We start from the raw sequence: 288358 nt of genomic DNA on the forward strand, positions 1-288358 counted from the left end.
TCTGGGCTGTAGCTTTTTTTCTTTTAATACTTTAAGTATGTCCTGCCATTCCCTTCTGGCCTAAAGAGTTTCTATTGAAAGATCAGCTGGTATCCTTATGGGAATCCCCTTGTGTGTTATTTGTTGTTTTTCCCTTGCTGCTTTTAGTGTTTGTTCTTTGTGTTTTATCTTTGTTAATTTGATTACTATGTGTCTTGTGGTGTTTCGCCTGGGGTTTATCCTGTTTGGGACTCTCTGGGTTTCTTGGACTTGGGTGATTATTTCCTTTCCCATTTTAGGGAAGTTTTCAACTATTATCTCCTCCAGTATTTTCTCATGGTCTTTCTTTTTGTCTTCTTCTTCTGGGAACTCCTATGATTCGAATGTTGGTGCATTTAACATTGTCCCAGAGGTCTCTGAGGTTGTCCTCATTTTTTTAATTCTTTTTTCTTTTTTCCTCTCTGTTTCATTTATTTCTATCATTCTGTCTTCTACCTCACTTATCCTATCTTCTGCCTCCATTATTCTACTGTTGGTTCCCTCTAAAGTGTTTTTGATCTCATTTATCACATTATTCATTATATACTGACTCTTTTTTTTTCTTCTAAGTCCTTGTTAAACCTTTCTTGCATCTTCTTGATCCTTGTCTCCAGGTTATTTATCTGTAACTCCAATATGTTTTCCAGATTTTGGATCATTTTCCCTATCATTATTCGGAATTCTTTATCAGATAGATTCCTTATCTCTTCCTCTTTTGCTTGATTTGGAGGGCATTTATCCTGTTCCTTTACCTGCTGGGTATTTCTCTGCCTTTTCATCTTGTTTATATTGCTGTGTTTGGGGTGGCCTTTCTGTTTTCTGGCAGTTTGTGGTTCCTCTTTATTGTGGAGGTTCCTCTCTGTGGGTTGGGTTAGACGGGTGGCTTGTCAAGGTTTCCTGGTTGGGGAAGCTTGTGTCGGTCTTCTGGTGGGTGGAGCTGAATTTCTTCTCTCTGGAGTGCAGTGAAGTGTCCAGTAGTGAGTTTTGAGATGTCAGTGGTTTTGGTGTGACTTTGGGCAGCCTGTATATTGAAGCTCAGGGCTATGTTCCTGTGTTGCTGGAGAATTTGCATGGTATATCTTACTCTGGAACTTGTTGGCCCTTGGGTGATGCTTGGTTTCAGTGTAGGTATGGAGGCATTTGATGAGCTCCTATAGGTTAATGCTTCCTGGATTCAGGAGTTCTCTGGTGTTCTCAGGATTTGGACTTAAGTCTCCTGTCTCTGTTTTTCAGCCTTATTCTTACAGTAGCCTCAAGACTTCTCCATCTATACAGCACCAATGATAAAACATCTAGTTTAATGATGAAAAGTTTCTCCACCGTGAGGGACACCCAGAGAGGTTCACAGAATTACATGGAGAAGAGAAGAGGGAGGAGGGAGATAGAGGTGGCCAGGAGGAGAAGAGGGGAATCAAAAGGGGAGAGAGCAAGCTAGCCAGTAATCACTTCCCTATGTGCCCTCCACCGTCTGGATCTCTCAGGGATATTCACGGAGTTACATGGGGAAGAGAAGAGGGAGGAAGGAGACAGAGGTGGCCAGGAAGAGAAAAGGGGGAATCAAAAGGGGAGAGACAGATCCAGCCAGTAATCAGTTCTCTAAGTGTTCTCCACAGCCCGGAACACACAAAGATATTCACAGAGTTGGGTTGAGAAGAAAAGGGGGAGTGGGGAGATGGAGGCGACCTGGTGGAGAAAAAGGAGAGTTAAAAGGGAGAGAGAGCAATCAAGCCAGTGATCTCGTTCCCAAGTAAAAATGGGTACTGAAGATTGGGTTCTTGAAGATACAAAGTTGATAACAAATCTAAAAAGCAAAGATTAAAAATCTAGAGTAGAGGTTAGATTCTCAAAAATACAATATTAAAAAAAGAGGGAAAAAAAAGGAAAGAAAAGAAAAGAAAAAAAAACCACCAGAGTCACAAAAATTATAAAATATATATATATGAAGTTTGCTTTAAAAATAGGGTCTTTTTTTTTTGCAAGGTAATAGTGGGTTATAAAAATGAAAATTGAAGGAGTAATAGGGTACTTAAAAATAAAAAATAAAAGTAAAATAAGAAAATAAAATTAAAAAATAAAAAAATAATAAAATTTTTAAAAATTTAAAAAATGATAATAGTAAAAATCTATCTAGGACTTTCTCTGGAGCTGTTATGGACAGTGTGGAGTCAGTTCATTTTCAGATAGTTCTTTGGTCCAGCTTGTACTTCTCAAGGGCTATAGGCCCCTTCCTATGTGGTCCGTGCTAACTACAGGGTTTTAGTCTATTGCACCTGTCACTTCCAAAGCGGTTCCCTCTGTATCTTTTAGCTTCTGTTTTCTGGTCTCTTCAGTGTCTAATTTCTGCCCTGACACAAGGGGGGCAGTAGTGGTCACTTTTTTTTAGTCTCACTTGTTCAGTCATGCTGTGGGGAGGGAGGAACACTGCAAACAAATCTCACTGGCATGTGCTCACAATGATTCAGCCACACTGGTTTTGCCCCGCTCCTGGCGTCTGTGCTTTCCCAGTCTACACTGCTCAGGCTCTAGGTTGCACTGCCGGGAACTGTCTGGAGTGGCCCCTGGGGTTGCCTGTACTTCCCAGTTCTAAGCTGCTCAGGTTCTGGTTCCCAGGTACTTCACAAAGGTGCAGACTTTGTTGAGCCTGGGTTTTGTGCCCTTCCCAGGTCCGAGCAACTCAGGTGATCAGGTTTTTGGCTAGCACAGTCGGGGGCTGCACCTTTTCCCCTTACCCCATCCCAGCCGCTCGGTTTTCTGGGTGTACAATGGGCACAGCTTCCCAGGTGTGCCGTGTGTCTCCCCTGGGGAGCTGATCTCTGGCTGTGACCCTCTCGGTGGGTGTTGACCCTCCAGAGTCCCAAGAAGTCCTGGTTAGCAACGAGGTCTGTTTGCAGTTTGGTATAGGATGCCTCTCTGGGGCCGTGATTCCACCCTTCCAGCTCTGGCTGCCCTCGCCTGCCCGTCTCTGGTGATGGATGGGCCAGTCCGCAGTCAGCTTGCTGTGCTCAGTCCTTTGTTTTGTGAGCGGTCCTGGCAGTGTCTTAGGTTAAGGCTTTTCACGAGAAAGCTATCCCACAGTCTAGGTTGCTGTCTCAAGCTAGTTCCCTCAGATTGCCCTCGGGGCATTTAGGCCCAGTCCTTACCCAAAGCAATGCAGCCCGCCCCTCTCTGCCCAGCCCCCGCTTGCTAGTGGGGGATGTGCACGTCTGGGCTGCGGCTACGCTGGGAGTTGCTGTTAGGTACGTAAATTGCGGGGTTTAATTATTTATTTATTTTTCCTCCCGGTTATTTTGCCCTTTGAGATTCCAAGGCTCGCCACAGACCTGCCGGAGAGTGTTTCCTGGTGTTTGGAAACTTCTCTCTTTTTTAAGACTCCCTTCCTGGGACGGATCTCTGTCCCTACCTCTTTTGTCTCTCATTTTATCTTTTATATTTTGTCCTACCTCCTTTTGAAGATTATGGGCTGCCTTTCTGGGTGCCTGATGTCCTCTGCCAGCATTCAGAAGTTGTTTCATGGAATTTGCTCAGTGTCTAAATGTTCTTTCGGTGAATTTGTAGGGGAGAAAGTCATCTCCCCATCCTATTCCTCCACCATCCCTGACCATTTCTTTAGAAATAGCTCCTCCCATCTCAAATCACTCACTGTCTCATTTCTCTTGTTTTCAAGGTTTTTGTTTTGTTTTTAAAGAATTTTTTAAAATTTACTTATTTATTTATTTATTTTTGGCTGCACTGGCTTTTCATTGCTTTGCTCAAGCTTTCTCTAGTTGCAGTGAGTGGGGGCTGCTCTTCCTTGTGGAGCACAAGCTCTAGGCACACGGGCTTCAGTAGTTGTAGCACGGTAGGCTCTGCTGTTGTGGTGCATGGACTTCGTTGCTCTGTGGCAGGTGAAATCTTCCAAGGATCAAACTAGTGTCCCCTGCATTGGCAAGTAGATTCTTATCCACCGCACCACCAGGGAAGTCCTCATTTCTTCATTTTTTCTTCATGACACTTCTTATTGCCTGAAATTATCTTGCTTATTCAATTGTATTTGTTGTTGTTGTTTAGTTGCTAAGTCGTGCGTGACTCTTTCATGACCCCATGGATTGTATCCCACCCAGCTCCTCTGTCCATGGGATTTCTCAGGCAAGAATACTAGAGTGCATTGCCATGCCCGCCTCCAGGGGATCTTCCCGACCCAGGGATCAAACTCATGCCTCCTGTGTCTTCTGCATTGGCAGGCGGTTCTTTAACACTAGCGCCACCTGGGAAGCTGGTAGAACACACAGCAGATACTCAATACTCAATAAATATTTGCAGAATTAATGAATAAATGAACTAAAGGCTTAACATAGTCAGTCTTGACCCAGGAATCCTTGCCTTTAAGATGAGGAGGTTGGGTCTTCTCTAAGATCCTTTCCAACTAAGAAATTTTATACTTCCCATTCATATAACTCAAGTTTTGGATGAATTTTGAGCAGAGGGGGGAAAGCTGTCTATAACAAGGATCATGGTAATAAATATTTATTTATTAAATATATATACTATTTATTAACTGTTTCCTGTTGGAAAAAAATCTGTTGAGTGATTTTCAAATATATAAAAAAGGTAGGTAGAGTTTAGGAAGAGGAATGATAGTGTAACTTAAGTTGAAAAAAACTAATAGACATTGTTTTTACTATATCATTACCCAAAGTATCTTAAAATATTTTTTTAGTTTTATTGAGATTTAATTGACATATAACATTATGTAAGTTTAAGGTGTATAAATGTGATGATCTGATATATAATCAAGTATCTTGAGTAAAAATTATATATAGTAGCTTTTTCATTTTCCACTGAGAAGGCCAGAGCAAGGCAGAGGCACTAGAATACTAACATTTTCATCAAAATGATATAGCTTAGATTCTGGAGCCGTCTGCTCAGGATCAGTGTTCAGCTCTGCCTCTTAATACCTGTGAATCCTTATGGAAGTTATTTAACCTTCAGTGCTTCACATTGCACCTCTGTGAAATGAGGATACTCATGACACCTACCTCATAGGATTGCTATGAGGATTAAATGAGATAATATTTCTAAAGGGCTTAGCATGGTACCTGGTGCACCATAGCACTCAACAAATATTAACTCCAGTCTTTGAGAGTAATAAGGGAAACAGTACTGTGTGTCACATCAAAGAATGACAAGCAAAAATGTCCTAGAGTGAGATGGGAAACTTAGACAAGTTCAGAACCTTTGTAACATTCTTGAGGCTGCACTGCTAATTATTAGCAAAGTGTTAGAATTGGGCAAGATGGGTGTGGCTACTTAATGGGGTAGCTCCTGGCTGTACATATTTCATGCTGTGGGGAAATAGTTGTTAAAAAATTAGTTTTTCCAAGAATGTCAGGAAAGTTAAAATTCAAGTGAAATACAGTTTCCTGTATCATGAATGTTATACATGGAGTTTGTATATAAAACCCACATATATATGTGGAGTTTAGATATAAACCTTACATATATATGGATATAATGTGGGGTTTATATCCAAATTCTGTATTAGGTTGGAGAAGGAAAAGGCTGCCCCCTCCAGTATTCTGGCCTAGAGAATTCCATGGACTGTATAGTCCATGGGGTCACAAAGAGTCGGACATGACTAAGCAACTTTCACTCACTGTGTTAGGTAGTTCCAGTCCTTAGGGCCTGAATTAAAAAGAGAGGCAACCTTAAAATCATTTATGTCAGGTAGATAAATCACATTCTAAAACTTTAATCCCTGAGATGAAGTGGCTGGTGTGAAGTTCCAAGAATCATTTAATCATAATGCAGGATAGCTTCATTAACATGCACTTCACTGATTGAGAATCTGAGAATATGCAAACCAAAACTAAGATTTTGCCCTCTTCATGGAAAAAAAAATAGGGTTTCCCTGATAGCTCAGCTAGTAAAGAATCCGCCTGCAATGCAGGAGACCCCAGTTTGATCCCTGGGTCGGGAAGATCCCCTGGAGAAGGCAATGACTACCCACTCCAGTATTCTTGCCTGGAGAATTCCATGGACAGAGGAGCCTGGCGGGCTACAGTCCATGGGGTTGCAAAGAGTCACACACGACTGAGTGACTTTCACTTTTCATGGAAAAATAAAAACATTGCCAAGAACATCAGTATTATAAATATGACTGTATTAGAAGAGTATAAAGTACTTAAAGGAATAAACACTGTTGATGCCCTCTTCTACGTGCAATTGGTATGCTAATACATTGGGCTGTCCAAAAAGTTGTCCGAGAAAACCTCGAATGAACTTTTTCGCCAACCCAACAGTTGTCCATAACAAAACATAATTATTAGTGACTTGAGTTAATGACTTAACAATGTTTGTGTGCTCCCAATGTGCCAGGCTTCATTTGAGACACTGGGGTTCACCAACAAGCAAGATACACCTAGTTCATTCCTCCATGAGGCTTACATTCTAGCATGAAGGCAAATAATGGTTTACGTTAATGGGGTGATACTATTTGAGTACAGGGTGCTTTGGGAATATTACAGAAATATCCATTCTAGTCTAAGATATGAGAAAAGGTCAGCTGGAGAAAAACATTAATCTGAGATCTGGAGATTAGCAGAAGTTGCTTGGGAGAAAAGGACTTGGGGCATGGTGTGCTTAGACAGAGGAAATAGCACATGAGTAGTATTAGATGCCCTAGGTGGCTGACTGTCTTCCTGATTAATAGAGCGGGTCTATCAAGGGTTTCTCCCAACTCTTTGCCAGTCTAATTTGCACTTCTCTATATACTTGAAAGTAATACAATTGTTTTTCTTTAAAAATATTCATGTGATTCCAAATCCTCACAAATTCAAACAAAGCATTGCTTTTATTTATAAAATGTCTTCTGTTCTAAACTTGATACACTCAATGAGTAATTCCTGCTCCCTATTTCTCTTCTGATTGGTCAGAAATGTAGCAGTTGGTCTTCCATATGCAATTACTCCTTTAGAATTTTCATATTTTTCTGTACTATCACATTTGCCATTCTATCATATTACTACATAATGCCTTTGTAGTTTATTAGTAGTACTTAGCAAAACCTTTAATGTGTAGATAATAAAAATTACATCTTCTGTGTCATTTCTTACACTCGTAGGGTATTATGTAAGGGGAGTGCTGCCGGAGACAAGTCTCTGGTATATATGAGTATATAATTTTAGGTTATTTCAGGTCAGTAAACCAGATCTCTAAACTTACCATGTCCAATACGGTAGCCACTAGCCACATGTGACTACTGAGTAGTTAGAATGTAGCCAGTCCAAGCTAAGATGTATTTTAAGTATAAAATACACACTGGATTTCAAAGGCTTAGGACAAAAAAAGAGTAATATAAAATATCTCATTAATTCTTTTTTGTAATGATCACTTGAAAATATTTTGGTTTCATTGACTTAGATAAAACGTTATTTAATTTCACCTGTTTCCTTTTACTTTTTAAAATGTAGTTATTTGGAAATTTAAAATTGCATGTGTGGCTAATGTTTTTGGCTCACATTATATTTCTGTTGGCTGGTGCTGCTTTAGACTTGTTTATTTTGTGGGTGTTAGCGGAGGCTGAGGCTAGTCTGAAGTTGTTCTGTGGCTATTAGTAGGCATGAGGCGTCATCACTACTGGTTAGGGAAGGTTTGACTTTTGGATAGAATCAGTTATTGAAACTGATCAACAACTGCGGATGCAATGGAGACTTCATTATGCTGAAAGACTGGAGAAAGAAACTTGATCAGATGCTGTGCAGGTCTCACCTAATGATAAGAGGCAGAGACCCCCAACAATAGCATGTTTATGAAACTGGGACCATTGTTCCCAAGAAGTTCCTGCTACTTACTTTGACATTGAAATCGTCTAACGTAATGTTACATTAGAAGAAAGTTAACCTGAAAAAATAGAAGGTGAGCCTCCCTATAAACAAGTTCCTCCTATAGTCACATTTACTATCTTCAAGGATGAAGAAGGCAAACCCTGTTAAAAAATACTGTGCAGTTCTGTAGTGCTTTTCATCTTGAAGTACCTAGTAATATTAATTTGCTATTCATTACAGTTTGTGAAATGTTGAATAGTGTGTTACTATCCCATTTACATGTTGGAGAAGAGTCAGAGAATGTAAAAGACTTGCCCAAATGACATAGTATTTAAGGGAGCTCACCTGCTCACATGGAAGAAGTGATATGGAAGTCTTTTCAAAAGTAGTTTTGACATCATGTTTCTCAGCTAATTATCTTGTGTACCCCTTAACTGCTTATGGCTGTGCGTGCATGATAAGTAACTGCTTATAGTCTAGTAGGGGGAGGCAGGTATGTACAGAATCAGTTCAGTTCAGTCGCTCAGTCGTGTCCGACTCTTTGCAACCCCATGAATTGCAGCACGCCAGGCCTCTCTGTCCATCACCAACTCCCAGAGTCTACCCAAACCCATGTTCATCGAGTTGGTGATGCCATCCAACCATCTCATCCTCTGTCGTCCCCTTCTCCTCCCGCCCCCAATCCTACCCAGCATTAGGGTCTTTTCCAATGAGTCAACCCTTCGCATGAGGTGGCCAAAGTATTGGAGTTTCAGCTTCAACATCAGACCTTCCAGTGAACACCCAGGATTGATCTCTTTTAGGATGGATTGATTGGATCTCCTTGCAGTCCAAGGGACAGAATACCAGAGAGTATTTCAGGTGCTCTGGTGAGAGGAGTGGGTTTGAGATAATGACAGTATCTAAGACTTTTTTTTTTTTTAAGATTTTTTCCCGTGGACCAGTTTTTTAAAGTCTTTATTGAGTATATTATAATATTGTTTCTGTCTTATGTTTTGTTTTTTTGGCCATGAGGCATGTGGGAGCCTAGCTCCTCAACCAGGGATCGAACCTGCACTCCCCACGTTGGAAGGCGAAGTCTTAACCACTGGACCACCAGGGAGGTCTCTATAGTTTCTAGGACTTCTGTAGTGCTTCCTGTGTACCAGGTATAGTTCTAAGTGCTTTCATGTATAGTAACTTATTTAACCTTCAGGAGAATCCAGTAGATAAGGAATTATTAGGATCCCTGTTTTACAAAATACAGGTGGGCAAAAAGAGATTCAGTCATTTGCCCAAGGTCACAGTGAGTGGCAGAACTTGGATTCAAACCCAGACCAACTTAGCTCTTCACCACTGCACTGAGGTGTATGCATTGTCCCCTGGGTGGACAGAAAATACTTCCTAGGGAAAGTGACATTAGCTCTGAGTCTGATAAAAGGAGAAACTGTTTGCTAGGATGTAGAGAAGGGGGCATTCTTATGATGATGATAGTAGGAGCAGTCCTACTGCTGGCAAAATGAAGCAGTCCCCACAAAAGAGACAGGTTTAGGGAAAAGGAGAGGGGAAGGTGGAAAGAAGGGGCATAGATTAGGCCCAAGCTGAGTTACAGGAAAAGGAAAAGATTGTGAAAGGAGGAACCTTGAGACTGTTGACAAAGTGAAATTAGTGCAATATCTAAGGATTCATTTACCAAGGCTCCTGCATTCCCCTTTAGCACAGACAGCTGAAAAATTGTAACTATATTTAAGTCACTGGTTGTGTAACCCTGGGCAAATCAGTTTAATTCTCTGGGTCTCAATTTTCTCATCTGTGAAATCAAGGGCCAAGATGAAATGGTCTTTGCATTCCTTTCTAGCTCTGGTCTCCTGATTTCTATGAGTTCTAATGTGCAAAGAAGAAGCAATTTGACACTAAATGACATATTTAGATTTGCATTTGAGAAAGATGACACATTTTATATGGTAATATCATGGTACATTTTTAAAAAAGGCATCTTCAGTTTTAAAATTCTACACTTGCTTTGGACACTTCTACTTAAAGAGTGTCACTGTAAGTCCTACAGGCACTTCCTCCTGTAGGAGTAAGTGCCTCTCACTCTCTTATGCTTAGCACACCTACCTCTCTGTTCGTTCTGATGTTTTCTTGTTTCTCACTTGGAAGTGACCTCTTTTTTTCCCCATTGTTCTTTTGGTGTCTCCTCTAGTAACTAAGGGCTTCCCAGGTGTCTCAGTGGGTTAAAAATCTGCCTGCAATGCAGGAGATGCAGGAGACGGTTCGATCCCTGGGTCAGGAAGATCTCCTGGAGAAGGGAATGGCAACCCACTCCAGTATTCTTGCCTGGAGAATCCCATGGACAGAGGAGCCTGGTGGGCTACAGTCCATGGGGTTGCAAAGAGTCAGACACACCTGGGCACGCACCAATTGTAACTAAGTCTTAAGTGATAACTAAGTCTTTCGTGAGTCTAGGTTCCTCTGAGTTTTCTTAACTGTTTCCATTGTTTTAACTACCATCTCTCGAGGAATATATTCGAATTAACTGCTCTAGTTGTGTATCTCTAGTAGATACAGTCTCATCTAGAAATGACATGCCTGGAGGGGTTTAGGGGGCAAAGTGGGTGAAGGGGGTCAAAAGGTACAAAATTTCAGTTAGAAAATAAGTAAGTCACAGAGATGTAATGTACAGAATAGTGATTATAGTTAATAATACTGTGTTGCACATTTGAAAGTTGCTAAGAGAGTAGATCTTAAAGTTCTTATCACAAGAAAAAATTTTTTGTAACTATGTATGGTGATGGATGTTAGCTAGATGTAGTGTGGTCATTATTTCACAATGTATGCAAATATCAAATCATTTGTTGCACACTTGAAACTAATGTAATGTTATGTGTCAAACCTCAGTAAAAAAATTTAAAAATAACTTGGCTAAAACATGACTCTGCATCAAAATTTCTCTAAAGCCTTTCCTATTTATTAGGAAAAAAGTCACATTATTTCCTTCTTTTAGTCTCAATATAGAAAAATCATAAAGTACATAAAAGTAGAAGAATATAATAATCCCCAGAAATTCCCTGGCAGTCTAGTGTTAGGACTCTGGGCTTCCAGTGCTGAGGGCCTGGGTTAGATCCCTGGTGAGGGAACTAAGATTCCCACAAGCTGCATGGTGTGGCCAAAATAAATAAAAATAAATAAAAGTAAAATAAAATTGAAAAAAAGAATGTAACCCACATAATCTCATACCTGAAAGAATAATCACTGTTACTATCTTATTGTATAGTTTTCTTAACTATTTCTCTGTATGTGTATACGTGTGTGTGTTTATTGTGGGGGGGTATCATAGTACCATTTTGTAATCTATTTGAATATCTTTCCATTTCAACAGGTAAAATCATGTATTGTTTTTGAAAGAGTGTGGAGTATTCAGTTGTATATTCATATAATATATTTAACCAAATATCTGATGTTAGGATTTTATTTCCAATTTACTGATATGACAAAGTGTGCTTGTACGAATTTCCATTGCTTGTGTCACACATATGACACATCACATGTGCTTGGTATAGTGGTTACTTGAACTTTGACATATCTCCTCAAAATGATTTTATAAATTTTGAGACCAGATCTTACATTTGTTTGTGTCTCTCATAGAATTTAGCATTGGCCTTTCATATGGAAAACGTTCAATAAATAGTTATTGAATGAACAGACAAATGAGGTGCACATCCCCAGGCAATCACTTACCTGCTTTCTACCACTCCAGGTTTGTTTTCATTTTCTAGAATTTTATATGAATTGAATCATATGGTACGTGCCCCTTTCTGTGTGGCATCTTTCGCTTAGAATAATTATTTTGAGATCCATCCAGGTTGTTACGTATATCATGTTGTAGCACGCTGGGGAGACAGACAACACTTGAGCACCCCTTTCTGTAGAAGCATGCCAATGAAGCCTCTCCATCACACAGAATTTATTCTGAGCCTTTGGTGCATACATCCCTGCCTGCTTGATCTCTCCTCTTGAGTATCTCAGTAACAAAGGTAACATGTCTCAAATGGACCTCCTTATGCAATGCAGTCCTCCCCCCTCAAAACCCCCCTCCAAATCTCAGCATAGTGAATGACATCATCTTTCATCTAGTTGAATGGGTCTTCCTAGTTGCTGGGTCATCCTCTTAAATATATCTCTGTTCTCTCTGCCCCCCCCCCCTTTTTTAGTCTCTTCTGCTACCACCCTATTCTAAGCTGCATCGTCACTTGTCTGCCTACTGCAGCTCTTCCTACCAGTCTCCCTGCTTTTGCCTTTGCCCCTGTCCGACTCAGAGAAGTCATGCTGATTCTCAAACAGACATTGTTTCTTATCACTCTCACGCTTCAGAACGCTCAGTGGTATCCTTTGCACTCATCCTATAGTTCTATTTTTAGAACCCTTTGATTCCAAAGTGCCCAGGACATTTTTTATTTCTGACCCTCCCAATTTGAGCTCCTGTAAGAACGAAGTGCATACAAGCTGTGTTGAGAAGTCAGCTCTGAAAAGTTTTGACAGAAGAGGGCAGGGTTAGAGTCTTCCCAGAGTCCTGCATGCAAGATAGAGTTCATGTCGTTTATGGCTAGTGTCATCCTTGATGTTAGAAAATCTGTACAGCTTCTTTAGGTCCTTTCCTGGCTTTGAGCTCAATCTTGATCTCTCCTTGGAGCCCAGTTAAGAGCTCACTGCTCTAAGGGGATGAAACATGTTTGTTTCACTTAGAAAGTCTATATTTATTTCTATATTTAAACACCACCCTCACCCCACTAGGCTGCTTGTCTAAGTTATTTTGTGAGCCACAGGGGAATAGAAACCTTCTTCCTTCTTCTGTTTCTTATTTCACTCTTTGGAGTAAGTCAGGGGCTTAAGCAGGCCCCCTGTGGGCTCTCCGTAAATAACAGTTCCATTCAATAATGGACCAGAAGAGTGTTTTAAAGAAATGCAAATTGAGCAGAGAGGCTAAAAAAGGTGTCCTGATACTTTTCAGTTTGTTCTCTAATCAGAGTTAATGCAATTGAAACCCCTTAGTTTCACATCTATTAGGCACGCAGCAAGCTGGCAAATGCTTCCTGAGGGACTAGGCCTCAGCCGTGGCTGGGTGCTCTGTGGCGTGTGTATGTACGTGTCCATATCTGCCTGCATGGTGTCTGTCTTGTCGAATTTCTATAAATATATAATTAAATTGATTTTGTCAAACAGCTAGGGGACCTGGTGGCAGAATTCTAAGATAACCTCCAAGATTCTTCCCCTCAGGTTCATACACCCTGTATATTCCCTTCCCCTTGAGTGTAGTTGAGATCTATGGATAAGCTTGGTGACCGCTCTGATAACTGTTGCTGTTTAGTTGATAAGTTGCGTCCAACTCTTTGTAACCCTATGGATTGTAGTCTGCCAGGCTCCTCTGTCCGTGGGATTCTCCAGGCAAGAATACTAGAGTGGGTTGCTATGCCCTTAGCCAGGGGATCTTCCCAACCCAGGGATTGAACTCGTGTCTCCTGTGCCTCCTGCATTGGCAGGGCCACCAGGGAAGTCCCACTGTGATGATTAGGTTACTTTATATGAAAACAGTGAAGAGATTTTGAAGATGTAATTAAAGTCCCTTCTGGAGGAGAGAGAAGTTCTCCTGCTGAGCATGATGAAATGAACAGCCCTGTTGTAAGCTGACTATGGAGAGGGGCAGTCTCTAGAGCCTGGAGATGCCCAGGGTGTCAGCCCTACCATCCTGAGGAACTGAATCCAATCACCTGAATGAGCTTTAAAGAAGACTCTGAGCTCCATAGGTTAATGCAGCCTGGCTGACACCTTGATTTCAACTTTGTGAGTCTCTGAGCATCACACCCAGCTCTGCTCTGCTTGGACTTCTGACTCCCAGAAACTGAGATAATACATGTGTGTAGTTTGAGACCAGTACCAGATTTGTGGCAATTTGTTATGCAGCAATTAACAGTTAACTAATACAGAGGATATCCAGTTGCCATTTCAATTTTTTACTGTTATATTGGGCTTTTTTGTTACAGTAGACACAACAAAGTATCACAGACTGGATGGCTTAAACAACAATAAGCAGAAATTTATTTTCTCACAGTTCTCATAGAGCCTGTGTGTCTGAGACTGAGGTGTCAACAGGTTTGGTTTCCTTTGAGGCTTCTTTCCTTGTCTTGCAGATGGCTGCCTTCCCACTATGTCCTTACATGGTCAGTGTGTATGCCTGTGTATGTCCTAATTTCCTCTCATAAGGACAATAGTCATCAGTGATTAGGGCCCACCCTAAAGATCTCATCCTAATTTGATTACCTATTTAAATAGTTTATCTCCAAATAACATTACATTCTGAGATACTTAAGATTCAACATATGAATTTGGGGGCGGGGGTACAGTTCAGCCCATAATGTGTATGTGCCTGCTCTGACTCTTTGCAACCCCAAGGACTGTAGCCTGCCAGTCTCCTCTGTTCAGAGATTCTCCAGGTAAGAATACTGGAGTGGGTTGCCATGCCCTCCTCTAGGGGATCTTCCCAATCCAGGGATCGAACCCTCATCCCCTGCATTGCAGGCAGATTCTTTACCGCTGAGCCACAGGGGAAGCCCTCAGCCCACAATAGCCATCACCATTTTCAGCATTCTTTTCACCATTATTATTTTGTTTTGACTTGTTTTCTTATTTCTTGAACCTCTGTTACATCTCCCCATTCTTCAGAGTTTGTCCTATTTTATTACAAACTCTTTGTCTAATTATTCACATTTTTGGCTACAGGTTAACTTGTAACATCTTTCATAATTACATCCCTAGCTTCTAGTGGCCAATCAGTCTGATTTAAGAAAAACATTGTTTTACATTTTATATATAATTTTTACAAGTTTACAAGGTACTTTCACATGACTTTGTTTTTTAAACCTGGAACAATGCTGTGAGGCAGATCAGTCCAATATCTTCATTACCCCACTCTAAATTCAGGAAGACACACTCAAGAGAAATGGTGGTGTTAACGTAACATAGCTCATGTCTTCTGACTCCCAAGTCAGGGTGCTCCGTCCGCTAGATTAACTATTCAACGCATTCTAACCCAAACAGCAACTAATTCCTACCAGATAAGTCTATTTGTAATCTATCTTATTCCTATCTGATTGTTCAAATGCAGATTCTATAACTGCCCCCATCCTTGCTATGTATCTGGAGGGTTTTCTCATAGTGTAAATTGGGGAGGCTATGGCCACACGTGATTACCCTATTTTCCCATTATTTCTGTTTGAAAACGTATTGTAAAACTACCCCACTTGAACCTTTTTATGGCCGGGATGAAGCAGTATCTTGGATGCATTTCACTCAGTTGTATTTACTTGTTTATTTTTAACTTAACGTGCCAGATTTTTCATACACACTGAAATCAATTGCTTTAAACACATTTCCTCAATGAGACTGTAAACTCGCGTAACAGGGGCTTTCTAACCTAACAGGCATTTTGTGTGTAACATAGGTATACGGTGATAATCATTAAATAAGCATGGTGGAGAAGCCAATGAATGCATGCATTCCTGTTAACAAAGATGCATTGTGTTGAATCCACTGACAGGCAGGTAAAAGATAATATAAATTCCACGTGCATTTGGAGTTCTCTCTTTATTTTTACCAGTTTGGTAAAGTCTAACAATGTGGTGATAGCTTTAGTTCTTGCCAGTTTTTGAGTAACTGATTATTTCCAAGTTACTTAAAACGCACTACTAGAATTTCAGTGGAGGGAATTTGAAATATCAAGTCAGCAATGTTGAGCTCTCAGACACCTGACCAGTTTACTGGTAGGCAAAGAGAAATATTAGAAAACATAAAGAACTACCGTTCCACACCCACCCCATCACTTTCCTTAAAAAACAAACAGTGAGTGAACTGGCTGCTAACAGCACGCTCCTATTATTTTTCCTAGGAGGAGTCTGGAATTATAAGCAGAAAAGGCAAAGGAAGAAGTGTAAGAAGGTGGCCCCAGGCTATAACCGTCAAGAAGGCAAAGAATGAATAGAAGGGGGGAAAACAGGCTTGACTAGGGCTTTTGTTGGGGGCTTGGCTGGCAGAACTGGGGGGAGAGAGTCAAGATTGTGACTCAGAATAGCAGCTCCACCAGTTTGGAAAGAGCGTGGCACAGCAGTTAAGAACTTGGGCGCTGGAATCACGCTGCTTGGGATCCTGGGCCCTGTTCTGCCCCTTACCAATTATGTAACCTTGGGCAAGTAATAATTTGATTTTGACACCTCAGTTTTGGCAGTTGTGAAACGCAGACAAGACTACTTGTGGACCTTGTGGAGTAGCTGTGAGAGTTAAGTGCGTTCATAATTCAGCGCTGGGTGCTTAGCAGACGCTGGGTAAAGTGAGCTCGTATTTGCTCTTCTTTCTTAATCGTCTGTACCTCCCGCAGGGGGAAAAGATGAAGCGCATCTGAAGAGTGATGAACAGTAGTTGTGTGACATCCCGGATCACCCCACCGAGGTGAAGCGGCTTGAGGGGACACCTTGCGCCCGGGCCCTCTGCGACCACGAGGGGCCGCGACAAGCGCGGGCAGGAGGCTCAGGGCGGGGGCGCTCCTCCTGGCGGGCGCGCCGTGTCCCCGGATATTTGACAGTTTTCACCTCTTCTGTCTTGGGCACCAGGGGCCGTGTGTGCTCTAAGCCGAGTGTCCTGCTTTCGGAGGCGTGGGGGCCACGGCGCGACCAGCCTGCCTCCCGCCCCTCCTCGCCACGCAGCGGGCGGCCGCGGAGTTGCGCTCGGACCCTACACTAGGTCCTACCCCAGCTCCCCCGCCTCCCGCGCAGGCGCCGCCGGGGCCGCCCCCGCCGCCATGTTTCCCCCGCCCGCGCGCTCCCTCCCCCTCCCCTCCTCAACTGGGCTCCCGCACCCCCCCCGCACCCCCCCCCGCCCGGTGAGGTCAGGCGGAGGCTCCGCCGCTGCGGCCGCAGCAGCGCCGCTCCTATTCCGGGGAACCCTGGGACGGAGCGTTTCAAATCAGCGGAGCGGCGTTCGGGGTAGGGTCCGTGCTCTCCGCCTACCGGAGAGCGAGGCGAAGTGACCGGGGCGAGCAAGGGGGTGCGGAGGACTGGGGGCCGCTGCCTCGCCGCAGGACGGAGCCCCGGCTGCGCCGCGCGCGACTCGCTCTTCGGCCCTCGGAGCGCAGCAGCAGGCGGACGGGCGGCGGGACGCCGGGACGCGGCAAACAAGGTGAGGCAGGGTCCCGGAGTGGCAGCGGCTCCATCGGCCGCCTTCGCGCCCCGGGGACCCGGCGAGGCCAGGCGGCGCGCGGTCAGGAGCTGCGACCTGCAGGCGGACAGGGGGTTACCTCCGCTCTTTACACGCCCTCCCTCCGTCCCCACAACCCATTTTCTCTCACTTGCGGGTGTACGCCCTCCTGTCCGCACCTCTCATCTCTCTCTCCCCAACTCGCTGGCTCCGCCCGTCGCCTGGGTTCTTGGAGGACCACTGTGCCTAGTTTTCCTTTCCTTCTTTGTTACCCCTCTAAGATCTTCTCCTCCGGGGCTGTCGCTACTCTTGACGGTCTGGGGTCTCTCTGCCCGTCTCGGGCCCCGCTGTCAATTTCCTTCTCACAGTTTCTGCTTTGTGCCTCCTAATCCATCCCTCCCTCCGAATCTTCTAACTTGGGAGGCTTCGCTGCTGGCTCCCGAGTCAGGAGCACCCTCCTCTCTTCCTCGAAGCCTTTAACTCTGCTTTGAGCGTCTTCATCTCTAAAAAGTCTCGGCTGCTTTGAATTAATCACAGTTCACTAATGATTTTCTTGGAAGCTTCCAGTCTACTGTACGGTGTACTGAGAGTGATGGGAATGAGCCTTTAGTAAACATCATCTAAAGAACTTGCAAGTTTGTTTTTTTCCTAGTGTTCCATAACTTAGTCCAAGAACCACAAGCACTGAGAATGGATGTATGTATGTTTGTATTTAATCCTAGCACATGGTCCTCCGTCTGATTCTTCCCACGCTGCCAAGCAGGCCGTAGAGAGAGACGGTGGGAGGGACCTTGATGCTTGGCTCCATTTCTCCTGCAAACTGGAGTGTTCAGCGTTTCAGTGTTGTCAGATGACTAGTAGTTTGGGATAAAGTCACTCAAGTTAGCCTAAGCCTAAGCTGGTTACCAAACCCACTGAATGGGAATTGACAGACGCTGGGGTTTAAAACTGACTCTATTGGGAGGGTCCTTGCCTTTTTTTTTTTTTTTTAAGAAGCCACAATTTCTTACTGCAGATCACATATTTGTATGTACCCTCAAGAAGCAGAATTTAAAAACCATGTCAAAGGGACGACTTTTCTGTTTGCTGAAGTCAGTTTCACACAGCACCAGCCTACCGCCTTCTCCCAGTGCTCCCATACTGAGGTTCGTTTACTCACTTCCATGCTCTAATTAGCTCCTGAAGAAAATTGAATGAAGAAGCTGGACGTGGAGGCAGATACAGTGAACTAGCACAGGCCGACCTTGGCGGCTGTGTTCCTGGAAATGGGCTATATCCAGTGTTGAAGTTTGAAAACTGAGAAAAATGAAATAATCCATTAAGTAGTTATAGTTATGACATCATTTTACATTTAAAAATATTAGCTTCCTTGTCTGCATGTTCTTTTTTAAATTAATCTCCTTACATTTAACAGTGATAGAATTGGTTACTTGGTGTGTGACCAGGTGTTGTCATTGACACAGTGTGCACTAATTGGCAATCATCTCAGAAGAAACCAAGTTGTGAATGAAGGTGACAACTAAATTTCACTCTCCTGGGAGCATTTTTTTTTTTTTGGCTGTGAGACAATGCATGTTGTTTCTGCTGCAACATCAAATGATGTATTTTTAAAACAGATAAATAAGAGCCTCAAATTCCCAATGCTTTTAATCTGCCATTTTTATAAGCACCTTTTAAGAAAGGGTGCTTTAAGAAAGGGTGCATCGAACCATTCCAGGTTCGATGCATGAGACAAATGCTCAGGGCTGGGGCAATGGGATGACCCAGAGGGATGGGATGGGGAGGGAGGTGGGAGGGGGGTTCAGGATGGGGAACACATGTAAACCCATGGCTGATTCATGTCAATGTATGGCAAAAACCACTACAATATTGTAAAGTAATTAGCCCCCAACTAAAATAAATAAATTTATTTTAAAAAATAAATAAATAAATAAAGGGTGGTGTGACAGTATCAAGTTTATGGTGATGCTCTGAGGAAAGTGGTTTTTGCAAGAATATTAAAGCCTACTGATCATCAGTTTAGTTATATGGCTTTCAGTTGATCTATAATTTCCCTCATTCATTTGGTAAATTTCTCTGACTTCTGTTTAGTTCTTTTGAAAAATGGGTATTCTTAGGAAAGGGGATTTATACCAATAAGCCTACCCTTCTAAATCTGTAATTTTCTTGGCAACCCTTTCAGGAAAGATACACAAACTTGCCAGCTGTTTCAAAGAAAAGAGTTTATGTTACTATGTCATTTTTTTTCCTTTTGTAATTATTACTAAGTCTAAGCTAAGATTGCCCTAATATGAACTATTTATGTTTGCCAGAAAAAAATAAAGGTGGATATGAGTTTGTCTTAGGCATTTTGCTCTGAATCTTTAGACTCTTACTCAAAATGTATTTGATAATCCACCTGGTACATCTAGGAGTTATCAAACTGGATATTTCCGATGTTAGTAAACATAATTGAACATAATTGCACTTTGCTGCTGAGTTCTCTTTTTTGTTTCTTTAAGTTTAAATTACTTTTCTTGACTTATATGTAATTTGACTTACATTAGTGAAATGAGATTAACCAATTTTTTTAATTGTTTGATTTTATTGATATTTAATAAACTGCTACAACCTCCTTGAAGTATTTTCTCTTAAATCCATTGGTTGAAACTGGTATATTTTTCTTGCTGTGAACTAGCACAACAACTTGTCAAGTATCCTCAGATCTCAGAAAAAAAATGTAGAAAGAATTTTGAAAAATGAACAACTCTAGAGAAAACATCTCAAAATTAGATGAAAAGATTTTCTCAAGTTACTTACATTCATAGCAGTCAGCTTTTAATTATATTCTTCATTCATTTAATAATTTATTTTACAAAATCTGTTGGGCACCTTATATTTGCCAGGCCCTGTGCTAGCCACAATGGTGAACTTTAAGAGGTGTGATCCTTGATCTTCTGGAGTCTCACAGAGGCTATATTCCACCAGAGAATATGGACAATAGGTAAGGAAACAAATGAAGAAGATCCTTATAGATGGTAGTGAGAACAGTGGTGGAAATACTATGAGATGGAGAACTGGAAAGGGCCTTTTTAGAAGGGTGGTTTGGAAAGGCCTCTCAGCAAAAGTGACCTTTGAACAGAGATGTGAAAGAAGAGAGATCGCTCTTACCTTGTCAGCTTACCTCATCGAGAGCTGAGAGAAGAGTAAGAGCTAAGACCTTGAGGCAGAAAAACAAACTTGAGATATTTGAAGAACAGAAAACAAGCCAGGATGGATGGAACCTAGTGAGCTTTAAAGGAGTTAGGGAGCCTGGAAGGAGTCAGTAATAGGTAATGCAGGGCCTACAGAGTCTGAGAAATAATTTGATTCTATAAAATAGTGGGAAACCATTGGAGAGTCTTTGTTACCTACCTTTCTGTGGAAGGTCAATGACTGAAAAAAAAATTAGTGGGTGTAAATAAAATTTGTTTTGCAGAGGGTAAATAGAATATCTAGCTACTCAATTGTTTAAGAGAATGAAAATCTTTGATATGTATAAAATATGTAATTGACTTCTTTCACTCTGCTTTGATAAAGGAGTGAGGGAATGGGAACTCCAAGGTGAGTAAGTTATGAAGCAGTTGAGTTTGCACTGTTACGTTGTCCACCAGAGCCCTGAGGTAAGTTGTCACCAGCCTCATTAAAGATCAGATCATCGTTCAACTTAAGAATCTGTTTGGGACTTCCCTGATGATTCAGTGGCTAAGACCCTGTGCTCCCAGTGCTGGGGACCTGGGTTTGATCTCTGGTTAGGGAACCAGGCCCCATATGCTGCAACTAAGACCCAGCATGTGTGTGTGTGTGTGTGTGCGCGCGCGCCCACGCTTAGTCATGTCCTACTCTTTGTGACCCCATGGACTGTAGCCTGCCAGGCTCCTCTGACAATAGAATTTTCTGGGCAAGGATACTGGAGTTGGTTGCCATTTCTTACTCCAAGGGATCTTCCCAACCCAGGAATTGAACCCTTGCATCTCCTACATTGGCAGGCGGATTCTTCACCACTGTGCCGCCTGGGACACAGCCAATAAAGAAATATAATAAAAAAAGAACTGTAAATTTTTTTTTTCTCATGGAAATATACTTTGGAAGGTTGGAAGTTTCATTTGCATGTGAAGAAATAACTTAGGTTTTAGAAGTGGCCTTTGGGATTTTAAGAGGAGCTTGCCACTTCCCATTAGCTGTTGCCTTCTCCAATGTTTTCAAATTGCCATACCTTTATTCTTTGAGAGATTAGAGTTTTCTCTATTCCTTGAGGATTAAATGAATTCACACTTGGCATTTATTTTGTTGCCCTGAGCTCTTGCTTGAAAGCAATCCAGCTTGGAGGTCTAATCGGCCCCAAATAAGAATGCATATAGTCATTGACATTCCATAGGGATAAATCTGAATATTATGAAGCAGAAACCTGCCAAATAACCTTCAGTGACTCCTGCAGGGTCAAATTCCAACTCCTCAACTTAACATTCAAGGATTCGCCATGATAGGACATAGGCCTGCTATCCCAATTGTCCTTCTTATTCTCTTAACAAGAAATCCTCTGTTGGTTTAAATGGATTTTACCTAGTTTGGAACTTTTGTGCTTAGCATTATTCTTGGCATGGAGTAGGTGCACAGTAGTGGCCTTTTGAATGGATGCCATGCCGTCATCCATTTCAAAAGCCCTCTCTTTTCCTTTCTGTCCTTGCAAATCCCAATGCAAGTCAAGGAACAGTTCAAATTTTATATCCTATTACCCCTGACCCCAACCTGCTCTCCTCCTCTGGATGTGAACAGCAGTCCTACACACTTACCATCATGTAGGTCATAATCAGCTTTATTTGATGCCGGGCTGTTTCCCCACTGGGCTCTGGCTGCGTGAAGGCAGCCTGCACGAACCTTGTCTGCTTCATGTGTTGTCATCTCCAGAGCACCTGGCATGTGGTATATCCTCTATAAATGGTTGTTGAATAAGGAATAAGTGCTGCCTTGTGCCGTTTTTCCTGTTATTGTTTTGGATACTTTAATTGTTTACTGCTGTTTAACTTATCACATGTTTGTCTGGTGCCATCAAGCAGTTTCTGAGAGAGGCCATAGAACATAGCTGTTAAGGGCACAATTGTGGAGCTTGGCTGTCTGGGTTCCAATGCAGGCTAGGAGTCTTACTTGCTGGGGGATACTGTGTGAGTTAACCTCTCTATACCTAATAGTTTTCATCTGTAAAATAGGAATAAGATAACTTCCTTCTTAGAGTACTTAGAATGATTAAATGAGTTAGTTACATCTAAAATTTGTTATTTGCAATTTTTAATTAAAAAGGTGTGATGAAAATTTAATTTGGTAAGTTAGGTGCCAAAACTCAGGTGGTGACAAAATTGGACTTAAACCAATGTGAGGGTATTTGATAGCTTTTATTCTATTTAATGTTAACATTTATTTGGTTTTATTGTGGCACTAGTAATGTGTTTATGGGGCAGTGCCTCAGACCTTGCTGGGGTATTACATAATATATCATATATGCAGGTTGAAGTGAAATGAAAGTGAAAGTCGCTCAGTTGTGTCTGACTCTTTGTGACCCCATGGACTATACAGTCCATGGTGTTTTCCAGGCTAGAATACTGGAGTAGGTAGCCTTTTCCTTCTCCAGGGATATGCAGGTTACTGCCTACCTAAAAGTCTGGACATTTTTGAATTTGGAAACACATCTGGCACCAAGGTTTTCAGATAAGGGATTGTATACCTTACACAAAAGTGCTTAAATCAAGGCCTTGCACGAAGTAAGTCATTGCTGTTGGTTGGGATTAGGGAGGTAAATATGCTGTTTTATCCTTCCAAATACCTCTCTCACAATGGTTACCATGTAAATATATGCTGATTTATTCATGCAACAACTCTGGATAGAGGGCCGGCTGTATGAGTCTCATTTTATCATAGGAAAACAGATATGGCTGGGTCACATGATTGAAAGGAGCCAAGACCCCAGTCTTTCAATAGTCTTTCATCTAGTACCAGTAAAAGTATTTATTTTTTTGTTATTCTTTTGTTATTTAAAACAAAGCATGCTTCTTTAGGGTGAGTCTTTTGAGGAGGGGTTAGTGGAGAGGATGCAGTTAAGAATCTAATATGATTAGACACTTATTCTTTGCAGTTGCTAAACATTTCTTGAACTCTTCATGTATATAGAAATCTGTATTAAAAGCCAGAGAAAGATATGAAACAAATGAGGCATGGTTCCTGGTCTTCAGTAGTTTCAGCATCATGCATGGTTACACAGGAACACAGGTGTCCATTACAATTCCTTATTTTCCTCTGTAAATTGGAAATCATTAATATTTAAAATGTACAAAGGAAAACACAAGAGTCAGTGGAAACTCGTTTTAGTATTCACTAAATGGAACTGGTTTTTAGTCGCCCTAACTACTCCCTAGCCCCTACAATATGATCTCTATATGACATCCTGGCAGCCTTTTCCTTCCACCTAAACTAAGCAAAATATGTTTTCTATTCTCCTTTATCAATATTTGTAAATCATAATTGGTATATGTTCTTTGTCCTTTTTCTTTTGTAGATTTCAGAGTATAAAGTGTCTCAAAAGGTTTTTTCTGGAATGTTTGTAAAGTTGGAAACTAATTCTCAACGCCATCCTGCCTGTTCATTCAACAAATATCAATACTTATGAAGTAACTTATTATATTCCTGGCATTGCACTTGTTCACACACATAGACTCTCTGTCCAGTGCTCTTCCCGTCTGTCTGGAGCACACTGGGTATACTGGATGAGCAGAGTAGTGACATGAGAGTGTGTAGTAGGAGCTACAAAATAAAGCAGCTTGTGTTTTCTTGGAGCATTTATTATACACAAAGATTTAGAAGAAATTCAAATACATTGTGCTTTAGAATGCAGTATTCATGATAAAAATTTGAGGTAAAACCCAATACTTCAGAGAAAGACTGCCTGTAAGGGTAGCTGTGGTAACCCTGGGGTAACCCTTTGAAAAACACTGAGGCCACACTGTGTCCTTTTAGTCTATTCCTTCAGTCAAACACCCATACATTTTCGTAGCCTTAAAATCCTGTAATAACCTACCGAAAAGGTAATTGTTTAGTTGATCAATCATGTCCGACTCTTTTGTGACCCCATGAATTGTAACCCGCCAGGCTCCTCTGTCCATGTGATTTCCCAGGCAGAATATTGGAGTGAGTTGCCATTGCCTTCTCCAGGGGATCTTCCCAAGTCAGGAATTGATCCCACATCTCCTGCATTGGCAGGTGGATTCTTTACCAGTGAGCCCCCAGGGTGTATCAGAAAAGGCAATAAACATCCATTTCTCCCCCTCCCCACCCCCCATGTTGTATAATTTCTTTTAGTTCAAGGGAACACTCTGGTTGTTTGAAAAGGACCTAAATCTTAAAACATGTCAAGTGCTAACTGAGGTCCTAATGTTGAGGGGTAGTAGCTATGATTGATAGTGAAGGGCGTGCCAAGGGACTACTGTCTTCAGAAGAAAGGTGTTAGAATTGATGGGGTCAAAGCTTTGCCCCATTCTATGCACACTTGACGGTGTCACTGACGGAAGCTCAGTTTTGCTAACTTTAAAGCTGCTTTCAGTGCTTCCCTGGTGGTGCAGTGGATAAGAATCTGCCTGCCAATGCAGGGAACACGGGTTCAATCCCAGGTCTGGGAAGTTTCCACATGCCACAGAGCAACTAAGCACAACTACTGAGCCTGTGCTCTAGAGCCTGCACTCTGCAGCTACTGAACCCACGTGCTGCAGGTACCCAGTACAACTAAATATATTTTTTTTAAGCTGCTTTTGTTTGTAAGGCATTCACTATACAAATGATTTTGCCAGTTGCTGGCTACTGAAATATTTAATAGTAGAGGGAAATTGTCACGGCTTATGTGCTTTTGAGGTTGATAAAAGGTTTCTGGAGTTTGAGGTGGTTTTGAAAAGGGGCAGGCAGTGCATCAGAGGTGTGCCTGTTACAAAGCAGTGATTTGCTTTCCTCCAGATGAGAAAGATGGAGAGAAAGGCAAGTGAAGAAAGGGGGTGAATGTGAATGGAGTAAGTCTAAGAGTAATGTCTTTCAGCTTGTTTTTATTATCGCTGTCCCACCCTTCTTAGTGCTATCGCATGGCAATTCCTGTGGCCTGAACTTGTTGTAATGTGTTACTGCCGGAAGATCATAAGGACTTGGGTATAGAGGGGTGATTAAGGAAAGGTCTTTATATTCTCTGCTTGACATGCGTTTATAGTCTTTTCAGGAGAAGAGGGTAAGAGAGTTGTAGTGTTTTGCTTCATAGTCTCACTTATTTCTAAAGAATGCTTCATTTCAACCAAGTTTTCTGTTCCGCTCTTGTCTGTTCTCAGTGGGAAGGCTGTAGAATTCAGTGGTTAAGATCTTTGGCCTGGGAATCTCAGGCTGGGATTCAAATCCCAGCTCTGCCTTTTGTTGGCAGTGTAATCTGGGGCAGCTCCCTTTACCTCTCTGAGCCTTGTTTGCCTCCTCTGTAAGCAACTTCATCTGTTGGTTTTAAGGATTAAATGAAAGAATGCATATAAAGTGCTGAGCCCAGTTTAAGCCACATAGTAGATATAGTTATGATTGTCTCTTTTAGTAGGTTGATGGCCTAACTGGTTAAAACTCTTGGAGCTTTGCCATTTCTATATGAACCAGAAATCTGAGGGAAAAGTTGCATCTTTCCTTGATATTGCCTTCATCCCAGCGAGAATACTATTTTCTTTTTTTAATAAATTTATTTATTTTAGTTGGGGGCTAATTACTTTACAATATTGTAGTGGTTTTTGCCATACATTGACATGAATCAGCCATGGGTTTGCATGTGTTCCCCATCCTGAACCCCCCTCCCACCTCCCTCCCCATCCCATCCCTCTGAGTCATCCCATTGCCCCAGCCCTGAGCATTTGTCTCATGCATCGAACCTGGAATGGTGTTCTGTTTCACTTATGATAATATACATGTTTCAATGCTAGAGAATACTATTTTCTGAACATGATGCGTTTGGACTGTGGTGTTGGAGAAGACTCTTGAGAGTCCCTTGGACTGCAAGGAGATCTAACCAGTCCATCCTAAAGGAAATCAGTCCTGAATATTCATTGGAAGGACTGATGCTGAATCTCGAATACTTTGGTCACCTGATGCGAAGAACTGACTCTTTGGAAAAGACCCTGATTCTGGGAAAGATTGAACACAGGAGGAGAAGGGGACAACAGAGGATGAGATGGTTGCATGGCATCACTGACTCAATGGACATAAGTTTGAGTAGGTTCCTGGAGTTGGTGATGGACAGGGAAGCCTGGCGTACTGCAGTCCATGGGGTTGCAAAGAGTCGGACATGACTGAGCAACTGAACTGAACTGAACTGAGACCATTTAGAAGTAGCACTAGTTTTCTGGCAGACAAGAGAGTTTGTGGTAACTGCTTGGGTTATTACTTATTCAAAGATGGCAACACTTTGAATGCAAGGAAAATGTCAGTTTTAAAATATGATTGACCCCATATAAGCATAAATACGGACTTTCCTCGTGGCTCAGACAGTAAAGAATCTGCCTGCAGTGCGGGAGACCTGGGTTCGATTCCTGGGTTGGGAAGATCACCTGGAGGAGGACATGACAACCCACTCCAATATTCTTGCCTGGAGAATCCCCGTGGATGGAGGAGCCTGGCGGGCTACAGTCCATGAGGTCGCAAACAGTCGGACATGACTGAGTGACTAAGCACAGCACATACATAAATACAATACTATTGAGCTTAATAGGATTTAAAATTTAATCTCCATTTTGAAGGGAAACAGAGATACAGGAAAATGTGCACAGCAAGCAGTGTTGTCTTTTAAACATGTAAACTTTTGTTCTGATAATCCATGAGGTAATATATTTCCCTGATTTATCTCTGTTCCAGATTTCAAGCCCTCAAAGTAGAAAATATTGAAAAACTCATAGTAGTTCAACTACTGGGAAGAAGGTATTTTTGAATAATGTGTTCTATTGATTTGGACTTGTTATGGTTATCCTAAGCTTTTATAATAGTTACTCTAGCAACAAATCAAGTGATAACTTATTACCTTAAACTTTTTATGTTTTTAAGTAATTAAGTTCTTACGTTTTTAAGTAATTAAGTATTACTTAAACTTTTCAAGTAATAGCTTATTACCTCAAATAATTTTTACCTTAAAAATGATAAACGTTCAATAGCAGTTTTGATAAGTGAATGTCTCAGTCTGAATTATTGAGAGCAGCTTCAGGTCTTGCAGAGTGGGTCTCACCTTTTGAGTTGGAAGTACCTGAAGGCAAGGTGCCTGCTCTTCTACCTTCCAGCGTTCTCCTTTGGTTGCCATGTCAGACACGTGAGGAGACAGATGTCCCTTGGGTAGTGGACTTGCTTATGGTATGCTGTAAGTGCACAGATGGGAAAGAACCAGGAAACTCCTGGCTGTCTCTTCACAGGATTTTGTGTTGATAATTACAATAATGTACATTCAAGTACTGAAAAGTGTAGCTCACCACACTAATGAGATATATTATTTATTAGCAACTTTACTTGCATTTATAATCATCAGCAGCAGCATCAGATTTGAACATGAAAATAAAATGTTCAAAAGTTCATTTCAAAAATTAGACTTACTCTACCCTCAGGGAGTGAGCTCAGTATTAAAGATAACGCCCTTTATTTAGAGCATCTTTCTTTTGAAGCATGGTTAATTTTCCTTATTTACTCCAGTGGACGATGCACAATGAGGCTAAGTGACTGGCAGAAGGTCATGTTGTCTAAGAGGGATCTAGGAGCAGAATGTAGGGCCCTTGGTTGTAACCTAGTGCTTTTTCAGTAATGATATAGAAGACTAAAGGATCCTTTCATATCTCTAGTCTTTCAGTTGACAGGGTGAACCAAAACTTCAGCAGTGGAGATGCCAACCGTTATTCTAGGTCTGCACATGTACTGGCACAATCTGACATTTATCAAAATGAGTTTTGGATTTATTACAAAATTTTCTAAGTGCATTTGGTGTCATATAGGCGTGATGTTTAAACATTCTGAGGAAGCAATCGTGGAGTAATTATATGTAAAGCATTCTATTAAGAGGGAGAAAATGTATCCAGTACCCTAGCAAAGGCAACAGACAACATGCAGCAACCTGATATCAGCCAATACTATTAATAATACTAATGCCAATTAATAATAATTTATAGTAGTATTATAATACTGTGAGTATGGCACCATTGTAAGTGCTGTATATACACTGACACATTGAAACCACAGTACGATGCTATGAAGGAGGGGCTATTATTATCCCTGTTTTACAGTCGAGAAAACTGAGGCAGAGAGAAGTTTGATAGCAATCCCAAGGTTACATACCTAATCCGTAAAACCAGTAGCATTGAAATCCATGCAGTCTAGTTTTAGAGTCTATGCTTTTGAACCACAGCCTTTTCTTTTATTCTCTCTCTCTGACAGGAACATTATATAAGCGTATGATAGCTAAATAAGGCATATTAGAAGACATTCTGAAGAAATCTAGAGGTATGATCAGAGTTGGGTGTTAAAGTTGCCAAGGCATTTTAAGTAAGGTACTTTTGAAGAGGACCTTACTGAAAAATAAGGAAAGTATTCTGACATTTTAATACCCAAAGCTTTGTGTCTGTATATTGCATGTGCGTGTGTGTATGTGTGTGCAGGTGTATGTGAATTTATATACATGTTTATTTTGAACTGGGAAAAAATTTGAGGGTAAATCTAATTCAGAATCCTTTATATTGGCAGCCCTTCAGAGCTCTGTTTTTATGTGCAACATTTTGCACCACAAACATGTTTTTAAAAATAGGGAACAACTTTATTAAGCTCTAATTCGACTACCATACAGTTCACCCATTAAAAATGTACAATTCAGTGGTTTTTAGTACAGACACAGAGTTGTGCAACCGTCACCATAGTCAATTTTAGAATACTTTCATCACCCCAAAAAGAGAAATATGTGCTTTGAAACAAATGTGGCCATGGAGGGGCTGGAGATAGTGTGCCTGATGGCACCACTGCTTTCCCATCAAAATGTTCTAGAGCTGTGCTCAGCATAACACAGATCTGATGCTGTTTTGTGTTGTCTAGCTCCAAATTGCTAGAGGATGCCTTGTTTTAATTTCATTTTGATCAGTGACTGATCTTTCAAAGGATTCTGTATTTATCTGATTTGGCATTCTCAGCCCAAATTGATGATATAAATTTGTTCATTATGTATTTATCACAAATGTACTTGGTATTAGTACTACATAACTAAGCCAGATTTATATTTACAAACAAAACCACTAAACTTGCTCATGTGAATAATTCCTTCCTTGTCTGTGTGTGCTTTTTTTTAAAAAAAATTAATTTATTTTAATTGGAGGCTAATTACTTTACAGTATTGTAGTGGTTTTTGCCATCCATTGACATGAATCAGCCATGGGTATACATGTGTCCCCCATCCTGAGCCCCCCTCCCACCTCCCTCCCTATCTGTGTGTGCTTTTATAATGGGCCAGAGCCAGGGATGCCTAAGAAATTTTATGTGTATACACTGGCATTTTAAAAAATATTTCCAAAGGTTACACCTGACGTAGAATGCTAGTTGATAGATGGTTGAGATAAAAGCAACAGGGTTTGTTTGTTTGTTTTTGCTGGGGTATAGCACTGGGGTGACGTGTTGTAGAAAAGTTCTTATAAAATGTATTGCATGGGAATTCCCTGGTGATCCAGTGGGCAGGACTCTGCACTTCCACTGCCTTGGGCCAGGGTTTGATCCCTGGTCAGGGAACTAAGGTCCTGCAAGCTGTGCAAAACAGCCCAAAAAATAAAAATAATAATAAAATACATTGCATATTATATATAGATATTGTGAAATAGTTGGAATATTTTGAAAAAAATCTGAAATGATTTCTCAGCCACTCAGACTTCACCAAAATATAGTCAGTTGTTATATTCAAGGACTGTGTTTCTGTCTAGTGCGTGCTTAGTCGCTTCAGCCTTGTCCAACTCTTTGTGACCCTATGGACTACATGTAGCCCACCAGGCTCCTTAATCCATAGGATTCTTCAGGCAAGAATATTGGAGTGGGTTGCCATTTCCTGCAGATCTGCCTGACCCTGCAATCAAACCCAAGTCTCCTGTGTCTCCTGCATTGCAGGTGGATTCTTTACCAGCTGAGCCAGTGGGGAAGCTCCTTTCTAGTGGGAGTTATTAAACCAAATATCTGTGGGCATAGAGTGGGAGGGAGGGGCTGCTCCCAGTTCTTCCTTATAGTAATAGGTTAGAGTCAGTGTTACCTTTCAGGCTAAAGAATAGCTGTATACTTTTTATTATTAAAGATAATCTGTGGACATAATCAGATGTCTTGAAAAGCATAGGTGTCTTTTAAAATGAGTTAATCTTGGATCCATCTTTGCTACTTTTTCTTTCAGAACAGTTTTGAAATGTTGATTAAAACTTCCTTCATATTTTTCTATGCTTATTATATATCTGAGTTGAATTTTTTTTAATGTTTATTTTTTATTCAGCTGCACTGGGTCTTAGTTGTGGCATGTGAACTCTTAGTTGCTGCATGTGGGATCTAGATCCCTGACCAGGGATTGAACCCAGGCCCGCTGAATTGGGAGCATGGATTCCCAGCCACTGGACCACTAGGGAAGTCCCGAGTTGAATTTCTATTCAGGGCTCCAAGTAGCTTCACTTGAGGCCAAAGTGCCTTGGTTCACTCAAAATGGCTTACTGTGAACCTGAAGTATATTCTTCATTGCTGTACATGGATCTCTGCTCTTTATGCATGGCAGCAGTGGGGTGATCTTATCTCTAGTGCGTAGGAGAGAATCAGACAGGATGATACTGCTGTCCCTGGAAGAACACCTAAGTGCACCTTTATGATAACTAGGTAGAAGCATATCTTCATCACAGAGATTAATAGGGATCAAGGAATCAGGTACTGTGAAATTAAAATGTTCGGTTTAGGAATTTTGATTTAGGAAACTTGGTGTCTTTTTCATTACTAATTTTATTATTATGCTATTAGGATATGGAGCTATGTGGAAAGGGGTTAGAAACCTGATTATTTAAGGCAAGCCAGATTGGTCTGCTTTGAGGGTCATTTTGAATGAGAAAGTATCACACCATTTAGAAAAGAGAGTCTAGAGTAATGTGCAAATTGAGTTTTCTTTAACTGGAGATATCATTCATTGATTTTAAGAAATGAACCCATTACAGTGTATGCAAAAACTATTACTTGACAATAATGTGATTTTCTGCTTAACTTAGTGCCAAAAATGGTTTAGACTCTTAAACGATTTAGAATGGCTCTAAGTGCGGGTTATTTCCATCTACCTGTTTTGAAGATGAATCTGCTTTATTTGCAAATAGGGGAGACTCGATGACTCTAATTAGCCTTAGTATGTAGGGCAGCACCATGTCTGATGAGAGGAAATGAGGCGTTTCATATCAATTCATTCAAGAAAAATTAGTGAAGTACCTTCTGACCCACATCTTGGGGATGCAGTGGTGAACAAGGCCAATTTCTGTCTTCATTCTCAGAGGCAAGCACAGTATCCTATTTGCTGTCTTTGTTCTCCTCAAGAGCTGTGGAAAAGTCTGGGGGTGTGTGTGTGTGCATGCGCTTAGTCATGTCTGACTCTTTGCAACCCCATGGACTATAGCCTACCAGGCTCCTCCGTCCATGGGATTTTCCAGGCAAGAGTACTGGAGTGGGGTGCCATTGCCTTCTCCGAGATATATATATATATATATATATATATATATATATATATATATATATATATGTGTGTGTGTGTGTGTGTGTGTATATATATATATATATGTATGTATGTATGTATGTCATTAGACCCAATTTTGAATTCCACTGTGTATTCATGTGGATACAAGTCAAGCTGCTATAACAGAGACCAACCTCCCCCAATCCAGTGCCTTTAACAAAATATTTCTTTCTCACATATCAGTCCAGGTAGGTAGTTCAGGGTCAGATGGTGGTTGCTCAATTACCATGCACTCAGGCTCCTTCTGTTTTCTTGCTCTGCCACCTTAGTAAGCAGCTTCCATCTTGTGATCCTAGATGGCTACTGTAACTCACTATTACATTCTCATTCCAACTGATGGGCTGGGAAAAGGGGCAGGAAAAAGGAGACTCCTTACGTGTAAGGATATAACTTAGCAGTTTCCTACAGCACTTCCACAAATATCCCATTGGCTAGCCCTTAGTCATGTGGTGTCATCTAGCTGCAAAGGAGTCTGGAAAATGTGGTCCTTAGCTATGTGGCCGTGTGCCCAGCTAAAATTATTATTACTGTATAAGAAGAGAAGCATAGATACTGGGGACAACCAACAGTCTGCTGTACACTGTTTCAGACTTGAATCTTTGGTCAATTTCATGACTTATCTGGGGATATTATTTCTGTAACATTGAATATTCATTTTCTTAAGGATAAAAATCCACACTTGTCAGCGTGACATACAAGCCCATCTTGATTTTGACTTTTGCTAGTCCCTCTAGCTACTCTTTCACCCTTCCTAACCTCAAGTTGCATTTTAAGTTGTGCACCCTCCCAACTTGCCATGTTCTCTTATCCCCACACTTTTGTAGTTGGTGTTCTCCCTGAAATGCTGACTACTTTTTTCTATCAGGGTTCATTTTAGTTGTCACCTGTCCTGGGAACATTTCCTTGAGCCTCCTCTACCTAATAGCCACTGCTAGCTGTTTTTCTATATATTTCTGTAGTATTAGTTGTCTCTCCCTTTAGCAATCTTTCTTATAAATAGTGCTGTGACTTCTCTGTGTCTCTCACTGGATTGCAAGTTCCTTGAGGACAGGGGCCAGGTCTGTCATCTCCATGTCAGGGCATGATACCTGGCCCTGATGTTTAATTAATGTTGGTTGAATGAGAAAATGACTCAATATTTAGCTTACTAATTATGGCTACTTGATTAAGCTGGAAACTCTTCCTAATTACCATCTGGAAATTGCAATACTTAGAATATTTTCCAGTAGCTGTAACTGGGTAATTTTATAATAAGCATTGATAAAGTCAAACACCTCAAAATATTTAGCACATGACTACAATATACACAGTATAGGAGGAGCAAGAAAAAGATGTATGAAATTTTAAACCCAGAGTGACCCCTGGAGATCATTTAATCCAGCCCTTCTAATTTTAAAAAGATATATAATCTAATGGAGAAGTTGATGTTAAATTACTTGATCAAGAGCCTCTGTCTTCAAGGAGGTTTCAGTGTCATTGGATAGGTGATATTATAGACATGTAAAAGGGAATTGAGAAAAAAGTGCTGACAAAGAAGTAGACACGGTGGGGCTAATCAAGATAGGTTCAGGGCTTCTCTGATAGCTCAGTGGTAAAGAATCCGCCTGCCAAGAATCCGCCTGCCAATACAGGAGACACGGGTTCAATCCCTAGTCCAGGAAGATCCCACATACCTTAGAGCTGCTAAGCCAGTGTTCCACAGCTGTTGAGCCTGTGCTCTAGAGTCTGGGAACCAGTTACTGAAGCCCGCACTCTAGAGCCCATGCTCCACAACATGAGAAGCCACCACAATGAGGAGCCTACACACTGCAATTAAGAGTAGCCCCTACTTGCTGTAACTAGAGAGAAGTCCCAGCACAGCCCCCCCCACCTAGAAAAAAAGAAAAGGTAGATTCAATCCAGGACTTAAGCTTTGACATGAGCCTTGATGATTTTGCTATGAGAAGACATTCCAGGTGAAGGGAGTATATAAGTAACAGTTCAAAAAGTAAAGATGTACATGTGACTATTGGGATCTGTTCAGTTGAATGATATTTAGTAGTAAGAGAAGGCACAAAAATAGAGCTAGAAAAATAGACTTGAATACCAGGCTGCAGAGGGAAACCACTAGCAGTTTTTGAGTAGGTGAGTGGTATTATGAAAAAGATTTTTGCGTGTTTTATTTCACTGATAGATGGACTGGATTGAAGGCCAAAATGGGTCATGAAACTGGCATGTTGTCTGATATGCCAACTAAAAAATACAAACTTGATGGATTCTAAAGTTTTAGCTCAAAGGTGAAAACATGATATACCATAGATTCCAGTGATAATTAACATAACAATGTCAGCATTTTTCTTAATGGAAAAAGTAAGCCCAAGCAGCAAGACTGTAATATTAGTAATGTGCATGTATTAGTCATAAAGTACTGTAGATAATTGTATAAACTCTCACGTTACGCCAGTACACTGTAAAAATTCCTGAGGTAACTGAGAACATGGTAGCAGCTGCTGCATTGGACCTTGCTATTTTGCCAGTCAGGCAAAAAACACAACAAAACAAAAACATGAGGTGATATGAACCCTCTCAATGCATTTGGGAGCCGTTTTGTTCAAAAATAGTTTTTTATGAAGCTAACATGGAATGTTGTATTTTGGTATAAAACATGGGCAAAGAGAGAACAGTAAGTAGAGATCTACACTAAATTAAACATTATCTAAACATAAGAAGCATTTATATCATCAAGGATGAATATATTGGGTTGGCCACAAGTTTGGGTTTTTCATACCATCTTATGGAAAAAAACGAACAAACATTTTGGTTAACCCAATATTTCTTTAAGGGCAATAAAGAATATGGAAGGATATGGAAGCCTTTAATTTAAGGTTTTGAAAGTCTCTAAGTTTAAAGCTTCAGAAACATGTATTGAACACTTGTTTTTTAAGGACCTATGTGAAAATAGCTTATATTAGTATCATTTATCTTTCTCTTAAGAATTGCAGGGACATTTCCAGTTAAATGAAGTTTCACTTAAATTGTACTGATTGGAGCCTGGTATATTTGTGGAACATTTTAGGATGCTTACTCCCAAAACATCGTTTCAGATGGTGTTTCAGTTAAAGGTGTCAATATCTTTTCTGTAATATTTTTGTACTTCATAATTAAAAGTTAATGTTATGTTGGCTTTTGAAAATTAAAGACATTTCAACAAAAAAGTATAATTTTTCTGTGAATTTTTTTTTTACTGTCTTAGAAACTCTGGTAATTTTTAGCCTGTCAGAAACTTCTTATGCCTGTGTAAAATCTATTACATAACATAGTACTTGAACATTGTGGACTTAGAGAGTTATAGTATGGTATTGGTTAAGACTGTTAAGGCTCTAAGCCTGGCTTAAAGTCAGACTCTGCCACTTGCTGTTTGTGTGTAATTGAGCAAGTTACTTAATTTCATTGAGTCATGGTTGCCTCATCTCAAATGGAGAAACAAGGGATTTTATAGCAATTAAATAAAATAACATGTGAGTATTTAGCACTGTACCTAGTATATCGTAAGATTCAATGAATGCTGAGTGTTGTTATTTTATATAGTTTCATTTGATTCTCAGAACAACTTTGGCTGTTAGTTTCAATAAATTTTTCCAGCTATTTTATTTAAAGCAAACCTCTCTAGAAAAAGAAACATCAAAAGAGTGAGGTAAATGACAAAATCAATAATTGAAAAGGGCTTCTCTGGTGGCTCAGATGGTAAAGAGTCTGCCTGCAAAGAAGGAGACTCAGGTTCAATCCCTGGGATAGGAAGATACCCTGGAAAAGGGAATGGCAACCCACTCCAGGATTTTTGCCCAGAAAATCCCATGGACAGAGGAGCCTGGTGGTCTATAGTCCATGGGGTCACAAAGAGTCGGATGCAACAGAGCAGCTAACACTTTCAGTTATCTTCAAGTAATAGGGGGTGTTTTTAGCAGGTAAATTACTTGTTATTGTTGTCAATTATTTGGACAAATAATTAAAGAAAATGACCAAAAAAAAAAACCCCTATCAGACTATGAATGACTTTGCCTTTGACTCTCATTGATAGAATTTGTTTTCAATTACCTCAGTTTTAGGAGATAGCTTGGTTTTGATAAGACTTTTTAAAAACTTTGAAATAATTGCATATTTGAAGAACTTGTAAATATGGTACAGAGAGGCATCATATACCCTTCACTCAGTTTTCCCCAGTATAACTATAGAACATTATCAAAGCCCAGAAAGGGACATTGATACGACTACACCATTTATGAGCATTGATAATTCTACACCATTTATCACATAGAGTCATGTAACCACCTCCATATCAAGATATAGAGCTATTCCATTACCACATACATAAATTGGACAACTCAAGTGAAGGAAAATCCCATGGATGGAGGAGCCTGGTAGGCTGCAGTCCATGGGGTCGCTAGGAGTCGGACACGACTGAGCAACTTCACTTTCACTTTTCACTTTCATGCCTTGGAGAAGGAAATGGCAACCCACTCCAGTACTCTTGCCTGGAGAATCCCAGGGATGGGGGAGCCTGGTGGGCAGCCATCTCGGGTCGCACAGAGTTGGACACGACTGAAGTGACTTAGCAGCAGTAGCAGCAAGTGAAGGAAGGAAAGAAAATCTATTGTATTTAATCCATATTTTTCTTACCCTGTTATTTTTCTTTTCTCATGTTGCAAAATTCGTTTCTTTTATCATTTCCTTTCAGTTTAGAGGCCTTTCTTTTGCCATTCTTTTAAAGTAGGTCTGCTGGCAACCAATTCTTAGTTTTCCTCATCTGAGAATGTCTTGATTTCCCCTTCATTCCTGAAGGATATTTTCACTGGACATAGGAATCTGGGTTGACAGTTCTTTCTTTCAGTACTTGAAAAATCTTGTGTGTCTCTTCCTTATGGCCGCCATCGTTTCTGATGAAAAATCTGCTGTCCTGTGAGTTGTTTTTCCCTATCAGTAAGGTGTCATTTCTCTCTCTTTCTCTCTGATTTCTTCCTTTGTCAAAAGTTTGACTATCATGTATGTTAGATTAAATGTCTTCAGATTTATCCTCTTTCAGATTCACAGAGTTTCTTGAAGCTATAGGTTTATTTCTTTTGCCAAATTTGGGAAGTTCTTGGCCATTATTTCTTTGAGTATGTTTTTAGTCACACCCTTTTTCTCTCCTGGGACCCTGAAGGCATGAATGTTAGATCTTTTGTTATCATCCCTCAAGTCCCTGGTGCATTTTTTAGTTTGTTTTTCTCTCCTTATTGTTCAGGTTGAGTATTATTCTGTCTTTGACGTCACTGATTGTTTCCTCTGTCCTTTCTATTCTGCTGCTGAGCCTATCTGTTGAGTATTTTTTTTTTCAGTTATTGTATTTTTCACTTTTAAAAGTTCAACTTGTTTCTTTATATCTTCATTTCTTTACTGAGTCTGTATATTTCTTTACTGGGCTGTCTATATTTTTTCATTTGTTTCAAGCATGTTCATAATTGCTTCTTTCAGGATTTTTATGATGCCTATTTTAAAATCTTTGTCAGATAAGTTTAACATCTCTGTCATCTTGATGTTGACTTCTATTGATTCCTTTGTCATATACCTTGAGCTTTTTCTGATTGTTGGTATGACAAGTGATTTTTTTGATGGAGACCTGGGCATTTTGGGCATTATATAATGAGATTCTCCATCTTACTGAAACTTATAATTTTAGCTGTCTTCTGACTCCACTCTCTGCCTCATTACTTCCTGGCGGGTCTAGTCGACCACATTGCCCAGTTGATCTCTGTTGACACTTGAGGGGGTGTTTCCTCATTACTGATAGGTGAGGGTGGGAGTACCGGTTCCCCATTAGGCCTCCAGTGATACCTTGCTGACTGAGAGGCGTAGGAGTGCCTTGGTACTGCTTCCTACATGGCCTTCACTGATAGCGTGAAGGGGGATGGCCACATCACCACCAGGTGTGAAAGTCTTTCTCAGGCACCACCCCAGCTGAGGGGAGGGCTGTGCCTCCTTACATCCTCATGAGGGTGCAAGTTTAGCCTCCCTTAAGCCTTTGGTGATATGGATATGTTTTCTTTGGCGTTTAGGTGAAACAATGTGGTTATTGTCTACAAGTGTTCTGTCCTACAGAGCTGCCCCTTTCCTGATCCCTTGCCTAGAGAGAGCAGGCCTTTTTTAGGATATTTGTTTTATTCTCTGAGCTTACTGTCATATCTAGGTTGCCAGCCTCTTCAGCTTCACATCTGGAATATATGAGGCCCAAAGAAAATCCAGGGAACTTACCACTGTGTTGCTACTTTGGTCCTGAGATCCCTAGCCAGTTTGCCTCCTTTTTCAACTTTTCAGAGTTTTCTTTTTCCTGCTTTATATATTAATATGATGTCCATGGTTTTTAGCTGTACTTTGTAGAAATAATAGGGAAAAGCACATGTACTTTATCATAACAGCAGCAGATATTTGACTTATTTTGGCCTTTCAGAATTCTTGTTAGTTATTAAGGTTTAATTACATCTCAAAACTTGAAACTGGAGACTTAATACAACATAGAATTTGGAGGGTTTTTTAATGCCACCTAGCTACTTTGGCAGTAATATTATATAAAGGTATCTTTATATAGGCAACATCTCTTTAGTTTACAAGGGAAACTGTTAAGTCTAAGAAATGTGTACCACACAGACAGGAGTCTGTTTTCCCTTTTAGAATTTATATTAAAACAAACAACTTGTTTGAGATAAGGACAATAAATGTGGAAGGATGTATAAATGACATAGATTTCACAGAGAATAAAATCTCAGAGTCAGGATGAGGGACTCAGTATTACACTGAATTAAGTAATGTGATGATAATGCTTAAGTAATGATTAAACTTGCATGTTATTACAGCATCAGTTAACTTGCAAGCACATAACTCTCGTTAAAATCCTTTGGAGATATATAATATTGGCACACATTATTGTTTTACATGCCTTGAAACAATAAATATAGATTGGATTGATTCAAAGGCTTTCTGCTTTAACATTTCTTTAGTTCTTTAATGTCTTACAGTGATTGTACTTTATCTTTTCTGTTATATTCCTCTGAAGGCAGCTAGAGAGCATGCCTTCAAAATAATAGCAGGAGCAAAGCTTCCCTTCCTCCTCAGTTGAAGTCCACTGATAAAGGTATAGAAAGGTCCATTGGTGGCCACACAGATAAAATTTTACTTTGGATAGTAAAATATTCAAGGCTGTTGTTGTTGTTGTTGTTTAGTCGCTAAGTTGTGTTTGACTCTTTTGAGACCCTAAATACTGCAGCCTGCCAGGCTCCTTTGTCCATGGTATTTCCCAGGCAAGAATACTGTATGTGAAACAGAGCACCATTCCATGTTCGATGCATGTGACAAGGGCTCGGGGCCGGGGCAGTGGGATGATCCAGAGGGATGGGAGGGGGAGGGAGGTGGGTGGGGGGTTCGGGAAGGGGAACACATGTAAACCCATGGCTGATTCTTGTCAATGTATGGCAAAAACTATTACAATATTGTAAAGTAATTAGCCCCCAAGTAAAATAAATAAATTTATAAAAAAAAAAAAAAAAAAAGAATACTGGAGTGGGTTGCCATTTCCTTCTCCAGGGGATCTTCCCAACCCAGGGGTCAAACCCTGTATTCTGCTTGGCAGGCAGATTCTTTACCGCTGAGCCACCTGGGAGATCCCATTAAGTGTCATATCTTACAGTGGAAAAAAAAATGAAGTCTATCATTGTGAAGTAACATTCTCATTATGTTGGGATTATATTGTATTACACTGGGATTTCACCTAATCTGTATATCATCACAGGTACATATAGGACTAGCACATTTTAGTACATGCCTCGTAGAGTGGAGGAATTGAAACAGAAGGCCAGATTTAGCCCAGATTAGGGCTGGAGATTTATCACTATCACATGAATGTGTTTTCATTTACTTTCTAATAGTGGTCAATACAGTATTATTCCATGTTCCTTCTCAATGTAAATGTTTTGGGTGCTTTCAACTCTTTATTATTAGAGTAATGCATATATATATATGGCAAAACACTTAAAAGATACCTTGATAAACAACATTAAGGCCTACTGTATAGCAAAGGCTTCCCTAGTAGTGCAGACAGTAAAGAATCTGCCTGCAATGCAGGAGACCCAGGTTCAATCCCTGGATCAGAAAGATACCCTGGTGAAAGAAATGGCAACCCACTCCAGTATTCTTGCCTAGAGAATTCCATGGATAGACCATGGGGTCTCAAAGAGTCTGACACAATTGAGCGAGTAACACACACACACACTGTATAGCACAGGAAACTATATTCAATATCCTGTGATAAGCTATAATGGAAAAGAATAAGAAAAAGAATGTGTGTATATATATACGTATAACTGAATTACTTGGCTAGACAGCAAAAATAAACATTGTAAACCAGCTGTACTTCAATTAGAAAAAAATCCAACACCAAAAGATATCTTTGGGAAATGAGTCTTCTTTCCTTAATGAAGTCAATGTTAGTTTTTTTTTTCTTTTGGGGTGTATGTTTATAAATGTTTTCTATACAAATAAAAATGTGTATATCCTCTTTTAAATACAAAAGGAAGCAAATGATACAACCACTCTATCCTGCTTTTTTTTTAAACTTCATGCATATTTGTAGATCTTTCCATATCAGGACATACATACATACCTCATATAACTTAAAAATTGAGATAAAATTCACATACCATGAAATTCAGCCTTTTCAAGTGTACAATACAGTGATTTTTGTTGTAGGCTCCCAAAGTTATGCAACTATTACCACTAATTCCATAACATTTTCATCTCCCTCTCTTCCTGACAATCACTAATCTGCTTTCTGTCTCTATGGATTTGCTTATTTTGGACATTTCCTTTAAATGGTATCATAACATAGGTGGCCTGTTGTGTCTCACTTCTCTCACTTAGCACAAGTTTTTCAAGGTTCCTCTCTGTTATATAATGGACTTAACTTCTTCTCTGACTAATAGTCCATTGTATGTATATATATATTCAGAAAACAAAGATCATGGCATCCGGTCCCATCACTTCCTGGCAAATAGATGGAGAAACAGTGGAAACAGTGGCAGACTTTATTTTTTTTGGCTCCAAAATCACTATAGATAGAGTGACTGCAGCCATGAAATTAAAAGACGCTTACTCCTTGGGAGAAAAGTTATGACCAATCTAGAGAGCATATTAAAAAGCAGAGATGCTACTTTGCCCACAAAGGTCCATCTAGTCAAGGCTATGGTTTTTCCAGTAGTCATGTATGGATGTGAGAGTTGGACTGTAAAGAAAGCTGAGTGCCAAAGAATTGATGCTTTTGAACTGAGGTGTTGGAGAAGACTCTTGAGAGTCCCTTGGACTGCAAGGAGATCCAACCAGTCCATCCTAAAGGAGATCAGTCCTGAATATTCATTGGAAAGACTGATGCTGAAGCTGAAGCTCTAATAGTTTGGCCACCTGATGCAAAGAGCTGACTCATTTGAAAAGACCCTGATGCTGGGAAAGATTGAAGGCAGGAGGAGAAGGGGATGACAGAGGATGAGATGGTTGGGTGGCATCACTGACTCGATGGACATGGGTTTGGGTAAACTCCAGGAGTTAATGATGCACAGGGAGGCCTGGCGTGCTGAAGTCCGTGGGGTCGCAAAGAGTCGGACACGACTGAGCGACTGAACTGAACTGAACTGATGGATATATCACATTTTGTTTATATAGTCCTTCATTGATAGGCATTTGGGTTATTGCCATTTTTTAACTATTATGAACCATGCTGCCATGAACATACATGTATAAGTTTTTATGTGGCATTTTACCTTATTATTTTTAATAACTTCAAATATTCCATCATGTGCATGTTTTATAGTTCAAATAGTCTTCTACCTAGGGACATTTAGGTTAGGCCGAGACTCTGAAATTGCAAGCTGCCTTGCATATACATTTCTGTGCACATTTGTGGGATAATATTCTAAGAGGTGGAACTGCTACATCAAAAAGTATGTGTAATTTTTCATTTTGGTTTGTATGTTGCTTCATTGCTCTGCAAAGAGATTTCATCAGTTTATGCTTCTGAGTATCTGTCTCTTCATAAACTTTCTTATCTTTTTAATCTCTGTGACATTTGTAATGTTCACTTTTATTCCTAAAATATTCATGTTATCCTACTCTTTAGTTTGTCACTGTTTTTTGGCCCCCAAACCCCAAAACCCAACCAATCAGCTTTTGATTTTCTTGATCTTGTATTGTTTTGTTTTCCATTTCATTTATTTTTGTTCTTTATGATTTCTACACTGGTACTTTCTTTGATTTTATTATGTTGGATTTTTCTAGCTTATTAAACTGTGCCCAGTACATATATTTTTAGCCTTTTAAAAAAATAATGTAAATGTTTAAGGCTATAAATTTCCTTTTAAGCTTCCGCTTAGCTGCACCTCACAGGTTTTGCCATGTAGTGCTTTTTATTGTTCAATTTTAAGCATTTTCTGATTTCCATTATGATTTCTACTTTATATGTTTAGAAGTTTTTCTTAATATTCAAACACATATATTTTTAGTTATAACTTATATGTTTTTAGCACAACTGCATATTGGTTAGAGAATATACTCTAATATGTTTACTCTAATATATACTCTAATATACTCCAATATGTTTCAGTCCTTTTGTATTTGTTGAGACTTTAGAGCCCAGTACATGGTCCATTTTTGCCAATGTTGTGTCTGTGCTTGTGAAAAGAATGTGTTCTTGCCATTTGCTGAAATAATGTTCTATGAATACCCAGTAGATTAAACTTGATTTGTTGTTGTTCAGTTGCTAAGTCCTGTCTGACTCTTTATAACCCTGTGGACTGCAGCACGCCAGGCTTCCCTATCCTTCACTATCTCTCATAGTTTGCTCAAATTCATGTCCATTGAGTCAATGATGCTATCTAACCACCTCATCCTCTGCTGCCCCCTTCTCCTTTTGTCTTCAATCTTTCCCAGCATCAGGGTCTTTTCCAATGCTCTTCGCATCAGGTGGCCAAAGTACTGGAGCTTCAGCTTCAGCGTCAGTCCTTCCTATGAATATTCAGGGTTGATTTCATTTAAGATTGGCTAGTTTGATCTCCTTACTGTCCGAGCTTTGTCTTCCTCCTTTCTCAATTTGGAACCAGTCAGTTGTTCCATGTAAGGTTCTAACTGTTGCTTCTTGACCCGCATATAGGTTTCTCAGGAGACAGGTCAGGTGGTCTGGTATTCCCATCTCTTGAAGAATTTTCCACAGTTTGTTGTGATCCACACAAAGGCTTTCACATAGTCAATGAAGCAGAAGTAGATGTTTTTCTGGAATTCCCTTGCTTTCTCTATTATCCAACAAATGATGGCAATTTGATCTTTGGTTCCTTTGCCTTTTTTTTTTTGGTCTTTTTTTTTTTTTTTTTTTTTGTCTGATCCTTTGCCTTTTCTAAACCCACTTTGTACACCTGGAAGTTCACTTGATAATTGTATTCAAAGTATGTATTACTAGGTTACTAGGTTATTTTTGTCTACTTGTTTTGTCTGTTACTGAGAAAGATGGTTTAAAATATTCCATTCTTATAGGTGAATTTTTCAGTTTCCTACTCTCATTCAGTTAGTTTTGCTTTCAGTTTTCAGGCTATGTATTAAGTGCATAAAAGCTGAGGGTTGTTTTACCTTCCTGGTGAATTGAAACTTTCATCATGATGTTGTCTAAAGGAGAAGAAACCTCCATCTACTCTGCTTCTCCTTTCTCTTTTCATCTCCAGTAGCATCCTCACTTCACACAACTGGCTGTGGAAATGACAGTTGATTGAGTGAAAGCTCAAGCCCATCTATTGGATGTGGTAACCACAGTATTTGTAATTCCCCAAATGTGGACTTTCACCAGAAGAATGTCTTAAAAGATTGAGGGAAGTAATTCTGAAAGTTGAGGGGAGGGATGTTGGGAAAATAATGATTAAGGCTTCCTAACTGACAGTATTAAGTTGGTGCTCCGATTGTATCTCCACCTCCCCTATATAATTTTTACTCACTTCTAGCAGCCATCACTACCTGTTTCATCCTTGCTGATAGTTTTTTTTTTTTCTTCTGTTTCTGTGCCACTCCCACTCCCTTGTGTATCTGTCAAGGAGGTCACTGTAGATCAATTCATATAGTTTCCAAGCTTCAAGGGACTTTTGAAGAGGTTTTAAGTTGTCCCCTCCCACCCCCAGTATACTTTATAGATAAGGAAACGGAGTTCCTGATAGGTGAATTAACTTTTTCAGAGTTAGAACTTTTAGCAGAGTGGAGATTAGAAACAAAGCTCCCTCTCTGTCCCCCCCATCCCATATTTCCTGATTTTTTTCCACTTGAGGTTCTCATTAAAGTCACAGACTTGGCAGTCTGCTGAATTACTGAAATCTTCTACCTATATAAACTGCTACGAGCTATTTTGTCTTCAGACTGTCTTTGACACAAAAGGACACTATGACCTCAGCTGAAATGTTGGTTCTAGCTAAGGGTTTGTTTGTGAAGTGAAACCTCAACCATAAATCTGTCAGCTTTTTTCAGTTTAGCTACTCTTGTAGCTTGAGACAAAACTGGTTCTCAAAGAATCTAGAACTTCTTCAAATGCATATTTATTAAGTCTCACCTGGTAGCAGGCATCCACACGTATTTCATCTAGTGAAATAAATTTGCTGGGCTTCATTCTGCTGTAGCAATTTCACTGTATTGCTCTTAATAAATTACTTTTTCTTCACTTATCATGCACACTGCCAGGATATTTTCTGTGGATGTTCCACTCCTTTGGATTATGGTAGTGCTTGGTATATGAACTCACTGGGGCTGATGGCCTTACCATTAGGGTAAGTCCTGTGTATCCTTCAGGCAGGCCATTGAATTTATGACCATGACAGACATTTTTCCACTGGTGATTTTGTAAGAACTTATCATCAGTTTGTAAATTCCATGTGAAGACTCTGTGCCCATAATTATTACATATGTATGAAAACTGAGTTCTAGTAAATTAATTTTTATTCACCCGCTTCCCCTGCCAACTCTCAGCATAAAAGTTTGATAGGATATACTTTGGTTTGTGTGGATAGTTCTCTTCCTTTCTTTCCTGCTCCCCTACCCTACCATGTATATTTTTAATTCTCTCTAAGCTTCCTCTTCTGCTCTCGAGAGCCTCTCTGCATACTGAGAGTTGGTGATGGAATGCACTACACATGCAGACAGTATGAGAGAAGATGATGCTTGGAGAACTACTGGTCCCGCCCCTTGGATTGGAGAAGTGTTCAGATGGTGGAGGCAGTTTGTTTCAGTTTCTCAGATCTTTGCTCTTCTCCCAAGTGCAGTATACTCTAGTTAGTTCTTGTGTCCTTAAAACTTCTCAGGTGTGATAAAAACTGATCTTAGTCTTCAGTAGACAATGTGTAGGCATTAACTAGGCAAAATGGGGGAAGGAGGGGATCATTGTGGGCTGAGGGAGCCTTATAAGGGAGATAAAGCATGAACTAGGGCCAGAAACTCAGTTTGTGTGCTGGGGGTGAAGAGTGGTGAGAATTGACAAGGGACCAGGTCCTCACTGAAAGCTTTATATATAACGAAGACTTTAGATTTTATACTGAAGATACCAGAGCCACTGTAATGTCATTAAGCGGAGAAATGCCTTTCAGAATGGCCTTTTAGCAATACTACTCAGGCTACCATTTGTGAAAAGAATTAAAGGAAGGAAAGTGCAGAGATTAATTAAATTAGTTAGAAAGCTGACACAGTAATCTAAGCTATAGATAAGTGTCAAATCTTAAGGTCTAAGAGAGTATAGATGGAGGAAGAGGGATGGATTTTCAAAATAATTTTATTTATTTTAGGCTGCATTGGGTCTTTGTTGTGCCGTGGGCTTTCTCTAGTTACAGCATGTAGGGTCTGCTGTCTAGTTGCAGTGCATAGGCTTCTCATTGTGGTGGCTTCTCTTGTTGCGGAGCATGGGTTGTAGGGCACGTGGGCTTCAGTTGTGGCTCCTGGGTTCTAGAGCACAGGCTCAATAGTTCTAGTGCATCGGCTTAGTTGCTCTGTGGCATGTGGGATCTAGCCAGATCAGCGATCAAACCCAGGTATTGGTAAGTGGTTTCTTCACCACTGAGTCACCAGGGAAGCCCAAGGATGGATTTAAAAGCCAGTTGAAGGCTTCACAACTTGAATGCATGAAGAAGTGAGAAAGTGGGGAAGAATAAAGATTGAAGCCCAGATTTCTGGCTTGCACTTACTTGAAACATCTGCCATCCCTAGTGCCAGAGAATACAAGAGGAGAAGGGAGGGGAAAATCAAATCATGTCGATAGGATGAAGAGTTAAATTCTAAACATGGTAAAATCAGAGCTCTTTTCTGCCACCCAAGTTACCTAGTAGACAGCTGGATCTGTGACTCTGGATCTCAGAAGAGGTCTTGGATGAAAAAAAAATACAATAATTTTATGTTATGTGTTTTTTACCACAAGAAAAATAGTTTAAAATCAGTGCTTTAAAAAAAACTTAACTTTAGAAGTTGTCAGCAAGCAGGTGCTCCTTGAAGCCAAGGGAATGTATGAGATTGGTTGCCTAAGGAGGGTATATAAAGTGAGAAGGACAGAAATATAAGACCAGATTATTGGAACCACCAACACTGTAGATAGAACCGGGCAGAGGACATGGAGATCTAAAACAGTGGCATGAGAACAACAAGAAGACCAAGAGTGAGTGGGTTTAGAAAGCGGCAAAAGAGTTGTTTAGAGTGGTCTTCAATGTCATGCTGCAGAGATGCCAGGTCAAAAAGGAGTGAACGTGCTCATTGACCTGAATGAATTTTAGCTACTAGAACTTCTTAGTGACCTTGGTTGATGAACATGGTTTCATGTCCTACCCTATTTTGAAAATAAATTGTGCTTTGCCAGCCTTCTCTACTGGAGACATCTTTGTATTGTCCACAGTACTTTATACATGGTAAGCACTCAATGAATATTTGTTGACTTAATAAATTTGAATGTGATCTTACTCACTGTTAGGAGAAATGCTAACTGAAATCTGGGTATTCTTTGCTAACAGTTCACTATTTGATGGACAGAGTGATTGCTAGATTCTCCCTCTGTGTCATAAGATATTTGTGGAAGAAGTCATAAAATTCTTAGTTGAAATAGTTGACAGTTTCTAATTTTATGTTTTATTTGAGCACTAGAGTATTTTAGCATTTGAGATTATTAATACTTACATTTTGATTTTGAAACTGTTTTTCTCTCTTCTGTTTCTTCTTGATATATTCAAATCTCAGTTTCAGTTGAGGTCACTTCTACCTTATTTGGAAAGAGCAGCATAGGAAGAGAATGTGTGTTCTAGGAGTAAGGTTATTTTGAAACGAGCCCTTCTGTGATTTTTTTTTTAATGTGCTGCAATGTAGCAAAATTGCAATATAAATTGTTATATATGATTTGGGTTTATCTTCATCTATAAAAGAGCTTTTGGGCATTTTCATCATTGGATAATTTGGTTTATCTGATCTCCATCACTTGGGCTTCTGGAATGTTATCATTTAGTTAGAACTTAGCCTGAGCTTGTATAGCTTATCTTAGATAAAGCTTTCTTTTCAAAGAACATAGCTCACACTGTAGTAGCACTGAGGAGAAGGACTGGCAGGAGAGAGGTCTAGAGAAAAGGGGATGCTATGGTTAATGTTATGTGTCAGTTTGATTGTTTGGTCAAACATTATTCTAGATGTTTCCTTTGGAGTTATTTTTTTACATGAGATTAACATATAAATCAGTAGACTCTTGAGTAAAGTGGATTATACTGCATAATGTAGGTGGGTCTTATCCAATCATTTGAATAGAAAAAGATTGATCTACCTCTTAGAAAGGAGAATTCTGTCCCCCAGAGGCTACCTTCCAGGCCAAGCTTCAGTATCATCTCTTCCCTGGGTCTCCAGCCTGCCAGCCTTCACAGTTGTGAGTCAGTTCTTTAAAATCTGTGTGTGTGTATTTAAAAATAATAAAATATGTAATAAAAATATAAACTATATGTTTATATATTATATAAAATATATAAATGTATATTTTACAATATGTAGCATATCTTTATAATATATAGATATATAATGTGCTATTTTACATCTCTCTATATTATACTATGTATTATACAAATACTATATCTTCTACAGATATATGTATCTATATACCTATATATATACACACATGCATACTCATTGCTTCTTTTCTCTGGAGACTCTTGACTATTACAGGGCAAAAATACTTGTGCTTTATTATTTCAAAATAATTTTGCTTTTCATGTCTACCTCTGTTTCCTTTTTATCTGGTGCTTTCTGGAATCATGTGACACACTTGCATACAGATGCAGAGACCTTACTGTGTATACAATCGTCCCTCAGTATTTGCAGGAGATTGGTTCCAGGGACCCTCACAGATACCAAAATCCTCAGTGTTCAAGCCCCTTATAGAAAACGGCCTAGCACAGAGAATACAGTCTCACCTCTGATCCGTGGAGTTCACATCGGAGGATACCAAGGGCTAACTGAACAGCAAGATACACTGCTAGCTATTGTGGTGGCTCCCAGATGAACAAGGCTCTTTGCTCTTGAGGAGTTGAAGACGAGATGCTCAGACATCTGTGAGATAAGGCAAATCGTGATCAATTCTGGAGGAGAGAGCTAAGCAACTGTGCAGAGGAAATTCGCTGGGAGTGATGACTTTTGGGGTGGTCCATAAGAATGGATGGAGTTTAAATTTCTGCCTAGTAGAGGAAGTGAGGTTGTTTAAGAGCTTATCCCAGAAAGAGGGGATGCAGGACTAAGAAAGTAGGGGGTGCATTGGGAATAAGAGAACATTCTGTACAGAGACATCTTCAGAATCAAATGGACCTTAGAAAAGAGACAACCTGCTGTTTCCTCTCAGCGGCTGCGGGTTGGAGTGAATGTGAGCCAATGCTGGTATACACCTCTTCGGTTTTCTTCCATTAGAGGTGCTTCTGTCTGGAAACATCACAGCCTTATCATTGAGTCTGGTCTGTCATACTGTCTGGGACTGACTTCATTTTACCTTTGGATTCAGTGTCACTCGGGATGGAAAAAAAATGCAGCTTGGGATTCGACAGTCTACTTCATAATTGTGCTCAGGGCTTATCTCTTCGTAGTCGTGAGGGTCTGCAGCTTCCTGTGAACGTGGCTGCTGGAATTCTCTGAGAGTATTTTTTCTTTGCTTGAAGGTATTGTGTAATGACTCAAGTGGGATCGTATTTGTCAAAGTGCTTTATAAACTCTGAAGGACTGAACAAATAGATGCAGGCATTGTCATAAGGGGGATGTTGTTTTTTCTAGAAACAGTGAATGCTCTTAGTGTCATGTTTAAGTTTTTGAACAAGGACCTTACTCTAACTTTCTGCAGTGGAATATTGATATAACTGCTTTTACAACAGTTTTTGTTTGCCTTTTCCAGAACATCATATAAATGGAATCATACGGTCTTCAGTCTTATGAGTCTGGCTCTTTTACTTAGCATAATACCTTTGAGATTCATCAAAATTGTTGCATGTATCAATAATTTGTTCCTTTTTATTACTGAGTAATATATTTTGGTGTGACTGTACCTCAATTTGTTTGCTGAAGAACACTTAGGCTGTTTTCAGTTTGAGATGACTATGAAAAGAGCTGCCATAAACATTTGTTTACAGATTTTTATTTGAACACAAGCTTTCATTTCTTAGGGTAAATATCTTGGGGTAGGATTGATCATGTGGTATATGTGTGCTTAACTTCATAAGAAAATGCAAAGTTATTTTCCAGGTGGGTACCATTTTTCTATTTCTATCAGCAATTTATGAAAATTTCAGTTTCTCAGCACCATGGTATTTTTTTTTCTTTTTAAAAAATTTTTAGCCATTCTGGTAGGTGGGTGTTGGTATCTCACTGTGCTTATTTCTTTTAAACAAATGAGTCTTATTTTATGTAAATTATTCTCTGCTAGCACCTTGGTACTAGTTTTTTTGTTTTGTTTTGTTTAAACTTTTAGCTTTTCTATTAAGTAGTAGTATTGGGTTGGCCAAAAAGTTCATTTGGGCTTTCTCATAGCATCTTATGGGAAAACCCAAGCAAACTTTTTGGCCAACCTGGTATTCTCTCATTGTATTTTTTTAATGAATGAATTTTTAATATGTAAGTCATACCCAATAATTGATTATTTTTAAAAAGTTCCAGCAACAAAGTAGGAGAAAATGATAGTTACTCATAAAAGTGACTAAGGATGCATATCTAAAATAGAAAAATAATTCATAAAATTGAAAAGAAAAGCACAAATCAATTAAACTTCAGTAAAATACAGTTTTTAAAAAAGAAAGCAAAACTCAAACAGTGCAAGTGATTGAAATGGTAAATCCACAGAAAAAGAGGGAGAAATAGCCAATAAGTATAAGACTCAGCCTTACTAGTGAAATATCAGGAAAAATTCAGTGAGGCTTTAAAGAAAGTGTCATCAGGTAAGTTCAGGGGATGAGCAGATAATTAAGCTCATTTACTCTTCCTGGGGATATCAATTAGTATGGCCTTAGGAACAATTTCTAGTATTTGTAGAAACAATACAAACAACCTTCATTCCAATGATTCTGCTTTGAAGAATGGATCCAATAGAGTCTTTCACCTGTGTGTACACATGTATGTCAACTGAAGAAAAATGCACAACCTAAAGTTAAGGTTTTTTTTTTTTTTAACGTGGACCATTTGTAAAGTCTTTATTGAATTTGATACAGTATTGTTTCTGTTTTATGTTTTGGCTTTTTGCTGCAAGGCATGTGGATCTTAGCTCCCCGGCCAGGGATCAAACCTGTATCCCCTGCATTGGAAGGCAAAGTCTTAACCACTGGACCACCAGGAAGTCACTAAAGTTAAGTTTTATTGGGGGATCTTACTGAGGACTATAGTTTGGGACAGCCTCTCAGATAGCTCTGAGGAACTGCTCTGAAGAGGTAGGGGAGGAGCCGGGATATATGTGAATTTTAGGGGTTGGGAAATACATATAGTTAATCTTGGTAAAAGATCACTGCTAATCACACAAAAAAACAGACACCTCAAGTTAATGATTTTAGTGCTTTTCTATGGGAAGATGCAAGAGTCTGGGTTCACTGAAATTATTCCATAGATATACATCTTAACTATCTAGGGCCAACATCCAGAGCATAGAATGTTTTCCCTTTTTTTTTCTTCTTCTTCTTCTTCTGGATTCCTCTCAGGGCACACCTTCGGGGGACCAGCTGCAATGGCTGATGGCTTGAGGTAGGCAACGTTCTTTGTTTATTGGAATGGCACGCAACATTCCCTTCTCACGTGGTGAATCAGAATGTTTATATAATGTACAATATAATACAAGTAATGAGGAACTATTGGAAACTTCCTAAGTTTGTCCCAATAGGAAAATGGGTAGAGAATTATTTTATTGCATTCACTTGCATCTACCTAGTGACTAATGATTTTGAGCATCTTTTCATGTGCTTCTTGGTTATTCTTACATCTTTTGGTTACGTATGTGTTCAGATTGTTTGCTCATTAAAATAAGATTGTATTATCTTTATTGTTGAATTGTAATTGTTCTTTATAGATTCTGGATGCAAATCCTTTATCAGATTTGTGGTTTGCAAATATTTTTTCTTATTTTATGGCTTGTTTTCATCCTCTTGATGGTATAAAGGCCAGTTTATCAATTTTTTCTCTCTTGGATTGTGCTTTTCATGGCATAGGTATAAAATCTTTGCCTAACCCAAGATCCTGAAGATTTTCTCCTATCTGTTCTTTCAGAAGTTTTATAGATTTGCATTTTGTATTTAGTTCTGTGATCTATTTTGGATTAGCTTAAAATTTTATTTCCTAAGAATAATTTCATTTGTTTTAACTCAGAGAATAAATATGCTATAGGAGTACAATTGTAGGAGCTGTTGTCTCTGGTTGGTATTTTGGAAGCATGGATTTGTCAATGACTTTTAAGCTCTTTGACCTTGCCAAGAAATATAGAGGACTTTGTGAGTTACTCAAAAGTGAGTTGGAGAAGGCGATGGCACCCCACTCCAGTACTCTTGCCTGGAAAATCCCATGGACGGAGGAGCCTGGTAGGCTGCAGTTCATGGGGTCTCGAAGAGTCAGACACGACTGAGCGACTTCACTTTCACTTTTCATTTTCATGCATTGGAGAAGGAAATGGCAACCCACTCCACTGTTCTTGCCTGGAGAATCCCAGGGACAGGGGAGCCTGGTGGGCTGCCATCTATGGGGTCACACAGAGTCGGACACAACTGAAGCGACTTAGCAGCAGTAGCAGCAAAAGCGAGTATACCTAAAACAAAAGTTTCATGAAAAAATATTTACCCTAAATACCAGTGTTTACCCTTACTACTTTTCCACCAGCAGTTCTGTTTCATTAAAAACAAATGCTCGTCCTGACCCATTAAACAGATTTCATATCCCACTAATGGGTCCAGGTCAGTTGAAAAACATTGGCTTAACTACCTTAGTTGGAACTCACAACCATCACCGCCTCCACTTACAAACATAACTTATTGCCTTTTTCCTTGTTAAGTAATAATCCTCTTCATTGTTGTTCTAATCACAATTTAATTGTTGGTATAACTTAAACATTTTTTACATGGTACTGCCAGCCATGTTGTCACAAAATAGCAGGAAGTAGAGCATTTTTTCCAGCTTTATTGAGATATGAGTGACACATAATATTGTGTAAGTTTAATATATTATCTTGATACACTTACAGATTGCAAAATGATTACCACCATAGAGTTAGCTAACACCTCCATGATGTTACGTAATTACCATTTCTTTTTGTGGTGAGAACATTTAGGATCTACTCTCTTAGCAACTTTCAAGTATACAGTGTTGTTGTTGTTCAGTCACTCAGTCATGTCTGACTCTTTGTGACCCCATAGACTGCAGCATGCCAGGCTTCCCTGTCCTTAACCATCTCCCAGAGCTTGCTTAAACTCATGTCCATTGAGTCAGTGATGCCATCTAACCATCTCTTCCTCTGTCGTCCCCTTCTCCCCCTGCCCTCATTCTTTCCCAACATCAGGGTTTTTCCAATGAGTCAGTTCTTCCCATTAGGTGGCCACAGTATTGGAGCTTCAGCTTCAGCATCAGTCCTTCCAGTGAATATTCAGGATTGATTTCCTTTAGGATGGACTGGTTTGATCTCCTTGCAGTCCAAGGGACTCTCAAGAGTCTTCTCCAACACCACAGTTCAAAAATATCAATTCTTCAGCACTCAGCCTTCTTTAAGGTTCAACTCTCACATCCATACATGACTACTGGAAAAACCGTAGCTTTGACTAGACAGACCTTTGTCAGCAAAGTAATGTCTCTGCTTTTTAATATGCTGTCTAGGTTGGTCATAGCTTTTCTTCCAAGGAGCAAGCGTCTTTTAATTTCATGGCTGCAGTCACCATCTGCAGTGATTTTGAAGCCCAAGAGAATAAAAGTCTGTCACTGTTTCCATTGTTTCCCCATTTGTTTGCCATGAAGTGATGGGACCTGGTGCCATGATCTTTGTTTTTTGAATGTTGTGTTTTAAGCCAGCTTTTTCACTCTCCTCTTTCACCTTCATCAAGAGGCTCTTTAGTTCCTCTTCACTTTCTGCCATAATGGTGGTGTCATCTGCATATCTGAGGTTATTGATCTTTCTCCCAGCAATCTTGATTCCGGCTTGTGCTTCATCTAGCCTGGTAAATATACAGTAAGTATCATTAATTATAATCACAGTGCTGTACATTAGATTCCTAGACCTTATTTATCTTATGACACTTTGACCAACATCTCCCCATTTCCATGACCCCCAAGTTTCTTTGAATTGTACGTAACAGAAACATAGGACTGGAGAGGGATGAGTATGAGGGGAAGGGGCAAGGGCCCAGGAACCTTGGCAGCTATTCTCAGGTTCTGCTAGCATTTGTGTTTTGGGCTGCATTGGCTTCATTGTGAATGAAGCAGGGCAAAGGCTAATAGAATTTCGCCAAGAGAACGCACTGGTCATAGCAAACACCCTCTTCCAACAACATAAGAGAAGACTCTACACAGGGACATTACCAGATGGTTAACACCGAAATCAGATTGATTATATTCTTTGCAGCCAAAGATGGAGAAGCTCTATACAGTCAGCAAAAACAAGACCAGGAGCTGACTGTGGCTCAGATCATGAACTCCTTATTGCCAAATCCAGACTTAAATTGAAGAAAGTAGGGAAAGCCACTAGACCACTCTGGTATGACCTAAATCAGATCCCTTACTATTATACGGTGGAAGTGATAGATTTAAGGGACTAGATTTGATAGACAGAGTGGCTGATGAACTATGGACGGAGGTTCGTGACATTGTACAGGAGACAGGGATCAAGACAATCCTCAAGAAAAAGAAATGCAAAAAGGCCAAATGGTTGTCTGAGGAGACCTTACAAATAGCTGTGAAAAAGAAGCTAAAGGCAAAGGAGAAAAGGAAAGATATACCCATTTGAATGCAGAGTTCCAAAGAATATCAAGGAGAGATAAGAAAGCCTTCCTCAGTGATCAGTGCAAAGAAATAGAGGAAAAAAATAAAATGGGAAAGACTAGAGATTTCTTCAAGAAAATTAGAGATACCAAGGGAACATTTCATGCAAAGATGGGCTCAATAAAGGACAGAAATGATATGGACCTAACAGAAGCAGAAGATATTAAGAATAGGTGGCAAAAATACACAGAAGAACTGTACAAAAGGGATCTTCACAACCCAGATAATCATGATGGTGTGATCACTCACCTAGAGCGAGACATCCTGGAATGTGAAGTCAAGTGGACCTTAGGAAGCACCACTACGAACAAAGCTAGTGGAGGTGATGGAATTCCAGTTGAGCTATTTCAAATCCTAAAAGATGATGCTGTGAAAGTGCTGCACTCAATATGCCAGCAAATTTGGAAAACTCAGCAGTGGCCACAGGACTGGAAAAGATCAGTTTTCATTCCAATCCCTAAGAAAGGTAATGACAAAGAATGTTCAAACTACCGCACAATTGCACTCATCTCACACACTAGTAAAGTAATGCTTAAAATTCTCCAAGCCAGGCTTCAACAATACATGAACTGTGAACTTCTAGATGTTCAAGCTGGTTTTAGGAAAGGCAGAGGAACCAGAGATCAAATTGCCAACATCCGATGGATCATTGAAAAAGCAAGAGAGTTCCAGAAAATCATCTGTTTCTGCTTTATTGACTTAGTCAAAGCCTTTGACTGTGTGGATCACAACAAACTTTGGAAAATTCTTCAAAAAATGGGAATACCAGACCACCTGACCTGCCTCTTGAGAAATCTGTATGCAGGTCAAGAAGCAACAGGTAGAACTGGACATGGAACAACAGACTGGTTCCAAATAGGAAAAGGAGTATGTCAAGGCTGTATATTGTCACCATGCTTATTTAACTTATATGCAGAGTACATCATGAGAAACGCTGGGCTGGAGGAAGCACAAGCTGGAATCAAGATTGCTGGGAGAAAGATCAATAACCTCAGATATGCAGATGATACCACCCTTATGGCAGAAAGCGAAGAAGAACTAAAGAGCCTCTTGATGAAAGTGAAAGTGGAGAGTGAAAAAACTGGCTTAAAGCTCAACGTTCAGAAAACTAAGATCATGGCATCTGGTCCCATCACTTCATGGCAAAGAGATGGGGAAACAGTGGAAACAGTGGCTGACTTTATTTTTCTGGGCTCCAAAATCACTGCAGATGGTGAGTGCAGCCATGAAATTAAAAGATGCTTACTCCTTGGGAGAAAAGTTATGACCAGCCTAGACAGCATATTAAAAAGCAGAGACATTGCTTTGCAAACAAAGGTCCGTCTAGTTAAGGCTATGGTTTTTCCAGTGGTCATGTATGGATGTGAGAGTTGGAGTATAAAGAAAGCTGAGTGCCGAAGAATTGATGCTTTTGAACTGTGGTGTTGGAGAAGACTCTTGAGAGTCCCTTGGACTGTAAGAAGATCCAAACAGGAGATCAGTCCTGAGTGTTCATTGGAAGGACTGATGCTGAAACTCCAATACTTTGGCCACCTGATTCTAAGAACTGACTCATTTGAAAAGACCTTGATGCTGGGAAAGATTGAAGGTGGGAGGAGAAGGGGATGACAGAGGATGAGATGGTTGGATGGCATCACCCACTCAACGACTTGAGTTTGGGTAAACTCCGGGAGTTGGTGATGAACAGGGAGGCCTGGTGTGCTGCAGTCCGTGGGGTTGCAAAGAGTTGGACAGGACTGAGCGACTGAACTGAACTGAACTGGCTTCATTGTTGCTTCTTTTTGTGTGAGATGTTCATTTCTCTCCTTTTCTCTCTCTCTCTGAAGACTGACTTTCTCTGACTCTCTTTGCACATGACTGCCCCAAGACCGTGAGTTTCATTTTAGCCAGACTAGGATTGCTCTGCTCCAGTTCCCAGGAGAGACAGTATAATTAGTTTGACTTAGGAGGAGTTCCACCCTGGCTGCAGTCAGCTTTGCCCTAAGTGGGTGGGACCAGAAAATAGAACCCTTGTCTATTGTTGTGCATCAGAGATTCACAGTTCTGGCAAACTGAGAAGGGTGTTGTGTCTCTTGCAAGTTCAGTAAGTGCTGGTTGGCATACATTTATCTCTTCAAATGTATTTAAAATAGTTTAGTTTTCAGAATATAGAGGTTCATAAAATGTTTAGAGGATATTGAAAAAAATGTTAGGGATTGCAGAACCAGAAAAAGTCACACTGTCATACAAGAGTGACTTTTCTTTTTATTTTCTTCATGTCTTATATAATTACACTTACATAACACATAGATATTTAGTCAAATGTATCAGCCCCAAAGGGCTCCTTATTTTAAAAGGTGACAGTTGTTTACATATAGAATATCTGTGGATCCAGCAAGTGAGAGAGTCTCAGGTTAAAGAAAATAGATATTTAAGGTATCAAACATGTAATATAGATTTAAATTGCGGTAAATTTTTCCTCATGGTTTGAATGAAAGCACTTTATTTGAAGAATTTTTGTTTAGATATATTAAAATTCACTGTTATCCTCAAATGGGGAAGGGAAGATAGGAAAGTAATGTTTATTATGACTCTGCTTAGTTAGGCACTTAACATTATGTTATTCCATTCAGCCTTTATAACTGCCCTTTGAGAAGTAGGTATCCTTATCCCATGGCCAATGACGAAATGAAAACCCAAGGGAGATTTAGCTTGCTGATATGTGGCTGGCCTGGGATTTAAGCTCTAGTCTGCTTGACTTGCAAGTCTCTTGTCTCCCACACCCTAGCCTTCGGGAACATGAAAAATTTGTTTACATAACCTTTCAGAGAAAGCTATAAGTAGGACTGTATGGGAGCCACCCAGCTCATTCTCTTGTCTGTATGCTTAAGTCTCGGTCTCAGCATCAAATGTGTGGCAGCCATTTCTCCAATATCTGGAGTGAAGACATTAGTTATGTAACGTTTAGTCATTTAAGCACCTGGATTTTTCAGAGGTCATTCAGCTGATAAATCAATGTTTAAAAATAGCAGTGGCTTCTTCAGTTTGCAAATATATATATATATATATATGTATATATATATATATATATATATGTTTTTTTAACCTTATATTCTAAAGATTAATGCATGCTAAATTGGGAATTGAGGGTGAAAAAGGGAAAGCTGACCTTTGTTAGTCTGAATAAACAGAAAGAAGAAAGCAAAGACTGGCTAAGCAGCATAAGACAGTATTAAGCTTTCCCCCTTTAATGTGAAAAATCAGAAGAAATACTTATTTTAGAAATTTTTGTTGAAGACATATGTATAACATAAATGCTTCTTTACATTTTAGTTAGATGAAACAAATTTAAATCATTTGTTCTTGATGATGTTGACTGAAGAGGCAAATAGTCGTGATTTTTACCAGTGAGTTAATGATAGTTTACCTTCTGATTTATCAGCCTAAGTGGCTTTGGCGATAAAATGAAAAGGAATAATCATTTGGTTTATTGCAATTTCAGACTTAGTCTGAAAAAAATTTAAAACAATGACTAGGGTATGATTCCTAAAATATGTTGTGTTTGAATGGTCAAGAATATTCATTAAAGTTCTAGCAAAAGAGAAGAATGTGGTCTCTCTACAGGAGATGAAATGTGGTCTCCCAGGCTTACCACTTAAGATTAGTTGATATAAATTAAATCTAGCCTAATACTTTATTTGTTAAGAATTCACAGTGACCTTTTTAAAATAGAGGGAAAAGAGATGCAGATGAGTTTGATGTTTTACAATTTATATTGTTGCAATTTATATTGTTTCATGTCTTTCAGGACATGAAAAGAGGAATTCAAATCATTGTTTTATTTCTTGTTTGTTCCTTTAGAAACTATCTTTTCTAGTTAAGGGACAAACTAATCAAGCATGACATGCTTTAGCCATCAGAATCTTGACCAACTGATTTCAGCATTTCTCTTCTAAAAGTACCTAATTGAAAGTAAACCTGAGTTACTGACTCTGATGTTGACCCAGGTTTAGGGAAAATGAAGCCCACTTAGAGTTAATTGATTGAACCTATTGTCCTCCACAGTTCTTTTAAATGCCACTAATGTTTTTTCTCATTGCCATGCCTAGAAGCAGGGATGGGAGCTTATTAGTGACACAATTTTCTTCTTAGGAAGCTAAACCCTCGGTATTGTGGCCACTTTGATCTTTTATTCTTTCTCACTTCTTGACCCCATTTTCTTATTCTTCTGATGTCCAGACCATAATACCACACAACAGGACAGTTGTGGTACAACTAAGCTTTTACTGTCGTGGTGAACATGTTATGTGGGCTATAGACTTAATTTAAAGAATAGATCTATTTGGAGAAATTCAGCTCCTTGCTGCTCTTTCAGGATTGAAATTCTAGTTTATCTTCACATCTTCTATCTTAGCTTTCTTATTCAACCCTGATGGCTATGTTTGCTGCTGGATTTGGTCTAAGACCTTTACCAGCAGTCAATTTTGCATATTCACACTTAATTGTTGGGTTTTTTATAAAGCACTTCACTTTTTCTTCAACTTTGTTGCTTCAAATTTCTGGGCTACTGTTTCTTAGTTCTGTTTGATGAACTATGAGAGTACCAGTAATAAAGAACATTTTCCTTTTCTCCTTGACCAGATTCAGGGCCAGTTTCTGAGTTCTCCTCACTCTCTGTGGCTCTCAACCCTATCTTCCTCAAACTCCCCCTTTTAAATAAATTTTTGATTGTGTAAGAAATAAAGTTCATAGGTAATATAACCTGCCTATACATGTTATAAAAAGCATGACACCGGGATAATAATATAAAGGTTGCAGTTCAGTTGCTCAGTCGTGTCCGACTCTTTGCAACCCCATGAACCATAGCATGCCAGGCCTCCCGGTCCATCACCAACTCCCTGAGTCCACCCAAACCCATGTCCATCGAGTCGGCGATGCCATCCAGCCATCTCATCCTCTGTCATCCCCTTCTCCTCCTGCCTTCAATCTTTCCCAGCATCAGGGTCTTTTCCAATGAGTTAGCTCTTCACATCAGGTGGCCAAAGTATTGGAGTTTCAGCTTCAACATCAGTCCTTCCAATGAACACCCAGGACTGATCTCCTTTAGGATGGACTGGTTGGATCTCCTTGCAGTCCAGGGGACTCTCAAGAGTCTTCTCCAACACCACAGTTCAAAAGCATCAATTCTTCAGCACTCAGCTTTCTTTATAGTCCAACTCTCAAATCCATACATGACCACTGGAAAAACCATAGCCTTGACTAGACGGACCTTTGTTGGCAAAGTAATGTCTCTGCTTTTTAATATGCTATCTAGGTTGGTCATAACTTTCCTTCCAAGGAGTAAGTGTCTTTTAATTTCATGGCTGCAGTCACCATCAGCAGTGATTTTGGAGCCCAGAAAAATAAAGTCAGCCACTGTTTCCACTGTTTCCCCATCTATTTGCCATGAAGTGATGGGACCGGATGCCATGATCTTAGTTTTCTAAATGTTGAGCTTTAAGCCAACTTTTCCACTCTCCACTTTCACTTTCATCAAGAGGCTCTTTAGTTCTTCTTCACTTTCTGCCATAAGGGTGGTGTCATCTGCACATCTGAGGTTATTGATATTTCTCCCGGCAATCTTGATTCCAGCTTGTGCTTCCTCCAGCCCAGCGTTTCTCATGATGTACTCTGCATAGAAGTTAAATAAGCATGGTGACAATATACAGCCTTGACATACTCCTTTTCCTATTTGGAACCAGTCTGTTGTCCCATGTCCAGTTCTAAGTGTTGCTTCCTGACCTGCATACAGATTTCTCAAGAGGCAGGTCAGGTGGTCTGGTATTCCCATCTCTTTCAGGATTATAGGATATAAAGGTTAAATGAGTGTAACTCATAACACAGTCTGTGTTTGGGGATGTAATTATGAGGGCACATTGTCCTAGAGGATAGAATGAAGTCATTGATTCTTGTGTCTACTTCTGTGGAGGAAGTGTGTGTTTGTGAGAAGAAAGATACTTCTAAGAAGTTTGGGAAAATAGAAAATCAGTGATGTACGTGGACTGTAAAAATGTTAGAATAAGTGATAACCAACCAGACTTGTTTGTTGTGTATGATAAGAGAAAGAAGAAAACACTTGAAGTAGAGAAAACATGCCAGGACAAATTATAGACTGTCAGCATGGAGAAAATGAGGAAGTATGGTATTCTTATAAATGACCTGGGCCATGTTTATGATTTAGTGATGAAACAATTTCTTATGCTCTGATATGGGACAGGATACTGTTGAGCTATCACAGAAAGCATTTCTTGCATTTTGAAATATATTATCACCTATTGAGGCATATTTTAGGTTCCCAGTACTTCAGAAGTCCTCCAAGACCATATCCTTCTCTAGGTGATGAGGAATAGATGATGATTTACAAAGAGAAACAGTAAAACAAGAAGCTCTGCAGAAGTTGTGCATTAGATGTCTCTAACTCAGAGAAGATTGAAAAACAACAGGCAGCCCCCAAGCAACTTTCAAATATCATCTTTCACAGCAGAGCTTTTCCAGAGTTATAAAAAAAATCTCAAAAATACATAGTGTGACAGTCATCTGAAATATTAAAAGTAGCTTTTATCGAGATCGACATGGTTTATGTGGCTACTAATTTAATAATGTTTTGCTCGAAATTTAACAAAAGGATTCTCATATCCTCCATGACATTTTTTGCAGAGGTTTCATTGCTTTTGCTGTAATGCCATTATTGCATTGAAATCCTTTTCAAGAAGTGGGAGGTTGAAAATACTCTAATATGTAGAGCATGGAGTAAGTACATCATTTAATTTTGAGATAATGTCTTTATTTGATTCAAACTTCTAGCTCCATAAGGTCTTTGTCCTAAATTCTTGGCATTCTCTCTTAACTTTTAATAAGCTCTACCTTGTATTAGTATATGCACGTGTGCTCTTGATACCTGTGTTGGGTTTAGTCTGACAGAGCATTTTTCTCCTCTGGGATATGGGATGATTCTTTGTTATGTGGAACTGCTCCACATTCCATGCCTCTGGCCTCTGCTAGAGTGGTTCCCCTCAATAATTAAGGGTTGTAAAAGCACCCCAACACATTTCCAAATTACTCCCTAGGGAGCGGTAATCACTGACCATTTGGCTCTTTCTTGCTGTAAGTACATACCTGTATTTCTCAAAAAAACCTTCACAGATTTCATTTATGATTTGAGAACATTTAAGGTCCTTCCCCGTGTGACTGCCAGGAGCTGAATTGTTTGTGATTCCTGCTAAATCCAGACGTGGAAGTCCTAATTCCCCCAGTATTTCAGAATTTGACTACATTTGGAGATAGGATATTTTAGGGTGGGCCCTAATCCAGCATGACTGATGTCCTCATAAGAAGAGGAGATTAAGACACAGAGAGAGGACTGTATGAAGACACAGGCCATCTGCCGTCTCTCTCAAGGAGAGAGGCCTCAGAAGAAATCAACCTTGACAACATGTTGATGTCAGACTTTTAGCCTCCAGAATTGTGAGACACACATTTCCGTTATTGGAGCCACCCTGTCTATGGTACTTCGTTATGGCAGCTCCAGCAAACTAATACAGTGACCCCTTAATGTGTGTTACCTCCAGGTCGGTATACTAGAAGAGCAGTGTAATTTAGTGATTGCAGTTCAGGTTTTCAGTATTACAGTCCCAGTTCATCCATTTAGTTGTGTGACCTTGGGCACATTAATTAACCATGTGAAACTGCTTGTTTTTTTATTTTTAATCTGTAAAATGAGGATCAGGATACCTTCTTCACCAGGTTGTTGTGAGGATTAGGTGAAATAAATAATGTGAAGTACATAATACCTAGAGGACTTCCTAACGATTAGTTCTCTTTTCATCTGCCTCCACTTTTAGGTGTGTTTTGCATTTTCTAAAAGAATGTAAGGCATGCTTGGCAGATGAGCCTCTATTGTGAAATTTCAGGCTGCCTGACTGGTGGATGGCAGAGAGGTTTGGGGGCAATTAGGTATTTTCAGTAGCTTTAGTCGATAATATGCATATAATGTTTTGCAGTTTACAAACAGAAAGTACCTCACATTCACTTATACATGATGTGCAGTTATTAGACCTAATTATGCCTCAGGAGACATTGCGGTAGCCTTTGTTTTGCTTGTCTAACTTCCTTTAAGACGCAGGAGACCTGTCCTCTGGGAATCTGTTGGGTTGTCTTTCTTTTTGATGGTCCGTAGCCCCATAGCACACATACCTTTATTCACAGCACATATATCCTCTGTTTTAATGGTCTGTTTTCCCCAAGAGATTGAGTTCTTTGAAGGTGTTGACTCTTCCTTTTTCATCTCAGTATCCCTAATGCCCTGCGCAGTGCCTGGTTCTTTGTAGGCATACTCTAAATTACATATCACTAACCTTTTTGCAGTGATGTTAAGTGCCAAGTACTTTTTTTTGTCCACTTTTTCTAAGTTATGATCATTCCTTTTTTAAAATATGTATCTATTGATTTTTGGCTGCTTCAGGTCTTCATTGTGGCACAGGGACCTTTGCTGGGCGTGTGGGATTTTGCTGTGCACAGGCTTCTTTCTGGTTGCAGTGCTTAGTTGTCCCGGGGCACGTGACAATCTTAGTTCTCTGGTCAGGGATCCAACACACATCCCCTGCATTGGAAGGTAGGTTCTTAATCACTGGACGACCAGGGAAGTCCCTTACTGTCCATGTTACGGATGAGAGTGAAGTGCCCAGATCACACAATTCAGTGGTCAGAGCTAGAATTTGAACCCAGAGTTCATGTTCTTAACCAAAAGGATGGAAAGGCTATTGTATCTGGGATATTGATGCTTTTGAACTGTGGCGCTGGGGAAGACGCTTGAGAGTCCCTTGGACTGCAAGGAGATCAAACCAGTCCATCGTAAAGGAAATCAATCCTCAATATTCATTGGAAGGACTGATGCTGTAGCTGAAGCTCCAATACTTTGGCCACCTGATGCGAGGAGCTGACTCATTGGAAAAGACCCTGATGCTGGGAAAGATTGAAGGCATGAGGAGAAGGGGACGACAGAGGATGAGATGGTTGGATGGCATCACTGACTCGATGGACATGAGTTTCAGAAAACTCTGGGCGTTGGTGATGGACAGAGAAGCCGGGTATGCTGCAGTCCATGGGATCGCAAAGAGTAGGACACGACTGAGCAACTGAATTGATTATTTGGTAGTGTTGCTCAGATACTGTAGAGCATTGCATTGTGAGGGTCAAGAGCCTGAAGAACACCTAATACGGAGGCAAACTGGGGTGTGTATGTGTCCTGAGGCTTGGAAATGAAGTTGTATCCTAATGGACACTTTTCTGTATTATTTCTACTAGTAATGGAGGTACAGATAGTAAACTACATCTCTCATATGCATTTTCTTCATTAATAAATGTATTTGTATAGTGATGAGGAGTGAATTTTTCTTGGTATAATCTCCCAGATCTCTTAATATGCATGTTATCATTACCCACTACTTCATTATACATTCTAAGATTTATCTTAATAGCAGGGTTAAAATGGTTGATGCAACTTTAGGGAAATTTACTATATGTTTATTAAACATAAGGTGATAAAAAGTGAAGATGCTGCTCATGACAGTTAAAACCTCAGATTTCTTGATTCCTTGGCAAATGAAACATTCTAGAATTTTTTCTTTTTAAATAACAATTTACCCCTTTAATGCCAATATATTTTTCATTTTAAATACTTCATTTGAATATTGTTCTTGCTGACTTAACGGCCATCTTTATACCTATTACTAACAGTCTCTTAGAGACACCCTTAGGATCTGTTGAGACTTGTAGAACTGTTTGCTTCTATAATATATGATTCTCAAGTGTTGTGCTCTCCTTACCTTCCTTGAGCTGGTTTCTATGATTTTCCCCTTTCTATTGCTGTCAAATATTATACATTGCAGTTGTCAGTGTGCCTTCGTATGGCTCCCTTCTTTCCCCCTAGTGATTTGTTGCAGGCTTAATACCAGTCTGCCAAGCTTCTTAGGAATTGTACTAGAGGGAATAACGGGCATGTTAGTTACTAATATAAATGTGCATTTGTGCTTGAACTTCGTGACATGTGGTTTGTCTCTGAGATCTCTTATTTACTGATTTCTTTGCTGCACTTTGAACTGATGAAGTTCCTTCCAAACTGGTTCATTCTAGGCATTATATTGTAAGATACTGTAAATTTTCATTTGATGTGTTAAAAAGGATTGTTTGGCTATATATTCAGATAATTTTGCTATAGATTGTGACATTTGCTACAGAAACGTGACATTTTATGATCAGATATTATTGGCAAGTAAGATTCTTTCTGCTTTACTGAAAGAAATGGTGCTGTAACTTATCCTGTGAAAAAGTGGGAGAAGTCCCCAAATATTTTCAGTGGTCGTTCTGTGACCAGCATTCATTTAGGCACCCTGCAGTTCTTGATCCAGAAGAGATTCCTGGGTTTTAAATTCCAGTTTTGACATTGGACAAGTTATTTAAGATCTCTGGGTCTCAGGATCCTCATTGATGAATTTCAGATAATTATGTCTGCCTTCCCAGGTATTGAGAATTGCTGGAAATGTACATACTAGTTGCCTAGGAGAATACTTGACAATTACTTGGTTTTTATCTAGTCACAGAGCTAGAAATTGGTTGAGCGAGGACTTTGGACTCGTCCTGGAAGCAATGAGTATAGATCACTTATTGAAAGTGTCTTCTGATAAACGAAAGTCAAAAATGAACATAGTCAGCATTCAAAAATGTATATGTATACATTGGGAGTAAAAATGGATCTTATGGGAAAAGTAAAGATTCTAGGAAGAAGGGGAATACCAGAACTTACTTCTTTTCCTCTTTTTCCTTATTCCCTAATTGACCAGTGTGCATTTTCTTCTAAGGATAATTTTGAATTTTGTTGGAATTTGATAAGAGTGTTGCTTTTCCTTAGAATTGTCAATTATATTTTTGCACTGCCACTTAGAATCATCAATTTGGTTAATGGCAGTACCATCCATCAATCACCCAAGATATAAAAACTTTACCAATAATTTGCACTCCTCTCATTCATCCAATTAGTTGATTAAATCTGTCCACTCTTCTCCTTCCTCATTACCACTATTTCGTTTCCAGACCTCCTTGTCGTTCTCTTTACACCGTCATGACAGTCTGCAAGCTGGTCATGCTGTTACTCTCTCCACTTCCCCACTGATTTTCCACGTTGTGGTTGGTGCTCCACAATTCATCTCGCCTGATGCTGACACCGTCCTCACTATTTCCCAAGTGTTTGCACTTACCTCTTTTATGGTACATTTATCCTGATGTAGAAATCACATAGAAAAGACAAGATGAGTGATTGATACGTCCCCTTTATTTTCCAGCTTCCAAAATAATTCACTGGTTCTTTACCACCTTCCAGAAATACTCAGTGATCATTTTTAGCATGATTATGAACTCTTGCATTTAGACATATATGATGTGCTTCAGTCCTCATAGTTATTAACCTTATTGATCCTCAAATGATCCCATATTTGGGCAATGAAAGCTTATTTATATTAGCTTCGAAGTCCTTTTGACATGGCCCTAGGAGTCTTTGATGGCTTCCGTACTTTTCAGTGTAAGATGCTCCAGGGTCCTCTTGTACATTTCTGCTCCAGACCCCATTATCAGCCATTTAGAAAATGGAGCCCTTGTTTCTTTATTTGGAGGAGAATGTTATTTAGATATCACAATATAATTATTAGGACTATTATTGTTACTAGATGGATCATTGTTTTAAAGCCTTTCTTGAATATATTAATACAGCTATAATTTTTCTTTAGGATAAACTATATCATGAGTTCTTATTGATAGTTCAGTTCAGTTCGGTCGCTCAGTTGTGTCTGACTCTTTGCGACCCCATGAATTGCAGCACGCCAGGCCTCTCTGTCCATCACCAACTCTCGGAGTCTCCCCAAACCCATGTCCATCGAGTCAGTGATGCCATCCAACCATCTCATCCTCTGTCATCCCCTTCTCCTCCTGCCTCCAATCCTACGCAGCATTAGGGTCTTTTCCAATGAGTCAACTCTTTGCATGAGGTGGCCAAAGTATTGGAGTTTCAGCTTCAATATCAGACCTTCCAATGAACACCCAGGATTGATCTCCTTTAGGATGGATTGATTGGATCTCCTTGCAGTCAAGGGACTCTCAAGAGTCTTCTCCAACACCACAGTTCAAAAGCATCAATTCTGCGGCGCTCAGCTTTCTTCACCGTCCAACTCTCACATCCATACATGACCACTGGAAAAACCATAGCCTTGACTAGACGGACCTTTGTTGGCAAAGTAATGTCTCTGCTTTTAAATATGCTATCTAGGTTGGTCATAACCTTCCTTCCAAGGAGTAAGCGTCTTTTAATTTCATGGCTGCAATCACCATCAGCAGTGATTTTGGAGCCCAAAAAAATAAAGTCAGCCACTGTTTCCACTGTTTCCCCATCTATTTGCCATGGAGTGATGGGACCAGATGCCATGATCTTAGTTTTCTGAACGTTGAGCTTCAAGCCAACTTTTCCACTCTCCACTTTCACTTTCATCAAGAGGCTCTTTAGTTTTTCTTCACTTTCTGCCATAAGGGTGGTGTCATCTGCATATCTGAGGTTATTGATATTTCTCCCGGCAGTCTTGATTCCAGCTTGTGTTTCTTCCAGCCCAGCGTTTCTCATGATGTACTCTGCATATAAGTTAAATAAGCAGGGTGACAATATACAGCCTTGACGTACTCTTATTGATAATGACCATTCAAATTTAATTAACCTCAATGATAACTACATATGTATCCCCTTTTGACAAATGCAGAGGTTCAGTGATGCCTACATAATTATTATTTTGTTTATCCCACCATATATACACAACAGCCTCAGAATAACAATACCAACACAGCCATCAACAATGTGATTATTGGAAGCCATTTACAATATGTGTGTGTGTGTGTGTTTGTGTACAGGGTTTTTTTTGTGTGTCTTTAAAGTATATCCCACTTGAAATCTACATTTAAGTTGTGTTTTAAAGTCACTTGAATTATAATTTCTGTTTATACAATCATACAACCAACAAGGATACACAGTTAAGGCCATTTATTTAATTTTACTTGTGATTTTAATATTGTTTTTTTTTAATAAATTTATTTATTTTAGTTGGGGGCTAATTACTTTACAGTATTGTAGTAGTTTTTGCCATACTTTGACATGAATCAGCCATGGGTTTACATGTGTTCCCCATCCTGAACCCCCCTCCCACCTCCCTCCCCATCCCATCCCTCTGGGTCATCCCATTGCCCCAGCCCTGAGCATTTGTCTCATGCATCGAACATGGAATGGTGTTCTGTTTCACATATGATAATATACATGTTTCAATGCTATTGTCCCAGAACATCCCACCCTCACCTTCTCCCTCAGAGTCCATAAGACTGTTCTGTGCATCTGTGTCTCTTATTCTGTCTCGCATATAGGGTTATCGGTACCATCTTTCAAATTCCATATATATGCATTAGTATACTGTATTGGTGTTTTTCTTTCTGGCTTACTTCACTCTGTATAATGGGCTCCAATTTCATCCATCTCAATAGAACCGATTCAAATGTATTTTTTTTAATGGCTGAGTAATATTCCATTGTGTATATGTACCACAGCTTCCTTATCCATTCGTCTGCTGGTGGACACCTAGGTTGCTTCCATGTCCTGGCTATTGTAAACAGTGCTGCGATGAACATTGGGGTACATGCGTCTCTTTCAATTCTGGTTTCCTCAGTGTGTATGCCCAGCAGTGGGATTGCTGGGTCATATGGCAGTTCTATTCCCAGTTTTTTAAGGAATCGTCACACTGTTCTCCACAGTGGCTGTACTAGTTTGCATTCCCACCAACAGTGTAAGTGGGTTCCCCTTTCTCCACACCCTCTCCAGCATTTATTGCTTGTAGACTTTTGGATAGCAGCCATTCTGACTGGTGTGAAATGGTACCTCATTGTGGTTTTGATTTGCATTTCTCTAATAATGAGTGATGTTGAACATCTTTCCATGTGTTTGTTAGCCATCTGTATGTCTTCTTTGGAGAAATGTCTGTTTAGTTCTTTGGCCCATTTTTTGATTGGGTCATTTATTTTTCTGGAATTGAGCTGCAGGAGTTGCTTGTATATTTTTGAGATTAATTGTTTGTCTGTTGCTTCGTTTGCTATTATTTTCTCCCATTCTGAAGGCTGTCTTTTCACCTTGCTTATAGTTTCCTTTGTTGTGCAAAAGCTTTTGATGAATATAGTAAAGATGCAGGATATAAAATTAACACACAGAAATCCCTTGCATTCCTGTACTCCAATATTGAGAAAACAGAAAGAGAAATTAAGGAAACAATACCATTCACCATTGCAACAAAAAGAATAAAATACTTAGGAATATATCTACCTAAAGAAACAAAAGACTTATATTTATAGAAAACTATAAAACACTGATGAAAGAAATCAAAGAGGACACAAACAGATGGAGAAATATACCGTGTTCATGGATTGGAAGAATTAATATAGTGAAAATGAGTATACTACCCAAAGCAACCTATAGATTCAATGCAATCCCTATCAAGCTACCAACGGTATTTTTCACAGAGCTAGAACAAATCATTTCACAATTTGTATGGAAATATAAGAAACCTCGAATAGCCAAAGCAATCTTGAGAAAGAAGAATGGAACTGGAGGAATCAACCTGCCTGACTTCAGGCTCTACTACAAAGCCACAGTCATCAAGACAGTATGGTACTGGCACAAAGATAGAAACGTAGATCAATGGAACAAAATAGAAAGCCCAGAGATAAACCCACGCACCTATGGACACCTTATCTTCGACAAAGGAGGCAAGAATATACAATGGAGAAAAGACAATCTCTTTAACAAGTGGTGCTGGGAAAACTGGTCAACCACTTGTAAAAGAATGAAACTGGAACACTTCCTAACACCATACACAAAAATAAACTCAAAATGGATTAAAGATCTGAATGTAAGACCAGAAACTATAAAACTCCTAGAGGAAAACATAGGCAAAACACTCTCCGACATAAATCACAGCAGTATCCTCCATGACCCACCTCCCAGAATATTGTAAATAAAAGCAAAAATAAACAAATGGGACCTAATTAAAATTAATGTTGGTTTTTAAATGCAATTTTGAATTAGATATATGATATTTACACAGTTCAAAAGTCTAGTCTACAAAAGAAGACATATTCAAAGAAGTCCAACTATTACCTTTCTCTCCTTCTAATATAGGTAGCCATCCCAATTCCTTTCTTAGATAGACAATAGCATACTCTACACACTGAGGATTTTTTGGTTTTGTTTTGCTTTGCTTAGAAATGTATTCTGAGGATAACTTTGCAGTAGTATATGGAGATATTCCTCATTCTGTTTTATAGCTGCTTAGTACTCTATTGTGTATACATACAGTATTTTGGGCTTCCCAGGTGGCTCAGTGGTAAAGAATCCACCTGCCAATGCAGGAGACTAAGGAGATAGGGGTTCGATCCCTGGGTCGGGAAGATCCCCTGGAGGAGGGCATGGCAACCCACTCCAGTATTCTTGCCTGGAGAATCCCATGGACAGAGGAGCCTGGCAGGCTACAGTCCGTGGGGTAACAAACAGTCAGATACAACTTAGTGGCTGAACAATGACATATATATATATACATATATACACACACATATATATGTATATGCACGTATATAGTAATGAGATATTAAGTTGAATCTCTAAGACAGTTTCTACCTTAATGAAACTTAAAGACATCCAGTGCAGTAATGAAAATGTAAAATGCCAGGTAGTTAGTTAATGTCTATATGATTGGCCTTTTCGTGATGATATAGGTTATTGTAATAGCAGATGATTTGCTCAAGGTTTTATTCAATCCTCTCACTTGTAATTGGCTATAACTTACACCTCTCTGCTTCAATGAGATGTTGTAAAGATCACACAGGCTTAACGGAGCGAGCAGCAGTCTGAGACTGACATGAACTTACTAAAAGCATCATACTTATACGGTCCCTTGCTGTATTTTCCCCTTGTCACGCACATTGTGAGAAGAAACATTTTTTAAAATACATTTTTTCTCCTTTTTCTTTGTCCCATCTCTTTTTCCCTCTCATAATTTCTAAGCACTTTGGTTAAAGCTCTTTTAAGTGAACTGTTTTATGTCCTTGAGAAAGCAGATAAAGGTTGAAATACAAGTGCCTCTGAGCTCTTGCCCAGGTGAGGGAGGGAAGGTTGGGCCTCTGTGCTGGGGGTGGCTGTAGGTCTCTCAGCTGGACTGCTGGCCATCTTTCTATATGAAGTCTAGAGGGAAGGAGGCTTTAAAGCGTGGGTCCTGAACCTTGAATGAAGATGGAAGCTCTAAATATAAGCCTTGGCATTCTGGACTCTTGCAATTGAACTTTATTCTTTTCTCTTTTAAATACTAGCCCAAACCAAAACCTTACACCTGTCTTTTATCATTAGTAATACGAAATTCAGGAAAGAAGGGAGAAATATTTTAGTTCAAAATATTAGAAAATATTGTGTGTTTCTGTAAGCAAATATGTGAACGATTGTAAAAGTTCTGTTTTCTAGTCTATTGGGGTAGATGGAGTAGTGATTGGAAATGTTAAGTAATCAAAATATTTCACAGAGTGAATTCCTGTTTTTTTCCAGTGATTTTTCTTCACTCTTACTAAGCAATTCACCAAACTGTAGTTCATAGATCAGATTCAAAATCCACAGCCACCCTCACTGGCTATTTTCAGTTTCATGGTTTGCTCTACTAGCAATAATTTCCTCAAATTAGGGCTGCCAAATTTAGCAAATAAAAATACAGGATGCTCAGATAATTTGAATTTCAGGTAAACAACAACTATTTATTTTTTGTACGAGGAAACTCCATGCAGTATTGTTGACATTCTTATTCTAAAAATGTATCCACTGTTTGTCTAAAATTTGAGTTCAGCTGGATGGTCCTGTATTTTACCCAGCAAACCTCCACCAAACCAAGTATATTAGGAGCCTCATTTAACAAGTCAAAAGCCTTTAAGTGATATTAATTGATACCTCCATGCTTTAAATTCTCTTGACTAGGGATCTCTTCACTAGTTGTCCTTTAAATTTTGCTTGCACTGACCATGTCATCACGAGTCAGTGGCTTGATATGAAACAAACCTCTTTATGCCATTTGTGCTAATTACTGTGGTTGCATTATTTAATGGAAAAGGGAATGGCAATCTACTCCAGTGTTCTTTTTTTTTTAATATAAATTTCTTTATTTTAATTGGAGGCTAATTACTTTACAATTTTGTAGTGGTTTTGCCATACATTGACATGGATCCATCACCGGTGTACGTGTGTTCCCCATCTTCAACTCCCCTCCCACCTCCCTCCCCATCCCATCCCTCTGGGTCATCCTGGTGCACCAGCCCCGAGCACCCTGTCTCATGCATCGAACCTGGACTGGTAATTTGTTTCACCTATGATAATATACATGTTGCAATGCCATTCTCCCAAATCATCACACCCTCGCCCTCTCCCACAAAGTCCAAAAGACTGTTCTATATATCTGTGTCTCTTTTGCTGTCTTGCATATAGGGTTATTGTTACCATCTTTCTAAATTCCATATATATGCATTAGTATACTGTATTGGTGTTTTTCTGTCTGTCTTACTTCACTCTGTATAATAGGCTCCAGTTTCATCCACCTTATTAGAACTGATTCAAATGTATTCGTTTTAATGGCTGAGTAATATTCCATTGTGTATATGTACCACAGCTTCCTTATCCATTCGTCTGCTGATGCACATCTAGGTTGCTTCCATGTCCTGGCTATTATAAACAGTGCTGCGATGAACATTGGGGTACACGTGTCTCTTTTAATTCTGGTTTCCTCGGTGTGTATGCCCAGTAGTGGGATTGCTGAGTCATATGGCAGTTCTATTTCCAGTTTTTTCAGGAATCTCCACACTGTTCTCCATAGTGGCTGTACTAGTTTGCATTCCCACCAACAGTGTAAGAGGGTTCCCTTTTCTCCACACCCTCTCCAGCATTTATTGCTTGTGGACTTTTGGATAGCAGCCATTCTGACAGGCGTGAAATGGTACCTCATTGTGGTTTTGATTTGCATTTCTCTAATAATGAGTGACGTTGAGCATCTTTTCATGTGTTTGTTAGCCATCTGTATGTCTTCTTTGGAGAAATGTCGGTTTAGTTCTTTGGCCCATTTTTTGATTGGGTTGTTCATTTTTCTAGAATTGAGCTGCAGGTGTTGCTTCTATATTTTTGAGATTAATTGTTTGTCCATTGCTTCGTTTGCTATTATTTTCTCTCATTCTAAAGGCTGTGTTTTCACCTTGCTTATAGTTTCCTTTGTTGTGCAAAAGCTTTTAAATTTAATTAGGTCCCATTTGTTTATTTTTGCTTTTATTTCCAATATGCTGGGAGGTGGGTCATAGAGGATCCTGCTGTGATTTATGTTGGAGAGTGTTTTGCCTATGTTTTCCTCTAGGAGTTTTATAGTTTCTGGTCTTACGTTTAGATCTTTAATCCATTTTGAGTTTATTTTTGTGTATGGTGTTAGGAAGTGTTCTAGTTTCATTCTTCTCCAAGTGGTTGACCAGTTTTCCCAGCACCACTTGTTAAAGAGATTGTCTTTTCTCCATTGTATATTCTTGCCTCCTTTGTCGAATATAAGGTGTCCATAGGTGTGTGGACTTATCTCTGGGCTTTCTGTTTTGTTCCATTGATCTATATTTCTGTCCTTGTGCCAGTACCATACTGTCTTGATGACTGTGGCTTGTAGTAGAGCCTGAAGTCAGGCAGGTTGATTCCTCCAGTTCCATTCTTCTTTCTCAAGATTGCTTTGGCTATTCGAGGTTTTTTGTATTTCTATACAAATTGTGAAATTATTTGTTCTAGTTTTGTGAAAAATACCATTGGTGGCTTGATAGGGATTGCATTGAATCTATAGGTTGCTTTGGGTAGTATACTCATTTTCACTATATTGATTCTTCTGATCCATGAACACTGTTTATTTCTCCATCTGTTTGTATCCTCTTTGATTTCTTTCATCAGTGTTTTATAGTTTTCTATAAATATAAGTCTTTTGTTTCTTTAGGTAGATATATTCCTAAGTATTTTATTCTTTTTGTTGCAATGGTGAATGGAATTGTTTCCTTAATTTCTCTTTCTCTTTACTCATTGTTAGTGTATAGGAATGCAAGGGATTTCTGTGTGTTAATTTTATATCCTCCAACTTTACTATATTCATTGATTAGCTCTACTAATTTTCTGGTGGAATCTTTAGGGTTTTCTATGTAGAGGATCATGTCATCTGGAAACAGTGAGAGTTTTACTTCTTCTTTCCAATCTGGATTCCTTTTCTTTTTCAGCTCTGATTGCTGTGGCCAAAACTTCCAAAACTATGTTGAATAGTAGTGGTGAGATTGGGCACCCTTGTCTTGTTCCTGACTTTAGGGAAAATGCTTTCAGTTTTTCACCATTGAGGATGTTTGCTGTGGGTTTGTCATATATAGCTTTTATTGTGTTGAGGTATGTTCCTTCTATTCCTGCTTTTTGGAGGGTTTTTATCATAAATGGATGTTGAATTGTGTCAAAGGCTTTCTCTGCATCTATTGAGATAATCATATGGTTTTTATCTTTCAATTTGTTAATGTGGTGTATTACGTTGATTGATTTGTGGATATTGAAGAATCCTTGCATCCCTGGGATAAAGCCCACTTGGTCATGATGTATGATCTTTTTAATATGTTGTTGGAGTCTTTTTGCTAGGATTTTGTTAAGGATTTTTGCATCTATATTCATCGGTGATATTGGCCTGTAGTTTTCTTTTTTTGTGGCATCTTTGTCAGGTTTTGGTATTAGGGTGATGGTGGCCTCATAGAATGAGTTTGGAAGTTTACCTTCCTCTGCAATTTTCTGGAAGAGTTTGAGTAGGATAGGTGTTAGCTCTTCTCTAAATTTTTGGTAGAATTCAGCTGTGAAGCCGTCTGGTCCTGGGCTTTTGTTTGTTGGAAGATTTCTGATTACACTTTCGATTTCCATGCTTGTGATGGGTCTGTTAAGATTTTCTATTTCTTCCTGGTTGAGTTTTGTAAAGTTGTACTTTTCTAAGAATTTGTCCATTTCTTCCAAGTTGTCCATTTTATTGGCATATAGTTGCTGATAGTAGTTTCTTATGATCCTCTTTATTTCTGTGTTTTCTGTTGTGATCTCTACATTTTCGTTTCTAATTTTGTTGATTTGATTCTTCTCCTTTTGTTTCTTGATGAGTCTGGCTAATGGCTTGTCAATTTTATTTATCTTCTCAAAGAACCAGGTTTTGGCTTTGTTGATTTTTGCTATGGTCTCTTTTGTTTCTTTAGCATTTATTTCTGCCCTAATTTTTAAGATTTCTTTCCTTCTACTAACCCTGGGGTTCTTCATTTCTTCCTTCTCTAGTTGCTTTAGTTGTAGAGTTAGGTTATTTATTTGACTTTTTTCTTGTTTCTTGAGGTAAGCCTGTATTGCTATGAACCTTCCCCTTAGCACTGCTTTTACAGTGTCCCATAGGTTTTGGGTTGTTGTGTTTTCATTTTCATTCGTTTCTGTGCATATTTTGATTTCTTTTTTGATTTCTTCTGTGATTTGTTGGTTATTCAGCAGTGTGTTGTTCAGCCTCCATATGTTGGACTTTTGAATAGTTTTTCTCCTGAGATTGACATCTAATCTTACTGCATTGTGGTCAGAAAAGATGCTTGGAATGATTTCAATTTTATTGAATTTACCAAGAGTAGATTTATGGCCCAGGATGTGATCTATCCTGGAGAAGGTTCCATGTGCACTTGAGAAAAAGGTGAAATTCATTGTTTTGGGGTGAAATGTCCTATAGATATCAATTAGGTCTAACTGGTCTATCGTGTCATTTAAAGTTTGTGTTTCCTTGTTAATATTCTGTTTAGTTGATCTATCCATAGGTGTGAGTGGGGTATTAATGTCTCCCACTATTACTGTGTTATTGTTAATTTCACCTTTCATACTTGTTAGCAATTGCCTTACATATTGCAGTGCTCCTATGTTGGGAGCATATATATTTATAATTGTTATATCTTCTTCTTGGATTGATCCTTTGATCCTTATGTAGTGTCCTTCTTTCTCTCTTTTCACAGCCTTTATTTTAAAGTCTATTTTATCTGGTATGAGTATTGCTACTCCTGCTTTCTTTTGGTCTCTATTTGCGTGGAATATCTTTTTCCAGCCCTTCACTTTCAGTCTGTGTGTGTCCCTTGTTTCAAGGTGGGTCTCTTGTAGACAACATATATAGGGGTCTTGTTTTTGTATCCATTCAGCCAGTCTTTGTCTTTGGTTGGGGCAATCAACCCATTTCCATTTAAAGTAATTATTGATAACTATGATCCCGTTGCCATTTACTTTGTTGTTTTGGGTTCGAGTTTATACACCTTTTCTGTGTTTCCTGTCTAGAGAAGATCCTTTAGTATTTGTTGGAGAGCTGGTTTGGTGGTGCTGAATTCTCTCAGCTTTTGCTTGTCTGTAAAGCTTTTGATTTCTCCTTCATATTTGAATGAGATCCTTGCTGGGTACAGCTGTAGGTTTTTTGTTTTTTTTTTTTCTTTTCTGTTTAGGCTCAGTCCTGCCATTCCCTTCTGGCCTAAAGAGTTTCTATTGAAAGATCAGCTGTTATCCTTATGGGAATCCCCTTGTGTGTTATTTGTTGTTTTTCCCTTGCTACTGTTAATATTTGTTCTTTGTGTTTGATATTTGTTAATTTGACTAATATGTGTTTTGGGGTGTTTCGCCTTGTGTTTATCATGTTTGGGACTCTCTGTGTTTCTTGTCTTTGGGTGACTATTTACTTCCCCATTTTAGGGAAGTTTTCAGCTATTATCTCCTCAAGTATTTTCTCATGATCTTTCTTTTTGTCTTCTTCTTCTGGGACTCCTATGATTCGAATGTTGGTGCGTTTAACATTGTCCCAGAGGTCTCTGATGTTGTCCTCATTTCTTTTAATTCTTTTTTCTTTTTTCCTGTTTCATTTATTTCTACCATTCTATCTTCTACCTCACTTATCCTATCTTCTGCCTTAATTATTCTACTGTTGGTTCCCTCTAGAGTGTTTTTGATCTTAGGTATTGCATTATTCATTATTGATTGACTCTTTTTAATTCTTCTATGTCCTTGTTAAACATTTCTTGCATCTTCTCAATCCTTGTCTCCAGGCTATTTATCTGTAACTCCATTTTGTTTTCAAGATTTTGGATCATTTTCACTATCATTATTTGGAATTCTTTATCAGGTAGACTCCCTATTTCCTCCTCTTTTGTTTGGTTTGGTGGGCATTTATCCTGTTCCTTTACCTGCTGAGTATTTCTCTGTCTTTTCATCTTGCTGTGTTTGGGGTCATCTTTCCATAATCTGGAAGTTTGTGGTTCCTCTTTATTTTGGAGGTTCTCCACTATGGGTGGGGTTGGATGGGTGGCTTGTCAAGGTTTCCTGGTTAGGGAAGCTTGTGTCGGTGTTCTGGTGGGTAGAGCTGGATTTCTTCTCTCTGGAGTGCAGTGAAGTGTCCAGTGGTGAGTTTTGAGATGTCAGTGGGTTTGGTGTGACATTGGGCAGCCTGTATATTGAAGCATAGGGCTATGTTCCTGTGTTGCTGGAGAATTTGTGTGGTATGTCTTGCTCTGGAACGTGTTGGCCCTTAGGTGGTGCTTGGTTTCAGTGTAGGTATGGAGGCTTTTGATGAGCTCCTATCGATTAATATTCCCTGGAGTCAGGAGTTCTCTGGTGTTGTCTGGATTTGGACTTAAGCCTCCTGCCTCTGGTTTTCAGTCTTATTATTACAGTATTCTCAAGACTTCTCCATCTATACAGCACCGATGATAAAACATCTAGGTTAATGATGAAAAGTTTCTCCACAGTGAGGTACACCTGGAGAGGTACACAGAGTTACATGGAGGAGAGATGAGGGAGGAGGGAAATAGAGCTGACCATGAGGAGAAGGGGGGAATCACAAGAGGAGAGGGCAAGCTAGCCAGTAATTACTTCCCTATGTGCTCTCCACAGTCTGGATCCCTCAGAGATGTTCACGGAATTACACAGAGAAGAGAAGAGGGAGGAAGGAGACAGAGGTGGCCAGGAGGATAAAAGGGGAAATCAAAAGGAGAGAGACAGATCCAGCCAGTAATCAGTTCCCTAAGTGTTCTCCACACTTGTGTGCCCCGAACACACAAAGAGATTCACAGAGTTGGGTAGAGAAGAGAAGGGGGAATGAGGAGCTAGAGGAGACCTGGTGGAGAAGAAGGAGAGTCAAAAGGGGGAGAGAGCAATCAAGCCAGTAATCTCGCTCCTAAGTAAAAATGGGTACTGAAGATTGGATTCTTAAAGGTACATAATTGATAACAAATACCAAAAAGAAAAGATTAAAAATCTAGAGTAGAGGTTAAATTCTCAAAAATACAATATTAAAAAAACAAAGTCACAAAAATTATAAAATAGATATATATGAAGTTTGCTTTAAAAATAGGGTCTTTTTTTTGGCAAGGTAATAGTAGGTGATAAAAATGAAAATGAAAGGAGTAATAGAGGACTTAAAAATGAAAAAAAATTAAAAAAATGATAATAGTAAAAATATATCTAGGACTTTCTCTGGAGCTGTTGCGGACAGTGTGGGGTCATTCCATTTTCAGATTGTGCCTTGATCCGGCTTATACTTCTCAAGATCTATAGGCCCCTTCCTATGTAGTTGGTACTAACTACAGGGTTTTAGTCTATTGCACCTGTCACTTCTAAAGTGGTTCTCTCTGTTTATTTTAGCTTCTTCTGTTTGCTGGTGTCTTCAGTGTAATTTCTGCGCTGACACAAGGGGGCGGTGGTGGTCACTTTTTTTAGGCTCAGTTGTTCAGTCGTGCTGTGAGGAGGGAGGAACACTGCAATCAAATATCACTGGCTTGTGTGGGGAGTGCTCGTAGTGTCTCAGTCACACTGGGTTTGCCCCCACTCCCAGCGTGTGTGCTTTCCCAGTGTACACTGCTCAGGCTCTAGGTTGCTCTGCCAGGAACTGTCTGAGGCGGGCCATGGGTTGCATGCACTTCCCAGGTCTATGCCACTCAGGTTCCAGTTCTTGGATACTTCACAAAGGCACAGACTTGGTTGGGCCTGCGTTTTGTGCCCTTCCCAGGTCTGAGCAGCTCAGGTGACCAGGTGCTTGGCAAGCACAGTGGCCCCCAGTTGGAGGCTGCAATTTATCGCCTCCCCTGTCCCAGCTGCTCATTTTTCTGGGTGTACAACGGGCGCACCTTGTCAGGTGTGCCATGTGTCTCTTCTGGGGAGCTGATCTCTGGCTGCAACCCTCCTGGTGGATGTCAACCGTCCAGAATCCCAAGAAACCTTGGTTAGCAAAGAAACCTGCTTGCAGTTTGGTAGAGGAGGCCTCTCTGGGCCTGTGATTGCCCCCTCCGGCTCTGGCTGCCCTCACTTGTCTGTCTCCAGCGGGGGATGGGCCGGTCCGCATCCGGCTAGCTCTGCTCAGTCCTTTGCTCTGTGAGCAGGCCTGGCGGTGTCTTAGGTTAGGGCTTTTCGTGGGATAGCTATCCCATAGTCTGGGTTGCTATCTCACGCTAGTTCTCTCAGATTGCCCTCGGGGCATTCAGGCTCAGTCCTTATCCTAAGCAATACAGCCCGCGCCTCCCTGTCCAGTCCCTACTTGCTAGTGGCGGATGCGAGCGTCTGGGCTGCTTCTCCACTGGGAGTTGCCGTTAGGCACGTAATCTTTGGGTTTTATTTATTTATTTATTTTTCCTCCCAGTTATGTTGCCCTCTGAGATTCTAAGGCTTGCCACAGACCTGCTGGTGAGAGTGTTTCCTGGTGTTTGGAAACTTCTCACTTTTTTAAGACTCCCTTCCTGGGACAGATCTCTGTCCCTTCCTCTTTTGTCTCTCTTTTTATCTTTTATATTTTGTCTTACCTCCTTTCGAAGACTATGGGCTGCCTTTCTGGGTGCCTGATGTCCTCTGCCAGCATTCAGAAGTTGTTTTGTGGAATTTGCTCAGCGTTCAAATGTTCTTTCGATGAATTTGTGGGGGAGAAAGTGGTCTCCCTGTCCTATTCCTCTGCCATCTTAGGACTGCTGCCCCCCACTCCAGTGTTCTTGCCTGGAGAATTCCATAGACAGAGGAGCCTGACAGACTGTAGTCCATGGGGTTGCAAAAGAGTTGGACATGACTGAGCAACTAACACACATTATTTAAATATCATAATCACTATTTAAATGTAAATATGAAAGGGAAGCTGTTTCTAAGAAAAGAGAGTTGAATGTATTGGGTGACTCCTGAAATTTCAGGGGCCCATTGAAATGCTTAAGATTTAAAAAGCTGTCATTGGGTATGTAGTGCCCTGCTGAGCCATACTGGAGCCTGAGGGAATAAAAAAAATCAGTAATACTATCAGTAATACTGAGGCTGTCTTTATTTAAAGTACTGGTGTAATGTTCATCATGGGTTTTCTGTATTAATTTAGATTTTTTTTTTTTTTTTTTTTAAAAAGCAGGTTTGGGCGGGGTGGGAATTAAAAAAAAAAAAAAACAAACAAACAAACAAAAAAAAAAGCAGGTTTATTGAGCTTTAATTCATATACCATAGAATCCATTCATTTAAAATGTACAGTTCCAATTTATAATAGCCAAAGCATGGAAACAATGTAATTGTCCACTGATAGATGAATGGATAAAGAAGATGTGGTACATTTATACAGTGGAATATTGCTCAGCCATGAAAAAGAATAAAATAATGCCATTTACAGCAACATGAATGGACCTAGGGGGTAACAGAGGATGAGATGCTTGGATGGCATCACTGACTCAATGGACATGAGTTTGAGTAAACTCTGGGAATTGGTGATGGACAGGGAGGCCTGGCATGCTGCATTCCATGGGGTTACAAACAGTCAGACACGACTGAGCAACTGAACTGAACTGAATGGACCTAGAGCTTATCATATTAAGTGAAGTAAGGCAGATAAAGACAAGTATCATATGTGGAATCTGAAAAAGTGATACAAATGAACTTATTTACAAAACAGAAATAGGCTCACAGATGTAGAAAACAAACTTATGGCTACCAAAAGGGAAAGGTGGGAGAGGTATGAATTAGTAGTTTGGGATTAGCAGTTACAAACTATTATATAGAAAGTAGATAACCAATGAGATCCTACTGTATAACACAGGGAAGTATATTCAATATCTTATAATAAACTATAATGGAAAATAATCTAAAAAGGAATATATATATGTATATGTATAATTGAGTCACTTTGCATTATACCTGAAACTAGCACATTGGGGTTTTTTCTTTTTTCCTGAGTTTTCAAGCTTTTTACTCAGTGCATGAAGTGACAGCCAGGAAAAAAACAAAGTCACTTGATCTACCATAATGAAAAAATTCATTTGTGTTCTGCCAGCCTTCCAGTGATATTTTGGTTTCTTAAGACTTAACATAGTAGGATCACAGTAGATAGCAAAGGGAAATAACAAGATCTCTGCTTGGTCCTTTAATCCAAAAGCAGACTAGGAGGAATTGGATATGTCCCTGAGAAACCCATTTGATTTTAGAACTGATTCAACCTAGTTTCAGGGAAAATCTGAAGTTCATTAACAGATTAAGAAATGAGCAAGGAAGACAACATTTAAATGACTGTTGCTTGCCCTGAATCCTATTCAGCACACCACTAGACAGCATGACTGATGCCTAATTCTTCCTCATTTGGTTTAGGACTTAGCCTATGACAACTAAATAAATAATTTTGAACACAAGTACGTTTAGGCAATAAGTAATGGAACTAGAAAACCTTTTACTATCCAATTACCATGTTTAGGTGTATACAGAGTGTAACCACAGACCCCATCCAGCAGGGAAATTTGACAAAAACCTCTAGTCTCTACCTGTAACAGCTGTCTGTGGATGTTATCCTGAGTGGAAGATGTTTGTTCTTATGTTCAGCTCCTCGTTAAGTAAACTGGACCATGCCTGTGGGGCCAATATCCAGAAAGATCAAAGCACCAAGACTAAAGACAAAAAAAGTCAAGTTGTGGCACCTAATATATAAACAGATAGAGCAACACAGTATTCCTTTATCATACCATTCTGTACAGCACGAGCGCCATCCATCTCTTGACGCCAGCCCTTGCTTTCCCTAAATTTGATGTTGCAATTGGTATACCCAGGTCATTACTGGATTCAGCTTTCTGGGTTGTTCAGTTGCTAAATTGTGTCCAACTCTTTGTGATCCCATGGACTGTAGTATGCCAGGCTCCCTTCCCCTCCACTATTTTCCTGAGTTTGCTCAAATTCCTGTGCATTGAATTGGTAATGCTGTCAAACCATCTCATGCTCTGCTGCCCCCTTCTCCTTTTGCCTTCAGTCTTTCCCAGCATCAAGATATTTTCTAATGAGTCGGCTTTTCACATCAGGTGGCCAAAGTATTGGAGCTTCAGCTTCTGTATCAGTCCTTCCAGTAAATATTCAAGGTTGATTTACTTTAGGATTGACTAATTTGATTTCCTTGCAGTCCAAGGGACTCTCAAGAGTCTTTTCCAGCATCACAATTTGAAAGCATCAATTCTTTGGCATTCAGCCTTCTTTATGGTCCAACTCTCACATCCATACATGACTACTGGAAAAACCATAGCTTTGAGAACCATACGGACCTTTGTTAGCCAGTTGGTGTCTCTGCTTTTTAATATGCTGTCTAGGTTTGTCATAGCTTTACCTCCAAGGAACAAGTGTCTTTTAATTTCATGGCTGCAGTCACCGTCTGCAGTGATTTTGGAGCCCAACAAAATAAAATCTGGCACTATTTCCATTGTTTCCCCATTTGTTTGCTGTTAAGTGTTGGGACTGGATGCCATGATCTTCGTTTTTTGAATGTTGAGTTTTAAGCCAACTTTTTTACTCTCCTCTTTCACCCTCATCAAGAGGCTCTTTAGTTCCTCTTCATTTTCTGCCAGGAGAGTGCTATCATCTGCATATCTGGGTCCTTTAATTTGCTGCATATGCACTCTGTTCTAAATGTGATTAATCACAAAAATAATCTCTTCAGGAAACCTTCATAGCAAAATAACAGATTCTCTATTAACAGTAAGAGGATCAAGTTTAATCGGCCAAAATAGAAGACAGGAAGTCTGACAGAACTCATGTAGATGGCACAGGAGATCTCTGACCTCAGGCCCCCTGTGCTGAGCAATAACGTCACTGGCAAACTCCAAGATGTAAGAACTATAAATATCCAGTCATGCAGGAAACAAGAGTGTTTCTTTCTCATTTAGTCATCCTCTGAACCCTCAGCAGACCTTTTGTCTGTAGCTACTTTCCAATTTGTGCCTTTGTCCTCTCTTGTATTTCATTGTACAATGAATAGAGTGAATTGTAGGGATGTGGGCTTTTTTCTCTTTTTCCTTTTGGTTTTCGTAGTGTCTCTTTCCTCACTTTCCTCTGAACTGCTGGATGTAGAATCATCTGACTGGGAAGTGTCACTTTCTGCCTCTAGGAATAAAGCAGATTTCTTGAGAGACTTTTTCCTGGATTTTTTTCTTGCGCTTCTGTGGTTTTCTCCTTTTCCTAGCACTAGAAGCCCCAGTTTCTTCTGAGATCTCACTTTAGGAATCTGCTGGCTTCCTTTTTGCTTTTCTTCTGGGTTTTGTGTGACTTTTTTTTTTCCTTTTTTTTTGTGGGATTTCTTTGACTTTTTGTGTTTGTGGGATTCATGGGTAGATGATTTTACCTGGGGAAATGTTTTTTCCCCATTAGACAGCATGTACTATCTTGTTGATCACTGTCTGTTTCAGATTCTTCAGGGTATAACTGTTTATAGCCACTGTGACCCCATCTGTCTGGTGTGTTAGCTTCATAATCATATAACTGCTTGTTCCAGGATTTAGCCTTAAGAAAATAATCATCTACTGCTCCAGAAATTTCATTCTTTGGCTTCTAATAGTCTCTTGACTTTCTTCATCAAAACCATCATTATGTATCTGGCTTGAACTGCTGGGTCACATTTTCCTTTTGGTCCCCCAGTAAGCATCTTCCATCTGTTTCTCCAGTTCTCTAATTCCTCCTGTATCTTATTGTGAGCATCTATGTGCCAGATGACATTCCTTAAGGGAACTTACCCCATGGAAACTTGGGACATTCTTCAATCCCTTGATCCTGAGGCAATCAGTCCCTTGTTAGTGTGAGATGAGGAACCACTCCATTACAAGATTTCCTCCCACTCAGGAAGCAAAGACTCGGGGCTCAAAGGCAGTTCTACACCATGCGCCACAGCCTCGTGTGGCGGGGGTGGAGGGAGGAAGTGGTCTCTAACATGACATTGTGATTCAGCTGTACTTCAATTAAAAAAAGATGTACAATTCCATAATTTTTAGTAAATTCACAGATATATGCAAATATTACCAGTCAATTTTGATGTATTTTTATCACCAGAAAAATAAACACCTGCTCTTTCTACCCAGTTCCTTAGAATTTGCTATGTGTAAGTTCATGTCATCTGCTAATAGAGAAAGTTTCATTGCCTCCTTTCCAATCTGATGCTTTTTATTATTTTTTTCTTGACTATTTGCCCTGGCTATTACTTTGAGCACATTATTGAATAAAAATATTGAGAGCAGTTACCCTTGTTTTGTTCTTGATTGTGCAGGACAGGCATCCAATCTTTCATCGTTAAGTATTGCATTAAATTAACATTTATCTTGATTACTGAGTTTTGGGAAACCCCTGAAAAATTTCAGCCCGAGATGTCACTCAATTCACTTCATTCCTGGACCTGCACTTTAAAAATATTTGGAGGAAATTATAAAAACTCCTAAGGATTCTACTGTGCAAGTGGCTTTTTCTTCTCTTCCTGTTTTGAAGAAGACATCTATAAATCACAGTTCATGCATTCATTGTTTTGAGTGAGGTTAACTTGTGGAAAAAGATCCAGTTGCTGCTGCTGCTGCTGCTGCTAAGTCGCTTCAGTCGTGTCCGATTCTGTGTGACCCCATAGACGGCAGCCCATCAGGCTCCTCCATCCCTGGGATTCTCCAGGCAAGAACACTGGAGTAGGTTGCCATTTCCTTCTCCAATGCATTAGCAGGCTTATATACAAAGAAAAAGCCTTGTCTCTAGATCAAATGATAAGGCAAGTCACAAATGATTCCTATTTTAACTTTTCTGATTAATCAACAAACCTCAGGCCTGTATATATCCCATAATATGACTTATATTATGGATATGAAAGATTGTATAAAGTATAGAGCTACCTACACTTCCCTTACTGTCTTCTTTAATTTTGTTGTTTGCTAAGCTTACTTGTTAGGGACCCAGGAAAACTATTATCTTTATCCAGACCTGCATGTTCTGTGTACTCCCTTGAATCCCTTGCACAGTGTAAGTTGAGTGACCTAATTAATAAAGTGGAGATTTATTTTGGAAAAGTTTTTCTCTGGAATATTGGCTTTCTATGGAGCTCTGATTAGTGAATTGTCATTTAAAGGTTTTTACCATATTTGAAAGTCACTCACTAAAAAGAGATAAAACTCTAGTAAATGGACTGTAGTAATTGTGATCAGGCCAGATGTTTGTTGTTTTCATTGAATGGACTCATGCTGATTATGACTGAATGGTGTGTTAACAGTATTATATCTTTTTAAAAGGAAATTCTTTGTTTTTTTAATTTAATTTTGAAGAATATAACAAACTTTTAGAAGACAAATTACAATTAAATATATTTTTTGCTAAGATTGATTAGATTATGGTATATAACTTACAGTGGATCTTAGTTAAAGAGTTCTTAATATAATTAGCTGATCATGTGGGTAGAATTCAATACATTCTTCTTGGTCAGAATAACAAATATTATATAACATAAATATTATGTAATATATGAGTGGACTTTGCATGAGACAAATGCTCAGGGCTGGGGCAATGGGATGACCCAGAGGGATGGGATGGGGAGGGAGGTGGGAGGGGGGTTCAGGATGGGGAATACATGTAAACCCATGGCTGATTCATGTCAATGTATGGCAAAAACCACTACAATATTGTAAAGTAAATAGCCCCCAACTAAAATAAATTTATTAAAAAAAAAAAAAAGAACTGTAGATCTCAGGACCTTTGCACGAGTTCTGTGGAAATCCTTTCACTCCAGGCTATGCAGCCAGTGTCTTCTCCATAGGAGCCTTCTATGACTTCTTTATTGAAAGCAGTCATTATCACCCCCATGATATTGTGTCATCTTTGTAGCACCTTATCATGATCTGAAATTAAAGTGTTCATTGAGTTAAAAAAAAATCTGTTTACATTTTTCAAAATTTTCACGTAAATATTTTGTCCAAAATATAGTCAAAGGCTAAGCATCTTCTATTCATATTGACCTAATAATTGGGGGAATAATTGACACTTTTTAAAGAAATCAGTGGTAAAATGTTGATTTTACCACTAGGAAAGAAATACTTTTATTTCTTTTACTATTGTTTAGGTTTTGCTTAGTGTTTAGAGCATGGACTTCAGATTTCAGCTATAAATTGATTTGAAAACTAGTATATTTAAGCTTAAAGGCCTCCAGTGCAAAGACAATAAAATGATTCATTCTTTACTTTCATAATACTAGAAAAATATAACGTAATAAAAACACTGCATTGCATCTGGATTTTTCAAGTCACTTGGAGCTTGATTATTCCATTATATTGGAGACAAAAGCATTTTTGTTTTAAGATAGCTTATGAATCTCATTTTGCTTGGATAAACAGCTTTCTGGTAAGGTGATTACTGTAATATAAAAGCACTTAAGAGTTTTACCCTTTGGAACATGGAGGACAAATTCAATTTTGGCCAGCTAGCATGGGAGTGGGAAAAAACAACAACCTTCACCTGCTTTCTTAAACTAACCCCAAACTGGAAGCTTTAATAATGAACCCACTTAATTGCCTTCTCCAGTAAAATGTACAATAAATTTTTGTTTATCTTCTCTGATTTTCTGTAAAGATTTCATTTAAAAGGTTTTTTGTAAGTTTTTTTCTCCTTCATTGTCTTGCTTCATCTCTTTTCTTTAAAATTGAGTTATAATCAACATATAACATCATTAATTTCAGCTACACAGCATAATGAATCGATATTTGTGTATATTTTGAAATGATCACTTGAGGAAGTCTAGTTAGCATCTACCACTGTACATCATTACAGCTCTTTATTTTTGTGATGGGAACTTTTAAGATTTACTCTTAATAAATTTCAAATGCAGTACAGTATCATTAACTATAGTCACCATGTTGTACATTACTTTGTCACTTTCTTTTGAAGTATAATATTTTTATTGTACCAAGGGTTTTTATAAATTATTATTGAAATATAGTTGATTTATAATGTGTTAGTTTCAGATGTACAGCAAAGTGATTCACATATACATATATTCTTTTGAATATTCTTTTTGTTGTACATTAGTACAAGATACTGAGTAGAATTCCCTATGCTATACAGTAGATCCTTGTTGATTATTTATTTTATGTATAGTAATATGTATATTTTAATCCCAAACTCCTAACTTATCCCTCTCCCAACTTTTCCCCTTTGATAACCATGTTTGTTTTCTGTGTCTATGAGTCTATTTCTGTTTTGTACATACGTTCATTTGTATCATTTTTTTAGATGTATAAGCAATATCATAATTCTGTTTGGCATTCTCTGTCATACTTCACTTAATATGATAATCTCTAGGTCCATCCATGGAGAAGGCAATGGCACCCCACTCCAGTACTCTTGCCTGGAAAATCCCATGGACAGAGGAGCCTGGTAGGCTGCAGTCCATGGGGTCGCTGAGAATCTGACACGACTGAGCGGCTTCACTTTCACTTTTCACTTTCACGCATTGGAGAAGGAAATGGCAACCCACTCCAGTATTCTTGCCTGGAGAATCCCAGGGACAGGGGAGCCTGGTAGGCTGCCGTCTATGGGGTTGCACAGAGTCAGACACGACTGAAGCGACTTAGCAGCAGCAGCAGCAGGTCCATCCATGTTGCTGCATTATTTCATTCTTTTTAATGACTAATATTCCATTGTATATATGTACCACATCTTCTTTATCCATTCATCTGTTGATGGACATTTTAGTTGCTTCTGTGTCTTGGCTGTTGTAAATAGTGCTGCAGTGAACATTGGGGTGCATGTATCTTTTCAAATTATAGTTTTGTCTGGATATATGCCCACGAGTAGGGTAGCTGGGTCCTATGGTAATTCTGTTTTTAGATTCTTAAGAAACTTCCGTACTATTCTCCATGGTGGTTGCACCAGTTTACATTCCCACCAACAGTATACAAGGGTCCCCTTTTTGCCACACCCTCTCCAGCATTTATTATTTGTAGACTTTTTGATGATGGCCATTTTGACTGGTGTGTGGTGATACTTCATTGTAGTTTTGACTTGCATTTTTCTAATAAATAGCAATGTTGAGCATTTTTTCATGTACCCTTTGGCCATCTGTATGTCTTCTTTAGAGAAATATCTATTTAGATCTTCTTCCCATTTTTTGATTGGGTTGTTTGGTTTTTTATGTTGAGCTATAAATGAGCTGTTTATATATTTTGGAAATTAATCTCTTGTCAGTCACATCATTTGCAAGTACTTTCTCCCATTCTGTATGTTGTCTTTTCATTTTGTTTAAGGTTTCTGTTACTTTGTCATTTTCTTCTTTGTAATTTTAAGTGAAGATACAGGATTCTTCATGGTTTTAGTAGGATCTGAGCAGTGTCTTACTATCTTTTGAATGTAAAAATGTGGAAAATAGTATGGAGGTTTCTCAAAAAATAAAAATAGAACTGCCATATGATCCAGCAGTTCCACTCCTAGGTATATATCTGAAAAAAAGAAGAAAACACTAATTTGAAAAGATACATGCACCCCAGTGTTCATAACAGCATTATTTATAATAGCCAAGATATGGAAACAACCTACGTGTCCATCAACAGTTGAATCGATAAAAAGATGTGATACACACACACACACACACACACACACACACAGGAATACTACTTAGGCATAAAAAATGAAAGTTTTGCTATTTGCAGCAACATGAATGGACTTGGAGAGTATTGTGCTTAGTGAAATTAGTCAGACAGAAAGACAATTACTGTTTGTTATCACTTATATGTAAAATCTAAAAAATAAAACAACCTAGTGAATATAACAAAAATGAGACATACTTGTAGATATAAAGAACAAAATAGTGGTTATCAGTGGGGAGAGGGAAGTAAGTAGGGGAAAGGTACAAATGAAGGGTTAAGAGATACAAACTACTATGTATAAAATAAAGAAAATACAAGGATATATATATTATACAGTACAAGGAATATAACCAATATTTTATAATAACTATAGATGGAGTATAACCTTTAAAAATTGTGAATCACTTTTTTGTATACCTGAAACTTATCTAATATTGACTACAACTCTGTAAACTGTTTTTAAATGTGGAGAAGGATAATAATGTGTCTTTAACATGCTGTGAGTTTCTCTTGGTTTCTGACACACACACACACACACACAAATTGAGGTTGAACATCTCTTCTTATGCTTCTTTGTTGTTCTTCTTCTTCTAGGAAAAGCCTGTTCAAATACTTGCCCATTGGGTTCCTCATCTTTATAAATGATTTTGGGGGGACTACTTTATGTATGATGGGCATTAAACTTTTGCCTGGGACTTCCTTGGTGACTCAGTGGTAAAGAATCTGCCTGCCAATGCAGGAGACACAGGTTTGATCCCTGATCTGGGAGGATCCCACATGCCGTGGAGCAACTAAGCCCGTGTGCCACAACTTCTGAGCCTGTGCTCTAGAGCCCTGAAGCCACAACAAGTGAAGCCTGCATGCCCTAGAGCCCATGACAAGAGAAGCTACTGCAGTGAGAAGTCTGCACACAGCAACTAGAGAGTAGCCTCCACTCTCTGCAACTAGAGAAAAGCCCTAGCAGCAATGAAGACCCAGCACAGCCAAAAATAAGTACATAAATAAAATTAAAAAAAAACACTTTTGCCTGTAATAGTTGTTACAGTCCTTCTCCACTTCCCCTTGTCTTTTAAGTGTGTTGCACCATATAAACTTGTAACTTCTTTTTAAACTAACAACCATATAGATCACTTTTATTTTCTTTACGGCTTCTGTGTTTTTTGTTGGCCCTTAGATTTTTTTTATGTCCTATTAAAAAGATACTCTCTCCCATTCAATAGGTTGCCGTTTTCTTTTCTCGATAAGTTTCCTTTGTGTGCAAAAGCTTTTAAGTTTAATTAGGTCCCATTTGTTTATTTTTGCCTTTGTTTCCCCTTTCTGTGGAGACAGATCCAAAAACATATTGCTAAGACCAAGGTCAAAGAGTCTATTGCCTTTGCTTTCTTCTAGGAGTTTTATGGTTTAATATCCAAAATGTATAAAGAACTTATACACCTCAATATATAAAAAACAAATAATGATTAAAAAATGGGCAGAAGACCTGAACAGGCATTTTCCCAAAGAAGACATATAGACGGCCAACTGACACATGAAAAGATGCTCAACATCACTAATCATCAGGAAAATGCAAATCAAAACCACAGTGAGATAGCACCTTACACCTGTCAGGATGGCTATCATCAAAACAACAAGAAATGATAAGTCTTGGCAAGATGTGGAGGTAAGGGAACCCTTGTGTACTATCAGTGGGAATTAAATTGGTGCAGCCACAGTGGAAAATATTATGGATGTTCTTCAAAAAAGTGAAAATCAAACTACCATGTGATCCAGCAACTTGATTCCTGGGTATTTATCAAAAGAAAACAAAAATACTAATTAGAAAAGATATATGCACCCCAGTGTTCATAGCATTATTTATAATAGCCAAGATATGGAAACACCCTAAATATCCATCAACAGATGAATTAGTAAAGATTTGGTATATATATACAATGGAATACTACTCAGTTATCCATCAACAGATGGGTTAATAAAGAAGACTTGGTATATATACGCAATGGAATATTACTCAATCATAAAAGAAAATGAAATTTTGCAATTTGTGCCAACATAGATAGACCTGGACGGTTAAGCCAGACAGAGAAAGTCCAATACAGTGTTTTCACTTATCTGTGGAATCTGAAAAATGAAACAGATGAACACTTATAACAAAATAGAAACAGACTCACAGATATGGAGAACAAACTGGTTGTTACCCAAGGATAGGAGGTGGCAGGAGGAGCAAACTAGGTGAAGGGGATTAAGAGGTACAGACTACTAAGTATAAAATAGTTACAAGGATGTAATTTATAGCACAGGGAATATCCTTTTTGTATAGAGTGTATTCTATAAAAATATTAAGTTACTATTTTGTACACCTGAAACTAATATAATGTTGTATGTTAACTGCAATTAAAAACAGAAAAGAAACTGCATTTTTTGTAATTTGAAAATGTGAACATTAAACAGGAAAAAATCTCCTTTATATTATTCTACTACTTTTATATATTTTTTTTCATATTTAGAGATTTAATTCCTTTGAGGTGCATATATATGATACAGATAGAACTTCTATTTTTCCCACTAATGTATCCAGTTTCCTCACAAATATTTATTGAGAATTTCATCTTTTTTTGCTAATTGTGACTACCACATTCACCATAGTTAGTAACCGTATTTATTTTGATCTGTTTTTAGATTCTGTTCTGTTGATCCTTCTGTCTGTTCCCATACTAGTACCACACTGTTTTAATAGTTACTGTACCTTAATAGTACATCAAGTGGAAGTTGCTCCCCCCCTTATTTAAAACAATATTTGGGCAATTTTTATGTGTTACATATCCCATTGACCTATAGTTTCAACATGTAAAATATCCATCCTCCTCCACAAGAAAAATCTGACCCTTTGCTAATTTGATTCAGATTGCATTGCATTTCTATATGAATTTTGGGTAAAATGTCTGTTCTTCAGTATTCTGTGTGTTTGTGGGCGTATCTGTGTCCATGTATTCATTTATTCAGGTCCTTCCCTGGCGGCTCAGATGGTAAAGAATTTGCCTGCAATGCGGAATACCTGGGTTCGATCCCTAGGTTGGGAAGATCCCCTGGAGGAGGGCATGGCAGCCACTTTGGTCTTCCTGCCTGGAGAATCTCATGGACAGAGGAGCTTGGCGGGCTGCAGACACAAAGAGTTGAACATGACTAAGTGACTGACTTGTTAAAAAATTATTTTGTGAAATTTTATTTTTGCAAGTCTTTCACATTTCTTTTTAAGCTTATTCCTAGTTATCTTACAAATCTATGTCTTTGTGGAACTGATATTCTAGTAGTGGTCAATTTACTGTGTCAGTTTTCCACTTAATTCTTCTGTAGAGTTTAGTTCAGTTCAGTTCAGTTGCTCAGTTGTGTCTGACTCTTTGCCACCCCATGGACTGCAGCACTACAGGCCTCCCTGTCTATCACGAATTCCTGGAGTTTACCCAAACTCATGTCCATTGAGTCGGTGATGCCATTCAACCATCTCATCCTCTGTCGTCCCCTTCTTCTCCCGCCTTCAAATCTTTCCCAGCATCAGGGTCTTTTCAAATGAGTCAGCTCTTCACATCAGGTGGCCACAGTATTGGAGTTTCAGCTTCAACATCAGTCCTTCCAATGAATGCTCAGGACTGATCTCCTTTAGGATGGGCTGTTTGGATCTTCTTGCAGTCCAAGGGACTCTCAAGAGTCTTCTCCAACACCACAGTTCAAAAGCATCAATTCTTCGGTGCTCAGCTTTCTTTATGGTCCAACTCTCACATCCATACATGACTACTGGAAAAACCATAGCCTTGACTGGACGGACCTTTGTTGGCAAACTAATGTCTGCTTTTTAATATGCTGTCTAGGTTGGTCATAACTTTCCTTCCAAGGAGTAAGCGTCTTTTAATTTCATGGCTGCAGTCACCGTCTGCAGTGATTTTGGAGCCCAGAAAAATAAAGTCTACCACTGTTTCCACTGTTTCCCCATCTTTTTGCCATGAAGTGGTGGGACTGGATGCCATGATCTTAGTTTTCTGAATGTTGAGCTTTAAGCCAACATTTTCACTCTCCTCTTTCACTTTCATCAAGAGGCTCGTTAGTCCTTCTTCACTTTCTGCCATAAGTGTGGTGTCATCTGCATATCTGAGGTTATTGATATTTCTCCTGACAATCTTGATTCCAGCTTGTGCTTCCTCCAGGCCAGCGTTTCTCACGATGTACTCGGCATATAAGTTAAATAAGCAGGGTGACAATATACAGCCTTGATGTACTACTTTCCCAATTTGGAACCAGTCTGTTGTTCTATGTCCAGTTCTAACTGGTGCTTCTTGACCTGCATACAGATTTCTCAGGAGGCAGGTGAGGTGGTCTGGTATTCCCGTCTCTTTCAGAGTTTTCCACAGTTTATTGTGATCCACACAGTCAAAGGCTTTGGCATAGTCAATAAAGCAGAAATAGGTGTTTTTCTGGAACTCTCTTGCTTTTTCGATGATCCAGTGGATGGATGTTGGCAATTTGGTCTCTGGTTCCTCTGCCTTTTCTAAAACCAGCTTGAACATCTGGATCACAGTTCATGTATTGTTGAAGCCTTGCTTGGAGAATTTTGAGCATTACTTTACTAGCGTGTGAGATGAGTGCAATTGTGTGGTAGTTTGAGCAATATTTGGCATTGACAAAATATGGTCCCCTGGAGAAGGGAATGACAAACCACTTCAGTATTCTTGCCTTGAGAACCCCATGAACAGTATGAAAAGGCAAAAAGATAGGACACTGAAAGACTAACTCCCCAGGTCGGTAGGTGCCCAATATGCTACTGGAGATCAGTGGAGAAATAACTCCAGAAAGAATGAAGAGACAGAGCCAAAGCAAAAACAACACCCAGTTGTGGATGTGACTGGTGATAGAAGCAAGGTCCGATGCTATAAAGAGCAATATTGCATAGGAACCTGGAATGTTAGGTCCATGAATGAAGCCAAATTGGAAGTGATCAAACAGGAGATGACAAGAGTGAATGTCGACATTTTAGGAATCACTGAACTAAAAAATTCTTATGGACTTTTTATAAAAAGTTTCATGTTACCTGTAAATCTTAGATCTTAAAGTATCTTCCATTATCTAGCAGCAGCAGCATTCTTTTTGAACCTCTTAGAAAAGCAAATTCTCTGGATCCATCCCTCATCAACTGACTGAGAAACTCGGAGGTAGAGCCCAGAGGTCTGTGTTCATCTTGCTCTCCAGAGAACTCTAATATGTAGTCAAGTTTGAGGACCAGTGATATAAATGATAGTTTTTATTTTTTCTTACCCATATTTTCACTTCTCACCTCTATTTTCTTGCAAGATGTGTATGTAACAGTTCACAGTCTGTTACATAGAATGGATTATATAGAATTGACTTTGAAGAGCCTGAGACAAACTAGTAACTTTCCAGAGAAACACTGGAGAGGGGAATGATGGGAAATGAATACTTTCTTAACCAGGTGACTGGGTGGGGGGGCGTATTTAACCTCAGACTGAGGTTGGTTGGGTCAGAGAAATTAAGTATATTAAGATGAATTTTAGCCCTTATTATATGAAAACAGTAACTATTAGAAAATCAGATAGAATTGCATTAATATAAGGACAATAACTTCCTTCAACATTGGTAAAAGACAAATGATTCTGTTAACCGAAAGGCATCCGTAAAGCCTTTTATAAGTGTCAACATGAAAAGGGACTTCCATTGGATCACACTGAAGAAGGAAGGAGTGGTATTATTGCAAAAAGCAGTGGAATTGCATGGTGTAGGTATATCAATAAAGAGCAAGATGGTAGTGACAACGTGGGGCAGGTTGCCCCCATGACTGCAGCAAGAAAAGTGAAATTAGTAAGAAGAGTGTGTCAGTCAGTCACCTTGGCATACAGCCAGGGGAAGGAAGAAACCTATCGGTTATGGAACGTGGGGATCCAGTGTATTTGGTTGGAGGAAGCCAGGCAGGCTGATCTCTTACATAAAAGGTGTATTCTGAAATCAGCTGTCACTGCAGCCATTTGTACAGTGCAACTGTTATCCTTTGTAGCCTTGCACATTTTGTTAGGGGTGCATATGAGGGAACATTCTACATGGTTCTAGCTTGTTTCAGAATTTCTGTAGGGAAAAATCATCACCCAGCTCAAATCTCGTGCTCTATTGTTTTAGGGTAGGACCTCTTAGTGCCATGAGTGGGAGGGGAGTGTGGTGTCTGTCGTGTGTGAAAGCTGGAGGATTCAATAGTCTGTGACATGTTAAAAATTAACCTTTAAGTAACAAACTATTTCTGTTCATTAAATTCCAAAGTTTTGGATTTCAAAATGATTTTGAATTTTTCATGACACTGCTACATATAACTTGATTTAGAGAGAAGAGCAATTATGTACAACTTTTCTACAGGTTGCCATGTTTCGATTTTGTAATGTTTAGCACTTTTCACTGATCTTTTCTGTCAGCTTTCTTTTCTCACTGTACTTATAAAAATTTTAGTTGAAGACATATGACTATGGAAACTCTTAAAATTTCTTTTATATAGCATCAGCTTAGTTCATAAGCAGGGCTTTCCTTACATGGTGTGAAATTGGCTAGGCATATCTCAAATCTCCTTATTTTTAAAGCTGTCGGTTCTTAGATAGGGTAGGAAAGTGAGACTGTGGGGTTTAATTAAATATTAAGTCATAAACTAGAGTCTCTATTTGAAATATTATCTAAGTATATGACAGGTGATTGAGAATTATTAGATTTATGAATTACTTAAAATAAATGCTTGAGAGTAAAATTAGTTGAGCTTATGCAAGATATCTCAGCTATCAGAAACAGTCTTGTCAGTTTTATTTCTTGTGATCTAAGTAGAATATTTTAAAGGCAAAACCACAATTAGGTTTTTGTCAGGTGTGTGCTCTGAGTAACAACTAGTCTCCCTTTTATTCATCAGAGTATTTATGGCCATGGAGAATTGTGTCTTTTTAATTACACTATGTGTCTGGGTATATATTTGTCCTGTCTTTTTTTTTTTTTTTTTCTTAAATGTTGGCCTTTATATGTCATGTCTTGTCTGCTTGTCTACACAGTCCCTACTTTAGGGCAGAGATAATATATGATATTTTTTTTTGTTTCTTTTTATTAAAACATTTCAAACATAGGGAAAAGTTGTTATTTAGTTGCTAAGTCGTTTCCTACTCTTTGCGACCTGACTGTAGTGCACCAGGCTCCTCTTGTCTGTGGGATTTCCCAGACAAGAATATTGGAGTGAGTTGCCATTTCCTTCTCCAAAGGATCTTCCTAACCCAGGGATTGTACCCACATCTCCTGCATTAGCAGGTGGATTCTTTACAACTAGCCACCAAGGAAGCCCTTCAGGGAAAAATACAGAGGCCAGTATAACAAACGCTCACATAGTGAAAGTTGCATAGTTGTGTCTTATTTTTTGCAACCCCATGTACTATACAGTCCATGGAATTCTCCAGGCCAGAATACTGGAGTGGGTAGCCTTTCCCTTCTCCAGGGGATCTTCCCATCCCAGAGATCGAACCCAGGTCTCCCGCATTGCAGGTGGATTTTTTACCAGCTGAGCCACAAGGGAAGTAACTGTGCAATATCTTAATGTTTTGCCATTTTTGTTTCAGATGCTTAGCAAAAGGTTAAGATACAGGCAGAACTCCTAGTGTATCCCTCCCCAATTGCATTCTTCACCCTTCTTCTCTTGAGGTAACGACTATGCCAAATTTTCTCATCATCCCTATGAATATTTTTATGCTTTTTCTATGTATGTATATGTGTGTGTCTATATGTCATCTGGTATTGTCTTATGTGCTTTTGAAATTTATTTCATTGTATTGTACTTCTTTTAGTTTGCATTTTTACTTAATTTTTAATTGAAGTATAGTTGATTCACAGTGTTGTGTTAGATTCAAGTGTACAGGGATTGTACACTTGAACTGTACAATGATTCAGTTATACACACACACACATATTCTTTTTCAGATTCTTACCCCTTATTATAAAATATCAAGTATAGTTTCCTGTGTTATACAGTAGGACCTTATATTTTATTTATAGTAGTGTCTATATGTTAATCTAGAATTCCTAATGTATCCCTCCTCCCCCCTTTCCTCTTTGGTAATCATAGTTTGTTTTCTGTATCAGTGGGCCTTTTTCTGTTTTGTAAATAAGTTCATTTGTATCATTTTTTTTTAAGTTCTACACATAAGCAATATCATAATGTTTGTTTTTCTCTCCTTGGCTTACTTCACTTAGTATGATATCTCTAGGTCCATTCATGTGGCTGCAAATGGCATTATTTCATTCTTTTTTATGACTGAGTAGTATTCCATTATGTATATGTACCACATCTTCTTTATCTATTCATCTGTCAGTGAACATTTAAGTTGCTTCCATGTCTTGGCTGTTGTAAACAGTGCTGCAGTAAACATTGGGGTGCAATGTGTATCTTTTCAAAGTACAGCTTTTTGCAGATATATGGAGTGGGATTCCAGGATCATATGGTGGCTCTATTTTTAGAGGCTACATCAGATTATAGTCCCACCAACAGTTTACAAGGGTTCCCTTTTCTCGAAACCCTCTCCAGCATTTATTATTTGCAGACTTTGATGATGGCCTTTCTGACCAGTGTGAGGTGATACTTCATTGTAGTTTTTATTTGCATTCCTCTAAGTAGCAGTGTTGAGCATCTTTTTGTGTGCCTTTGGCCATCTGTCTTTAGAGAAATGTCTATTTACATCTTCTGTCAGCTTTCTTATCTCACTGTACTTAATCAAAATTTTAGTTGGAGACCTATGATTATAGAAACTCTTAAAATTTCTTTTATATAATGTCAGCTTAGTTCATAAGCAGGGCTTTCCTTACATGGTGTGAAATTGGCTTTTCATCTTTTGCCCATTTTTTTTATTGAATTGTTCGTTTTTTAAATTTTTTTTTTTTATATTGAGCTGTATAAGCTATTTGTATTTTTCAGAGATTAATCCCTTGTTAGTCACATCATTTGCAAATATTTTCTTCCATTCTGTAGATTGTCTTTTTGTTTATGATTTCCTTTACTGTACAAAAGCTTTTGAGTTTAATTAAGTACCATTTGTTTATTTTTGTTTTTATTTCTATTACTCTAAGAGATAGATCCAAAAAGATTGATTTATGTCAAAGAGTGTTCTGCCTATGTTTTCTTGTGGGAGTTTTTTTTTAACGTAATGCTTTTCAGATATACCTGCTCTAGTATCTCCTGTTACTAAAACAAAGTAAAACAAAACATTATCTACTTCCATCCTATATATCATTCCATCTGTTGTTGTTGTGCTTGGTCGCACAGTTGCATCCGAATCTTTGTGATCCTATGGACTGTAGCCTGCCAGGCTCCTCTGTCCATGGGATTTTCCAGGCTACTACCTATTTATATCTCTTGCTAAATAAGTGTTGTGTGTGCTTATTTCCTGTCTTCATTCTCTCTTAAACTCATAATAATGAGCCTTTTTGCCACCATTCCATGTAAACAGTTCTTATCCAGGTGACCAGTGACCTCCCAGTTACTACACCAAGTTGTTATTCTTCATTTATCACTTAACCTCTCAGCAACGTTGGACACATTTGGTTACCTTCTAAATTACTTCATGTAACACTTTTGTTTACCTTCTAAATTACTACACCTCCCTGGTTTTCCTCCTCCCTCATGGCTATTCCTTCTCATGCCTTTTGCTGCATTCTTGCTAGCTTTGTTTGGAAATAAATTGAATAGAAAAGTTTAGGATGAAAAGTGACCATCTCTCCCTGACGCCCTCAAAACCCATATCCCCTCTCACTAATAAAAAATATAAACAGACTTCATTTGTGTGTGCATGTTTGTGTAAATTCTATGGTGAGAACAGTGCCTCATTTTAAATTACAATTATTTGCTTATTAATGATTCGTATTTTCTGTGCACCTTCTGTTTATATTATTTGCTCACTTTTTCTATAGTGTTTTACTGATTAAGTGTGTAAGTTAAAATCATTAACTGTTGTATATTGTGAATTTTTTTTCCTACTTTATCAGATGCCATTTGACTTTGCGGCATTTTTGAAGTACAGAGTTCTAATTGTTTGCTATAATCAGCTTTAACAGTTTTTTTCCTTTATGGTTCCTGGCCTCTAGGTGCTGCTTACCTCCTCCACTGAATCATAAATAATTTCACTTGAGTTTTCTTTGGTCCTGCTTGAAAGCTTCCTTTTTTTTACCTTTAAATCTTTGATCCTTCTGGAATTTATTCAGTGTATGAAATGAAGAGGCATACATCCTATTTATTTTTCTAAGTGACTACCTGATTGTCCCCCAATCATTTAATCATCTCTATTTCTCTCACTCGTTTGAGGACCACCTTCACTATAGAGTAATTCCCTGGTATATTTGAATTACTCCCAAGTTATTAAAAATGTATTTATTTCTGTTTTATTTTTCAAGCCACTGCAGTGTGACACTCATATGGAACTACTCTCGAAAAAAGATCATCATGGACTTTATAGCTGTCAAATCATTTAGCTGTATATTACTTTGGGCAGAAAGTGAAACAGTTGAATACTCTCCGACCACTCTTCTTCTAAACTATCCTTCTTTTTCACATTTCTCTTGGTTTCCCTCCTACCTATTGTCTCATTTCTTTGCTAGCTTGTCTTCCTCTGTTTCTTGCACAAAAGTGTTCGTTGGATTTGCACTTTCTCCTGGCTTGAGTAATATTTCCCAGTCTCATCCCTTGAGCTGTTACTTAACTGGCTAAATGTTCCTGTGTTTTCATTTCTACTTCCAACCTAAATCTAGAACTACATTTCCAATTTTCTATTAGATACTATATGATGTGCTCTGGGTTATTTCAATATGTCTATACAAACCATTGTTGTCCTTGTTTTCAATGTTTTTCTTTCTTTCTATAGCCTACCTCACTTGATATCATCACCATTTCTTCCTGTTACTTAGATTTTGTCTTTGATATGTCTCCTTATCCCTTTAAAATCTGTCAGTAATCTGTCACAGGTCCTAGTTCTTCCTGCCTATTCTCATAGTCCTTGTCTGTGCTTTCATTTCATGCCTTGATTTTGGAAGTAGTTTCTTATCAGTCTCCATATTTCTGGTCACTCTGTCTCTGGTCCAGCCCCACATTACAGGCAGTGTTAATTTTCTACTACGTATATTTGATCAGACAAACCCCATGGTTAAAAACAGTTGGTTTCATTTACATCCTGTATAAGTTGATCACATGCACTTACTTCCTCTTCTTAACTCCATTAAAATGAGAGTAAAGAAATGGAAAAATTCAAAAGGACAAAGAGAACAGGAGTGGAAACACTGACAGATGTGAGGTTGGAACTATTTTTTTTTTTTTTTTTTTTTACTTTTAGCAGAGGAAGTTACAACTCCAATATCTTCCCCTACATGAACTTTTGAGAGAAACCAACTCATTCTTCCCATAGAATTCCTAGTATTTCAAGACTTGAAGGCGCCTGGTCTGCAGAAGGCAGGAATGAGTCATGAGATTGAAAACATGGGCTGTTCCTTGAAAGTCTTCAAAATAAGTGGCTAAAGTCCCCTGGACCCCCTCTCTGCTCCTCTGGAGACCAGAGGGTTATTATCTGGAGAATTTGGCAGGAGAGCCCCAGACTTAGAGATCCAGGTGCAGCAAGTGGATTGCTTAAAACAATGGGATTACATAAAGTTTGCATACCTCATTTGGGGACCTCTATATTCTGCCCTAGATATAATTGGTAAGATGTTTCATGAGTTATTTTCACATTCCCAGATTCCTAACAGTGATCTAGATATAATAGGTTTTCTCTTGGCACATCCTCTAAAAAATCAAGTAGCCTAAGCAAAATGAAAAATTTCTCAATGTCTCAAAACTAACTGGTTAAACATTTTCAGAAAAGGTAAGTCAAAAGTCAGTTGATTTTGAGATGCTTAAAATATTTTATTTTGTTTAGGCTACTCAATTTCTTTACTTCTAATAACAGGATTATAAGCAGAAAAATGTGATTGTGCAAAAAATGTAAATGCTGTGTTTTCATTTGATTTGTTTCTTTTTTAGAGTTAATACAGCAGTTAAGAGTGCCAACCCCCAAGCAGTTGAAAATTCTCGTATTTCTATCTCTGTCTCAAAAAAACAAAAGAATTGATAAATTGTACACCCATGGACGGGAAGTTGAAACAGTTTGGGTAGAATCGGGACTCAAACCCTAGTTCTTTTGATTCCATATTGTGATCTGTAATCAAACACAAACATTTCCCCACACTTAGTTAATTTAAAGATTTATACAATAAAAATGTGAGTACTGTATTTATTGAAAAAAGTCCACATGTAAGTGGACCTGCATATTTCAAACCTGTGTTGTTCAAGGATCAACTGTACTTTTTTCTCTTCTGCTGTTTTGCTTTTGTCCCTAAATTAAGGGACAGGAAGAAGGCAGGGAACAATTTTCCCCTCTAGCTTCATTATTTTAGGTTTTCACGTAGTTTTGTAACAAGCATAATTATATGAACAAACTAAATAGGATACTGTACATTTTTACCTTCCCAATGCAATAAATTGATGTTATTAACAAGAAACATTTATGTAAAGTATACACTTTTGCTTCCCAATATATTTGAAATTAATAGAATGCATTAAATACATTCTTTACTGCCAATGCAAAGCATCCACACTACTAAAAACATATAGTTACTACCATCCCACCTGCTCTTTTCCCATAAAAGCAACATTCCTACCTCCATTACCTATTTTATATCTTTAACATTTAAAAGTCTTTAAAAGCATCTCTCTATCCTTACTTTTGAGCAATCACTTGGAAAATTATGGGCCCTCCATATGGTCCCCACAGGCCTCAAGGCCCCCTGGTAACTTGGGATTCAATGCTGTCTCTGAATCTGCTTGTCAAATGTTTGGCTCAGCTCCTTGCTTGTAGCTTCTGTGTCTCACCCAGCTTCACACAGACTCCTCCAGGTCTTCTGACACTTGTTTAATCCAACTTCCTGTTTACATGGCGGTTTTTCCATAGTTAATTGTTGGCTAATGATTTCACATGAAATTAGCCAGTACTCTTTTAATGATTCAGTACTGAATTTTGTAGGTATTTTGACTATTGCAGATTCAGTTTCTTAATTTTCATAAGCTGTAATATGGATACTAGGTACATGGATGTACATTTTGCCTACCACAAAGTATGTAAAATATTACAAAGGTAGCATAATGTGAAAATTCGAGTATTGATTTTCATAGTAAATATTGACTTCTTTTCCTCCTGCACAGGTCATTATCCAACTTTTAGAGGTGATGGATCATCTGCATAGAGGGGAATCAATTGCTGCAATACTCCGTAACCGGTATATTTATGGAAGCAGTTTACTTTATAAGTTATATAATGTCTCTTCCATTTATTTATTTACCTAACATAAGTTGGTACTCAGTAAATATTTGTTGAATACCTGTTATAAAATTAAAATATTTGCTATATGAGTAAATAAAAGAATGCCTGAGTGACACAGAAATGGAATGAAGAGAATGTTAATGACTGTATTCTGAGCTAATGAAAAAATAGAAAATATAACTAGAAATCAAAATTGGTGGACATTGTGAACACCTGGAATTCAGTCAGTGGAGCTATTGATGTGAATTTTTGGTTTTAAAGCATATCAATGAATAAATAGGGCTTCCCTGGTAGCTCAGCTGGTAAAGAATTCACCTGCAATGCAGGAGACCCCAGTTCTACTCCTGGGTTGGGAAGATCCGCTCGGGAAGGGATAGGCTACCTACTCCAGTATTCATGGCCTTCCCTGGTGACTCAGATGGTAAAGAATCCTCCTGCAATGTGGGAGACCTGGGTTCGATCCCTGGGTTGGGAAGATCCCCTGGAGGCGGGCATGGTAACCCACTCCAGTATCATGGCCTGGAGAATGGAATTCAGTCAGTGGAGCTGTTGATGTGAATTTTTGGTTTTAAAGTATATAAGTGAATAAATACTGGTATCCATTGCTTATAAATAGATGTCTCAACAAAGTGTTTTTTTAAAATAGTATTGCCTGTGATTGTGTGTACGTTGCTGTTATTTTAAATTCCAGTTAAAACTTTTTCAGGGATTTATGAGAAATTCAGAGCTTCTTCTGTCAATTTAGGATTTTAAACTCATGGTTTAAAGAAATATGGCCTTTACTTTGTAGGTGTGAAAGAGTATCCCTTATTCTCAGTATTTTAATTGTACAGCTCTGCTGAAATATTTGAAGTAATACGCTGAAATTGTCTATATCATGGTTCTGACAGTTACTCATTTAGCCTTGGTTAAGTTTTTTAGTTGCTCTGTACCTTAACCTCCTCATCTATGAATTGAGTGTAATAATAATACCTATATCTTAAAGTAATTTTGAGGATTAAATAAATGTCTAGTGTGTGTGTGTGTGTGTGTGTGTGTGTGTGTGTGTGTGTGTGTGTGTGTGTGTGTGTGGAGAGCAGGAGCTAGGCAAATAATTCAAAGTATAACAGTGCTTGTATTGAAATACAAATGTAGGATTTTAACTATTTCAAAAATACAATATTTTTGTTACTCTGTTCTGAAGTACTTTAAAAATAGCTGTGTCTATTAAAAGACTATGGAAGGAGGGGAAAGGTTGAAGTACGAAGGTGACATATATAAAGTCATTGTTATTTGAAAGATACCATGCTAGGAATTTTGCATAGTATTCCCATCAAAGGAAAATCATATGAAGAGTACACGCTTGTTGGAATGTGGGCAAGGGGCTGTAAGGTAGACTTATTCAGAGATACTGGACACAAGGAAGTCATTGCCGGAATACTGCGTGGCCATATAGAAGAGAAGAATAGATTGCAGGGGTAGATTTCTAGTGGGGAACTGAGACTGCAGAGTTCATGTGCTGCTGAAGCTGGGGGTCTGTATCACACATTTGGAAGAGGAACTAGTAGGAGGGCAGTATTTCCTAAGCTCAAGTTGATAACTGAGATAGTTATAGCACAACTGAATTTGTTTCCATCATTATTATTGAGATATAATTACATATAGTAAAATACACAAACATTTAAATATGCATCTGTCTTTATTTTTATACATGCAAACATCCAGGTAACCACAACCCAGGTCAAGATATAAAACAGTTCCATCGCTCCAGAGAACTCCCTTGTTCCCCTCTCCAGTTCGTGTCTCCTCCCCTCCTACAGACTTGTGTATCTTGGGTTCGTGTTGCTTGTTCTTGAACTTCATATAAATGTAGTCTAACACTGTGTATTCTTTTGTGTATGGTTTCTGTTTTTCAAAATAATGTTTTTGAAATCCATCATAACTATAGGTATCAGTAATTCCTTCTTTTTATTGCTCTGTAGTAGTCCTTTGTTTAAATATACCACAATTTATCCATTTCTTGTTGAGAGTCATTTAAGTTATACTCATTATTTGGCTATTATGAATTAAGCTGTTGTTGACATTTTTAGCAAATCTTTTTGTGGCTATATATACTCATTTCCTTTGGATATATACCTAGAAATAGAATTGGTGGGTCATATGTGTATATATGTGTGTGTGTATATATATATGTGTATATATATATATATATATGTATACACACATTTATTTAATTTGACATTATTAGAAACTGCCAAACACTTTTAAAGAAGTTATACCAGTTTCTTCTCAGACCAATAAAAAGTGAGAATCTTTACAAACTCTTGGTGTTTAATTTTAGTTATTCTCTTGGGTGTATAGTTGTTTCCCACTGTGGTTTTCACTTTGCATTTTCCTCATGTGGAATGATGTGAGTTTGTTTTTGTATGTTTGTTAGCTATTTGTCTATCTTTTAGAAGTATCCAAATCTTTTACCCATTTAAAAATTGATTTTTTTCTCTTTGAGTTTTAAGAATTTTTAAATTTTATCTTGATATTTAGATAAATGTATTATGAATATTTTCTTCCAACCTGTAGCTTCCATCCCATTTCTTGTTTGTGTCTTTTGGTGAGCAGTTTTATTTTTGTTTTATTTTTATGAAGTTCAATTTATCATTTTTTTCTTTATGCTTGGTAATTTTTGCATCTTTCTAAGAAATCTTTACCCTCCCAAATTTCAGGCTTTCTTCCTGATGTTTTAGCCCCTGCATTGTAAGTGCATTCTTGACCAGAAACTTAAATAAATGAATGTATAACATATTTGTATACACAAATTATAGACCAGTTTCATATTCTAAATAAAAAAGAAACTAGACACATTTAGGAATGTATGAGAAGTATTAATCCTTTGTGACTAGGAAAGTTTTATTCCAGAGTGTGAATTCTTTAATACCATGAAAGCTACTCATATGATGCAGTCTATCAGTAGATTTCATAAGAAATAAAAGGTACAGTAAATGCTGAAGGTGTTTGAAAAAATTCATTGCCCGTTTTAAGATTTAGAGTTAGTGAGTGATAGAAAATTGTACTTTTTTTTTTTTATAAATTTATTTATTTTAGTTGGGGGCTAATTACTTTACAATATTGTAGTGGGTTTTGCCACACATTGACATGAATCAGCCATGGGTTTACATGTGTTCCCCATCCTGAACCCCCCTCCCACCCCCCTCCCCATCCCATCCCTCTGGGTCATCCCATTGCCCCAGCCCTGAGCGTTTGTCTCATGCATCGAACCTGGAATGGTGTTCTGTTTCACATATGATAATATACATGTTTCAATGCTATTCTCTCAGAACGACCCACCCTCACCTTCTCCCTCAGAGTCCATAAGACTGTTCTATGCATCTGTGTCTCTTATTCTGTCTCGCATATAGGGTTATCGGTACCATCTTTCAAATTCCATATATATGCATTAGTATACTGTATTGGTGTTTTTCTTTCTGGCTTACTTCACTCTGTATAATGGGCTCCAGTTTCATCCATCTCAATAGAACTGATTCAAATGTATTCTTTTTAATGGCTGAGTAATATTTCATTGTGTATATGTACCACAGCTTCCTTATCCATTCGTCTGCTGATGGACATCTAGGTTGCTTCCATGTCCTGGCTATTGTAAACAGTGCTGTGATGAACATTGGGGTACACGCGTCTCTTTCAATTCTGGTTTCCTCAGTGTGTATGCCCAGCAGTGGGATTGCTGGGTCATATGGCAGTTCTATTCCCAGTTTTTTAAGGAATCTCCACACTGTTCTCCATAGTGGCTGTACTAGTTTGCATTCCCACCAACAGTGTAAGAGGGTTCCCTTTTCTCCACACCCTCTCCAGCATTTATTGCTTGTAGACTTTTGGATAGCAGCCATTCTGACTGGTGTGAAATGGTACCTCATTGTGGTTTTGATTTGCGTTTCTCTAATAATGAGTGATGTTGAGCATCTAGAAAATTGTACTCTTAACAAGAAAAATGATTATCTGTCTGAAACCAACAAAAAAGCATCGCACTTAATGATAAATATAAGAGTTGTTCCTTAAGCAGCAACAAAACAAAGATGCCCTCTATCACCATTTTTAAATATGTATCTATAAACTATGGCCAGTGTCAATAAAGAGGCATAGTTCACAGGAAGGAGGAAACAAAACTGATCAAGTTTTAGAAGATAGGGTCATGTACCTACAAAAGCTAAGGCTTAAAAACAACTTCTTTGTTCACAGAATTTTAATATAAGTTCTAAAATGTAGTTGGATATAAGGTAAAAATTACAAAACAATTCCTTTTATCTGTATCAGACATAGCCATTTAGAATATATAATGGGGACTTCACTGCAGTGGATAGGAATCTGCCTGCCAGTGCAGGGGACACAAATTCAGTCCCTTATCCGGGAAGATCCCACATGCCATGGAGCAATTGAGCCTGTGCGCCACAACTCCTGAGCCTGCACTGTGAAGCCCATGAAGGTGCAAGTACTGAGCTTATGTGCTGCAAGTACTGAAGCCTGTGTGCCCTAGAGCACGTGCTCTGCAACAAGAGCTGCCACTGCAATGAGAAGCCCGCACACTGCAAGGAAGAGTAGCCTCCACTCACTGCAACTAGAGAAAGTCCGGGCAAAGTAATGAAGACCCAGCACAGCCAAAAATAGATAGATGAATAAATAGAATATATAAGGGAAAACATTCCATTTACAAAAGCCATAAAATTTAATTGTTCAGTGTTAGTCACTCAGTCGTGTCCGACTCTTTGTGACCCCATGGACTGTAGCCCACCAAGCTCCTCTGTCCATGGTATTCTCCAGGTAAGAATACTGGAATGGGCTGCCATTTCCTTCTCCAGGGGATCTTCCCAACCCAGGGGTCAAACCCAGCTTTCCCGCATTGCAGGCAGACTCTTTACCGACTGAGCCACTAGGGAAGCCCTTTAGTAATAAACCCAATAAAAATTTCTAAGACCTATATGAAGAAACTTTAAAAATTCAACTGAGAGATAAGAAGGAAGTTTTTTTTTTTTTTTAATGGAGAGACATTGTATGGTCCTTGATTAAAAGACTAAATTTTGGGAAGAGACAAGCTCTTCCCCAATTGTTTTATAGATTTAATACAAACTTAATAGGAAATATAAAATGTTGTCAAAGTGACTTTTTAATACAATAATAAATGTATGGAAGAAATGTATTCCCATTGTCTAATATAATGTCTGGCATGTGTAGTAGTAATTACTTGTGAAAAAGTTCTAATGATTTGTTCTGCTTATAATTCAGCAAACATTTATTGTGTAATTACTAAGTGCTAAACATTTTCATTAGTTATTTTTGGCTGTGCTGGGTCTTCGTTGCTGCGTGTGGACTTTCTCTAGTTAAAACGAGCAGTGGCTACTCTCTAGTTATGATGCTTGGGCTTCCCATTGCAGTAATTTCTCTTGTTGTAGAGCAAAGGCTCTAGAGCATGTGGACTCAGTAGTTGCAACACACAGGCTTAGTTGCTCCACAGCATGTGGGATCTTCCTGGACCAGGGATTGAACCCATGTACTCCGTGTTGCAAGGCAGACTCTCAACCACTGGGCCACCAGGGAAGCCTCAATGATGACTATATTAAAAATGATGAATCTTTGTTCTCATTCAACTTATATTTTGATGGAGATTGGGGTGGGGTCAGACAAAAGCCAAATATATATTTATATATGAGAAAGTTAATGCAGAAAATTAATAAACAAGGTAGATAAAGAATTAAGGGTAGAGGTTTGCAGTGCAGAATAGCGTTAATCTTTTATTAGTCTTAGATGTTTTTAGTCTTGCAATCTACCATTCATCATATGTTTTACCATGTTAAAAGCTTTATTCCAGTGATTCATCTGGTATAGAGAGAGGTCAGCCATATATGACTTGTTTTGCTGCAAACATCATCTCGGTGTGAGCATCTTCCTCACATTGACAGTACCCATTACGGCACTGTCAGGGAGGGCACATTTTGGTAAGAGTCACCCAGTTGATGTTGTGTGGTGGTGTGTTCTGTTGGGGCTCCTAGCTGTAGTAAGGATTTCTGCAATGATGTAGAAAGCTTTGACAGTGTTCCAATTTTCTAAAAAGTATTCTAAGGTAAATAAAACAGAGCATATAATATTGTCTGGTATTTGCAACACAGGAAAAAGAGTGCCAGACACTGTATAATCGGATTTTCATCCCTTTAACAAATATTATGCACCACTTACTGTGCAAGGTGTTAGGGATATAGTAGTGAATGATAATACATGGTTCCCTGTCAGTTAGGTGACTACTGTAGTGGGGAAAATAAGAAATGAGGAGAGTGAACAAAGGTGGTGGCAGAGGAAATGATGAAGAAGAGTGGGGAGGAAGTTGTGAAATATTTGGGGCAACTTTAACAATACTTGGTATTCAACTAGATTCTTCACACTCCAATCAATATGATATTTTAAAATTGCTTGTCTGATAGTGTGGTCCAGACTGCCCTTTCCTGTCTCCAGCTGTTGAAATGCTACCTGTTCTCCAAGACCCTCATCAAATTGTATGCCCTGTCTATCAGCCTTCCCTAATCAATCCAAGCAGATGATCAAAAGAAAGAAAGAAAGTGTAGTCCATAGTCGTGTCCAACTCTTTGTGATCCTGTGGATTGTAGCCTGCCAGTCTCCTCAGTCCACGGGATTTTCCAGGCAGATGATCAGGAGGATCTCTTTTGTCTGTGAACCATTTTTTCCCTGTAATGAATTTTCTCATATTTGGTTCTGCATTGAAGTAATTTGAGCATGTCTTTGCTTACAGCATCATTAAGAGAGCTCTTTCAGAGCGTGACTGCCTGCATCTAATGCATATTTACATCTCATTGTATATAATGCAAGGTTTTGTACATAATAGGCATTCATCAAATATTTACAGACATTACAACATGTATCAACAATTATTTGTTGCTTATGATTTTATTTGCTTAAATTGTTTAGGGTAGTTTTGTTTTCCACAGTCAACTCTTACTAAGAGTTAAGTAATTGGATATTAAACAGTAATCATTAAATTGTAAAATAGACTAATGAAATTTATTACAGATTTCTAGGAATAAGCTCAGGCTTTTTTAACTGGCTTAATGTATAATCATTTCTTTTTTATGTTGAAAATTTACTACAACAAAATATGACTCATAATTAAGAAAAGTTAATTTTATGTTTTCTTCTCAAAGCTAGCATATAAAAGCATGTACGTTCTATAGACCCTTAATTGTTTTTAAAACTATAGAAACAGCTATAATCATTTCTTACTATATGATGTCAAGGGAATACAGGGCTTTAAATCTGGCCATTTGATAGTTTAAAATATTGAGCCTTTAGTATTTATCAAGCACTGGTCTCATCTGTAACATTTAAGGATTGGAAGATCCTGACCTTTGACCTTCCTTTTAGTTTCAAAAGTCTGGAATTATATCTTTAAACCTAAGCACACTGTAGGTGATAAACAACACGTCTTTCATTAACCTTGAAAATGGTCAGTCATTGAAGATACCCTTTTATTACTCTTTTCACAATTCAACTTTTTAAACTTCTATGAAGATGATTTTCTGTGCTTTCTAAAGATTAAAAATTTATGAGAATCTAATTTTACCTTTGCTAAATTGAGTCAATGATTATAATAAGGTTAAATCTTTAGCTGGAAGATGCATATAGCATTATAATATGAGGGTAATGCACAAATTTCTGAGGCCAGTTACATTTTATACTATGGACTTTTATTTTGGTTCAGAAATTCTGTAGATCTTGGGTTACCTATTATTATTGTTGTAATATATTGCAGTATATGCGTGTTTACCAGCATATTTGTTCCTTTCACCAAATAGTTACATATCTTTATACAAAGGTCATGGAATTGTTAGTAATGTTTGCCTGTTTGATCTTTCTAGAGAATTTTCCAGGCCATAGGAAGTGTCTCTGTTTCTGGGGAGAGGAATTCCTATGCTGATTCCTCTCTCTATGTCTTGAATATTCCTGTTCATGATTCTATGCGTAGTCTACACATTCTTTCTGGGACAGCTCATCTACAGCCAGTATTTCAATTCCAAACTGTATGTGAAGACCTTAACATTTCTATTTAACATTTAAATCTTTTTCATGAGTCCCCAGCTAAAAAGTTCTGTATTCCTCTCTCTACTAGTTGTTCATTTGTTTTGACTTTACAAATAATTCATATTTATTATGGAACACTTCAAATAGCAAGTTATATACATGTATGCAGAGAAAATAATCACCAGAAGTAACTCTCTTAAATCCCCTTAATGCATTTTCACTCTAGTTTTTCGGTGTATTTTAAAATGTCACTGAAGGTAGTAATTATTGAACATGATATGGTATATGTGCTTAAGAGCAGAAGCTTTGAAATCTTCCAATACAGGTTCAAATCAAACTCTACTACTTACTAGCTGTGTGAACTTTAGAAAGTTTCTTAACCTCTCTGAATCTGTTTCCTCATCTATAAAATAAAAGAGTGTCATTGTTTTGGATTGTTCTAAGAATAAAATAAAATTTAGTAAGACATACATTTCCAGTACATGGTAAATTCTCAGTAAATGGAATAACTTACTGTTTTGTTATACTTTATATCATGTCTGTCTCCTATTGTTTTCCTTAGTTGTATCATGAACATTGTCACATGTCAAAAAAAAACTTGTAGTAGCTATAATAGCTGCAAAGTATAAACTCTTCCATGGTACAAATGATTTCTTAACACTAAATATTTAGGTTGGATCCACTTTGGGGGTATTACTTGTTTTAGTGTCTACCATATCTATCATATTTTCTCTCCTCACTTTAATATTTGTTATCTTTTTTCCTTTACTTAATAAATTTATTTTAAACCGTATTAGGCTCTCTCTTTACTTTCTCTGATATACATTTTAGTTGTTACTCTGGTTTAGTTTCCTGGTAGTTGACCAGTATAATTTATTACTTTCCTCATCTGATCATGTTATCTTATTTGGCTTCCTCTTCCTGGTTTATTGATTCTTCTTCTCCTGAATGTTTTCTTGTTCTCCTGAAAGTGCCAAAAGCTTTCAGCATTGTTTTCCTGACTCCTGTATGAAAACATTTGCAGGGTTCTGCTCTTTCTCTGAGCCTTTATGATGACAAATCTCCTTTTCCTTGGTTTTCAATACATTTTCATTACCTCCATGCTAATTGTTTTTCTATTTGTTTATTCTCAGAGGAAGAAAGATTCCTTGAATGGCCTTTGTAATGTCTATTTCCTTTGTCTAGAATGTTCTTCCTCATGGTCTTTGTGTGGCTGGTTCTTCTTCTTTTCAGATCTCCACTGAAATATCCACTTAAAGATTTTCTTTGACACCCACTCTGAAGAGGCCACTTGTTTAGTGTCACTCACCTAGTTCCATTCTCTGCGTGACTCATCACTATCACTATTAGATATTTTCCTTCTTTGTTTATTATCTATTCCCTTTTGCTAAAATAGAAGCTGTAGGAGGGCAGGGATATTGTCTGTCTTATTGATTAATTTTATCATCTACCACCATGTCTTCTACATTTTAGTTATATAGTCGGTATTAATATTTGCCTAATGAATGAATTAACCATTGCCCCTCTATGTGCTCTTGGGTACTAATCCAACCCCTTCCTCGGAGTTTTACCCATGATAGAAATAAATGAAATAAATAAATGAGGAAGGAAAGTTCTTCCTTGAAGGACAATTCCAAATTATATATATATGTTATGAGTGTATGTGTTTGTATGTATTGAGTTGGCCAGAAAGTTCGTTTGGGTCCATAAGATGTTACAGAAAAACCCAAACAGACTTTTTGGCCAACTCAATATATATTTCCCCCTCTAGCAGATAGAATTTCATCTATCTCCCTTCTTGAGTGTGGACTTAATGATTTACTTTCCAGAGGAAAGAGAGTGGAAAGGAAAACATAGTACCTTTATGGTGAAGAAATCTGGCAAATACTCCCTGTGGTAGACTTAATAGTAGCCCTCCAAAGATGTCTACATGTTAATCCGCAGAATCTGGGGCTGATTGTATGTGGCAAAAATGGACTTTGCATATATGGCTCAGCTGAGGGTCTTGAGATGGGGAAGTTATCCTGGATTATCTAGGAGAGCCCGGTGTAATCACAAGGATCCTCATAAAAGGGATGCAAGTGGATTCAGAGTCAGAAAAAGGAGATGTGTTCAAGAAAGGAGAGTTTGGAGCCATGTTTTTTGAAGATGGAGGAAGGTATCGTGAGCCATAGAATGCAGGTGCCCGCTAGAAGCTGGAAAAGACAGACAACTTCTCCTCCCTAGCCTCACCAATATTTTGATTTTAGACTTCTGTCTGACCTCCGAAACTTTAAGAGAGTCAATTTGTGTTGTTTAAAGCTGTTAAGATTGTAGTCATTTGTCACAGCAGTAATAAGACTGTATCCAGAGTCTGGCACACAGGCTTCCCAGTATATTCCAATATTTGTAATTTCTGACTTGGCATGGGCACAAGAGAGGTATCAGGGGCAGCTGTAATGATCCTTCTGGAATGTGAATATGTGTATTCATATCATCTCCTTGTTTAGATTTCTTCACTGGCTCACAGTGTGGCAAGGCCTGTCATGCAGCTCCTCTCTGCCTCCCCAGCCTCATCTCCTGCCTACAGCATATATTGCAGCCTCCCTCAACATTGGGAGGTGACATGTTCCCTCGTGTTTTCATCCTTCTTTCTGATATGCCTTCTCCCTGGTTGTTGGCCTAACCAACTCCCATTTATCCTTCAAGACCCAGCAAAGGTCTTAACTCCTCTGTAATACCTTCACTAACATGAACTCCATTCCTCTTCCAAACAGAATGAGGTCTTCTTTTCTTATGACTCCCATAGTAGTAACAACTCATTTCAATGGTGGTGGTAGGGTGGGATCTTTAATTGTGGCGTGTGAGATCTAGTTCCCTGATTGGGAATCGAACCTGGGCCCCCTGCATTGGGAGTGTGGAGTCTTAGCCCCTGGACCATCAGGGAAGTCCCCAGGTCAAGGCATTTCTGCTGTATTTTGAAAGTGCGTATGTATTAACTAATAGGTTAAGTGCTATAAATGAATTGGGAACCTAGAAGTTGACAAAAGTAAGCTTTTCTTTCAAAAGTTTTCACTTCTCTCCATTTCCCATCTTTCAGTTTTTCCTCCTTTTCATCTTCCCAACAAATGCAGTTGCATGGAGAGTGTTGAAAGATTATATAAAATTTCTAAAGCCTCCTGAATCACAATTGGGTCATGGGTTATGCGGGACCCATGAAATAGTTCAGAGCCTTACATGATGGGGATGCTTTTTAAAAATATACAATCAGACAACAAAGTTTTCTTCTATCTTCTGGTCATCACTGTTGTGTGACATGTTGACTTCCTATCTCCTAATGCTTTTCTGTCATTGCTTTATTTTAATTTTTTTAATAATTTTATTTATTTCTTTATTTTGGCTGTGCTGGGTCTTCATTGCTGCATTGGCTTTTCTCAAGTTGTGGTGAGTGGGAACTACTCTCTAGTTGCGGTCAGTGCACAGGCTTCTCATTGCGGTGGCTTCTCTAGTTACAGAGAAGTTGCAGGGGCTCTAGCATGCATGGGCCCAGTAGTTGTGGCTCCCAGGCTCTAGAGCACAGGCTCGGTGCTTGTGGAGCGTAGGCTTAGTTGCTCCTCCGCATGTGGGATCTTCCCAGATAAAGGATCAAACCATGTCTCCTGCATTGGCAGGCGGAGTCTTTACCACTGAGCCACTAGGGAAGATCCCCCCACCTCCCGCCCAACCATTGCTTTATTTTAAATTAAAATGAAGAGAAAAAGAGGCATACCTTTTCTTTTTCCTGGAAGGAAGCTCTACTCTTACTTTGGATTACAGTTTCTGTGCCTGCCTTTGGGTTTTAACTATGGCAGTTTCAAGCTTTGTGAGCCTCAGGCAGCCCTATTTTGGGTCTCCTCTTAGAGTCCAAGGCCTTAATCTGCCATTGAGGGAAAAGGAATGTGTCCTTCTCCCTTCCTGGGTGTATTATGAAGTAAATTCTCCTGAAGGTGGAGACATTTTCCTTTATCAGCACAGCATGACATAGCTGACACAGATAAAAACTCCGGATAGCTAGAAAAAAATTCTCTGGTGATTTTAGCAATCTGTTTTCCGGGAAACAAAATAACAGAGACAGCAGAGTTAATTTGAATTAAACTTGTTGTTTTTGACAGGAGCTGTGCCTAGATATAGACAATGTCATTTATTTTCCCTGGCGCATTATTGAAAATAGTATTATGTAACTTCGTCTGAACTTGTCTGCGATCAGCCATTGTCCAAAGTTGGCAGGTCCCTCGGGCTTGGCTTATCTCCCAATTTTGTCTTCTCAAGTTTGGGTGGCTGTTTGAGTCAGTGGGAGGCCACTTAGAACATACTTTTCTCTCTAGATTCCCTGAGGCAGGGCTAAAACCAGTAAGGCCTCTAGGGAGAGAAGAGCTATTTGATCTCTAGACCCTAGAGTCTGCCTCTTCCTGTTACATTTATCCTTTGACCATGTGACATATACAGCAAAGCACATAAATATTAGCTCTTAATCTCATACTCCTATCCATTCCCTTTAAGGACAGTTCATTTACCTGAGAGTCCCTTCTGCTGAAAAGGCAGGATGCAATCCTGAGTTTGAAAAACCCTGTTTTCTAGTCCTGCCTCTGCCAACAGTGGCAATTTATTTAGCATGCTACCCATTTCTTTCTTTCTCTCTTTTTTTTTTTCCAAACAGAAATACTTTTTTTCTCCTGTCTTGAAAATTAATGAGATGATATGCTTGAATTACTTTCTTCTCCCTGGAAGGCCGACCCTACAGCAATTCAAGTTGATTTTTGGAAGGAGTTGAGAACAAAGTTAAGACTACTTGTTTTTCTAAGAATAGTTGTGGCTCCACAAAAAAGAGATTGCATTTCTTTAAAGATAGAAAAAGATTGTAGAGATGTTGTTCAACTCTCTTAAATGTAAAAAGGCAAGGAATAGGATATGCAAAGATGAGAGACCTTTTCCAAGTTCACACAGCAAAGGAAAGATCCAGGACATCAATACCCAGGTTTTCTGACGTAAAGTATCATTTTTACCTCAGATACCTACATTTTGCATATTTAAAACAAACAAACAAAAAAACTAGTTTCTATAATAAAATGTTTTTTGTCAGATTTTCAGTATTGTTTGGTACATAAATTTTATATTTATAGTTAATTTGGCATGTAGTCTATAATTATATGTATAAAATACTTTTGGCTAAATAGTTCAAGTAGTTTCTTTTCTGTGGGACGGATAAGTATTAATAAGGGAATTAATACTTACATCAATTATAATAAGGGAATAAGTCTTCATCTAATAATCAGTGGCAAGCAGGGAGGTAGATAAAAATATTACTAGATGGAATCTTAACCCCGTCTGTGTCCTGAACATTACTGAGTGCTATTCTAGCATATTAGTTGGACATAGCATATACTGAATGACATATCCACATCCAGGCACAACTCTTGCTGTTAAAAACATTGTTAGTTCAATTTCAGCTCATTCCCCTGCCTCAGTCATTTTGTTTTCTCTAAAACAGATTGCTAAAATCATCAGTTTCTTTATAGTTGTCTATAGCCCCACGTGGGCTTTCCTGGTGGCTCAGCAGTAAAGAATCTGCCTGTAGTGCAGGAGACATGGGTTCGACCCCTGGGTCAGGAAGATCCCCTGAGGAAGAAAATGGCAACCCACTCCAGTATTCTTGCCTGGGAAATCCCATGGACAGAGGAGCCTGGCGGGCTACAGTCCATGGAATCACAAAGAGTCAGACACGACTTAGTGACTAAACAACAGTATAGCCCTATATATTAGTTTCCTCTTGCTGTAAGAAATAACCACGATCTCAGTGCTTAAAACAACACAGATTTATTATCTTGCAGTTCTGGAGGTCATGGGGCTAAAGTCAAGGTATAGGCAGGACTGCGTTCCTTTTAGAGTCTTTAAGAGAAATTCTGTTTCCTTGCCTTTCTAATCTTACAGAGGCTGCCTGCACTACTTTGCTCACTTTCTCCATCTTCAAAGCCAGCAGCAGTGGGTTGAGCTGGTCTCATTTCTCATCACTTGGACCTCTTCTGCTTCCTTCTTCCGTTTTAAGAATGCTTATGATTACATTGAGCCTACTTGAATAATCCAGTGTAACACTTACCCCGCGTTTCCTAGCCCTCAGTTTAATCACATCTGCAGTCCATTTTACCATGTCAAGTAACATATTCACAAACTGGGGATTAGGCAGTGTTCTAAGGATTAGGCCATTGTCTTGTTCACCACACTCAGTATCCATGTCTACTCTGTCAATACCATGCTGTGTGTTTGAGAGTGTTAAGATAATGGATCTTTTTCAGTTTTAATAATTATTTTCTAAAACATTTATCAATAATTCTTATTCCAGTGCCCTTCATGTACTTTCCTTACCTTATTAAAATGATTTTTACACATAATAGATGAAATACATGTATATATATATGTATATGAAAATTACAGAAATTTTGAAAAATGTAGAAAAGAAAACGAATCTCACATTATCCCACCTTATCTAAGGAAAACCAGTTATTATGTTGGCATATATCCTTTCAACTGTTTTTCCATGCATATATTTTACATGATCATCATGTATGTACAGTTTTCAGTTATACAAAGTGATGCCATTAACACTTTCCATATCATTAACCATCTACTTAATAATCACCTAGTGAAAAAAATAGCATTTTAAAATAAAATTGATCTATGTACAGTATAAAATTGAGAAAATGCAGAAAAATATAAATAAAAAATAATTTCATTATTTAAATTCAACTACTCTTTTAACATTTAGATATATTTCAATTATTTTTTCGCTTTCTTTCTTAAAATAAAGCAAAATTAGACTCCTATCTTACACATATTTTTAGGTCATGTATTTCTCTAATACTGCAGTTTTAATGTTTCCCCATATGGGCTTCCCTGTGGCTCAGATGGTAAAGAATCTGCCTGCAATGTAGGAGACCCAGGTTTGATCCCTGGGTTGGAAAGATCCTCTGGAGAAGGAAATGGCAACCCACTCCAGTATTCTTGCCAGGAGAATTCCATGGACAGAGGAGCCTGGAGGGCTATAGTTCATGGGATCACAAATAGTCAGACACGACTGAGCAACTAACACTTTCATTTTCATATTACTATTAAATATTTTAAATGGTTCATTTTGAAATAAGTCATATTGCAAAATTAATATATCTCATTATTTTTAGAACTTAGTACTTTCATGGAAAGAAAATTTATATCATTCAGTTGTTTCACTACTTGGTTAATATTTTGGTCTATATTTATATAAAATATGTATATGATTGTTTTTATAAAATATAATAGATATTATTTTGTATTTGCATTTTTCATGTAATATATCAGTATATCTTTCTATGTCCCTATTCCTCTTCAGCATTTCTCAATGTCATATGCTTATAAAATGCTATCTGGAACATAATAAACACTCAAATATTCCCTCTTATAATTGTTCTCATCAGCCTCGTTATAAGTATTAGGTTGATGAAAAGTGTTAGTGATAAAAAAGTAATTGTAGTTTCAGACCGTGAATTGTAAACCATTATAACTAGAGGCTCAATCACATCTTTATTAATCAAAATAGGAAGCATTACAGTCAACACATTTTTGTCAATGAGAAATAAGTTTGTTTATTCCTGTAGCATAAAAGTCCACGCTTCAGGATTTGATGAGGTCTTGGAAAGCATTTTCTGCCTCCTGCTGGTTGTGAAAGCATTTTCCCTGCAAAAAGTTGTTGAAATGCTTGAAGAAGTGGTAGTCAATTGGCAAGAGGTCAGGTGAACATGGTGGATGAGGAAAAACTTCGTAGCCCAATTCATTCAACTTTTGAAGTGTTGGTTGTGTGACGGGTAGTCAGTCATTATTGTGGAGAAGAATTGGGCCCTTTCTGTTGACCTGTGCTGGCTGCAGGCATTGCAATTTTTGGTGCATCTTATTGAAATGTTCTGAGCGTACTTCTCAGATGTATTGGTTTCACAGGGATTCAGAAAGCTGTAGTGTATCAGACTGGCAGCAGACAACCAAAAAGTAACCATGACCTTTATTTGGTGCAAGTTTGGCTTTGGGACAAAGGCAGTCCATATAGTCAAAGCTACGGTTTTCCAGTAGTCATGTATGGATGTGAGAGTTGGACCATAAGAAAGGCTGAGCACCGAAAAATTGATGCTTTTGAACTGTGGTGCTGGAGAAGATTCTTGAGAGTCCCTTGGACTGCAAGGAGATCGAACCAGTCAATCTTAAAGGAAATCAGTCCTGAATGTTCTTTGGAAGGACTGATGCTGAAGCTGAATCTCCAATACTTTGGCCACCTGATGCAAAGAACTGACTCACTGGAGAAGACCTTGATGCTGGGAAAGATTGAAGGTAGGAGGAGAACAGAGCAACAGAGGATGAAATGGTTGGATGGCATCACTGACTCGATGGACATGAGTTTGAGCAATCTCTGGCTGTTGGTGATGGACAGGGAAGCCTGGTGTGCTGCAGTCCATGGGGTCACAAAGAGTCAGACATGACTGAGCAACTGAACTGAATTGTACTGGCTTTGGGAAGTACTTTGGAGCTTCTTGGTCCAACCAGTGAACTGGTCATTGCCAGTTTTCATATAAAATCCACTTTTCATCACACGTCACAATCAGATCAAGAAATGGCTTGTTGTTGTTGTATAGTATAAGAAAAGATGACATTTTAAATATATTTTTTTTTTTTGATTTGCAGTCAGCTCATGAGGCACTCACTTATTGAGCTTTTTCACTTTTCCAATTTGCTTCAAATGCTGAGTGACCGTAGAATGGTCAATGTTGAGTTCTTGGGCAACTTCTCATGTAGTTGTAAGAGGATCAGCTTTGATGATCCTCTCAACTGGTCATTGTCAACTTCCAAAGGCTGATCACTATGCTACTCATCTTCAAGGCTCTCATCTCCTTTGCAAAACTTCTTGAACTGCCACTGCACTATATGTTTGTTAGCAGTTCCTGGGCCGTATGCATTGTTGATGTTGAAAGTTGTCTCCACTTCTTTATGACCCTTTTGAACTTGAATTGAAAAAAAAAAAATTGCTTGACTTTGCTTTTTGTCTAACATCATTTCTATTGTTTAAAATACATATAAAGTAAATAGCAAGTAAAAAGTCATTAGCAAAAAAAAAAATAAAGCAAAAAATGCACATTAAAATGATGTATAACACTACCACATTTATTTAAGAATGTACTCTGGCTCAGACTGTAAAGAATCTGCCTGCAATGTAGGAGACCCAGGTTCGATCCCTGGATTGGGAAGAACCCCTGGAGAAGGAAATGGCAACCCACTCCAGTATTCTTGCCAGGAGAATTCCATGGACAGAGGAGCCTGGCGGGCTACAGTCCATGAGGTCTCAAATCAGACACGACTGAGCGACTAACGCTTTCCAATATCAAACAACAAATTTCAACAATGCAAAACCACAACTACTTTTACACCAACCTAATACTATTTTATTGTATGTATATACTGAAATTTATATTAGCATTTTACAATTTGTAATACTTTTTATTTTGAAACAACCTTGAATTTTCAGAAAAATGATAAAACAAATACATAGAACTTTTATTTTTCTTGACTCATTTTAGAGTAACTTGCTAACACAATGCCCATTAACCCCAAATTTTCTAGTGTATAATTCCTATAAATGGGAACATTCTCCCATGTAACTTAATTCAACCATCAAAATCAGGAAAGTTACATTAATACATTACCATATTCTAAATCAAAACCCATTCAGATATTTCCAATTATCCCCAAAACATTCTTGATAGCAAAAATTTCAGTTCAGCATCATGCGTTGCATTTAATTGTAATGTTGCTTCAGTTTTCTTCATATGCAACACTTCCTCCGACTCAATGGACATGGGTTTGGGTGGACTCTGGGAGTTGGTGATGGACAGGGAGGCCTGGCATGCTGCTGTTCATGGGGTCGCAAAGAGTTGGACACAACTGAGTGACTGAACTGAACCGAACTCAGTCTTTCCTTGACTTTCATGGCCTTGGCTCTTTTGAAGACTGAAGACCAATTATTTTGTAGAATGTCCTTCAGTTTGAGTTAGTCCTAATGGTTTGTCATGATTATATTCAGATCTTCCTTCATCAGCAGGAATTGCACAGAAATGATACTGTATTCTTATTTTATCCTGTTATGTAAAACGTGATTTTAATTTGTCCCATATTGGTGATGTTAACTTGATTAAGCTGCTGTCTGTCAGGCTTCTCCATGGTAAAATTGCTTTTGCTCTCCTTTCTAATTAATAGTATTTCTGGGTAGGTAGTAGGAGTACTTTGAGACTCTAAAAATATGTTGTTCCTCATCAACCTTTCTTTTTTCAACTTGAAGTATAGTACAGTTTTAATTTGCTGTATTGTACTAGTTTCAGGTGTGCAGTAAAGTGATTCAGTTATAAATGTATTTTTTCAAATTATTTTCCATTTTATGTTATTTTAAGATATTGAAGGTAGTTTCATGTGCTGTAAAGTAAATCCTTGTTGCTTATCTATCTTATGTAGTTTCTATCTGTTAATCCCATATTCCTAATTTATCCCTTCTCCCCTTTATTTCCTCTTTGGTAATCATAAGTTTGCTTTCTCTGTCAGTTAGTCTAATTCTGTATTTTTTTTAGATTCCACATATAAGTGATATAATATCTGTCTTTCTCTGTTTGACTCCCTTTGCTTAGTATGATCATCTCTAGGTCCATCCATGTTGCTGCAAATGGCAATATTTTATTCTTTTTAATGGCAAAGTAAGATTAGCAGAAGATATTAAGAAGAGGTGGCAAGAATATACAGAAGAACTGTACAAAAAAGATCATCACAACCCAGATAACCATGATGGTGTGATCACTCACCTAAAGCCAGACATCTGGAATGTGAAATCAAGTGAGCCTTAGAAAGCATCACTACGAACAAAGCTAGTGGAGGTGATGGAATTCCAGTTGAGCTATTTCAAATCCTGAAAGATGATGCTGTGAAAGTGCTGCACTCAATATGCCAGCAAATCTGGGAAACTTGGCAGTGGCCACAGGACTGAAAAAGGTCAGTATTCATCCCAATCCCAAAGAAAGGCAATGCCAAAGAATGCTCAAACTACTACACAATTGCACTCATCTCACACGCTAGTAAAGTAATGCTCAAAATTCTCCAAGCCAGGCTTCAGCAATACATGAACTGTGAACTTCCAGTGGTTTCAGAAAAGGCAGAGGAACCAGAGATCAAATTGCCAACATCTGCTGGATCAGCGAAAAAGCAAGAGAATTCCAGAAAAACATCTATTTCTGCTTTATTGACTATGCCAAAGCCCTTAACTGTGTGGATCACAATAAACTGTGGGAAATTCTGAAAGAGATGGGAATACCAGATCACCTGACCTGCCTCTTGAGAAACCTGTATGCAGGTCAGGAAGCAACAGTTAGAACTGGACATGGAACAACAGACTGGTTCCAAATAGGAAAAGGAGTACATCAAGGCTGTATATTGTCACCCTGCTTATTTAACTTATATGCAGAGTACATCATGAGAAACGCTGGGCTGGAAGAAACACAAGCTGGAATCAAGATTGCCGGGAGAATTATCAATAACCTCAGATATGCAGATGACACCACCCTTATGGCAGAAACTGAAGAGGAACTAAAGAGCCTCTTGATGAAAGTGAAAGAGAGTGAAAAAGTTGGCTTAAAGCTCAACATTCAGAAAACTAAGATCATGGCATCTGGTCCCATCACTTCATGGCAAATGGGGAAACAGTGGAGACAGTGTCAGTTTTAATTTTTGGGGGCTCCAAAATCACTGCAGATGGTGATTGCAGCCATGAAATTAAAAGATGCTTACTCCTTGGAAGGAAAGTTATGACCAACCTAGATAGCATATTTAAAAGCAGAGACATTAGTTTGCCAACAAAGGTCCGTCTAGTCAAGACTATGGTTTTTCCAGTGGTCATGTATGGATGTGAGAGTTGGACGGTGAAGAAAGCTGAGCACCGAAGAATTGATGCTTTTGAACTGTGGTGTTGGAGAAGACTCTTGAGAGTCCCTTGGACTGCAAGGAGATCCAACCAGTCCATCCTAAAGGAGATCAGTCCTGGGTGTTCACTGGAAGGACTGATGTTGAAGCTGAAACTCCAATACTTTGGCCACCTCATGCGAAGAGTTGACTCATTGGAAAAGACCCTGATGCTGGGATGGATTGGGCGCAGGAGGAGAAGGGGACGACAGAGGATGAGATGGTTGGATGGCATCACCGACTCAATGGACATGTGTTTGGGTAAACTCCGGGAGTTGGTGATGGACAGGGACGCCTGGCATGCTGTGATTCATGGGGTCCTGGAGAGTTGGACATGACTGAGTGACTGAACTGAACTGAAGATTCCATTGTATCTATATATGCCACGTCTTCTTTAAGCCAATTGTCTGTTAATGGGCACTTGGATTGTTCCCATGTCTTGGCGGTTGTAGATGGTGCTGCTATGGACAGTGGGTTGCATGTATCTTTTCAAATTACAGTTTTCATCTTTTCTGGTTATATGCCCTGGAGTGGGATTGCTGGATTATTTTTGTTCAGTCGCTAAGTCATGTCTGACTCTTTGCGGCCTTGTAGACTGCAGCATGCCAGGCTTCCCTGTCTTCACTGTCTCCCAGAGTTTGCTCAAACTCATGTCCATCGAGTCAGTGATGCCATCCAACCATCTCATCCTCTGTCATCCCCTTCTCCTCCTGCATTCAATCTTTCCCAGCATCAGGGTCTTTTCTAATGAGTCGGCTCTTTGCATCAGGTGGTTAAAGTATTGGAGCTTCAGCTTCAGCATCAGTCCTTCCAGTGTATATTCATATCATTGCTCTATTTTTAGTTTTTAAAGGAACCTCCATAGTGTTCTCCAAAGTCGCTGTACCAATTTGTATTCCCACCAACAGTGCAGGAGTGTTCCCTTCTCTCCACACCCTTTCCAGCATTTATTATTTGTAGATTTTTTTTTTTAGGCTAGCCATTCTGACCAGTGTGAAATGATGCCTTTTTGTGATTTTCATTTGCATTTCTTATACTTAGGACTCATCACATTTTTTAATATTTTATTTATTTGTGTTGGTATGGAGTCATAGGTTCCAGTGTTGTCCAAAGAATTATAATCTGTTATATATTTTGATGCCAAATGTTCCCAGATTTGGTCAGTAGAAGCCCATCCATGTTGGTTTCTAAGTGTTTTGACATGTCTCCATCATTCTTCCTTACATTTTGAAATCATCTAGAATTGTTTCTAGAACCAAAATGTTATACTTTCTCTGCCAGTCATCCTAGTTCCTTTTAGTGGAGAATTGTTTCTAGAACCAAAATCTGTGTACTGTGTGTGTTCATTGCTATCAGAGTATTGCTGTTCCTGGGCTCTGTCAGTGAGCAGAGCTAGAAAATATATGTGTGTGTGTATAACACACATGTAAAACTTTACATTTTTATTTCATTATGTTGAAAACCATGAGTTCCTTTCAATACCTCAAATTCTGATACAACACCATAGAGTTCATTCTAGCTTCCTCCTTTCCATGTTTTCACCCCTGAATCTCTAATAGTAGGAAATGTGTCTCCTCGGGGAATTCAGTCCAGCTGTTAAGACTTGGTGCTTTCACTGCTGAGGACCTGCGTTTGACCCTTTGTTGGGGAACTGAGATCCCACAAGCTGTGTGGCAAGGCCAAAAAGAAATCTGTCTTCTGTTTTTTGGCCAGTGCCATATGCAGCCTGTATCCTGTTGATGCGCCCTGCCCTCTCGCTCCCCGGAAGTTGGCCTCCAGCCATATAGTCTGACTGTGGCTGCTCTTCCCCTGCACGAATACTGTCCTCATTTTGTCTGGAATTCAACTTGCCATGTCAGGCCACCCCTTGATATTGCTTCCCTGCAGTAACACCTTCTTTATCCTCTGAAGCCCCATAAAGGGCCTTCTTCATACCCTGACCCCCTGCCCTCACCAGAGGGCACCTACTTTGCTTGGCCCTACTTAGAGCTTTCTGACCAGACTGTTCAGGAGGCGGAAGGACATGAACTTTATTTTGACTGTTCAGTTGTCACTTTTTTTTTCTTCACAAACTAAATTGTTAATTATTACTCCCTTTCTATTAGATGTTTAGTTATCTCACACACCTTTTGTTGTTGTTGTTGTTTTGCACAAATTTTAAATGCTTTTTAAAAATTATTTAGTTTTGGTTGTGTTGAGTCTTCGTTGCTGCATGGGCTATTCTCTAGTTGTGGTGAGCAGGGGCTACTCTCTAGTTGCAGTGTGTGGGCTTCTCATTGTAGTGGCTTCTCTCTTTGTGGAGAGTGGGCTCTAGGGCGCTCAGGCTTTAGTAGTTGTGGCACACGGGTTTAGTTGCTCCACAGCATGTGGGATCTTCCTGGATCGGGGATTGAACCCATGTCTCCTGCAATGGGCAGGTGGATTCTTTACCACTGAGCTGCAAGGGAAGCCCCTGTTGTTGTATTATAAGTAGTGTTTTTATGCAGTCAACATCCACATTTTCTTCATTATATTTATGGTATTTTTGCTTGTCAACTTGAGTTTTTTTCTTCAGATTAATATTCATTAGCTTACTAGTTAGGATTATTATTTGACAATACTGTAGAAATACAATGTCAGAAAATGATGCAGTTGGGAATAAGATGATATTTCAGATAACATATAGAATCATGACTTCTTCATCAATAATAACCATTTTTGAATGGGGGTAATTGTAAAACATATTACATAGTAACCTCTTCCTGGTTCTTGAAGGTTAAGGACATGAGTTCAAAAATTCTGATTTCCTTAGCATGGCATAGAAAGCCCTTCATATTGGGCTACCAAGCTGTCTTTCTAGCCCCGTTTTCTGCCACTTCTCATTCTTATAACCTATGCTATCGCTGTACCGTCTATTTTTCCTTTGCCAAATGTGCCACATTCTTTCATATTGCTGTGATGATGTTGATTACCTAATAGGTAATAAAGCATGTGCTCAGAGCACCAGATAAGCACAGGTACCAAATGATGGGGGGCAAAAAGAGTATCTGATATTTCATGAGCGTCAGATTTATTCTCATCAAGAATTTATTCTCATCTTTATCTTTGATTTCCTTTCCTCTGATTTATAGTAGGAGTTATTTATATTTTGAAATACATATAAGGATGAATGTAAAGAAGCATTATGGTACACAAGAGGAAAGGCCATAGTCTTTTGTGATTAAGGCCTCCCTCTGTTTATTCAGACCCTCTGTGCCTTTGTTTTTGCTGGATCTGTGAACTCTGCTCCCTGCCTCCAGCTGAACTACATGATATTCGATCGCACTGTTTGATTGCGCATCAATCAGCTCACTTAGCACATGGCATAATAATTACTTTTTTAATAGTCTCTCTGGACTAGACTGAAGTCCATGATAAAAATGACATGCTCCTATCTAGCCTTCCATTGCCTGCATCTAAACCAGTGACTTATGCAAAGTAGAGGCTCATTAAATGTTGTTGAACTGAACAATTTATTGCCTTGTTTATAGATGCAGATGGTGGCCCTTGTAGGAGAGAGTAAATGATCTCTCTTAAACTGTAGGACACTTGATTCAGTAGCATCTACTGGGATTGAATTTGACATGTCTGAGTACTCTGGTTTTTTTTTAATACATCAAACTGTTCCAGGAAGAGGTGGTACTCAGAAAGAAGCAATCTACAAAAACTGTTAGATTCTTAAGCAACAAGATGATTTACTAGTGGGTTTTCATCCCAGCTTGTGCAATGTTCTCACAATCAGGATGTATATTTAGATTTTTTTAGATTTATTTTTGTATATACATGTTCATTCAGTTACACTAATTCTTTAAAAATCAAAGAACCTTTTCAGTTCGATTTGGTGCAGAGATGCCAGAACCTTCTGATCTGTTCCCTAAAGGCAGTTTAAGGGGGAAAAACATTTTAAAGTTCCATTGGATGGATTGCACATGACCATTGGTTCTTTTGGTGCATAAATATCATTTATTGGTGGCCAACAGCTGTCATAGAATGGCTTAACGTGGTCTCGTCCTGGAATGACTGTCCTGTCCCAGACTACAAAAAGATTCCAAAGACCATCTCTTTTTAATAATTTTGTTTATTTTTGGCGGTGCTGGGTCTTCACAGCTGTGCGGATTTTTTCTCTACTTGCAGCAAGCATGGAGCCACCTGAGCAGAAAGTCTTCGCTGGTGGTAGGTCCCAGATGCTTGTTAGCACATGAAAGCTGATTTGTTATGGGTATTGTCACAGGTCTGAAGTGAAATAAAAAGACAACAATTTCATGGTTTTTTTTTTTCTCCCAGAAAGCTGAATTTGTTGTTTGTAAAGAACAGTCCTTTATTCTGAGATTATCTTTTTTCTTTTGGGTTGTTAAAATATCTGTTTGCCTTTTCTGTAATGAAATGATGGTGATGAGAGTTTGTGTACCCTTATTATCTAAAAACCTTAAAGCAAGGTGTGTTTCAGAATTTAGGTTCTTTTTTCAGACAGGTAATAGAGTACATGTCTCCTATATTACATAACAGCCCTGGTAGGAGCTGAGTTGACACACATAATCAGAGTAATATTTCTGAAGTGAAATGCAAGAATATTTATACTAAGTGAGATAGAAAAACCTGTGGATAGCCTCCGGTTTGTTCATATCAGGTTTTACTGCCAGATGAGTTCAGGTCAGTTCAGATTTTGCTGCCAAATGAGTTGAGTTACAGGCAAGAACAAAAAAAGAACCATTTGATTTCCAATTGTTTGGATTCTGAAACTGTGGATAAGTGGTCATGGATTAATAGTTGCCTTTGAAAATATTCGTGCTTTGTAAAATAAAGTTGGCTACCCTTTGTAGGACCCCAAGATGTTTTTGACATTTCACTGGTCCACAAAACTCAAAAAGCATGGGAAAACACTCCCCTGAACACCATTGAAGTGAACATAGCTTTACTTTTATACTCATCTCTAGTCAACCTAGATAGCATATTTAAAAGCAGAGACATTACTTTGCCAACAAAGGTCCGTCTAGTCAAGGCTATGGTTTTTCCAGTGGTCATGTATGGATGTGAGAGTTGGATGGTGAAGAAAGCTGAGTGCCGAAGAATTGATGCTTTTGAACTGTGGTGTTGGAGAAAACTCTTGAGAGTCCCTTGGACTGCAAGGAGATCCAGTCAGTCCCTCCTAAAGGAGATCAGTCCTGGGTGTTCGTTGGAAGGACTGATGTTGAAGCTGAAACTCCAATACTTTGGCCACCTTATGTGAAGAGTTGACTCATTGAAAAAGACCCTAATGCTGGGAAGGACTGGGGGCAGGAGGAGAAGGGGACAACAGAGGATGAGATGGTTGGATGGCATCACCGACTCGATGGACATGTGTTTGGGTAAGCTGCGGGAGTTGGTGATGGACAGGGAGGCCTGGCGTGCTGCAATTCATGGGGTCGCAAAGAGTTCGACACGACTGAGCGACTGAGCGACTGAACTGAACTGAACTGGTCAACGATAATGTAATTTCGGCAGGTTGCAAGATTCCTCAAATATACTTTCTCTTTATAAAGTCTATTGACTTTGTTACAATATTGCTTCTGTTTTATGTTTTGGTCTTTTGGCTGCCTGCAAGGCATGTGGGATCTTAGTTCTCTGACCAGGGCTCAAACCCGCACCCCTTGCATTGGAAGGTGACGTCTTAACCACTGGACTACCAGGGAAGTCTCCATCAAATATACTTTTGATCAAAGTAAATTGAAATTAAGTTTATTCTGTAGCATTTTTAGGAGATTAGAAGAAGAGAGAAAGTTGCAGTAGAAAACCGCCTGTAATTACCAGTGATAGGTTGAGATTCTCTGATAGGGATTGGTTTTAGCCTTAAAGAACCTCTTGGATGCATTTGTTTGGTCAAAAAGCTAAGTGGACTTTAGACCCTGTAAGTAGATCTCTTGAGGAAGGGCAATGGCAAATTACTATGTGAGCTTAGGTTAACTGATTGATTTTTAGTATTTGTGGTTTATGTTCGTGTCCATCAAATGTGCTCGCAGTTTTCCATCTTACAAGTTTAAAATGAGTTAGCAGCTATGAAAGCACTCTGACAGTAAAGACCACTCTTAACAGGTAAAATCATTATTTTAGGAATAATTCTGTAGTTATAGTATATTGTCTCTCATACCACACATTCATTATGTATCATTGTCCATTCTGGTTTCTGGATGAAGAGGTGATTTTACCTCTTTATTCTACATAGTCTTTTAAGGTTCTCTTCTTCAGCATCCTGGCCGGTTAGATTACATAGGTAAAAGTCTAATACTCTGCCTTCAAAATTTTGTGAAGGCGTTTTTACCTAATTATAACCTCATAAGTGGATATGAGTTGGTATACATCAGCTTGTCTTTTATATAGCATGAAGTAATAGAATGAAAACAACACAGCTACATAATTTTCATTCTAGCAAATTTGTTCAGAATGCAGACTTTGTAAAGCAATTATTGTAGCTAGCTGTGCTGTAATTTGACTCTTACTTACAAACAGTATCTCTCAGTTAACCAGTGTGCTAGTTATTGATTAATTGACCCTCAGGTTCAAATTCACCCTTTTTGCCTGCTCTGTGGACATAGATCTGAGGCTTTTAACTGTTTGCTTTCTTTACCGCTTGACATTGAAGTTTTGTTAGTATAGGGTTCTGGAAAGACATAGCAGGAGGAGAGGGTTTTGCTTCCTGGTTCCTGTGGGCTTGCTCAGTACTGTTCAGGCAAATTGGGTATCTTCTCTAGTGCTCAGTTTCTTCACTCAGTTGGCAGTAGTTTTTCCCGGTGCCCCCTTAGACAGTGTTGTTTCTGAGTGCTTCGGGTCAGACACTTTCTAGAGGGTGCATCTTGGGTATGTTCTAAATAATAGGCTCATCTTTGAAATTTCTGAAAATGTCCAAAGCTGCCTCATTTTTCCAGAAATTCCAAAGATGAGTACCATAGCAACTTCTCTGCCCTTCGGTGAGCTGTGTCCTCTCCACATAAGGTCTGGATCTTGGCCCTGGGTTGAGTACTTCCTTGGACACTTAGCCTTGAGGGAGGGATCTCTTATTTGCATGCTTTATCTCATCCTTAGGGGTAATAGTTGTTTCCTGATGTCTGACATTCCTGTATTTTTTAGAATTGGCTTTACTTAGCACTAGTCAATTGCTCATCACTCCAGTTCCCTGTTATTCAAATCCCCTGTCACAGCTTATAATTCTTTTTGTGAAACTCTCAGTTCAAATTATTGTTTGGTTTCTCTCCTGATTAGGCCTAGACAGATGCAGCCAGTTCAAGGTCCCTCTGAACCACCATGTTCATGCAAGATGATTCTTAAGAGATGATCTATTGTGTCTGTAGTTGAAAAAATCAGGACCACACATTCCACATATCCTTTTGGGAAATGTCTTAGTCACTCTTCTCCCTTTCTCTCCCTAGTTGCTTTTATAAACTCTATTTCTAAGCTCAGCTTTGCTTTTAATAAGCTATCACTTGACCTCCCTGGGTTTCAGTTTCCTTCTTGGTGAGGCAGAGATAATAAAAGATCATTAATTAATGAAATCAAGGACATGAAAGTGCTTTGTAATTACCAGGGCATCATACAAAAGTAAGGTAGTATTATTCACATTTATTAAGTGGTTTTAGTTTCATTTTCTTTTAAGATTTAAGGAGCCTTCAGAGGTGCTTGCAACCTAATAAAATAGATATATAAATACATATAATTACTAGATGAGGTAGAATATTCAGTTCAGTTCAGTTTAGTCACTCAGTCGTGTCCAACTCTTTGCGACCCCACGAACCACAGCACGCCAGGCCTCCCTGTCCATCACCAGCTCCCAGAGTCTACCCAAACTCATGTCCATCGAGACGGTGATGCCATCTAACCATCTCATCCTCTGTTGTCCCCTTCTCCTCCTGCCCTCAATCTTCCCCAACATTAGGGTCTTTTCAAATGAGTCACCTCTTCGCATCAGATGGCCAAAATATTGGAGTTTCAGCTTCAACATCAGTCCTTCCAATGAACACCCAGGACTGATCTTCTTTAGGATGAACTGGTTGGATCTCCTTGTAGTCCAAGAGACTCTCAAGAGTCTTCTCCAACACCACAGTTCAAAAGCATCAATTCTTCTGTGCTCAGCTTTCTTTATAGTCCAACTCTCACATCCATACATGACTACTGGAAAAACCATGGGTGCTAAAATAGGGGAACAAATAGAATTATGGGAGCCCTGACAGTTGTAATTTAATTGTGGCCAGAGGATTTGTGGTTTAGTTCCAAGGAGCAGGGAGAGCCACCTGATCTTGGATGATCTAAACTGCCAGTTGTTAAACTGCTGTGACACAAAGGAGCCATGTACTAGGCATTTTACATATATTATCCTATTTTATCTTCATTTTTATTCTTATATTCTTAAGTTATTTTATTATGTCTTAGACCAATTTTCAAAATATGTGACCTGAAGATAGATTTTGTTTGTTGGTTTTGTTTTTCATCAACCCCCCACCCACAGTTCTATGTGAGTAGACTTTCAGCAGTGAAAGTCTTCAAACTGGAAAATTCTACTTTTTATGCAGCTTTTAAGGTATATTCTGTTTTTGTATGCCTTCTTTTGAAAAGTTGGTTAAATGCTTTCACTTTAGAATAAGAATAAAGATTCTCTATGGTAATCTTTATATTGAAAAAAGGAAATGATTTGTCTAAAAATTCTTCTCTGTTTTTGGACAGTAGTGTGTCAGTGGGGTTTCCACAGTGGCTCAGTGGTAAAGAATCTATCTGCAGTGTAGGAGATGCAGGAAATGTGGGTTCGATCCCTGGGTCAGGATGATCCCTCGAGGAGAGCATGGCAACCCACTGCAGTAGTCTTGCCTGAAGAATCCCATGGACAGACGACTACAGTCCATAGAGTCACAAAGAGTAGGACATGACTGAGCACACGTGGGACTTGGGTGACGCAATCGACTACAGGAAGAAAGGTAGCATGCTATTTAAATTAGAGGTGGGTGCTCTTCGAATAAAAGGATTCTTTCCGATCACAGGATGAGTGCATCTCCCAGTGGAAGAAGTTGCAAAGTGCAAGTGACTGTGAGTCCTGGAAGCCTGTGTCCTCATAGCTTGGATTCTAAGAGATGCTCGCCTAACATCCTTCACCTTTCTCTTAGGAACTCAAGAGGTCTAAGTCTTCAGATTTCTTAAGAACTCCTTTGTTGAGTTGTATTTGTTGAGAACTCTTTGTGTTGAGTTGGACATTTGTTCTTTGTCAGTTTGCAGACAAGAGAGTAACTTCCTGTCTGCTTGGCAAACAAAATATGTGAGTTTAGCATGTGGAGTTTTAAACAATAGCTCCTGTCAGAGCAGTGTTTTCTGAAGTATGGTGTGTGTGCTACTGGCAGTGTAAAGACTCCAGGCAGTATACAGGCTTACACTTTCAATTTCAATAGTTTTGTTGTTCATTTTAATGTTTATTAGGGTAAAAAAGCCTAGTGTATTACACTTGTGGTTTCATGGATATTATTGCTGAAGTCAAGATCAGAGCAGGTAACAACATCTCTTCCATACCACCTGCATCACTAGTGCGGTGCTCAGGCATGCCTGACAATGCGTGGCTACAATTACTTCACGGAGAGAGCAAAACTTTATATCCAGGAAATGGTGATTTTTAAATCTACAGAGTATTTGTCGGAAATGTAATTGTGAATTGGAATTAAGCCTGTGCTCTAGATTTGGTTGCTTCCCCCCCCCCCATTTTGTTGTTGAACTAGCATGGATCAGGGGATAAAATGGAGTTTCTAAAATGTAAAGGTGCTAGACTGTGAAGGAAATGCTCATACTCGGGCATGATTTTGATGAAATCAGTCATGTATTTTCAGATATGAAGACCTAATTTAGTAATTGCCTGAACCATCTGCTACTGATGTAAAGGGACTAACTGCCAAGAAAACAACTAGCATATAAATATGATGAAAAGTATCTAAAATTTGTATTTTCATAAGCTTGATAAGAATGTGCCTCTTTCCTTACATGTCATTTGTTTGGACACACACATCCTGGTGTGAAATCTTCTAATTCCACGTGTTATTTTGAAACACAAAAAGAGTATGCTATACAAAATCTACCCCAAAGGTTCCGCAAATCATTAAACATATGACCCAGAAATTCCACTCCTAGGTATATACCCAGGAGAAAGGAAAACAGGTAGGCAAACAAATGCATGTACATGCATGTTCACAGCTAGTCACAAGAGCCAAAAATGGAAACAGCTCAAATGTCCATTGATGGATGAATGGCTAAATGAATTGTGGTATATACGTACAATGTAATGTTTCACCATAAACAGAAATGAAGTACTGATACTCTGTACATTGTGGATGAACCTCCAAAATGTTATGCTCAGTGAAAGAAGCTTGGCACAAAGGATCACATAATTTATGACTCCATTTATGTGAAATATCAAAATAGATAAATCCATTGAGACAGAATGCATATTGGTAGTTGCCAGTGGCAGCAGGCATGGGAGGATATGAGCAGCTTCTTAATGGATATGGGTTTTTATTTGGGGGTGATGAAAATATTTGAGGACAAGATAGAAGTCGTAGTTGCCCCCCATTCAGAATGTGCTAGTTGCCATTGAGTTGTTCAATATAAAATCGTTAATTATGGTATGTGAATTTCACTTCAATAGGAAAAAACCTCACTCTACTCCATAGCATGTGTGAGGCACTACGTGGGGAATAGGATGGTGTTGATTTGTGCACAAGCAAGCATTTCTTGTTTTAGGAGTTGCGTCTGTTTTTACAGTTGCCTTTTCATTGTGGTACATTATAGCAGTTTTCCATTTGCAGTAGTTAAGTATAGCATTTTCCTTTTAAGATAAATGTAAATTTTTAAAGAGTTGATTTAAAGAAAAAAAAAACTAATAAAGGTAGGTATGAGATGACAAAGTCCATTTACAGATGACTGAGGAATAGGGAACTTCAAGAATCATTGCTATTCTATGTTCAAGCCAATTAATATTTGCTGAATACATATTAGGTACTGGATGCTGTTCATCAAAGATGAGTAAGGTGTGTTTTTGGATACTGTCAGCCTAATAATGGAGATAAGCCAGAAAGGTAAATAATTTTAGGAAGAGGCTGAATATGCCAAGTGCAAAAAAAAAATGAGGACAGAGGTCAAGACTAGGTACCTTTGGATTACCAGTCTATCAAAGAAAATACTAGAACATACAGAAAGAAAATGAACAGAGAAATTTGCTTTTGAGGTTAGGAACAAGGAGCAGAAATAATAAATGCAACAGATAATGTATTCAAGTTCCATAGATTGTGGCCCTTTCTGACTTGACCATTTTCTCTCTCTGTCCTGGGGTCCCCTCTCCCTCACAACCTCACATTCAAAAATAAAGTATGGCTTAAGTGGTAGTCTTTGGAGCTACACTGCTTGAAGTCAAATTTCAGTTCCAGTGTTTACTCATTGTCTACCTCATGTCACTTGATTTTTCTATTCCTTACTTTTCTGCAAAATGGGGATATTAACAGTACCTACATTATAAGATCATAGTAAAGATAAGTTAAATTGTTTAGTGAGTAAGGCATTTATAACACTGTTTGGCACATGGTAACTGATCCACACGTTAGCCACTGTCATCATCTCCAATCAGTAAGTTCTGTCTATTTATCTCCTAACATTTTTTTGAATGTCCCCCACCACTAGTTTAGTTTAAGACTTTATGCTGTCATAATTGCAGTTGAGTCTTAACGAGTTTGCCTCTCTCCTCACCAGTCCCTCTGTGTCACTTGACTGCCTGACCTATCCCTGCTTATTCTTAAAAACTCAGCTCAGGTGTCACCTCCATGAAACTTGCCTGATTCCCTGCTCAGTTAGGGCTCTCCGTGTGCGTTCATGTCACCTCCACTGTAGCGTATCTCACGTTGTATTGTGACTGTACTTGATGTTCCCTGCCCTCTGGCCACCTTTAGGGTTGTAGAAAGCTGGACTTACTCTGGTTTGAACTTCCAGCCTAAACACAACAGAAGTAGATGCTTATTAATTGTTTGGGAGGATGAATGAATGGCCTCTGCCTATAGAAAGTTAGCTTTCAGTCTTTATTTCAGAGGCTGAGTTGAGTGCTGCAAGAGTTTAAAAAAGAGGGCATTTGGTGAGTATTGGAGAATCACAATTAGGTAGAGCTTGATTTGGAACTTAAGAGCAGAGGAACAGCCACAATCCAGGCAAGGGCAGTGTTCAGTTGAGTTCAGTCAAGTTTCTTGAATGGATGGCGACAGGAAAAAACAGCATCTCTAAAATAGAAGAGACCGCCTGCCAAAAGTGTGTGTATTGGAGGAGAGGAGATATATGTTGAAAAGTATGGGTACTTCCCTGGTGGTTCAGTAGTTAAGACTGTACTTCTACTGCAGGGGCCGCGGGTTTGATCCCTGGCCAGGGAACTTAGGTCCCACACGCATGCAGTGCAGCCAAAAAAAAAAGTACGTGCATTTCCCAACCTATCAATGACATGAATTCTAAAGGTTTATTTACAGATCATTTGTCTGGACAGGATACATCATATACATGATGGTGAGGTTTCTGGCCCTGCCACAAACAACTGTATTTAGCCTGCTTGAGTACTAGTCCATGGGCGGTACTAGTTCGGGCTCCAGGGCCTGGCAGCAGGGGGTCCAGAAAGGCGTGGTAGATTCTGGACTTGAAGACACCATGGTGCTGGAAGTTGAGCTTTGTTGTTCTCCTGTGACCCTTTTTGCAGCTTTCTCTATCTCAGTTTCTCTTTTTTATCTACAGTCAAGTTTCTCTATCCAGCAAGGCCCCTTGCCAACTTCCCTCAAATAGCACCCTGCCCAAGGTTGCCATGATTCCAGAAGGCTCCTTCTCACTACCAGCCTTCCCCATTCCCTGAGGTCAGCAGCTCTATGCTATTTGTAGAAATTTGACTGAATGCATTCACACCAAGGTGTGAAAAACTGATAGCTACCTCATCCCAGCAGTTGTACTTGGTACAATTTCGACAAACTTCTATTTAGCTAAAATGAACCTGTAATTGCTGGAATTTCTGGCAGTGGTACAGAGCAAACAATGAGGAGAGGTGAGGTAGGCAGAAGAGTTGGAAAAAAGTTTATTAGAGGGAGAGTTGGCCCTGTAGGAGAAGATATCTGGGGACAAGGAAAACCTCTGCTAATTTCCCTTTCCCCTGGACCTCCGTTCCCTGAATTGTTTCTGTGTAACATGTCTGTGTGACTTCTCTTGAATCCAGAGAAACTATAAGTTGTAATTTTTAAAAAACAATTTGTAACTCCCGTGGCGGTTCTGGGTAAAGGGTTTTGTGTTTCCCAGTTGTGTGAAACTCTGGGATGGCTTATAATGGGAAATAGGGTTGAATAAATAAGGTGGGGCTGAAACAGGAGGGAAGGAAGCAGGGCACAGCATTTAAAAGAATGATATGGCCATAGGACATGACAGAGACTGGTTAGAACCAGCTGGGTCCAAGATGGCAGAAGATTCAATTTCCAGTAGACCTTGAGCCTCATTATGTGGTCATTGTAACATATCAGCATGCTAAATGATACACCCACCAGTGCCATGACAATTCTGAGGCCAACCATAAAAGGTCAAAAAGTGGGTCATGGCCCACTTCCTGGAAACCCCTGCCCTTTGCCCCAAATAATTGGAATACAACTCCCACTCATTAACCTGTGAAATTAGCCAGCCCATAAAAACTAGCCATGCCATATTTTGAGGCTCTCTCTCACCTTCTGAGATGGCCTACACTCTGCCTGTGGAGTTTGTTTCTCTCTGAATAAATCCAATTCTTACCTATCACTTCATCTCCGAATTCTTTTGCTACAAAGCAAGAATCTTAAATTTACTGGTAAAAGGGCTGGGGTTGAAGGGACCTTGAAAGTGGAGTCTACATCGACACAAGGAGTCATGGAAGGTTGAGATGATGAAAGCAATAGAGAAGGCATAATTAAGTCTAAATTTCAGATTAGAAAAGATGGCAGGTCAGATTTACTCTTGGCTGTTGTGTGATTAGTTAATACACAGTTCTGTTTTTTGCTACCAATTTTTCATTGTTCTGGGACTTATTCCTTTAATTGTTAGTGTCTGTTTCCCTGGCTGCTGACTGCTCTCTGTGGCTTCTGAGCCAGTCTTTCCTGTAGGATTCGGGATCCTAGAAGCTTTTATGACTCTTATATTTTCAACTAGTCCATAGGGAGTTATACATTGTATTTCTATGTCCCAGTGGCAAAATTCAACTCCAGTGTTAGCAAAACACTAACTCCCTTTTATAAGACCACATTGCTGCTGCTGCTAAGTCACTTCAGTCGTGTCCGACTCTGTTCGACCCCATAGACAGCAGCCCAGCAGGCTCCCCTGTCCCTGGGATTCTCCAGGCAAGAACACTGGAGTGGGTTGCCATTTCCTTCTCCAATGCATGAAGGTGAAAAGTGAAAGTGAAGTCGCTCAGTCATGTCCGACTCTTAGCGACCCCATGGACTGCCTCCCACCAGGCTCCTCCGCCCATGGGATTTTCCAGGCAAGAGTACTGGAGTGGGGTGCCATTGCCTTCTCCGTAAGACCACATTACTTTTGTTTAAAAAGAAACCTCCAGCCTTTCTAACAATGGCCCAGAACACACGGAAGATAGTGGTTAATGATCCTCAGTCAGTGAGCCCTCACAGCTGCAGAAGCCATCACCCCCTCTCCCTAACCCTATGCATGTGTTAAACTGTATTGTGAATCAGCTCTTTCCTATGGGGAACTGCTTTGTCTTTTATTCTTTATGTTGTTCATTATGTTAATATCTTTGCCATTTCTACCCTGCCCATTGCATAAGGGGGAAGGCCAGGCAATGGGGTGAGAGAGGGATTTGAGACATTTTCTTAAGCCTAAATTATCATTTTCATATTGAAACAGAAGCTTCATAGGTCTTTAATCAAACATGTATATTTTTCTCTATTTCTGAAGTTGGAGGGGCTTGTTAGCGTTGGGCCCTCTTGTGCTTCACTTGTGTATTTTACTTGTGACTTCTCAGCATAACTTTTGAGTTACTAGGTATTGGTGATGCACCATGGCTTGCTTGGTTGAATACACTGTTTTATTTTTTATTGTTGTTCAATCTAGTGAAGCAGTTATTGTCAACATTGGATTTTGTGATTTACTATTTCATCATCACTGGTTACAATAATTTAATAGGATGTAACTGTCCAAAGACTATACTTTTATCCTTCTCAGTTAGCAGTCTGTAGAAATGACGGGTTTTAGGAGACACTCTTTGATTTTTCAGTGTTCACTGGTCTCAACTATCACCAGTGTTCACTGGTGATTAACCAATGAAGTGCATTTCCTCAGTTTCTAGCTTTACGCATACTATCCTGACTTAGATGATAATTGGCGTTTCCCTTCCTTATAGTAGCCATTTCCTTTGCTCTGTTCTGTTATTCAGTCACTCACTCCTCCAAGCATCTGTTGACTGAAGGGAAACACAACCTAAAAGTTGTGATTTATGTTCGATTGGGGGACCTTACTGAGGACTGTAGCCCAGGGGATAGCCTCTCAGAGACCTCTGAGGAGCTGTTCCATTGAGGTAAGGGAGGAGTCAGGATATATAGGAATTTTTGCTGAAAAAAATGAGCTTGTAACCGAAGGTCAAAAGATTACTACTAATCAAAAAAAAGCAAAAAAAAAAAAAACCACAGACATCTCAGGTTAATGATTTTAGTACTTTTCTGTGCAAAACAAGATGTAGGAGTCTGGGCTCATTGACTCATTCCTTAGATAAGTATCCTGTTTTTCTCCACCCTGAATTACCCCCAGGGTGTACTGTCAGGGCAGTGCAGCAGCTGATGGCTTGATAGAGGGCAGCGTTCTGTGCTTCCTGAAATGGCAGGCAATGTTTTTTGTCCTCACTTCCATCATAGAGAGTACCTATCATTCTAAGCACCCTGGTAGGCACATACAACGTCTGTCACACATATACCAAAGGCCTCATTTAGATATGTGTGTGGTCTCTAGTTCACCAGGCTTCTCTTTCCGTGGGATTCTCCAGGCAAGAATACTGGAGTGGGTTGCCATGCCCTCTTCCAGGGATCTTCCCAACCCAGGGATCGAACCTGCATCTCTTACGTCTCCTGCACTGGCAGGTGAGTTGTTTACCACTAACATCACCTGGAAGCCCAGATTTTGAATAATTAGGTGTTTACCCTGACATACAGTGGGCCACTCAGATAACATTTATCTCTGGTAATCACTTATTCTGGAAAAGACCCCCAATTTTAATTCCTCTAGATACATAAGGGAGTGGTAGAAGTTTCTTTTGAGCCCACAGAATCTTTATTGCCTTTTGCTCAAAATAATCCTTATACAAAAGTGGTACATTTTGGGGAGGCTTGTTCTGAACCCCTTTAGAAGGATAAAGCCTCTTTCATAATGTCTTGCTTAATCATCTGAAAACAATGCATAGTCTTAGAGAAGAGAAGAACTTATCTCTGCTGACTTGATTTCATTAAAATTGCCTCCTCTAATTGGGTTACTATGTGTCAGGCATTGAGTTAGGTGCAATAAAAACATAACAAAGACCCAACCACCACCGTCAGGAGTTTGTAGTCTAGTGCGTAGTTAGTAGAAAGTTATAATCCAAGGTGACAGGAGCTATCATATTTGAAGTGCCATGGGAGTTTAGAAAACCTAGCATCAACGTCTGCTAAGGGATGTGAGGGAAGGTTTCATGGAAGGAGGTGTGCTTGGACACTTAAGTATGCATAGAGATTGGCTTTGGTAGACGAGGAGAGCAGGGAGTTCCAAGTGGAGAGAATATCATACCCAAGACCACTGGAGCATGAGAGAGTATGACGCACTTGAGGTCTGCGCTGAGAAGCTGCTAATTGAGGTATACAAGAGTGCTCTGCAAATTAGCCTTGGGAAGGGATTTCTGGCATAGGTGTACGTGGACCATTCTGCCACCTTAATCATATGGCATCTTCTATCTTCATGACATATTCTGTCTTCTAGCCATTTATTTCTCTATGATCAGGGTGAAAAGACTGCTCTTTCCCCTTTTTGGTGATGTTTAGGAGTCATGTTTGTCTCTTTTCCCTCTACAATAAGTATTCATATCATACAGAGGTGACTAATGAACACTGAATTAGATGTCAGGGGACCTCAATTTGTGTTTTCCAGTTCTCTTAGCAGCTATGTGACTTGAGCCAAGTCATTTAATAACTGCCTCTCACTAGCAAAATGGAGATGTTAATGTTTACATTGCCTACTTCCAGGTTGGGGTGAAAATGAAAATGAGACTCTTAAAAATTAAGAGGTATTGGGAATTCTCTGGTGGTCCAGTGGTTAGGACTTTCACAGCAGGTGAAATGGATTCCTACATGCTGTGCGGTATCTCCAAAAAAATGAAAATAAATACAAAGTTTAAATTTAAGAGGTATAATAAACTTTTTTACTTGGAATGCTGTTGGATGAAGCTATAACTTAATGTTTAAAACAAGTAAAATACTTCGTGGAGTATCTAGATGGGAAAGTTAGCTTGAAAAGTAATTGACAGGTAGAAATATTCTTACTTCCTTATTAACTCCATATGTCTGCCCTTCTGACTGTGGAATGTCATTTACCTTGTGTCTATGTTTCTGAACTTAACATGGTCTTTCTTCTCAATGGTCTATCACATGTAACTTAGCTTCTTGACAATTTTCACTATAGCTATTACATAGTAATGGATTTGAGACTTAGGTTAAGAGATATGATTTGTTCTATTTAATAGTTAGCCTGAATAACTGACATCTCTTAGGTAGTTTGAATTACTCATGACTTAGCCTCAATCATTCATGCTACTGTATAGTGGTATGACCTGAGTTTTGTTACATTTTAGGGATATGTAAGAGGGTTATGACTCATTCAGCTAGGAATGGGAGGTTATGAAACTGTGACCTTCTACTTCCTTTGCTGTTTTTCCTAAGCCAATGACAGTACAGGCAGAGTTATCAGTAACAGGAAAAGACACTTCCATGCATTTTTTTCCTTTTGAGACTCTGCCTTTCCCATTAGATTGAGTGGTGATACTACTGGAATCTGATAATTCACCTGAAATAAGCACTTCTGGGCTCTACAAATACAAGCAATTGTACTCAATACATTGGGTTGGCCAAAAAGTTCATTTGGGTTTAGCGTACCATTGTATCAAGAACCCAAACAAACTTTTTGGCCAACCCAATAAATATCCCTGACCATCCCTTCAGTGTTTCTCAAAATATAGCATCTAAGACTATTTCCACATGACAGAAAACTCTATAAACCACCCAACTCATCCTGCTCTGAGCCACTTTACATAAGCCAGAAGAAAGGAGAAGAGTACTGCTAATGCAAGAGATGACATGATGATGCTATTTTAAAAGGAAAGTTAAGTGAATTATATATATTTATATTTGATTAATGTAGACTCTATCATCAAAAATAATATAAAAGACCTACTGTAGACTACCAGAAGGTAGTTATTACCCTGTTTTTTTTTTCCTTTACAACTTCTAGATGAACTAGTTCATGTGAATTTGGATAAAACACCTATTCTAGTTCAAAGCATAATATAAAATGATTATTGCTTTTTTCTGCCAGGCCTGAGGAAAATACTTTAGCAATAGTTTTGATTTCCACAAAATTAAATGACGAAATGGTCTGGCTTATTTTCTCTTTGTTTTAAAATCCATGGTACCATTGATACATGGTTTTAAAACATTCTTCCAAAGACCCAGTAGATTAAATCATTTTTATGTCCCCTAAATACTATCCTTTTTTGAAGATTTCTTGAGAAAAGTGTGGCATATATCCAAAATCACATTCTTTTTTCCCGTATTTAAATTTTTTCCTTACAAGTTAGTGGAAAGGAAAAGTGATCCGTTTTCACACTCAATAAATAAGAAAGAAGGTGCAGACAGCTTTTATCTAGGGCATTTTTAAGTCATTGAGAGAATATTTTCAAGTATTAGCTGCTTTTTGAAATTATTGGCAGAATTCTCTTAACCCACTTTAACATAAAGTGGTTGAAGATGAAAAGATTTTTGATTGGCTGCATAAAAGAAAGCACCATGGTTTTTGTATTATTGCATAAATCTAAGAGATTGTGCATATGTAAAAAGGACAAGACAAAGCTGAATGCTAAATGCCAACTTCAATGAGAGATTGTGTATTTGACACTGAGCATAATGGGGTTTGGTTCCACACGGAGAAAACACTAAATATTTACACCCCAGGACACGTTTCTCTGGCGAAGCTTCTTGTCCTAGATGACTCTCCCAGCTACACACCAATAGCCTTTTTTTAACACACTCCCTTCTTATACTTGGATTTTCTCCCTCAATACTTCATGAGATTCTAAATCTTCTGGAGCCAGTTCCCTTGTCCTCACTCTCCCATCTATCTCTGTGGTCTTCATGAGTTCTTTTTGTTTATGGTATGGACCCTCAGGTGAATTTTCTTTTTTTACTGCAAGTATCAATAGTAAAACACAGTCACAGCGCCCCTCCCCCATTCTTTTTTCCAGAGATTACAGATCCATCATTCAGCTCTTCTGTTGGTATCTAATCAAGTCTCTGGATGTTTTGAACCAGAGCTATGATGCATACAGCCAGAAATGTTGCACAGTACTGCAGAGTTGCTGCCCAGTCCAGATCTAGCTTTCTTAGATCCATGTTCTTTTCTTTTAGGCTTGAGAGTGGTGAAGAAAGTTACTAAGATTAGTGTGTACTATGAAGTCTGGGGAGGTTTACTTTCTTAGGCCACTTACCCTCATGCTTTGACTTTTGCCTTACTGTCATCTCCTTGCCATCTTGCTTCACTTTAGAGGTAAAGGGTCAAAAAAGTTTCTTGAACATTGTATGCATTGTGTGCCTTAGGAAGAATGCATGGCATGGTCCATGTGATGGAGGAACATTTATAAACTGTAGACTCAGATTACCATGGAAAGCATCACTGAAAAGAATGCAATTTGAGTTTGGTCTAGAAGGATGAATTGAGTTTAGAAAAGCAGAGTGGGGAAAGGATTTCTTGCAGGAGGACCTCTGGAGTAAAGGAGAGAAAGAACAAAGCAAGCTTGTGAGGTACAGAATGAGAGGTTGGTGTCAGGAGATACTAGACAGTGAACTGGAAGAGTAGAGTGACCAGCTTGAGTTCTGTGTGCTGGGCATAGTGGTTTGATTAATTCCTTGAGTGATCCATTCATTCAAAAAATGGCTTGTCATAGCTCATGGGATAAAATCTAGACCTCTTTGCTGGCATGTAAGGTCTTCTGTGATGTGGTTCTGTATATCTTAAAATCCACTCCCTCAACACCACGTACCTGAAGCTCCTTCCATTTGTACTGAAGACTTTCTCGATTCTCCCAGCATGTTGTAATCCTCAAACCTCTGTGTGTCTGCACAGGCTATTTCTTCCAGAGTTCACCTGGTGAATGCCTCATTCTTCAGCCTCATTTGCAGCATTAATTTCATGGTTCCTCTGCTGCTATAGAATCCTGGGCTAATCCTGCTAAAGCAGGTATAGAAACACCATATTTTATGCTATCAGAGGTACATGTTTGCTTCCTTCACTCAGCTAGAAGCTTCCCGAAAGCATGGATTTGTGTCTTACTCACCATGTCACCCATATCACCTGAGTCCCTACCTAACATGCAGCAAGTTCTTGACAAACATTGTTGAATAAAATATTTACTGAACATTTAATTTACACCATATGCAGTTGTTTTTTTAAGAGAATCGTCTAGAAGCAGTGTGATTGCTAGATTAAATATGGGAAATGCAGAGAGACCAGTTATATGCATTTTTTGGAATAGTTCATTTGTTCGAAAAAAAAAAAAACAATGGGGGGTAGATTCCTGGAAAATTTATAAAGAATAAAGGATAGGAGTTAATGAGTGGCTACTAGGGACTGGGAGAGGGAAGAGTTAAAGATAATAAATATTTGAGGTAATACAACAAATATCAGGACAGTGACCCTTGGAAAAATAAGATAAACATTTTTTTCCCCTCAATCAGATCTCCTGGTGTTAGTATTTGCCTCAGCCCACCTCTGCTCTGAAGAACACAATGTTCCTGTTCAGTTTACTATAACTAAGCTCGAGATTCATGTGGTTCTGATCTTCATATCTGATCAGGAGTTAAGATAAGAAATAGAAACAGTTCAATCACGCTGACTACAGTTTCCTATCAAGGGAAGGTGTGCGGTGCATAGGTTTTGAGTATAGAAAGCTCGTTTCTGCTTTTGGGAGCTACAACTGTGAAGTGTTATACCAGGCAGATGCACTGGGGTGCGCTACGATGTAGCCAAGCCTAGCTGTGCATCACAGCTCTCAACTTTAAAACTCCAGAGAATTTGATGAGAGAGGGATCCACAAGAACATGACAAATGATGAGAGTTCAAACCTTAAGAGAAAAATGGGCTTATTGGTAAGAGACCTTCTTTTTCTTTATTTACTGCTGTTCCTTATTCATTAAAATAGCAAGCCTGTTGTTTTCATATGTGGCTGGGAAACGGTGTACAGAAATCAATTTTATATGTATTGTAGAATTCAGGAGACATATTGGTAACCATGGAAAAATCATAGGAAGCATGTATAAACCTTGATTTTGGGGAAAAAATCACTAGGGAGATTTTACTTTATTGCAGACTGTGGTATAGATTTATTTGTATAGCTTAAATGTAATACAGGTTAAGAAATATCTATATTTTTTAAAAGTTAAAATAAAGAATAGTGACTTGTGTGAAGATACATAATTTCACTCAGTCACCAGAAGGTGGCACACCAGATTCTTCTTAAATACACAAAGGAAAGGAATAATATTAATAGGAATATAAAATAAGCTATATTTAAAGATCCTTTAATGTATTTTTAAGCAAAAAAAGTTATATAATTATTATTTGCTTAGTAAGGTTTATTGCTGAAATATGTCAAATATGAGTTTAACCCATTGTAGCTTTTTATGATCCAAAATAATTTTTATGTGTATAGTAAAAGTAGACTTTGAAATAGTATTGCCATTAAGGAAATACTGTTTTGAATTTATCATTTAAAAAAATAAAATACTTGCTACCTACCTTTTGCATAACAAGTGATTAGATGTAGAATAACATTCTGGATAAGATTTCTACCAAGCTCTTTTTAAAGATACTATGAGACTATGACTTTGATTTAGTTGGGACTTTAATAATGCAATAGTGCTTGTGAGGTGACCCAGAAAAATACCAAATCTGTTCATTTTGAATAAAAAGTTAAAGGTGATGCTTAGTATGTTTACTTTCTATAAGGTAATAGCAATATAGATAAGATAAAGGTAAATAAATTGAATAGGTAAATAAATTGAATTTTGTGTTAGACCTCCTTAAACACCTGCTAACATACTTTAATTTTTTAAGCGAGTTGGCTGTTGACAGTATATATTGCAGTACTTCTATAGTAGTCTCTATTTTTAAAACTGCATTCCTGAGGCAGTACCAGAAGTATGTCTGTTCATCGTTGCCTTTGTATTAACCCAAAGGAGTTAGGTATATGACAGAACATCACCAAAACAGAATCACCCGGTTAGGAGGCAGTACATCTATTTATATGATTTTATTAATTACAAGCAGTATGAAAATAAGAAAATGTAGTAAATGAACCTAGAAGAACATTAGCCATCTGTTCTCTGAAAGCTTGTAATGTTTGTCATTTGCTTTTGGGTTTTAATGGCAAAACAGTATATCAGCAAAGAATTGAACTTTAGGCTTAAAAAGCTAGAAAATGACAAAGCATTCCAAGGCTGAGTATATATTTACTGGAAAAGTGTTTCCTTGTGTCCAAATTTGTCTAGTTTAGTCTTTTAGATCAGCTGCCAATAAATGTTGTATTTAATGTCAATCTCTATTCCAGACTTTCTGAAACATTAAGAGAGCTTCTAAAAACAAATAGAATCCTATGGTTTCTTAGTTAAGGTTTTTTTTTTTTGAAGATAATTTACATATTTTAAAATTGCTCTGTGTGGTCTTAACTGTTCAGAATTTATATATGATTTATTAATTTACAACTAAAATATTTTCAGAGTATGGTTTGAAAAATTTTAAATACATGCAATAAAGCCACAATTAACCAAATTTTTTTTTGCACTCCACTTTCAGGAGACGGAGGCAATTATCTTTAAAACAAGCCGATTTCAAGGATATATTCAAAAAGTCAACTTCAGGGTATGTGTAAGGGTCTGCATTTTCTTCTATGTTTTTTGTCGATGATTATTTATCTTCATAAAAAAGACCCTGAGGTACTAGAAGCCATTCAGTCATCCAGGAAACTTTCAGTAACATCTAGGGTACCATGTTTATTAAGACAAAAAATAAATTATTTTGTTAAAGAAATACCACGCATCATTGTATTGTGCTTTATATTGTCCGGTGTGCTTTCACAAACACAAGTACAGTTGGTTTTCCTAACATTGCTGTGAGTCTGGCAAGGAAAGTTGGCATCTTCCCTATTTTACAGATGAGGAAGATAACACAAGAGGTTCCAAGTTTGTGGCAACAACCAGATCACAGGTGCCCAGCTCTGTCCTCTTCTGCACCCTTCCTCATCGAAAAGTTTAACACAAGTTCTTAACTCCTACTCTGTATTGCACAATCAGTATCAGTTATACCACCCCTGTTTCCTAATTGCTGTACAGTTTCCCACTTTACATGTGTCTGTTTGTCTGCCTCCATATCTGTCAGCCAGCTGGAGACCTTGCTTTTCAGACTCTCCCAGACCTGGAAGTATCTGGAGTGTGGGAGGGCAAGATAATGGCCATAGACAGTAGGGATGGACAACTAGTGGTGAGCAGCCAAGGCTGATATGCTGAGGATGGCCCGGCACTGAGACAAAAAAGAGAATCCCACTCTGACTGGGATCATCTTGCCTGGGGGTGGGCTACCTTGACCTTAAAAGCAGGATTTTTCCAAGTTTAATAGACGAGGCCTGAAAATCAGCTGGAATGGGGTTCTGTGGTATAATGGTTAGCCCTCTAGACTCTGAAAATCAGCTAGAGTACGTGTTTAAAATGCAAGAGTACTGCTTCTCACTTCTAGACTTGTACATTTTCTTTCTTTTTTTTGAAAGTCCTTATTGAATTTGTTACAATATTGCTTCTGTTTTATGTTTAGATTTTTTTGGCCATAAGGCATGTGGGATCTTAGTTCCCCAACCAGGGATCGAACCTGCACACCTTGCGTTGGGAGGCGAAGTCTTAACCACTGGACCACCAGGAAAGTCCCTAGACTTGTACATTTTCAATATTCAGCCTGCAAAGGTATAGGGCTTTTCTCTTGTTATGTGTATTGGAAGGTAAAGAAAAGAGCCCCCTTTTTCTTGGAAGCATCCAAATTCCGTGTCAAGGCCTATGGGGGTGGGAGTCAGGCAGGGGTGAAGAATGACGGCGGTTGCTTGCACACCTTGCTGTATTGTTATTAGAAGCATATTACAATAGCTATTGTGCATCATGTTGACTGAGGCATTTTAAATAGGCTTGTGTTCATTTTAGACTCAAAGAAGGTAAGGCAGAAACATTGCCCTCAAGAGGTGAAAAATTAGTGACTTTTGATATTTTTAAGAGTTAACCTATCCCCGTTGTTATAAACTTAATTTTTTAAAACTGGCTAGAACCCTAGGCTATCTAGGATTCTGGATAGTTAAGGCTTAATGGATGCAATATATTTATGCTAACTCACGTTTCATATGTAAATATGCAGTCAGTCCGATTAGATTTTGTGGGGTTTGTGGCCCAGGAACATGTGTTCTTTTGCATACTTGTAACACCTAGCAAAGTCATAACTTCTCAGTACTCACTGATGATTGAGCGAATTCAGCATGTACCTCTTCTGTACAGATTTTGGGCTTGGCATAGTGAGTTGATTGATTTTCGCATTTGTGAAGTTCAAAGGGTCTATCTGACACTGGCAGAAATGGCTAATATACTATAGGGGCCTCCGCCCAAACAAATGCATTTTAGTTGACAAATGCAAAAACATGATCCTAATTAATTGATTGGTTTCATTCTTGTTCCCTGTTTAGAGGATCAGTTTAAGCCCGATCTTGCTGCCTCTTCACCCTTTTTGGAATACAGTTATGTTCTATGCTTTAAAAGTCTGAATCTCAAAAAACTGGCAATTCTGGAAATCTCTGAACATAAATATTTTTGTTTACTGGCTAGACAGTATCATATGAATTTAAACAAAATGACCAGATCCTGTAGTGAAAGATTCATAAAAATGCTCCACAGTGTCTTCGACTTAGATCAAGCTGAATAAGGAATGAATGAATAAATATATGCTAGCTAAAGGGAAGAGGTATTTTACTCAAGTGTTATGTAGCTTCAGAATTCCATGAAAAGTAACTAATTATTTAAAACATATATTTGATTTTGAAGACATGAAGTTGTTCTCAACTACTAGATGAAATAGACAAACTTAGAAAGGCAGTCACGAACCCCCAATCTAAATTGCCTCTAGTCAAAACCTAGGGTCAGCCTAGAAGAGGAATTCTGTTTTTCATTCCCTCATATCAGAATTGCATTTACTTTAGTTAGTCATAGAATGTGAGATAAAAGATTTTCCCCCAGTGGACAACCATGATATCCGAGTAATGAAGCTAGACATAATTCTAAAATAATGCTGTCATTAGTTCATAACACATGAACACTTTATATAACATGAGTTAATGATGTATTCCATCATAGGATTTTCGTTGAATTGCTAAATATGTTTTTGAGGCATAGCAAATTTTAGTTGCAGACTAGCTTCTGTAATTTAGACTTACTACCATGTATTTGAAATCTTGCAGTATAAATGTTCTATGCCTCCCCTCCCTTCCTTTTTTTTTTTTTTTTAAATATCTTTAGGGAGTTCCCTGATGACTAGTGGTTAAGACTCTGTGCTGGGCCCCGATTCAATCCCTGAACAGGAGACTGAGATCCCACACGCCACGTGACATGGCCAAAAAATCTTTAGAATTCAAGATTATCCATGAGCAGAATTCTAAATTAGAAAATGAGAAGGATCTCAAAATTGTCATGAAAATAGAGGTGTTGAACTGATCGCTAAGTCTCTTTGATACCACCATTGTAGGCAGATACCATAACTCCACGTTGTACCTTTAAGAAAACTGTTGGGCCCCATTGTGATGGCAGTGGGTCACAGGTTCAAGTTGAAAGTTGAGCCTTTTTTGGAGTTTAAGATATTCTCATTCATTATATAGCTAATACTTTTTATTTTTAAATAATAATAGTTTATATAGATATATGTATAGGAAATTTAAAGTTTTATTGATTAGGCCTGGGAAGTGGTAAAAACAAAATTAAGTCATTTGCATTTAAAGGGCCCTTTATCATGGAAAATTTAAGTAGTGTTGTATAATCTTAATGAGTCATTAGGATTAGCTTTTCATGAAAGTGTTTGCTTCTGGCTAGCAAAATATTATTGTGATTACTCAAGTATTTGTAACCAAGATTTACAAATACTCAGAGAGAAGAAGAGATGGAACAAGTAAGTAATCATCTAGATCGCTGCACATGTGAATATTATAACTCTTTGGATAAAAATATAGAAATATAATTTTTCAAGATAAAAATATTATTTCATTAATTCTAATTGGGATATTGAAGAAAATGTTTTACTGTTTTATTCTAATGGTCTTTCAGCAACTTAGACTTTTGTAAAAATATAGATTTTACTGAAAGCATGCATAATATAGCAAATGTTAACTTTCTTTAACTGGCATGCCTTTTGAGACTGGGTATGTGATGTGCTTATTTTAAAAAGTTTTTCAACCATTGTAAATAAACATTATTAGAAATTATTTACTCTTATCAACATAGTTCAGGATTTATAAACATTAAGATTTTAATATTGCTTATTATATTGTTTTCATGGAAACCTTGTAGTTTTGCTTCTATCGTTGATGTCACAAAGCAGTGAAACTGTTTGAAAAGCTTTCTGTGCATAGACTTTTCAGTCAGTAAAGCCATGTTCTTAACTTTTCTTTCAGTAACACTACATTTTAAATGGCTTTTTATTTTGATAAGTTTGTAGGCTTAATGTACAAACACATCAGAAATTCTAACAATAGTTTGGCTATTTTATTTACCAAATGTAATTTAAGTAGATACTTAGGAAGTTGTTAAGAGACAACTAAACACTTAATTATTGCTTGAGGTGGGAGCAGAGATTTTTCCTTAGAGCAGTCCGTCATCACTATAAGTGACACCTTTATTTTTATTTAAGAAAGTATGTGTTCTGGGTGATTTTCTTCAATGTATGCTTATTTTAAACAAGTTAATATGTATGTTTAAGTTTTTTCATTTTAAGGACTTTATAGCCTAAAATTATCAAATTAACAGATGAATATTCCTGTTACTTGAACTCTGCTTTTAGTAATAGCAGAAAACCTTTCAGGATATATCCTGGCTTTGGTACACAATTCTTATTTAATCACTCCTCTGCTTATGAAAACTGCTCTTTCAATTTAGTCAACAAATACTTATTGAGTGCTTTCCCACGTGCCAGGAATAGTGATCAATTGGGATTCCTTCTTGAAGGAGGAGCAGGAATTTGGGGAGGGCGTCTCAGGCAGGCAAAGTGGCAAGGCTGGAGTACAGGGTATGGTAACAGCGTGGCCTCTTATTGGAGCACTGGATGGGTTATCCCTATTTGATGATTATAAACCATCTTTCTAAATGACATTTTTCAAACGATTTAAAAATGGTAATGCAAAATCAGGTATATAAGAGTATGTATGTAAAAATCATTGATTTCCACCATTACCCCTCATAATACCCCCAAACACTTTGATTTGGGTTTTAAGGCATTTTTTAAATAGATGGGAATATTTAAGAATTACTTTAGTGTATGCCTGTCAATCCACTCCAGTATTCTTGCCTGGAGAATTCCATGGACAGAGAAACCTGGCGGGCTACAGTCCGTGGTGTCGCAAAGAGTCAGACAGACACGACAGAGTGACTAACACACACACATGCATGTCAAAGATAGATAAAGACTTACTTAAGCATATGGATTTGGGAATCATATGACTGAAGAATTCAAGGGTAGCCCCCCCATAAAAGCCATCAAAATAGAGATACTTGAGAAAACAAAAGGAAAAAGGAAGGGCAAGAACTTATGAATTTCCCATTCAGGGTTAATCCTTTTCTCAGCTACAGTGAGATTAAGGGTAGTCAGAATCTGTGGGTTATTGGGTCCCCAACAACTGGATCTTTCTTGTTGCCTGCTTAGTCCCTTCTACGCTAGCTCCCATCTTAGCCTCATAACCTCTTTCATCTGACTCCCCGGTTATAAAAGGTGCTACATAAACATGAGGAGCCACTACCATTCTGGCTTTCCATTCTCCTTCCAGCCAGTCCACTACCTTCCTTGCTCTACTTTTTTCTCCTTTGTTTCCTTGCCTGTTGTTTCCTGTCTTATCAGCTTACCAAATCCTCTTATTGCTGACTCACCCAAAACAAACAAAGGAACAAACAAGCATTGAGTACCTTTGTTTTCCTTTGAAAATGTTCAAGATTGGAAGAGTACTTCCCTTCACATTATTTATGCCATCATGGCCTGAGGAATTCTTTGTGCCTATATACACACCTGTGTGTGAGTGTGTGCCTGCAGACCAAGTGTGTTTTTCTTTCTACTTGTTCATGTTGTGAAGGAGATAGGTATTCTAGTAATCCAAGGCATAGTCATAGTTACAATAATCCATGTAAATTCTTTGTGGGGATTAGGGGTCCACACAGTTCTATTAAGGAAAAATTGATTTGTGAGAAGGTGCTTATAAAAGATGAAACAATGACTTTCAAAAGTAACTATCTTTGAGAAACCTCTGGGATTTTCCATTTTGATCTTAGCAAGGTTACATATGTGAGTATCTCATAAGAAATGTTTAACATATTCGATATTCAATTTCCTGAAACAAAGAGGAAACATATACATAAGTATGTATAGCCATTCATGTGAACAGCTCTATTTCCTGTAATGAGAAGCCCTGAATGTATTAAGAATTTTGTTCTGTTGTCCAGAACAACACAAAACTTTTTGTGTGTTTAAAGGGTTTAACAGTCCTACTTGGTTGCCATCCAAGTACCTTTACTGGTTGGTAGAACATAAGCAGAGCACACAGTTGGGCATGATCTACAGTCTTGTCTGTGCAACAGGGATAACATGGATCTCCCAGATTAGTCTGAAGGGGCATTGTCAAGATTACACAGTGCCTGCTCACACAAACGATGGTTAGTGCTATTATTCTTTAGTTGTAACTACCACAGGATTAACCAAAACTTGCAAGAAAAAGGTAGGTTAATTCTTAGAGAATATTGGGAGAATATGGAGAAAGAGGTCAGATACGTGACATATTAGTCAATTCATTTTGCAAAGTGGTGGTACTGGAGACAAACTGTTGCAGTCAACAAGCAAATACAACTTTCATATAAAGTTATTGAGAAACATTTACAGTGAGAAAAAATTAGACTCTTGGCTGTATATTTGACTTTTCTCTCACACTATGACTGGCTTAATTTTTACTTACCTTTTTCTCCTTGATCATTCTTTTTTTTTTTTTGACCACATGGCATGTGGGATCTTAGTTCCCTGACCAGAAATTAAACCTGCGTCCCCCTGCTTTGAAAGTGCGGAGTCTTAACCACTGGACCACCAGGGAAATGCCTCCCTCATCATTCTTAAATGATGTCTGGAATTAAGATTTTGGAAGTGGTCTTTCTGCACACTTTTGTATTTTTGGTGTTTCTTTCCCATGTCTGTCTTTTGAGTATACATCTAATTGGAGGAATGAATGATTATTTTGTAGTTCTTATTTCTTTTGAATACATTGAGACATTTGTAGAATGTGATTCACTTCATATGGAAGCAAACATCTTCTGGAACAGTCTCATTGAGAAGGAAAGACAGTAGGGATTCTAGAGCAGAAGTCCTAGACTAGGAGTTGGAATTTGGTTTCTGGTTCCAGTTCTGCTATTAGCCAATAGTGTAACAAGTTAACTTCTCTGAGTTTCGGTTTTTTCATCTATACATTGAGGGTCCTGAGCAAGATGATTTGTAAAAGTTCTACAAATCTTCTCTTTCTACTTTGGGAACCAGGGAATTCTGTGTTGTGAGATCTGGCCAAGAATGACTTGTTTTGTGGCCTTGGCCAAGTCCCAGCATTGTCCTTTGTTTATTACATCTCTGAAATATGCATTTCACAGGTATTTTTAAATGATTAATGTTCATACAACGCTTTGAAGAGCCTTTGTGCATGCTGTCTTTCTATCCCATTTATGCAGTTGTCCATAATAGAAACCAAGTGTTCAATAAATGAAATCAGTGTTTCCTGTGATGTGAACGAGGGCTTTTGACATTTCCAAGTCTAAATATTAAAGTAGTGGTACCACTGAGCCTGCATAAAATTATATTTCAAATATATGTTTAATCATTTTCTTCCTTTCATTCTGTAGGTGAAAACATTTTTAGTTCCGGAATGTAATGGTAATTACACTCCATAGCTGCTACTAGACTCGTTGTCAGGGTAGTAAAATCTGATTAATTTGGACTCTGCTAATTTGTAATCGAGGTGATTTTACCTGGCTGAAGTTTATTTCTAAATGACGTATGAGAAATGGTGTTGTTAAGCATTTTAATAGGGTAAAGTATATTTCAGGGACTATATTTCTACTTAAAGGAATTATTTTTAAGCCTTTGGCATATTAGTTGTTTGTTCATGAGAGATAATTATAAATGACTTCCAGCAGTTTATTAAAGTAAAAAAACTGAGTATAAATAAATTCTCATCATCAGATACAATGCTTTTAGGGTTTGGGATCTTTAAGAGTGCTGAGGATAGGTGGAGGAAAGCAGTCTTAAACTTCGTTTTCACTTTGAACAAATATTACAAGTGTTGGAGTGCTATAAAAACAGGTTCTAAACATTAAGTATAAGAGAAATCTAGACTGAAAATTGATATAGATGATTTGGTGGTACTGGTTGATTTCTTTGGAGCTGAATGAGATTAGACCGATATGTTGGTTTTTGAATCAGCTGATTGTTCATAGTACAATAATAACTTGAGAACCTTTGCAATAAAGTGATCTTCACCTGTGTGGCGAGGTTACCCTCTTGGAAATTTGGAAAACTCTATATTCACCCTATTTCCCCCTTATAAATATTTAAGTAGTCTTTACAGATAAAGACTCAAAACCTATCTTGGTTTTATAGACATTTGGGGGTCTTTGTTCTCAGAAGGAGAAGTTACATTTGCAATTACAACTTTGGAATATTTTCATAAGTTGGAAAGTGATTGCATTTCCTCTCTAAAATCTAAATCATCTCTATACAGCTAATTTGTAATTGTTTTATGTTTTATATTTTTTAATGTTTGAAAATGCTCCAGGATTTTGGAAGGAGACATTCCAAACTTGCTTGATGAGTGCTGTGTGTGTGTATGTGTGTGCGTGTGTGCACATGTGTTGTGTGATTTTCTTCTTGGTGTTTCCAACAAATTACCACTGCCAGTTGTGCCTGGAACCTTTTTGCTTCTTAACTGTTAAGAATTATTACACAAATCCTAATATAATATATTGACTATAGTTTTTAGTAGTAGTGGCACTTTTTAAAAACTTTTAAAATATATTTTGGTCACTAAGATATTGATAAATACTCCTTTCTCTGATTTTTTTGAAGATTTCTGTGAGACAGTTTTGTGTGGGGGTACTAAAGAACTGGAAATATCATTTAACCCTTTAAGTTGCTCGACTGAGTTTTTGCTCAATGTTTGTGTTTGGTAGATTAAATAAAAATTATTTGTGAGCTAGTGATAGCTGAGACCTATTTAGTATTTAATAAAATATATGCAATACTGGTCAATGTTTCAAAATAAGCTTTCTCTCCATAGCTGTGTATCTGTGAATGTATATACTGCATATACATATATGTTGGATTTCATCGGAAAATACACTTTTGAATATTAATGTGTATCTTAAAGGTACTTGTGATTACCTTAGGTGATTTCATGCTCTATTTCTGGTATATTAAATTACATATTTTGAAATTTTTGAAAGTAGTGTCTTTCTTGCAGAAATCTGTGCTTTTTGAATACAAATGAGAAAGATTCTTAGGGGACTGAATCTTAATCTTTCCAAAACTAGGAATAATTTGGAAAGACCGTATAAAAGCCAGCTACTTAAATTGGAAGCACAAGCTTATTGTTTGAATGCTAACTTGAAAGTAAATATGAGCTTTTTGTCACTGCAGTGAGTTTTTTAAAAAGGTAGTGGCTTTCATGTCAATGGCAGTCTGCCTTTATTAAGGTTGCATTGATGAAGACAGATAATTTGGTTTTTAGGTAGAAATGGGAGGGTGCTCTGAGGGTAGATATTTAGTGATAGCGACTTGCCTACATCAGAAGTAAAAATCTTCATCCTGAAAATAAAGAGTTCAGCATAATACCTCTTTATCCTATTTTCACTTCTTTGAACTCTGTAGAGAATGTGTGAGTTTGGTGCTTTAAACAGAAACTTGAAACACCCAGTCGCTCTCTGGGCATTTACAACACTCTATTCTGGCAGTATTTTAAAACAATATAGATGAAGCCTCTGCTGTTACTTTCATGAAATACGTCAAGCTGCCTTTGACAGCAGCTTTAATTTTTTAACCTCCTTGTCAATCACTAACCCCTGGAGGTTACCGGACCCCGCCGTTGAGCTTTGGAATAGTCCCTGCTGGACACCTGCTTGGTGTCTCTCCTCTAGGCAATTTGTGAGCTGTTTGGGGGCGGGGGAGTCGTGAAGGGGGGTGAAGGGGAGGGAAAGGGGGAGAGAAGAAGGGGAGGGCAGCATTGAATTAGATTGTTGATAGCGTCCCTCTGAGGACTGCTATTAAGAGCACGCTATTCTGTACTTCTCTGCTGCAGAAGACAGAGTGGTATTCGTGTTAGCACACAGCATGTTGTAAATGTATGAGATTTTTGCTCATCCCGGCTTGGAAGTCAGAATAGGGAAAACAGAGCAACTTGCATAAGAAGCTACTGGAAGAGCGTGCAGAGTTTTGCAGCAGTTGATATTTGTTCTTATATTTTTTCCTTCTTCTAACTGGAAAACTGAGAGACTGGCATTTTTTAAACGGGCTCTTCCCATAATGGCATTCTTGTATTGTGTGGCCAGAGCTTGCAGAGGAGGAAAGCAGGCTGCCGAATTTAGTCACTGATCTCTGTTAGCTGTGGCCTAAGGCTATGCTGAGGTTTATATCCCATTTGTATTGTTGCAGCTCAAAAGAAGAATGTTCAGAGGATGACAAGTGTATTCTGAGTAGGTATGTTGTTTCATTTTCGTATGAAACCCGTCTATTTTCTTTTTCCTGCTACTATTGGTCAGAAATCAGGTTAATAGGTGCAGAATATAGTGCCGTGCTGCAGTATCCCTGTTAAGGTGGAACAATGGTCATGCAAGCTGAAAATAATACCAAAAAAAAAAAAAAAAAGAAAAGCCAAACCCTAGCCGCTTTTATTAAATAAAGCTGCATTGTGTGGTATGCACAGTGCAGTCTTTTCAAAAAAAAAAAATATATAATATATATATATATATACATATACTGCAGTCAACGCTTTCCTAACGAGGTGGCACTATTGTGGAGTTTGAACGGTAGAATCATCATATGGCTTTAGGGGACAGGAGGATTTAAAGGAGGTGCCTTGCAGCCCTATTTTACAGATTGGAAGCATCGGTTTCAGGGCACTGGCAGGATCGTTGGCTTGTTCTCCGCGGCAGCCACTGCTGTGTCAGTACAGTGTGGAATGGAAGTCCTAGTTGGTAGTCTGTTATGGAAACGCTGTTTACTGTTATTGTAGTACCGTGGTGACAACATGCCATTGAAATGGAAAACGAGCTCTCCTGCTATCTGGAAATTCCCAGTTCCTGTGCTTAAAACATCCAGGTCAACTCCACTTTCTCCAGCATACATGTAAGTGAGAGAAAATAGGATATTAAAGAGGGATTTCATTCATGAATCAACCTTGTGGCAAAAGGGGCTAAACATCCCAAACAGCAACATCCAAAACCGCACAAGATGAAAAGTCTCGACCTTGCTGACATTTAACTATATTGGCATGTCCACATTTTACCATTGTTTTGTTTTTCTGGGAGTTATGTTTATTTTCATTTAAAGTGCTTCATGGTGATGTAATTACTAAGATGAGAGTCTAAAGGTATAGCTAAGAAAATGCATAAGGATAAACTTTTATATTGGTTGGATTTTTTGAATTTTGGTTTATTTGTAATGCTTAAGATGACTTCTTTTGTGTAATGGCACAAAAACTGCTGATGATTGATGGTGTATTAAATATGGAAATGCTTTCTATAATTTTTGATGAATTTGAAACTTTCAGAATTAACACATTGATCAGAAAAATGAGACTTTTAATCAGGACGTTTATACTTGAGTTGTGTATAAATATTAATAAGTTTGATATTTTATCTTTCTCAGTTTTATAATTTGAGTTCTGAAGTGTAAGTTTTGCATTTGTGCAAAATTATAGTTCTGTGAGTAGCTATTTATATACATGGAGTTGAAAAGTATATTCTACAAATGTCTACTTTAGAAATTTATTTTAAGTGAATATATACTGAAATATTTGGGGGAAGTCTCTAGAATTTTTGAAAATCTTTTTAAATTCACACAGGGTTGCTTTAAAAACAAAATCTAGGAAATATAGTAAGTTTCTTTTAAAATATTGCCTGTGATCTTTTTTTTATAGAGAAGGAGTGAGGGAAACCTGGACTTTAAAAAAAAATTAATTGTGTGAGAAAAGCTTTCGAATGAAAGTCTGTCTTAACTGTAAGTGTTCCCTTTAAAATATTTTTTAGTAGGACAGATGTGGAAAATTCTTCCCGCTTTTAGGTTTATTGTATGTTTAGAAATCTGGTGAGTTGCCATTTTATTACTTAGTTTTTGCTTTATATGAGCAGCGGATGCACAGGGTTATCTATCTGGTTCTTTGAAAGGTTTTCAACTGCTGAAGAGGTGTGTTTGTGCTGTCAGTCCAAAAGAAGCAATTCCCAGGAACGTGAGGGAAAATGACATTTCAGTTAAATCCTGTTCTCATTTCATTTTCAGATTATTTTGTATATTCCTTCTTAGAGATGCTTCAGGTTATTCTATCTGGGTGTTAAATTCTGTTTCCTATAAAGTTAAAATTTTAAGTTATGTTTCTAAAAGAAAAAAGGAAAAAATCAGCTCTATTTGTCTCTCAAAAGCTGTATTTGTTAAAAGTGCAAATTAATGGAGGTGACAGGTTAATGGCGCTCCTTCAAATAATTTGAAAAAATGAGATGTGCCTATTGACTTTATGTATCTTAGCTGGTGAGAAATGACCAAAGATTTACCAAAAGCAACTTTATCATCAAAATAAAACACAATAAAACATATACACCCGAGGAAAGGAAAGTCAGTAGGTTATAATTAATAATGGTTACCAATGATTCTAATATTCTTACTGCATTTTACTGTCCAAAAGATCCAATATGCAGCCCCTATTGCAGCTGGCTTGTGAGTTTTTAGAGATGGTTAAAATATACTTATATTTTATCAATCCATACTAGCCACAAGCTCAGATACAGCTTAATACAGCATCTTTAATGAATCACTTTCTTCCTTTTAAGTCCCCACCTCTTTGGCCTGATGATATGAGTGAGTTGATTTAGATGACAGAAGCCAGAAAATATAGATCTTGCATGTTAGTTCTGATTGTTGGTAGTACACATATGTAGAATGGAAAAGTGTATTTGAGGAGCTAGTGCTAGCCTGGACTGTTTTGGTATTGTGACAGTCTGTATTATTAAATTGGCCTTAACTTATTTTTATAAATAAATTAATAGGTTACAATATTATATAAATATACACAGAGAAAATATGTTAAATATAGGAAAAGAAGACTAGCTTGGGGAGTTTAAATCAGTGTTTTAAATAAATTGTTCATTTCCTTGCTGGACCAGAAATAAAGATACCATGTTTAACATGTTGTTCTCATCAGGGTTTCCTTATATTCCATAACACTTCTACACATAAATGATATTTAAATTGAGCATAGTTTTCACTCAGAAATTATAAAGACTATTTTAGAATACTAAGTCAAGTAACATTGTGCTTGCTTCCAGAACTGGTTGGGCTGGCAAACACAGATTATAGATTAGATGGTTAGTTGTGTCTTTTAGGTCTAAAGTCTTTGCATTGATTTGAAGTAGCTAAATTCTGACTCTTTAATAGACTGTGATGTTTAGAATTTACCTGTAAAATTATGTATAAACATTAAAACTACTATCTTGAATATAGAATTCTTCACAGTTAGTATAAGCATCTTTTGGTATATTTGCTTGTGTAGCATCAGTATTGGTTTTTAAACTTTTATCATTATTTACTGTGATTTGTCAGATACATATTACATGATTTTCATTGATGACTTGGGTACTTTTTCAAAGACTGAAATTTCAATATAAAATATTTTTGCTTGTAGTAAAAGTGTGTTGTAGTAATGGAGCAAATATGGAGAAAATATAAAGGCTCCTCATGGTCTCTTTGTCAACTCCGCATAGGTGCTGCTGACTTGAACTCTTGCATTGGCATTATTGATAGGCCAATGCTGTTAGCCACTAGTAAAAGCTACAATAGAGAATGTTTTACTTACTGCAAACGTTGAACAGAAAAGCTCCCTTCTTCCCCTGTGGATTTAAAGTCCAAGTTGGCTTGCTTTCTGCTTGTTTAGAACCTGAATGAGAATTAAAACCTTTCCATATTTTCAAGACTTACTGACGATGAAGACAATGTTTATGATAATATGAAGGAAATAGCTTTTTATATAGTATAAAGTGGTTTTCAAATTGTGTTACAATATGACTCCGGTAATGTGGAGTACCTTAAAGACCAAAGATTTGGGGAAATTATCCGGAAAATAATCCTTTGGCCTCCAGACAGCTTGATTTCCAAATATTACTTAGTCTTTATTGGATAGATAGTCTTCTTTCAGCTTCAGTTTTGAACACTTGCAAGGGCGGTGTGCCATCCAGGTGGAATTCTGAAGGGACTGTCTTGCTCGAAATCTGAGTGATGTGTTTGTGTTCCACTCTGTTCAACAGAAGGTTGAAGTTCAACCTTAGCCTGAAGGAGGATCTGCTGGTCAGTGTAAACTGAATTAGTAAAGACTCTGCTCCTGACAGGTGTGAACCATATAAATTAACCTGTCATTTTGCCTAAATTAATAAAGCTTAAAGGGCAGTCACTTCTAAGTGGTTTTCTGGTATTTGGTATTCATTGTTTGCAAACAGCAAATGGTTCCTTCAGGCTGATGTTATAAGGTTAATGTATTATTAGATTCCAAGGACATATGGAAATAGAACAGAATTAGCATTAGCGATCTTTTTATCTTTTCTTTAGAAGCACTAAAGTCTTGCTGATAATGGTGTGGCAGTAAGGAGGAAGACAATGTGTAAGAATTAACCAGCACAGTGTAACAGTGAATCCTAGCAAGCCAAACAATGGGTGTAGAATGAGGGTTAGTGAAGGAGACTTTTCCTGTCTTAGCCAATGCACTTATATTCAGTTAGTGTCCTGTTTACAATGATTTTGTTTACTATATAAAATATATTTTAGAGTAAAATACCAGTAACACTGATTTTCATAGCAATCATTTTCTATCATTAAAATTCAGTATCCAGATTTCCCTAGAAAAGATGGTACTTTACTTGACAATAATTTTTCTAGATTCTTTCATACTATATAAATATTCTTTGTTTGTGGATGACTCACAGGACAGAGAAAATTAAAATATGCATTTTCTAAATGTGACATGTTTTCTATCCCCTAAGATTGTCTTTTTTTCCATTTTAGTGAATAAAATATAACCTCAAAAATAAAATAAAATAACCATAGAAATCTTTTTTATCTAGCCACATACTTTCCAAATTGATATTCTCAAATTAGAAAAGAAAATAATTAAGTATTTTCACAATTACCATATACATAAACTTTTGTTTGTGTCTGCTTAGTTTGTTTTTTACTGCATATGCTCCATCTAATAAAATTATGTCGAGAAATAACAAACAACACCTCAGAGCAATGTAATGTTCATGTGTAACTTTTGTATTAGTAGCATGTTTCTTGAGAATTTCCATTGTCTGAGCTTGCAGAACGGTTAGCTTAACACTTTCTAATGGCAAATCATTGAGGTAAAAGTGACCTCAGATGTCATTTAGAGAATCTAAACCCCCTTTAAAGCAAGAATCCTTCCTGTGACACCTCTGAAAGATGCTGATACACATTCTCCTTGATCACTGTCAGTGACAGAGAGCCCACTACCTCACCAAGGTTGCACCTTTCATTCGTGAACAGCTCTTCCTTGCATTGAGCAAAATTAATTCCTCCTATCTTTTATCTCCTCTTCCTAGTGTGGCCTTCTAGAGCTATGGAGAAAAATATTATTTTTTCCATAATATATAAGCCTGGAAATGTTCTTTCTTTAACCGTTACTCATGTGACAGGTTTTCCAGACTCTTCACTCTGCTGGTTGTCCCTCACCCAATAGTTTTTTATATTAATCTTTATACAAGATATTGATTACTCCATCTGAATGAGATGCTCCCCATGTGGTCTGACTAAAGGAAGACACCTCTTGCCTTTCATACAGGCATGATGCTTATCTTAAAGAGCCTGGGATTATATTATTTTTTAATCATAGCATTCACCCTGAACCATAGTTAATCAGAGTTTGCAAACTTCTTTTCAGAGTTTACAATGGGTCAGCAATTATTCTCTTGGCTACTTGGAGAAAGTCTGGCATACGCAAATGAAATTAAAATTTAGTTTTAAAGCCCACTGTTTGTATCTTTAAAAGATTTTTTTAAATTTTGTTTTTAAGCCCATTGTATGTGTCTTTTGGGGGCTTCCCCAGTTGCTCAGTGGTAAAGAATCTGCCTCGAATGCAGGAGAAGTGAGAGCCTCAGATTCCATCCCTGGGTTGGGAAGATCCCTTGGAGGAGGGAATGGCAGCCCACTCCAATAATCTTGCCTGAAAACTCCCATGGACAGAAGAGCCTGGTGGGCTACACTCCATGGGGTCCTAAAGAGTCTGACGTGACTGAGCGCTGAGCATGTGTATGTCTTTAAAAAGATCTCTTACAAATTATTTAATGTAACTGAAGACTATTAGACGCAAGAAACTTGCAAGACAGAAAGCTAGTATTTCTGATGCTTTCAGAAATTTCCAAGAATTTTACTTGTCAATAATTTATCTAGATTCCTTGTATTTTATGTCTAAATAAATGAACGTTACCTCCAAGTACTGCTCAAAACATTTCCCCAGAGGGAAGAGAGGTGGAAATGCAGATCTTTTATTATCATGGGAAGTCTAAAGTTACTAAGAATTCTAGACATTCTGCTTGAAATTTAGAATATTTAGATGAGACCTAAATAGGGCCAAGTTAAGGGGAAGGAGAAAAAAAAAGAACTAAGAGATAGGCAAGTATTTTCTTTGTATTAATGGCTTTATTACTTCTGGTGAAAAGTCAAGAATTACAAGCACTGTACATGCTGATATTTTAAATTGAAATAGCAACCACAGTGTATTGCTTTTATTTCCTCAAGGCTGAGAATGAAGTGGTACAAATGTGAGATTCTTGGGCAATCAGTACATAAAGAAGTTACTGAGCAATCTACTTTTGATAAAGCTCAGTTCTTTTTCAATCACCTGTATATTGAGTTTATGATATTCAGAAGTTATTCATTGCCTGGTATGTGTCAGGCATAACTCTGCTGGGTATTATGGATATAGTCCTTGCAGTTATTCAAAATGACTGTTCTTTATCTTCCATCTTATATTTATAAACAGTTAAATTGCTTAATTTATTTTACTGCTGTGAAAATTCTAAACCAAAACAAGTTTAAATAACATTTTTGTTTGCTATACTTTCAGTATTGGTAATATTTTAATGATGGTAAAAATACTACAGAGGAGAAATGTGTCTGGGCTAACAGAGGAGATATGAATTGGATATAGGTAACAGATTTTAAAGTGCATATTCCTATTGTGATCATTTCACAATATATACAAATATTGAATCATTATGTGGTATACCTGGCACTAATGTATGTCAGTTATACCCCAGTTTTTAAACAAAAAAGGAAGTGCATATTCCATAAGGTGGAAAATGATGTAATTTATGTTTAAACTTGAGAGTCACCTTTTTAAACAAGAAGAACAAAGTACCATCCTTTAAGTTGGACAGGGCTTAGGTGCTTTATAGCACACAAGTGTATCTATTTTTACCTTACAAAGCATCAGCAATTTGATCCCAGACTATGTGATGTAATCTTAGTGAAAAATAAAATTATATTGTTTCCTACTATAGTAAAATATTTTCACTGGCATGACTTACTATGATTAGGGTATATGTTGTTTTTACCCAATTTTATCACATTTATGGTATGGTAAGACAGGAGCATGGCCAACTTGTACAATACTTTTTATATGGTTCAGTGGAGAAATGAAATATCTTTCCATAAGAGCAATGTAAATAAAAACAACTTTCAGAACTCTTGATCTAGCTGTATAACATGTTATAAATTTCATAGGAAACATGTTTATTTCATTTCCAATTTTTAAAATGTGCTGGTTTAGCATAGTTAAATGTAATACAGTTTATTGAGTTCTAATATTAGAGTACAAGCATTTTGTTAAAACTTCCTGAAGTTTGCTGTCCGGGAAGACACTCCTTTGGGAAAGGTTCCAGGTGTTCTCCTTACTTGTTGCAAGTAGTAAGTCCTTCCTTTTCCAGAAAACAAAACAAAACAAAACAACAAAAGAAGCCAAGCACTTTGTCAGCTGCCTCCCAAACACTCTAGAAAGGTAAGTCTTCTCCCTGTTTTACACTAAGGGCACGGTGGTTCCAAGAAGTTAATTAACTTGCTCAATGTCACACTTCAGTAAGAGGCAAAGTGAGAATTCAAATGCAGGTGTCTTGATTTCAAAGATCTTGGCTTCTCTAATACCTTTTTGTTTTCGTAGAGTTTTGCTACTTTCATGCCATCTCCTAATTAGGAAATATCTCACTAGGACTTGAAGAACAAAGAAATATGACAGATGAGATAAACTTTTTTGAATTGGATGGTGGTATAGGAACAAGATAGCTCTACTTTGTGGTACAGTCAAGGGGTGAAATTACAGGAAAATACTGGGGCAATAATGTTTACTTAACTGATATGATACCGGGATTAACCTCTTATTTCCTACTTCTTTTGAAGTAGTATTCTACTTTCATTGGCCACCCACCTTTTTCCCCCTGGTAATTAGCTGCCATTGACAGTGCTGTAGCTGTTGCACACTGGGCTGAAATCAAGGTGATGGCAGCGCTGTGTTTGCATCTGAGGCTCTAGGGGAGCATACGTTTCCTGCTCATTTGGATCACTGACAGAATTCAGTTCTTTGCAGCTGTAGGACCACCAAGGTCCCCATCTTCTTGCTGGCTGTAAGCCAATAGTTGATCTCAGCTTCTAGGGGCCGCCAGCATTCCTTGGCTTCTGGCTCCCTTCCTCCATCTTCACTGCCAGCAATGGCAAGAGTCTTTTTCACATCTCTCTCTCTCTGACCCCCATCTTCTGCCTTTCTCTTCCACTTTTAAGGATACGTGTGATTAGATTGGAAGATGCAGGGACTTGATTGAGATTTTGATTTAAAAGCTTTAAACACTGCAGGGGATTTTGTTTGTTTGTTTGTTTTGGCCAGGCAGCTTGCTTGGCATGTGAGCTCTTAGTTCCCCAACCAGGGAATCAAACCCATGCCCCCCTGCCCTAGAAGAATGGAGTCTTAACCACCAGACTACCAAGTCCCATAAATATGGTATTTTAGAACAATAAAATTTTGAAAATGAAACATTACAAGAATGATGTATTAGAATGGCAAGCTCATCTGTTGGTGGCAACTGGGCTAAACTAGTGCCTTGGCCATCACTCTGTCCTTCCTTTCTCCCTCCCCCTCCTTCTTCCCCACTTGAAAGTCTCTCATTGAGGATATTTCTACAAATTCTAAATGACCTTTGCTCATTTACAACTTGCCCTGTAACATCTTCTGTTTTCACTCTTTGGTTTTTGTTGTTTGTTTGCTTTTTTGGTTTTAAAAATATAGTGCTTTTCACTGACCCTTGAGATCAGAACATAGCATCTTAAAAAGAGCCTAAGTATCTTATTCAGGATTCTTTGAATCCAAGAGCTGGGAGGAACCTTAGAAATCATTCTTTGTCATACCATTGTAACTAGAAAGAGGATGTGATATTTAAGTCTGGTCAGTTTTCCGCCATCTGTATACATTTGTATTTGATGATTTAACCCAGTCTTAGTTTATATTTCCTTTTTATTACTTCATCCCGTTTCATCAATCGTATTACAAATTAATGTTAAAAAGCAGTTTACTACAAAAACCGCAACTAGATTTCTCTTTATAGATGTGATTATACCAGAGATTTTTCTCTTGTATTGCATTGAACCATTTTCCTAATTAACTCACAGTTTGACCTAGCTTTAGTTTGGGTGGACCTACAGAATATTTGAGGGACTTCCCTGGTGGTCCAGTGGCTAAAACTTGATGCTCCCAATGCAGGGGGGCCGGGTTTGATCCCTGTTCAGGGAACTAGATCCCACATTCTGCAATTAAAGATCCTGCATGCTGCAACAAAGATCAGAGATCCCAATGAAGATCAAAGATCGTGCATGCTGCAACTAAGTCCTCACACAAGCATGTAAATAAATATTAAAAATAATAATAATAATATTCTTTAAAAAAATTTGAAATACAATTTTGAAGAGTATATGGATATTCTAGGTTGTAAGTAGATTATCCAATAGACAATTCCTTAGCATCACCAAATTGAAGTCATTTTACTCATTATGAGTATTTTCCCTCAAAGGATGTGTGTGTGTAATCATTTCTGAATGATTCACAGCTAAACAAAGGTTCATGGAACTGGAACCAAAATTTTCATCTTAAGTAGACCAGTGACCTGGCTCAGCATATTTTTCGTAGGCATATTGCTGAAGTATATAGATACAATTAGAGACTTTTTTTTTCAAATGATGTGACGTACCATCAATCATCATACGTTTGGCTTTCTTTCCTGTAATTATAATTACAGATTATATTTTTGCATAGTGGATATTATTTGATTGCTGATCCAGCCTTACAGACAGCCTGATCCGGGATGGATAATCCTTTCAAATAAAAGTGAGGAAACTCGATGTTATTTACTTTTTTTTAATTTGGTGCTTATATGCTAAATATGAACTGATATGCTTCTGTACCAGGGAGCAAGTATGTAATTAGTTTTGTTACTATAGCTTATATAAATTATGAAATGTGGAATTTGTTAGTAGATAATGTTGATAATTTACTATTATTTTTATAACATTTAGTCCTTTGCAAAGTAATTATCTCTTTTACTGTAGTCTCTTTGCAAACAAGTATCCCACCTGCTCTTCTATACCTGTCTCCTAGTGCCGGGCCTGGCACATAGCAGGTGTTCAAATGTTGAGTTGGTGAATGAATTCAGAGAGAGTAATTTTTAGGTCTGTAGCCTTGTGCAAATTATTTCACTTAAAAGTGTGTTGCATATCTTCATTTCATATATAGAGGAATCTAATATATTACAGTCTTGTTAGAGAGTAAGTTACAGCTATCTTTCCTATGAAAAGAGCTAATCCAAAATCCTAATTGTGCTCCTTGCTTACTGATAAATACCATGATGCTGGCACAGACTGGAAGTAATTTTAGCAGAAGCAATTTACCAGTGACCAGAATATTTTAGTCATGGTTCATCAAATTGTAATCTGATAAAGAAAGTAAGATTATGATCTCTTCCAGGGCAGCAACTACTCTTAAAGTTAAGAGTTATTTGGCTTATTTTCACACGTCCTTTACCATGATGGGGAAAAGTATTTTAGACAAATTTATGTTTTAAAACTAGTATGGTTACACCTAAATGATAATGTGTTTTCTGTGTATAGTTTGAAAATAGAAAGGGCTGACTAAGATAAAAAGAAATCTGACTAGGTTTTAGGAGAAGTAAATTTAAGATCAATACTCAAAAAATCATGCACATTTACTTACGTTCTGAATTGTTTTATACTTAAAGAGGCTAGATCAAATGCAAAAGTTTAACAGATGATAAATTTTTTTTTTTTTTTGGCTGTGTTCCTTAGCTTGCAGGGTCTTATTTCCTCTGCTGGAGATTCAACCCAGGGCCATGGCACTGAATCCTAACCACTGGGCAATCTGAGAACTCCCAGTAGATATTAAATTTAAATTAACTAACTTTCCCTTCTGTCAGAAATATTTTAAATAAATGCTTTTCTACATTACTTGGTTAACAATAGAGAAAAACAGCATAGCAGTTACTAATGTATGAAAACAGCATATTCTAAAGCAAAACAATTGATAGTTTGTGAATAAATTTAGATTTTTATTCTGAATCATTAAATATATATTTGCTTTGAATTATTTGCCAGGATGTACAACTAGTTAAAGAGGGCTAGTCCAAGAAGCCTGGAATCCAAGAGTGTAAGATTTGACTTTTGTTCGGCAAGCAGACAGGAGTCATTGAATACTTTTGAGCAAGGAAGTGACTTTCAGAGCTATAAATACCGCCACAGTATGTGAAGAAGCTGTACTGTAACAAATATGTAATTTATGTTAATAACCAAATCCAAGGAAGAAGTAATAGATACGCAAAGTATGGCAGGGACAGTGAGGGTGGAGAGGTGATGAAAGATAGATGCGTACTAGAAAGACACTTAATAGTACTTTGTCGGTTGCCTGGACGTAGGAGATGGAGGAGAACCAGGAGTCAAAGATGACTGAAATATTTTGATGATAACACTTTTCTTTTAGAATCCAGAATATCCTATCTATGTCTCTCTTGAATGCATGACATCTAGATACATTTGAGATTCCTACACTTTCTTCTGACTGACTAAGCTTCCAGGAATGATCATTAAGAACTATGTAGTCAAATGTTTCCATTGAGAGTATCTTTAAATAAGCCAATTTTCTCCTTAAAGCATGATCTATAAAAATACTGGATTTTGGACATTTAAAAATGACTTATTGCTTCAAGAAATAGTTTGTTATAGATGGGGTGATTTGAGGGGGAATAGCATTTAGGCTAGCATTTTCCAACTAGCTGAGCAAACTTGACACCTTGACCCTGTTCTCCTCATCTACTTGGTGACTCTTTTTTGCCTCCTTCTCACCTGCAATTTGAGAGTCAGAAATTATAAATTGGGGTATAAAACACTAGTTTAAAGGACAGTATGGAAGGAAGGAAAGGAAGGGAATGCTTCTCTCTTGCTTAATATCCTTCAGTTATATATGTCACAAACAGTTTGAGGCAGTACTTCATTACATCTTCACAATTCATAGATTGCTTCAGCAAGACACATACACACACAGTCTGAAAATGCTCCAGTTAGCTTCTATTCAGAATTCCTACTTAGTTGACTGGGAAATGTGAGTGTTGCATGCCTACGGTCATACTGTTTAAATGATATGGTCTACCTTGACCCTTTTTGAGTTCCACCCAAGAACACAAACTCTTTAAGCCAGAGACCATTGTGTTCCTAAAATGAAACACCTTACTCCCAAAGTGGCAAACTCCTCAATGAATTATAATTTGCATCTACTCTCTTAAAAAAATAACCAGTCTGCCTTCCAGGAAGTCATTACCAGTTTTATCAAGAATACTTAATATTTGGGGTAAACAAATATAGTCATGGTACATAAATACTTTATTCAAAAGACTCCTTCCTGCACAGTGGACAAAATCTTATGAAAGTATTTTTATAGAGCAATTTTTGTTACTCACATTAATAGGGCTATCTGTAGCTAGATCATGAAATTGCATTGTGATGTTGAATGCAACTGACCAATACAGTGATCTTAGTTAAAATAGTTTTCTAGGACTGTAGTCAAGTGGAGGTTCTGGATGGCATTTCAGGAGAAAAATCAGAAACCATTTCTGCGTTTCTCCTCTTAGAGTACGCTTGAATGTGTAGATGGGTGAGTGGGCTGTGACAGTCAAGGTTTTTTTCATCTTCTAACAACCTAAGAACTTAAGGTCAGGAATAATCAGTTATGCTTCTTTACAGTAAGCATTGTGCAAGATAGATAACAAAGTCTTATAGCCAAGTTTCATTTAAAAAGCCTTAATGATGAGACTTCCCTGGTAGTCTAGTAGTTAAGACTTTGCTTCCAATACAAAGGGGATGGATTCCATCCCTGTTTGAGGAACTATGATCTCACATGCTGCAGGGCTCGACCCAAAAACAAGAAAACCCGGGGACTCCCCTGGTGGTCCAGTGGCTAGGACTGCACTCCCAATGCAGAGGACCCGGGTCCGATGCCTGGTCAGGGAACTAGATCCCTCCCACATGCCACAACTAAGACCTGGGGCAGCCAAATAAATAAATATTTTAAAAAGAAACAAGAACAAAACAAAAGAAAAACTTTAATGGTGAGGCAAATATGTACAAAATGGAAAATAATTTCAATATGAAAAATTGAACTAAAATTAGACTTTTTGCTTCGCCAAGCTTCATATCTGAGACAGGCTTGGGAGAAATATCCTTAGTGTGATTCCCAGACTCTTGGGGTTAAGACTTTATCTTCTGATTTCTCTTTTTGTATTACCTTCTCTCTTAAAAATATTGGCTGTCATAATAAAACATCAATTTGATGAAATCATATTAAACATATTTAAATGATTGATTTGATATATTCATTGAAATAATTAGGGATGCCTCTAGGTCATTGCAAAATCAAGGATGAGATTTGTTACGTTTATTATAGTCTTTGAAGATAGAATCAGTGGGACTCATAGAGCTGCCAATTGTAATTCTTAAAACATGAAGTGCAATTGGCTATTACTTTTAAGTTGGAAAGTCTTATTCCTTGTTTTTATTATCATGTTTCCTTTTAAAAGAGAAATAAACATTCCCTTAAGACATGGTCATGAATTATTGACTTCACGAAGTTGAATATAACTAGGAAATTCAGAAAAGACAGAAACGGATTGGATTTTTACCACTTGATTAATGATTCCTCCTGTTCCCAGAGAGATTTGTCTCAGTGATTTCTAATTGGTTTTGAGCTTGTGGAATCTGCCTTTATAATAAACTCTAAAATTGGATAACTTGAATGTTTGACTATTTCATAAACTGAAATTTTAGGCAGGTTAAAGCCCAAGTCTTTAATAATACGGTTTTCCCTTGAAACGCACCATAGCACCATAGTCAAATTTCAAAGTTAGTGAGCTACAGATAATAGGAGTAAAATGACACCTTGGTTAATAAATCCTCTGGGAGCAAAAAGCTCCTTTATAGAAAGGTGGCCGGGGTGTCAGAGTTCCCATTCCAGTTTCTTCATTTGGGGATTGAAGAAGGAGAAGGCATGCTCCTGGCCTCAGATATAGCTCAACTTCTTCATAGCTGGACTGGTGCTGGCTGTAGTGGGATAGGGAACATCCTTTCAGAGGGTTATTACTCTTTCTTCTGGGTGCTGGGAAGGAAACTATTGACTGTGATGGGAGTCTGTGCTGTTCACCCAAACTATATGTCCATGTTGCTGTCTGCCTCCCACCAGTACCACTTGTGTACTCTCACCTTATATGGCTTCTTAAGGCAAGGGAGTTTTGACTGAGACTTAACTTTTTTAGGTAGTAGATACAGAATCAGAATTTAGAATTCATTTATTAAAAAGTAGTGTGGTTGATTTACAACGTTGTATTAGTTTCAAGTAGAACTCATTCTTTTGCTTATTCTTTTTGTTTCTACTTCAGGTATCTGTCTATCTATCCATCTATCTACCATCTATCTATTTAACTACCCATTGGGGCTTCCCTGATGGCTCAGCTGGTAAAGAATCCACCTGCAATGTGGGACACCTGGGTTCAGTCCCTGGGTTGGGAAGATCCCCTGGAGGAGGGAACGGCTACCCACTCCAGTATTCTGGCCTGGAGAGTTCCATGGAGTTCCATGGGGTTGCAAAGAGTCCGACACGACTTAGCAACTTTCACTTTCTATCTGTATCTTTCATCCAAATATGATGAGAAATTTATGTAAACCAAGCTTCCAAACAGTAGAATTTTCTAGTCTAGGTGCATGAGACTTGATGCAGTTTAATTGATATATGGATTTTAAAAGATGAAGGAAGACTTAAGTTTTGAAATATAGATGGAGGGAGCAAACATTAAATTGCAAGTGTTTCAAAGACAGGATTGAGATATTCCATGCAAATACTTTATGGTTTGGATAATTAACTTTCATCCAGTTAGAGGGGAATATCATTTGTCATCCCATTTGTTTAGCCCAATTCCCTCGTCTGTGTCACAGTGCTATTTCTGTGATGGCTATTGGATGGCCTTGGAATTCAGAATCTGTTCTTTTAGATGTTCGTATCAGTAACGTCGAGTTCTCCCTAAATTTGATCTGAGTTATATCCTAGGATATACTCCCTCCCAACCCCAGATGTGTTGGGAGAATGGCATGGAGAGGTTTTTAACATTGGTATGGTTGTTATGGAAGTAGTGGTAAAAGTGGGTAATTTTAGCCTGAACTAATTCAGCCAACAAATTGGTTCCCTGTAACAGAACGATCCTCATGTCTATAAATTAAACCTTGGAATGTCCATCTTGAGGCTTCATGGCCTATACTCTCTGCTCTTTGTTTTTTAGGCTTGGTGTGGTGGGAACAATGTGCGCTGTGGGATCAGATTCAAGTTCAAATCGTAGTTACCAGATTCATCGTGAGGCCTTAAACTCACCGAGCTTCATTTCCTGTCTTTAAAATGGGATTGTTACGAGGATTAAGCAGCGCAGAGAACATGTCTGGCACACTGCCTAGTACATAGCAGGTGCTGGGTAGACGATCTTATTCCTATGTTAAAACTGACATCAGTTATTTATTAATGTGATTTTATTTTAAATGTGACATACATTTGCATATAAAGAAGCTTCTTTACTTTGGAAAATTACTTTAGAGTCTGACGCTATCACCTTGAAATTTTTTTCCTCTTTTGTGGCCTCTGGTATTGCTACAGCAGAAAAGAAAGCCTTGGAAAGTTTAGCAGCTATTTTATATCATCTATGCAAAAGATTTCCATTAGCAGATTTATTGCAACCTGACAATAATGTACTTATTAAAATGTATTAAAAAATGTATTAAAAAATACAAATAATGAAAGCTTTATCTTTCTTGGCTTCTTTGAGGTAGGCACCTTCTTAAGAAGATACATTCTCCATAGTTTCTGAAATAGTGATTAATTTACACTTTCTTAAGAGGAATTGCTATTATGTTTATAACTTCCTTGTGCAGTGGTACCATAAATGATAATTTTAGTTGGGATATATCTTTAAATATTTTAGGTTTTAAAGGTTTTTCCTTTAAAGAAAAAAACAGGTTTATTATATATATTAACTTACTTTATGAATTGGAAAATTTCTTTCTGATTTTTAAAAATACTTTCTTTTTTTTCTTAATGTCATTAAGTTGAGTGTGTGTGTGTGTGCACGCATATGATTCAGGTTTTGATGGGGTGGTGAAGGAGAGTTCTAAATTTTTGAGGTAGGAAGCTTATTAATATCTTTAGAATTCAATGCAGAATGCATATTTTGAATCTATAGAAAAATCAATGGGAAATGACTAATACCATCTTAAGTTTTTAATTTATTTCTCGTGGGGGAAGGAAATACCTTGACGGATTTAGCACTCAAATTCAAATGAGTGTGAGAACAGGTGGCTGAATTTTTCCCCCACCTGCCAATGCAACTTTATCACAAGAAATGTTTCATTTAGCAAATGCTGCTGCTAGCAGACACTTCTCTGTTTCAGAGCAGAAAAACAAATGGCGGGGGAGTTCTTCTTTGAAGAAAGCCTTTTTCTTGATTTTCTTTTTAAATTGTGAGTGTGAGAAATATGTATTTTCTTTTTCTGGGGGACGGGTGGTGGAAAGCATGAGTCAGTGCCTTGATTAACCAACCTGACTTGTTGTGTTGTTATACCATTCTTGACTTTTATTTTTGTTTTGTTATTGTTGCTGTATTTGCACACCAACCCAATGGCACTGACTTTCAATTATAATGATATTATTACTCTGGGAAATTGCAGTACTTGAATAATACTTTTGACACCAACTCAGAAACCCCTGTTCTTTTGTTTTAGTGCTATTACATTATTAGAATTACATACATTGTTAGGCTTAATCGCTTTGTAACGTAATAGTCACAAGCAATGAGAAGTGCTGTGAAACTGATTGGGAACTAAACTTATTTTTTTCCCTCAGAAATAAAAACAAGTAAAGGAACAACTTGACACCTGTTCTGATGGTCTTACATACATCCTATCAGCATGTTTTATTGAAATTGATGAGTGTTCTAAGACTATTTGAGGCTTTGGAGCCAAATGATGCAATTATGAGATACTCTTTCTGTCCCCATATGACATACCAACAAACCTGACTGCTATTGTGAATTCTAAGTACACGATTCTTCACAGAACATCTACCAGACTATTAGCTCTACAGAGCTATTCATTGTCAAAAACATATTTGAACCAGATTGACAGACCACTCTTGCTCTAACCCACCTACTAGTAATACACAGTCCTTCACTGACATGGTGTTCAGTGTAAAGAGAAAAAGAATTTGTACATTTGATGATTTTTAAATTTTCATTAAAAAATCCATTGAATAAACAGTGCCACGCAGATAGCAAGGGCTTAATACGTGTTTGCACTAGCAATTTTGAGAATATATCTTCTCTACTCTTTAAATGTACAGGTTTGCTTTAATTTGCATATTCTGGAATACTAATGAGGTTGGGGTTGAGCATTTTCTATCTGTTAATTTTTTGTACTTATATATTTATGAATTGTGTCCTTATATCATTTACACCTGTTTCCCTTGGGGTAATTTTTTAAAATATGGACGGCTTTGAGACAGCATTACAATGTTACTGTCACCCTGCCAATGTGTGACAATTGCTTAGATTGTCTATTTCCTTTGTCTTCAAATAACAGTGCAAAAAATACCATAGTCTGTGTATGTTTGGTTTGACCACCTTTGTAATGCTTTTAATAAGATGATCAAACAGTGCTTTTTTCTCTACCTAATGCTCTTCAAAAAAGTAATTGTTCCCTTTGAGCAAGTACAGCTGACTGATTCAAGCACACTTTGTGGAAGATTGCTTTTGTGCTCTGTGGTTGGTCATTGTTTAGGAAATAAGATGTATCCAGTGGTGGTGGGGTGGATGGGAAAGGTGTGGTAGTAATGTATAGACGTTATAAGAAAAAGATTGAATTTTTCAAAAGAAAATTGATGAACACAATCTTACCCATGAATAATGTAACAGTTTTGATGAAGTGGGACTATTTGGACTGAGTTAACTTAATTCTAAATTGGCATGTAAAAGTGAATCCAAATACCAATTGTTTTCTTTCTCCCCAAGTAACAATTGTTTTAAGCAGAGTTAGGAATGATTCTTCTATGAGTTTGCAAAGAACAAAAGCCTTTGTGCATGCTAAGTCGCTTCAGTTGTGTCTGACTCTTTGCGACCCTATGGACTATAGCCCTCTAGGCTCCTCTGTCCATGGGAAGAGGCAAGAATACTGGAATGGGTTGCTACACCCTCCTCCAGGGGATCTTCTGGACCCAGGGATCAAACCAGCGTCTCTTATGTCTCCTTATGTCTCTTATGCCTCCTGCATTGGCAGGAAGGTTCTTTACCACTAGCGCCACCTAGGAAGCATAATTGTCTTATTAACTTCAAAGCTGTTATCTACTTATCTCCCATAAACAGTTGATTTTTCAGATTGACAGACTGGAGGAGAGCAGAGATATTCTATTATTAGGTAGTCTTAGAAGAGATAGTGGTAATTTATAATTCTACTGTGTTTCTGACTGCTAGCATTACCTCATGGAGTTAACTCTCAGACTGAGAAGTTATTTAGAATGTGAAATTTCTTTAGAAAAATTGTCCTGAGGAGGTTATGTCTCTCTATCAGGGTTCTCAACCTTAGCATTCTTGAAATTTTTGCCTGAGTACAACTTTGATGTGGAGACCTTTCTTGAGTGATGTAGGATGTTTCATAGTGTCCCACTAGATGAGAGGAGCAACCCCCGCCTCCATCTAGCGACCATGTAAAATGTGCCCAGACACGGCCAAACATGGACGTAGGGTGGTGGGAGGCAAAAATCCCCTCGATTCCCCTCCCTCCACTGAGGGCCACTAGTCCTTGTATCACTTCTAACCAATATAACTTAAAAAAAAATAAGATTAAAAAATGTTATTTGTCCTTGGAATTACTCAGATTAATCATCCTTAATTCCTTTAAGGATAGTTTGATGTAATTGTGGCTTGGGGTTTGCAGAGAGGTTTCACCTCCTTGCAATGTTGAAGAACAATGCGCTTCACATCCAGTCAGTAAACTTAATGAAAAGGAGATAGAAGAGAGTATTGAATCTGCTGAGGTTGACATGACATGTGGTGTTACTGATGCAGAAATAATAGGGAGTGTTGTGAATGTTAAAAAGTCAAAAGATGTTGATAAAAAGTCGTGAAGAAGATGATTTTAGTAAAGCCTTCTTTAGCTTTTGAAGTAATTAGTTAGAAAGCCAGACATATTATCTTGCCAAGAAAGGGCTGTATTTTCATATTCTGCCTTTCAATTTTAGGAGCAAGAGACCACTGACATGAAGCAAGTGGTTGTCTGCAGTTTATTCAAGAAAAAGCAATTTCCAGGATATGTCATAGGGGCAGTGTGGTTTCAGCTTTACTCCTGTCCTGTTTACATCTGTGGTTCTGTAAAGTGATAATTGATGGTCCTTTAAAGCATTGCATGATAAATAAGTGTCTCTGGACTGACCCACAGAAATGATGATATAGTAAACCTCTCATGTGCCAGGTTCTGTGTCGGGAATACAGAAACTAATGAAACATTCTGCTTGAATGTCCCATTAAAATAATCCTGGATGAATGGAATTTTTCTGGTTTAGGGATATCAGTTACCATCAATCTATTTGCCACTTTTCCACTTGATTCTGTAATTATAAATGTCTGTCTGCAGAAACTGGTTAAAAGTATCTGTGAGTATGTGTAGGCTATATATCATGTATATAATTTAATTCTTTTAAAAAGCTATTTCCAAAACTAGTGGAAAGCTATATTCATTTTTTATGCTTATTAAAATATTGTCCAAATTTTCCTCTTCTTTATTAAATATCCATGAGAGTTGAATAAAACATGGTTATATATTATTAATTCATTTTTTGGTTATACTATGGCTCTAATATAGTTAAGAAGAAATGACGTCACCCTGAAGGCCAGGATTTTTGCTAATTATTGCAGGATTTAAAGCCATTTGGTTGGTGCTGGAATTCAGAAAGCACAAACTTTATTAAAAGTATAGTCTTAAAACTTTTTTTCCTGTTAAAACTGATCAATGTAGACTATAAGTATGATAGGGGGAAAGGTGAAATCTTTATGGTATTGGATAGACCTGAGTTAGAGAAACCGATGCTTCAACCTTCAGAAAGTTAGAAAGAAATAGGAAAAAGACAGAGTTCTGGCACTTGAAAATCCATTCTTCCTTCTTCCCTTCCTAATGTCCATTTTAGCAGTCTGTATCATGAATGCACAAACCCGTTCAGAGCTGCAGGCTCCCCACTCTTAGGCAGGTGATTCAGAAACAATTAAACCAATACATACCTAAGGAAACAGAAGTTGCCTGGTCTAAGGAATAATGAAAGGTTGTACATGATGGTCAATTTTTAGTGTAACCTGAGGCCTTATAACTATTGTTTTGCCATTTTCTCTGTGAAACTAACTGACCTGTTGACTACAGGTTCTCTAATGCTTTTTATGGCCCCTGAAAAATTGCCAATGTGACGTATATGTTTATTATTTTTATTATTTGTTTGTTTGGAAAGATGGAAAACCACAAAGTTGAAGGAAAGTAAAAGTGAAAGTTGCTCAGTCAAGTCTGACTCTTTGCAACCCCATGGACTGTATAGTCCATGGAATTCTTCAGGCCAGAATATTGGAGCGGGTAGCCTTTCCCTTCTCCAGGGGATCTTCCCAACCCAGGGATCAAACCCAGGTCTCCTGCATTGCAGGTGTATTCTTTACCAACTGAGCTATCAGGGAAGCCCACGCTGAAGGTATTTAGCTAAATAATCCCAAGTGATTATTTGGTGAGAGATACTCCAAGAAAAAGAAATTATTTCATGTGTAAAAATTTGGCTGTGCCCTGCAGCTTGTGGGATCTTAGTTCCCAATCAGGGATTGAACCTGGGCTCTCAGCAGTGGAAGCACAGAGTCTTAACCACTGGGCCACCAGGGAATTCCCTCATGTGTAAAACTGTTTGTTCAGTTGGGGTTGATTAGAACTACAGTAACACGAGAGGAAGTAATGTCTAGTATATCACAGTTAATCTTTGTTTTTTATTTATGGGATTTTTGAAATTTGGAAATGGACTATACTTAGATTCAGATCCTGGTCCAGTCACTTTACTAATTTTGTGACCTTAGGTAAGTAATTTTTAACCCTTCTGTAGCTCATTTTCCCTCCCCTTAATAAAAAGGAGATGATAGTAATACTATTGCAGTGGATTGCTTTGAGGATTATATGAGATCATGTGTGTAAATTTCTTGACAAGTATCTGATATACAGTGACTATTCAATAAATGACAGATATTATTTTTATTTCTAAAAGTAGATATTCCAAATTAATTTTAACTGCAAATAATACAATTTGATGGTATTGCTACCTAAACAAAACAATCCCAGAGCAATTACTCTGGCACTGAAAATACAAACCCTTTGTAATTATAGTTTTGAGTCAGCTGTTAGGTTGATTTCTCGGTTCTCACTTATCTCTTCTGATCTCAGAAGGCTTTTTACAAATATATATCTATTTCTTCTGTGATATAGAATGATATGAGCCTAAAATACAATGCAACAGCATTTGTGTGTGTTCCATAGTCAGATGATTGGCACATGATCAGATGAGTGAGTGTTTCTTTAAATCATCTCATTACTGTGAATTATATGACATGTTTTCATTTGGTTTTCCTTCTGATTTAAAAACCTTTTCAGATCTCTAGTGGAAGAGGAAGACCAGCACATGAAATTGTCCCTTGGAAGCAGCGAAATGGGCCTCTCCTCCCATTTGCAGTCTTCCAAGGCGGGAACCACACGCATCTTTACCAGCAATACCCACAGTTCTGTGGTGTTACAGGTAAGTTTACTGTCCCTTTTACATTATTTACATAGCTTTAAAAACCATCCAGGGTTTTTATGGTGTGGGATGTCACTAGTGGGAGACGTTGTGCCTATGTGTGGACAACGGGTTTATGGGAACCCTGTATACTTTTGCTGTGACCTTAAAACTGCTCTTATATTTTTTTTAATTTGTATAAGTTATTTTATTTTATTTATTGGCTGTGCTGGGATACGGCACATGGGATCTTAGTTCCCGGACCAGGGAATCAAATCCGCACCACTCCCACATTGGAAGCGCGGAATTTTGACCACTGCTCTTAAAACTGCTTCTCTAAAATACAATGCAACAGCATTCATGTGTGTTCCATAGTCAGATGATTATGTCTAAAACTGCTCTTAAAAATAAAGTTTACTAATTAAAAGAAAGGTGAACAGAGGAGAAACCTTGAGGGGGAAATTGCATGCCTTCCTGATATTAAAAAATATTCTGAATCCATTGTTTATTTCGTTTGTGTAAGGGAGATTTTGCTCTCATGCGACTTTCTTACAGAATGTTGTATCTGGCAACGTTGGCTTTTCATTTTGTCTTAGGAAGGGTAAATATCACAAAGTCCCCACATTAAGTTTTCTAGTTCCTCACTCACAACCTATTTTCCCATCACCTTTATCATAGTTCTCGAGATTGTATTTATTTGGTGTCTCAGCTGACATTGACAATTGTGGATATGGGAGAAGGGTTGAGGGCTTCTGGAGGCAAACATACTGATACCTGCAAGAAGTAATAACTGACATCAAAGGAAAGAACAGAAAAACAATAGAAAGCCGAAAGAACACCAAAAAGTGTGATATAGAGCTGTTTAACATAGGGATAAGCAGTCCAAGTACTTCTGAGTACTGTGGACACTCCCTGACCTCTGTGGGTGTTGCTGACTTAGAGAATATAGTATAATGCTCGGTGTCCATAAATTTCTTTCAGATATAGTTAAATTATATCAATCTTCTCAGCTTACTAAGGTAAGGAAAATAAATCCTTCTAAATATATTTGTAAAAGAAATCTCCCCAGATGAATTTCATGCATATCGTTGGTCAAGAACCATTATGGTCAAGCAGTATATAGTATAGTATATAGCCTAATGAGAGAAAGAGGCTTGTACTTGCTATGTGGCCAATTAACTTCTCTGGGATTCATTTTTCTTATCTCTAAAATATGACTCTTGGGAAGCAGATTTCTAAATTTTCTTCAAGTTCCCGTCTGTGATTCATTGAAATCTCATTTTCCCCGTGTTTCAGTTTCTAATGGGAGCTGGATTTTATGGTTCCTCATTCATCAACAGAGACGAGAGGGCCAGGAAGGAAAAAAGCTTCCCATCTCCCAGAATCTTAGGTTCTACGTAAATGTTTAACTGTTGGTTTTACAAGAGTATCGGAGGAGGAGAATGAGGGGTCAAACAGGAAAAACATGAAAGGAAGAGGTTTTTTTGTTACATTAAAGTACTTTCTCTAAAGAAAAAGAGGCTCACCCCCTCCACTATATTTCTGCCCTATCCATGACCATAGTCATGGATTAAAGCCCATTTTTGTGGTCCTGCTAATTTTTAAAATTTACTTTAAATCAAATAATGAAAGCCACTCTAGTATAGTCAAAAAGATTTAGAACAGTAGTCTTCAGATCTTATTTCATATCAGAATCACAAGGAGGAAGGCTTGTTAAACTGAGAATTATGCCCAACCCCAGAGTTTTTGAATCAAAAACTCTCAAGGTGGGACCCAGAAATGTGCCTTTCTAACAAGTTCCTAGGTGATGCTTTAAGTATGCTGGAAGAAGAGAATGCTGAAACATTAGAATCATAAGAATGCCGACACTTGGCTGTGTCATGTTTTAGCTCGGCCTTTGTTTGTCTAGGCTGGTGGCGGGAATGGAAATGTGAGAGTAACCCAGGAGCTTGTTCTTTCTTCAACTGATTTTTTCATGTTATGTTTTCTGTGGTAGTGTAGTGGTACTATTCCATATTGCTATTGAAAAACATTGTATGCTCTCTTTAAAAGTCTATTAAAAATTGTGTTCTCACTAACTGAGATTTTTAAGTCCAAGTACTAGCAGGGACTGGTTTTTTTTTTTTTTTTTTTGTATCTAATCTTAGGTGTGTGGTTGTCAAGGGAACAAGCTAGAGAAGTGTTTAATGGGTAAATGTTATCATTGTTTTAAAATTAGTAATCACACAAGCTCCAGCTTCAAAAGGCATTGAAAGTAGCTGTCAGGGGAATAGATCCGTGGGGAGAAACTATTTAAAGAAGTCTCACTCTGAAGGGTACCCCAGTGCACAACTGTAGTGGCAAGGACATGAGTTTAGGCTAAAAGTAGAATCCGAGTTTTACCACTTATGGCTAGTTATGTGACTTTGGGAAAGTCTTTATCCTCTCTGGGCCAGTTTCCTTATCTGTAATGTGGGTAGTAGATGTGAAGATTAAATGCAACAATTTATGGGACAGTAAGGTGCATAATAAATATCCATTTATTTTCCTTCCATTTGAACAAACAGGGAAGGTGTCAGAGGAAATGTCATTGATCAGAAGTGATGAGTGTGCCAAATAAGGTGCCCATCTGGTTGGCTTGATCTGCTCTAGCAGATTATTTGTCTCCAGTAAATAGGCTCCAGGAAACAAGATTGTTGAAGAAAGTGCGTGGAAATAATTTTGATACCTAATACACTTGGATTCCTAGAATCTTGAATAAATCCCAGGAGAATTCATGATTCTCATTTGCATTAGCAGTGCAGAATACTTGTACTCAAGTAAGAACCAGGGTTTGCTTAAGTAATAATTGATGAAATCAAGGATTATTTCACTTCCCTCACTCTTTTACTACCGCTACAACTGTGGTGATCTCTCATGGAAAACTTGTATCCTTTGGCTTCATGCTATTATCTCAGGTTGTTAACATCTTTTAAACCCCATCCTATGGTGATTCATGAAATCATACCCTTCCTAACACTGTCACTTTTAAAAATAACAGCTTTAGGGAGATATCATTCACCTATCATAAAATTCATCCCTTTCAAGTGTATGATTCAATTGGGTTTTAGTGTTTTCACAAGGTTTTTCAAATATCACCACAGTCCATTGTAGAACATTATTATCTGTATTATCACCTTGTATCCATTAGCTGTCATTCCCCATCTACTCAATCTCTTTCTTAACCTGTGACGATCATTAGTCTTCTATCTATCTCTATAGTTTTGCCTATTCAGAATATTTCACGTAAATGGAATTATACACTATGTATTTTTTTGGGCTCCAGAATCACTGCTGATGGTGATTGCAGCCATGAAATTAAAAGACGCTTATTCCTTGGAAGGAAGGTTATGGCCAACCTAGATAGCATATTTAAAAGCAGAGACATAACTTTGCCAACAAGGTCCGTCTAGTCAAGGCTATGGTTTTTCCAGTGGTCATGTATAGATGTGAGAGTTGGACGGTGAAGAAGGCTGAGCACCGAAGAATTGATGCTTTTGAACTGTGGTGTTGGAGAAGACTCTTGAGAGTCCCTTGGACTGCAAGGAGATCCAATCAATCCATCCTAAAAGAGATCAATCCTGGGTGTTCATTGGAAGGTCTGATGTTGAGGCTGAAACTCCAATACTTTGGCCACCTCATGCGAAGGGTTGACTCATTGGAAAAGACCCTAATGCTGGGTAGGATTGGGGGCATGAGGAGAAGGGGACGACAGAGGATGAGATGGTTGATGCTATTATCAACCATCTGGCATCACCGACTCAATGACATCATCGAGTCTATGGCATCACCGACTCGATGGACATGGGTTTGGGTAGACTCCGGGAGTTGGTGATGGACAGAGAGGCCTGGCGTGCTGCAATTCATGGGGTCGCAAAGAGTTGGACACGGCTGAGCGACTGAACCGAACTGAGTCTTTTGTGACTGGTTTCTTTTACTTAGCATGGTGTTTTCAAGGTTCCCCCACACTGTAGCATGCATCAGTACTTCTTTCCTTTTTACAACTAAATAATATTCCATTCCATGAATATACCACTTTTATAAAAATTCACTTATCCGTTTATGGACATTTGGGTTGTTTCCACTTTGGGGCTATTGTGAATAATTATGCTATGAACATTCATGTACGAGTGTCTGTATGAACATGTTTTCATTTATCTTTTGTATATACCTAAGAGTGGAGTTGCTGGGTGATATATCATTCTGTGATTAATCTTTTGAACAACTGCCAGAGTGTTTTCTCAAGTGGCTGTGTTTTAAATTCCTTTTGGCATAGTATGAGGATCCCAATTTTCTCATGTTTTTGCCAACATGTGTTAGCTGTCTTTTTGATTATAGCCATACTAGAAGGTGTGAAGTGGTATCTTATGGTTTTGATTTGTATTTCCCTGAGTGCTAATGATATTGAGCATCTTTTCACTTTTGCACTGGCCATTTGTATATCACCTATGGAGAACTGTCTCTTCAGGTCAGTTCTCCATTTGTTAGTTGAGTTATTTATCTTTTTATTATTCAGTGGTAGGAGTTCTTTATATATTCTAGATACAAATCTCCTAGCAGATATATGATTTGCAAGTATTTTCTCCCAGAACCTTCAGTTTTGTGGTTCCTTGTTGGTCTTCCATAACTACTCTGCCAATCTTCAGTCCTTTATCCGTTCAACTATGTAATCTTTGCTACTGCTTTACCTTAGTAGAGTTAATGGGACAGATAGACAAGGCAAATTTCTGGGAGACTTGTGATTTTTCATTATTCTCTAAACATACGTTATTCTTTCACACTTAAGTGTCTTTGCCCTCATCCCTTCTCCCTGGAATGCCTTTACTTAACATTTTTTGGTCTGGTAAACCCTTATTTATTCATAATAATCCATCTTAAATGGTAAATTGTAAAACTGGAATTCCAGTTGTGGGCTGAACTCACATTCTACCCACTACAGTTATGCAGTGGGTAATCCTGCAGAGTGAACCATCTGAAAACAGTTTCTCCCCATGGATCTGTTCTTTTGACAGCTAATTTCAATGCCGTTTAAAGCTGGAATTTGTGTAACCTAGGCAGAGTTAGTAGCTCCTTCTTTTACCCTCTTAGCCCATCAGTATCACCTACCAGTGAGATCCACAAGATCTAGACTCTAGTTTGTTTTTTCTGTCTGCCTATGATCTAGTACAGGGTACAGGGTAAATGCTTAATAAATGTTAATAAATTATAAGTATTGTTATTTATTATTAATATTATTATCATCATTGAAAGAGAATACATATAAAGGCCCTAGCCCAGTACCTGACACAGAGGAAGTACTCAATGCTTTTTATTGCTCTTATTGATATTGCTTATGGAATAAATGAATTTGGATAACACTTACAAATCACTTTCATATATAATTGCCTCATTAATACTTGAAGCAATTTTGTCAGGTAGAAAAGGCAAGAATTATTATCCCTATTTTATAGATTGGGAAAGTGAAGCTCAGGGAGGTTAGAAAGCTTGCCCAAATTCTCTTACCCACTAAGAGACAAAAACTAGGACTTGAACACAGGCTTTCTAAATGTAAACTTGTATTTTTTCTAATCTTACTCTAAGCTCTGTTCTGTTTTTAAATATAATGTCTTTAAATATTGTTTTCACTGAATATAAGTACAAAAACATGTACTAAAGGTTAAAAGATAATTTGGCATGAATGATACTGTAAAGGTTTTGCTCTTAGTAGAAATCACAGAAATACAGAGTATCTTCATGCCTGCCTGCCCTTCTTTTTCTATGTCAAACTAGGGATGGGGGGGTGGGACCAGCGAGAAAAAAATCAGTATCATTTTGGAAACAACCCTGTTAGGACAAGGAGGCCATAACTAAAGTACCATGTTTCAGCTAGTGGAGTGGCAGTGTATACTAATTGTAGAATAGTTATCTAAGTGGAAACAAATCATTTCTTGATTGTTGACTATGTTTACTCAAACCTATCAAGCTTGAAAATGCCTCCGTCCTCCAGATGTCTAGGCTGCTAATTAATATTTTCTCATAATAAGATTGGTGCCTATCAGATTGCTCTCCTCCATTTTATCTATTTATTTTCTCATCCAACTTTAGTTGTAAAGTCACTGAAAGATTTGATTGTATCATCTCAAGTTATTATCTATGTAATAGAATGCTGAAGAAATGGGTTTTCTCAAGAACTTAAATTAACTTGTGCTGTTTTCCAGTGGGCTAACTTCATGAAATACTTACCCTAAAGTAAAAGTTTGGGTTGCTGGTCATGTCATGTTAATGAACTGTACCTTATTTAAAAGTTTTATGATCATAAGATAATCTTTAAAATATATTGTTAACATAAGATAGACATAATGATTTTAGAATAAGTTATATTTTATAAAAGAAGCACTTAAATAATTCAGATTGTTGAAGTTTTTATTAAAATGATGCTTTTTATTTCTTTATTTAAGTTTCCTGAATGTCACCTAGAATATAGAAAAATGAGGATATAGCTTTTCTTAGGGATAGTTTTTCAGGTACTCAGATTAGGGTACAAAAGTTTATCTTGATACTTCCAATTGTGTATCTTTAGTACATAAGTTGGATGAAAGTCTACCACCTTTCTTTTCAGACCACTTTAGTGTATTATTACCTTGAGTTTTCAAATAAGTTTCTTTGTTGTTTGTTGTTTAGCATGTTTTAAGTGATAGAGAGGGCCAGCACATACCAACTGAGAGTTAAATATGCTCAAGTACATAATTTCAATTTCTGATCGTTTGTTGTTAGTATATAAAAATACTGTTTGTTACTGATTATTCTCTCTTGAGACCTTGAAAAACTGACTTAATAGTTCTAGAAGCTTTTTTTGTGGATTCTGTAGGATTTTCTACATAGATAACCATTTTGCCTGTAAATATAGTTTTTTTCTTCCTTTCCAGTTTAATGCCTCTTATTTCTTTTACTTGCCTTATTGTACTGGGTAGAAACTCCAGAAAAATGTTGACTAGAAGTGGTTAGACTGTATGTTCTTGCTTTGTCCTAATAGTAGGGAGGCATGCAGTCATTCTTTCACCATTAAGTGTTATGTTAGGTATAGGTTTGAGGAAGTTTCTTTCTGTTCCTAGTCTGCTGAGAGATTTGGTTTTTTTTCAAATCATAAATCGTTATTGGATTTTGTCAAATGCTTTTTTGCACCTACTGAGATGATCTTATCATTTTTCTTTTTTACTCTACTAATAATATGAATTAAATTAATTGCTTTTGCATGCTAAAGCAACCATGCCTTATAGGAATAAACCCCACTTGGTCATAATGTATTATACTTTTTATATATTATTAAATTTGATTTGCCAGAATTTTAGGAATTTTTGCATCTGTGGTCATGAGAAATTTTGGTCGTGATTTTCTTTGATTATCTTTGGTTTTGGTAGGATGATGCTGGCCTTGTAGAATGAATTAGGACATGTTCCTTCTTAATTTTCTGGATATGTTTTTGTAAAATTGGTGTTATTTCTTCCTTAAATGTAAAGTATAATTTACCAGTGAAAATTCGGTTTTATAGTATATATATATATATATATGGCTACTCAGTTTATCTGAGTAGTTAGAGAAATAATGAAAAATAAGGCTGAACAGTTGAGTTGGGGCCAGATTAATCTTTGAAGTCTTATATAATGATATAATGCAGTGATAGAAAGCCATTAGCAGTTTTTAAACTCCAAGCAGTGTTATATAATGAAAGCAAAGTTTAATTAATCTGTTCCTTTTCTGTCCTCTGAATGAAATGAGCAACGTCTCATAAAAACATGACTGTGGTGTTGCTTTGATCAAATATATTGCATTTACTTAAAGAGTGGAGTAACCATATTCCTCAACCTTCTCTTCTTTGTTCCTTAATCTTTGTTCATAAAACATATTTAATGTTAATATTTTTTATTGCTTTTCTCAGGATGCATTTCCTTTTTATTCCCCTTCCTTTTCCAAATTATACTGATCAAAGCTAGATAGACTATACCAGTAAGTTATTTCCAATGCAGAATTTAGTGTAGAGATTTGCTTATCAGATTGCTTTTTTAATACCTGAGAGTATCAATCTAGCTTTTTTCCCATAGTAGCATTATATTTAATTTGAAAGCTGTTGACATTCAAGCAACTTTTGGTATACATTATTTGTAACTCATCAGGTTTCTATAGTATAGCTGTATAATGTCAGCACATACCCTCCTCTGTTATAATATGACCATTTAGAGGTCCAGGAAGGGTGCGGGAGGGAGAAAAAAAAAAATGACCATTTAAAAATTTATCAAACTCATTTAAAATGTTTCAGTCCTTTAGGGTATGTACCTCCCTCTGTTTAATAGTATTTGAAGTTTTGATACGTTAGGTAAATTTACTACAGAGAAGAAAAGAACCCTTTTTAATATATATTCATTGTATTTATATATTTATATTCTGATTCTTTAAATTTCTTTTTTACTTGGACTATAATTGCTTTACAATGTTGTGTTAGTTTCTACTGTACAACGAAGTGAATCAGTTATATGTATACAGATATCTTCCCACCTTGAGCCTCCCTCCTATCATCCCACCCCTCTGAGTCATCACAGAGCCCCAAGTTGAGCTCCCTGTGTATATAGTAGTTTCCTACTAGCTATCTATTTTACACATACCATGATAGTGTATATATGTCAGTGCAACTATCTCAGTTCATCCCACCCTTCCCTCTCCACCCACACCATGTCCACAAGTCCAGAAAAAAACCTTTTTTTGAAAGAACCTTTTTTAATGCTTATTTTTTCCCCAAAAGAATGTGAAGAAGATATTTTTAAAAAGAAAATATGAGGATGTTTATAGAAGAGGGAAAGGGGAATAAATAGAGAACAGGCCACAGTGCCCTCATAAATAGAACCCAAGGCCCAGAAAAAATTCTGTGCATCCACTAAAAAGAATAAAGTAGATTTGTGTGTACTGAGACACAGAGCTGTCCATGTTGTATGTGCTCAGGTGAATTTTTTAAATGCATAACAGTACATATAGTATCCTACTCTTAAAAATCCTGTACATATACAAGCAAAAGGTAGATTATGTATACGTGTAGAAAGAGACCTGGAAGTATATATACTAAACTGTTATCAGTAGTTACTATTAGTAAGTAGAAGAGGTGGACTTTTAGTTTTCAGTTTATGTCCTTCTGTATTTTTATCACAAGCATATATTTAAATTTTTGAAATCTGAAATTTATATGAAGGAGAAAAAAGCCAAGCCCTTGGAAGCCGAGCTTTTCAGCCTAAACCCTGATTCAGTTCCTCTTCTCTCATCTTAACCTTTATAGTTTACCACAAGTGAGTACTTTAGGTACAATTCATTTTATTATTGAGAGTAGGTTCACAAATAAAGTTCTTGGTTTCTAGTTAGCTTGTTACAAAATTCAAGTTCTACATGTTGATTTTTTTTTTTTTAATACCAAGTGATGGCATCTGGGTAAAGTCTGTTCAAGCATTCACTGAACATTTGTCAAGTGCCAACGGTGTGCCGAGCACTGGGGAATGCAGACATCCTAGTCTTCTACCTGATGGGTCCCTCCTCTTCAGTTGCAGCCCCAGTGGTTGCGTTCAGGACTTTCCAGTGCTCATATGCTCATTTATGTTTAAAAGGCAATCCACTTAAACTTAATTGCAATTTATACACTATATGTGAATTTTCAAAGAGCCACTTTTTACCTTCTGCATGTAAATATTTCCCTAAAATGGACATCTCTTTTTAACCTCTACTTTTCTAAATAACAGGGATGGAAGATGATTTAGCAATGGAAAATATTGCGGGGGCATTGGGGGGGAATGTTTGCATTTACAATAGAAAAGGGGTATTTGTGAAAGAGTTGATATTTGTGAGCAAAAACATATGTCAATCACTGTTGGAGAGCGAAAAATATGATACATAATCCTGTTCCAAAGTATATGTATAATGTATAAATATTTTTAGAATTAAAATATTTATATCTCTCTCCAGAGAGAAAGTGGCTGGATCACATTATCTCTTTGAAGTTCTAGTTCTGTAGATTCAAGCATTTTCTTTAGAAAGCCATTTAAAAATTATGATGAGAAGATGTTTAGACTAAGATTTATATTATACATATGTTCAGGATCAATATTTCTGAAACTGCATTCTTCAGTATGTTGTGCCTTCTGCTTCTTAAATCCGTGAAACACAACTTTAAATAAAAGTTTTATGTGGGGTCATTACAGTATGAAGGGGATAGAATAATCCTTGCTGTTAGTTTTGTTATATTGTATTATATTATTTGAAAGTAATTTATATGAGTATCTTCATGATTTTTTATAAGAGTACATTTCCATTTTTGAAACTACAGACTCCATCTTGAAAAATCTTCATTTTGAGTTTCATTGTTAAATTGTATATTATCTTCTTTTTATGCATTTCACCAGCCTATTATAATCTTACAATGTTTTATTATTCCCAGAGTAGACAAGGGAACAGCTGCCTGCTTATCATTGGTTGGGCTCTTCAAGGGAGTGGGTGGTAGAGCTAATCAACAGGCATTCTTATCAGCAGAGCTCTGTCCCTCCTCTGAACTGTGGGTGTCAGCCTATTAATTCTCCACTAAACTTTAAGCATTTGGGGACAATTATGTCTCATGTTGGAGCTCCCTGGGCACTTTTTTCCAGAGATAATTAAATTTAAAACTTGAAAGATAATTGATCAGGCAGGAGCAAGTATATCAAATACTAGTATCAAATAACGAATGTAAGGATGTCTAACAGTTCCTTGTTTTGTAAGAGGTGGAACAATCTAGTTGGCAGAAAGCAACTCCTATTTTGCAGTTAGCACAGATGCTCTGGACCTTTCTCAAACAACAAAAATAAGCAAGTGAAAACCAAGAATAAAAGAACTATATATTATAGAATATATGATTATGGAAAGGAATGGTAGTGTGACACCCTAATTCTGCACATGGGAAAATGAAAGTGTACATGCTAATTTTTTTCAGAATAATAAAAGCCAATGGTTGTATAAATAAGTGAACATATATGCTCTTTTCCTTATTTGTTCTTTATTGTCACATATCAAGTAAGCTGTTCAGTTTTTTTTCTTCTGAGTCATTATTCTACTGGCTTTATGTTCCAGATATGTTCCGCAGACATTAATATGTCCAGAGAATTTTAGCACACAGAAACTTGTGTTCCCATTCTTTCTTGATGAGTGGCTCATCTCACGTTCTTCTTGTAGGGATTTGACCAGCTCCGACTTGAAGGATTGCTCTGTGACGTGACCCTGATGCCAGGGGACACAGATGACGCCTTCCCTGTGCACAGAGTCATGATGGCCTCTGCTAGTGATTACTTCAAGGCTATGTTCACAGGTAGCTTGCCTTCTAAACTGCCTCCATATTAAAACAATAAGAAAAATACATGTTTAAATCTTTTCATTGCTAGAGGAAGATTCAGTACTTTTGTCCCGTGTCTTTACAAGAAGAGTTTAAAAGGAATAGACACCCAGTATGTGTGTTTGTGGGTGGTGCTTTTTTAACTTGGAAGATGGATATACTTTTTTTATACCTCTGTCTACCTTTATTTCATAGCTTTGCTTTTCCAGATACATATCTGAATGGGCCATCAGAGACTAATACAATGTCACTAGTACAATCTCTAATCCATCAAAAGATCTGAAGTGACAGGAGAACATTTTGGAGGCACTTGCATCGTATACCACCTCCATTAGTATACAGATATTCCTTTTTAAGTACTCTCTTTTAACTGTAAAATATGCAGAAGCTTGACTCTGATACAAATGCTTACACAGAATAAAATTCTTCCTGATTTTATTGTATCTAATTAGCAGCAGAAGTGAGTTTGACCTTAATTAAATTATCCACCTTCATTTAATTGAGTGTCTTTTTATTTAAGGTGGAATGAAAGAACAAGATTTAATGTGCATTAAGCTTCATGGCGTGAGCAAAGTCGGTTTAAGGAAAATTATTGACTTCATTTACACTGCAAAGCTTTCTCTTAATATGGACAACCTTCAAGACACACTGGAAGCTGCCAGTTTTCTACAGATTCTGCCGGTTTTGGACTTCTGCAAAGTATTTCTCATATCTGGGGTAAGACATTTTCAAATCAAATCTTTTCCTGCAATGGATAGTATTGTGGCCTGAAACTGGCCTTTAGAGAGAGGTATCATCTAGTGTATGATTTGGAAGCAGGCTCAGGAGAAAAGAGTGCAGGTGAATTTTTACAAAATAGAACCATTTAAGAAAAGCCTTCTGTGTCATCCAATGACATTAGACAGTAATAGGGTTTGATAGCAATAAAATCCGTAACATGTTTGATGGTATATGTTTTAATCTGGTTTTATTCTGCTTAATGATTTTATACAAGCAGGTTTTTTTTTTTTTATAAATTTATTTATTTTAGTTGGGGGCTAATTACTTTACAATATTGTAATAGTTTTTGCCATACATTGACATGAATCAGCCATGGGTTTACATGTGTTCCCCTTCCTGGACCCCCCACCCACCTCCCTCCCCATCCCATCCCTCTGGGTCATCCCATTGCCCCGGCCCTGAGCCCTTGTCTCATGCATCGAACATGGAATGGTGTTCTGTTTCACATATGATAATATACATGTTTCAATGCTATTCTCCCAGAACGTCCCACCCTCACCTTCTCCCTCAGAGTCCATAAAATTGTTCTATGCATCTGTGTCTCTTATTCTGTCTCGCATATAGGGTTATAAAAACAAGCAGGTTTTTTATATGGAGTTCTGTGGGAAAGTCATCTGAGGTTCTAGAAGTCTTTTAAGATACACTCATTTTTTTTTCATCTTCCTTTAAATATGGGGCCTAGATCTTGAGAAGAACTAACACCTATGTGTAAATCTTCTTGATTCCATGGCAACGCATCACCTACTGAGTTGTTTGCAGCATATTTTAATAGATAACAGAGGACACATACAACCAGCAGTCACTGAACTACTTATAGTCACCCACTTCCTTTGGACAGTCCCTCATTTTAGTTGAGACCCTTAAATTAATAGCACTTAATACTTACATTTATAAACTCTTAACATTTATTTACACTGGTCTTAGCAACATGTGGTTGTCCTAAGGCAAACTAGGTACAGTGTCATGATTTCCTTGAAACTAATCAGTAACTACAGACACTGTTGACCTAGTACCCGTTGTCTAATATTCAGGTTCAGTAGTTATCACTTGAGATACTGGTTGTGATCAGTTCCTTAGTCTGAATGAAAAGAACCAAACTAGGTAAAGCATGATTTATGAAGTTATAAAAATATGCATTTCTCAAAATAACAGTATTAGAAAATAAGTTTGTTCTGGATGAGTCTATTTAAAGCACATTTATTTCAAGATGATATCATAGCAAATTTGCAATACTTGACAAACTTCCTGTAATTAGAATGTTGGTTCCTTAACTTCCTTGAAGCATTTATTATAACTGTATGTTTTTACCCTTTTGAAAATGTCTTTATTTTTATAAACACTTAATATTGTCTTAAAGATTATAATCTTCATTTCGAGTATCTCTGCAGAGATCCTAAAGCCCATTTCTAAAGGAGAAGAGACATGTCCCTGACAAAGCTTGCTTGTAGTATAGTTTACTCCCATTTTAAAACATTCTTGCCTATGAGCTTTTTCTTAGTACCATACTATTTCTTATCTTTCATCTTGTTTGCTTAGGATATATCTATGTGATTTTACATTGGAAATCTTCCCTCTCAGAATCCATGGTAATTTTTGAGAAAAGTTGGTGGATTATTAGTTTATGGATTATATAAAATCTAACTTTTCCTTTATCCCTCTTTCATGGATTCCATATCTTAGTTAAATACTTAGGCTTTACTCTATTACCCCTTTCCTTATCAGCAATCAAGTAAATCAGGAAAAACAGTAGCCCTGGGTGCCTTTCCTATTTATAAGAACTGAAAGTTTCAAGATAATATAAATATTTTTCAAAGGTAAATATGTTTTCCATTTTCCCACAGGCTCAGTTATTATAGATAATTTAAAAATATAACAGTTTTGCGATCGTTTAGATAACCCAACTGTATTGAGGAAATAGGTTTGTGTTCTTAATGATATAGTATGATTATAGTTTGTATAACCAAAACACTTCTTGGGTTTGAATTTCTGGAAAGAAGAGTTAGCTTTGAAAATAATTCTTTTCTATCCATTCTTAACCACTTGTGTGGATGAAGAGGAGCAGTGGTATGAAGATAAATCAGCATATCATCCACAAAACCTTTATATGTTAATTTTGAATGATAATGTTAAATATGATAATAATTGGCATATACACACTACTACACATAAAATAAATGATAAGAACCTACTGTCTAGCACAGGGAACTCTACTCAATACTTTGTAATAACCGATATGGGAATAGAATCTAAAACAGTGGATATATGTATATGTATAACCGATTCACTTTGCTGTACAGCAGAAAGTAACACAACATTGTAAATCAATTATACTCCAATAAAATTAAAGAAATAAAATGAACAACTCTGTATTGCTAAGAATACCCCCAAGTCCTAAATACAGTGATAAAGCCCCATTTGCCTTTGGTGGGTTAGACAGCCGTTCTCTGTAAGGGAGCATCACGCTCAGTAGAACAAGAACCCTCCGCTCTGACCTTTGCCTTCTTTTGCAGCAATACTTTTCTCTTAGGGTTGTAACTAGTAATGGGGCCTATAAGACCTATAGACCCTAATTTTGTTCTTACTATGCTATTTTCTTGGTAGTTATAGAAAAAGGACTGTGAAAAGAAAACAGAAGGATGACAGTGAAGGATATAAAGCAGAGTTGGTAAAATTTTCTGTAAAACTAAAAATATTATCATTTATCATGGACATAATAGGAAATTACCTTTGTTTTGTTACATACCTACAAAAATTACATTAGCTTTTGTCCTTATGACATTGCATAATTACAGCATGCTAAATTCCATGTGGCCATCCCCTGATTTACAAACAAGTTGTAGTCAAATTTTTTATCATTTGTTTGCTGTTTGGAAATTGTACCATCTAGCATTTTCCCCACAGTATTACTATTATGGAGGGTTACAGGCTAGCCTGTAAAACCCAATTTAATGTCAGGTTACTGAAATAGAACAATTTGTAATTGAACTGGAAAAATTGCAATTTAAGTTTACAGTTATACAGAGTAAACAGAACAGGATGAAGGTGAGCAAGAAATCATTTTCTTTTTACATAAAAGCATATCTAATCCGAGAATGAAACTGCTCTGTGCTTTAGACTCAGTGTACTTTCTTTAAACTCATTTTTTTTAAGTGTTTATTATTTTTTTTTTCTTGGTACAGGTCTATCATTGGTTCCATCTGTACATTTATTGTCACTGATTGGGTTGGGGAGCTCACAATGAAATGTACAGAAATTTATTGAGGTGACTGGGGTCATGAAGAGTGGGAGACAGTGGAAAACAAGAGAGGCACATTTGTTGGAGACCAAAGGGATTCTCTAAGGGAACAATGAAGGGAATCAGAGGAAGTTATTGGAAAAGATAGCTTCTTTTGCTATTATGTGACCATAGTAGCAGCAAGGATGTTTTTTTGAAGAATGTTCTTTTTGAGAAAGAATGTTCTTTTTGATGTAAGGATTTCCTGTATAGTACATGCATTTGACATTCTTTCTTTCGTAAAGACTGGATTTACCCATTAAGCTTAATTAACATGTCTTTCCAGGTAATGTTTTTGCTTTGGGGGAGGCTCAATGCAAATTAGAGAAAAAATTTTATGGGTAATTTTAAAATGAATCAAAACTGTTTATCTCCCCATCAAACCAGTCTTGTTTTTCTTGTGAAGGCTGATACTCAGCAAGTAGTACCCAGATACCAGTTGTTTATGGTTGAGCATCTGTTCTGATTAGTTGGTACTCAAATATTCCAAATATCATCCCTGCATATAACTTTAATCAGCCCGTTCTTGCCCATCTGGGATTCTGTAGGGAAAGAAGAGTCTCAGCCTGGGCCCAAACCAACTCATCCCCCTAAAGACCATCGTGATAACTAATATTGCATGCACCAGGGTAAGTGTATTCAAAGTGCAAAGGAATAAGAAAATGGGATTCCCCAAGCTGGACACACCCTCAAAATTCACCTCAAATGGTGTCAATCATCTGAAGAGAAACAAGACTGGGAGAGAAAGGTTTTAGTTTTCTTATCATCCCTTTGTTCTTCTTACCAAAAGGCCCCTTCCTTGTGTCCTGTGGTATTCTCACCTGTGGAAGGAAGCTTGGGAGAAGATACCTGTTATGTCCTGTATCCCTCAAAGTAGCTTGTTTGACTACTTCCCAGTCTTTTTCTGTGAACGTGCTTTCTCTCTTTGCGTTGGTTGTACTTGAGGTCGGGGTGTCATTTTAATAAACTAGATAGCACCAAGGAGAATTTGGTGCATTGAATGTCTGAAGAACCACCCCCCCCAGATTTACCAGTGAATTTCTTAGTGTTTGCTCTTCCCTTAAGAGGACAACAGCAGATAGTCATTTGCCTTTTTTTTTTTCCTAAATAGAAATTTATTTGTATAAGACACTGAACTTCAACAACGTAACGTCACAGATTGCTGATGAAACCTGTCATTAAAATGTCAAATTATGTTAATCACAGCATTAGGTACATCAGGTGTGATTTGAACAACTTAAAATTGCAGCAATGAGTACCAGTATGTTAATGACAATTGAAAATCATGATGCTTAGAACTGCCTTTAGGATGACCATGAAGGTTGATTGATTACAGTAGAATAATTTATAAATTATATCAAGGAAACTTAAATGTGTACTTGATTGTTTTTTAAAATAATGCTGTTGGTTCTCATAAGAAGTTGAGAATTTTGTCCTTTTTTGCTTCTCTGTCCTTTAAAACTCTAATCTGGCTTAACTTCTGTAATGACTCTTCTTTGGAATTTTGGCCAGGGTATATATTCAGATGAAATTAGAGTTCTTTCTACTTATGAGGTTTTTTTTTAATAAGCTTTAAATTCATATTTTACATTTTTCAAATGTATTCTGTACCTGAATTGCATTATATATTATGTTACTGCACATATTCATTATTTTGTAATGTCTCAGGTTAAATGTTTGGGACTATGCTAGCTGAAGCACTTTTAAAAATCATGACTGAGAATGGATTACAATGAGCTATAATTGAATAATCCTGTATTTTTCCAAAACTTGTTTACCATTATTCCATCATTTTTGATCTGCTTATATTAACTGTTATTCTATGCTGTGCTTCTACAGTCCCTATAGTCTACAATTAATTTTTTAGCTTTGATTGCATGCACTTCATAAAAATTAATTTCCTGTTACATATTTTCTTATCTGAGTCTCATTTTTAAATTAATAAGACTCTAGTAATCTGCTGTGTTAATTCAGCAGATATTCTATTTTTAGTTGTATCTATCATCACATCTTTAATTTTTAAATTGCTGATAATCATAGCATTTAACCTTTGTTATATACCCACAGTGTGGTAGCTATGGTGCATGAGCTATAGAAAATACTTAGTCCTTCTATCAAGAAGATGACTATTCAGAAGGTTATGAAATACCATTCTCTGGTGATCTTTTTTAAAGGATATTAGCTAGGCAATCTGTCAAGGTTTTCCCAGTCCTGAGAATCTGTATATCTGATATATAGAAGGGATTTTCAAAATGCCCTTAAATACAAGGTAGTTTTTGTTATCCTGTTGTTTTAAAAACTATTTCCTTATTGAATGATACTGAAGAAGGAAAAGAGAAAGGAACTGAATATTTGATCTCAGTTCTGAATTACACGCATTTGTTTCTAATCTTTAATCTCGGTTTATATTATATGCTATAAATTTAGAATTAGTTTTGGTGACTAACAGCCAATGCTATTATTTTGCCCATTTAAAATATAGTCTTTGTTGTTTTAATTTTTTTATTTGTAATCAATTATATCAGTGATGATAAGAATCTGCATACTCAGGAAATATATTTGTGCTTTCGTCAGTGTTTGCTTACCCATATTAGCAAACATCTTCAAAAGTGAAAATTACTCTTGCTTTGGGGAAGGACTATGTCTTACCCCATAAAGTAGGTCTATTACCCCAAACAGGAATCCCTTACACCTGGGGTGATTTCGGCAATGAGGTATTAATTGTAACTTTATTTACGCAACTTTAAAATTGTATCAGACACCAACCTGCCACTCCTAAAAGTGGATTAAAGTGTACTTTTTATTAACCAAGTTATCGAATAGTATTAAACTGTGTGTTTGAAAAGGCCCATAAGTTGTTCATTTATTTTCCCTAATCCTCTTGTGTTACAATTTATTTTAGGTATTTTTAAATATATAGGTATTAAGTATGATAACTATTTTAAATTGTTGATGATTTTTGTGCAGCAAATCAGTGCCTAAAATAGTTCCAATTCTTCTTGAGTAATAATCTAAGAAAGTAGCAACATGTGTGTGTACGTGTTGGCCTTCAAACTTTCAGTGGTATTATGTCATAACTGGGCTGTGACTTTATGCAGAGGAGTCATGATTTTCATCTCATTTCAACATTTGTGAACACACACCCTGACAAAATTAAGCCAAAAACCCCTATGAGTCCTTTGCCTATGACTTGCCTCTGTGTTTGTACATACACACACACACATACAATCACAAAGAGATTTGCATGGCAGGCTTGTTTTTGTGATTTATGCTTTACATATTTGCTGATATGATTTTCCTAATTTTCACTTTTGACTAGTTAGCCCTTAGAACATTGAAAAGACTTCCTGCCAATGATGAGCCTCTCCGTAGCGTCTCTCCTTTTCATGACTTGTGCTTTGGTGTATTTTACTCTGTGCTGGGGAGATTTGGGGGGCTAACGTGGACTCCAGGCAGTGCTGGAGTATGCTGAGAGTAAGAGAGTAGCTAAGGAAAACTGTGGTGCCAGCCATCAGCATACTTACTGGAAACTAAACTACATGAATAATTTGATGCAAAAACACCCATTCCATTCCTCAAGAAAGTGATTCCCTTGTTTCTGTTTCTACATAAATAATATGGAAAATAACTTCACCCTAGGAATAATGGCCCTGTTAAATTATCTTCACTATAAGCAATAACTTTTGAAGGAATCAAAATGAATGATAGTGATGAATGATGCCTGTTGACATGAAAGAGAAATTTAGGGATCAGGTACTAGAGCTTTTCTGTTTGTGGATCTGCTAGCTGAGTTGCTTTTAGGAATCATGACTGAAAAGTGAATTGACATGATTCATTATAGAATAGCTTTCTATTTTTGCAGAACTGCCATCTGGCCAGAACTTTCTTAGTATTCGCAGGGTAGTGGTGAGGACACATTTTTGAGGAAAGAAAATAATTATGTTGGCCATAGTCAAGTTATACCATTGTTTCTTAGAGTAACTTTCCATCTACTGACTCTGAACAAGCATTTTCTTTTAGTCTCCTTTTTATTGGATTGGGTAAGGGTTGTTTGTGAATTCTCTTTAGATAGTTAATATATGGAGAAAAGAATCTTAATTTTCATCTATATGGACAGTAAAAAGCATATTTACTCTTATTCTAGAGCAGATATTTATATACCCAGGTATGAGTGCTATGAAAGTAGTTGGGTTTTAATTATTTTTTTTTTTGGATCGGCTTAATAGGTCACTTTAGACAATTGTGTCGAAGTTGGGCGGATTGCCAATACCTACAATCTGACAGAAGTGGATAAATATGTTAACAGTTTTGTCTTGAAGAATTTTCCTGCATTGCTGAGCACCGGGGAGTTCTTGAAACTCCCTTTTGAACGTCTTGCCTTCGTGCTTTCCAGTAATAGCCTTAAGCATTGCACTGAACTTGAGCTCTTTAAGGCTACCTGTCGCTGGCTACGCCTGGAAGAGCCTCGGATGGACTTTGCTGCAAAGTTAATGAAGAACATACGATTTCCACTGATGACACCACAGGAGCTCATTAATTACGTGCAAACCGTGGATTTCATGAGAACTGACAATACGTGTGTGAATCTCCTTTTGGAAGCCAGCAATTACCAAATGATGCCATATATGCAGCCAGTGATGCAGTCAGACAGGACTGCCATTCGGTCTGACACCACTCATTTGGTTACACTAGGAGGAGTGCTGAGGCAGCAGCTGGTTGTCAGCAAGGAATTGCGCATGTATGATGAAAAGGCCCATGAGTGGAAGTCCTTAGCCCCCATGGATGCCCCAAGGTACCAGCATGGCATTGCCGTCATTGGAAATTTCCTCTACGTTGTTGGAGGACAGAGCAATTATGACACAAAAGGAAAAACAGCAGTTGATACAGTCTTCAGATTTGATCCACGATACAATAAGTGGATGCAAGTTGCATCTCTAAATGAAAAGCGCACCTTCTTCCACCTCAGTGCCCTCAAAGGATACCTATATGCAGTTGGTGGACGAAATGCGGCTGGTGAACTGCGTAAGTGTGTGCATGTCTGTTAAGCACAAAGACTAATTTCTTTACCCCCAGATTCTAGTCAGATCATAAAATAAGCAGTTTTATAACATCAAAGACCAACAAATGTAGCCAGAATTTTATTTTAAACTGTTTTTCTTAGAAAATGTCAGAGACTATCTGAGCCTATATTGTTGGCCACACTACAAATATATCAATATGTGGCAGAATATTTTACTGGTGCAATATCCATGGTTTTAATCCTAAAGGTTTAACTGAAAAGCATATTCTGCTAATTTAAATTCTAATGGAATCTTGGACAGAACTTTGACATGTTTCCTCATTTTCCATTTTTAAAAGCCCACAGAATATTTCAGTGAACAGGTTAAAATCCTTCGTTACAGAGCACTGACTTCTATGGTTGGTCCTTTCATGTAATCTGTTACCTATCCTAGACCACACAGTAAGATGATTTTCTTCATCTACCAAATGTTCAAAGTTCAATATTATCCAGACTTTATTTACCATGAGTATTATATATAACTGTTAGTCTCAAAATACATTCTCTCTTGGTGAAATACCAAACAGTTTTCTTCACTGTAAACTGAGCTGGTAAACTTGATTATCTGGCGGTCCCTTCTTGGTCTTCCTAATCTAAAATCAGTCACTGATCTTAGATCAATAACAGAGACCAATATTTGGCTATGTAATTTAATACTAATTTTGTTATTTTAGATAAAATTGGAACAAGGTAGCTGTCCAAAAAGAAGTCAGGAAGATCTCATTTTATATCAGATTTTACATATCTGTCATTACCATCATTGTTTGGTCTTTTTTTCACCCATCTTCCTTTATTCTCTGTTCTAAATAGAGTCCTTGGAGTTGACCAGTGTTCCAGGCTCCATAAGCCTGGGGAAGTGTAAGATATTGGCACTGGCTCTGCATAAATTCAGAGTAATTATCAGAATCTTTTTCTTCAGTATTCCAAAAAGTAAAAGGTGGTCTCAGTTCAGTTCAGTCACTCAGTTGTGTCCGACTCTCTGCAACCCCATGGACTACAGCACGCCAGGCCTCTCTGTCCATCACCAACTCCTGGAGTTTACCCAGACTCATGTCCATTGAGTCGGTGATGCCATCCAACCATCTCATCCTCTGTGGTCTAGTGGATTTGAAAATGAGCTATTTGTTGGAGACAAAAAGATCTGCTCTCAGCTCTTATCCTTTTCAGCTTATCAAGCTCTTTCTTGTTAGTGACATGGTCTTAATGTTACTGACGTTTTCTACTCATGTTTTTTTTTTTTCCTTTGTTGTCACAATGATATTTCTTCTAAGGCCAGACTTCCCAGACTGTTGGACTAGCTTTCAGATCATGAAGCAGACAGGTTTTCCAGTGTATTTTAATAATCAGACTTCTAAAAGCACTTGACACATGAATACCCTTTGTGTAGAACTGTCCTTTCCTCAGTTAACCCACACACATTGTTTACATGTTATTATACTCTTTTAAATTTATGGTATCTTAAAATAAGCAGAAGAGACAAGTGGTGACTTCGCACTTTCTTAGAAAAACCACTTATATAAAATAATCTTTACAAGTTTACAATTTATAGATCATCAAACCCCTCAATCAGTGGCCGTTTTGAAACTTCTTTTCTCTAAGGAACTAGCTCCAGTTTTCAGTCACTGCTTGCTTGGTGATGTTTTCACACCCCTGTTAGTATGCAGCTATTAAGTCTTCAATATATTTTTCCTAATATTAATTAGAGGCCTTACTCTTCTGAGAATTTATCCTCTTCAGGCCAAGGAGAGTCATTACATAAGACTAAGGCGCTAGAGGCTTCCTTCTTCTGACTTAATCCTCACCTTGTTTGAGTTCTCCCCACATTATACTCAATTGGGAACAACAGGTAGACTACCTTGTTGGACAAGTGACTGGCTTCCTTGCCCTTCAGAAATCACCTCTTTCATCTCTTATTAAAAACAGTATTCTGTGTTTCAGTTTGAAAGTTACAGGATACAAGAGAATCATGCTTTTTCACGTGCGAATCCTAAATTAATAACTCTTGAATTATAGTTAGACTTAAAACACAATCACCCAGAGCTTAAAACTAAGGATAATGATTTACATGTTCTAAAAAGAATACTCTCCACTCTAGATGATAAATATAGGTCCACTTTTATCTTAATTCATCAACTGCATTTTCATAAAGGGACGTGTGATTATACTATGGATACAAACCCTCATTATCAAAAGACAACTATAATTCCACTGAGGCCAACTACTTGGTATTTCTTTTCCTTTGAAGAAATTATCTCCTAGAATCTAGAAGTGACTAAACTTTTGTAGAAAAGGATTGCTTCCCTTAAAATTAGCATACCCAGCAAATCCATTCTGTGTTACATATTGTTTTAATTGTTTTTGGCTGTACCACATAGCATATAAAATCTTAGTTCCCTGACCAGAGATCAGATCCATGACTCCTGCCTTGGGAACGCAGAGGCTTAACCTCTGGATCACCAGGGAAGTCCCTGTGGTACATATTTTAAGTTAAAATATATGTGAAGTTTTTTTTTAAAAAAAAAACATGTGATTGACTTATTAAATACACTTCAGTTGAGAGTCTTGATTCCGGAAGAATCTTCAGGCCCCAAAGAGCCATTACATAAAACCAAGTAGCAAGAAGCTTCATATTGTTTTTTCTGACTCACCCCACACCTTTGAGTTCCCCCTATTTTATACCCACGTGGAAGTTATGGAGTAGACAGACGCATCTCGTCACAGTCTGTATTGTTGAGATGAGCAAACCCAGTGTAACTCGTCCAGAGAAACATTATCCATGTGTTCTCCTGCTCCGTTGTTGTTGTTCAGTTGCTCAGACGTGTCCAACTCTTTGTGACCCCGTGGACTGCAGCACACCAGGCTTCCCTGTCCTTCACCATCTCCTGGAGCTTGCTCTAACTCATGTCCATTGAGTCGCTGATGCCATCCAACCATCTCATCCTCTGCCGCCCCCTTTTCCTTTTGCCTTCAATCCTGCTCTGTAAGCGGTTTTTAGTGGAAACCCCCTCCCTCCACTCCACTCTAACATCTGTTGTAATAACTTAATATTCCCACCTTAACTGATTATGTGGACATATTCACATGTCACTGTAAATAGAGAAGGGGATAGGAATGGGTGTCAGGAAAAACAGATTGATAGGAAAATCGTTTCACAGTTTAACCGGTTCATTAGTATCAGTACATCATTTATTCTTTATACACACAATAACCACTGCCTCTATATAATGATGAAAAGAAGACAGTGGCAGCATCTACAAGACATTTTAGATCATTTAAGTGGATTTGGCTTTTTAAAATCTTGCCATGGAGTGTATGGACCCAAGCCCATAGTACATCAAACAATAATGTTAGTGTGTGTGTGTGTGTGTGTGTGTGTGTGAGCCTGATTTATTGCTAAAATATAATTCCTTAGAAATGCTACTTTCTTTTGACATCGGGTACAATGGGAAACTGGGGAAAGCTTAGAGTAGCTGTCACTTAAGAGAAAAAGGAGTCAGTTATTTCTGGTATCTTTCAAAATTGCATCATATAAGAAATCAATCTTCCATTGAGGTTTTCTGTATTGAGGAGAAATATGACAGCTCATGTATCTTTCACTGCAGTTAAATATTAATAAGTCAGAGTTCCAAATAATGAAGTAACCTTGTGTTAAATTTTTCCAAATAAATATACAATAAAATTACTGAAATTTATCAGATACATCCATATCCCTTAATAGATTTGCAGTTTCTTTCTTAAGTGACATATTACTAACTGGCACTCTAGGATTCTAGAGACCATCCCCACTTTCTGAGAGCCCTCATTATGCAAATAATTTTCTTCAGGACTAATCTCTTTCCTAATCTCAAAGAACAAGTAAATTTTGAACTCCAGTGGAATCACCTGAGAAAATCAGAATCCCTAATGAGATACGTGAAACAACCAACCTAACTGAATTTCAAAAATTAGAGAGGATCTCTAATTTACATACCAGCACCAGACTACTGAAGATGATTCTCTAGAATAGACAATACAGTGCCAGGAAGGGAATCTTTTTGACTTTCCAGGCTATAGGATCTCTGTCACAACTAATCAGCTCTGCCATTGTACTGTAAAAGCAACTATAGACAGTTTGTTTATAAACAAATGAGTGAAGTTGTATTCCAATAAAACTTTATATATGAACATAGAAATTTGAATCCCATATAATTTTCATATTTCACAAAATATTTTTCTTTGATTTTTTTTCAGCTATTTAAGAATGTGAAAGCAATTCATATTTTTATCTTGTGGGCCATACAAAAGAAGATGACATACTGGATTTGGCTTACCGGCTGCAGTTTGCTGACCTTCCCTGTTCTAGATTTTCCCAGTTACCTCATTACCATTCCCACCTGTCATAGAATGTGATGGACTCACTGCTTTGTGGCTCCAGCTCCTTGATTGCTCATCCCTTGTCCTCTTCCCTGTCAATGTGGTTGGCACTAACATCTTTTTGCTTTGTAAATGTGGAAGATAGAAATAAGGATATGCATATACACTTGCTAATTAGATATATTCTATTTTAAAACAATATGTTGATTTTACTAATGACAATAACAATCCTAACTGGAGAAAGCCAAAGGTTGACAGTAAGGATTAAAAGATGGAAAAAGCTAAAGGAGATGGGTTATCTAGCTGGAAGAAGACAAATTTAGGGATCAGTTCAGTTCAGTCACTCAGTCATGTCCGACTCTTTGCAACCCCATGGACTGTAGCATGCCAGGCCTCCCTGTCCATCACCAACTCCTGGAGTTTACTCAAACTCATGTCCACTGAGTTAGTGATGCCATCCAACCATTTCATCCTCTGTCGTCCCCTTCTACTCCCACCCTCAATCTTTCCCAGCATCAGGGTCTTTTCAAATGAGTCAGTTCTTTGCATCAGGTGGCCGAAGTATTGGTTTCAGCTTCAGTGTCAGTCCTTCCAATGAATATTCAGGACTGATTTCCTTTAGGATGGACTGGTTGGATCTCCTTGCTGTCCAAGGGACTCTCAAGAGTCTTCTCTAACACCTCAGTTCAAAAGCATTAATTCTTCAGGGCTCAGCATTCTTTATAGTCCAACTCTCACATCCATCCATGACTATTGGAAAAACCATAGCTTTGACTAGACGGACCTTTGTTGGCAAAGTAACATCTCTGCTTTTTAATATGCTGTCTAGGTTGGTCATAACTTTTCTGTCAAGGAGCAAGCATCTTTTAATTTCATGGCTGCAGTCACCATCTACAGTGATTTGGGAGCCCCAAAAAATAAAGTCTGCCACTGTTTCCACTATTTCCCCATCTGTTTGCCATGAAGTGATGGGACCACATGCCATGATCTTAGTTTTCTGAATGTTGATTTTTAAGCCAACTTTTTCACTCTTCTCTTTCACTTTCATCAAGAGGCTCTTTAGTTCTTCTTCACTTTCTGCCATAAGGGTGGTGTCATCTGCATATCCAAGGTTATTGATATTTCTCCTGGCAATCTTGATTCCAGCTTGTGCTTCATCCAGCCTGGCGGTTCTCATGATGTACTCTGCATATAAGTTAAATAAGCAGGGTGACAATATACAGCCTTTACGTACTCTTTTTCCGATTTGAAACCAGTCTGTTGTTCCATGTCCAATTCTAACTGGTGCTTCTTGACCTGCATACAGATTGCTCAGGAGGCAGGTCAGGTGGTCTGGTATTCCCATCTCTTGAAGAATTTTCCACAGTTTGTTGTGATCAACACAGTCAAAGTCTTTGGAATAGTCAATAAAGCAGAAATAGATGTTTTTCTGGAATTCTCTTGCTTATTTGATCCAATGGATGTTGGCAATTTGATCTCTGGTTCCTCTGCCTTTTCTAAATCCAGCTTGAACATCTGAAAGTTCTCATTTAACCTACTGTTGAAGCCTGGCTTGGAGAATTTTGAGCATTACTTTGCTAGCATGTGAGATGAGTGCAGTTGTGCGGTAGTTTGAGCATTCTTTGGCATTGCCTTTCTTTAGGATTGGAATGAAAACTGACCTTTTCTAGTTCTGTGGGCATTGCTGAGTTTTCCAAATTTGCTGGCATATTGAGTGCAGCACTTTCACAGCATCATCTTTTAGGATTTGAAATAGCTCAGCTGGAATTCCATCACCTCCACTAGCTTTGTTCTTAGTGATGCTTCCTAAGGCCCACTTGACTTCGCACTCCAGGATGTCTGGCTCTAGGTGAGTGATCACACCATCGTGATTATCTGGGTTGTGAATTTTTTTTGTATAGTTCTTCTGTGTATTCTTTCCACCTCCTCTTAATATCTTCTGCTTCTGTTACGTCCAAACCATTTCTGTCCTTTTTTGTGCCCATCTTTGCTGAAAAGTTCCCTTGGTATCTCTAATTTTCTTGAAGAGATCTCTTGTCTTTCCCATTCTGTTGTTTCCCTCTATTTCTTTGCACTGATCACTGAGGCAGGCTTTCTTATCTCTCTTTTCTATTGTTTGAAACTCTGCATACAGATGGGTATATCTTTCCTTTTCTCCTTTGCCTTTAGCTTCTCTTCTTTTCTCATCTATTTGTAAGGCCTCCTCAGACAACCATTTTGCCTTTTTGCATTTCTTTTTCTTGGGGGGGATGATCTTGATCACTGCCTCCTGTACAATGTCACGAACCTCTGCCCATAGTTCTTCAGGCACTCTATCAGATCTAATCCCTTGAATCTGTATGTCATTTCCACTGTATAATTGTAAGGGATTTGATTTAAGTCATACCTGAATGGTCAAGTGGTTTTCCCTACTTTCTTCAATTTAAGTCTGAACAAAGGAGAAGCCCCAGCAAGACAGTAGGAGGGGCGAAATCACGTTTAGAATCAAACCCCATAACTGCCAGAAATGCTCAGAGGGCTCAAACATACTCTGTGCATACTAGGACCCAGAGACCCCACAGAGACTAAGGCAATTTAGGGATGATGAACTATTATATACTTGTTGTGTTATTGGTGCTTAATAACCATCTTACCCTTAAAGGGCTCCTATATGAGAAAGTATAGATGGATTCTTACAACCCCGATTACCAAAAAAAAGATGCAATTAACTCACTGATAGAAGAATAGCATTATCTTTCTACGTATGAAGATTTTAATAATCATGAAGAGTGAATAGCTATTCAACTTCTAGTTCCCCTTTAAAAAAATAAGAGGAAACTAATGGAAACTACTTCAAAATAGATTGAATTAGACATAAGGAAAGACTGTAACAGTCTAGAAATTTCAAAGTTCAAGACAGAATTCTTCATTAAGAAAAGCATGAAACTATAATAAAACCTATCGTTTGACATCAAATAGATGGAAAAGATGATGTCCAGAAGTCATTAAAACCCTTTTACTGATAGGATGTGTGATTAGACTATATTCCTTTATCAAATAGAACCCTACAATTAACTACTTTGCTGATGCCAGTCAATATAGTAGATCCCCTTTAAGTGTAAAGAGAGTGCTAACGATATATATTCAGTAGGATTTTGTTTGTCAGTTAGGTGAAAGCCATGCTGAAGGCAAATGGAACTGAACACTCAAGATCCAGTGATTGAAAATAATCACAAACAGTATTAGAGCAGTTTTAGCTTGTCATTCATTGTGGCAGTAGTTCTTATCTTGGAGAAAGATTTTGTAGGATATTGCTACCTGATGGAAAGATTTAGAAAAAATAGAGTTGGTAAGGGTCCAAGCCCAAAGCAATGAACAAAACTAACAAGAGATTTAAAAAAAAAAAAAAATAGTAAAAGCCTTTGAAATAAGACTGAAAATTCAAAACTAAAGTAGAAAAGGAAATCAGTAATGGGATATAAGAAGTGGTATAATATAGGTTTTGTTAGAGGAGAAGTAAATAGTTTGTGTAGTGAATTTGATGAAATTATTGAAAAGAGAAAATTAATCTCTTCAATCTGTCTCTAGTTTTGCCTGTTCTCACAGTACTATTATTTTTTAAATAGGAAAACTTGTTCAAAGGATGACTTATCAATTAGGATTGCATTTGGCTGCAAGTAGCCAAGTTTTATTCCAGTGACTTGATCAAATAGCCCCGCTCTGTGTCCTCCTGCTTGCATTCCATTGCCTACAAATATGTCACGCCATCAATTCCAGCTTCACAGGACCTGCAGGAACCTGCAGATTTGAATTTTATTTTGAGTTTGGCACAGTGCTTTCCTGAGCAGTGTTGTGGTTCTGTTAGTAAGAAAAAAGCAGGGTTAGTGGAGACAAGCAGTTGGGTTAACAAGTGGCAGCATCTGCAATAGATAGTATAAACTTTTCAAGTCAATCCTAATTTTGTGCTGTTGACCAAAGACCTCCTAACATCCCTATTCTGCCTTTTAAAAAAGATTACATTTTCTATCTGTCTGGACTGTCATTGGTTCTAGTCTTGATGTTATAACAGATTGATAGTTAAATAAGTTGAGGTCATTTCTCAAATACTCTGTGTTAAGGATGAAAATTTATTGCTGAGAGGAAGTACCCCTAATAAAAATTTTATTATGCTGCCAGTCATTTTGAAGTTAAGAGCAGTACTGGCTGCAGTGGTAAACTATTGGCTTTAATGTATAAATGCTGAAAAATTATTGTCAGTGTCCATTTTGTAGTCTTGGTATGAAATAAAGCAATAGGCATCAAAATATACACCAGGCAGTGTGCATAATTTCATTATCAACTTAAACTTTTGCTTCATATCTGCTAACCTTTGTTTCATATATGGTGTATCATATAGAATCAAAGTGTTTTTCTTCCTTGTAATTTTTTTCATCTTTTCTTCCCACATATTTAGAGCAAAGAAATGGAAGAAGTATCAAATTATAAAGATGTAACAAGATCCTAGAAGAAAAGAAAGTCTAGTGATTTCTGCAGTGACAGAAGTGTGTTATATTATTACATTAAATAGCTAGTCTGATGTAACATGTCTCAATATATTAATGATTCATATTAATTGCAAAATCTCAATAATTAATATTTGATCCCCAAGAATATCTCATACCTAAATAGAAATATTTCAGATATGGGGATATTATTATTGTTCCACCTAAGGGAAAAATAATTTATTGCTAAATTTGAAATTATAAATCCTATTTTAAAATCCATTCATTCTTCCTTGTTATTTTTTAAACAACAGCTACAGTAGAATGTTACAATCCAAGAACAAATGAATGGACCTATGTTGCCAAAATGAGTGAGCCCCACTATGGCCATGCTGGAACTGTGTATGGAGGCGTAATGTATATATCAGGTAAATAACTGCAAATGCAATTCATATAATACATAGATTTTTAGCTATGTTGCCATCTTTCCATATAGTGTTAATAATCCAGGAAATTGATAATCAAAATATAATTTGTAGGTTTTAGAATGTATTTTTGTGTACATTTGTGTGTAAATGCCTTTGGTATTTCATAAGTTTATAAGACTAGCAGCCAACCAATCCTACTGTAATACTTAGAAGAAATTGGAAAGCTTTCCGCTTCTCCAACTTGCCTTTCAGCCCCCTTAGTCCATAGTCTAATAACCTGGTACTCTAATAACCACCATTCATAGTCTGTATAATAACCATTAATACATTTCTATTTAGAATTCAGCTAAACTCCATGACGAAATATATCATTATATAATATAAGCTCTACTGTGCATAAAACTTGCTTCCAATATACATATAATGCATAATAGTGTTAATTCTCTCATTTGTGTTAGTCGCTCGGTCGTGTCTGACTCTTTGTGACCCCATGGACTATAGCCCACAAGGCTTCTCTGTCCGCAGAATTCTCCAGGCAAGAATACTGGAGTGGGTTGCCATTTCCTTCTCCAGGGGATCTTCCCGATCCAGGAATTGATCCCAGGTCTTCCGCATTGCAGGCAAACTCTTTACTGACTGAGCCACGAGGGAAGACCTAATTTAGCGCAGCCCATAACATGTTTCTCTTGTCCTGAGTATTATATTGGGTTCTACTGTGGTGCTCATAAATAATTCTGTGCTGATTACCTGTATTTTGGCCACATTCACATATATTTTTCTAATAAAAAATTCTGAAACCACTACAGTTGGCTCAGTGTCACAGTAACACAAACTGTTAGTGTTCAAATCATCCTTATGAGGAATGTAGAAAGGAGTCCTATTTTAATGGAATGTTCACTTCCAGTATTTAAATTCGACTCTGTTAGGTTCTTACCATTTGGCCCTGACAGAGTCTACCCCTGACAATTTTCCCTCTTTTGAAGGTCGGCCAGTGCCAAGCCAGCGGCTGCATTATTAGAGAACAAAGGCATTAAGGTGATGTTTGTGGTCTGAGTCTCTGAACGCTGCCTTAATGAAATCTGTAATCAAGAAGGATCAATGAAAGGCCTTTAGTGTGTGATTGGCAGGTTTCTGGTGTGAAATTTATGAGCAAACTATGGGACGTCTTATATTGAAAGAGCTTTCCAGAAAATCATATGTTCCACTAATCAGTGATTTACACCATCTACCTATTTTATGAGTGTGGCTGCTATGCTGTTACAATGAGAGCTGCAAGTCCTCTGGTGGGAAAAAATGCTATTTGAATTGTTCTAGTGGTGCTTTGGCATAACTAGCATATATTGCACAGATGACCTTCCCAGTCAAGAGTAGGCTGGAAACCACAGCTGATTTTCAAACCAAAGAGCACTGTTTTGCTTGCTGGGAACTCAGTAAAGTACAGAAAAAAATATAGAAAAGCAGAAAAAAAACAACAACAACCTAGTGATGGCCATCTGGCCCCCAAATAGTAGAACTTTGAATGATGTGGCTGAAGCTTAGTTTAATTTTCTCCCTAATCTGCAGAACACATAGTTTGATATTTTCATTGTACAGACTGATGGAAACATGATCTAAATAAAAATATGTTTTGTAGATGATACGGACTCAATAGATCAGCAACAAATCACTGTACATACAAAATTCCAGGTATATTCAGCATTCTAATTCTTTAACTTTTTAAGAGAGGACATTACCCATCGTCACCCTAAAGTCTACAAAAACAGTTCTGAGTATTTGTATAAGCCTGTATAGTTGCATAACACTTTCGACTTTTCCAAAGCATTGTGATTTATTTCAATTCAGAGTCAAAATCCTAATGCGAGAACTGGAGTGGCCATTCTTATTTGACAAATGAGGAAGGGAACGCCTAGCATTTAAAGCGCAGCAGGAGTGAATGATGCTTTGTAGTTGGGATTTACTGTAAACCCAACTCAAAAAGTGGCCAAAATACATTTTCGTTCTGTAAAACCTCTTAAATCCCTTGGATCTCTGTTTGAGAAAGTCATTACAATAATATAAGCTATACTTGTGTTCTTTAAGGAGATGAAAATATTATTTTCTTTATTTTTAATCCAGAGAGAGTAGTTATAGCGGGCAGACATGTATAAGAACACACTTGATAAACTCTAAAATGTCATAATATGTGGCTGCTGCTAAGTCGCTTCAGTCGTGTCTGACTCTGTGCGACCCCATAGACGACAGCCCACCAGGCTCCCCCGTCCCTGGGATTCTCCAGGCAAGAACACTGGAGTGGGTTGCCATTTCCTTCTCCAATGCATGAAAGGGAAAAGTGAAAGGGAAGTCGCTCAGTCGTGTCCAACTCCTAGCGACCCCATGGACTGCAGCCTACCAGGCTCCTCCATTCATGGGATTTTCCAGGCAAGAGTACTGGAGTGGGGTGCCATTGCCTTCTCCGTAATATGTGGCTAGAAGTTAATTATCTGTGACAGACAGCCTTCTATTAACTTTTGCATTTTTATATTAATCTGTTTACCTCCCTCCTGTAATTTTCATTCTTTAGGAGGAATTACTCATGACACTTTCCAAAAGGAGCTCATGTGCTTTGACCCTGATACTGACAAATGGATCCAGAAGGCACCGATGACCACTGTCAGAGGTCTGCATTGCATGTGCACCGTGGGAGAAAGGCTCTACGTCATTGGCGGCAATCACTTCAGAGGAACCAGTGATTATGACGACGTCCTAAGCTGTGAATACTACTCACCGATCCTTGACCAGTGGACCCCAATTGCTGCTATGTTAAGAGGGCAGAGTGATGTTGGGGTTGCTGTCTTTGAAAATAAAATCTACGTGGTCGGTGGGTATTCGTGGAATAATCGTTGTATGGTAGAGATCGTGCAGAAATATGATCCAGATAAAGATGAATGGCATAAAGTGTTTGATCTCCCAGAGTCCCTGGGTGGCATCCGAGCTTGCACACTCACGGTTTTTCCACCTGAAGAAACGACACCATCACCTTCTAGAGAGTCCCCTCTTTCTGCACCGTAAGATCGTCCCTGCAACTAAGATGCTGTAGTCCTATCTTTGCAATGTGTCATGAATTCTCTTCTTTTGCCCCCTCCCCTTAAGTAGTGTATGTTAGGATTATCCTCCAGTAATTGATACAAATATTGGAAAAAAGACATTGATGTTCTTCGTGCTGTTTGTTTGGCTTCGAGTGTTTATAAAGTGGTAACAAACCATTCTGGAAATGTATCCCATAGAAGCTGATGTTTAACATACAAGAAAAAAAAAAAAAAGTATTGTCTATAAGATGTTCCTTCAGTACTTTTTGATGCTGTGTACTGGGTGTAAGGTATTTGTCATCTTACATTAGAAAAGCCCAATAAACCAAGTTAAAAGGTGGATTATAGTAAATGTGCAACTGTGCTAACTAGGCTTCAAAGTAAAAAGTTTTCCTTTCATCTTTGACTGTGAGATGTTTAAGGGAGGCAGCCAGTTCCAACAGGAGACACCAGACAAAAGGTTGCCAACTCGCATGAGCTACCTGCCTCTTTCCATAAAGTATTTTTGACATATCTGTCTGCCCTCCTGTCTGTGGGGGTGCATTGAAAACACATCAAATTTCTTGGATGCACAGGAGAAATAATTATTGAAATTCACCAATCTTAATTTAAAAAAAACAGCATGACCCCTCAACTTGTAAACAAGGGTTTGGGGTTTTTTAAGTGTGTATAAATACATACACATATATATATCAAAAAGGAAATTTTAAAAAATTGACTAGAACGTCAAATTAATGCGAAAAAAATAAATACTTTTAAATTTCTTCCAAAAAGCAGCTTCGGTTAAAATGGGAATTCAGTATGCACATACTGAATGCACGTATGTAGAATCATACTGAATTTAGGTGGACAAGGGCTAGAAATTTTGAGCAACTAAATTTGTCATTTGACCAGATTTTTCCCTCCGAAACTATAATCTACACCTTCTCCTTTGCTGTTGAGATAACTTACATATTATATGTATTCTGTATACTCAGTTCACAAGATTATTTAGCACACAGTATAGCAGCCTGACCTGGTGAGCTGCTTTTGCTCAGTGAATTCAACTTCCATGTTCTATCTTTTTTGTTCAATAAAAAACATTTGCTGTCGTTTTGGTGTGAGATATTCTATTATTGTCTGATTTGACTTCCTTTTATTAAAAATCTTTTCTTTTTTTAGTGTGCCAAGATCTAAATGATCAGAACTTAAGAGTACTGAACAGCTTGGATTACTGAATACTAATGTCTTTCATTCGAGGAAGAAAGAATTTGACCAGGTCCAGCTTCATTGGTGAAAACTCCTTGTTGGTTGTTTTTGAGGAGTTATTGGGTTAGCCAAAAAGTTCATTCAATTTTTTCATACCATCTTACAGAAAAACCCAAATGAAGTTTTTGGCCAACTCAAAATAGTCTGCAATGCGGGAGACCTGGGTTCGATTCCTGGGTTGAGAAGATCCCCTGGAGAAGGGAAAAGCTACCCACTCCAGTATTCTGGCTTGGAGAATTCCATGGACTGTGTAGTCCATGGGGTTGCAAAGAGTCAGACATGACTGAGCAACCTTCACTTAAAATAGTTTGTAGAAGATGCTCATTGGCCTCTCTCCATCCCCACAGGGTAATATATCTAAAGCACAAGAGCAATGGAATTTCTGAGGTCAGTTTCCCTGCTCTTCAATTAGATCCATCTTGTCTAACAAGAAGAGATCATGTAAAACCTAAGAGATTTGTTCTCAACCAAGGAGTATAAAGAAAAAGTTTTTGTAGGTTATTGTTTGATCATTATGTTAGGGCCATGTGTATGATCTTTCCTACTTCATCGGCAAATGACCAGGTTAAATCTGAACCAAAAATTTCAAGCTATTTCAGACCAACGAGTATCACCAAAGTTCTTAACCAGTCGGTAATTGGCAGTACCCTGTCACTACCTTTGTCTTGAGTTAATCATAACAAAGAAAACCATTTTCCCATCAGTGGTACTTTTGAATGTTAGGAGAGGCCTGGTTTGAATTTGAAAGACCCTCTTTGTCAAGATTATTTGTTTTTCTAATTAGTTTTCATTAGAGTATAGTTGCTTCATAATGTGTTAGTTTCTACTGTATAGCAAAGTGAATCAGCTATATGTATACATATATCTCCTGTTTTTTGGACTGCCTTTGCATTCAGGTCACCACAGTGCATTAAGTAGAGTTCTCTGTGCTATACAATAGGTTCTCATCAGTTATCTATTTTATACAGAGTATCAATAGTGTATGTATTAATCTCAATCTCCCTATTCCTCCAACCCTACCCTTTTCCCCCTTTGTATCCATACATTTGTTCTATACATCTATGTCTCTATTTCTTAAGTCACAGTAACTGGTCACATATTTTCAGTTCTCTGTTTATAGGCAGAATGGATTCAACCATTTGCACAGAGTTAACAAATGCCCAAAAGTGGGAACATGTACAAGACAGACTGAGGTCCCACCAGAGTCCAGTGTGAGTTTTCCCGGTCAGGCAACTCTCCTCTAAGGGTCCTCGGAATCCTCTCCATTCAGTCAGCAGAAGAAAAATGGAGCACTGAAGGCATGACGGGTGTTGGGTTGAAAGAGGCTTACATCACTTCTACCCACATTCTTCTGGTCAGAAATCAGTCCTGTGTCCACACAGAAGCCCAAAGGGGACCGGAAAATATCAGACAGCCACATGCCCAGAAAGAAGAAATAGGGTCCGTGATTTGTTCCCAGTTTGCCACAGGGAATAACAAAGCACACAGATTCTGACAGCTTACCTTTTCTGCATCCATGCCATATGTTATTTAGAACAGCAATGCATGTCACACAAGTGCTGTTATTAAACAATTCCAACAGCTGGTAAATTACTACACATTTTCCTTCATAGCAAATTAACTATTTTTCTTTATAAAAAATATCTGCCAGTCATTGGTTGACTTTACAAACATTTCTCACATTTGCCTTTCTTAGGTTCTTGTTTTACTTGAAAAAGGAGTTATTGAGTTATAATGTATTAAATGTTTAATGTTATGTTAATATAATGTATTAAATGTTTAATGTATTTAATCTCAAAAGGATCGTCACTTCCCTTCCTGGTCAAGGCTGGTAGAGTGAAGAAGATGAAAGAAAAAAGCTACTTTGCTTATTTCAAGAATTTTAAAAAATTCATCTCATAATCAAGTTTTGTCCTGAAAAGAAAGATGATGACCCGAACCCGTTTCCTCTCTCATGTTACTTTAAGGACTTAACAGTATGTAAGTATGTATTGTCTCTTCGGAAGTTGCTAAAATAACTCCCTTTCATGAGCCCCTGAGCGAGTGCCCCACAAGGCAATTAAGTAGTGTTTTATTTAATTAGTCTGTGACCTTTTCTTCCATTTCAAGCGCCTTTGTGTATTCCCCTCCTCCCCAAGAATGGTAAGCAGACTTCCTTTATCTTACTATGGAAAAGTTGGCTCTGCCTCTAATTTTATTCTTGGCTATTGTGTGTTTTATTTTCAAGGCACTAGACCTCAAGGTTAGTCCTTTCCATATCAGAGAGCTCTTGGAATATGTGGGCAGCAAAGTAAATGTGAAATAAGTTCACAAGGATTCCCGGAATTTTATTTTAAATGGGTCAAATCATGCAGTATTTTAAAACTCTTGGTAATTATAAACAGGCAAAATAGAGAAAAATTGGTAAGTACAAGGAAGAAAAAAGTCATTCATCTCCCCCCATATCAGTAACTATAGCTAAATGTATTTTGCTTTTACACTATTATCATTTCAAATCAGTATAAATAATTTTGTATAACTATATTTTTTGATATATTAATATATCATTTCCTGATATGAAATACATTCTAGAACATCTGTGCATTTTAATTACTGATACAAAATATGTCAATACAGTATTGAGAGTAAGAGTTCTAACCCCTGTATTAAGTGAGGTTTAACTACTCAGCAATATATTGGGCTTATATCAGTGTAAAAATATTAAAATATTAATGTGGTCAAATCAGATGTCCATTGAACTAAGTAATAGTGTTTCAGGAAGGGGGACCCCTTCCAGGGCCCGAAACTGGGCTCTTGTCTAACACTCAGAAATGAATTGTCCAAGGAGACACATGAGCTGAAAAAGCAAGAGATTTTATTGGGAAGGGGCACCCGGATGGAGAGCAGTAGGGGAAGGGAACCCAGGAGGACTGCTCTGCCACGGCTCGGGTTTTACGGTGATCAGATTAGTTTCCAGGTTGTCTTTAGCCAATCATTCTGACTCAGAGTCCTCCCTGGTGGTGCATACTTTGTTCAGTCAAGATGGATGGCAGTGAGAAGGATTCTGGGAGGTGGTCGGACATGTGGTGTATCCTTTTGGCCTTTCCTGAGCTCTTCTGGTTGGGGGTGGCTTATTAGTTCCGTTTTCCTTACCAGGACCTCCTGTCATAAAACAACTCATGCAAATGGTTACTGTGGTGCTTGGCCAGGGTGGGCGGTTTCAGTCAGTGTGCTTCCCCTAACAACGGTGATACTAGATAATTAAAATATTTATTTTATCAGTGAATCTAAGTAATTTGTATAATTCAAATCTCAGAATAGATATTTCATTCTCTCTTTTATTAGTGTTTTTAAAGTGATTACAGGTTTTTCTATTAAATGGTAGTTTTAGGGATGTATTCATTCTCTATTTAAATTTAGTATTCCTTGCTGTCTCCACTCATCAGTCCAACGCTTCTTCACCTTGCATGTTATTTGGCAATGGGACTATGATAAGTGAAGATTGAACTTTAAAAAATGAGAATAAAGGCCACAGCTCTGTCAAAAACAAAGTAGGAAACATTACAATATTACAGGTTGGCAAACTTTTTCTATAAAAATCAGTAAATATTTTAATCTCTGTTGGACCACTGGTCTTTGTCATGATGACTCATCTCTGCTGTTGTAGTTGGAAAATGTAAAGAATGTGTAAATGAATGACCTTCAATGTGTTCCAGTAAAACTTTAGTTTAGGACACTGAAACTTAAATATTATGTAATAAATTACAAAATATTGCTCTCCTTTTGAATTTTTAGCCATTTAAAAAAATAAAGAATATCCTTAGCTATTGGACCATAGAATAATAGGCCACATTCCAGATTTGGTCCATGGTCAGGAGTTTGCTGACTTCTGTTTTACAAGAGCACGTTTCATTATCATTCATTTATTGTTTCAACAGACATTCATTGTGAACCTATTTCATATCAGTCAATGAAGAGTCCTAGGGTCTATAAAGATGAGTAAAACTGAATCCCTGCCCTCAAGGAGCTTGGTCTAGTTGGGTAGATCAATGCTTACAATGTGGTGTGCCAGAGGCTAGGATGGGTGTGTGAAGAAGCCACATCTGAGCAAATCACATAAGTAGATGTTTATAAAATGAATGCCTGGAAATCAACAAAGAAAAGAGTGTCTGCATTAATAAAATGCAACTTTTCTTGCCACAAAGCTATAAATAAAAGAATACGCATGAGGAAGGGGCATTCAGTCCTTGAAACCCTAGCTCCTGTCCCCTGATCAACTGGATCTAATTATCCAAACTACCAACTTACTGGTTCTGTGCTAGGTAGAGTCACTCACAACATGCCCTTTAAAATACTCTGTAACCAGCAAAGTGCAGGACAGGATATTTAACAAGACGTCCCGAAAATCTCAGTGTGTCAATATCTTTTCTGCTGCAAGTAACTGAAATCCCCAACTCTAACAATAAGGAAATGCGTTTTCTCAGAGCTGCAAAGCCCACTAGAGGGAAAGGAGGCCCCAGGCACAATGTAATTAGCTCAGTGTCGTCAAACTCCCAGGTTGGTTTTTTTTTGCCTCTCATATCCCCACTCTATTTGCAGTAACATTTGTAAGCGCTGTATTTTGCCAGTAGCATTCCTTGTTCACATCCAGAGAGAGAGAAAACCCCTCTCTCAATCATGGAATTTAAATTCTCTTTAGTCTGTTGGAGCCAACTTAGGACATACGATTGCCCGTGGACCTGTTGCTAGGGGAGTGCTGTGCATGGATCGGCTTAGGTTAACTATCTGATGCAAAATCATTGTTGAGGAATTAACCATAATACCTTCCTCACTTGAGAAGAACAAGAGGGAAACATGGAGAAGGAAATGTAGCTAATTTGATTTTTTTGGTTCCATTTGTCCATAATCAGCCTGGGCTTTTTCTAGATTCATGTTTTTCAAGTCTGAGTACAGAAATTTTCAAAGTGTGGTCCAGGCAACCTGGTGTTCCTGAGACTCCTTCAGGGAATTCTAGAAGTCAAAACCATTCTCATCATAATACTAAGATCTCATTTGCAAGTGTATGGTGGCATTTTCCAGAGATTGAAGGCCAAACAGCGATGCTATTGCTCTGTCAGGTAATTGGATATGAGCTTGTATATTCTTGTATTTAAAAACCTCTCATCCTTCGTTTCTAATACAATAAGCATCAATAGCTATAATGCACATAAACACAATCTCTGGTGTCCTCAAATTTTAAGAATATAAAGAAGTCCTGAGACCCAAAAGTTTGAGAACTGCTGAGTTCTAAGATCAATTTTAGAAACATTTTGTACAGAAATGGAATAAAAAATAGAGTATGCCCTAGATCACACATTTAAGTATTGTTTTGTGAATTTTTCTTTTTGACTATGTATATGTGTGTATTTACATATATTAAATATACACATATACATGTATTTAATCAAAAGAAAAAATTCACCAAACAATACTTATATGTGTGTGTGTGTGTGGTTACAATATAAACAAAATGTTCTAATGTGGACTCCTGGGTTATTTGAAGTCCTGACACCAAAAATCGAAGTTCCAAAAGATACATCACTTAAGGTCTGATTTCTCAGTTCTCATGTCTTTTCTGAAAACCTACCTACTCCCTCAGTGATTAAACCCAGGCAGCCACAACGATGCATAAGTTCTCTCCTAGCCTTGTAGGAATTCACAGCAAAATCACATTAGAATAGAACACATACTCTGGATTGGGTTGGCCAAAAAGTTCTTCTGGGTTTTTCCATATAAAAACCAGAAGGAAGTTTGTGGCCAACCCTTTATCATAAGTGGTACACAATCATGGCAGCAGCCCATGATTTTGATTCGTCACACAAATCTTTTCCTGAAGGCCTTTCTATAATAGACATTAATAAATAGAGAAAGCAAAAAGGTCCTGACTGCAAGCCATAGAAGCCAAACTCCAACCAGCTCATGCTCAAATAAAAATATTAGACCAGTTATTGGGGCATCCTATACAACCATAGGAAGACCCTAGCTGCCACTGGAACATGCAGAAAACCAGAAGAAGGACTCAAAGACTGTCAGCACTCTGACTCTGCTTTACTCTGAGGGCTGGATTCATTGCTTCCTCCCATGGAGCAGCCTCTTTGACATGGCAGTGCCCTAAGAATGCCTGCCTTTCCCCCACGATGGAGAAAATACTCCCCTCTTGCCATCATCGGTTGAAAACTCCTTGGGAAGCCCAGAGATAGGACGGGTTAGATCACTTACCTTTGGATGAATACATGAGGGCCTCAGGGCACCAGTGTGAGGGACAGGGACTTGATCCCTAGAAAGGGGAACATTCCCAGTGAACGGGGAAATTAATCGGAGTTGAGATGTCTCCCAAATTGATGTCAACAAAAACAAGTTCAGGGACTTCCCTAGTGGTTCAGTAACTAAGACTGTGCTCCCAGTGCAGGGGACGCAGGTTCGATCCTTGATCAGGGAACTAGATCTCACATGCTGCAACTAAGACCCAGCGCAGGTAAATAAATAAATATTTAAAAAATAATAATGAAGTTCAAGCTACACAGAGTAACCCCATTCAGGTCCAAAGAAGAATGAGTATGTGTGTTTGCCGGTCAAGAGGTCAAATATTTCTCAAAAGCTAACAGAGTTTGTCAGGACTGAGCCCTCCTGAGGGCTCAGGAAGTACCTCTCCATCTGCTATCTTCCACCTCACTGAGGTTCCAGCAGCCCTGCCTGCTTCAGAAGGACCTCACAGGAGGGGGTCAGGGAGGCAGAACTCAGGCCTTCACTGTACAGCATCTTGGTGCAGGTAGAGACACAAATGCACAATGAAAAACCTGGCAGGATCTGAGCAAGGATCTCCGAGTGAGTGTTTTGGACTCTTTAAAAAAAAAAAAGGCAGCCTCCAAGCTGCTAAACACCAACAATGTGTGATGAAGTTGCTGTAGCAGATTTTTGGAACTAAGACTGGGAACGTAGCAGCAGGGCACCCAAAAGCTGTCAGCACGTCTGAGCCAGGGACAGGTCCTGCTCTCAGGCAAGAAAGAAGAAACTGAGGCACAGCATGCAAAAGTCAGGAGGCCTAGAGTTCTGTCCTTGGGACCAATTAGAGTGACTGGTGGTCAGCACACTCAGGGCAAGAGTAGGCTCCATAGTGGCCGCAAGAGCTGGTAAAGGTTTGGATATCCTTGACCTCATATCTGGTGTCCCCTTTCTGTCTCTGTCCTAGAAGCTCTCCCACATTTTTCCCATTTGGTCTTTGATACCCTTGGTAAGAGAGATGATAAGACTCTATCCTGCTAGAGGAATTGTGAAGCTTACAGGGGTGGTGTGCATGCATTTGGGAGGCTTCTAGGAAGCATGTGCTTAGGCCGTACAACTCCACCAATTCAGGCTTCCCTGGTGGCTCAGATGGTAAAGATATCAGCTTGCATTGCAAGAGATCTGAGTTCAATCCCTGGGTCAGGAATATCCCCTGGAGAAGGGAATGGCTACCCATTCCAGTATTCTTACCTGGAAAATTGGATGGACAGAGGAGCCTAGCAGGCCCCAGTCCATGGGGTCACAAAGAGTCGGACACAACTGAGCCACTAACACTCTGTATCTCTCCACCAATTTGGGGTCCAGAATAAAATGTGTGGGACAGCTGATTCAGGAGTGAGAGGTTTCCAAAGTCATGGCAATGTCAGGTGGTATGCGGATGGGTGGCCAGTCCAACTGACCCAGTGCCGAGGGCAGGGGTGATCACCACCAGGAGTGTGTGCTTCCAAAGTCAGGTATCTGAAGTCAGGGAGTTGGCAGGAAGACTGAGTCAGGTGCACAGGCTTTGAGGGGGGCCCAAGTGCTGCCTTTTTCCTTGTGTGAACTTTTTTTTTCTTAATATATATATTTTTTATTAAAGTATAGTTGACTTGCAATGTTTCAGGTGCACAGCAAGGTGATTCAGTTATACATATACACATACATTAGTTTTGAAATTATTTTTCATAATAAGTTATTACAAGATATTGACTATAGTTCCTTGTGCCTGAATGAGCTTGGGAAGGGCAAGGTCAGAGTCATCAGGGGGAGGTGGGAGAGGGACACACTAGTTTACTGTGTCCTCAATTGTGCCAGGCAGTCTTCGATTTGAGGACTGTTTCCCAGAAATGAAAACTTCTGATTTTACATTTCATTTTTATTAGTAAAATTTTCAAACATACTGACATGTAGGGAAAATTGTATGATGAACACTTGCAGATCCATTCCTTACGTGTAACAGTTACCTTCTGTCACATTTGTTTCATCTGATTTTCTGTTAAAGTATTTTAAAGGGAATTCTGGACATTAGGATGTTTCTTCCCTAAGTCCCTCGGTGTGGTGCTGTGAGTGCTCAGTTGTGTCTGACTCTTTGTGATCCCATGAACTGTAGCCCGCCAGGCTCCTCTGTCCATGGGATTCTCCAGTATTCTACTGGAATGGGGTGCCATTCCCTTTTCCAGGGGAATCTTCCCAACCCAGGGATTGAACCCACATCTGTCTCCTGCATTAGCAAGTGGATTCTTTCCCACTGAGCCACCTGGGAAGCCCCAAATACTTCATTACATATATTTAAACCTAAGAGATTTCTTTCCTTCTTAACACCAATCCTACTATCCTGGCTAACAAAATTCATAATTTCTTACTCCAGTATCCATGAAAATATCCACTAAATATTTAAATGTCCCCCTTGTTCCCCAACTATCTCTTACTCCTTTGTTGAAGCCTGGATAGAAGAGAACAATTCTAGAACACATGCCAGTGAGATAGGAAGGAAGGGGGCCACCAGCCCAGTCCCTGAATATTCTAGACCTCTAGCAAAGGGAGCAGTTGCCATAGACTAATGGCCCAAAAGGGCTAATGATCATCATCAGTGAATATATCTCCAACAATAGGATTTTTCATCAGAGGTTCAGAAGGTTGACATTTTTTTCAGAGCTCTCAGGAGTGAGGCCAGAAACCTGAGAAGTGGGCCTGGGCTATCTCTGGGTACAAAACTGAGAAAAAGAGCTTTTTAAAAAAATTTCTTAAGGTCAGCTAAACTGCTGTAACAAACAGACCGCGAAATGAGAATGGCTCAGAGTCAAGATGTTTACTTTGTACCCATATACCAGGCAAGTCGTGTTCTGGCCCAAGGGTGGCTCTGCTCTACTCGATCACTCAGGAGCCAGCTTTTCCATCTATGACTTCGCAAATAGCCACGATCATCTCCAGCTCGGTGAGGGTGAATCGGGGGGACAGAATAACTGAAGACCAGGTGAGAGGGTTTGGGGGCCAGATCTGGTTGTGGCATAGAACTTCCCATACAACTTTCAAAGAGGTTAGGAAACAAACTCTAAGGTTGGACTCAGAAGAAAGAGACAACCGTGGTGAAGCACTAGCAGATGCTGCCACAGCGCAAGAGTTTCATCTCCTTGATTTAAGAGGCAGCTTGTTGCCAGGGAACTGGCAGGATCTCATGCAGGGTCTGTCAGTCATAAAGATCTCACGGGGCTTGAGATTGTGAAATCAGGGAGGAGACGAGAATAGATTGCTTTTTCAGGTATCAATGAGGGAGCCCCATCTGCTACAACCTCAGACTGCAAGATCAGGGTAGCAGGTGCAAGAAAAGCTCATGAATTTTACTCCTACTGCTCAGTCCTGGGGGAGTTCCTAAAGCCCAGTGCCAGAGTCAGAACCTCTGTCCATTCAGTGTGAAACTCTCTTGTCAAGTGTATAATAATTTCCTCTTGTCAAAATACAGGGGGAAACTGAGTCATGAGCTCTGAAGCATGATTTGCTTCTTTTTTTGTGTGAGAGAACAACTTCGAACCCAAAGTTATGCACAAGGGTTGGTAGCGAGAAATTGCTTACAAATGATTGAAACAGGGCCCCGACCCTGTGGACCAGGGTTTCCAACAGGAGGCTGTGATGGCTCCCGAAGAGGAAACCCCAGTCTCCACCATGGGCAGGGGGAACACAGGAACAGGCTGGAGAGCCGGGCCCAGTGAGCTACTTCTGTGAGACTCTTAGGGTTCTGTCATAGGATTGTATTTTCTGATTGCTTTCTGTCCCTCTGCTTTCTAAGGTTCCTTGTGTTTAAGCTCACATTCCTTTCCACTTAGCACTGGGCTGATAAATAACTTAATGAACTGGGGAACCTTGGCTGATGATACTGACGGTTCTGCGGGGCAGGAGCTGGGCGTGCCTGGGAAGGCAAGGTCCCTGGTGCGGCATGTGTGTTCTCAGTTGTGTCTGACTCTTGTGACCCCATGGACTGTAGCCCGCCAGGCTCCTCTGTCCATAGGATTCTCTAGGCAAGAATATTGGAGTGGGTTGCCATTTCCTCCTCCAGCGGATCTTCCCAACCCAGGGATTAAACTCGCATCTCTGGTATCTCCTACATTGGCAAGAAGATTCTTTATCAGGAAGTCTAGGGGATTAGACACATGGTCCTTCAGTGTACAGATGGCAAGGGGCAGTGATGGCCATTGTGGTCTGGTCAGGTCACGTATGGAAGTCTCACAGGGCTCGACAGATATTTATTTCTTTATTATTGAATGAAAGAGTCCTTAAATTCTATAGTAGGAACCCAACCATTTTGAGTCCTGAGCCTGGAGGCTGAAGGAGATTCTGAGACCATTGAGGCAAGTAACTCAAAGGATGCCCAGTACTATCATCTGAGAAGAAATCTCATGAATGGAGCTCCATCCTGAGAGGCCGCACAAGAAATATTGTGTTGGGGGCACCTGGGACATGGCTGGCATCCATAGCACTGCCCATTGTCACATCTGGTGGCTGCTCTTTCTCCCCTTCCATAGATTTCCTACTTGACCGTCCATCTATGTGACTTCATAGAAGTGGGCAGATCTGGTTCTTTTCCAGGAGCATATCTGAGTGAGAGCGATCTGAGAAGGGATACACGGAAAGGGTGGGGGTCTTTGGAAGGTGAACGAACATCCAATCATCCATCTGAGAGGCCTTCCCAACTTTGCATCCTAGGGAAACTCTTGTGTGGTCACTGGTTAAGGAGTCAGAGGTTTTTTTTTTTTTTATGATTTTTTGATGTGGACCATTTTTAAAGTCTTTATTGAATTTGTTACTTCTGTGTTGCTTCTGTTTCATGCTTTAGTTTTCTGGTCAAGAGGTATGTGGGATCTTAGCTCCCTGACCAGGGATTGAACCCACACCCCCTGCATCGGAAGGTGAAGTGTTAACCACTGGACCACCAGGGAAGTCCCAAGGAGTCAGAGTTTTAAACAAGCTGAGAGTTAAAGTGTTAATCACTCAGTCGTTTCGGACTCTGTGAGACCCAGTGGACTGTAGCCCACCAGGTTCCTCTCTCCATGAACTTCTCCAGGCAAGAATATTGGAGTGGGTTGCCATTTCCTCCTCCAGGGGAATCTTCCCAACCCAGGGATCCAACCCAAGTCTCCTGCATTGCAGGCAGATTCTTTATCACTGAGCCACCAGGGAAGTAAGCTGGCAGGGTGTCTATGTGCATATGGGAGAGCTCAGCCCATTGTGGAGGTTGGGCTTAGGACTCTGAAGGCCATGAGGGAGGAGAGAGAACTGCATGGTGAACACATTGGGCAGGGTGCCCCCACATCAGCCAGTTACCTCTTCGAGTGAAGCAGAGAGCAACTCACAGACCAGGTCCTGCATATCCCATGTTCTTGGATATTTTCGAGGGTGGCCATGATAAAATTTGGGCACCCATTTGTCATGGATATCCTAGCCACACCACTCACACCGCTGTGTGGATGGCCAGAGATTCTCTTGTGGTTGTCAAAAGTCCAGAAAGGTACCATAGAAAATTAAAATGTCCCAACAGATTCTAAAGGAGGGGGCAATGTGTGTCTTCCAGTGAAGCTACACACTGAGCATTTCACTCACCTGGCACGAAGTTTTTGATCTGCTCTTTTCCTTTATGTAGCAAGCATCCAGGCCCACAGAGGCCCAAGAGCCCAGAGAGCCACCTACCTAATGTGCTCAGACTCTAAGTATATGTAGGAAACCAACGGTTGCTTGGCCTGGGGAGCTGGGGGGTGTTGTGGGGTCAGGGTGGACTGAACCCACAGACAGAAGACCACAGTTGGTTCTAGAACAATGAGCCCTTCCACTATCCGAATGTCTCTGGAAAATGGCTCTTTGGTTAAGAGTGGACCCAAGTTTATTCCAGGGTTTTTTTTGTTTTTTAAAGATTACAGAGTCTTTACTTAACTTCTTTTTATTTATTTTTGGTTGCACTGGGTCTTTGTTGCTGTCCGCAGGCTTTCTCTAGTTGCAGCAAGCAGGGGCTACTCTCTAGTTTCGGTGCACGGGCTTCTCACTGCGGTGGCTTCTCTTGTTGCAGAGCACGGGCTCTAGGGTGCCTGGACTTCAGTGGTTGTGGCACATGGGCTCAGCAGTTGAGGTTTCTGGGCTCTAGAAGGTGGACTCAGTAGTTGTGGCGCACTGGCTGAGTTGCTCTGAGGCACGTGGGATCTTCCCAGACCAGGGATCAACCCGTGTCCCCTACACTGGCAGGCAGATTCTTATCCACTGTACCACCAGGGAAGTCCTTATTCCTGGTTCTTGAGAGCAGAAGGGGAAAGGAAAGTCAGCCCCACATTGGCAGAGTTTTGGCCACGGACCCACAGTCATTCACAAGGGTTGAGAAGAGCCCGAGTCAGAGTTCTTTGGGAGGCAGCAACAACAGAGGGGGGGAAGCCATCCCTTGAGGAATTTTTTTACCCAACACTTGCCCTCTGGGTGATTGTGACCAGGGCTGGAACTAGGGAGGCCCATGTGAAAGTGGTTGGGCCTTGGACGGATCCAGCTCAGTAATAAGGGCCTTAGGAAAGGCCAGCCACTGGAGGGATGAGAGGCAACACTATTGACACAGGCAGTTGTTGTTGTTCAGTTGTGTTCAACTCTTTGCCACCCCATGGACTGCAGCATGCCAGGCTTCCCTGTCCTTCACCATCTCCTGGAGCTTGCTCAAACTCATGTCCATGGAGTCAGTGATGCCATCCAACTGTCTCATCCTCTGTCGTCCCCTTCTCTGCCTGCCTTCAATCTTTCCCAGCATCAGGGTCTTCTCTAACGAGTCAGCTCTTTGCATCAGGCGGCCAAAGTATTGGAGCTTCAGCTTCAGCATCAGCCCTTTCAATGACTATTCAGGGTTGATTTCCTTTAGGATGGACTGATTTGATTTCCTTGCAGTGGAAGAGACTCTCAAGAGTCTTCTCACAGGTAGAAAGTCTCTCAATTGCTGACATAGCACAGAGGATAGAGTCTCTGTTGGGAATGACGGATGACTCAGTGAAAACTGGGCTCCCCTCCACTTTTTTTTCAATTTCTTCTATTTTTTAATTTATTGGCAAAAAAGGTAGTCATAGATGTCTCATCATTTTCATTTTACAAATCACTTGTTCCTATTTCCAATATTATTTATATGTGTGATATTTTTATCTTAGTCTATTTTGCTTGATGTCCTCAATTTTAATCTTTATTTCATTTTAACTGATATTTTTAATTGAAGTATAGTTTATTTTTTTACGTGCTAAGTCACTTCCATCGTGTCTGATTTTTTGTGACCCTATGGACTGTAGCCTGCCTGGCTCCTCTGTCCATGGGATTCTCCATGCAAGGATACTGGAGTGGATTGCCATTCCCTTCTCCAGGGATATCTTCCCAAACCAGGGATCAAACCTGCATCTCTTATGTCTCCTGCATTGGCAGGCGGGCTCTTTACCACTAGAGTCACCTGGGAAGATATAGTTGATTTACAATGTTGTGTTAATTTCTGCTATGCGGTAAAGTGATTCAGTTATACATATATATACACATTATTTTTTTCATATTCTTTTCCATGATGGTTTATCACAGGATATTGAATATAGTTCCCTGTGCTACACAGTAGGACCTTGTTGTTGATCTGTCCTCCACTTTCAAAGAGAGGCAAAGAGACAGTGAAAAATGTATTTCTGTTATTACTGTTTTCAGGCTTGTCCAAGGTAAAATACACATGGTCCCATCAATCTGTACAGAGGCAGGAAAACAGTCAAATTCATCTGAGTCTACTGTTGCTTTTTGTGAATCTAAGATGAAAGGTGTGCAGTCTCTGATCAAAGGCAAAAGAGCGAGTGAGTTGCCTGAAACCTGTCAAGGTGCCAACACATAACAGGGGGAGCTGTCTGACCCTCAGTGTTTAAGAAAGATCAAGGATGCGGTGGATGTGGGCCATGGCAGAGCTGAAGTGGAAGATGTACCCAGAGGGAGATAGGCAGCTTGGAGCTGGACTGGCTTGAGTGCGGGAGGCCAGGAACTTGCAGAAAGGCTTAGCAGGGATGCCTGAAAGCGCTGAGAAGGATCCTGGTCCTAGTCCTTCTGGAATGCAGGGAACACATAGGCATACATAGGAATTCGTGTCCAGTTCACCCTCAGCAGCTGCTGCTTCTTGGCCTGAGAAACAGACCTCAGGGAGGCTGGGGCCACGCCCTGGCACAAGAATGAGGGAACTTCGAGTCTCCTGGCCAAGGTCTCAGAATGCCTGTGTCCTTCAGGATTCTCGCCCAGGTTTTCCACCTCATTTAATGTGAAAGTTATACACGAAGGCTCTCCTTCTAAACTGGGGTGTTCTGGGGACATCAGCTCTTTGATTCACTGGAAGCCAGTTTCTATGGTTCTGAATAGATGTGTCCCCACAAAGTTAATATGTTGAAATCCTAATCTCCAAGGTGATGATGGTATTTGGAGGTGGAACCTTTGGGAGGTGATCTGGCCATAAGAGCCCTCACACGCAGGTGGGCTCGTATTTGAAAACAACGGCTATGCCGCTGAGGTGCAGCCTACGGCTGGAGGAAGTAAAGACTGAATCTCCTGAGAACCCTACCTCAGTTTTGTGGGCCAGATGGGCCCTTGTGGAGTTCCAGTCGATCCCAAAAGAAATGAGTGAGCCCAGTTGTCAGTCAGAGACAAGCCCGGCATCACCCAGTCTACAGGAGGGGCCAGGCTTTGCGTCCCCTTGAAAGCAGCTGGAGCCGAACTCAGGTTCCCCCCAGCGTCAGCGAGATCCAGGCCTGGAGTCGCCCCAAAGCCAGCAGAAGTCAAGTCCTGCATTCCACAGACTTCAGTCAAAGCCAAGTGAGGAGTCACCCAAGTTCTCCCAGGACCAAGGCGAAGCAGACTCGGAATTGCGCAAGAGTAAGGAGGAGCCGACCCCGGGGTCCCCCGATATCAGTTGCAGCCAGGCTCAGGATCACTAGAGCCTTACCCCGGTCAGCATCTCTGGGTCCCGAGCCCTCAAAGCCACTATAGGAGCTGACACCCCAGTCGCCCTGCTCCCCACGGGATCACCATGTGCAGAGCAAGCTAGCTCCAGCCGGGGCAGCCGCCGAGAGAAGGCCTCGCGCCAAAGAAGTGAAAAAGTTCTTCAGCCCAGGCCCCTGCGTCCAAGAAGCCAAAGGAGCAGGAGGTTCTTATAATCCCGAAGAGGAAGCGCAAGTCTGGGCAGGTGTGGAAGGACTGCTCAAAGAAGAGGTTCTCCCAGATGGTTCAGGGCAAGCCCCTGCGCACATCCCGGCAGCCGAAGATGAAAGACCGGCAGGAGAGGAAGCTGGCCAAGAACTTCTCCCGGCACCTGGAGGAGGAGAAGGAGCGTCGCCGCAGGGAGAACTTGAAACACCGCCTGGAGGAGGAGCGGGAGGCAGAGATCCTCCAAGTGATCAGAAACCCTGCCAAGTTCAGGCGGGTGAAGAAGCAGCAGCTGTGATCCATCAAGAAGCCGGACACACTGACCCAGCTGCAGAAGCCACCGCCTCAGCGGCCGGCAGCCAAGATCTGAGCTCAGGACGGCCGAGGCCTTCTGTGGCCAACCACCGTGTCCACACGGCAGCTCTCGGGCCACTGGCCACATGCCTCTGCTGTCCCGGCACTCCGGCTCCATGGCTCCCAGACAGGGGCACCACCCGAGTCGGGGCTCTGAGCCTTCCAGGCCTGGCGGGCAGGTCTCCATGGAGCAGGAGGAGCCTGGAACCTCACAGAGACTGCAGGCGGGAAGAGGGTCGGCCTTCTCCTCTCCCTTCCCATGCTCCCTCCTCTCCAAGTGCCTTCAAACCAAGAAGAGTAATTTCTGGTCACTCAGGGAACTGATGACTAGAGGGGTGACTCCCCAGCATGTGTATGCTCTGTTTTAGGGTCCTGGCTCCAACCCAGGCCAGGAGGCCGGAAGTCAGGTGTCAAGCTCCCCCCACCCCCACCTTCCCAAAGGCTGCTTTGGGTCCCTTTGCACCCCACTGACTCTGTCACCCAACAGATTGAATCCGGTTCCACCACACTTTTTAACACTTAAGGTTAAAATGGGGAGGTTGCAAGGGGCAGGGTCCCTCCAGCTCCCCCTTTCCTGTCCCAGACTCTGCAGAAGCCACCCCCGCCCAGCCAACCTGAGTTCTGATTAACTCATTACATCCAGTCTCCAGCAGAAATCTGTATGGAACACCTGCTGTGTACAGGCACAATTCTAAGTATCAGGGAATACAGACAAAAGTTACTGCCTTCAAGGAGCTTTCATTCTTGTGGAGAAAACATAATAAGCAATAAAGTGTAAAAAAAAAAAAAAGAGCCCTCACGAATGGGATTAGTATCCTTATAAAAAGAAGTCCCAGAGACCTAGCTTGTTCCTTCTGTTGTGTGAAGACACAGAGAAAAGACAGCAAAGAAGGAAGACAGGAACCAGGAAGCAAGCTCTCCCCAAATCTGCCAGCACCTTGGAGTTGGACCTCCCAGCCCCCAGAACTGTGAGTAATTAATTTCTGTTGTTTGTTTGGTTTATTTTATTTTATTGAAGTATAGTTGATTTACAGTGTTGTGGTAGTTTCTGATGTGCAGCTAAGTGATTTAGTTTTATTTAGTTTTTTTTTTTTTAGTTTTATTTACTCTTTTTAAGATTCTTTTCCATTATAGTTTATTGCAAGATACTGAATAGTTTCCTGTGCTATACAGTAGGTCCTTGTTGTTTATTTATTTTTGTTTATTTTATATACAGTGAAAGTGTTAGTCGCCCAATCGTGTCTGACTGTTTGTGGCTTCATGGACTACAGCCTCCATGGAGTTCTCCAGGCAAGAATACTATAGTGGGTTGCCATTTGCCTCTCCAGTGAATCTTCCTGACCTGGGGATCGAACCAGATCTCCGACATTGCAGGCAGATTCTTTACCGTCTGAGCCATCAGAGAAGCCCATTATATATAGTAGCTTGTATCTGTTAATCCTAGACTCCTGATTTATCCCTCCCCCCAAATTTCTGTTGTTTATAAGCCACCCAGCCAGTGGTAAAAAGACATCAGCCATCTCCACTGACCCCTTCTTCTTCACCACCATCACTTCCTCATCACTTAAGTCAGAAAAATCTGTTCAGTATTTTGATGCCACAAAACGGAATGGTGGGTTTCTTGTGGCATCACCCCTCCAAAAGAATATATAGCGGACCTCAGATAATGTCATGAGAATCTAAGTGTTTCCTGTGGTTTTCTAGTGCTTTTACAGAACTTTGATAAGTACGTTTTCAAATGGTTTTCTTTCTGTTTTTAAAATATTTCTGTTCGAGTTTTTCTTTACAAGGAAAACTGTCCCTGTCTGTAGATCATCTGATTGTTTATGTTGAAAATTCCAGGGACTCTACAGTGCAATACTGGAACTAATAAATGATCTTAGCAATGTCATAGGATCCAAGGTTAATATAGAAAAATCTCATGTATTATATACTAGCAGGAAACAATTGGAAAGTGAAATTTTTACAAATCCCATTTATGGCAATACCAAGAAACATAAAATAACCAGTAATCAGTTTAACAAAAGACTATCAACACCACTCTGATGAAAACTATAAAACATTGCTGAGAGAAATTAAATTAGATGAGACTGAAATAATTGGAAAGACATGGCATGTTCACAGATTGAAGGCTTAGAATTGTTAAGATAGCCATTCTCTCCAAAGTGAATTCTAGATTCAAAGCTATCACAGTCAACATCTACGCAGGTCCAAGTGAGCTGTGGGAGAAATCCTAAGGAGCCAGAGCCCCAGCCCCCCAGTGGAGAAGCAGAGGGGAGTGGTGCCTGCAGCCTGATGCCCTGTGGGTCCCTTGAGCAGAACGACTCCCTCGGCAATATCTAGTAATTTGGCAATCTTTAAATAACTGGCCACGACTGGCTCCTAGGTCGGGCCAAATGACCTGCCTCTGGGCAGGCTTCATACTCGTGGGCTACCTAGTTATGTGGATCTGACCACATGATAGAATCGATTCCTCTACAAAGTAAATACAAGTTCTTTGGCATGAGAGTATAAAGGCTTATGTGGTAGCCTGCCCCCTGCCCCCACATGATGTATTTTTTTGGTGAGAGAAAATAATTTGAAATTTATAATGCTGCATAATTCTTTGTCGTTAGCACCTGGCTTGCATTACATAATTTTAGATCTTTCCCCATTGACAGCTGCCCGTTCAGTAGCCTTAGCTTTTGTAATAGGGGCCTGCTCCCTTGACCTTGAGTCTAGCCCACCGCCCTCTGGGCAGGGAGCTGCCTTCCAAGAGGCCTCCTGCTTGTCAGCTTTCCCTTTATTAGAAATCAGCATCCCGACTGACTCCTTTCCTCAAACCCTGTCCAACCAATCCTTCTACTTAAATGTGTGCCTCATTTCTCTGTCCACTGATGGGTCCCCCAGACCTGCACTGACCTCCTTCTGTGAATCTGCCTTTAGGACAAAATGACAACCATAAAGGCCCAGGAAACGAAGCCTATCACGATTATAAATGACTGGAGGCTGCCTGTGCCCTGCCTCAAAACATTTACAAATTAATTTACTTGATTTATTTTTCTTGGCAGATCTTCCCTTTCGCTAGCTCCACCTGAAGTCATGTGGTCACCCGAGGTGGAGACCCTCAGACCAATGTCTCCCTCTGCTGTAATCTTTTCATGACCATGCCCCCCAGCTCTGGCACCGAGCTGACACCATCTGGATAACTTCCTCAGCTTTTACTTTAAAATTTTTTTAAATTAATTAATTTTTTTTTAGTTTTTGGTTGAACCACACAGCATGCAGTATCTTAGTTCCCCAACTGGGGATAGAACCTGCACTCCCTACCGTGAAAGCACAATCTTAACCATTGATTCCCTGGGGAATTCCCACTTCCTCAGCTTTTAAAGCAGGACTTGCAGGGACTTCTCTGGTTGTCCAGTGTTTAAGACTTCGCACTCTCAATGCAGGGGCATGGGTTTGATCCCTGGTCAGGGAACTAGATCCCACGTGTTGTAACTAAGACCAGTGCAGTCAAATAAATAAAAATTAAAAATAAATAAATAAAGCAAGGCCTGCAGAAAATTCCAAGGGCTCAAGGGAGACTTTTGGGCACCATTTGATTTGGAAGACCCACACCAAGGCCTGTCTCCAGGTGCCACCCATGCCCTAATGGTCAAAGCCAAGCCTCCCCTGTCATAATGGTCAAGAGCAAGGCTTCAGGTGCCTTTGTGAACTGAGACAGAACTGGAGCCTCTCTGAACCTTTCCCATTGCCTGCCTGTTCCTCCTCCCATTGACCAAATCTGTAGTAACTCACTGAGGATGAGCAAATCAGACTCTTCCTAGGACCAGATCTGGGATGAATGCCTAGGCGGGAAGAAGTTATCATTCAGGAGGCAGCAAGACTTCCATACCACCTTTTTTTTTTTTTTAAAAAAAAAGCAAACCCATCTTGTTTGGAGAGCAACATAGAAGGTGAGTGACCACTAACTACTAGTTCACACGATCCCAAGAGCGCAGCAAAGTCTGGTACAAGCATGCATTTGTTAATAGGACTGATTTCCACAGAATGGGCAGCCAAGGGCACCCAGGTGCAGCGCTGGAGGTGTCCCTTAAGCACCTGGGAGCCCTACCTCTTTGACCAAGGAGGCCCACCTGTCCCAGGACTTGGCAGAGTCTGGTGGAGGAATAAGAAAGGGACTGATCCACAAGAGTTCTAGAAAAGGATGGTCCTCAGGGGGAAAACACATCTGAGATGGGACAAATAATCACACAGCAGGCTAGGGGACCCTGTGTGCTCCATGCCTGTGGAGGGGACAGTGATGTTGGACATGAAGAAAAGCCACAAACGTATCGAGGAGGGGCTGTCTTATCAGGCCAATCTCCTATATTTCTCCTTTTATTTATTTATTTATTTTTAAAACTTTTACTTTTTAATTTAATTTTATTTGGCTGTACCAGGTCTTAGTTGCAGCATGTGGGATCTAGTTCCCTGACCAGAAATTGAACTCAGGGTCCCTGCATTGGGAGCGTGTAGTCTTAGCCACTGGGCCACCAGGGAAGTTCCTATATTTCTCCTTTTAAAGCTTGTCTCTCTTGCTAGAATTCTCAGCTCTGGTGCTGGATCTGAACGAACTCAGTCTCACTGTTTGGTTTCCCAATGGCAACACGATCTATATGCCTACTGGAGTCAGATTGTGTTTGCCGGGCTTCCCAGGTGGAGTGTGGGTGATCCACAAATGCTACTCTACAGAGGGAAGGAATTCACAAAATCCCATCTGCCCTGTGAGTGTCTCTTGGTGGGTCCAATTCCCACTTTGGGCTTTGTAATTACAAGTACTCTGCTTCAAGGGGGGGAAGAAAATCATTGTCTCAGTGCGTGCCTGCTAAGTCGCTTAAGTCATGTCCCACTCTTTGTGATGCTACGGACCATAGCCCGTGGCTCTTCTGTCCATGGGATTCTCCAGGCAAGAATGCTGGAGTGGGTTGCTGTGCCGTCCTCCAGGGGATCTTCCCAACCTAGGGATCGAACCCATGATTCTTACATCTCCTGCATTGGCAGGTGGGTTCTTTACCGCTAGCATCACCCGGGAAGCCCCTCATTGTCTCAGAGGACTAAATAAAATGTCAGTCACATGAAGGTATACATGAAAGGAAAACCTCAATGTGGTAACCCACTTTTTCTGTTTCTTCCTTTTATGGTGGGGAGATAGGGGGAATTCTGTCTTTAACTAAGAATAATGTTGTGTATTTAGCTAAAGCTCACACTTGGCATGAATTAAAGACTTTTCAATTTCCTCACTGATGGTTGCATATTTTGAAACCATAAATTTTAAAATCTGAGCTTATGGTTAACTTGACTTTGACTCTTGCCATTGGAGCTTCTAAACCTCCCCTTCCCCTCCTCCCCAGCCCCTCACAACCAGTAATATGTTTTATGTTTCTATCCATTTGCCTATTTTAGATCTTTCATATAAATTAAATCAAACAGCATGTGGCCCTTTGTGTCTGCCTTCTACACTTTGATAATGTTTTCATAGTTTATCCATGTTGTACCACGTATTGGTGTTTCATTCCTTTTCATTACAGAAGAATATTTCATTTTGTGGGCATAAACCAGACTTTGTTTATCCATTCATTAACTGATGAACATTTGGGTTATTTCTACCTCTTGACTACTGTGAATAATGCTGCTATGAACATTCATGTATGAGTTTTTGTGTGGATGTTTGTTTTCATTTCTCTTGGGCATACCCCTAGGGGTGGAATGACTGAGTCATATGGTACCTCTATGTTTACCTTTTTGAGATACTGTCAAACTCTTTACTGGAATTAGTTTTGATGGTAGCAGTTTTCTTTTCTTTTTTTTTTTTTAGTTTTCTCTTTCTGTTTCAGATAAGCATTTACTTATATAGATTAGACAATACAATAATTATTTGAGAAATAACCATTACTGGATATAATTAGGGGATGAATTTCCCCTCTTCCTTGAGATCAGCATTTATTTATATTGATTAGACCCCATCAATACTTCTTCAAGGATTAAATATCATTGGGATTCATTTTGATGGTGACTGAGAGCCTTTGATTTCCCCTGAGCTCTCTCTTGTCAATTTCTTTGCTGAGTCCCAGCCTTCAGCCTTGCCCTTTTTCTGGTCTCTGTCCCTTCTTCCCCTTTATGCCTCCATTTTACCATCTCCCTTCCCACAATACTAGGTTCTTTTTTATTTGGTGTGCATAAATCACATAACTATCTGGTTTAGGGAATGTCTGAGCCTTGAAAACTATTCTCTGGGGGCTGGACATACGGAGTTCATATTTTTAAAAATATGGAAAGGGAGAAAGGAGAGGCAGAAAGGGAACAAGATAACACAATGGAGTTGGTCTCAAAATGTGGCTTAAAAATTAGAACGAGCTGAAAGTGTCTCAGCTTTGAAAGAAGAGAGAAAGAAAATTAACATATAAAAGCAGTTGGTCCACCATATATTTAGAACCTTGAGGCTCATGATCATACATGATAATCAGTCTCTTTCCTTCCAGCAACAGCCTCTGCTAGGCTCTGCCTTCTGTGAAATGGCTCTTTTCCAAAAAGTTCTGTCCTCATTCTTCTGCTTTCAGAGAAGCACCTAGGGGAGGTAATGCTTAGCTGAGGTCTCCTTTAACCAGTCACATTCTGACCCTGTCTTCTCTCTACCTACTCCATTTTGCTTCTTCCAGAATGTTCTGCCCCTGCTCTTGCAGAAATTTCCAGAGAGAGGAGTTCTACTCAGTTCTCCTTCAGTCATATTCTGAGCCCCTGGTATTTTCCTCAGACCACCCCACACAACCACTCCTGCTTGGACTTCTTCCACAGATCAAGTGATCTGGGTGCTCCTTAAAAGCCCCAAAGGAAGGGCATCCTCACACACGCCCCTGAAGGAAGCCCACTTAGGGGCTACAGCAACACAGTGTACTCTCACATCAGACCTTCCACCATCTCTGTACTCAAGAGAGTGACAGAGATCATTCTGGCTCCAAAATGTTATAAGAGGCACAGAATTCTCTTTAAATTCTAGCACATCCAACAGCTGGACATGCAGGGACTCTAACTCTTAGGAAAAATGCTGACTGAAACTGCCCACCATGGCTGGGCACTATAGTAACCATTTTGTGTGAGTTTACCAGGAGATCCTGATAAGAAACACAGAAATAACAAGCCACCACCAACCAGAAGAATTCGGAAAAGGTCAAAAGGAGACATAAGACATCAGTCCATATGTCCTCCCAGAATCCTTCTCTCTGGCATCCATCTTGGCTGAGCAATGCATGCACCACTAGGAAGGACCCAGAGTTAGAATGATTGGCCAGAGACAACCTGGAAACTAATTCCATCACCATAAACCCTGAGACTGTGAGCCAAGTGGCAGAGCAGTCCTCCTGGGTTCCTTTACCCTCCTGCTCTTGCCCCAGGCACCCTTCCCATTAAAGTCTCTTGCTTTGTCAGCACGTGTCTCCTGGGCAACACATTTCCGAGTGTTAAACAAGAGCCCTCTTCCTGCAATGTGATGACTCAACAGCGTGAACATGAAGTAAACACCCTCAGAGTGATTGTTTATAAGACGTAAGTTTATTCGTGCACCACTGGCTGACGATGGGTTGTTGTTGTTGTTTAGTTGCTCAACTGTCTGACACTTTTTCGGCCCCGTGGACTGTAACCCACTAGGCTTGTTTGTCCATGGGATTTCTCAGGCAAGAATACTGTACCTATTGCCAGAATTTTCAAACAATGCCTTTGCACAGGCACTGTGATGAGGGAACTTAGCCATGAACTGGGCATTGGGAGATCTGGGCTGTAGTCCTAGCCCTGACATTAACTTTCCCATTGTCTCCTATCCATAGAGTGAAGGGCTTGGATTGGAGAGATGAATTTCAAAAGTGAGTATTAAAAATTTTTCTTTCAATTAATTTTTTTCACTGTGTATAACAAGTTTCCTAAAATAATACTCACCACTAATCATGAGTGACAGATTCTGATATTTTTCTGTCTTATCATTGTCTGTTATTATTTTAATTGTTGTGATCTCAGAAACTGATTTTCCGATCCCGTAAGGAGAGATGACTGGTGGTTTAAAGAACGCTGGACTGGAGGGTCTTTAAGATCTTTTTCTGCTTAATATTCTAAAAATCAAAAGGGCTAAGTTGGAAACATGGAAAAATCAAATACGTAATATTCATCCACAGCCTCAGTCTGGCTGAATCGCTCTCTTTGACCTTCCTCAGATTGTCAGCAACTACAAAAGTCAGATATTTTGTAGCTGCAGGAGACAAGGGCCCCTAGATCATGGCCCGGGCTTGATGGCCCTTCCCATGCACACAGTAGGGGTTAACCCAGGCACTTAGCCTCTCTAAACCCCAGCATCCTCAGCTGTAAAGAGGGGATGATAATGCAGACCTTACAGGTTGTGATGAGAGTCAAATGAGGTCCTGGGTGTAAAGGTGCCCACAGGGGTCATGACCTACAGGTCCCCTAGGTTGAATGTGACCTGAAGGTGTGATCTGTTTGTCGTACACCAGGCACATCCTCCACTTTGCCACTGCCTCTACCACTTGTAGGGTCTGACACCCTCTGAAAGTGAAAAGTGAAAGTGAAAGTCGCTCAGTTGTGTCCAACTCTTTGCGACCCCAGGGACTATAGCCCACCAGGCTCCTCTGTTCATGGGATTCTCCAGGCAAGAATACTGGAGTGGGTTGTCATGCCCTTCTCCAGGGGATTTTCCCAACCCAGAGATCAAATCCAGGTCTCCTGCATTGTAGGCAGATTCTTTACCATCTGAGCCACCAGAGACACCCTCTATACACATTAAATGACTTGCTGAACTTCTAAAGCCATTTGAGTTTGCTGCTCTTGGCTTAGCAGAGGGCATAAGACAAATTTGGCATTTAATTCAGGTGCTTTATCTTCTCTGGTCCTGGCACTGTGGAAATCACAGTGCAACCTCATGCAGGTGGTTTAAACTCTTTAAGTCTCATGTTCCTCCCTAAAATGAAAACAGTATCTGCCCTGTTTGCTTTTTGGAGGATCAATATTTTAACTTAATAAAATTTAATTTGAAGACTGAGGTTGTGAATGAATATTACATATTTGGTTTTGCCATGTTTCCAACTTAACCCCTTTGATTTTTAAAACATTAAGCAGAAAAAGATCTTAAAGAACCCTCCAGTCCAGTGTTCTTCAAACCACCAGTCATCTCTCCTTACTGGGTCAGAAAATCACTTTCTGAGGTCACAACAGACAATTAAAATAATAACAGAAAATCATTAGACAGAAAAATATTGAGAGGATCAAACGAGATACAGTTCTCCATTGCTTCGCTGATCACCATATGTCCCAACAGCAGCCTTGCCCACTGCTTCTGAGAAGCCTCCAGTGTTGTTGCAGAAAGGGGGACCCCTTCCAGGGCCCGAAACTGGGCTCTTGTCTAACACTCGGAAATGAATTGTCCAAGGAGACACATGTGCTGACAAAGCAAGAGATTTTATTGGGAAGGGGCACCCGGATGGAGAGCAGTAGGGGAAGGGAACCCAGGAGGACTGCTGCCACGTGGCTTGCAGTCTCGGGTTTCATGGTCATGGGATTAGTTTCCGGGTCATCTTTAGCCAATCATTCTGACTCAGAGTCCTTCCTGGTGGTGCACGCCTTGTTCAGCCAAGATGGATGCCAGAGAGAAGGATTCTGGGAAGTGGTTGGACATGTGATGTCTCCTTTTGACCTTTCCTGAACTCTTCTGGTTGATAGTGGCTTATTAGTTCTGTGTTCCTTACCAGAACCTCCTGTCATAAAGCAACTCATGCAAATGGTTACTGTGGTGCTTGGCCAGGGTGGGCGGTTTCAGTCATTGTGCTTCCCCTAACAGTGTCAGGAGGAAAACAGACCTGAAAAAAAGGTGCTGCAGTAAAGATCGTGCCCAGAGCTGGAGACCCAGTAGAGGAAGAGCAAGTGGCTTGGGGTCAGGGACAAGAAGTCACTGTCAGCAAGATGATCAAGCCTTGGGGTTGTGCTGGGGTGGGGGCTGTATCTGAAGAGCATCATTTTTTTGGCTGTGCTGTGTGGCTTGTGGGATCTTAGTTCCCTGACAAGGAAAAGGTTGTTTCCCTCTGTGAAAGGTTGCTGCTACTAGCCATGAATGACGCTGGGATTCTTGGCCTTTGGAGGAGAGGAATTCAATCCAGGGCCAGTGATGAAGCTTGCTCGCTCAGAGCTTTTGTGTAATCAAGTTTTATTAAAGTATAAAAGAGATAGAGAAAGCTTCTGACATAGACATCAGAAGGGGGCAGAAAGAGTGCCCCCCTGCTAGTCTTTAGCAGATACCGACTAGCAGGCTGCTAATTAGAGAAAGGAAATGTCTCAACCCTCAGAGAGTGGCACCAGGCCGCTCACCCACAACATTCATCTTGACATAACATTGGCACAAGGTGAGTCATCCTGGGCCATAAAACAACTGACATGAATCTTGAAGAAAGGCAGGTTTCCAAGCAAATACATAGTTTCATTAACATAGTTTAAGAAAAACATTTCCATAAGAAAAACGCATTGGTTAGCTCAAGGTTGGAGAAAAGTTAAGTTCAGGTGGAATCAGGTATCGTCAAGGCAACACAAAATTTTAAAAGAAACCTCCTTTTAATTTTGTATAGAAAAGGGGAAAAAAAATCTTACACTTGTGGTTTGTTTTCTCCTGCTGATTAAGAGAGAAAAGAAAAAAACATCTGACACTTGCAGCCTATTTCCTCCGCTTGGGGACCCCTAGCCTTCCTGGCTGTTACCCTCTCACCTGCATTGGGAACACAGTCTTAACCACTGGACTACCAGGAAAGTCCCCAGAAGAGCATAATTTTGATGCCAGAGATGATTATTTGGTAGTGAATGTTTCCAATTAGTGCTTTATGTGACTCTGTCACTGTAGCTTTTTATGGAGTCCAACGCCTGTTCTCTCATTTTCCCTCCATCCTCTGCCCCAACTGCTGATATTTCAGAGACACTAGAAATTGGTCCAAGATCACTTTCCAGGCAGGCCTCTTCCCAGCTGCTTTCCATAGGCATGCATGCTCTGTTTTACGATGGGCACTGTATTTTATTAATATGATGGGAATATGATGTACCAAAGGGTGGGGTGGCATACAGAGTGTTTATTGTCATTCATCATGCCCAGCATTCCCCAGCTTGAAGGTTCTGGTGCTTCGGGGTCTAAGTGGCTCAAATGAACACTGCCTGGCCCTCCTAGAGTTAGTACTTCCGGAGCTGTCCATGTAACACCCATATCTCTTCATGGCTTCTGACTGTACCCCTGTGTCCATGTGTTTAGCTTCACCACAGTACTCTGTCATAATTAAACCAGGCAAGATAACAACAAAGACTCATGATTAACAAATTAATCAGCCTCACGTTGTATGTCCTGACAGTGTTTCTCATTACTCATGATGCATTACAAGGTAATTCTCCAAAGACACCTGAAGAGTAGTGAGTCTAATTCTGGCCAGTGAATGATGACAAATTTGTCTTCATTTCATCTAGGGAATGGTCATAAATGAAAAGAACCCCGGTACTAACTGAGCAGTAAACATGTGAGCCTGACCAAGATGCAAAAGAGGGCCTACTTCATTAAGCTTTGAGATTTGGACTTCTCTCAAATTGTTAGGGGAAGCGCACTGATTGAAACTGCCCACCCAGGCACCATAGTAACCATTTGCATGAGTTGTTTTATGACAGGAGGTTCTGGTAAGGAACACAGAACTAATAAGCCACCCCCAACCAGAAGAGTTCAGGAAAGGTCAAAAAGTGGCACCACATGTCTAACTATCTCGCAGAATCCTTCTCTCTGGCATCCATCTTGGCTGAACAGGCGTGCACCACCAGGAAGGACTCTGAGTCAGAATGATTGGCTAAAGACAACCCAGAAACTAATCCCATGACCATGAAACCCGAGACTGCAAGCCATGTGGCAGCAGTCCTCCTGGGTTCCCTTCCCCTACTGCTCTCCATCCAGGTGCCCTTTCCCAATAAAATCTCTTGCTTTGTCAGCACATGTGTCTCCTTGGACAATTCATTTCCGAGTGTTAGACAAGAGCCCAGTTTCGGGCCCTGGAAGGGGTCCCCCTTCCTGCAACAAAATGACCTGAAATAACTGAGAGACATTTAATAAAACAACTGATTACAGACTTCCCTGACGGTCTAGTGGTTAAGACTCTGCACTTCCAATGCAGGGGGCATGGGTTTGATCCTTGATTGGGGAACTAAGATCCCACAAGCCATGTGGCACAGCCAGAAAATAAAAACAAAAAAACTTACAAAAAAAAATACAGCTGACTAGTACTCATCCCAAGTGACAAGATGTTGAAAGACAGTGAAAGACTAAAGGACTGTCACAGACTAGAAGGGACCAAAAAGACACAATAGCGATTATAATCTGGGGCCTAGATGGGATCCTAGAACAGAAAAAGGACACCAGTGCAAGAAGGTGAAATTTCAATAAGTTCAGTCTGTAGTTTAGTTAATAGCATTGTACTGATGTGAGTTTTTTCGTTTTGATAGTTTTACTAAGTTTATACAAGGTGCTAACATTAGGGGAAGCTGGGTAAAGGGTATGTAGGAACTCTGAGGACTATTTTTGCAACTTTTATGTAAATCAAAAGTAATTTTAAAGTAAGTTAAAAAGTAATCTGAAATATATAGGCATAATCTTTCTTTTTTTTCCCCATACTGCAAGTTATACAAGATTGGTTCCCTGACCAGGGATCGAACCCAGGCCCCACTGGACTGCCAGGAAAGTCTCTATAGGCATAATCTTACTAGACAACATGAAATGGATGAACTGGCCATCCAGGAGCTGAACTCATTATTTGCTTCAGGGCATTAGCCTGACCCATGTTTCTTCCTTGGCCTTATGAATTAGTCAGCTTTTACACATAGAGGTAGTGAGAAACTTAGTCCAGGCTGAAAGATGATTCTGAATAGATGAGTGTCATCATCGGACTGAGTTCTATGACCCTGACATCTTTGTACCTCAGTTTTCTCATTTAGAAAAGGTGGGATTGGACTCAATTTTTAAGAACCCTTGAAAGTGTTGCGATTCTATGGCGTTATTTGTAACACAACTGTCAGTGTTGAAGATAATGGACCTTGGGAGAAGCTGAAACAGGGATGTCAAAGAAAGGACGGCTTCTTTGGAGGTAGGTAGCAGAGCTTGGCAGACATTGTGGAGTTACTGGTATCTGGTGAAAGCCCTTTGCAAAAGAGCCGCAGCTAGTCCTAAAGTATTACCACTAAATAGGAGTGGCGTCCTGTGGGATGTTGGAGTCAGCTTACACTATTGGGAATAGTAACTGAGGATCCCTCATCTGTCTGGGTGGCATCTACTCACAGAGTGCTTATGGACTTTTTTCACTCAAAGCAGCATTGTTGTCCAGGAAAGTTAAAAAAAAAATGTTAATTATGAGTTATAGTTTATTCTGCAATTATTTATCCATATATTGTTTTCAGTTTCAAGATGAGGAGATTACAGAGCAATATGTTCCTATGGGGCTTCCCAGGTGGCACTAGTGGTAAAGAACCCACCCGTCAATGCAGAAGACATAAGAGACATAGGTTCTATTCCTGGGTCAGGGAGATCTCCTGGAGGAGGGCATGACAACCCACTCCAGCATTCTTGCCTGGAGAATCCCAAGGACAGAGGAGCCTGGGGGGCTACAGTCCATGGGGTCACAAAGAGTCCGACATGACTGAAGCAACAACACGCATTCACGTACATGTTCCTGTGACTTTGCCAGAAACTGGAGAAATTCAGTGAAGTAGCTTCCTCCTCTGTTCCATGAGCTGAAAATAGTAGTCAACGTTTCAGTTGCACATGATGAGTAAGTTCTGGGGATCTGCTGTACAGCAATGTGATACCAGTGAACAATACTGTATTGTATGCTTGAAATTTTCTGAAACTGTAAATCTTGTGTTCTCACCACCAAGAAAGGAAGGACAACGGCCACTCTGTGAGAAAATGGATATGTTAGGTAGTTTAATTGTGATGATCATTTCCAGATGTATACATAGATCAAAACATCAAATTGTACATTTAAATATATATATATGTATTTGTCAATCATACCTCAATAAGGCTGGAGAAAAAAAAGCACCTTCAAACCATTGTTGTTTTGTTCCTTCTTGTCTACCCTGTACCCATGAAGTGCCTGAGGTAGATGAGACCACTGTACTGCATTTTACAAAGGAGGAAAATGTGCTAGAAAACGTTGATCCACGGAGCATACATGAACCTATGTGCACAGGATCTCCATGAATTCTCCAAGGGAGGAAGCCTGGTGGCAATAGATATGTTTTGTGTATTTCCCCTAATTGTTACTTTTGGCTGGGAGAAGGTTGTCTTTAGCTCACCATTTGAACATTTTCTTGCCTTGGAGGATTCAAACTTTTAAAAATGTTACCCTGCTGCTTCTAAGGTGTCCCAAGTCCTAGTAGCTGTCTTTTCCAAGAAGCCACAAAGGAGGGAAATATTTTTGTGAAACGACATTTTGAAAGGATTAGCAAGTGTAGTCAGGTGAGAGTAATGGAAAAGGCTATTATTTTGCATTACTACTAAATGTAATGTTTTGCTAACCTTTTTCTAAGACTACTGTGGGTACTAATTTTGCGCTCAATTTTTAATTATTAAAATCTTCTGTATTTTCTTTTAATAAGCTTTGTGTTTTAGGCATACAAAGCCAATCCCATTAAACTCTCTGAATTCAGATTTTTTCAATTGAATATGAGTTCAGCACATGTTAATATCATTAAATAACTGATTTCCTGTTGTTCAATCTCTAAGTCGTGTCCGACTCTTGGTGACCCCATGAACTGAAGCACACTAGGCTTCCCTTTCCTTCACTATCTTCCAGAGTTTGCTCAAACTCTTGTCCATTGAGTGGGTGATACCATCCAGCCATCTTATCCTCTTTCAACTACTTGAATAGCGAATTGGTGGGAAAAGATCTTTACTTCTGAGTTTTGATTGCATTCCTGTGGCTAATTAGTCATCTCCAGGATGGGTCAAACTGCACATATGCAAGTTAAAGTTCTGGTTGGAATTGCACTTTAGAAATGATTCCTGATAAGGTAGCACCTCTTTTTTTTTTGTAAAACACAAAGGAAGAAATGACCTGGACCCAATAGCTATTTAAAAAAACATTTTTTTTAAATTGGAATATAATTGACATAGAACATTGTGTAAGTTTAATGTGTACAATGTACTGATTTGATGCATTTACATACTGCAATATGATTACCACCATAGTGTTAACTAACATCTCTGTCATGTCACATAATTATTTCTTTCCTGTGACGAGAATAATTAAGATCTAGTGTCTTAACAACTTTGAAGTTTATAATGCAGTATTATTGTCTATAATCACTATGCCAATAGCTCTTTAGAAAATTCGAGTATCATAGCCATGATTAGAGAGTTACAGGAAATCACTGTGGTAGGCTGAATTCTGAGATGGCACCCCAATATTTGCTCCTCCAATCCCTAGGCTGTGGCTATCACAACATATCTGCAAACAAAGTTTTGCAGGTTCCTTATAAGTTGACCTTATGATAGGGACATCATCCAGATGGGACCATTCTAATCACAGGAGCCCTTTACAAGCAGAGTTTTCTTTGCTTGGTAGCCTAATAGGAATTTCACAGGGGTTTGAAGCAGCAGAAAGATTCGATGCACTTTTGCTGGCTTTGATGGTGGAGGGGAAGGAGAGGCCCACGCGCAAGGAGTGTAATGCAGCCTCTAGAAACTGAGAGCAGCTCCGGCTGACAGCCAGCAAGCAGACAGGCAAGTGACTCCGAGAGTCACACAGAACTGGGATTTTGCCAACAACCTGACTAGGCCTGGAAGCCGAGTCTCCCCTAGAGCCTCCAGCTAGGAGCCTGATCTGGTGACAATTTGATTTTGCCTTGAGAGGAGTGCTGGAGCACAGAACCCAGGTGAGCTTGTTGATGTCTGACCTCTAGAACCATGAGATAATACATGAATGCTGTTTAAGCCCCCATGTTTGGGGTAATTGTTAGGCAGCCATAGAAACCAATGCACTATTCCCGGAAGTTGAAGGGACTAGGGCGATTTATTCTGGATAAGAAATGATCATTAATACACGCTACTATGGCTTCCCCAGTTGCTCAGCAGTAAAGAATCCACTTGCAATGCAGGAGATGCCGGCTCGATCCCTAGGTCGGGAAGATTCCCCTGGAGGAGGAAATGGCAACCTACTCCAGTATTTTTGCCTGGGAAATCAGATGGACAGAGGAGCCTGGCAGGCTACAGTCCATGTGATCATAAAAGAGTTGGACATGACTGAGCACACAGTAACAGTAAAGACTTACTGTATAACACAGGGAACTCTACTCAATATTCTGTAATGACCTATATGGAAAAAGAATCTAAAAAAGAGTGGATAGATGTAAATGTATAACTGGTTCACTTTACTGTACACTTGAAACTAACATAACATTGTTGATCAACTATATTTCAATAACAATGGATTTAAAAAATGACTGAGGGGGAACATTTGGATAGCTTTTCATGTGGAAAAAGTACTAGACATTTTCTTTTGCTATAGAGCAGTACCATCCAATAAAAGTTTTTGATATGATGTAAATCTTATATAACTTGATTGTTCAGTTCAGCAGCCACAAGCCGCATGTGGCTATTGAGCACCTGGTGTGTGGCTATTGAGCACCTGGTATATGGCTACTGCATCTGAGGCACTATTTAAATTTTTATTTAATAGTATTGACTTTTGATTCAAATAGCCATATACAGTTACTGACTGGTGAATTGGACAGAACAGATTAAAAGGTTAAAGCAGGAACATGCACAGAAGCACCAGGACAGCACATTTAATTCAACATAAAGGATGACCTTTCCCTAATTGGATCTATTTACAAATAGAACAGCTGGCTTTTAAGCGGTAGGTTGCTAGTTACTGGAAATATTAAACAGAAGCTGGATGACCATGTATCAAGGAATATGATCTGGATGATTAAGTACAGGAAGGATTATTGCTTTGGGAAGGACGTTGCTCAGATGACCTCTATGGTCCTCTCTAATTCTGAGATTTTGGGTTGTAGAAAGTGGAAATCGCTTTATTGAACTTCTCCATGTGTTTGGAAATTGACTCCAAGTAGAACCTCTCCCTGCCCTGCCCCATATTTACTTTTTCAAAATGCATGGAAAAACTTCCATCTTTTTGAGGCAGAGGAAGTTTCTCATACATGAAAATGACATATTCATTTTCTTATTCCACTATGCAAGATAAGTTCTAGAGAACCAGTGTGCAGTGATATGAGTGTGGTTGGCAGTATTGTAGTGTGTATTTGAAATTTGCTGAAAGGTTAGTTCTCTCCATAAAAAAGTAAACTGGTAACTGTGTGGGGTGATTTGTGGTGAATATTTAACAATGTATATGTATATTGGCTCACCAGGTTACATATGTTAAATTCAGTTGATGCTTGAACAACTTGGGGGTTAGGGGCACTGGCCCTTCACAAAATCCCAGTATAACCTTAGAATTGGGCCCTCCATATCCAACCAACTGTGGATCGTGTAGTGCTATAATACATACTTATCTAAAGAAAGCCATGTATAGGTGGACATGTACAGTTCAAACATGTTGTTCAAGGGTCAACTGTATATATGGATTTTTTTGGTCTCGCCATTGGTCATGTGGGATCCTAGTTCCCTGACCAAGGGTCAAATCTGAGCCCAATGCAGTGGAAGCTCAGAGTCCTAACCACTGAACCACCAGGGAATCCCTGTATATATAGTTTTTGATTGTCCATTGTACCTCCATAAAGCTGGAAAAAATACTACCAAAAAATCTTTCTCAAATACTGGTTTTATTTTTACTGAGTTTTGTGAAATCCACATCACATGAAGTTAACCACTTAAAAGAGTATATAATGTCATGGCATTTAGTACATTCACAATGTTGTGAATAGATATACCTACATTTCTATACATTTGAGGGTGATAACCTGTTGAGAGTATATTATTTGTAAGAACCATCAGAGGGGAGGTATTCTGGAGACAGTGTGAAGTTTCTTCTTAGCAATCTTTGTCTTCTGTCCTTGTCCCTAAGCTTGAGTTACTGCTTAGCTTTAGATTATATAGAATTTGACCTCTAATACCAGGAATAAAAATATTAATAGCTAAAAATGTAGGTCCTGCAGACATATTAGTTAGCACTAATTCCTATTCATCACTCACTGGTTCTGTAACGTCAGGCAAGTTGCTTCATCTCTTTGAGCCTGTTTCTTTATTTGTAAAAGATGTCACGGTGGGGCTTCCTGGTGGCTCAGATGGTAAAGAAGTTGCCTACAATGCAGGAGATGCAGGTTCTGTCCCTGGGTTGGGAAGATCCCTTAGGAAAGAACTGGAGAAGGAAATGGCAACCTGCTCTAATATTCTTGCCTGGAGAATGCCATGGACAGAGAAGCCTGGCGGGCTATAGTCCATGGGATTGCAGAAGAGTCTGACACGACTTAGCAACTAAACAACAACAAAGATGTCATAGTATCTACCTCATAATATCTACCTCAGAGAGTGCTGTACGCATTAATTGAGCTCATAGGAGCCCTTTGCACAGAGTGAAGTGTTCAATAAACATGATCTATCGTCACTGTGATCAGCAATATTATAACCTTCAGTATCAGCATCTGAAATGACATGTGATCTTTTTGCCTCTGAGGAGGAGAGCATTGTCTTTGGAAGGGCATACAAGGCCTATCGACCGGGGAGGTGGAGCAGGAAGGAAGCACTGTGTTGGCTACCGTCTTTTTTTGTTTTTTGTTTTTACACGAAGAGGTGCTGCCTCAATAGGAAACAGTTCTAAAATTTACCTTAGTCAGGAGGTTGGAGAGTGTCAGTCTCTTGAATGATGGACCTGGTTCTGAATCCCAGGGAAAGAAAATACATCATTTCTGTGAGAGTTTCTGTTAGTGTCATGCTGTAGAACCTTCTCACACTCCACTGACCTCTTCACCTTGACCAAGCCTTTCAGATGCTGTCACCGGAACTTCCCCGGAGGTGAAATCTGGGCTTTATAGGACCATCTCCATTGAGCTTGTTATGCTGCGAGTTCCTTAGAGACCATTCAAGAAGAAGCCTCGGTTCATTATTCCCCCCCAGCATGGTGTCATTAGGGAAAGCCAGATCTGCCACTTAAGTGCTTCCAGGCCTTTGGAAGAAAGTGTCAAGTGAGATGACAAGTCTTGTCTGTCTGTATGGTGCTTCCGATTCTTCTCCACAGGAATCCTCACATTTGGTCCGCCTTTGGCCAGATCTGTGCTTTGTTGTTTCTGGGCATGCTAGAATTTTTCTGGCAATTGAACCCATTTGTGGGTTTTAATGGTCTTCATTTGACAAAGCCATTTGTTCCTTTCTTTTTTTTTTTTTCTTCAAATACGATTTTTTCTAAGGGTAAGAGGAGTTCTATTGTATTCTGTTTAAATAGCCTCAGAGTAATGACTGTGTAATTGAATGCAGTCCAACTGTTGATAGTGTTTCAACTAACAACGTGAACTATTAGGAGAGACTGGCAATGTGAGATGTTCTTGTGTGCATGTGGCTACAATTGGATGAGGAAACATAGATCTCTTATTTAAGAAAAATACCCAGGGAGTGCTTTTGTAAGCAAAGACTCCTTTCTAAATGCAATGAAATAGGTGGGACTCAGGCTCAGAAACAGGATGGAACAAAGAAGACTCCTCAAATATGAAGTCAGGGGTGCGGGGGTGGAGGTAGGGGCGCACAGGGGAAATTGAGGGCAGGTCAAGGGATCTGATTTTGTTTCTGGGTCCCTTCTAACTTCCTGTGTGGCTTTGCCTAGACACTTTACCTTTCTGGGCCTCAATTTCCTTATTTGTATGAAGATTGGACCAGAAGAACTCTAAGATCACTCTGGTTACAGACGTCTGTGCTTCAGTAATTCCAGATAGAAAAAATAATTTTCTTCAATTTGGGTGAAAGCTAAGGATTAGTGCTAAAGAGGAACTGAATCACCCATTGTTGTGATTTTGCAAAAATTTTCCTATTTTTTTTTTTCTTTTGACTGCGTGGCATGTGGGGTCTTAGTTCCCAGACCAGGGATTGAACCTGTGCCCCCTGCAGTAGAAGCACAGAGTCTTAACCACTGGACCACCAGGGAAATCCCTGTAAAAGTTATTCTAGAATGGCTGTTTGTGTTGCCAAGAAGCACTAAATGCATGATCTTGAGTTTTGAGTTGATATAAGTTCTCAGATCATATCTTACCCTGTGCCTTTGTGCTTTCTCATCTAGCTGGGGAAAAAAAAAACCCTAAATGTTTAAACAATGTTCTGCAATTTCCAGTTTTTTAAAATGTAACAACCCGTGAGGTTGGGCATGAATGACTATCTCCATGTCTATAGATGAGGAATATGGGGCGCAGAGAAGTTAAGCAACTTATTCTCAGTCATATGTCTAGTAAGTGATGGAGTTGGAACTTCATCCCAGGACACATGTCTCTAGGATTAGTTCCCATACAACTCCATATTTTGAATTGTGATAATTGTTTTATTGAGCAATTGTTTTACACCAGATTTTGTAAAAAATTTTTTTTGTCTGCTTATTATCCTCCTTATTTTCCAGACATGGAAACTAAGGTACAGAGAAGTGATGAATCTTGGTTAAGGTCAAATCCCTCTTATAAGATAGAGCTGAGATCAGATTGCCTGTTTTGACTATAGCTCTGTCCTCTTATTAGTATGATTTTAATAATTACTGTGTTTGTTAGCCTGCTTCTTTTGCTAAACAAACCTTTTTCAAAGGTGATTTCAATAAGTATGATTTCAAAAGCCTTGGAAGTAGGAGCTGAAAAGCCAGGTTAGGCTAAGATGAACTATTCTCATCTCCAAACTGCACAGCTGCAGTTTCAGCCCTTGTCCAACCCTCATCCATGAGGTATTCCCTGAAGTCGTGCAGAGTAGTTCTAGAAAACTGTTCTGTTCCAGCTGCCTGGATCATTCTTTCATCAGATGAGCTTGTTGTTGCCCTTCACTCAGCCTCTGTTCAACGACACCCTCTTTGGAGAGGCCTACGCTGAAGACTTTATCCAAAATGGCACCGTTGCCTTTCTAGCTGCTTGCTCTGTCTTCTTTTACTCCTTAGCACTTGTCACCACCAGAGAGACTAAATATTTCTTTAGTCATTTGTTGTCTATTTCCCTCTACTATTGCTGTTGTGCAGTTGCTCAGGTGTGTCCGACTCTTTGCAACCTTGTGCACTGCAGCACGCTAGGCTTCCCTGTCCTTCACCATCTCCTGGAGTTTGCTCAAACTCCTGTCCATTGAGTTGGTGATGCCATCCAACTGGTTTGATCTACTTGCTGTCCAAGAGACTCTTAAGAGTCTTCTCTTGGCTCAGCTGGTAAAGAATCTGCCCTCAATGCGGGATACCTGGGTTCGATCCCTGGGTTGGGAAGATCCCCTGGAGAAGGGAAAGGCTACCCACTCCAGTATTCTGGCCTGGAGAATTCCATGGACTGTATAGTCCATGGGGTCACAAAGAGTCGGACATGACTGAGCGACTTTCACTTTCACTTTCTAGCACCACAGTTCGAAAGAATCAGTTCTGCAATCTCCAGGATTTTTGAGGGCAGGATTTTTGTCTGGTTTGTTCATTGTTATATTTACAGCTCCTAGAACAGAACTAGGTGCAGAATATTTACTCCATAAATATTTGTTGAATGAATGAAAAGAACAATGACAGTGCGGGTAGTGGTGGTTACTTATGCCTGAAGAGTAAGGATGTAAGTGTGAACCCATGGGCAAGGGTCACTAGAAATTCTGGCCAGCATCAGGAAGCTGAAGGTGGGATGCGTTGTCCAGCTGGGAAAATCAGAATGTGCTGAAAAGAGATAGCTCTGTGAAATGAAAATATCTCCTGCCATATCAGTAAACAAGAAATGTCACACCCATCAGCGATTTCTGGCCTCCAAAGGTGAATGAGGGCTCCCAAAACAGTGATCCAGCGGATGCTGCCACTCCCCATGGTGATTGCTGAGGAGCTGGGGAAATGCAAGAAGCAAGGTGAACAAGGAAACAGGATTGGTCCCGGATAGCTGAGGCGCATATGAAAGGAGTGAATTCAGGGGGCCCACAGGCTTGCATCTTCCAGTAGGTAGAATGCTAAATTCCTTAACTTGATACCTGACCTTTGATGTTCAGACTGTCTGCTCCCTTCGTTGCAAATTTGTGTATAGCCTGACTCCCCCACTTTCCTCCTTGGAGCAGTTTTCTCAGAGCTGTCCCCTGGGTTCAGAGTCCTAAACATTCCCGCCAAATAAAAAAAAAACTCTACTTTCATGTTGTGACTTTTTTTTGTAGTCGATAGCTCCAAATATATAACCACCAAAATCAGGCAGCTTTAGGTTTTAAAGTAAATGGATCTTCCCAAGTTTCAATTTAAACTATGGATCCTGAGATCTTTAGAGCTCATTCAGTCCACCTCCATCACGAGGAGAGTGAGACGGGAAGAAGTAATAATTTGCCCAAGATCAAACCCCTTAGCTGACAAGATCAAATGGAAGCCTGGAAAGCTGAGTGACCTTGCCCTGGGAGACATTTTCATGTAATACGATGAAGGACTGGATAATTCCTAATGACTGAATGAGTTTCTTTCGACTTTTATGACTGTTTTGCTAGTGATCCATGTTTGAAGAGCAAGGGGTCCACCGAGGTATTGTGGCTTATAAGAAATACAGATTTGATCAATTAGCTGACCAAAATATATTTTTTATATTTGATCTTCCTCCACAGTTCCAGGCTCACAGCTCCTAAAACCCTTGCAATTTCCTAAGCCTTAAAAGTATCTTTTGCTATGTTAATAGAGTGACTGTCGGAAAACAATTAGGATGGGGGGGGGCGCTGGTTGCCAGGAGAAACAAATCACGTAATTAGAGGGTTGGAGCTTTCAGTCCCCCTTCTCTCTCCACCCTCTCCTCCTCCCCAGCTCTACCTCCTGACTTCTGGGGAGGGGAAAGGACTTTGGAGGTTGAATTTCAAAAATAGCCAGTGATTAATCGAGCATGCCTAAATAATGAGGCCTCCATAAAGGCCCCAAAGGATAGGGTTTGGAGAACTTCCGGGTCAGCGAACACGGGGAGATTTGGGCAGAGGTGTGGGTCTGCCGAGAGCACGTACCCTCCGTGTATCCCTTCCACTGGATGTTCGTCTGAATCCTTTATCATAACCTGTAATAAACTGCTGAACGTAAGTGTTTCCCTGAGTCCTGTGGGTCAAGAACCCAAGGAGGGGGGCTGTGGGGACTTCTGATCTATAGTCAGCTAATCAGAAGCACAGGTAATCACCTTGACTTGGAACCGGTGCCTGAAGTGTGTGTTGGTGTGTGTATTGGGGGGATGTTTCATCTTATGGGACTGAGCCCTTAAAGTGTGGAATCTGACACTATCACCTGGTAGGTAGTATCAGATTTGAGTTAAATTGTAGAACATCCAGCTGGGGTCGCAGAGAATTGCTTGATGTGGGGAAAAACCTCCACACATTTGGTGAAGTGTTTTGTGTGAGTAGCCAAGAAGACTCATGAGTGGGAAACTGAATTTTTCAAATGCAGCAGCCTATAAGTAAACAAAATGTACCAAAAATATATTTAGGAATACAATTTTGTTAAGATTTCAGGAATTTTTTGGCTCTATGGAAACACCTGGGGAGTCTACCAAATTACTGATGCCTGGGTCCCACGTCGAGAGATACGAATTTGATTGTGATTCTAATGTGCTGGGGCTTTCCTGGTGGCTCAGACGATAAAGAATCTGCCTGCAATGCGGGAGGTCTGGGTTCAATCCCTGGGTTGGAAAGATCCCCTGGAGGAGGGCATGGCAACCCACTCCAGTGTTCTTGCCTGGAGAATCCCCATGGACAGAAGGGCCTGGTGGGCTACAGTCCAGGGGGTCGCAAAGAGTCGGACACGACTGAGCGACTAAGCACACACACACTAATGTGCTGACTAGGTTAAGACTCATATACTTGGAGGTCAGGAGTGTGAATTTGGGAAGCAGACAAAATAGCATTTACTATTAACTAATTTACAAAAAATGTATTTATTTGGCTGCACTGGGTCTCAGGTGTGGCATGCAGGATCTTTAGTTATGGCATGTGAGTTCTAGTTCCCCAACCAGGGATCAAACCTGGGTCCCTGCATTGGGAGCCCTGAGTCTTTAGCCATTAGACCACCAGAAAAGTCCTCAAAGTAAGGTTTAAATTGCCTCTCTGTCTTAACCAGCTGCTATGATTTTTGAGTAACTTAATCGTTCTGAGCCTCAGCTTCCCTATTTGTCAATTGAAGGCAACCGATCTCACAAGAATTTTGTAGGGATTTCATGACATAAGGTCCATAAAGCGTGTAGTAGGTTGTCTGAACCACATAAGCAGTTGATAAACAATAGCTGCTATTATCATTGTTATTATTATCATACCAAATAATAGTAATTATTATACTGAATAATCAGTTTTTCCCCCCTCTGTATTCAGAAAGTGACTACTTTAAGGGTTTGTTATGATCCACATAGTCAAAGGCTTTAATGTAGTCAGTGAAACAGGTAGATGTTTTTCTGGAATTCCCTTGCTTTCTCTATGATCTAGCGAATGTTGGCAATATGATATCTGGTTCCTCTGCCTTTTCTAAACCCAGCTTAAACATCTGGAAGTTCTCTGTTCATGTGATGCTGAAGCCTAGCTTGGAGGATTTTGAGCATAACCTTACTAGCATGGGAGACAAGTGCAATTGTCCACTGACTTGAGCATTCTTTAGTACTGCCCTTCTTGGGAATTGGGATGAGGATTGACCTTTTCCAGTCCTGTGGCCACTGCTGGGTTTTCCAAATTTGCTGACATATTAAGGGCAGCACTTTAACAGCATCATTTTCTAGGATTTTAAATAGCTCAGCTGGAATTCCATCACCTCCACTAGCTTTATTGGCAGCAGTGCTTTAGGCAAGCCTGGCGTGCTGCAGTCCATGGGGTCGTGGAGAGTAAGACACGACTTGGCAATTGAACAACAAGAGCAGTTTAAGAGTGTATGAGGATTAGTGTCTCTTGGACAGCAAGGAGATCCAACCAGTCCATCCTTAAGGAGATCAGTCCTGAGTGTTCATTGGAAGGGCTGATGTTGAAGCTGAAACTCCAATACTTTGGCCACCTGATGCAAAGAGATGACTCATTTGAAAAGACCCCGATGCTGGGAAAGATTGGGGGCAGTAGGAGAAGGGGATGACAGAGGATGAGATGGCTGGATGGCATCACCGACTCAATGGACATGAGTTTGGATAAACTCCGGGAGTTGGTGATGGACAGGGAGGCATGGCGTGCTTCAGTCCATGGTCGCAAAGAGTTGGACACGACTGAGTTACTGAACTGAACTGAGGATTAGTCAAATGGTAGAGTTTGAAACTATGGGGCTGCCTTGATGCAGCTGTGTGTAGGGAAAGTGAAAGTGAAAGTGAAAGTCGCTCAGTCGTGTCCGACTCTTAACAGTCCATGGAATTCTCCAGGCCAGAATACTGGAGTGGGTAGCATTTCCCTTCTTCAGGGGATCTGTGTGTAGGGAGACCTGTATAAAATGAAGGAAGACTGATTACTAAGTGGGACAGAGGTGGTTAAAGCAGGCCTGCCATGTAGTTCATTGTAGAAAGTGCTGCTCTGAATTCTGTGAGAAGCAAATTGATATATCACTTCCTGGGTTACCGTCCACACGGGTTGAAAGTGAGGCAGTGGTCGATGTTCAGATCCTCTGTGGGCAGGGTTGGGGCAGCTGCACAGCCAGATCCAGGCTCCAGAGAAGCAGCTGGGCATCATGGCCTGGGACCTGCTCCAAGCCTGCACAGAGCACTTGCATGACCGAGAGGCTGATTAAGGTCGGACAGAATGCAGGTGGGGAGCTTGACCCATCTCTCTGTTTTCTTCTTTCTCTCTGGGGAAAAAAGAAGACAGCAATAATAATAACAACAGAAACTTTTGCATGATAAAAAGCCATCTCTTGGCTAGCCGAGACCCAAATATTCTACCCTTGGGAAGCCTGTTTTGCATTTGTAGCCAGAGGGAGTTGAGGTAAATTGACCTCCTTTCTGATGATGCCAATGTAGGAGACCCAGGTTTGATTCCTGGGTCGGGAAGATCCCCTGGAGAAGGACATGGCAACCCACTCCAGTATTCTTTAGAGAATCCCATGGACAGAGGAGCCTGGCGGGTTATAGTCCATGGGGTCACAGGAGTCAGACATGACTGAGCATGCACAGATGATGAGTCCTGATGATGGTAGCTCCAGACCCACTCAAGAGCTCTGTGATTTAAAAAATTTTTTTTTTAATTTAGTTTTTAATTGTAGGATAATTGCTTTACAGAGTTTTGTTGTTTTCTGTCAAACCTCAACATAAATCAACCATAGATATATATATGTCCCCTCCCTCTCGAACCTCCCTCCCATCTCCCTCCCCATCCCACCACTCTAGGTTGTTACAGAGCCCCTGTTAGAGTTCCCTGAGACATACAGCAAATTCCCATTGGCTAGCTATTTTACATATGGTATTGTAAGTTTCCATGTTACTCTCTCCACACATCTCACCCTCTCCTCCCCTCTCCCATGTCCATAAGTCTGCTCTCTATGTCTGTTTCTCCATTGCTGCCTGCAAATAAAGTCTTCTGTATCCTCTTTCTAGATTCCGTATATATGCATTAGTATACGGTATTTATCTTTAGCTTTCTGACTTCACTGTGTATAATAGGCCTGTGATCATCCACCTCATTAGAACTGACTCAAATGTGTTCCTTTTTATGGCTGAGTAATATTCCATTGTATGTATGTACCACAACTTCTTTATCCATTCATCTGTCGATGGACATCTAGGTTGCTTCCATTTTCTAGCTATTGTAAATAGTGCTGCAATGAACAATGGGATACATGTGTCTTTTTCAATTTTGGTTTCCTCAGGGTATATGCCTAGGAGTGGGATTGCTGGGTCATATGGTGGTTTTATTCCTAGTTTTTTAAGGAATCTCCATACTGTCTTCCATAGTGGCTATATCAATTTACACTCCCACCAACAGTGCAAGAGCGTTCCCTTTTCTCCATACCCTCTCCAGCATTTCTTGTTTGTAGACTTTTTGATGATGGCCATTCTGACCAGTGTGAGTTGATATCGCATTGTTGTTTTGATTTGCATTTCTGTAATAATGAGCGATGTTGAGCATCTTTTCATGTGTTTGTTAGCCATCTGTCTTTTTTGGAGAAATGTCTGTTTAGGTCTTTTTCCCACTTTTTGATTGGGTGGTTTGTTTTTCTGGTATTGAGTTGTATGAGCTGCGTGTATATTTTGGAAATTAATCCTTTGTCAGTTGTTTCATTTGCTATTATTTTCTCCCATTCTGAGGGTTGTCTTTTCACCTTGCTTATAGTTTCCTTTGCTGTGTAAAAGCTTTTAAGTTTAATCAGGTCCCACTTGTTTACTTTTGTTTTTATTTCCGTTACTCTAGGAGGTGGGTCATAGAGGATCTTGCTTTGATTTATGTCATCGAGTGTTCTGCCTATGTTTTCCTCTAAGTTTTACAGTTTCTGGTCTTATATTTAGGTCTTTAATCCATTTTGAGTTTATCTTTGTGTATGGTGTTAGGAAGTGTTTAACTTTATTCTTTTACATGTAGCTGTCCAGTTTTCCAGGCACCACTTATTGAAGAGGCTGTCTTTGCCCCATTGTATATTCTTGCCTCCTTTGTCAAAAATAAGATATGCATAGGTGCATGGGTTCATTTCTGGGCTTTCTATTGGTCTATATTTCTGTTTTTGTGCTAGTACCATACTGTCTTGATGACTGTAAGAGCTCTGTGATTTTAGATGAAGTCAGATTTTACATTTGTGCATTTCAGCTGGCAAGATTGGTAATAAATGTGGCAAGATTGGCAACAGTCTTGTGAGTTGAAGCAATACCATACTTCTGTGTTTGGTAAGGAATGCATTCACCAAAATATCAGAAAGTCGGAGTCAGCTAAGAGAGAATGGGAAGCAATACAGAATGTTTGCAAATACCTTTATTTGGGCCATTCTTCAAAAACAGATCCATTCTATGCATCACATATTTTCAAAATACATTTCAATTAACTTCTGGTTGTGTTTTTAAGAATAAAATGGAGCTGATTCTGAATGAAAGAGTGTATGATCCTAGTTTAGAGAATAATTTCCATTAAAATGACTTGAAATTCATTTTGTAAATCATGCTTATTTTGATATTAGACCTTGCCTACAGACATAGTGGAAGAGTATTCCTTCCTAATCTAATGGAACCAATTTTCCTAACAGCATCTCTCATAATTTTCCATAATTATTAGTTAAAATGTACAAACGTCCACACATTGCTGGCAGTAAGTCTCAAATAGGATGGAAATGAGCTTACACTTCTTCCATGTGGGTGATCACACATTTTTTGAATGCCTTAATGGGACTGACACAGAAAACTTTGCGGGCCTGTTTTCCCAGAGATAAGGAGGAAAGCTAATTAAGACCTTAGTCACTTCTATGGGGGGTGTTATAAGGTACAAGAAGCTTTTAATTGAGTTTTGCTTCCCTTTTAAAAAATAATCATTTCTACCTCCATGTTCAGGCGATATTTCTTCTGTTTCTTTCAAAATAATGCTTGTTTGATCTTAGTTATAAATGACACGTGGCAAATAGGCTTTATGTGCCAAATAAAATAATGAAGTTGGGAGAAATTCACACTTTTTTTTTTTAGTAAACTCTTTTAATTTTGCGTTCTTGGTTTATATTAAACACAGCTACCAATGGCTGTATTGTCAATTGTTACCAACATCCTGTGAGACCTTGAGCCTGTGTGTGGATTTGAACATTTTCAGTTGTAAATCGCTTAATGCCCCCAGCCCTCTTCTTCCCCCTGCCCCGACTTCAGCTGCAGGATAAATGAGTTCAGCTCAGTTGTGTCCGACTCTTTGCGACCCCATGGACTGCGGCATGCCAGGTTCCCTGTTCATCACCAACTCCCAGAGCTTGGTCAGACTTGTGTCCAATGAGTCGGTGATGCTATCCAACTATCTCATCCTCTGTCGTCCCCTTCTCCTCCTGTCTTCAGGATACATATCCTACAGGATAAATATCTTCCCTTTTATGGTGCTGTTAGATCTTGGCAAGTTTGAGTTAATTTCAGAACATTCAATACTGTAGCTCACTCCTGTCATTTTCCAACACCCAGAAGCGTACCTTGCGTAGGCATGATCTCTCTGCAGCCCACTCAGTAACATGAGTAATGATCTTTAAGTGAACCATATCAAGAGTGGAAGGGCTTTGGATAATTTAGATAAGAAAATTTGAACAAGTGTACATTTCTGTAAAAGTTGTCACTCTGATTTTCTGCTTAGTGGGACTACCTAATCCGTTGATGCAAAAAAACCTCTCAGAGGGGCTGCTGCTGCTGCTAAGTCTCTTCAGTCATGTCCGACTCTGTGTGACCCCATAGACGGCAGCCCACCAGGCTCCCCTGTCCCTGGGATTCTCCAGGCAAGAACACTGCAGTGGGTTGCCATTTCCTTCTCCAAAGCATGAAAGTGAAAAGTGATAGTGAAGTCGCTCAGTCCTGTCTGACTCTTCGCGACCCCATGGACTGTAGCCTACCAGGCTCCTCCGTCCATGGGCTTCTCCAGGCAAGAGTACTGGAGTGGGGTGCCATTGCCTTCTCCACTCAGAGGGCTAGAAACTATTTTTTCACCCAGCCAGGGAGGGCGCCTGCCTGTGTGCTTTTGTGGTGTGTGTTTGCCTGTGTGTGTACCTTTGCGTGTCTCCAGAGATTAGAATGGTAGATCCATAGTTCCTGTCAGACTCATGAATAATAAATACTGGACAGAGGAGCATAGATGATATTTTTCTCCTGTTAGCACCCCAGCAGATTCCTGGATGCCTGTTCTGAGCCCCACCAGCATCTGACGCTCTGCCAACTTGTAATTAAAACTCTTTGGTGTGAAGGCTATATGTTCTCTGACGTTGATTGACAACCCTGCTCAGTGCCTCTGTGACAAAGGGCAGGAAACCAAGTTTGGGCTTTTCCCTTTTACAGTGAGTCATTCTAGACGAGGGAATCTCAATCCCCAAAGAGAAAACCTAGGAACAGGTAGAAGACCTGGATTCGAGGGGTGAGAGAACCTTAGTTAGATTTATTTTTCTTTTGATGTGGATCATTTTTAAAGTCTGTATTGAATTTGTTACGATATTGCCTCTGTTTATGTTTTGGTTTTTTGGCCTCGTGGCATGTAGACTCTTAGCTGCCCAACCAGGCATTGAACCCATAGCCCCTGTGTTGGAAGGTGATGTCTTAACCGTTGGACCGCCAGGGAGGCCCCAGATACTTACTAATTGCATTTACCCCTAACACATTTAAATTTTTCTAGCCAGAGCCTAGGAAGAATAGATCACCGTATTGGGTGGCATTCTAGGGAAGGAAGCCAATGTAGGTTTTGGGAGGCTGTTCCAGGAACCCTATTATATAAATGAGCAGGAGAAATTGCCAGAAACCAGCCCTGTTTGGGGCTGAGAACTCTTACCATTTCCTACATTTACTCACCTGTTTGTCCTTCCTGACAACTTTAGGAAATGAGCTGGGCAATGGCAGTTATCCCCATTTTATAGATGGCAAAACTGAGGCCCAGGGAATTTATTCAAGGTCACACAGTCGGTGGCCATATCAGAGCTGCTTTTCTTTTCAGCTCGTCTGCTGCTTACATCTGTAATGCAAAATAATTGTGTATGCCTCTGGGTTTTGTTGTTGCTGTTGTTAGTTTTTGACTGAAAAGGATGAAGAATTTATTTCACCTCCATTACCTCATCCTTCCCACCCTGACTTCTTTATCAATGTGTAGTAAGCAATGACCAGGACCACGAAGAAGTCACTTCCCTGTGCTGAGCTCCAATTTTCTCGTCTGTAAAGTGAGAGTTGGATCAGATTCTCTTGAAGTTTCCTTTCAGTCCTGACCTTTTGTGATGCATTGAGAGTCAGTGAGCACAGTCTCTGAATCATTTATGCAGTTTCTGGTTCCACTTGCTACACAGTTGGTGTAGAAGAAATGTTACCCCAGTCTGCGTATGAATCAGTGAGGAATGAAAAGTTAATGCTTAAATTTGGACCTTATGGTTGCAACCATGACTTATGTTGAGAAAGAATGTTAAGGTTTCTTTGTCCACTGACCTGTATCAACACAAGTGAACCAGAAAACTGCTGCTCATGCTACATCCTCACCAGACTGCCCCATCACCAGTGATGCTAAATGATGGTGATAATCCCTGAAGGAAAAGTGCAAGTCCATTTGTCCCTTCGATTCCATAACTGGCCTGACACTGAGTCCCAGAGACCATGCCCATCAAGCCTCTCTCTCCACTGGTAAGAAACGCTGCAGGTCATCTTATCAGGCCATGATTAGGCTGATGTGCCTTTTTTTGCTCTGGACTATTTTAATCATCTTCATTTTCAACCGTCAGTTTTAAGGGATGATTCAGACAGCTTGCATTGTGCCAGGACTGAGTTCATAAAGATTTGTTGTCCTTTTCAGAAGCTGGGTAGGGCAAAAAACACTTGTATGCTTGATGGAAAACAAGCAGCCATCTGGCTAATAGCCACATCACAGATGGGCAGTGTGATAGGGTGGGAAAAGCACGGGTTTGGAGTCAGTCTCTCCTGAATTGAAATCCCAGCTCAGCCACTTACAGGGTGTGTGACCTTGGGCAAGCTTCTCAACCTCGCAGAGCTAGAGTTATCTCATATGTATAATGAATATGATAATGCCAATTTTTAAGGAATGTTATAATTTATGAAGAGTTCCTAGCACAATGCTCAATAAGTGGGAGCTGTTTTATTAAGGAGGAGCAAATGTCATCACAATACTGTTTCTATTTATACATGTGTTTCAAAGGCTGTATTTGGAAAGAAGCCCAGGGCTCATTTTATTCCTGTTTCTGCCTCATTGCCTAGTACAGTATCTGGGATAGAGTCAGCATCCAAGAATTACTAGTTAAATGAATGACTGACCAAATGAAATGAGCCACAGAAATATGAACTAGATGGCAGCAAAGTCAACTCCAAGGGCTTATGACTTACTCAACTAATAAGTAAGTGGGCAAAGCCAAGACTCACACCTGCATCTTCTGATTCCAAGGCAACTGCTTGTCTGCAGTACCTACCTTATTAATCTCTATTTTGTCCACCCCCGTTCCCTGATTTGGTGCTTTTGTGAGTTTCTAAATATTTGGCAATCAATTCTTTGCTCTCTAAGTTTCCTTTTCTAAGTTGGGTAGATAGGACAATCTCATTTGTTCATTCATTCATTCAATAGTTTTGAGTATGAGAACAGAGATTTTGAAGAAAAACCTAAATTGGAGACCTCTGTGGGGCCATAGCCTTTGTGCACAGCCTTTACTCCATATCTGTTATAGGAGTCTATAGATAATTCCAGAATAGTCCACTGTACAAGCTTGGGGCAGTTTTATTAGGTCAGAATTTATGCGACTGTAAAAGGACAAATGATACTTCTTGATTGAAGGCTAAGAAAGGACCTTGATTCCTAGATCTGGAAAGAACATTTCAAGATATCTTGGGAATAGAAATCAGTCCTGGTGTCCCAGTTAAAGCAAATGAATGAAAAAAGTACTTTTCAGATGAACCAAGATACCACCATATTTTTGTGTGTATTGGAGAGAAATTTCTAATGCAGGAGCTACATTAAGACAAGGATAAAAAAGTATCATCGTATCTTCTAGTGAATGATCATCTGCTCTGGGGGTGGATGGTGGGATGAGCAGTCATAGGGATCAACATAGAATTGTAAAGAATGTGTATCTTGGAGTCAGAGAAATTTGGGTTTGAGGAGCACAGGAAATATAGCTGTGCGATTTGGGGCAGCCCCAGTATTATAATCTATGAACAATAGCAATCACTTTATATTATTGATATGAGATGTCAACATACATGTATAAAACACCCCAGCACGACATCTGTCACACAATAAGAGCTCAATAAATGGTATCTGCTATTAAAATCTGGACTCCAGACACCATGTTTATTATATTAGCTTGGCCAAAAGTTCATTCAGGTTTTTCTGTTACCTCTTGCAGAAAAACTTGAACGAATTTTTGACCAACCCAATACTACACTGGGCTTCCCTGATGGCTCAGATGGTAAAGAATCTACCTGCGATGCAGGAGACCTGGGTTCGATCCCTGGGTTCGATCCCTGGGCCGGGAATATCCCCTGGAGAAGGAAATGGCATCCCACTTTAGATTCTTGCCTGGAGAATCCCATGGACAGAGGAGCCTGGCAGGCTACAGTCCATGGGGTCACAAAGGGTCAGACATGTCTGAGTGAACTAACAACATACTACACTGCTTAGTAAATGTTCATCAAATGGGGTAATGTATAGGATTAGCAAAGCTTGGATCTAGCTTTGAAATGAAATGAAATGATTATCTGAATGTTCAAGGATGGTCTTCCGTGTTCTGCCAGTTGGTAGTAGCCAAGGAAGCCAAAACCCTGTGGAACCTCCAGATTGAGTCTGGCATAGTGGTACAACACTTCTTACCGAGGTTCCTAGATATAGGCCCAGGTGAATAGTAGGTTTAAAAGGCTTTTGCAATTATTAACAGTTTAGCTTCTCCATGTTTTATTCAGAGAACTGAAGAGAACTACTAATTAGAAAAATAGCATGAATTTATGGACCTGAGCCTGTATGTTGCCCTTGTGATTGTGAGACCTCTACTTTCTTACTTTATTGTAATGAGACTGGTTTATTCTGAAATGTGCCTTGCTGGGTTGACTCCAGCTGGATAAAAGCAAGAAAACCTTTCTGGATTTTATATTCAAAGAAGGCGGGACTGTCAGGATTAAAGTAGACTGCGCTGGTGTTAGTTCCTAAAGGGACCCTGGCTTTGGAAGATGTTGAATTTCTGACCTTCGCGATGGTGTGGGTGTTGAAGAGAAGTGCCTTTATGAGTGTGTGAGTGGCAGGGTCAAGGAGTTGCCTTGGTTGTCTGGGGTTTTAGTCTCCGTGCTACCACAAGCTACGTTACGTAAAAATCCAATCAATGCAAAGCCAGCATGTGATCTCAGCTTCAAATCAATATCCCTCTCATACCCCATCCAACTAGAATGTTACCCTGAACCTCTCCTTTGGAGAATTTCTAGAGTGGCCACTGGTTGTGACTCTGTGCCAGGCATAGTGTAGCATGTGCTTTATATATACCAGATATCTATGTTTCTCCTAAAACCCTATACTATAGCTTTATTATCTTCATTTTATAGATGAGAAACATTGAGTCTCAAAGAGGTTGAGTGACTGGATTAGATCACATGGGTAAAAAGGGACAGAATTGAAATTTGGAGCTGGATTCCTCTGATTTTCGAGTTCATGCTTGTTCCACTGTTACTACTCTGGTGAGGGCTGTCAAAGTTTCTGAGAAGGGACAGTTGGGAATTTGTGTGGCAGAACTCCTTAGAAGGCTTTAGAAAGATCATTCACTTTTTTCTATCCTTGAAATGGCCATTCTTAATTAGGGAGCACTATTTAGAAATCATCACCACTTGGGGTCATTTTTTTTTTTTTTTGCCACTTCGCTTTTGGGATCTTAGTTCTTAGACCAGGGATCGAACCCCTGAACCTTCAGTGGAGGCATGGTGTCCTAGCTACTGGATTGCCAGGGAATTCTCCATGTGGTCACTTTTAATTGATTTATGTAACTGAAAAATAAAGTAGTTTGTATAATGGGCCCATCTTAGCATCCTGAACCATGAATTGACAGATGTGCAAACCCTCTTGAATGTATTATTAGTCTATGGATGATAATTAGCTATAATGATGTCAGGCTTCCCTTGTAGTTCAGTTAATAAAGAATCTACCTGCAGTACAGGAGACCTGGGTTCAATTCCTTGGTTGGGAGATCCCCTGGAGAAGGAAATGGCAACCCACTCCAGTATTCTTGCCTGGAGAATCCCATGGACAGAGAAGCCTTGGCAGGCTACAGTCCATGGGGTCGCAAGAGTTGGACACGATTTGGCGACTAAACCACCACCATAATGATGTCAGAGATAGAACATTCTAGAACTTCAAGGTTGCCATGACCACTGTTTGGTTTGTAAGATGGAGTGTCCATTATAACTTAGGAATCAAAAGCCTTGTAGAGCCCCAGGTTTCAGTGAGTTAAACTTTCTGTCACCAAGCTGGATCATTTAATTGAAGTGTGAGATGTGTATATACAATATTTTGGTTGTTTTGGAGTTGAGTAATTTGTTAAAAATGACCATCGTTGGGAGTAAATTCAATAGTCAAAAATCCAGAGACCGGTGTGGAGACTTCACAGTTGGTAAACAAGTTCAACTGGAAAGAGAGGGTATTTCAAAGTGTGGCAGAAATTGTTGTCATCTCTCTCAGTTGTCTCATGGATCCCTCCAGAAAAACCTAAGGTGTGTCTTGAATATCACCTATTGAGGACACAGCATCATCCACTTTATGGGGCACAGTGCCAGTAACAAGAATCTGGGCTAGATCTTGTGGGTAGGTTGGCGATTATTTTCCTTGGTGAACTAAGAAATGAAGTGAAATGAAATGAAGAGCTATAGGAAGGTATATAGATGGTCATGAAAACCATTGTCTTATTTACTTACTTTTATTAAAGGCTCCATTGGTTTTTTTTTTCTTTTTATCTGTACTTTATCACTCAGATTTCATAGGTAGAATACAGTTTTTGACTATGGATCAGCAATCCTCTGAAATTTTAATTTCCATTTATTATTTAAGTTTACAGAATTTCCTTTTTGCCTAGGACTTCCTTTTTTTTTTCTTGCCTCTTCTGGCTTCTATTGTATTTTCCCCTTCTTTTTCTCTCTCACTTCTGTTGTTATTGATAAAACTTGTGTGGATTTGCTTTCAGTTCATGGCCATCTTGCGGTACATCTCACATTTTGCCAGTTGTTTTAGGTCTGTGAAAAATTTACTGACACAAAGTAGTTTTTCACCTTTTGATGGAAAAGCAGACTGGTTTGTTCTACAGATGCTTCATATGAAGAAATGGTTAAGCTCTGCTATATATCAACATGGTGTGTTTCCAAATGATTTGTCTTTCCCTTTGAATACTGAGGCATCCCCTTCTTGATGAACCTTGTGCCAGGGCCATGCTGAAGCAGAATTAGAGACCTGACAAAGGAGAAACTCCTGAGGTCACAAAGCCTCTTTCGTGGAAATAAGGTACTCTGCCAGGATGAACAGAGAAAGCAGGAAGTCCCTGCTTTGTATTCTTTTTTTAAAAAATTGGGGTATACTTGCTTTACAATGTTGATTTCCACCTCACAAGCTTCCCTTCCTACTGAGTAAGGTAGATGTTATTTTTTCTTGTTGTTGAAGGTTGGTTTACACCGAGAAGCTTTATCTAGAGTCTTCACTTTGCTGAGTGTGGTTTGCCTATTTGTAGCCATGGGAGCAAACCTGTGTTCCCTCTGAATTGTATCCCCTCCTCAGTGGCAAGCTTGTGGTATGTTTTTGTTCTGCTCTCATCTTTCTTTTGAGCTTATGTAACAGCTGCCGAACACAGTTCAAACTCGCCGTCAGCGTGGTGACCATATTTTCCAATTGCAAGTCAGTACACATGGTCTGACAAATTCCAGTGGACTTAAACGGAGACAATGGAATGGAATGTTTGAAGTCTAAACTGTTACAGAATGTATAGACAACCATTAAAAAAGCAAGCACGTTCCCATTTTGTCAACAGAGAAACATTTGTTAGAGCTCCTATTTGTGACAGAGAATGCTGTGTTTCACAGAGCTACTAAGCTTTTTTTCTTTTTGGTCCTTTTGAGATTCTGTAGTTGTCCTTTGCTGACTTCTCAGGTAGGATTACCACCAGTTTTAACTCCAGGGCAGTCCTGCTGAGTTCTGGATGCTCTTTGTTTCTGGTACTGAAGCCAGTTTGCAGCAGGAACCACATATTATGGAAGTCATGTGTTCATGTGAAGATAATGCAAGGAAGCTGCCGGAGCCACCAGGGAAGCCCAGTGACTCTTCCTATCACCGTAAAGGTTTCTGATGTGTGGTTTGTGTAATCAGTATCTTGACCTAGTGCTCGTTGTTCATACATGAAATTTGGGGAAGCATGTTACTTTTAACAGTTGTATAAACTCCTCCTAGGATGAGAGGGAATAAAGTGGCCAAAATTCATGAGAGTGTTGAAAGAGCTTTCTTATCTGCCAATGCAGGGAAAAATGCTTTATTAGGGAGAAGCCATTAACATTATGGAAAAAGGACTCTTTCAGCCTCAGAACTGAGGTCACTTAGACCATTAGGAGAGCCCTAAGTGCATAAGAGGTTTAAAAGCACTGTTGGAGTGTCTATAAAAGTTGTGAATGTGTCCTTGGAAAACAGTGTGATTATTTGAGAGTTTTAGTATACTCTGAACCCTGAAGGTAAGACGGTTTCTTTTTGCTCTTTGACAAAGCAAATTCTCTCTTCTCCTTCCTAAGAGCATTTGAATCTTTCTATTAAAACTGGAAATAGAAGGTCACTGGCTCCTTCAAGGCCAGTTTGGCAGCTAAGATGACATTAGGTCCCTGTTCCCCGTGCCCAGCTTTGAGGATTAGAAATTGCTTTTAATCCCCTAAGTTTGTGATTGTCACTGCACTGGTTCTGGATGAAAATTTTCTGTTTTCTCGCACAAAGTGAGAGAAGTGAAACAGCTTGGGAGTGTCTTTACATTCATGGTTTAACTATGGCTCTTGTAAACTCTGACTTTACCTCTTAAAATTAATCCTTTGGGACCAAGGAGGTTCTCCTATTGTCCCCAAAGAGAAGTGCTAGTAGAATCCTGTAGCACCTCAGATGACCCTCCAGTTTGAGACTTAGCAAGCCAAGTGGATATGGTGTTTTTATCAGGGAAACTTTGTTATTTGCCCCAACCCTTGTTCTTGGTTAAAACCCAGATTGTGAAGTACGTGAAGTGAAATTCAGTGCCCTCTACTTTTCCTGCTCTTTGTACTTTTCTCTAAGTCATTCTTTCCTTCATTCATTCAAGGCATATTTACTGAGCCTTTAGTTTTTGTCAGGCATTGTACTAGGTATTGAGAATACAAGGGGTGAACAACGCAAGATCACAGTTTTCACAGAGCAACTGCATAGCGTAGCGGTTCAGAGCACACTTTGCAGTCAGACTGCCTGGGCACGAACCCTCGCACTGCTACTTTACAGCTGCTTTGATAGTAGACAAGTCACTGAAACTCACTGTGCCCTAGTTTCTACATCTGTAAAATGAGACTAATTATAGTACATCCCTTACAGGGTTGTTATGCACATCAGATGAGTTCCTGGTCCATATTAAGTATTATATAAATTTTTATTAAATAATATGAAGCTTATATTCTAGTGGAGAAGGTGGATCCTCATAGATTATGATAAGTGAAGGAACGAGTTGATGAGTCCAGTATCCTGATACTGTTCATATCTTATACTATTTTTACTGAGAAAGGATCTTATGAAGTCATTTGTACTATGAATTGAAAAATCTTAAAATATTTATATTTCTACAGAGGGTGAAGCTCACACTAGATATAAACCAACTGTTAAACTATTGCCCTGTGAAATTATCTTGGAGGCTCTACCGCTAGAGTCCAAGTTGGCTGCTAGAGCTCTAGCGATCACGTTTATTTTCCAGGCAGCAGAATGGAGGACAGGGGAAAGGGTGTGCCCTTTCTGTCTTAAGGAGACTTCCCAGAGGTTCTATGAAATGTTTTGCTTACATCTCACTCTCTTGATCTTAGATGCATGGCTTCACCTAGCTGCGAGGGATGCTAGACAGGTAGTATTTTCTGTGTTGACTGGGCTCAGCTGAAAGTTGAGGTTCTCTTTATTAAAGAAGGGGAGAAGGGCTATTGGGAAATAACTAACAGAATTTGCCACAGTTCTCTAACTTCATATCTGAATTTGTGGCTTTTCATTTTCTCACTTTAAGACTATCACTAAGACTCTTCTTATTCTCATTAGGTGGAACTGGGTTGGATTTTTGGCTCAGATGAAATGAAAATCTAACATTCATTGAACACTTATTCTGTGCCAAACACTGCGTGATAATGCTGTGGGGTAGACGCTATCATTGTCCCCATTTTCTGGATGAGGACATTGAGGAACAGATGGGTTCAATAATGTGCTGTTGTAGTAGCAGAGCCAGGATTCATTCACATGCAAGTTGTTTGATGCCAGAATCTGTTTATTATTAACCCAGTGGTGCTTGATTTCTTTAGGGTTGGGGAAAGGGAATCAGAAAAAGCAGAAGGGAGAGAGAGAGATACTGGAAAAGCAGCATTTCTTTTGTGTGAAATGTTTAAAAGTTCCATATTCATAACTTGTGGAACATGTGTATAGCCTAATGTTTTGAAACTTTTATCTCATTTGATACAAGTACATTTTCGATTGAATCAATTCATAGCCATTCAGTGACCTTCACAATATGGCCTGAACTTGTCACATCTATCTCAGCTCACCACGGAGTGTGACATAATGGAAAGAAGTTCTAGAAATCAGCAAGTCTGGGCTTGTTCCCCACATCTACCACTCTTAGCTGCTAGGGTTTGGGCAACTTAACATACCTCTTTGTATCTGAGTTTTTTTTTTTTCCTTTGAAGCAAAACTGATATTAGCTCCTTTTCAAAGGCAGTTGCAGAGAGTACATGAGATAATACAGGTGAGACTGCTAGGATTTAAATTAATGTTTTCTCCTATCTTCTTGTTTTTCTTTCTCCCAAGCCTTTCTATACCTCCACCCACCTCCCCCCACTTTTCAGGGTGCTCTAGCTATGGCAGTGAAAGCGCCAAGTCCAAACCACTGGACCACCGGGGAATTCCTGCTCAGTTACTTTTCTTTAGGCATAGCCTACTCTTTTTCAACCTCTGTGCCTTTGATTTCATTTTTGCCTCTTCCTGAAATGCTCCATTCTCTTCTGCCTTTGTTGCAGACTGGCATTTCTTGAACTCTGCCAATGTCTGCCTGCCAGTAGGCTTTGTTGAGTCTGCAAGGTGTTTGTTACTTGCTTTTATTTTTTATTTTATTATGTTTTTGCTAACTTTTTGGGAAGTGTAGTTGATTTACAATGTGGTATTAGTTTCAGGTATATGTACAGTTCTATACACATGCTGGGTGCTGTGCTCAGTTGCTTCAGTCATGTCCAGCTCTTGGCGGCGCTACGGACTGTAGCCCACCAGGCTCTGTCCATGGGATTCTCCAGGTGAGAATACTGGAGTGGCTTGCCATGCCCTCTTCCAGGGGATCTTCCTGACCCAGGGATCCAACCTGGGTCTCCTGCATTGCAGGCAGATTCTTTACCACTGAGCTACCAGGGAAGCCCTCTATATATATACATAAGTATATGTGTGTATGTGTATATGTGTGATGCTTTTTCAGATTCTTTTCCATTATAGGTTATTACAAGATACTGAGTGTAGTTCTCTGTGGTTTACAGTAGGTCCTTGTTATCTATTTTGTATATAGTAGTGTGGACATGTCAATACCAAACTCCTAATTATCCCCTGCTTTCCTCTAGAAAAAAATGATAAATTTGTTTCCTCTGTCTGTGAGTCTGTTTGTTTTGTGCATAAATTCATTTGTATCAGTCTTTTAGATTCCATAAGTGATGTATTTGTTTTTAACTTACTTCACTGAGTATGGTAATCTCTAGGTCCATCCTGTTGCTGCAAATGGCATTATCATCCTCTTTTATGACTGAATAATATTCCATTGTATATATGTACCACATCTTTATCTGTTACCTTCTTTTAAATGGGGGCATATCTGGTTCATTCAGCACAGATTCCATCACTTGCAATTTTTTCTTAACCCTAGCCCATTTATAGGCTTCTCAGGTTGCCCTTTACCATCCAAGCCACCAGGAATGGGGTTGCAAAGAGTTGGACATGACTGGGAGACTGAACAACAGTAACAACAGGTTGCTCAGTGGTAAAGAATCCACCTGCCAAAGCAGGAGACCCAGGAGACATGGGTTCAATTCCTGAGTGGGGAAGATCCCCTGGAGGAGGCAACCCACTCCAGTATTCTTGCCTGGAGAATCCCAGAGACAGAGGAGCCCGATGGGCTACAGTCCATGGGGTTGCAAAGAACTGGACACTAGTAAACAACTGAGCACACACACACAGCCCATTTATACTCGGATATGAGTATAAATGGGGCTCCTGAAGACATTTCAGTTTCAGGCATCTCCTACCCTAGTTAAATCCTGCTCATTGTTGAAGGACCATCTCAAATGCCTTCTTATGAAAGTCTTCCTTGATTTGATTGTAACCTGAAGTTTTTTGCTCCTCTCTCTTTATTTCTCCTAAATTGCACAAAAAGTACTTCTCCCTCAGTTTTGTGTTAATGATGTGTGCAAGTCTTATGCACATACTGAAATATACTGAAATCTATGCCCCCTTAGGACAGGGATCCTGTTTGATTCGTCATGAGAACCTCCTCCATACCCAGCAGCCATCTTTCTCACATTAGACAATTAGATGCTCACTGACTGGTCAGTGAGACCATGCTTACCCCAAAGCTGAACTGCAAGAAGTTCATCAAACCAAAAGTGTTTTGTAGCAATGTATTTTAGAAATGGATAATAACACATTTTGGTAAGAATTCAAGAACTGTCCAACCAGATCATTCTCTGGGAAAGACAGAAAGTTGATTTTTCTCAATCCTCCGTGCTGGCACAGGAGCTGTGTTTCTTTCGTTTTGCTTCCAAATTGGTATTGACGTCAGTCACTGAGAAATCTTGGCCCGTGCTGAATTTCATATTCAACAGGACGGGTTTTGAAAAGGAAATGGAGTGAAAAGCCATCAACTGGGAAGCTCTAAAGTGAATGCACCTGGTTAGTGTAATCAGTGACTAATTAAGATGAGGTTTATGGCTGTTTTACTTTTTCACCCTGAAGAAATTTCCAGACCAGTTACGCACTACTTCCTACTGATGAGTGGGAGGCCAGAGGGTCAGAAAGTCAACGTCATTGAAAGGTCTAGTTGTGTCGTAGGTGGGTTGATAGATGGACTTCAGGCCTGAGGAATAGTTATTCTCAGCAGGTCATTTGGTTTCCTCATGTTCCAGAGAGGCTGGGATGGGATTTTTTTTCTCAGCCCAACATCCTTCTCGGTTGTAAACAAGTATCCTTGCATTCTTATACTGAGGCAGGAGTTCTTGAATTTTGTACTGGCTGCTATGATGGCTTAGACTGTCCTCAGTGGGGTGCCATAGAAATGGGATGACAAATAGAAACTTCTGAGTGTCATGGGAGAACCATGTCTGAATTTCTAAGCAGTGCACTTAAAAAAACAAAACAAAACTAGCTAAGGCTTCCCTGTTCTTTGAGGCTTTGGTGTTGATGGTTATAATCTTAACTCCCACCCTTAATTGAGAGATAGGTTGAAAAGGTCTGTATTTCAGCAGTGTTTGCAAGAGCAAAAAAAGTAGCAGCACTAAAGATCCATCAATAAGGGATTATATAATTTACTTAAGTTGCAACCAGAAGCTTAGCAGCTCTTTAAAGACAGATCTCTCTATGTATGTTCATAGATTTTGGTGGTATGTCATTTGATGATGAGAGCAAATTGTAGAATACACTTTTGTGGGGGGAAAAAAGGATGTGTATATACACACTCATGTATATGGATATACTAGCAGAAGTCTGGAAGGATGCTGAGCAAAAGCCATCAGTTATTTGTCTGGTAGCAGGTATGGGTGGGGTTTGTAGGGGAAATTTTCCATTTTCTTTGTTTATGTTTTTATAGCAAGCATGCATTACCTTTGGGAATCAATGAAAACAGGAAGTATATATTCTTCAAAAGCAAACAGAAGGAGTCCTTTTTTGATGTCCTCTATTCACACTGAGATGTGAATTACTGACCGAAGTTCTGAATATCACCCTTTGGAGGGAGGTGTGGGGAAGGATTTCTCCAGGTATCAAAGCCTTAACCTGATGATATCCGGCTTTACTACTAGGATTTCAACTGGTTTTTGGTAAATTGAGAGTCAAGATTCTGTTTTCCGACTCTTACCTCGGGGGCTTCTGTCTGCTGGGTCAAGTGGTTCTCAAACCACTTTCCCTGGGGCTGTGAGGGGTTATGGAGACACCACAGCTGTGCTCCCAGACCCTCCATGGCTGCTTCCACCAGAACAGCCCCACTTGTACCTGTTTTTCTGGTATCAAGGTTTCAACTAGTATCTTGTTTGGGGGGAAGAAAGATTCTACTGCTCAATGAAAGTTTGTAAACTGTTCTACACTGCAGTTAACTAGAAAATAGGTAGAAAAAAAATCTCTCTTTTATGGATGAGGCACTGAGGGTCAGAGAGTTAAGTGAGTTGCTTTAGGATAGATATGGAGTCCTACTTACAGTGCAGTCTCTACTTTGGTGATCTTTTTACCCTGTCATATTGCCTCCCACAAGAGGCACTGTTTCTGGTGAGCTCAGGGAATTAAGAATCATACTGAAATGCCCGGGTGGTTTTGAACTGTACAATCTTATTACCTCACAGCCTAGATTTACCACTTCTTCAGGATTCTGGTCTGGAGGTGGGCAGGGCCCAGGAACCCAGCCTAGAACACTTGTATTGGGTGTGTGTCTGTATTCAAATTACTAAGGAATGCTAACAGTGTTCTCATTGTGGGTTGGTAGCCAAGTTGTTGTTGTTCAGTCGCTCGGTCACGTCTGACTCTTTGCGACCCCAATGACGGCTTCCCTGTCCTTCACCATCTCCCAGAGCTTGCTCAAACTCATGCCCATTGAGTCGGTGATGCCATCCAACAATCTCATTCTGTGTCATCCCCTTCTCCTCCTGCCTTCAATGTTTCCCAGCATCAGGGTCTTTTCCAATGAGTCCACTCTTTGCATCAGGTGGCCAAAGTGTTGGAGCTTCAACTTCAGCATTAATCCTTCCAATGAATATTCAGGACTGATTTCCTTTAGGATTGACTGCTTTATCTCCTTGCTGTCCAAGGGACTCTCAAGAGTCTTCTCCAGCACCACCGTTCAAAAGCATCAGTTATTTGGCCCTCAGCCTTCTTTGTGGTCCAACTCTCACATCCGTACATGGCTACTGGTAAAAACCATAGCTTTGGTAGCCAAGACTGGGATGTGATTCTCTGCCTCCTCCTCCATGGCACTGGACCACTCACGCATTGGGTGCATAAAACACAGAATGTCCCATGGCTGCACTTTACAGAAAGAGTCCTTATTTCTGGGTGGTTGATGTTTTTCATCCCAAATTTTTCAAGCAGCACCTAATATTCTATAAATCTCTCTTTTGGAACATTGCTGAGGCATAAAAATAGAGGCAGGAATAGTGTTTGGTTCTAAGGAAGAGCTATAAATGGCACAGATCTGAGTGGCTCCCTTAAGACATCAGGAGGCCAAAAGCTTACTGCTCACAGGTGAAAAAAGTACTGAATTAGTGGCCTGATCCATCATCCATGTTGCTGTGGATGGAACCATGCCGTTTCCAATCTTGGGCCCCTTCCCACGATGTGGTCTTTGGAATGTCCTTGAAGGTCTCTCGCTACATTGCTGAGAGAGCTTTTACTTGCTCTGTCCTTCATTGTGCTCCTTGTTCAGGGGCCGTTCTGTCTTGTGTTTGGAGCTGATCTAAGGTCCCTCTGTCTCCATTGACGTCTGTTTTCAGGGCCGGGCCAGGTTTGCTGATGAGTCATCCTGTTGTTTTTCATTTGGAAGTAAATTTAATAGCCCCAGATGGGATTTTTTTTTTTCCTTAGGTTTTCACTTTATTTCTAGCAGAAACCCTCAGATCAATAGTTGAAAACAGAGGTACTGTTTATTCTGATATTAGTATGGGCTTCTCTTACCACATTGTCCGGGTGGATGTTAAGGTTGTGGGAAGGCTAAGTGAGTGAATGATGGTCGTCTCTGGTGTATTTCATCTGGAGAGCAATAGGGCTCAGGTGAGATGAAAGTGCTATGGGGAATGGATTACCTCGGCTGGAGCTCTTTTTAAGAAGCTAATGAAAGTCGGTTGGTCTGTCATGAACAATTGATACTCAGCAAATGAGCAAATATTTTAAAAGGAAAAACAGAAAAAGATCATTTACCATAGCAGAGAGGAATTTCCTTTATGGCAGGAAGTTGCATAAAACCTGGAGTTGAAGTGTAGGCTTTTGAGTGGAAAGAAAAGGGGGACTCAGGCACCTGTCCTGATCCTGTGACTGACTTTATTCAATATGATACCCTCCTCTCCTAAGTTGAAACACCTGGTTGCCTTTCCTTATCTAGAAAATGGGGGAAAATATACCTATCTTACCTACTCCATGGGGTTGTGTTACAAGGATCAAGGAAATCATAAATGCTCCAGCTCTTTGGAAATTTTTAAATGCTGGCCACACATACAGACACACATCATCTGTCACCAAGTCCTCCTTTGGGAAGAATTATGAAATTCTGCCCTATTTCTATCCGTACTTTTTTGCCACCACCAGAGTTGATAACCTTTTTCCTGGGTTCCTTGCACATGCCTCCTAACCAATCTTTCTGTCTCTGGTCTCTCTCTTTTATGGTCTGTTCTCCACTGGACCACCAGATTAACCTCTCTAAACCCACTTTTTCCTCCCTAAATCCACTTTTGGTCATGTTTTCTCCCTGCTCTGAAATCTTTAGTTGCTCCCTTAAATGTCCTTGTGTTAGTCACTCAGTCGTGTCCGGCTCTTTGCGACCCTATGGACTGTAGCCTCCGAGGCTCCTCTTTCCTTGGAATTCTCCAGGCAAGAATACTGGAGTAGGTAGCCATTCCCTCCTCCAGGAAATCTTCCCGACTCAGTGATCAAACCCGGGTCTCCTGAATTAAAGGCAAATTCTTTACTGATTGAGCCACCAGGGAAGTCCCAGTTTTTCCCTAGTACCTATTAAATCAGTTCAGAATCCTGGGCATGGTAGTCAAAAATCGCTGATTTACACCTGTAACTTACACAGTACTGCATATCAAATATACTTCAATTAAAAAAAAAACAACCTCTCTGAATTCTACCGGGATTTCCATTTTCATTCTTCATGCCTTCCTTGTATTTGTTTTTTTTCAACTAAAAATATTATTTATTTTTGGCCGTGCCCAGGTGGCATGAGGGATCTTAGTTCCCTGACCAGAGATTGAACCTGTGCTTCCTGCATTGGGAGCTCAGAGTCCTAACCGCTGGACCGCCATGGAAGTCCATCCTTTGTATTCTTTTTTTTAAAAAATTGGGGTATACTTGCTTTACAATGTTGAATTAGTTTCTTTTGCACAGCAATGTGAATCAGGTATATATATACAAATAAATATTCCCTCCTTCTTGAGCCTCTTGCCACCCACCCTGCCCTCCCTGCTTCCTACCCCTCTAGGTCATCACAGAGCACCGAGCTGAGCTCCCTGTGTTGTACAGCAGCTGTCTGTTTTACACATGGTAGGGTATATATGTCAGTGCTACTCTCGCAAATCATCCCACCCTCCCCTTCCCCTTCTACGTCTACAAGTCTGTTCCTTGTATTCTTTAATACTCCATCCAGCCTGTGGCATTTATCCTTTGCAGAAGCCCTATAGTTTCCCAGAACTTTTAGAATTTTGTCATTTCCTTACACTTCCTTTTTATCTCCAAGCATCAAGATTCAATGTTCTCAATATTCTATAATAACCTAAATGGGAAAAGAACTAGAAAAAGAATAGATATATGCGTAACTGAATCACTTTGCTGTACATCTGAAACTAACACGACATTGTTAATCAACTATACTCCAATCTAAAATAAAAAAATTAAAACGAATCGCCAGTCCAGGTTGGATGCATGATACAGGGTGCTCGGGGCTGGTGCACTGGGATGACCCGGAGGGATGGGATGGGGAGGGAGGTGGGAGGGGGATTCTGGAAGGGGAACACATGTACACCCATGGTGGATTCATGTCAATGTGTGGCAAAACCAATACAATATAGTAAAGTTAAAAAATAGAAAAATAAACTAATTTAAAAAAATAAAAATCAATGTTCTGAAAATCTAATTGAAATGCCATTTTCCCCCTAAAGTTTCTTGCTCTCTCCCTTGGGGGCATTTGTTTGGTGAGGATATTATGAAGGGAACTCAAGCATTACATGGTGGTTGAGTGAGACGACGTCTCAGATCCCTTTCAATTCTACTCACATTTCTAAGCAGTGCTTCTGGGATAAAAAGTGAGAAGTGAACACTCCCATTTTGATAGATCACGTCCTGTCACCCACATCCTGTTTTTCCTCCTTTCTCCCACCCTGAGTTCCTGCTTTCTCTGTTCATCCTGGCAGAGTACCTTATTTCCACGAAAGAGGCAGTCAAGCTGGGGACTTTTTATTGGAGGAGACAGGATGTGTTTCAACATTGTTCTGAAATAAAATGGTACCAGTCTGTTGGCCTGGCGCACTGTCACAAAACAAGGTTTAATCACTGGCATTGCCTTCTCCATGTTCATCCAGTATTTTATGTCACTCTTCAACCACTATCTTGCTCTCCTAAGTCCTTCATGTACATGTCTTCCTCTCTAGACTTGCAGCTCTTTGAGGGCAGAGACTTTTTCTTGTTAATCGTTTTGTCTACCATAATGCCTGTGTGTACTTGGTCAATGCCTGGTGACTCAAGTTGACAGTGGATGAAAAGGGAGATTTGAAAGGCTTTTTCCTTCTAAAAAGGCCAGAGGTACAAAATAAAGAATTCCTTGACCCCTCCTCATCCTCTATGACATCAGCCTTTGTGACACTTGCCTCTGTGGCTGGGTGATAACTAGTCTCCTCCTACAGCTTTTGGATCTGGGCAGCAGTTCCACTGAGTCCCTAGGAGACAGAGCAGTTTCAGAAGAATGAGTTGTTTGGTGGGTTTCCATTCCAAGCTGGGGAAACAAATAGCAGTATAGCCTTGCCCAGCCATGACACTTTCGCTAGGAAGGAATCCTCCAGCCATATGACATACCACATCAACACAATTCTCGGAGCATGGACGGGGTGCAACCCCTGAGCAATGATGTATCTGAGAGGACTGTCATCTTGATGATCTGAAGAAGGGGAGCTGGTGGAACCTGCTTCAATATCCGTGTTCTGCAGGGCTGTCCGGGAGTACCTGGAAGGGTAGCCATGGGAAGCATGGTGAGCAATGGCAGTCTCTATGAGGAAACCCTGGAAGCCAAGTTTATTAGCTGACATAGGTGTTTTTATTTCATCTGTAGGTCTGATCACAAGTGCCAGGTCTCTTTTTTCCTTTTTCTTTTATTTGGCTCCTCGGAGTGGCTCGCAGGAACTTAGTTCCCTGACCAGGAATTGATCTTGTGTCCCTTGCAGTGGAATGCCGAGTCTTAACCACTGGACCACCAGAGAAGTCCCTCTTTCTCCCTTTTTCTATCCCTCTCTGGATTCTGGAGGGTAAGAGATATGCTGAAGAGAATAAGGATACTTACATTCAGGTCAAAGAACTGTCTCTCATATATATATTGAATACTCAGAGGCTCAACAAACACCAAGTTTGAAGTATTAATTTTTTTCTTAATTGCAACATAGTTGATTTACAATATTGTGTTAGTTTCAGGGATATAGCAAAGTGATTGATGTACTGAAGTGTTAAATTGTGTCAAAACACATGCATGGAGGTAATTGTAAAGAACCCTCAGATTGTTAAGATACTGACTCATACCATCAGCATGTAATAGAGACAGAATATTGTGGATCAGACTAGGAGTAAAGAGAAGAGACTTGGCTCTAATATAATCAGTGTTCAGTGAAGTAAAGAATAGGTCAGTGGGCAGAGGATAGTCAGCCTGGGAGCTGAAAAGGGCTGGGGCCAGAGGGACTCAGGCTTAGATTCTGGGACGTGTACACATTCCAGGCACTAGTGTTATCAACGAGGGATTATCACTGCTTGCCACTTGCAAAATCAATTATATACTCACAAATGTTCGTAGAAAAAGGAAAGGTGCCTTTAATCAGAATGTTGGCAATCTGGGGAGATGGTGGACTCCATGTTCCCCCCTCAAAAAACCTACAGAGATTCTGCTCGGCCATGAAAATTTTAAAGAAGAGGGTCGTAATCTCAGTGCATCATTGAGATAGAGGGTCAGAGTCATTGCCATCCACCACTGTGTGTGCAGGCTCATGGACTCCTCTCGATTTTCCTCCAGATGTTATCTTGTTCACACAGTTTGTTCACCAGATTACTGAAGTGGAAGCTAGAGAAGAGATCTGGTCATCCGTTAATTACTTATTCTTCATTACTACCTCTTTGATCTATGAAAAGAATTGGCAAGTCAGGCAAGGTATTGTGTGATTAAAAGATCTGAAAGCTGTGCTTGGGCTGGAGATGAGTAGAGCTTGAGGGAGACTGGTTTAAAAGTCAGTTATAATATAGCTTTGCTAAAGTGACAGGAAAAGAAGTCTCTTGCTGAGGGCAGTTTCCTGCAAAGAGCTGCTGACATGAGGGGAGCTCTTTTTTTCTCAGTTGGGAGGGAGTTGGCTTTTTTATGGCCCAGGTAAAATATCCTTGAGGGACAGCATCTTCTCTGAGCACTGAGCTCATGTACCTCCTGCTATTATCTGATGATGAATTAGAATCTGTGGCATCTTAATAGCAGGAAGAGGTTTGGACAGTACACACACAAACATACACACGCACCCCACTTCAGTCTCTGTAAAGAAATACCTGCAAATGGATACTCAGGTGTTCTGGTTTCCATAGCAGTCTCTTGTGAATTTCGTAGTATGAGTCAGTCTTGGGGATTCTTACCCACCTGGAGATACAAGATTGAGTGTCTGGACATGCAAAGCTAAGAAACAGGCTGTGACCTTTTTGGTGTTTGCTAACGGCTTCCTAAAGAGCCTTTGACTGGCTGGCTTGTCCTCTTGCCCCTTTGACACTCCACCTCATTGCCACCCATCTTGAATCATAGCAGGGGGACTGTTGGCAGATGGCAGCATCCCCAATTCCAGCAAATGCCTCCTAGGCGCCCTCCTCCCCCATAGCCATGGCAGTTGGGGGGGTGTTCATCATGTTTGCCCATTTCCTCTTTCATTTTGCAAATGCCTCAGCTGTGTTTGTATCTTTTCCTTCCTTCAGTTCAGAGCAATCTGTTCAATTTGAAGAGCCAGCAGCTTCCCCAGTGTTCAGGGGAACAGGGGCTGAGTAACCAGAGACTTGATTTTTCTCTTGCTGCCAGTTACCTGCGGAAGGTAGAAGGTTGATAGGAATCCGCTCATCTTAATCCAGTGTGTTTTGTTCTGCTAAATTGTCATTGTCTTCCCTTGATCCCTCAAATCTATTGTTGTACTAAGAAAAACACTACTTTGCGTTCACATTCTGTGTCTTTTTTTTGGCTGGTTCTTACTACAATAAAGCAATCAGTTTTTTCTTTAATTATGCCTTTTGAAAATGTTTGCTGCATTATCTAATGTAATTTGTGTTATCTGTTGAGTTGACAGTGGCACCTGAATGGAACCATTGCGAGTATTTTTTTGTGAAAATCAGTGGGGAAAGAAAGGTTTTCTATTGAGATACTTGACATTATGTGTTGAATTATATCCTCTCAGAATTCATAAGTTGAAGTCCTCACCGCTCATTATCTTAGGATGGGATCTGATTTGAAAATAGGGTCATGGCCAATGTAACTCGTTAAGATGAAGTCATAGACGAGAAGAGTGTATGCTAAGTTGCTTCAGTCACATCTGACTCTTTGCAACCCTATGGACTGTATCTCACCAGGCTCCTCAGTCCCTGGGATTCTCCAGGCAAGAATACTGGAGTGTGTTGCCATTTCCTTTTCCAGGGGATCTTCCTGACCCAGGGATTGAACTCATGGCTCCTGCAAAGCAGGCGGATTCTTTACTGATAAGCCATTGGGGAAGCCCCCCTAGTCGAGAAGAGTGGGGCCCAATCCAATATAGCTGGTGTCCTTATGAGGAGGGAAGTTCTGGAGACAGACACATACAGGAAGAACATGTGAAGATGATCAGGGTTCCATTTTCTTCAAACGAAGAAACGCCAAAGATAGCCAGCCAACAACCAGAAGCTAGGAGAGAGACATGAAACCAATCTCGCCCCATCTCGCAGAGGGAGCCAACCCCACTGACACCCTGCTTTCAGACTTCTAGCCCCTAAGACTGTGAGACAAGAAATTTCTATTGTGCAAGCCACCCAGTTTGTGGTCCGTTCTTATGGCAGCCGTAACAAATGAATCGGCTTGATTTACTGAACATTCTAGCTATGCATGTATTCTGGAGACTGGGAAACACATGGATTGTGAATTCAAAAAGTGTTATACATTTTGGAAGTGTATGGAGACTTTGAAGGTTATTGAAGAGCCAGCCCCAGCCAGCCACATCCATGGGCTGCCTGAGAAAGTAGAGATGGAGAGGAGGGGTTGGCGCTCCCTGAAACACTCAGATGACACTACATGTGTTCCTTTGCATATTCACAACAAAGTCGCAGGTGCTCACGTCTCCCCACATTCCTAAAGAGGTGTTGGGGGTGTGTGTGTTTGGCAGTGTCTGGTTGATAAATGGGCTGAAGTGTTGCCCTGCCCAGCTCTGTAGACTGGAAGTTATTCAACCTTCCAGTGTGGGGCCTGGAGCTTAACTGGCCAGGGGCTCAGCTGTATCAAATGAGGCAGCTTGAGCAAGGCCCACCCAGATGAATTCAATTTGTGAATGTTTGGCCTCTGCCCTGGGAGGGCCCTGCCGGGTACTTTAGGATAAAAACAACGGAGCAGTGCTCTGGAGAGGCGTTGGCAAGCCCTGTCTGGGGGTTAGCGGTTCTCCCGAGGCCGTCCTCTCTGGCCCGTCTGTGAGGTAAGCCCTTGGCTCTCGCCTACCTCTGCTCTCTGAGCTCCTGCCCTGAGGTGACGCCCAGATCCCAGGCGTCTGATATTTTGCCCATCGCTGTCTAGCTGTGAGTATCTATGGTGGCAGTTGCCAGAAAGGAAACGAGTGCCAGATTCTTAGGTCAGCCTGGTCTTTCCGGAGGCCAGCCAGGGAGGGCATGCCCTGTGTTCTCAGCCTGCCTGGCCTGTAGCCAGAAGATCAGTGCTGCTCCAGTTGGAAAGGCTTTCTAGAGACTTAGAAACTGTATCTGGCTTGTGTGCTTTTAAGCGGTTTATTTTTCCAAAGCCTATTCTTGGCTTCTTGGTTAAGATTCAGTGGGTGTGTGTTAAGTGGGATGACCACATTTCCTAAACCAAAGCTTTTAGATGGTCTAACCACGGGTTTGGGGGGGAGAAATTTATGTAGGGGAAAAAAGCCTTGCAAAGATATAAAAATGAAGTCACTTGGGAGTTAATAAGCTTGACATCAACTTTATTGAAAAGAATGGCTCTGTGGGATGGTATGAAGTGAGGACAGGCCAGAAAATTTCACAACAAATGTTACTGATTGTCAATTATATACCAAACACTGTTCTTGCTCCTTAAAATATATCAGGGTACAAAATTAACACCAACGTTCCTCCCATCGTGGAGCTGATGTTCTAGAATCAGGGTTTTCATCAAACTTTCAAAGGTCCTTTCCTGGGGTGTTTCTAAAAGGTAAGGCCTTTTCAGGTGTTGGCTTTTTATTTATTTATTTATTTATTTTTAGGTGTTGGCTTTTTAGTGACTAAACTTTGCTAAAGTAAAATCAGCTATTATGGCAGTGTTTGTTTATCCCACAGGGGAAAGGCTGTCTGGCAGTTGGTTGTGGCTGGCACTGGGCTGGGGAATATAGAAATGAACTTTAGTTCTTGGGTGACTTTATCTCATGCTCTGGGAATGCCTCTGTTGAGACTCAGTAATTAAACAAAAGAGCAGTGTGCCCTGGTTGTCTGACTGTACACCTGAGTCCTCTCAGCTGATGTAGAGGTTGCTTGTATGGATTTACAGCCTTTGAAGTGGTCCGTGCTTCTGCCATATCACAAAGTCTAGCCTCATGTGCTGTGCAACTTCCTGTATGTGGCTGTTTATGGATCCTTAGTTCCTGGTTCTTAAATACTTGGGGAGTGAATGGATGAGCGAATGGATGCCTGGATGATAGTTTGACTTGTTAGCCAGGGGGATGTTAGTTCTTACTGTACTTGTGGGATAAAGTATCCTTTAAAATGTTTGGGCCTCGAGGGACAATAGGCCCCCGACTTTGAGGTTATACTTTTCCCATGGGGCAATTATGCTGACATTAAGCCAGAAGTGATGGCCCAACCCAAGACCTTGAGTCAGTCTCCAAGGCTCATAGGTTTCCATAGCTGTTTCTCTAATTCGATGCTTCTCAGATTTTGGTGCCTATGAGAAGCACCTGAAGGCCTTGTTGAACAGATCATTTGGCCCCACACTCAGAGCTTGGATTCATTACATCTGAGGTGGACCCCCAGAACTGGAATCTCTAATTACAGTTAGTGCTAACAATGCTGTTGGCCTGCAGACCCCTTTTTGTGAACCTCTAATCCATAAGCAGTGCTGATATAATTGACAGTGGAGTGGTTCAGCACGTGTGCTCTGACCAGTGGTGAAATCCCAGTTTTACCACTTACAATGTGGCCGTGGACCTGCTTGTTTACCTGTCAGTTGGAATGATAGTGGTACTTCTAGGATTGTGGTGCCGACCAGAAAATGCATATAGAGAGCTTAGCACAGCACTTGGAATTGAATGAATGTTAAGTACTAGGTTCATTGCTTTGTACTGCAGTAGCTTGTTTCCTAGTAGGCACTCAATCGTGCTGTGCTTAGTTGCTCAGTCGTGTCCAACTCTTTGTGACCCCATGACTCCTCTGTCCATGGGATTCTCCAGGCAAGAATACTAGAGTAGGTTGCCATGCCTTCCTCCAGGGGATCTTCCCAACTCAGGGATCCAATCTAGGTCACCCACATTGCAGGCGGATTCTTTACCATCTGAGCCACCAGGGAACTCAATTAAATGAATAATAAAGCAGGTGTTAGTTGGGTTCCTAGACAAGGAGAATTATTTTTGAGTTAAATCAAATTTTTGACCTTTTTAATATTCAGCTTAACATGGAGCCAGATTTCCTGGATGTGGCTGCAGGTGAAATGTTGATGGTAGAATAGCACAAATCATTTGTGGTTATTTTTCTGACCCCAACTGTCTTGACCAGGCATTCAGTGGGTTAGAATCTGCAAGAGAACCAAAGGCTGAGGGTTGGTGGAGATGTTACAGTTGGTCTATGAGACCCTTAAACCTGGCATCATATGTCCTTGGTTTAGCATTGCATGTCATCCAGAGACCAGTGGGCAAGCCAAATGCAGTGGTTAGAGTACTTCTGTGATTCCATTTAAAATCCACATCCAGCAGAAAGACTCAGTGGGTTTGTCTGAAATAGGAAATTTCTTTTTTGTGTGTGCCAGTGCTCTCAGTATTTTCCAAAGTATGGTCCATAAGAGTACTTGTATCCACTTAGGGTGCTCGGTGAAAATGGAGATTTCTGAGCTAGACCTATTGAATTAGAATCCCTAGGAGTGGGAGCACAAAGTCTTCATTTTAAAAAGCATTCCACTGGGATTTACCAGAGTAGCTTGGGAAACATCACTGCAAAAGATCGTCCATCCTATATGACAGTAAGAATGGTTATATTGTCAATTGTAATTCATTGTTACAATTAATGTTACCATGGAGTTTATGATACTGCCTCCAGGATCCCCAGTTAGCACCATAAAGTTCATTCCAAGGCCAGACATATTTTGGAACTTACTTTCTGCACCCTATCCCAACACTCGCCCTGTGTACATTAAAGACCAGCTAGGAATGAAAGGCAGTCCAACATGATTTACTAATAATTATCACTATAGTTGTTGTATGTGCAGAGCTGGATGCTTTCTGAGTGTATTAAATTGGAGAACAATGTGTCCTGATTTCAGGTGGCTCTCATCATGGTGAACTGGCTCAGCCAAGAGCCTCACTTTGATTTCAAAATCCATAGCCAGTAATCTCAGATGTACTTCATTGATTGGAAGAAACGGAAGTTAATAGTTAGAATTCAAATAAGTCAGGAGCAGTGCTTTCATGCCAGGGAGCAGTTAAGATTCTGTGCTGGGTGTTTACATACACAAGGCTCTTCAGTGTTTGCCAGTTCTGTAGGGCTGAGAGCTTCTCTTCACTCTATCTCTGGCTTGGCCTGGCCAAGTGACTCTGATTTCTATTTCTGGCCTTCGTTTGTCACCTTACCCTGCCATCTCCTGTTTCTGATCATGACCTGGCAACCTATGCTTATCTAGAATCCTTTACTGCATCTGTCACCTTCTTGCCACTTCTGCTTATCCACAGCAGATAAGTGACTTCAGGGACTGTGATAAAAGAGCAAGCCAACATCATCTGTCTGTGCCTCGTGAGTCTGTAAATTTGCACACCCCTCGCACCCCCTGGCATAGTGTGAAAACATTTTGTTGAAGTACGAGCATTGGTTGCCTATGTGTTGAACCACTTAGTCCAGCCTTTGATTCTTGTCAATGTATGGCAAAAACTATTACAATATTGTAAAGTAATTAGCCCCCAACTAAAATAAATAAATTTATAAAAAAAAAAATAAAAAAAAAAGAAAAAAAAAAAGAAAAAAAAAAAAAAAAGAATAAACACTGATATTTGCGTCATGAAGAAAATTCAGCAAATCCTTTAATGAGGATATAGATAATATCATTTATAGTGTTATAGAGCAGAGGTCCACAACCTCCATCCATAGACTCTTGCCTTGATCTGTCAGATCAGTGGCATTTGATTAGAAATAAAGTATGCAATAAATGTAGTGTGCTTGAATCAACCCGAAACCATCCTTCCTATTCCCCGCCCCCCACCACCGTCATGGAAAAATTCTTTCACAAAAGGGTCCTTGGTGCCAAAAGTATTGGAGACCACTGTTACAGCATTGTTACAGAGGATAACAAGTTAAAATGTAGGGCTTGATTTTTGATGTCAGAACACTACAATTTTGCCTGAATCTTAGCCTCCCTTGTGAAGGAGAATAAAGAAAGCAGATATTTATTGAGCACCACAGTTTACAACTTATACAGGTTTCAAGAGGCCCAAATGGGATTTGAACTGAAGTCTGGCTGATGATTGGGGCTTCCCCAATGGCTCAGCGGTAAAGAATCTGCCTGCAATGCAGGAGACACAAGAGATGCGGGTTCTATCCCTGGGTCAGGAAGATCCCCTGGAGGAGGAAATGGCAAGCCACTCCAGTATTCTTGCTTAAAAAATTTCATGGATAGAGGAGCCTGGTGGGCTACAGTCCAAAGGGTCGCTAGCTGTTGTGCTAATTTTTGGAAATTCATATATTTTCATTTTCTCACAGCCTTAAATGGCCTTCTCCAAGGAGAAACCTCCTGAACAAATTTCTAGGGCAATACACATGGAACCTCGTCTGATAAACGTGCTAGGCCTTGATTACGGATGTGAGTTTTGTTTCTTTAATTCTGACGATCTGTGTTTATATACTTTTGGTTTTATTGCATAATTTTTGCCCACCAGTTTCTAAAACAAGCAAGCATTGGTTCTGATTAAAGAGATAAACAGCAAATCAATCTCATGTGATTTGTACTGTAAATGTTTGAATTCCATTTATTCCGTGTCTTGATAGCTTTATGCCATCTGTTGTTGTGAAGTCCGGTTGGCCCTGTGACAACGTGCTGGTTTAGAAGGCATCACTTTGGTGGGAAATACAGTCCGATTCTGCCTAATGGCAAAGGGTGTGCATGTGAGCGTGCTCAGTCATGTCCGACTCTTTGCGACCCCATGGACTGTAGCCCACCAATGCATCTCCTGCATTGGCAGGTGGATTCTTTACCGTTGAGACACCTGGGAAGCCCTGATGGGAAAGGAAGGTTCTGATTAAGGCTTTGCAAGAGAGATGGCAGCTCTGATGAGGTTCAGTGCTTCTTTCAGAGTGAGCAGATCTCTGACCTGAATATGCGGATCTTAATTTTGAGACACTAACTTCTAAAAGGAGTCAGTTAAAATGGAGAATTAACTGAGGAAATCCTTTTTTATGTGAGTGAGTACACTTAATACATCAGGAAGCTTTCTATCTGGCACTGAGGGGCAGAACAGTTTGAAATGAGCTTGGGAAGAAAATACAGCAACTTCAAACAGAGCAAGAAAAGAAGGTTTCTGAGCTTTAAAGGCTGAATTTTAACTGAAAACGTTTCTCTGGTTTAGTTAAGCCAATAAAACCTTAACTAGGATAAAAAATAAATCAGGATCTATGCAAACATACTTGCATTGAGGGTAGTGCTTTTTTTTTAAGTCCATTTATTCAGGGACCTCCTTCTCCCCCCATGACTCAGCATACATACATATTCTAATGGTCACACTATCACCACCACCACCACCAGAGGATATTCTTATCCCCATTTTATAGATGGGAAAACTGAGACTCAGGAAGATGCAGTGACTCATCTAATACTACACAGATAACAAGTAGCAAGTTTGAATCCAGCTTGGCCTAACTCTCTTCATCTGTCTTAGTTGGCTCGGGCTGCCATAACCAAATACCGCAAACTGGGTAGCTTAAACAACAAATTGTTTTTCTAAGTTCTGGAGGTTAGAAGCCCAAGATCAAAGGGTTGGCAGGGTTGGTTTCTTTTGAGGCTTCTTACTGTGACATCACATGATCTTCTAAGGACACCAGTCAGACTGAAATAGAGCTTGGCCCTTATGACTTTTTATTTTAGTTACCTCCTTAAAGACCCCATCTGCAATTATAGTCACATTTCTGGGTTAGGACTTAAGCATATGAATTTGGGGAAGAGGGGAACAAAATTCAGTCTATAACACCATCTACATCTACCTGCATCTCTGTTGGATACAGTCCCAGCGGGGAGCTGAGATGGGCATTGAAATAAAACAAGATAATGTGGGGCCCACGCTGATTAGACAGCTGGGTATAACTGAAAGGACTATCTTTACCCTGGTGAGATTGTAAGAATTCTTAAACATGTTGAAAGGAAAACCAAGCAGCTCCATACATAACCGACTTTATAAAACCTGTGGAAAGTCTGTCAAGAGGGTGACAGGGAAAGGAGGGAGTCAGTTAATTGACTGATAGTGCCTGACAGGGCTGATGTTTGAAAAATTGAGATGTTGGTTATAAGTTAACGCAAAAATCATTAACAGATAAAAGATTTTCTGTCTTTGGATTTGCTCTGATGTGTACTTCTTCAATTTCATTTACTAATTTCTTAGGTTTCTAGTTTGTGCTTATCAATAAATAGTTCAGCTTTTTACTTAGTTTCTGATTTAAGGTCTCTTTTATACTGATTCCTTGGTTGACAGGCAGCTAGTTCAATTACACTGGACAGACAAATACTAGGTTCCTTCCAGCACCAGTAGTGAAAGCTCAGGGCTGAGGTAAAATTCCTGTGCAAGACCTTCAAAGCCTATGTAAGAATCATCTCAAATCTTGAACAACAGTAACAGAACTTGAATGACCATGCCATTTGTGGTAGGCTTTAAGTGACCATGCAGTTGCAGTCCCTGTGCTTGGGGGTCTGGCTCAGTTCTGGGGTGCCCACTACTGGCAAACTGTTTCAGGACCTTATCTCCCTCACCCTGGGGACACAATGTAAAGACCCACCACCTGTATCCATCCTAAGTCACTTCAGTTGTGTCCGACTCTTGCGATAACATGGACTGTAGCATGCCAGGCTCCTCTGTCCATGGGATTCTCCAGGCCAGAATACTGGAGTGGGTTGTTGTTTCCTTCTCCAGGCGATCTTCCTGACCCCAGGGATCGAACTCGTGTCTCTTCTGTCTCCTGCACTGGCAGGCGGGTTCTTTAGTACTAGCGCCACTTGGGAATACAGCACATTTATTACTTTCTCCAAACTTCTAGGTTTGTTACCCTGTCAGAAATAGGAAATTAGGTTTGTCTGACATTGTATTCTTCACTGTCAGCCTGATAGATTGCCCTCTGTGTCCTAAAATCCTTGTCCATTGATTATTTTCCTTGTTTGTTCCAGGGCTTTTCTAGGTATGAAAGTTACCAAGTCTCTAATTTCTGACCATTGTTTCTCACATATTAAAGGCTGCTTTCTGTTCACCCTCACTGATCAGGCTTCTCATGGTTTTCCATGAGCAGGATTCAAATGCAGCAAAACTAGAAGTCAGCCAAGCTGGTTTTGACCCTTCCCCACTTCCCACACGTCTCTCCTGGAAGAACCCTTTCTTACTTTCACCAGCAATTTAGACCATTTCCAACACCATAATGGGCTTATATTCTTTAGCACACTAAAGTTGCTTCTTACCCACCTACAGGTTTAAGGTATTATCCTTCCATAGTTCTTACTGTTTTAATAGGGACTTTTAAAATTCTTCAAAGACCAAGAGATTAAGTCTCAATTGGTGGAATTCCACAGAAGAGTGTGTACCCATGTAGGTTCGGAGCTTTTATTCTCAGCATCACTCCACTCAGAGGCAGCTTCATACTCCAGCAGTTTTCAATGGGGAAAAAAATGGCTTTTGTAGTGATGGTAGCCTCAGTTACCAGACGTTTAGAATCTTCTCTTGAGCCAGGAATCTGTTCTAGAACAAGCGCTTCACCTAGCTCCTGATTTAGTGAAAGGGCTAAGGTTTTTGAAAGATGCGAAAGTATTTGCGTTTACTTGGCTAAGAATAAAAGATTCAAGGTCTTCAATGAAAATGTGAGCGATCTTTTTAAAAAGCGAGATTAAGAATATCATGGTAAAGGGCAGGGCTGTGAGGACCCTAAAGTTAAGTACATATAAGGTGAACCTCCGGCTCATAAAATGCTGGAATGTCAGACTCAGAAGGGACCTTGGAGGTTCTCTAGCTTATTTAATGGGAGACAATGTGGAATAACTGGGGAAAAAAGGAAACACGTGTTTTGAAGTCAGAAGGACCTGGGCTTGAATCTCACTCTTAGTTGGTGACCTTGGATAAAGGAAGACCTTTTGTGGGTCTTCGTTTTTCCACTTCTGACCACTGTAGGTGTTAACAAATGATAGCTGCTGTTGTTATAATTATTATTGTGATGATCATCAGGTTACAGATGAGGAATCTGAAAAGTAGAGGCTAAATTACTTCACATAATTTAGCATTTTATTTAAGATCTGGGACTAGAACCCAGGTCTCTTATTTCCTCTGACTCCTTGGCCAACTCCAGCACACTGCCCTCTTCAACTGTTACGTCAACTGATACAAAAATGCACAACGTGAGAGCTGTGAAGAGCTGCGAGTTTCAGTTTTGCTGGAGGACTTACTGAGGGGTATAGCTTGAGAGGGACTTCCCTGGTGGCTCAGATGGTAAACGATCTGCCTGCAGTGCAGGAACCCAGGTTTGATCCCTGAGTCAGTAAGATCCCCTGGAGAAGGAAATGGCAACCTACTCCAGTATTCTTGCCTGGAGAATTCCATGGACGGAGGAGCCTGGCCACAAAGAGTCGGACATGACTGAGCGACTTTCACTTCACTTCATGGCTTGAGAGACAGCCTCTCAGAGAGCTCTGAGGAACTACTTCGAAGAGACCAGGGGGAGTAGTCAGCCTATTTGATTTTGATGAAGGGTGCATATAATCAAGCACATCTCAGTATAAAGTTGTTGCTAGTCACAAGGAACAGATATCTTAGTTAATGGTCTTAGTGTTTTTCTAAGTATCAGGAGCTGCAGGAATTGTGAATGATAAAATTTTCTCCTGAAAATAACTATCTGAAGGCCTTGTTCTGCCAGTTTCCCTGAGTGCCTCATTCTTGATCTCCACCCTGAAGGTCAGTGAGTGCTGTGGCTAATAAATTAATCCCCATAGGACAGGGAGACGAGTGACTTTTTTTTTAGTTGGCAGCCCCATGCAGTATATGCCCTTTATAAGAAAATGCTTAATTGGGGTAAGAATTAAAGACTCAATGTAGTGATCTGAATGCATGGATGAACTGTTATTCGTCTGTACTCTAAAAAAGGTTTGCTCAGGAGAAGGCTGCCAGTCTAATAGAATTCTCCTGGAAGTCACCTTCCAGAAAGAATGACAAATGCTGAGTGGTTGTGGGGCTTATCCTAAAGAAAGAACCATGAGGGTTTTTATGTAGTGACACAATCGCTGTTTTCAGTTGAATAATTTGGAGTTCTTTGTTTCTAAGTGTCTTTGATGTCTCCTATTTGTAAGTATTCATTTCACTTGATACAAAAAAGGAAGTTGAGGTCTACAGAGGTGAGAGACTT

At 39.3% G+C, this 288358-nt stretch overlaps 1 protein-coding gene, 1 non-coding gene and 2 pseudogenes across 8 annotated transcripts; 2 read left to right on the forward strand and 2 right to left on the reverse strand.

Annotated features, from left to right (window-relative positions):
- The first annotated feature begins 16723 nt into the window (after positions 1-16723).
- KLHL13 (kelch like family member 13) lies at positions 16724-211178 on the forward strand. 7 transcript variants are annotated; one of them, XM_081564427.1, is made up of 9 exons: positions 16731-17024; positions 101744-101817; positions 145095-145160; positions 177159-177300; positions 188512-188644; positions 189189-189385; positions 196949-197744; positions 206909-207022; positions 209583-211178. In XM_081564427.1, exons 2-9 carry the CDS (start codon positions 101768-101770, stop codon positions 210068-210070), a joined length of 1986 nt encoding a protein of 661 aa, XP_081420553.1. In that variant the 5' UTR covers positions 16731-17024; positions 101744-101767; the 3' UTR covers positions 210071-211178. The 7 variants fall into 7 exon arrangements, with proteins under 7 accessions (XP_081420557.1, XP_081420559.1, XP_081420553.1 ...); XM_081564431.1 differs by lacking the exon at positions 145095-145160 and having other exon boundaries at positions 16724-17024; XM_081564428.1 differs by lacking the exons at positions 16731-17024; positions 101744-101817 and adding an exon at positions 143349-143389.
- Positions 82746-83612, reverse strand: LOC145536045 (uncharacterized protein NKAPD1 pseudogene; annotated as a pseudogene).
- A 14949-nt stretch (positions 211179-226127) lies between the features above and the next one.
- On the forward strand, positions 226128-227140 carry LOC145535602 (coiled-coil domain-containing protein 86 pseudogene; annotated as a pseudogene).
- A 20088-nt stretch (positions 227141-247228) lies between these two features.
- On the reverse strand, positions 247229-247301 carry TRNAR-UCU (transfer RNA arginine (anticodon UCU)). Its single transcript has one exon. It is a non-coding gene; the product is annotated as a tRNA-Arg (tRNA).
- Positions 247302-288358: the final 41057 nt, after the last annotated feature.

The sequence above is a fragment of the Giraffa tippelskirchi genome, chromosome X (assembly GCF_054371585.1).
Source record: "Giraffa tippelskirchi isolate mGirTip1 chromosome X, T2T-mGirTip1v1.2.pri, whole genome shotgun sequence".
NCBI lineage: Eukaryota > Metazoa > Chordata > Mammalia > Artiodactyla > Giraffidae > Giraffa > Giraffa tippelskirchi.

Excerpts from the sequence above, each read along its gene's own strand:
- KLHL13 (XM_081564427.1), top strand. The coding sequence starts at position 101,768 with ATGGATCATCTGCATAGAGGGGAATCAATTGCTGCAATACTCCGTAAC. Across the intron at positions 189,386-196,948 it reads AAGTATTTCTCATATCTGGG|GTCACTTTAGACAATTGTGT; the intron begins GTAAGACATTTT and ends TCGGCTTAATAG. Across the intron at positions 197,745-206,908 it reads AAATGCGGCTGGTGAACTGC|CTACAGTAGAATGTTACAAT; the intron begins GTAAGTGTGTGC and ends TTTAAACAACAG.